Source organism: Fundulus heteroclitus, chromosome 8 (genome assembly GCF_011125445.2).
Source record: "Fundulus heteroclitus isolate FHET01 chromosome 8, MU-UCD_Fhet_4.1, whole genome shotgun sequence".
In the NCBI taxonomy this organism is placed as follows: domain Eukaryota; kingdom Metazoa; phylum Chordata; class Actinopteri; order Cyprinodontiformes; family Fundulidae; genus Fundulus; species Fundulus heteroclitus.
In genome coordinates this window covers 22,454,512-22,742,869 of record NC_046368.1, presented here as the reverse complement: position 1 = coordinate 22,742,869, position 288,358 = coordinate 22,454,512, and the positions used below count along the sequence as shown (strand labels likewise).

The following is a 288,358-nucleotide window of genomic DNA, read 5'->3' as shown; positions in this document are numbered from 1 at the left end:
CTGCGCTGCCTGTTCTCTTTTTCCCTCACAGGTGACTGTAGTTGACAGGTGGGCGTGGTGCACACCTGCAGCTCGTTTCGGCAGCTTGGAGCTTAAAAGCAGGTTGCAGTCAGCTGAAGGACGCCGGAGTGTTAAATCGTTGTGGTACACTTAGTGGCCACTGTCTCTCAGCAGTTTCTCGTCCTGGCGCTCCTTATGTTCCTGGTTCCCTGTGCTAACTCCTGTCTCCTGTTTTTTTCGTAGTTCGTTTTGTGCCTTGGATTACTCACCAATCACTTCTCCGGGCGCAGAAGACAGATTCCTGAATCCCCGCCGCTCTGATTTTGCTCTGGCATTCCCCTTGAGTCCCCCTGGTATTACCAAGCCGGACAAGAGTTTCCCTTCCCTGGATGCACCCTGGTTCCTTCGGCTACTCTCTGTTCCCTGCTACCTGCCGTGGTGCTGCACGGGCTCCCCGCCTCTGTTCCACCTGCCAGCTCACCTGTCACTCGGTCTCCTAGTTCCTCCAAAAGTAAGAGTTCTACTGAATCCGTTCTTCCACTCCACTCCCCCCGGATAGGTTACCCATACCTGGCAGTAAGCAGAGCTACACACAGCTTATTTCCCGCACTCGCCCTCATTAATCTGTTCCTTTCTTATTCCGCCGTCTCGATCACTGTCAGCTGCTCTCTCAGAGAGCACAATATTTTGTAACTTTGAGCCTTAAATAAACATCTTTAACTGCTCATTGTCTCCCGACTGTGTCCTGCATGTGGGCCAAACACCTAAAAACCATGACAATTCTAACTTGCTTTTATTCTGTTTTTATTTTCCTATAGTTTAATCATGTAAAGCACTTTGTGTTGTCTTTATACTGAAATGTGCTATATTAATACATTTGCCATGCCTTACAACTAACTATTTTATTTGAATTCACTCCATTTAATTTCTAGACTGTGCAGTAAATATTTGGTTTTGGAAATTCTTAGTATTCGTGAAGGATGTCACCTTCAAACATTTCACAGATGTTTCCTTTTCATGTTCCTTTCACCAATGACAAATAATTCAAAGTCAAAATCTCTTTATTCGTCTCCCTTGGGAGAAATCTGCCATGGACTCGTGGGTTTACACTGCACAGACATATTGTGCTATTCCATAACACCAAAAAGATAATTATTAGGTAAATTAATACAATAAATTAAAAAAAGAAGAATCAATAACTCAATAAAAGGCATATCACAATTACAAAAGAAATTGCAGTAAGCTATGCAACCATAAAAAAGAACACATACTACTCCAACCTTTAAATGTGTAATTGGAGAACTAAAGTGCTAAATGAGGAATTAGTTATATTGGTAGCTTCACATTCTTCTGGACATGTTCATCTTGTTCTCTGTGTTCCTTCATGGGTTTAACTGATAAAGGAGGGAATGAATTATTGTAACACTTATGCTTAAAGAGAAGGACTCTGTACCTTGGTCCTGAGTTTAGTAAGACTTATTTAGAGAACAGACCATGAGAGGGATCTGTAAAAATACAGCCTGGCTGTCTGGGGATGGTCTGCTCAAACACTTCTTGAAGAGTTAGAGGAGCTGATGTATCTATAATTTTTCCTGCTGTCTAAATCAAAGTTCAAATCTGAGCTTATAGTTTTATTGTCAAGGTACCAAATCAGAATGCATTTCCATGCCCTAAAATTGACTCATTTTTCATTCTGTGAAAAAAATATCCGAATATCTGAAAAAAAAAAAAACACACCACACAATCCGAGTCTGCAGAGAACGTGTAGACGCTGCTGGCTCGGAGCAGTTGTGTTTACTGAATGCAATGCACACGCATAGCCACCGGAATGTGATCTCCAAATGACCTGGGGTCCACCAGCGTCTCCATTTGTCCTGTCTGAGTTAATATGGAGTTGGTGAGCATCACACCATCTCACACACTCGTCTACTGCACACATGTGACTCTTTAAGGTAGAATCAGTCGTTAGCAGACTGAGTATAACCGTGTCATTAGAAAATTTCACAACATATTGATTTGACTGGGAGCTAACACAGTAATTAGGGTAGAGTGTGAATACAAAAAGGTGAAACTGACACAGCCCAGCAGGGCACCAGTGCTGCTAATTGCAATATCAGAAAAGACAGAGTTCAGTCAAACCTGCTGTGGCTTAAAAAGACATGAAAGAATGATGTCACTTAATTAAACATGGGTTCACATTCAGCTGTATGAGTTTTTCCAGGAGGATATCTGGCTGAATGGAACTAAAAGCATGGCTAACATCAATAGAAAACTGCTTTCCATACGCAGAAGGACTCCCCAGATGTTTTAAAACCAGATGCAAAACAGTTAAAATGGCATCACTTGGTCTTTGTTTTCTTTTGTATGCAAACTGATATTGATTCAGGTGTGGCAATAATCAACTTCCTCAAGCGATTTCATTGGATGTGAGAACCACTCCAAAATCATTGTTTACCTCGGGGTATACTTTCTGAGGGACTGGAAGAAAAATGTATTTTTCCCAAAGCCTGGGAACAGAATACCTGAAAATGTATGAAAAGCTGGATCGAACAGAATGACTCGGTTGTGATAGACCGAGGATTGCAGTCAGTCGCTTAACTGAATGTGTGCAATCTGGATGTCAAAACACACAAAAGCATCAACGGAAAAGAACTGCATGACGAATCCAAAAGTATATACAAAGTATATACAAAGACAACACTGTGATTGCTTTTATCTCGTACAGCAACAGATTTCTTGGATTTCCTGTTGTTTCTGGGGCAAACCTCTCAGAAATTTAATGAGTAAAACGTTAGCTGTTGATGGCTGGCTGGATTTTCACAATACAAATACTCTGCCAGTAGTGTTTCACACATGTCAGAGAAACACAAATACGCACACAGAAATAACACTTTTATCAAACACTTGACTTCTAGAAAGTTGCATACTTGCAGGGATGGAGCTGCTGCTTTGTATTTGGTGACTGCCTATAGTTTGGAAATAACTCACTTCCGAGAGCAAAAGCTTGACACCCCACTGTGTCTCCTATTGGTTTACTTTTGTTTTTGTTTTTCATCCTCTATAAAATTGAATTCCCTGGCTTGCTCACTCGGGAGCAATCTGCCTGAATTTACTGCTGCTGTAATGCCATTTTCCCCCGGAAAGGTGACCTCCACTCCAGGTGTGGCGAATCTATCATAGATTCTCTGTCACATCCATTTCTACTGATAATGATGACATTCCATTGCAGTGTACTGTCATCATTGTTGATGGCTTTGTGTGGTGAAAACAATCTTGAGCTTTGGCACATTAAGCAAATCTTACTGAGTGGATTAGAGTATGTTTAAGATGTCAAAATGATGTCTGTGTTTTGCACTAAAATACAAATAAAATAAACAAATACCCAAAAACAAAACTAGTTTTCAGAGAGAAAAGGGAAACCTTGGAAGTGGCCAATAAAACCTCTTTGCACAGGAAATCTACATACCCCTCTCCCCAAGGTCACTGTCCAACTCATTCTTGGGACTCCTAATCCATTCCAAGTCCAAATGAGAAAGCAGGTCTCTCCATCATGTTTTGGTTGGTTGGCTCATTGTGGGTCCTCTCAATGGTATGTGCCTGATAAACCTCAGAAGGGAGACAGCAGGCAGCCTCCTGATCCGTCTGAGGTAGATACACTTACTTAGTGCATCTACGACAGTTTCCCCGTTCATGACAGAGCTCCTAAACTAAATCTTTAAGGCAGAGTCCAGCCATCCTATGCATGAAGCTTATTTCAGACTCTTGTGTCTGGGATCTTGTTTTTTTAATATTGACTCATATCTCATGATCATGAGAACTGGAATTCAAACTGAGCAATAATCTAATTTTAGCTTCAGTTCTTTCTTCACTATGGCAAAGCAGAGGCCCCAATCTTTCTCTATTATAGCCCCTCTCATACTTACAACCTTACCAAGTAATTTATTGGTAATTTACTGGGTCAGGGTTATGAGTGACTAAAGCCAGACCTGATTTACCAGGTAAAACGTGACCAGGTCAAGACCTAGTATTATACCCGGTAATTTACTGGGCCCATTCTAGTGTGAATAAAGCTGTTACATTCCTGGGTAAGGCCCACATTTTCCTAATTATGTTAGACATTTGTGGTCTTTGTTTAGCTCTTCTCTTGATGTCTGCAAGTCGCTTCTCTGACTGAGAAATGTACTGAAATTGTATTTCTTCTGTAGTTTTCATAAAGCTCCTAACCACTTTAAGAACCACCGGTTCCAAAGCCATTGTTTGTTGTTGCTAATCAGCTGTTTGAATGACGGAATTTCTAGCTAAAATTCTTCTTTAGAGGGTGGCTTGATCAGCTAAAGCTATATCCCTTGCATTACCACCACCTGCAGGGGATATTAGGCACACCCATTCCATCTTTGCCAAGTTAAGTGTGAAAACAGCTGGCCCGGTAATTTACCAGAATTTATTTGCATGTATGAAAGGCATAAATTCTTGTTCGACCCAGGAACATGGTGCCAGTAAATTACGGGGACGTACGTGTGAAAGGGGCTGATGTCTCTGGTTCCATCCTACCCTGAATTCTGAACAAGGTACCGAGACCCTTGATTTGCTCTGCTTGAAACATGGACTTATTTGGGATCTGCAGGGAGAAATCCACCTTTTTCGATTTAAGAAGCATGGCCTCAGACAACTGAGTCTCATCCTTCAATGCTCCACAATCTTCTGCAAACCCCTCAAGCATAGGCTCAACTTCATGGCATTAAACACCAACCAAACCATATCATCTAGATCAGGATTCACCAACACGGTGCATGCGGGCACCAAGTAGCCCCCGAGGACCACATGTGGTGCCCACGAGCCTTTTCTAAAAAAGCACAATCCACCAGTGAGCTGCATCTAAAACCTTATTTTATTACATTACTCCTCCTGTTTATTCACAGTTGCATTTATATAGACTTAAAAATGACTATATCTATACGATGTCTATAACTAAGCATGAAAAATGTGTTTATTTTAAATAAAGTTAAGGTGAACTCTGACTCTTGTAGTTCAAAGGTCAGTACTGGTAGCCCTTCATATGACACAACACCAATGAAGTAGCTCTCAGTTTCAAAAAGGTTGGTGATCGAGATAAACAAATATGAAACCCTATGATCCTTCTCTCCACATCTACGTAAGGATCAGTCCTGACAGAGTCAAACTTTTACTTGGAGCAAACTTCCAACCCAGGTAGCCATTACACCTGTAGCAAACCTCTCAAGCTCGCCTAGATTTAAAGCCTCATAAGTACTCAAAGCTACCTGTTTCTGTTATCTGTCCCAACTAGGCCATAGAGAGAACAGAGGAGAACTGCAAACGTCTGACAGAAATTACAAGTAACTGGTAGTTTGTTTATTTAAAAGACTAGTATAGTCCTGTTCTTTAGTAAAGTTAACCTCAAATCACTTCTGGAGTGAAAATAGAATTAAGCTGACCTTTTAAGGTGAGGCAATGTGCCTCTCTAATATAATGGTGGGGAAAACACTGCTAGGTTTAGCCCAGTTTCAAGCCCTAAAGCGTACCGTTTCATTTAGGCCTTTCTTTTTTAATCCCAGTCTTTTATAATGGCCTGCTGACTTGCCAGTGTTCAAACCCATACTGATATAAGATTTCAGCTCAACACTTTAAAATGAAATTGGAATATTAACTTTGCTCTTCAACATATCTATAGCTGACACAGATTTCTAACACAGACTTTTCAAACAATATATTCTCTTTTATATTTCCAAAGCGGGTCTATGCGTCTAAATTCAAATGAATAAAACGTATTATCTAAACTATGGTATCTTAAATATCAATCTATATTATAAGAATGCATTAAATACTTTCAACAGTAATCCTGAAAGCTGCAGTTCTGTGTTTAAATAAAATTGCAGTTAGATAAAGTTAGACTTTTTTCTAACATTTTTGTTGTTGGTTTTTATAATACAATTTTATTAATCTGTAATACTTTTAGTCAAGATTATCATACCATTAAAATCTCATGCTGACATGTGCTTGAAATACAGTGGTTAATATACATGATGACCAAAGTACTTTACATAAAGAAGACCAGATTACAAGTTTTCCTGGAACAATACCTCATAAAACGTCAGGAAACAAGAGTAAAACCTGAATCAGAAAATGTCTGAGAAGAGTCTGCACATGATATAAGATATATACAACATGATCTGAAATGAATCAACACAACGTGATTGCATGTGCAGACATGGCTTCCAGTGGCATTGGTTCTCTTGCCTTGTTTTGATCAGAAGCTTATAAGGACGGAATCTGAACCATACATCCAGAGATTTACAGTCATCTCAGGTTCAGGCAAATACTGAACACTCTTTGGATGACATCTGGAAATATACCGCCCAGAGTTGCTGAGGAGAAATAGCTTAATTATATGGCAATTGGTAAATCAAAACATTTAATGCAAAACAAGCTAAATATTACTTGATTAAGATAAATCTTGAAGAATCAGCAAAGTACTAAAATGATTGAAAACAGGTTTAGTAAAAGTCTGGCAAGCAGTGCTTACATCAGGCCATCTTCTGGGGAAAATTGACACATTGGTAGGATTGCTACTTTCTTAAAGAGTTTCTCTTTCCTTTGGTGAACATAATGAATGTTGTAAACAGGTTGGCATGTCAAAACTCAAATATACTTTAAATTTAGACTAAAAAAGTAGTTTGAGATACACCCCCTTGCATAAGTTTTTGCACTCTTCAAGCTGTCATACATTGTTTTCTTATTGCAACCACAAGCTAAAAGGTTTGTAAGTGGGAATTTGGTGAGTTGGACCAAAACAAAGTGACACATAATTGGAAACTTTAAGTAAAATAGAAGATAGCTTACAAAATTATTGTACATAAAAGAACTTCTAAGTGACTTGCGTATTTATTCGCCTCCTTTTAATAAATAAAGCCACAAGTCATTTATGGCATGTCTTCACCAGCTTTTTATGCCTTCCTTTTTCAATCTCTTTTTTGTCAAATATTTCAAGCATCGGCAAAACTGGATACAAAAAGTTTCCGAACATGTAAAGGACACGACACAGAACATGTTGAACTAAATTTATTTTAAAACTGCGACTGATCGAAGTCAGGAACCGCTGAAGGAAAATAGCAGAAAATCTGAAGTGAAAGAGTCCAGGTTAGAGGCTGCAAAGTAGTAGGAGAATTTGCAGAGACTCACATAAAGCCACTGACCTTTTCTGGATTGGTATGAGGGCTTCAATCAGAATGGGATGCTCCTACAGATATTCGTACTTTGCCACCCGAGGTGAACCGTCTTTGTGCCCAAAGGACCCCCGGTCTGCCTGCACGCCGCAGTGTTGCTCACATGTCTCACAAGGGAAACCAGGAAGCATTGGGCAACAGGGACTAAACACAGCTAGAGCAGTCTTGGTTTGGTAAGCAGAGGTCAGAAGATCCAACTGTAATAAATCCAGAATAAGCAAATATTTATGTATATGTTTGAAAAAAGGTTTTTGGGTTTAAATGAAACGCATTTTCTAAATCTAAATGAATGTTAAAGAGAGCTTGTTGAGAGGGAAATTTTGTGGACTGTACAAAAATATAACATTTAATTTAAGCCTTGTCAGGAAAAGGTGGCTGGGCTTTACCTTCAAGTACTTAAAGAAATATCTGTGAAGGACCACCACAGGTGAATGTTTGCTGCACTTGGAGTCTGATGATTTGGAGGCATAAATGCTGCACCCTTAGGTCTGACCCCTATTAGCGATTACCAACCAAGTTGGAATTGCCACCATAGGGATAATAGTAGACTTTTATGTTGCTTCAGCTTCCTCAGGTTTGATGAAGCTGGACCTAAAGTCTTCAGGCTTGAATAGGCCTGGTAATCCATTCCTAATGGAGCCATTTTTCTCAAGAGCACATTTAGTTCCACTAATCCTGACTGGACTGGAATGGTGCTGGTGTCTGAGACTCGGGGACAGACATTTGCAAGCTGTGAGTGATTTGAGTGACAAAGTTACACATATAAAACTGTTAATCAGGTTTTCCTTTCTAACCTAATAGATTTTGTTTTCCTTGAGCCAATGGTGAAACACATTCTGGGTTCTCCACAAAAGCTGCACTACAATCCGTGAGAAGCGTTAGGTAAAAGTGTATGAATTTAACATATTAGCTATTTCCTTTTGATTGGTCACTTTTATAAACTATAAAAACAATGTAGTCATCAAATGGGCAACTACAGGAATTTATGAAAATGTGATTGTGAATAAAAACAGTGTAATTAAAAAAAGTAGAGATTTCTACTTTTTTTTCAACTTGTTTTTTTTTTGTTTTACCAGATGTAAAAGCCTCCTGTAATCCAAAAGAAAACGTATCAAACATAAAACATAGAACACAGAAAGCTTTTTTCAAGTGTTGATTTCATTTATCAAAGGGAAAAGGCCATCCAAACCAAACTGGCCCAAGGTAAACCTAAACTGAAACATCCTAGTTTCAGTTTCACCGGCTGCATCCCCCTAAATACTATCTTAACAATGGAAATAATTTAAAAATAACCTGTCTGACCACTTGAAGTAACCTTAAAGAGCACATAAAACCACACAGATATATATCCTGATTTAACAAAATGCAAATCCTGAGAAGCAAAGTCATTGACATCTATCATTAATCAAGGACTTACAGAGACATTTCAAAGGCTTTGGGACACTAGCGAATCATCATGAGAGCCATTAGGCCCTGTTGTATAACCTTAAACAGACTCAGATTGAATGTTCATGCTTGAAAATGCATTCATGCGGCTGTATTAAAACGATTTTGCAGAGAAAAGTGTCCCGAAATTCCTCCCCAGATGTGACTCATTTCCAGTTTCTGAAAATGCTTGAATTACTTTTTCAGTTTTGCCTTCAGGCTGGTTTGGATATCTTATTTTCCTTAAAAAATTAGATCATCACTTGAATACTGGTTTTTGTTTGTACTCACTATATTTTTACTTGACTGATGATCTGACACATATAAGTGTGATAAAGAAAACACTGAACAAACCTGTGAAAAAATGTTGGTTTTAGAAGAAACTAAAACAATTACTTCTTTTCACAGCACTGTTAAACCCACTCCATAAATAGTCAATAAATAAGATGAATTCAGTATTGCAGGAATTTCATTTTTAGAAGCAGCCTATCATCTTATCACCAATAATTGGTAGTGATGCAAAAACTACACGTAAATAGGCAGATCCTCTCAGCATTTATGGACCATATATAGTCCTGTTCAGTTTATGTGGTTTCTTTAGTTAAAAAAAACAGACACTTGAAGTAATTTATCAATTTCTCTTTGAAATACAGGAGTAGGATCCTGCTATATTTTCTGTCAACATCTGAAAGTTACAGAGCCCCTAAAGGGACATTGAAAGGGGAAAAAAAAACTTTCTGGTGCGCACCAGATACCAAAAGTAACTGGTGTGCACCAGAAAGTAATTTAATAAATTCTCGTCAATGTCCTTTTAGGGGCTCCGTAGTTGTTGTCTTTTACGTTCTCTTTAGGTAATCAGAAAGTTTCAGTTCACAAAATGCCCCGCCTCCATTGGCAGGTTTTATGAGCATACTATCATTTTTAAATTCACTCATGACTCACATTTTTTTCTTAGCATATTCTAGACTCTGTGTTCTCTTTTCTTGTTTGAAATCTACATGATAACTTCTTTGTTTTTGACAAACCTAAAATATGTCTCAAGGGAATCATTTCTGAGTTTAGGAAAGTAGAACATTGAAGAGCACAAAAACCTTCATACTGCTGGCAGTTTTAGATTCAAATTATTTTTTCTTTTCTGATCTGAAATGATCAGACATTTCCCAAAAGATTATAAAACAATCCAAAAGGAGTTTGAATCAAAAAGGTCTCCGTTGGAAATCATTTTGATAATCAGTGTAAACATTTTATTAGCATTACAGCAATCAATCAAGCAAACCAGCTCTTCTTATAGTTGCTGAGCAGATAATTGCAGGTTTCTGCTGGTATTTGGCAGATTTATCTTTGATGAGGAGCTCCGTGTGTTCGGGGTTGGCATTACCTTAATCTTTAGCTCCATCCACAGATTTTCAATCAGATGGCAAACTAGGACTCTAGCTGGGCCACTCCAAAATGTTACCATTAGTTTCAGTCTGAAATAACATGTTGATGAAGTTGAAATACTACTCATAAATCTACTAGTAGTATAAATCATTTTGAGCTTGACTTTATCTAAGTAAGGGTTCTCTATTTAAAGTCACATTTTGTTATCCTGCCTATATTTTCTGAGATGCAACAAGTACCACTATATGAATAAGAGGTTCAATAGCACTGTGATAGCTAAATCATTTTTTGGGACTAGGCTCACAGTTGTGATGGGCGCTATAGAAAGATAGCTGTGATTTGCATTTGGAGGCACCAGGTCAGGATTATCATGGTGCATTTAGAGCAGAAATTCTAAAGAGCAACTCCTGGACCCTTCTGACCCTCCCTAATGTGGTGCCTATAGTAACATACAGCAATGGAAATATGCAAAACTGGCAGCCTGGAGGTGTATAATGACCACTGGTTACCATACATCTGATGTAAAAAGGGCCACAGGCCATTCAGTATAAAAGGGTCCACTTCATTAATATCACAATAGTTGTAAAGCTGTCACTGCCACTCTGTCCTCATCCCACATAAAGCTGATTTGTGATAGTCTCAGTCCGCCAGCCCTCAGTCTTCTTAATGATCATGAGATCCATCACACTCATTTAATCAGAGCTGTAAGGAAAGCAAAGAAGATCTACGAGGCCATTGTTTGCTTCAATAGGCCCCCTCCCCACTCTCACCGTTTTCTCTTCCCTCTTTAAATCTAAATTATATAATCAGCAATTTAGGGCATGTGAAGTGTCAATTCCTTCAGAAGCATTGGTGGCAGTGGTGCAATGTCTTAGTAGGGAGAGGGTAAATACAATACTTTGTGTTCATGTCAGTGCTGAACTCAGAAAATAGTTTTCAGAATTGTGGGTTTAATGCCTTTTAAAATTATTCATGCCCATTCAAGCTTAACATCACAATGTTGTATTGTGAATGTATTTTAAGATACAGCAGGTCAAGACAAGGAAGATATAATTGTGAGATTGATGGAACAAGCGCACTCAGCATAGATGGAAAAAAAAAACATCACTTTTCATGACTTTCCACAGATGCTCAATTGGGTTCAGAACTGGACTTTGACTGGGTCATTGTGACAGGCAAATATGCTTTGTTCTCAACCATCCCCTCCAACTCTGGCTGTATACTTAATGGTTGCGGTTCTACTGGAAGGTAAACCTCCACTCCGGTGTCAACACGTCTGTAGCCTCTAACAGCTATTCTTCCAGGATTGTCCTGTATTTAGCATTTAGAGCCGTCCATCTTCTACTATTCAGCTTATGGTTTTTGGAAGTTTTCTGACTTAAGTCCTGACTTAAATCCTATTGAAATGCTGTGGCGTGACCCTAGAAAAGGCTGTTCATGCTGGAAAGCCCTCCAATGGTGCTGAATCACAACAATGCTGCAAAGATGAGAGTGGTAAAATTCCCCCACAATGCTGGAAAAGACTCATTGCAAGTCATCACAAACACTTGACCGCAGTTGTTGCTGCCCAATCAGTTATTAGGTTTAGGGACAATGATTTTTTTTTCACTCAGGGTCATGTAGGATCGAAATAATTTTTTCCCATCATAATAAACATCGTTATTTAAAAACTGCATTTCGTATTGGTTTGTGTGATCTGATTTTGACTAATATTTAAATTTGTTTGATGTTCTGAAACACTTAAGTGTGACAAACATGCAGAAAATAAAAAGGAAGGGGGCAAATAGGTTTCACATCATTCTTTTGTGTATGAATATACATTAAACATTTGCTTTGTATTTGATCACTGATAAAGGTTTGGGTATTTATGTGAAAGTTAACGTTTTTGTTTTTCTTTCAGTCTATGGAAGGATGATGATGTGATTGGCCAATGTGAATGGAAAAGGCAGCGTCTTAAAGTACATACAGGTGGACTGCTGCATCTGGTAAAGAAAGATAGATGGGTTGCTTTTTGAAAACTTTGTGTAATAACATGAAATGAAATTTGAAATGAAATGAAATGAAATTTATTCGAACATGATACAAATATAAAAATAAAATAGTGCACAGTAACAAGAAGTGCATAAGAAAGAAGAGAAAATACAGATTTTTTTTTTGTTTCAGTGAATAAAATAAAAAAAATTCGTCTTTTTTTGTCCTTCCATCATGGTAGGGTGATGTTTCGTATTTTCCACGCCACAATTCTCTGTACTAACACAATATTGCATCATTTGTATTCTGCTGCTTCACATATGTAGCATTTTTGTGAGCAAATTGGCAAATGACCCTGGATTCATTGTCACTGTTGTCATAGGTGTGTCCAGCTAGTGTGCAGTGGAGCTGGGTGTAGAGGCGGCATGCTGCATTAGTGGACTCAAGTCCCAGGAGAAACTTGGGAGTTCATCGTGCAGTCAGCTGTGCATAATGAAGAAGACTGTGGTGAGAGTAGGAGTGGCATAAAGTAATATGGAAATAAACCCCGTAATTTCTCCATCTGCATGGCAGGAATGTCTGTCTCATGAGAACATGTGACTATTCTGTAGAGAAGAGTACCAGTATTCAGAAAATCTGCAGTGGTCTTAGGATATAGACTGGCAGGAAACAAAAAATACAGTTCTAAAACAAAAGACAAATGGCAAGTAATAGTAGAAGTATTTTAAAATTAAGACTAAATACATAAGAGTCCTTAATTTTGAAATGAGTAAATGGTTTGTTTTCTCTTTTTTTTATAAATTTACTTGTAAAGTGTGTAAAACTATGTTTCCCCCCAGCATATATTCATTATAGAAAACCGCAACTCATTTTAAACCATTGGGAATGATAGTTTGAAGATGCAGTGCCACAGACGCTGCATCAGAAGTGATAAATAGCCATCAATGTGCACTTTAGTGTCTGTAGCTACAGGGCGATCAAATATTCTGTCAAGTAGCTGTTTACATTCAACTGAAAGCAGATCTTGTTATAAATGATGGGTTTGTGGATGACAATAAAAATTGTCAACCCCAATACATATTATAATAATGGCTCTGGGAATATAATGTGCATGGCAGAGCTGACATTGGGATATTTGGTTTTTCAAATTTCCAGTTAGGTGGCATTATGGATTGGACACATAGTATGCCCCACAATTTTTTTTTTTTTTTTTTTTTTTAGATTATGCTTTAGGGGAGTCTCCAGCTCCATTTGTCGAGAGCCAACGTCCTGCAACCTTTAGATGTGTTGCTGTTCCAACGTACAAATCAAATGAATAGCTCATTGCCATGCCTCTGAAGAGCTTGATGACATGCTTAGACGGTACTTTAGAAATTTGATTCCCTCCTGTGCATGTAAATGTTGCCGGACAGTGTGTTACTGTCACTGAATCCTGGGGTAGCCTAAAAAACGGCCCGAGGCTTTCTGCAGAATCTTGAGTGACGTCAAACATTTTTGATAAATAAATGTAGCCATAAAGTAATATTTTAAATTCATCTCAGATGTATGTTCTTTGACTGGTATTAATGTTAGTATCATAGCGTGGCCAAGCCAGAGTCCCCACTTGAAAGTGTCACAGAATATTTGGAGCAAACTAAATTTGATTAGGGTGGTGGTAAGGAAACCTTCCAACCTCAAAGACTTTAAGCTCATCACCAGTGATGATGTGCCCAAATACTCGTGGAAACGATTATAAGAGAGGTTTGATGTCTACAATACCATTAACAATGTTTTCATCTGTTACTGTTATGTGTATAAATAATTTTCTGCATTGCGTTATTTGTAAGTACAAATCTTTGGAAAGATGCCTGTCTCATAACCTATCAGAAAAAAATATATTGATTTAATAATAAAAAGTTTTAAATCCAAATCTGGCAGGTTTATGAATAGATTTGGACTGAACCATGCTTCTTTTTTCTGAGTTTGTGATCTTAAAAGGAAACATTGCTATATACACCCGAAACCAACAGCACACAAATGGCCTTGTTCACGGATACCAGATAAAGGCAATAATTAAGAAAGAGCCAAAAAGGGGAAATTCTGAACTACAGAAGCAGCATATTTAAATTGTAATGGAAGATTATAATCGTGCAATCCTGAGCCAGAGGGTTGAATACAGGGAGATTATGGTGAGGCTACACAACCAAGGACTAAATTATTTCATTGGGTTTCCTGCCTAAGTCTGCATTACCTTGACTGGTGGACAAAACTAATGATTTACTGTGGCTTTATCTAAGTAGCTGAAAAGAAAAACATGTTGCCATTTTGGTTTGCTTCATTACACTAATCTGAAATACTAATGTTGGATTAAATTGACTCTCAGCACATTCCTCAGTACTGTACGTCGCTTCGTACAGTGTATGTATATACCAATTCAAAGCTATTCAGAATGCAATAAGGGCTTAATGTTTTATTTGCATGGAGAAATATTAGCTTTTGAATATGCCAGATTTAGCCTTTTATTAATAACAGTTTTTTTTTTTTTTTTTTTTTTTGCTAGCCTGTTTGAATTGTGGAGCATCAAATACTTTGGCACATCAACCTAAACATTTTCAGACACCTGGCAAAATTGTAACATTTCTACAAAGCTTGAAAAAGGTTTACATCATAAAACAAAGAGTTGTATCCTGAAATAAAGTGTAACTTGATCATGGATTAACTTTAGGTAATGTTTGAAAGTTGCAGAATAATTAAAAGAAAACATTGCAGTAATACAGCATGTCTTACTAACATTAATGAAAATTAACAAATAAAAGCCTCCATTAAAAATGGTCCCACATGGTGCTGCATTATCCCGTAGCGGTAGTGACCTTAAAGTGCAAAACGTCCACATTAAAAACTTACATAAAAACTAAAAACTAAAATTTCTAAATATAAATTTCTCTAATTAAGCCATTTTTCCTTTAACACAGATAAGATTTATAACTTTTCATTTTGACAAACGAGGCTGTTATTACTTGTGTTTGACAAAATCCCACGTATATCATCAGGTGAATGTAAATTCATTTTCCCTGCACAAAATGAAAACCACATGCAACCATTTTTGTCACCACCCACTCCAAATTACAGCCAATTTCTTTCCAAAATCAGAAAAGTTGTTTGGCCAGTCGGCTACGATGCCACACTGTCAAGTGCCAGCTCTAATAAGATCCCCATATGGATCAAGCCATCTGTAGCACCAAAAACGTGAAGCAAGAAAATTATCAAAATGGCTAAAACCTGACAAATAAGGAAAATGTTTGATCACATAAATTCTCTAAACACCATAGCCTAACCAAAGCCTTAAAACTCACCTTTATGAAACATAGTGGGGGTGTGTGTTTGTGTGCGTATGTCCGTGTATATATATATATATATATATATATATATATATATATATATATATATATATATATATATATATATATATATATACATATATTAATCGGTCTACAATGTGCTTCACTTCATAAATTTAGTTACAGAAACAAATTACATTTGCAACAATATTGTTTGTATTACTCTATATACTATAAATGATATAATTAAATTTGGAGGTGACCAGAGGCAATATTATTGTGTGTATTAACATGCAGGTCAACAGTTAGTCCTGATATTTAGTTAGGAAGGAAAATTTGTAGTAAAAAAAAATAAGACATATTGTAGACGTGATGAAGATGTGAGGGGAGGTTCTGGTGCAGGCCTAATTTTTCCACAGCCACAAAATTTTTACTTGGATATACATTTGGGGGTTAGACAGATATTAACCATATCCAGTTTGGTGAAGGTTTCTTGATAAACTGTAGATAAGATTTTGCACAATTATATTTAAAATGGAATAACACTAGGAAGAATCACAGGAAAATGTAATACCTTTAGGGAACAATGTAATATCAACGTGTCTCTCATGAACCAAAGTTTTATGTTAAAATGATCACGAAGGTTAAACAGTTGGTTTCATGAGTAAAACCTGTAAAACATTCTTGTCTGAGGGGAGCTTTAGTAATAGTAATATTGATTTTGTTGATGTTCAATTGTAATCTGCAGAAGGTAGTTTTTGTATTTTTTGGTATTCTTTCTGATCCATTGTATATATGAAGATTCACTGTATATAACTGAATGCACCTTCCCTACTCTGCACCTTCTTGTATGAGCCGATGTGACGAGTGAATTTCTCCATTGTGAGATCAATAAAGACTATCTTATCTTATCTTAGAGCAATTCTGCGTTTTAAACTGAGTCAGTCAAAGTCAGCTTTGGAGGCCATGCCATGCCTTCCTGCTCTCTTGAAAAATCAAGCTCGTGGTATTTTACCAATATCTTCAGAATTTTCAGATTCCTTCTCAAGATACTACAATATCACAAAAACATGAGTACACACCTGACATTTTTGAAAAACACTTTATAGCTTTTGAAGGAACAAAGCTGAATATTTTGATGCAATGCGAAGTATTCGGTGCAGCTTGTAAAACTGTTGATTTGCTGTCCACTCAAACAAACTCATCATTCAACCATTAACGTCTCACCCACTGGCAACAAAAGTGAGTTTGCTCTAAGTGAAAATGTGAAGTGTCAATATTTTGTGTGGCAGCAGCATTATTTTCCAGCATTGCCTTATCGCTCTTATTGGGCAGGAAGTTCACTAGAGCTCAACAGGTTGCCAATGAAATCCTCTTCCACTCCATGACGACATGGAGGAGTGTAATGTTAGAGAACTTGCCATTCTCCACTTTCCCATTTGTTGGATGCCCCAGAGATGATCAATAGGGTTTAGGTCTGGAGACAAGCGTTTCCACCCCAGCACATTTACCCTCAGCTTCTTTGGCAAGGCGGCGGCAGACGTGGAGGTGTGTTTGGGGTCATTCTCATGTGGCAAGACTGTCCTGTGGCCAAGTTTTCCAAAGTAAGGGATTCTTGCTCTAATTCAGTATGGCACAGTAGATGTTGAGATTCATGTTTTGGTTAATGAAGTGTAGCTCGCCACAGCTGGCAGAACTCATGCAGCCATAAACCATGACACTCCCACCACTGTGCTTGACTTTAGGCAAGACACCCGTGTCTTTGTACTCCTTACCTGGTTGCCGGCACACACATTTGACATCATCTGACCAACCTCTGTGGTCAATACTAGCAGTACTTATACATCGACTTCCAACTCAGCTTTTTTGGACGACCACGGCGAGCCCTCTTCTGAGTGGAACCTGTCCTGTTAAACCTCTGTATGGTCTTGGACAAGATGCTGCAACTCTGTTTCAGTGTGTTGGAAATCTTCTTGGGGGCCAAGGACATCTTCATGTAGAGCAATTATTCTATTTTTCAGACCCTCAAAGTTCTTTGCCACAAAGAGCCATGCTGAACTTTCAGTGTGAGAGAGTGCGATAACACCAAATTGAACACACCTGCTTCTTATTCACGCCTATGACTTTGTAACTCTAATGGGTCACATGGCACCAGGAAGGGGATCTGACTAATCGGGCACAAATTGGACATTCCCACTGAGGGCTGTTTTCACTTTTGTTCCCAGCAGTTTAGAAATTAAGTACTGAGTTATTTTGAGGAGACAGCAAATTCACACTGCTATACAAGCTGTGCACTGCCTACTTTACACTGTATCAAAGTGTCATAACTTCAGTGTTGTTCCATGAAAAAATATAACAAAAACATTTGCAGAACTGTGAGGGCGTACTTACTTTTGTATGATGCTATAAGTAAAAATCTGTAGGAGGAGTGTGTCCAAACAGGGTATCTGTAAAGCTCACAAAATAGCTCTGATTAAAAATGGCTGACTATATATAGAGTTTTGATTGTAGCTCCAAGAGACTAGATGTTAAAAAGTTACATTATTGTGCCAAATTTCATAAATTTCAGTCAAAAAAGGGACTGGAGCTAATTATTTGAAACCCTCTCGGGGAGCAGTGGATAAATTGAGCAAATTTTACATGTTTTTGCTTAATTATTTTTAAGTCCAATTTGATTAAGATTGGATGAGAAATGTAATTTAGAGGTCTACGTGATATTTCTGTTTTAAGTTTTGGGTATGCCCCACTAGGGCTGAGCAATAATTCAATAATATATAGTGATCGATTCACGTGTGGTTCGATCACAAGTCGCTAGATAGACATGAGGGTCAATAAAAAGTTCAATAGAAAAACTGTTTTTTCTTTTGCATTACAGCCTGTCGTATAAGTTAACACTACAGTCATTACACCCCCCCCCTCCCCCCCTCCCCAACTAATCACAAACCCAGTTCAGACATCATGGGTCCTTTTTTTTCACTTACAGTTTTGGTAAAAAAAATTGTTGAATAAAGGGTTGAGTTTGAATCTAGAGTTTGCGTGTTCTTTTTTAAAAAAAGTAGGTAATAAAGCGACATAAAATGGCCAGTGCTGCACTGAAAGTACATGTTTTAAATTTTTTGATAATTATCGATATTGATCAATATGATTTCTATTTTATCAAGATGCTTTTTCTTCGATATTGTCCAACCCGACACCCTACGAGCTTTGACAAAAACACAGACTGTAATGGATGATGCTGGTGAACCCGGCATTCAGCTAAACACAGAGTTACGTATTGAAAGGTTTATTGACTACAAGAGGACTACGTTAGTATAAATGAGTCAACCCCCTCCAGTTATTCAAATTTCCACATTCCCAGATCTGTGGGAAGAGGAGGAGGAGTGGCAACTATCTTTCAGTCTGATTTATTAATTAGTCCCAGGCCAACTAATAATTACAGTTCTTTTGAACATTTAACCCTCAGTTTCCCTCATCCAAACTGCAAAGCAATAAAACCTCTTCTGTTTGTTGTTTTGTATCGTCCACCAGGCCCTTACACTCAGTTTTTGGATGAGTTGTCAGATTTCTTATCTGATTTGGTGTTAAATACTGACAAGGTTATTATAGTGGGTGATTTTAACATCCATGTTGACACTGAATGTGATAACCTTAGTGTAGCCTTTAAAACTATCCTAGATTCAATTGGTTTTGCTCAAAATGTGCATGAACCGACGCACTCTCGGCTCCATACTTTAGACCTTGTTCTGACATATGGCATTGATTGTGAAGAATTAACAGTATTCTATCACAACCCTGTCCTGTCTGATAATTTTTTAATAACATTTGAGTTTAATCTAACTGAATTCTCCACCCCCAAAAGAGGGTTCCATTATAGTAGATTTTTATCGGATAATGCTGTATCAAAACTTAAAGAGTCTGTCCCCTTTTTAATATCCTCAGTATTGCAGAAATGCCCTGTAGATGGCAGCATTGCTGTTTCTTCCCATTCACAAATCGATACCTTTGCTAACAATGTGACTTCCTCATTGCGTTCTGCATTAGACAATGTAGCTCCCTTGAAAAAGAAGGTGATTATTCACAGGAAGCTGGCTCCTTGGTTTAATTCAGAGCTGCGTTCCTTGAAGCACAATGTTAGGAAATTGGAGAGAAAATGGCGCTCTACACACCAAGAGGAATCCTACTTAATCTGGAGGGACAGACTATTGTTGTATAACAAGACCCTCCGCAGAGTTAGAGCAGCATATTTTTCATCATTAATTGAAGAGAATAAAAATAATCCTAGATTTCTCTTTAGTACAGTTGCCAAACTTACCCAGAGCCACAGCTCTGTTGATCCATCCATTCCCTTAGCTCTTAGTAGTAATGATTTTATGGGATTCTTCATAAATAAAATTGATGCCATTAAAAATAAAATAATTGGCATCCTCCCAAACATGATTACCTCGTCCTCAGTAAGTGAGGCAGCATTGGAGGAATCTTTAGAACCTGCGCAGTGTTTGAACTGTTTAGAAGCAGTAGAGCTTTCTGAGCTATCTAAAATTTTAGCTTCATCTAAACCTTCTACCTGTATGTTAGACCCAATCCCAACCAAGTTGTTTAAGGACATATTCCCTTTGATCAGTGGCACTATTTTAGACATGATTAATCTATCCTTAGTAAATGGATATGTACCACAGGTTTTGAAAGTAGCTGTTATTAAACCTTTACTTAAGAAACCTTCTCTTGATCAAGATGAGTTAGTAAATTACAGACCTATATCTAATCTTCTTTTCTTATCTAAAATTCTTGAGAAAGTAGTTGCTAATCAACTTTGTGAACATTTACAAAGTAATGACCTACTTGAGGAGTTTCAGTCAGGCTTCAGAGCTCATCATAGCACTGAAACAGCTCTGGTGAAGGTCACTAATGATATTCTCATGGCCTCAGATAATGGACTTGTGTCTATATTTGTCCTGTTTGATCTCAGTGCTGCGTTTGATACAGTTGATCACAATATTCTCCTACAAAGACTTGAACATACTGTAGGGATTAAGGGGAAAGCATTAGGCTGGTTTAAATCTTATCTGTCAGACAGATTCCAATTTGTTCATGTTAATAATAAATCTTCCTCAAACTCTAGGGTCACCTGTGGAGTACCACAGGGTTCAGTCCTTGGACCAATTCTCTTTACTATATATATGCTTCCGATAGGCAAAATTATCAGACAGCATGGGATTAATTTCCACTGTTATGCTGATGATACTCAGCTATATTTATCCATAAATCCTGATGAACTCAATCAATTACTTCGACTGCAGTCATGTCTTGATGACATCAAAAGCTGGATGACTTTAAATTTCCTGCATCTAAATTCTGACAAGACCGAAGTTTTAATCTTTGGGCCAGAGTCCTCAAAAAATAAACTTTTTAACCAATCACTTAATCTGGGTGGCATTAACCTGGCCTCTGGTAATAAAGTAAAAAATCTTGGTGTTATTTTTGACCAAGACATGTCATTTAAATCCCATATTAAACAGGTTTCCAGAGTTTCCTTTTTTCACCTCCGGAATATCGCCAAAATTAGAAACATTCTGTCCAGGAGTGATGCTGAAAAACTGGTCCATGCATTTGTTACTTCAAGGCTGGACTATTGTAATTCTTTACTATCAGGAAGTCCACAAAATGCAGTTCAAAGCCTTCAGCTGATCCAAAATGCTGCAGCAAGAGTTCTGATGAAAATCAACAAGAGGGATCATATTTCTCCAATTTTAGCTTCCCTTCATTGGCTTCCTGTTAAATCAAGAATAGAATTTAAAATTCTTCTTCTAACGTATAAAGCCCTTAATAATCAAACTCCATCATATATCAGAGCTCTGATTACCCCGTATGTTCCTAACAGAGCACTTCGCTCTCAGACTGCAGGTCTGCTGGTGGTTCCTAGAGTCTCTAAAAGTAGAATGGGAGGCAGATCCTTTAGCTATCAGGCTCCTCTCCTGTGGAACCAACTCCCAGTTTTGGTCCGTGAGGCAGACACCCTGTCTACTTTTAAGACTAGGCTTAAAACTTTTCTTTTTGACAAAAATTATAACTAGTGACTCATGTTACTCTCAGCTACCTTTATAGTTTTACTGCTATAGGCTTAGGTTACTGGAGTATATCAGGATCTAATTTTCTCACTATATTGAGTTCTACTGTTCTTCAATTATGCATTATGTGTTGTCATTTCTGCTTTAACTTTCTGTTCTCTCTCTTTTCTCTTCATAGTAGGTACACCTGGTCTGGCGTTCTGTTAACTGACATCATCCAGAGAAGACGGCTCACCCGCTACTACCATCTAATGTAGAACAGATTACTAGATCAATGTGTGCTTCTGTGCTTTTTTGTTTCTCTTGTTGTGTCTCTGCTCTGTCTTCTGTAACCCCAGTCGGTCGAGGCAGATGACCGTTCATACTGAGCCCGGTTCTGCCGGAGGTTTTTCCTTCCCGTTAATGGGTGGTTTTTCTTCCCACTGTCGCTTCATGCTTGCTCAGTATGAGGGATTGCAGCAAAGCCATGTACAATGCAGATGACTCTTCCTGTGGCTCTACGGTTCCCCAGGAGTGAATGCTGCTTGTCGGGACTTTGATGCAATCAACTGGTTTCCTTATATAGGACATTTTTGACCAATCTGTATAATCTGACCCAATCTGTATAATATGATTGAACTTGACTTTGTAAAGTGCCTTGAGATGACATGTTTCATGATTTGGCGCTATATAAATAAAATTGAATTGAATTGAATTGAATTGAAAAGGATGAATAGTGGCGGGTGAGGCAGGCAAGCAGAACCAAACTTGAACAGATGCAGGCTGGCAGGGATGAGCAGAACAGACAAAGTGGACCAAGGAACCACCAGAACGGGCAAAGCGAGCAGCTGGAACTCACAGGGAAACAGGCAGATTGTGCAGCACGCAGATACAAGCAACCTTTATCAAAAGAGTCCAGCAGGCTGAGCACACAGGAACTAGTAGAGGCAGGGCACATCACACTAGATGAGACAAGATGAGATGAGACATTCTGGCCATGAATGTATGACTAAGGCAAGTATATATTTTTTTGTTATGTTTAAATTTCCATTGGCGTATATGACAACAGAGCCATTTGTAAGCTAATAAACCAAAATAATTCTTTTTTAAACAAGAATTTGTTTAAAAATGTGTACAAATTCAAAAGAGAAATAAATGGTCAACTTATTTTACCTCAGGGCAAAATGAGGTTCCTTTTTCAGTAAAACTGCCCTATAAAGTCTGCAACAATGTTAGGGTCAGTGTTGTTGTCCCCACTCAGCTTTTCACCTTATGTAGGTGTTAAGATGCCTGTGAGCAAGTGTGTGCTTGATAAAATAAAGAAGTAAAAGACAGAGGCCAAGGTGAGAGTGGAGAGAATATGGAAGAGGAAATAGAAAAGTCCCACTCCAAGTGGAACGCCTGCCATAGTCGTTTGATACGCTTGGTCCAGTGGGACAGACCATGCCACCATATTAGATTTTCAGGCTTATTGCCTCTCGCCTCAGGTCACTTTTCCTGTACGAGGGGATGTGCATTACTCCCGTCTCCCGGAAGCCTCCCAGATATGTTGATCTAAGGCCAAAGCTTTAATATCAGCCGGCTAACCTCTTAAGCCTTTCCCCAAGTTAATTCAATTCAAACAACTTGAACAGCCAGCGTGTCAATATTGGGATATTAACTTTGAGAGGACGTTTGGGCACGTCTCATTTAAACAGTCACAACCCCCTCTCGGAGTGCACCCCAACCTGGCTTAATAGAGAATGGCATGCTCGTCCTCATCAGGATTCATTTAGTTCATACAAAACGGAGCACGATGTGGTGAGACATGACTGTCACGTTTTTCCTGGGTCATGAAGTGGTGAAAGGTTATGCAAACGGTGGAGGGTGGAATCTGGAGAACAGATAAGCTGAGATCAGTATAACAAACAGTATAAAAAATGAAAGATATACATTTATTTTAGAGATGGAAATATTAATTTAAATGACTTTATTTCCATTTTGTCATTTTGCAATTTAGTATTAAACCAGTATCAACTTGTAATCCAGCAGAACACATAAACATGATACATTTCTGATGTCTTCATTTTAGATTAGTATTGTTGATAAAATAGCAAATTAACTCAGACAGCTCCCACAGCGGAGTAACAGGGAAAAACTCTCCTCACTGAAACCCAATACACCGGGAAGGATAAATAATACACATTATCTACTTAAACTCACTGTACAGATAACCTTGAGCGCCATTCTCATTGTCATTCAGAAAGCATAGTTTAGCAGGAAAATATATAAATGTTCCACTGATGTTCTATTGTTTGGTCCAGATCCGGGAAAAAGGTTTAGCAGGGCGATGCCCAGAAACAAATGTGGAACTGTGATCAGACTTTTGAGGGCGGTCATCATTCATCAGCATTTGAATTGAATAAATGTGTGCAAGAAGGTCCATATGCTGTGCAATGTGAACAGACTTCTCAAATCCGTATTTTCAGATTTGGTCAGGATTCAGATTGACTCACCAGTTGTGGTGCAGAAAGAAAGTGGAAAGATTTTAGTGCGTTCTAAAAAAAATGCTGTGTTTAAAGTGTAATTCATATCTAGTTAAATGAGCTCGACAGTGTCAAAGAATATTGGGACAAAAACAAGATGCATCTAAAAATAATTCCAAAAAGTATAGTGATTTTTATTATTTATTAGTATATCTGAATAAAATATAGGGTAGCTGATTCTCAATTCCTTGTTACCCAATCTCTTAGCGCTACTCATATGGTATGTGCGTTCATGCTTGCAAGTGGCAGTTCCCAAATTTTGAAAAAACACACACAAAAAAAACAATCCTTCAAAATCTTGAAGGATACATATACAAACACAGTCACTCTTTCTATTGTTTTTTGAAAGATAAATAGTTTTAAAACACTTTTCTGACACACAAAAAAAAAAAAAAACATTTGGAGCCACAACTTAAAGGAATGTTATGTGTCACCTATGACTGCCTGAAGTTGTTTACTTGACACAAAAGATGTGTCGAACATACCAGATGAATGTTTTGTTGCCTAATGGCATCACAGAACTGAGTAAAAACTCTTACTTTACACAAATTATCCTCTATGGAAAAGTATGGAGATTTGTAAAAAAAAAAAAAAAAAAAAGCAACAAAATATTTTTTTTTTAAATAAATGACAATAAAAAAGGGTTGCACGGGTATATATCTCCTTACCCACCATAAATGTTCAATTTTCTGTCCAACTTGTGTTTTGGTCCAGGTTAATTTTGCTTTAAGAGACAGATGGGGACACAGTTTGTAACACATCTAGGCTAGATGACTTGAGCAGAGTGTCTTATAAAGAAAATGCAAAATCCTACCATGGTTTAATGTTTTTTTTTGTGTCCTCTTTGAAGACAAAACATTTGCTGACATCTTGGGGGCATTAAATACATATTTTAATAATCACGGTCATCAACCACTGCGGTGATTCACAACTAGAGTGTCACATTTGGGGCTAGTTTTGACCCACATGCTGAAATCACTCAGAGAACATAGTAAGGTTCTGACATTTCGTAGATAAGATGGTGTTTTTTTTTTCTGATTGGTTAAGATCGTCTGAGGGGAGGAGAAGAGAAGATGTTACAGAGACAATAGAAATGATGGAGATTATGCTCTCATAATGTCAGTTTTACCTGGCTTACAGATTTGAGGGGGAAGCGGCTGTGGCAAGGAGGAGTTCTCGTACGTTTGGAGCTGAATGCTGCCGTTTATTTACGGGAGGTTGCCGTTGTGCCAGAGTTTGTAGACAGATGCTATTTTGGAGAGTGGGTGGGTAGAGGAACTCAATGACAGAAGGAGCTGTGGGGGTCGACCTTAGATGAGATTCTCACCACAGGTTTAAGGAGAGCTTGGAGCAGACTTGAAGGATACAGAGGTGGTGTTCTGGGACCAGATATCCTCAGGAATTAAACAGATCAGGTGAGAGGTTCCCCTGGGTAGATCTGAGGAAAGCAACTTGGAAACTGACTTTTTGGCGTGACTCTTCTAGTATGCTGTCAATGAGGTATTCACACAGCTCTTTATAAACCCAGGAAGGACATGAGAAGACAGCTCTCAGGTTTGAGAGCTGTCACCAGGGCACACCCGCCGCTCTAAACATGTCACTGGAAGACAATTATAAACAATGGTAAACAATGGCACACACGCACTCTAAACCACGACACTGAGCTCTTTTAAGTCACTAATTAGGGTTCCTGTTTGTTAAGTTACCAAGCTACTACTCCCAGTAGCTATATATATATATATATATATATATATATATATATATATATATATATATATATATATATATATATATATATATATATATATATATATATATATAGATAGATAGATAGATAGATAGATAGATAGATATATTTCTCCTGCCTTTCTCTTTCTCACTGGACAATCTGCCATAAAATCATTGCCCTATAAGCTTTTCAGCTGAAGACACTGTGTTCTTTACCTAATGCCATCAAGACTTTTCAGCTTTTAATTGACCATTTTAGCAGCAGTACTCGGTATGTTTGTAAAAGCACATTTTGTATATATCTTGCAGACACGGACAACTAACAATAGTAGGCTGCATACCAAACCAAAAATGAAAAGGGCCAGTTGTGAAAATGATGCTATAGATGTTAACAGTACAGAAATAGAAAGAGCAGTATTTTTGGCAAATCATGCATTAAACCCAATATAATTTATAAGGAAAGCTTATAACTTCCCTTTCTGTCCCTTTTAATCAGTCTGTAATATCAGATGAGCATTGAAACTGAAGGGGGTAACTGCGTAAAATGCGCAGGAAGAGACTCACAGATGACAGGCTTATATCTTGCTGGCTTAAGAATAAACTCCATGATTTGTTAGTTCTAATTTCCTTTTCCACTGGCAGACCACATAGCTGTCCACTTGCGTATTTGTCCTTTTAAACAGTAAAGAAATGTAAAAAAAAAACTAAATAAAAAAATCAGCATGAAATTGGCAATTAAAAAAGCTCACATAGTTGCCCACTTGCGAATCCGACCTTTTAAACAATAAAGAAATGTGGGGCAAAAAAAGGTCAGTAGGAAATTAATTAAAAAAGCACACAGTTGAACATAACTCTTGCATTGTTGTGTGATGGTGTATCAAATTTCTTTTTAAATTCCTTTCTCCAGAGTAAACAAACTGACCAAGAGCTGCTCAAGTGTCCTTAAGCCAGTCCACTCACCTAAATGTTCATCTTGGGTGACGGTGAGACATTCTTTTCCTAATTGGAATAAATAATCTATACCTGGTCTTCTGGGCTTATTTCAGTCAGATATACCCAGAATACCCCAAGACGGAGGCTTCAAGGAGACATAATAATCAGAGACCCTCACCTCCGCAGCTTTTGCAAGATATTAGGAGCTTAGAGAGGGTAGCAGAGAATCTTTGTTCCCAAGCCCATCCCTGGAAGAAAAGAAAAAAAACTTATTTCAATGTCTCGTATCTGCAGTTTCATCATTTCGGTCACGACTCTCTGAGCTGTGTGAGTAAAAAAGGCAGAGTATGGGTGTAGATCGGCTGGTAAATCCTTAGCTTCAGCTTGAGACTTGAGCAAGGTCTGAATGTGGAAATAGGAAAAGAAACTAAACAGAATAAAGTAAAAAAAAGACTGTAAAAAAATTTAAGTAATTTAAAGGGTATGATACAAAGAGAAGCAGAGTAAAAAAAAAAACAAAACAAAAAAAAAAACGAATGCTACAAAGAAAATAAATCTCAAATTCCTTATCTTATGAGGGACTGAAGGTTTATTCATTGTGAGGAATGATGAAAAGTTACAAATTAGAGAAACATGAATTTAAACTGACAACATTAATCTGTGGGGGAATAATATTAAACTTCTAAATCTGCCACTAGCTTTGGTAAATGTCAGGGAAAAGGAGGTTTTATTCATAGAAGGAAAAAAACACATGTAATATTGAGTCACTCGGATATCAGCCTTCAGTCTGCAGTTTAGGTGTAAGAAAGAGACCATCTGCTGTTGTGTGCATAAATCTATGAACATTTTTTTATTTAGCCAGTTTTTTTGCAAAAAACAAAAAACAAAAAACTTGAATTTTTTCATCTTAGATATATGTCTAAAAATAACACATCAAATTAAAAAGTTTATGTGTGTAGTTTATGTTTTGGGCTTTTTAATTTGCATCAAATTGTCAGCAGTCATACGAAGTGTTGCTCTGTTTGTGGCAGAGTGTGTTGATGAACTTGTGAATGTGAAAAGAAGTTGTGAAAGGGAAACACAAATGCAGGTTCAGGATATAAGAAAACGCAAAGACTCCCCATTTAATTCACTGAAATGCTTTATTCACTTATTGAGATAGCACTGCTCTGGTCATTTTATAAGAAAGTAATTTTCCTACTGTCTGAATAAAAAGGTTTTCCCAACCAAAAGTCAGAAATTCAAATAGTTACACCATGCCTCTAGCCGTCATAACATTCTCACTAACAACACAAATGCAGAAGAAGAGCAATATCAGAAACGTACTGTTTCCACATTCAACCAAAATCTTACGCCATTAGGGGCAAGACAAGGCCCACTCAATGTTGACAAGTGGGCAAAATCATGCCTTTGTTGTGGTATCGAGCACATTCCCAACACACAAATAAATATTTAGCATGTGCTAAGTAAATTGAGAAAGTGTATTCATTCTAAAATCCCTTTTTGTCACAGAGAAATACCAACCATTTTTTTAAATAGGTAATTTAAAGGTTGTTTTTTTATGAAGCTTTTCCCCACCAATCAAAGTTGCTTACGTATAGATCACTGTAGATCACTGATGCTAAAGCAGCAGTATTATTAATACTGCAATTGTTTGAATGAATTGAATTATTCACAAGGCTTTAATTACATAGCACATAAAACACAGGGGCATCTTAAAATATTAGAACATCGAGGAAAACCTTCAATATTTTTTGTCATTTGTTTCAGAAAGGGAAACTTATAATTTTTCATAGATTTAGTACATACAGAGGGAACTATTTAAAACCAATATTTCTTGTAAATTTAATGAATATTGCTTACAGATAATGAAAACCCATTATTCTGAGTGTCCCAGATAATTAAGATGTTGTTAAAAAGTTAAAGGAGCATTGCACAACTTTAAAGGTAAAATATTATTTTTCTTTCCCTTTCCCATACATGCCCTTACAATTGCCCAATGTGTAAAATTAGTTTTCCTCTGGTTACCACAGTTGCATCTATAGGCTCCATTATTCAGTTCACGAGAGTGTGATTCGTGTCATATTCTCTGGGCGTGTGCATGAGTGTGACATGCTGTGTGCTTTCATTCACTTGGCTACTTTGTTGAGTCTCTGTCGCCATTGACACATTTTTGTGAGAACTATTGCTTACTTCAATAGTTAGAACTTATTAACCTCAGATGAATTTACGCCTCTGAGCAAAATACCTGTTTAGCTGCAGCAGCAGATGCTTTTCCTCTTCTCCGATACGGGCGCTGGTGTCATTTCAACGTGTTGCCAGAGGGGGCAGATTTCTGCAAAAACTTTAGAACTTGCATTATGCTCCTTTAATAATTGAAAACTTTCGGTGTCACACGCTTATCAGCTGATTAACTCAAAATACCTGAAAAGGCTTAATTTCTTGAGCCTCTAAATAGTCTCTCAGTCTGGGTCAGTAGGTGACATAATCGTGGGGATGACTACTGACCTAACAGATGTCTAGAAAACATTGAGACCCTTCACATGGGTGGTAAGCCACAAGAGTTTATGGCTAAAGAAGCTGGTTGTTCACAAACTGCTATATTCTGATAATCAACCACTTTCCATTGTCTTTTTGTTTCTTTTGAGTGTACATAGTCCCTTAGCTTCTTTTTATCTTAATTTTGCTTAGTAGTTTTAGTTGAGTTTCCCTAGCCTAGTAGAGAGGATTTGTTGATTGAAATATAGTTTTAATTCAGATAAACAGCATTATATAGAGATGTTCTCTGGAAGTTAATTTTGTTTTTTTTGTTAATACATTCTTGAACTTGAAGAGAAGTTGTCACTCATTTACTCCATATGTGTGCAAAGTTTGCTGTTAAAAGATCGCCATTGTTAGAAACATTGCTTTCAACTGTTGTCCTAACAGACAGGAAGTTTTTTATTAAACTTTAAATTACTTAAAACAGTGTGTAATAGCACATCAGAAAACAGTAAAATAATTCTGCTACAGTTGAAGAGGGATTTTAAAGAACTGATAAAAGAGCAAATAAAAGCAGTTTCAATGAACTACTCATGAAATTATAAAAGTTATCTTCATCAAAATAAAGGTATTTTTCCCCATTTCAGAACAGAATTGGAGGTAAAACTGTGATGAAATAGCTAGGAAGTAAAATCAGACGAAGGAAAACTGGCAGTGGCAGGAAGCCTTGAGGGAACAGAACAACTGCAGTTGGTTCCAAAAGTTTAAAATGTAACATATATATTTTGTTTTTAAATTATTATTTTTTAATGATACTTCACATTTTTGCTATAGTATTGTTTCTGATCACTGGCTAAAAAGAGAATCCTGAGCTTTAGACATATTACTTCAGATAATTTTTTCCCCACTTTACGCAGAATGATCTGCTAACTTTAGTGCAGTATAGTCATCTGCACCTATGAAGCTGTGAGGCACTGCCAGAGGTGGAAGGTAAAGATTAACATACTTCTTTTAGTATAAGGAAGTTTTGGTTTTGTGTATTTCCTCCTATCAAAGTAGTTTTCCAAACCTGTACTTCAGTACTTGGTACAGTATATTTCATTTTCAGTGTTCCCCTTTTCCAAACACTGCTGTACTGTTGTCATCCATTCATTCTTTAATCTGTTTTGTACCTGCTTATTCTCATGCAAGGTTTTTAACATCTGTTACACGGTTTACAATATCTAAAATTAACTCAGGGAGGAATAACATTGCAAATTAGTGTTTTCCTAAAACATGATCACCCAGCAGATTGAAAGCACACACCAGCAACTCATTTTCTCAGAAAACTTGATGCTTAAGATCCAAATTATGCAGAGACATTTCTTATTTTGTGTTGCCATATGTTGGAGCAAAAAATGTCTCATTTTGTGACATCCTAAAGATTGTGATTAAAGGTTATGATACTAAAAGACGAATTATGATGACCAATATCAATCCTATTAAATAACATCTTGATTCTGATGTGCTTCATAGACTTTAACAAGCAAACCATCTGGGTCACCAGTACTTCAAAGCACAGCTCCCACCTGCACAGTATATTTCTTGGCCATCTTGAGTTGTAGCTGAAACCAAAAAGGAAACCAAAACTCTATATCATCAACTCAGTTTCATACTTTAATGAGTACCATTTATTGCAGAGAACTAGTAACAATCTTCTAAAAGCATCTATTTTTGTGCTGTGAGCCAATTAGCTCATTGGCTCTATGATGTTCTTTTTTTCTTTAATGTTATATATAGTGAATGCAGTTTGCTTATTTTAACAGCCTGAAAACCCAAAGCAGGCAATTTCCCTTTCTATTAATTATGAAACTAGACATATTTTTCTTCCCTGAAATGTAAATTCTTGCAGTTTTTGAACAAATCTTAATATTTTTAGCTGCTGTCAAAATAACTGACCTAAACTGAAACTAATCCTTTATGAGAGGTGTGGTCCATGTTGACATGAAGACATCCCACTGTTGTAGTCTAATTGGCTAGAAATCTATTATGTGACTTTTCTATTTAACCAGTTTTCAAATGTGCTGTCAGAGTGAGATCTAGTGGGATCTGGTGACTATGTAGGCCGATGGAGTACAATCAACATTTTACTATAGTCAATAAAACACGTTTGAGTTAAAACTTTGTGACATTGTGCATTGTCGTGGGTGTAGCCTTCAGAAGATGGATTTACTGTGGTCCTACAATCATAGATATGGTCAACAACAATATCCAGGAGGTGGTAAATAATAGTGATTCAGTACTAAGAAGCCAAAAGTGTTCTATTAAAATATCCACTGTTACAGCACCACCTTCTACCTGAACTCTCGATATAAGGTGGAAGTAGTCCATATTGTTTACTCCAAATTCTGACCCCACCATCTGAATGCTACAGCTGAAATCGAGACTTGTTGGAGCAACTACCATTTTTTCAAATTGTTGTGTCCAAGTTTGATAAGCGGGTGTTAATTGTAGCCTCAGTTTCCAGTTCTTCGCCGATAGGAGTGGTCTTCTGCTGCTGTAGCAGGTCTGTTTCAGTATTCAACATGTTGTGTTCAGAGATGGTGTTCTTCTTACTTTGGTTGTAATGATTTGAGGAACTGTTGCCCTTATCTCACGTTGAACCAGTCCATTCACCTCATTCACCTCTGACCTTTGTATGTAGACAACTACAGGGAGTGTATACAGTACTTTTCTTTTTTCAAACCGATCTTTATAATCCTGCTAGAGAATTGTGAGTAAAATTCCCAGTAGATGAGTAATCTCTAAAATACCCAGACCGGCCCATCACCAACAACCATGCTATATTCAAAGTCACTCACATCCCCTTTCTTCCCCATTTAGATGCTTAATGTGATTAGCTCATGTACTATTTGTGTAAAAAAAGAATTGACAGCTTTGTCCCTTCAAAGTCGTCATGGGTATATATGTGTGTCTTAATTGTGACTGGACACCATGCAATGTAGGATTTCTCAAGGAACTTTACACGATGTAAAAGTTGACAATTCATGAAGTCTGTGGGGGATATTTGCATCTGAACAAAGATGATGAATTAAGAGAACAAACATAAGACGCAGCTGCAGGCTAAACCATGTTATGTTTCTTTAACTAACAGCTTGGCATTTTACGGGAAGTTCGTTATGGATTTGGAACATTTGTGTTGTAACAACAATGCCAATTTAGAAATTCAGAAACAACCAACCATCACCCCAGTAATTTTTCGCGCTTTGTCAAGAATCCTGACTACTCCCGTGTAACCCGTGTCAAGTTGCGTCCATTGATGTTGGCACAGGAGGCTTATGCTTGTCTGGCAGTGCAGGATGAGGTCATGCCTCATACACCAAAAAGGAAAGTGAGAGCCTTTTGTGTAATTTGAATAAAATCCTGCTTGCTGAAACCATGCATTTTCCCGCTGGTGTCCTTCCATCAAAGGCTTGCGTGAGGTCTGTCTGGCTATAAGCCAGCGCTCCATATTTGTGAGATGTCACCTGTAATAAGCAGGTTCCCAGCTACCTTTATGTGTGTCTGTCAGACAGAAAATTGGATACCTACCGCTCACAAGTCCCCAGCGGGACCTTCTATCAGCCAGCATCATCAGTTAGTCCAGTGTACAATAACGTCACATGACACAGAGTGGAAGGGGGCCACGTGGAAGCCTGGGGACAAAATTATGTGGTCTATGATGTTTTCACATGTAATACATGTCCTTAACTCAAGAGACAGCGATGCATCATATCATTCTTGTACTCTCCGCTACAAGGCTAGATGGAGGCACAGCTGCACCATACAGAATTTACAGAAACGTGTGAAACATTAAACTACTGTGGACTTATTCGCTGCAAATTAATCAGGAACATAAGTCATGTAATGGAATACAAAACTTTTATTAGCACTGTGCAAATTGTAAAACAATTAGCGGTCTGCATCTCAAGTAATGGTTTTAATTAACTGTAAAATCTGATTAGACTCTAATGCAGTACTTGAACAGTGGAAAAAGTTTACTCCCAGTATTACAAGCTTAAGAGATGTATTGAACAGCTCTTAACAGTGTTTAAATTTTTATTGAAACATCCGGTTAAAGTTGCCCCAGAACAAAGAACCAACTAACTTATTCTAATGTAGATAGCATGGAAAGCTTTTCTAATAAGGTTAAAAGTGGGAATGTTGTGAAAAACTTTGATGTAAATATACATTTAGCTGTATTTTACATAATGTGCAGTGTTATGACACGCTGCTTATTTGGATTACTAATGTTTCTCAATGTGTTATCCGAGTCTGACCTGTGCAGATGAGAATATAGGCCTGGGCGATGTAAAAAAACAAACAAAAAAAAAAAACAACATACAGAATAGAATAGAATAGAAATCCTATAAATCAATATTGATAATTATCAAAAAATTCAAAACATACGTTTTATGCGTAGCCCTGGTCATTTTCTGCTGTTGCTTAAGCTCTTATTTATAGATTAAGAACACACAATCACTGAATTCAAACTCAACCCTTTATCCAAGCAACTTTTTACCAAAACTGCAAGTTTTTAAAAAAAGAACACATGCTCTCTGAACTCTTGAAGTTTGGTGACCGAATGTTTCTGGGTCTGTGTTTGTGATTGGTTGGGAGAATGTAATGACTGTAGGATTAACCTACATGATAGGCTAGAACGCAAATGGAACTTTTTAATTGACCCCTTTTTTTTCAAATCCCACGTCTATCCATCCATATATGATGTTATTGAATTATCATCCTGTGTCAACTACAGCAGTTTACCTACAACCCCCATAATGGGTGGTAATTTTATAGTAATATGGTGATTATTTCATAATTTCTTTTTAATTTAACCTTAGTTTTATAAAAGGTGAAAAAAAATCCCATCAAAATATCTCATTTTATAATTACATTGTAAACATTTACTTAATGGACATAAGTAGAAAACAAGTAAAGGCTGTTGTGAATTGAACAACAGTAGAACATTCATTCTACAGCTGAGCTGCAGGAGGGAACAATGGCTATCATAAATATTGTGAGGCTTTGTTCTGAAGGGAAGGAGACAACAGTTCGAAGCTTATGGTGTAAAAACTTGTGTTAGAAAGGAGTGGACATTTCCAGAGTTGCAAGGGTGAGTGAGAAGGGATAACTTGTACTCAATTGAGGAGTGATGCAAAGCCAGAGGGAGGAATAATTGTCTGGAATAATTGTTATGCAGCCATGTTTCCTGCACTCTCAGTAGAACCCCATTGTCTCCAGAGATTTTTATGCATCAGCGAAGTTGATAGTGGAAAGTTTGGAAATATTCTCAGCGTGAGGAAAAACGATCTTACATGATTATTTAGTGTGATCTTCAAAATGTAGAATGTGAACATCAAGCCTTACTCTGAGTTTGGTGATGGAAAAGAATGGGGAACGTTAAAACCAGACTAACCCTGGGTGTGGATTATAAGTTAATTGGGTAAGGGGAGCGAGGACATGGCCACACAAGCGATCTTCTAGATGACCTTTTAGTTGGAGGCACTTTTAATTCTTAGAGCCGCTGAAATGAATTAATTTCCGCTTTTTGGGATAATAAAGTTTATGTTATCTACATATAAATAGTTGAATGGCTGTTAAATTGGTTTATGTGCTCCTTTCCTCCACTGTTTACATGGTGGATCAGCCAATCAGCTGTCTCGTTTCCACCATGTTCCCTGCTTAAGACACTCTTTGGCTTGTCAAAAGTCCTCCTCACTACTCCTAACATGTTGTCACTTTAGGAGCTCTCTTAAGGCCTAAGATGGTTTGTGAATAACTTTTTTCTTACCGAGTTAAAATTCTAAGAACAATCTTAGAAATCAGGAAATGCTAACATTTTTCCTAAAATGGCGTCAGTAAGAGCTACTTTTCATCTTATGATTCTTTGTGAATACAGATGCACAGGTGTTTGGATTTTGATTTTCTACTGCTTGTATTCTGACTTTCTTTGCTGTTAGATTTCCTAGATTGTGCTTTCTTTAGTTATTCCTTTATGCTTATTATTGTTAGGTGTTTGTGTTTCACTTTTTTTCCTGTTCTTATTTTCTAGTTTCTCCCATTTCTGTTCATACTTTTGTGGATTGTCTGTGGATTAAGACTGGAATTTGTCAACATGCCTGGGTTTTAAGCAAAACAGTTGCACTCAAAATTAATTAGGATTTATTTATAACAAAATGTATAACCTTTAACAATTGTTTAGCTTGGCATTTGGTGACCGAAAAAAAATAAATAACCAAATGTTTAGTATGGCATTTACTTAAAACTTATTTGTTAATTGTTTTTTTCCCATAAGTGTTCATTGGAAATCACAGTATTCATTATCCAAAAAAATAATGTGATAACAGAAAAAAAACTACTTTTTACTTTGATATGATGTTGGTGTCCTTTTACCTGCGATAAACCAAACCCTGCTCAAGTTTCTGCCTTCTTTTAAAAACGCTGAGCTCTTTCCTCATGCATCCGTCTGGTTTCCTCAGTCACTTTTTAAGTCTGAACTCTCATTTTAAATGAATGACTATGATAACCTCTCTGTCTCAGAGTGTCACCCTTGGTGTGAGTGTGAGGGATTGTCATGGCTGCTGCCAAAGTTGGACCGTCACAAAAGGTTTCCAGCTCCAGCTGCATGCCTGATTGTCAGGGACACGCTGTCTCAACCTCTTCTATTGAATAGGTTCAGTGGATGTTCAGCAACTGGGTCAGGATGGCTTACTCTTTTCAGCTGCAAGAGCACAGAAGGAATACATCCTATGCGAAATAATGCACTTAAACAGAAAACATACTTTCTAATTTATAGGTGGAATTTATGCTTTGGTCTTGCAGTGACTAATGAGAGAGGATATATTTTTTAACCATTTAAAACTCAACAATAGTTTTTGCAACATGACAAACCAGTGTAAAAGTCCAAAGGTTGTATAGCATGCATTTTAATATGGCCCAATGGCATTTTTCCACCAATATGGGGCCTGGTGCACATAATGTTTAGAGTATCAGAGAGTAGAAACATCCTTTAGGCCTTCGACACACATAAAAACAAACATCTCCCCCACATCGTTTTTCAAAATTATATTGTACAGACGGGACCACTTTCAGAAAAGTTTTCATCCACATAAACCTGTACAAAAACACCACTGAGCCTTGTTTTAAACATGTCAGACAGTTAGGATGTAGTGTACTGCTAAGCTAAACCCATTTCAACCTGGAGAGACTCACACAGAAAGAAGAGGCAAATAAAAACACATATTGACATAAATCAGAAAGTTGTTTGGCGCTCAGACCCTGGAAGAAGACATGAAAGATGCAAATTTCTATGAGATTGGATGTTCATTTTAGGATTAGGATTAGTGAAATATTCTCCCTGGGGTCCGGATACTGGTGGAGGAGGCCCAAGGAGATAAGGAAGCCAGGTGGAGTCTGTGAGCGCAAAGGAGGAGATGGGGTGGAGGTAGAGGAGAATCCATGGATGTATTGCTTTACAAGCAAAGTCTTGCAGGATGATTAAGGATTAGGACATGACACACATAGGCCGGAGCACAGGCACATAACGAGACAATCAGGGGATGATGAAGCACCTGAGGAGAGTCTTCCAGTTTGAATTTATGTCCTGGTTTTCCCTGGCTCGGTTCTCAGATAACAAAGAGCGCATGAGCAGACCGCGTCATCTCCTTACAGCTGACTAATTTTGCGGTTTCAGACATTCAAAAAAATACCAGCTTCCCTACCGTGACACACGATTTCCAGTGATGATTCTGCTTAACAGTGTGATGAACCTCAGTGTCTGTCGTTTCCTACGTCTGTAAGCCCTGATTAGACGTTTATTTGTCTTATCCGCATCCCAAAAGCCGACTCCGTCAAGTAACGTCACCAAAGATTGCCTTCTTCGCCTGACTCTCCGCAAAAAGCAATTATAACTAAGCATAACTTCCTGAATGTTACGGGCGCCGCCATTTTGATTTTCTTGAGTCCCTCCTTCAATCCTAGAGAGCAGTAGTACCGTAGATCGTCACTAGGAGGCGAGGAACCGAGATAGTGTGATGTGTAAACGGTCGTCAGAACCAAGCTCGGCTTGGTTAATTGATCCAAGCTCAGTCCGAGCTCGGCATTGATCGGTTTAACAAGGGTAGTGTAAATGGGGCTATATTGTAAACAGTCAATCACAACACCATTGTAAAAATCAGCATCTCCCTGGTACAATTTATTTTTACCTCCACTACATGACCAAGTCTGTAAAAATGGTCGCACATGTGACGTCAGTGCTGCCTTATTTGTCAGAGACTGTGATGCGCCAGTAAAAATAAAGACAAAGCATTGAATGAGAAGTTGAGTCCAGACTTTTGACTTCTAGTGTAAGTGGTTTCCTGATTGAGAAGAGGTGTGGCTAGAAAAGGTAAACTCAGGTGTGACAAACCACAGTTATGTTTTAACTGGGGGGAGAGGGGCATTTCATGTGCACGTGTGTTGTCTTTGCCTAACATTAGTCTGATGTTCTGAAACACAATAAGTGTGACAAACACTCTAAAACACAAAAATCAGGAAGGAGACAAACACCTTTTTACACATCTCTGTAAAAAAAAAAACATCCAGAGACTATTTACTGACATAAAAAAGAAAAACTGTGCCAAAACAGCAGGGATGTAGACACTTACTGAATTTCCTGGGAGCAGTGATGGTTATGTTATAACAGCTGCTGGGATATAAATGCTTATTTAGGACAGAAGTAAAAGCTAAAGTGTGGTGAAGGCTTCGTGTTTTATTTATGTATTTTCTTTATTTGATAAAATACGGTTGCCTTATGTTTTGATCTGTAAATGTATATCTTTCCTTTCAAGATAATAAAAGATAAGGAGTAAGCATCCGTTTGTGAACATTTGAAAGAACTGAATATTTAATGGATTGCTTCAATTGTTTTGACATGAATGTGTTTTTTATTTTGTAAGCATATTTCAATTCCACATCTCTGACAAAAAAAATCCACACTTTTAGTTGGGGCAATGTTTCTGTCTCTCTGCATTCTGAAATAAACAAACTCTTAAAACTTCAAAAGTATAAAAGTCCCTAACCTCACTCTGCTTTCCCAAATGTGAAAATATTCATGTATAAGCCCTACATGAAACAAGTCAGAAACTATTCATATCTCATGTGAAATAAATAACCAATTACTTTCTGTAACATACTGCAGTTCTAACCTTCATGATAAAATATGGATTTAAGTTAATGCAGAACTACAAAGATGTTTTGGAATTTACAGAGGCTCCATTGCCCCCTTTAAGAGACTGATGGTGCTGCTACACAGCTGTCAAGAACTGAAAAATAGCCCGTCAGACCAAAAACTGAAGGGTCATGCTTTTCTGGTTGTGATTTTTAAGGAAAGACTTTTGTCAGGTACAGCACTCTGGGCAGACGCACTATTGCTTTAGTATTTCATCAACCGATTCATGTTTTCTCCTTGCATTATCATTCTGATCAGGGTCTTGACATGTCAGGAGCTTTGCCAAAGTACTGCAGAGAAAAAGGGAAACCACAGATCTCAAGTACATTTACAAACCTGAGCACTTGAAAGCTGATCACAGCCGACCACAGAACATCAAGGGTGTGATAAGAGGCGGGGAATGACTGCTGCTTGAGCTAATCAGTCCAGCAAGTCTGTGCCATTGTTCTGTCACTCACATCATTGACATTCTTCCTGTGAGTCTAAAAGAGTGCAGCATGATGAAAGGTCCTGATTGCAGTGTCACACAAGAAGTCAATGTACTGGCTATTTATCAGATATGGAAAACTGCATCAATAATATAAGATAAAAAAACAAAAACATTATGATCGTGACAGTTTCCTTTTTTAACATCATAATATTCTGGATAAGTGTGTCAGCATTTCTCAGATCAAAGTCTAAGGCATGTCTTAATAGAAAGATTAAAGGCATTATGTTCAGACACTTTTATTGAAGTGACATTTTGTCCAGATTAATATGAATTATGTAGTTTCTATAAGCTGTCAAGACATAAAAGCATTAGTCCAGGACTAGTTTCCATAGAAAACAAGAAGAAGAAAAGAAAACAGAGTACACACAGCTAATGAAAGCCATAGCTCAATTTATGACTTTGCCCAAGATTCAGATACAGCTAAAAATCCCCTTATTTTGTCTGTTCTAATGTTCAGTTTAGACTTCAACTAAGCATTTAGGCAAAATTAAAAACAAACACTAAACATAAAGTTAATAGCAGTATACATTCACTCACTAGAACCTTGGTAATGTTGTGTTAGACCGCCTTTTGCCTTCAATACTACTTTATTGCTTTCTGCACACATTTGCCAAGGTTTCAGAAACATTACTTCGGCATTTTGTTCGTTACCTTGTTCTAGTGTTGGGATCAGGTACTAAATGTATTGACTAATTCATTATTTATGTTAGCAAGCAGTTGAACAGGAGTCCACAATAAAGTAACCGGTGAGTTTGCAAAGAAATAATACATTATTTTCTTGTCAATGTTTAACTTTGGGTTTGGTCAAAACAATATGAGGAAACCATTGTGTGTTTTTTATACTTTATTTTTATTTATTTCACCTCTTTTATAGCCCTCCAAAATATTGTTGTGATTTCTGTCAAATTTTGAATGTTTGATCAGTGTTCTCAATGCCTTCCTGCTTGGTTATCATATGGGTGAATGGTGGTGCAATGCTGATCCAATGGGAGTAGCTTTGAGGAAACTCCAGTGGAGACTCAAACGTGTTGGCTGCGTGCACAAGTAAAGAGTAGTTAGATCATGTAATTAAAAGTTACAAAGCACAGAGGAAATACTGAAAATTGCTATGCAAACTTTTTTAAGCTGCAGAGAAAACGTTCCAGGTATATGCACAAAAGAAAAAAAAAAACAAACAAACAACACACAGTGCCCCTTCTGAAATTGTTATTGCTTCAAAAGCTAAAAGTAAAATTTATTTTTCGCAAAATAGAGAAGCAGCATGCTCTCTTTAAAAGACACAGCGGCTACTGAATGGTCATTAAAAACCGTGTTGGCAATCAGTTACAGATCACACGTGAAGAAAATGAGGAGAACTGCCATAACTATCTATCAGCGCTTAATCAAGGCTCAAAGTGCTCCGCAGTAAACGGCTGCACCCCGCTGCACCCCGCTGCTGGAAAATAAAAGTTGCACTGCCACAATAACAGTAATCACGTTTAAAATAGCTGGATGAGTCATGCTTTGCAAACAATAACAGAAAACATCCAGAAAGGAATATGAAGATAAAGAGGCATTTAGATGTGGCAAGTTCTTCAAATATTTTTCAACAATCTTCTCTTTTGTATACACGGTCAGAGGTGAAGATTAGTCAGAGGAAGACGAGAGCATAATTTTTCAATGAAAGACAAATAAACAAACTGTTCCAAAGACACACAATTCCTTTACTCGTCTACTCAAGTTAAAGAAAAATTCCAACGCTAATGAAATACCCAGAACCACCTGATATATATTTTCTAAGGACCAGCATTTAGATGTTTTTAAAACAGTTGTGGAAGACTTGGCCTACTCAATTTTTCTTGCGATATACAAATAGTCGTAAACATTAATGGTGCATTTTATTGATACTGATTTAAGAGTGCACACAACATTGTGAGATTAAATTCAGCCAAAAACAAACTAAAGATAACACCCATCAGAGGCGTTATCTTTAATTTGCTTCTAGCTGAATGCAGGGGACCCATTGCTGCGATAGGTAGCCTAAAACGGCAACAAATACTTACAGTTTCCCATTTTACATTCATGGTTTTGCAGTAAGCTGTCATCTGCCTCTTAAGAGACGTGCAAAGATGTAAGCAGGCTGTAACGCAAATCCCCTATGGGTGTTCATGAAGTGAAGCCAGGAAAGCAGCAGCTCTGTGTTATCTGCGTCAGAGCCAGTGGATGGTCCTTATCAGATTAAAGGTCGGGGGTGTGAAGGTAAAGCTTTGCCTTGCATCAGAATAAGTGCACCGGGAACCATTAGAGCACAGAAGGCTATGTGCCGCGTCTTCTGTTAATAACAGGAGATGGAGACTGGTTTCCGTTGTGTGTAGCAGGTAGACGAGCATAAACCGTAACATGTGTGCTCTACCAGAACTAATACAATTCTACCTTTCAGTCAGCTGAGCATTTGTTTATTTGGTTTTCATGGTTCTGCAGTAATCTGGCTGTTTACTTGGCTGGCCTGTTAAACGGGGATGCAGGGCAGGAATGCTAATGCCTCCAAATCTGAAACACTGTAGCAACTAGGGAAGCTCCAGAGATAAAAAAGCAGCATTAGCACAACTACAGAGGAACCCTTGTATATGTGTCTGTATACGCATGGCATAGCTAAACTGTCATCTCTGTTATCTTTTGTATCGGAATTTAACACAATGCCACCGCTCACGGTGATAAGATCTAAGCTACAGTAAATGTTCTTTGTGAAAACAACAGACAGAGTAAAAATGAGGTAAGAAAATCATAGGAAGAATGTTATCCCCACGTCACGCTATTGCATATGTGTCTTTTGTTTGTTCCAACGGTGTAGGAAGATATAATACCACAGAAAAACAACCCTCCCACATCAGCATTATATAATTAAATATTATATATTTGAGATTGTAGTCTACATAATTTGATTTATTAATTTGTGTTTCTGGTAATCAGTATGTCAAAAAAAAAAAAAAAATCCCACCACCATTGCTGCAGCTCACCCACACACACCATGTGTACTGTGCTTGTGCAGCATTGATACAAAAATCAATGCTACTGCATCTCAGATATTGCAGCAATTACTTTAGGAACGTTACGTAATGTTACGCTACACTATCCAGATACTCTGAATACCCTGAAGTGCTGGATGCTTGAAACTGAAACTTAAAGTATCACTCATGCTTGCTACATAACGAGAACCGAGAAATTAGTTATTGTTCTCGGGGTGGTAAGAACCAGTAAAAATTTGTTTTTGTGAAAAATTTGTTTTTGTAAAAATTGTGGAGATTTAACAGACAACGGCACAAAGACTGGAATAGCGCACGGTTTCATCTAGCGCTACTTGGAAAGACTGCAATCACTCTGTGTGTGTGTGTGTGTGTGTGTGTGTGTGTGTGTGTGTGTGTGTGTGTGTGCGTGTGTGTGTGTGAGCTGCAAGTGAGCGGATGTGACATGTTCGACTGCCTTAAACCATCAGAGTGGAACACAGGGCGCCAGTTTTTGGTTTGACAAATGTGTGGTAAATTTTGGCTTTTCCAAATTTAAAACACCAGTCTGAGCAATCAGAACAGTATAGTCGGACACCCAGTGAGGAAAAAGTTTTGCCCAGATCTTGTTTCGAGAACAAGCAGCAAGAACTCCCATAGCAGGGCTTGCTTGATGTCACAAGAACAAATTTCTCACTACTAACTGAGTATGTTGCAGCCTTTAGGCTATGTTCACCCTGGAGGTCTTGATACTCAATCTGATTTTCTGTGTGGTTGTTCACACTACTTATTAAATGCAGCTGCCATCAGACTTTTGTCTGAAGAGTTCACAACCCCAAAGCGACTGGCATGCACCCAAAGAGAAAGTAGAAGTCACAGCAGTGCACGGTAACGGAAGTAATGATGGATGTAATTGTTACTAGAAATATTCAATAAAGTGTTTTTTTTATTTTTTTTTAAGCCCAATAATGGATACTGGCGTCTTTGTTATTATGAAGTTGTTGAGCAATGGGAGTCAACAATATTAAGATCACACCTTAAGAAGACAAGGAAAGGTATGAAAAAAACAGCACAGCTATTTAACAATGGCCTTTTGTGGAGCTGTGATTGCTTTGCTGTAGAGATGTCTTTGTGTATGTGTAGTGGGGACAGTGACGTTAAAGTCAGACAAAATGCAAGCTGACCGTTCAGACTGTGGACATTTTGAAAACTATTAGATACGTATTTTAGTTAGTGCCACATCTGGAAGTGGCACAGATCAGATTTTTTTGGTGGGTTGAAAAGATCAGAAGTGGGTTATTCAGACTAAAAAGAAAATGTCATACATGGGTCGCAAGTAGGGGAAAAAAAAATCAGATATGGGGCTTATTTGCCTGCTGTGTGAACATAAACAAAATTTTAAAATGACTCAGTCAATACTAATATGAACATTGTGGGGTTTTTATACTGCAATGAATTGTCTTTCCCAGACATTCAGTTGATTATTAAATATGCAAAAACAAAACAGAACAAAAGAAATAACACAATAACACAGTGCTGTCACAGCAAAAGTAATGTACTATTTTCGGACATTTCTAGACTGTATATCCTAAGCCATAAATTCCAATCCACCAACACCATTTAAAGCAAGAGCGCATCAAAAGCAAGACACACTTCAAAAATGGGTGGAGAGCTGATGTTCCGTAACATCTTCTTCAATTTCCACATTAAAGGGATCCATGATTAGCTGAACGTGTTGGCCTAATATGTAGTAATTTTCCAATTAACTTAAAAATTGCTGTTAGTGATATGTAAAAACTCAGTTACTTAAAATATTATACATCCTTTATCTTTTTCACCCATCTAGGTTGCCATTTTTTCACTTGCGCAATGCATGCTGGGTTGATGACTTGGTTAGATCCTACTAGACTGGAAGCTGCAGAGTTAAAACAAGAAGGTTCGTTACCAGAGTTTTTTTGCTATCATGCTGCATTTGACTGGTGTAAATTTAGGAGCAGGAGTACCTTCAAACCGAGGGAGATTTGACATGAACACTCTGCTTTTAATGATTGGCCAAGGGGCGAAAAGAAATTAGGTTTTCTCCGAGGCAGGTGTGGTTCAGTTCTTGGGCGATGTGTTCAGCTCAGTTCACGGTCAGCTTCTTTTTCAAACAGCCTCAAGTTCTGCATAAGTAGCCATGCGTTTTTATTTGCCGACATGCATGACAAAAGACAAAGGCGTTACACAAATTACCAGTGGTTTTCGCCACCCCGACATGCAGATGCTGGCCAGCTTGGATTAAAGCATAAAACAGGGCGAGTGTAAACATAAAGTATACCATTTTAAAATGTCCAAGCATTTCATTTAAAGCATTGAGTGCTGTCTTCGTAACTTCAACTAGCACACTTTGCAATAAAAGGAAAATCACTATTTTCTCAGAAACTAAAGGTTTTTCTCTGTTATCTCCGTTTGTTCTCTGCTGACTTGTCTCTCATTTTTAGATTTTATTTGGCAAGTTTTACAATTTTTTTGTAAATTTTTTTTAACACATTTTTAACCCAATTACAGTATATTTTTGCTGCCAATTTTGCTGTTTCGCACCTTCTGGGTCATATCTTATTGTTACGCTTCTCCCAGTTTGTTTTACACAGATCATAATTAACAGTGTTTCAACCTTCATAATAAATTGTTGCTGTACCAGTGATAAAAAATAAATAAAATAAACATGCATATGTCACGATTTGTCTTGGGATGAACCCGGACACAGCACGCACACACAGAGCTGGTTTAGGAGAGTTTATTGCAGACAGTGGATGATGACGATGACATGAACCAGAGTCAGTTACCGGACGGAGTTGTAAGGTGCTGGAGCTGACTGACAGGAATGGAGTAAAAAGACTGACCAGGAAATGGAAGAGCTGAGCTGCTGCAGAACCGGGAGTGAAGCAGATCTCCTACCTTAGTTTGTCGCCAGCTTTGTTGAATTTATATATTAGAAGTGGGTACACCTGGAGCAGGTGGAGAGTAACGAGGAACAACTGGCATCAAATGGTCAAAGGTAGAACTGAAACCTGGGACAGACTGAGAGCAGGATTTTTAGCATCAAGGCACAATTTGTAGAATACTGCTGGAGATTTACTGAAAAATGCTTTCGTTCTTAATGCAAGCAAAGTGGCATTTGCATTCTACCGCTAGTGGTTGATGCAGATCCCAATAATACCAAGCAGTAAGCTCTGAAATTTCCCAGTGGCCACATGTGACCTTCTGAATTATGGCCTTGTCCACATACAGCCGGATATCGCTGAAAGAAAGTCCTTTTGGCTGCTCCCGTATTCAGGGGAGGATTTAAACCCGGGTCTACCCTATTAAAGTCAAAGGATTAACACACTACACCACAGAGGCGCTCATCATTTCTCTTAAACTAACAAGAATATTGCAATTTTCAAAAATAAAAAAAAAACAAACACCAAAAACATACCATTTCCATGTATAATTTATTAGTATTGGTATTTATTAGATGTAAAGGTCTGAGTCAAAACTGCTAACTGTTGCTTTTTGCGCTAGAGACCAGAACATTAATGGAGGCGTTGATGCACTCTCTGTGTTTTAACGAAATTTCAGTAAATTATAGAAGTTAAATCTCTGACACATAACATAAACGAATGACAATTCTTTTTTTTTTTTTTATATGATCTGAAGTAGTGAAATTTAGGTTTTAATGCGACTAAATATGTGTAGAATCTGTGGCAGGTGAAAATAAAATTACATATGCTTCAGTGTCTGCAGCATTATCTAATAAAAGCCATATAGGTTGAGAAGCCACTAAAACTCAAGGCAGGTTTACAATAGTGTTGCAGGACTATATGTCTATGCTTCAACTCCACATGGTGTTCCACTGGAAATAAACGTTTTTCGTGACCAACTCCATGTATTAACTACATGTATTAATTAGAAACAATATTCAGTTGCCGCTTTATTGTTCTCACCACAATTGAATTGTGTGTGTGTGTATTTGTATCAAAGTTAGATGCTTTGTCCCCTTATCACCAATTCATGTGGATTTTCATATCAAGTGTTAACGTGTATAGGATCTCTCACAGCAGTAAATTCAGTTCATTTCACCGTGGCAAACCAGCCAGCCTTGTTGCAAGATTTACCAACTTTCCTGACCTCTTTTCAGGATTACTTCTGGTACAGCAGTTCATGCATTCATAACAAGTAGCTAACACAACGTTTTTCAACATCCACTTGTTTAGGATAGAGCACCTCAAACTTCTGGACTGATAACAGTAACTTTATTTTGCATATTAGAAATTTGTAAATGTCGAAACATTTTAGGGATGAGTCCAATGTCTTACTGAATGAGAATGATACAGGAAGGATATCTAAAGGTTTTTAGAGGCAGAAGCATTGTTTGCAAGTTTAAAGGAACAGAGTCCACACTGCCTGGATTTAGCAGAGCAACAAAACTGTCAACGCTATCGACGACAATGACAAGATCACTGAGAATCCAGTGGGGTCAAAAATCTTCACAATATTGCAAAAGACTTGCAGCCGGACTTGGCAGCAGCAAACACTGAGAATCAAATTCCCAAAGTAGAAGACTCACTAAATGCTGAGGAGCCGCTTGCCAGAACTCCAAGACTTACATAACTACCCACCCCAAAACAAGAGAAAACTCATTGGCTCTTTAATCACAAGTGTTGAGATATGGTTCCGTGGAGTGACAAATCAAAACAGGGACTGTCCGGGCCTGTCTTGGCAGTGGAAGGTAAAATGAAGCATGTACCTAAACCAATACTATGCTCAAATAGAAGCATGATGCTGGTTCAGTGATGCTGTTGGACTGATTTGCCTCTTCTGGCACTGGAAAATTGCCATGGGTTTCAAACAAGTATGAGGAAATCCTGGGACACAGTGGCTTGAAGACAGAAGTCACTGCTGTATGTCTGTGAGGACCTTCAAACAGCACAATGATCCCAAGAATATTTCAAAGTCCTCCAAGGCTTTGTTTCAGAAGGCATCCTTGAAGACACTACAGTGGCCTCCGTAGTCTCCTTATTTGAACTTTACTGAAGATCTCAGGTGGGATTTGAAGAAGGAAGTTGCAGCACAAAAACCTGAGAATATTAATGATCTGAGGGCCTTTGATTGTGAGAAGTAGGCTAAGGTTCCACAGGAACAAAGCCAGAAGCTGCTATTACTGCAATGAGTTTGCAACAGGACACTACAGTGGAGGTTTGCTCTACAAAGCCCTGAATATTCTTGTTGTGAAACTGCAGCAGACACCAAAAGTGGCCTTTGTGTTTAATTTCGAGCAACCTCTTGTAATGTTAGTTCTTTTCAGCTATTAATATCATTCTTATTTTATTTGTTTATTGCACACAGCGGTTAGTTTGTGTTCTTGCTTGTAAACCAACTTTGTATCGGGGGTTGAAAACGTTTAGACGCAACCGTGTTTTTGTGGGCTGTTACTTTAACAGAAGCGCATTTCAGTCTGAGGCGTATTTGCATGCAAATGTGTGTATGTAGAGTTGAAATGCTATTTAAAAACAACATAACACAGCTCTGAAAATAACTAAACGGTATTTTGGCTGTACACGTTTAAGGAAGGAATAGACAACTCTGGCAGAAAGCAGGCAGTCAAGGTTTGACTGGAATGCCTTGAGCGTCTAGTGGCTCTCCTGAGATACGGATTCAATCATCGCCATCATTTTGCCGTCTTTTGAACTCGGAATTAAGACCTAGATCACATGGCTGGCATGCCTCCTCTGTGCGACTCCTGTAGCACACAAACACACCCTTCCAGCCATGACTCACCCTCCTTCAAGACAATTAGTGGATGCAGCAGATTAGGTTTGCTTTCAACCCCAAGCACACTTCAAATGTTATCCATGGCAGGTCACATTGTAGCGGAGGATTTCAAAACAGCAGGGGGATCAGATATGGCATGTCAAGCATCAGGGGTGATCCGATTTTCATTGCTACATCGCGTTCTGTTTGATATTTACTTTTAGAGAGATAATTACAGGAAAGCTCATCACCTAAAGTATGTGGATTTTACTCCAAACAGCTCTCTGAAGCTGCTGTATGATGCATCAGCGAGGAAGTGCGAGAGATTCAAAAACAAGAAGCACAAAAAGCAATAAATAGAGTTAACTGAGGCAGTAAAAGTAATAAAATCAGTCAAGCTGGAACCGAAAGCTAAACAGCTGTGGAATTATGGCATTTCATTTATGTCATTCAGGGCCAACACCATAGCCATGGAATAAATGGAAAAGGAAAAAAAAGGTCGCTCCTCGACAGAAATGTAATGTATATTTATTACATATGTGCCTATACTTTCATGTCAAAAACACATGGCTTTAGGACACAAAAACATGTGCTTATGTAGAATATGCTTCAAATTCTGTCTATGTGAAAGCTAATTTGGTTTAGAAGATACATGGAATGAGTATGTATTTAGTGACTTAAAAAGAAATTAGATTCTTTATGAGTCACTAAATACATTTAGTATATAAATGTATATGTGATCTATTTAATAAAAGTTATTTCGTTTTACGTAACACTATACCAACAAAGGCTACGTTCACACTACAGGTCTTGATGCTCAATTCAGAATTTCAGCTGAAATCGGATTATTTTTAGGTGGCCATTCATACTACTATTAAATGCGACCGCCATCAGACTTCTGTCTGAACGGTTCAAGACCGCAAAGCAACCCACATGCGCAGAGACCAGAGACATCACAGATTAATTCAATTCAATTCAATTCAATTTTATTTATATAGCGCCAAATCATGAAACATGTCATCTCAAGGCACTTTACAAAGTCAAGTTCAATCATATTATACAGATTGGGTCAGATTATACAGATTGGTCAAAAATGTCCTATATAAGGAAACCAGTTGATTGCATCAAAGTCCCGACAAGCAGCATTCACTCCTGGGGAACCGTAGAGCCACAGGAAGAGTCATCTGCATTGTACATGGCTTTGCTGCAATCCCTCATACTGAGCAAGCATGAAGCGACAGTGGGAAGAAAAACCACCCATTAACGGGAAAAAAAAACCTCCGGCAGAACCGGGCTCAGTATGAACGGTCATCTGCCTCGACCGACTGGGGTTACAGAAGACAGAACAGACACAACAAGAGAGACAAAAAAGCACAGAAGCACACATTGATCTAGTAATCTGTTCTACATTAGATGGTAGTAGCGGGTGAGCCGTCTTCTCTGGATGATGTCACAGTTAACAGAACGCCAGACCAGGTGTACCTACTATGAAGAGAAAAGAGAGAGAACAGAAAGTTAAAGCAGAAATGACAACACATAATGCATAATTGAAGAACAGTAGAACTCAATATAGTGAGAAAATTAGATCCTGATATACTCCAGTAACCTAAGCCTATAGCAGTAAAACTATAAAGGTGGCTGAGAGTAACATGAGTCACTAGTTATAATTTTTGTCAAAAAGAAAAGTTTTAAGCCTAGTCTTAAAAGTAGACAGGGTGTCTGCCTCACGGACCAAAACTGGGAGTTGGTTCCACAGGAGAGGAGCCTGATAGCTAAAGGATCTGCCTCCCATTCTACTTTTAGAGACTCTAGGAACCACCAGCAGACCTGCGGTCTGAGAGCGAAGTGCTCTGTTAGGAACATACGGGGTAATCAGAGCTCTGATATATGATGGAGTTTGATTATGAAGGGCTTTATACGTTAGAAGAAGAATTTTAAATTCTATTCTTGATTTAACAGGAAGCCAATGAAGGGAAGCTAAAACTGGAGAAATATGATCCCTCTTGTTGATTTTCATCAGAACTCTTGCTGCAGCATTTTGGATCAGCTGAAGGCTTTGAACTGCATTTTGTGGAATTCCTGATAGTAAAGAATTACAATAGTCCAGCCTTGAAGTAACAAATGCATGGACCAGTTTTTCAGCATCACTCCTGGACAGAATGTTTCTAATTTTGGCGATATTCCGGAGGTGAAAAAAGGAAACTCTGGAAACCTGTTTAATATGGGATTTAAATGACATGTCTTGGTCAAAAATAACACCAAGACTTTTTACTTTATTACCAGAGGCCAGTTTAATGCCACCCAGATTAAGTGATTGGTTAAGAAGTTTATTTTTTGAGGACTCTGGCCCAAAGATTAAAACTTCGGTCTTGTCAGAATTTAGATGCAGGAAATTTAAAGTCATCCAGCTTTTGATGTCATCAAGACATGACTGCAGTCGAAGTAATTGATTGGATTCATCAGGATTTATGGATAAATATAGCTGAGTATCATCAGCATAACAGTGGAAATTAATCCCATGCTGTCTGATAATTTTGCCTATCGGAAGCATATATATAGTAAATAGAATTGGTCCAAGGACTGAACCCTGTGGTACTCCACAAGTGACCCTAGAGTTTGAGGAAGATTTATTATTAACATGAACAAATTGGAATCTGTCTGACAGATAAGATTTAAACCAGCCTAATGCTTTCCCCTTAATCCCTACAGTATGTTCAAGTCTTTGTAGGACAATATTGTGATCAACTGTATCAAACGCAGCACTGAGATCTAACAGGACAAGTATAGACACAAGTCCATTATCTGAGGCCATGAGAATATCATTAGTGACCTTCACCAGAGCTGTTTCAGTGCTATGATGAGCTCTGAAGCCTGACTGAAACTCCTCAAGTAGGTCATTACTTTGTAAATGTTCACAAAGTTGATTAGCAACTACTTTCTCAAGAATTTTAGATAAGAAAAGAAGATTAGATATAGGTCTGTAATTTACTAACTCATCTTGATCAAGAGAAGGTTTCTTAAGTAAAGGTTTAATAACAGCTACTTTCAAAACCTGTGGTACATATCCATTTACTAAGGATAGATTAATCATGTCTAAAATAGTGCCACTGATCAAAGGGAATATGTCCTTAAACAACTTGGTTGGGATTGGGTCTAACATACAGGTAGAAGGTTTAGATGAAGCTAAAATTTTAGATAGCTCAGAAAGCTCTACTGCTTTTAAACAGTTCAAACACTGCGCAGATTCTAAAGATTCCTCCAATGCTGCCTCACTTACTGAGGACGAGGTAATCATGTTTGGGAGGATGCCAATTATTTTATTTTTAATGGCATCAATTTTATTTATGAAGAATCCCATAAAATCATTACTACTGAGAGCTAAGGGAATGGATGGATCAACAGAGCTGTGGCTCTGGGTAAGTTTGGCAACTGTACTAAAGAGAAATCTAGGATTATTTTTATTCTCTTCAATTAATGATGAAAAATATGCTGTTCTAACTCTGCAGAGGGTCTTGTTATACAACAATAGTCTGTCCCTCCAGATTAAGTAGGATTCCTCTTGGTGTGTAGAGCGCCATTTTCTCTCCAATTTCCTAACATTGCGCTTCAAGGAACGCAGCTCTGAATTAAACCAAGGAGCCAGCTTCCTTTAGCACACTGTTTACAGAAGTAAACAGTGTAAAAAGTGTTTAATAAAGTTTTGTTAAAAAAATAGCAGATACCGGCCCACGTCTCTCCTTGTTATCATTAGAGAGCAATGGAAGCCGACCATATTCAGACCACATCATAGCAAGATGAAGTAAGGTAAGAAGAAAGCAGCACGACTATTGTCCACGGTCTTTTATGGAGCGCTAACTGCTGCGACTAATGCTTGTGGATGTGTAGTTGGAGCTGGAGAGTGACGTGAAAGACAGATGAAATGCAACATGACTGTTCAGACAGCGGACGCTTTGAAAAATATCCAATTTGTGTCGGAATTACTACCAAATATGTAAGTAGCTCTAACCGGATTTTTTGAGGGGTGAAAAAAATTGGAATTGGGCCATTCACATTGCCATGATAAAGCCAGATATGGTTGGCATTTGGTCAAATAGATCAAATTTTTGTTCACATTTCCCTGTAGTGTGACCTTAGCCTACTGTAAGTCACACAGCAAATTGGTCAGGTGCCTCTTGGAAATCAGGTTTTATCTGAAAGGATAAAGGTTTCAATATATATTATTTTGCCACCACCCACCTAAGTATACAAGTTGGTATTTCACCAAGAAATCTACAGCCTAATCTTATTTTAGAGCTGAAGCTCAAAACCATCCAGAATTGTTATTGTTTTACTGTCAGGTACAAGTTCCTAAGTCCCTTCTACAAGTCCAACACAAACCCAATATTTGATCTCCAATAATCCATAAATGGTCCCCTTTTTTCAACTGTACTCTAAGACATGTGGCGTTGAAATTACCTAAATTATATCTATGGAGTGTAAGTAGGTTTGTTTGCAATTTTGCTGCATTGCAAGAGGTGTCTTTATGTTAAGTTTTCTGAAACTTTGAAACCTGTATTGAACATTTTGAACTCGGAATTAGTCGTTCTCATGGCAGGATGACAAATTTGCAATATTGACGGACAGCAATTGTTGCTTTTCTCACCTCATTGATGATGTATTTTTGCATTGAGATTGTCCGTCCGTCTTCTTCCGCTTATCCGGGGTCGGGTCGCGGGGGTAGCAGCTTCAGTAGGGAGGCCCAGACGTCCCTCTCCCCGGCCACTTGGGCCAGCTCCTCAGGAGGAATCCCAAGGCGTTCCCAGACCAGCCGGGAGACATAGTCCCTCCAGCGTGTCCTGGGTCTTCCCCTGGGCCTCCTCCCGGTGGGACGTGCCCGGAACACCTCACCAGGGAGGCGTCCAGGAGGCATCCTGACCAGATGCCCGAGCCACCTCAACTGGCTCCTCTCGACGTGGAGGAGCAGCGGCTCTACTCTGAGTCCTCCCCGGATGACTGAGCTCCTCACCCTATCTCTAAGGGAGAGCCCAGACACACTACGGAGAAAACTCATTTCAACCACTTGTATCCGGGATCTCGTTCTTTCGGTCACGACCCAAAGCTCGTGACCATAGATGAGGGTAGGAACGTAGATCAACCGGTAAATCGAGAGCTTTGCCTTTTGGCTCAGCTCTCTCTTCACCACAACGGATCGGTACAGCGCCCGCTTCACAGCAGACGCTGCACCAATCCGCCTGTCGATCTCCCGCTCCATCCTCCCCTCATTCGTGAACAAGACCCCCAGATACTTGAACTCCTCCACTAGGGGCAGCACATCCTCCCCAACCCGGAGAAGGCACTCTACCCTTTTCCGGTTCAAGACCATGGTCTCGGATTTGGAGGCACTGATTTTCATCCCGGCCGCTTCGCACTCGGCTGCGAACCGCTCCAGTGAGAGCTGTAGATCACGCCCTGATGAAGCCAATAGGACCACGTCATCCGCGAATAGCAGAGACGCAATCCTAAGGCCACCAAAACGGATCCCCTCAACACCTTGGCTGCGCCTAGAAATTCTGTCCATAAAAGTTATGAACAGAATCGGTGACAAAGGGCAACCTTGGCGGAGTCCAACTTTCACCGGAAACGAGTCCGACTTACTGCCGGCAATGCGGACCAGACTCTGACACCGGTCGTACAGAGACCTGACAGCCCTTATTAAAGGGCCCGGTACTCCATACTCCCGGAGTACCCCCCACAGGATCCCTCGGGGGACACGGTCGAATGCCTTCTCCAGATCCACAAAGCACATGTAGACTGGTTGGGCAAACTCCCATGCCTCCTCCAGAATCCTGCTGAGGGTATAGAGCTGGTCCAGTGTTCCACGGCCAGGACGAAAACCACACTGCTCTTCCTGAATCCGAGATTCGACTATCCGACGGACCCTCCTTTCCAGAACCCCTGAATAGACCTTACCAGGGAGGCTTAAGAGTGTGATCCCTCTGTAGTTGGAACACACCCTCCGGTCCCTCTTTTTAAATAGGGGAACCACCACCCCAGTCTGCCAATCCAGGGGAACTGCCCCCGATGTCCACGCAATGTTGCAGAGCTGCGTTAACCAACACAGCCCCACAACATCCAGAGCCTTAAGGTACTCCGGGCGAATCTCATCCACCCCCGGGGCCTTGCCACCGAGGAGCTTTTTAACAACCTCGGCAACCTCAGCACCAGAGATGGGAAAACCCGACCCAGAGTCCTCAGGCTCTGCTTCCTCAATGGAAGACGTGTTGGTGGGATTAAGGAGGTCTTCAAAGTATTCCGCCCACCGAAACACACAGCTCCGACTAGCCGCCTCAACAATAGAGGCGCGGAACATGGTCCATTCAGACTCAATGTCCCCCGCCTCCCTCGGGACATGTTTAAAGTTCTCCCGGAGGTGGGAGTTAAAGCTCCGCCTTACAGGGGACTCCGCCAGACGTTCCCAGCAAACCCTCACAGTACGTTTGGGTCTGCCCGGTCGGACCGGCTTCCTCCCCCGCCATCGGAGCCAACTCACCACCAGGTAGTGGTCGGTGGAGAGCTCCGCCCCTCTCTTCACCTGAGTGTCCAAGACATACGGCCGCAGATCAGATGAAACGACAACAAAGTCGATCATTGAACTGCGACCTAGGGTGTCCTGGTGCCAAGAGCACATATGGACACCCTTATGTTTGAACGTGGTGTTTGTGATGAACAATCCATGACGAGCACAGAAGTCCAAAAACAAAACACCACTCGAGTTCAGATCAGGTGGGAAACACCTGATTGAGATTGTGTTAACCCAAAACCTTATTCTCCGGTCCAACAATTTATTATCGCTTCAGACCATATGGAGGGACTCGAACTTGCAGATAATCAAATTATCAAGACAATTTGATTAGCAGGACCCGGCTGCTAAGTAACTGAAGGAAAGAGCAAAAGTGTACTTATTTCTTTTGAACAAATCTTTTCCATTTTGGTTTTGATTTATTTAAGAGATACTTACATTGCGGACTCAGTTGTGCATTTTTTATTTTGTACTCCACTCAAAACCCTAGAAGTGAAAAAGTTTTTACAACAACTCTACACACACAAACTCCCAGACCTTGCGTTCAGAAAAAGGAAGCAAAATTTACAATGCTGCTAAAGACCGGCTGGGAGAAAGTGGTTTTATAGAGCTATTAAATTGGCACATGATTTAGGAGATAAGTAATTGGAAGTTAATTATTTCTCCTGAATAACTAGAGTTGATTAATCTTTATCACAGTCTCACGCAGGTAGATCACAAAAAGAAAAACACTCTTTAGGCACATTATTGGAAAGTTTTAATGGCTCAACTGAATAATTAAGAGTGACTGAGATATTCCTCTTAGTTTCCCACACAGTTAATTAACCTCCGTTGGAGCTTTGCAATAAAAGCATGGCTTTATAGCATTGCAATAACAACATAGACAGATTATGTCGAAACCTCCACCAAGAACCAATATTCTAAACAGTTTATTCAACTCTTATTAACTTTTTTAGCTGAAAAACACAAAAAAACCACCCACTGCACTCCTATCGACACAGACAGGTGAGAAACAAAAAAACACATGCCGTTCCCCATTTATAAAATGTGAATGTTTATTAAATGTTGACAAGAACATTAAAACACAGTATCAAGATTCAGCAAAAACAATCTATAGTACTTCACCAAAAGTAACAGAAAGAGAAAACATAGTTAGTCCTGCGCTGGGAAAGAAGGGAACGGAGGACGGCGGGAAAGGGGTCAGGAAAAACGGAGGCGGGAACAGAAGAAAAACACAGCATTTAGGGGGGTGGGAAAAAAAAGAAAAGAGGAGCGTTTAGGAGACGGGGCAGGAGGATGGGGCTGGCAGCAGAGGCTAAGGCAATTAAGAAGGTAGCCACTAAGAAATATAGAAGGTTTGGATACCTAGGGGAGGGCATTGATGCTCTGTAATGAGCAGGGTAACTTGGATTGATTAGAGCTTCTGACTTCACTCTTTCATCTCCAGCTTCATCGGAGACCTAGCAAGCTGCAGCAGCAGCAGCAGCAGCAGCAGCAGCAGAGAGAAAAAAGGGACAATAAAGGCATTCACGCAACAAAAACAGATCAGAGTGAGGCAAATGTAATGTGTCTGCACAAGTAAATAACAAGGGGGGAACATAGCAGTAACATATACAGTGTGCACAAAGTGTTGGGGATGGGGTTCACAGAGGGGGGAGGGGGGGCGTTCAAGGGTACAGGCGCAGTTCAACACAGCAACCAGTAGGTGGTGTTCACAATCACAATAACTAATAGGTCAATATAATAATGTAAATCTCTCTGTTATCAACACAAACAGCAGAGGGAGGCTAGTCAGATGTAAGCGTCACATTACTCCACGTTGGGACATACTCTACCTCCAGCTCTCTCGTCTGGTCAGGCTCATGCACGCTGGCATGTGCAAACCTAAGCATGTGCCCACAGGTGCATCTCAGTAAATTGCAACCTCGTTGAAAGGTTCCTCTTGGTTCCAGCAATTCAATTTGTTTCTGTTCATTTAGGCGATCAGAATCGAATATTACAAAAGACCAAAAAAAATACATAGAGACATTATTGAGAGGGAAATGTTACAGCCTATCCTGTCATGGGGAAGACCGCTGACTGGACAGTTGTCCAGCTGACAGTCTCCGCAACGTCCACAGGAAGCAAAAGCCAAAATTGTTCCTTACCAAAGAAGCAAGGAGTGCTGTATTTAATCCTATTAATGAAAGGTTGAGTGGAAGGAAACTCTGTGGCTAAAAAAGTGCACAGAGTGAACAGAGATAACTGTAGCCTTGAGGTGTCTCACATGACCTAAAGCTGAGGACAGACTCCACACCCTTTGCTGACTTTACAAATCCCCAAAAACATTCTGATTTAAGCAGATTTTATATGGCAACTTGAAAAATAATTCATGCAATTAACAACTTTTCGACATCAGGGATAGGTGACAACAGGATGTGTCAAGCTAACTAAATTTGGATTGTTACTCCGGCAGGAGAAAGAGTTTAAAGAATAAATTAACATACTAATTGATAGGGATAATGTAACAGTTTGTTGTTTTGTCAATAATCTTTAAGCAGAGGAGTAATACGTAAAAAAAAAAAAAAAAAAAACACCTTTACATTGGCCGTTGGCCTTGGGTCAGTTATAATTTCACATAACGATTTCCTGATTTCATTTCATTTTCAATTCACACTACCTGACTGAATCCAGAATTATATTTAGTGCAGCCATTTTAGAGCACTTAATTATCTGCTTAAAAGCTTTATGGAGATGCTGCTTTCATCTTTCAGCAGAATCTGGTACCTGCTCGAAGTTACCACAAGGACCCATACATGGTTTAATCTCAATGACATCACCGTGCTTAAGAGGCCAGCAAACTCATCTGACCTAAACTCAACAGAGTCAATGGAGTATTGTCAAGAGGAAGATTAGACTCCCTAGAACTAACAATGCAGAAAAGCAGAAGGGTGCCATTAAAGTAACCTTTGCTTTCTCAACACCTCAGCAGAGACACAAGCCCATCACCTCCGTGACACATTGCATTGATGCAGTGATTTATATAGAAAGAGCCCAAACCCAGTCATATTCAATAAATAGCAATGTACATTTCAATGAGGCTGGTTCAGATTTAAAAGTACCTTTTAAAAATAGAAACCTTTAAGCAGTTATTACACATTATTCATTAAGCCCACATTTCTGTGGATTTATTTCCCCCCGATTGCTCTAATGTATTATTATTTAAACACAATTGTGTTTTCATCACAGTAGATATAAGTGGAACGTGTTTATCAATTAACAGAAATCCTGGCTTGAAAAAATAATTCTGTGTGTAAATAAACTATATAATGTGCTTCACCGAGGCACCTTAGTTACTGAAATAAATGAACCTTTTAATAATCTTCAAATGTATTATGCAATGCACTACCTGGATGAACTTTGAAGTAGAGCCACATTTCTTTGACAGCAAATCTTTTTTTAATGGTCTTATGTAATATTGGATTTTATGAGGAATTGAATTGTGCGTCTTTTTCTTAGCCGTCAGCCAGTATAATCAAAATTCACACAAATAAAACAATCGGAATCACTCTGCGGGTTTTAAATCTAGAAAATATGACTTTCGACTTTTTGATATTTACCAATGGAAAAAAACAAAAGAACTCTTCAAGGATACTCAGATTCACTGAGATGCTCCTGTTCATGTGTACTTACAGACACACAATAGATGCACACAAACACACGTGCTCTTTCAAGCAGAGACATTCACACACACACACACAGATATCTGTATACATTCACACTTGCGCTCCAGTTCCCCTCTCTTTATAAGCCTTTTGATAAACTTAAAATCAGTCCTCAGACTCTGTGCCGTTAAATCTTCTTTTTTTTTTTTCAGTATTGATTTATTTTTTCATACCATGTGTGTCTGTGCTTTGATGAAGAAGAAAGGTGGCAGCGGTCCGCGGAGTCATCACCGGGTAGCTTGTATGTTCTGTACACAGCCCACATGGCCGCCGAAGCAACGAGGGTGCCATGTCCCAAGAAACTCACCGCCGGTCCAGCGTCAGAGGTATTCAGCGCAACATTGCTTGGTGCTACACGAGAAACTCAGCGCACATTCATAGATGCACCTCTGTACCACGTTGCTGTCCAAAAGCAGAGAATGGGGAAACGCGTGTCCTTGCGAGGCCCCCTAATATTCCCAATTGTTGAAACGTGCCTTATAGTGTTCATCCCCCCCCCCCCCCCAAAAAAACCCCCCAAAAACAAAGATTTGATCCACCATGTGCTTGAGGGATATTCAAAATCCTCTTTCCTTGTGCTCAACCTTCGGATCGTTAGTCCCCACCGCAGAACACGGGCAGGAAGGGGAAAAAAGTTCTTTCTTTGACACCGGTGGGTTTTCTAACGTCCGTGTGCTCTCTCTCCTTCTCTCTGTGTTTTCGCATAGTAAGAAATATTTCACATGCTCTGAAAGTCATACACGCTGTACAGTAGAATCTACAGATGTCTTAAAGCTTTTCTTACGTCATCCAAAAAAAGCTTTGACAGGATTGACAGTGCTTGAAAAAAGGAAATACGGGGTTGCAATTGCACAATTTTTCACCAAATAAATGGCTTTATATATTTTTTCCGTCATTTTTTTTTCTGTTTCTTTCTTGCTCGAGCCAATTTTGACTTTGCCGTGAGAAAACTCCAGAATTTAAATTAAAATTAAAAAGGAAAGGTGATTTTTTTTTATAGTATTTTGTTTTTTTTCTGCTTTTGCTCGATGACAGAAAAGGAGCTACACACCAAAATAAAGACCCCAACAAAAAAAAAAAAAAAAATTCATACTAAACACCTGGAAATGAGGGACAGCCTGAAGAGTTGGTAATGTGGAATCGCTTTAGAAGCCCGAGTGGATCTAATCTGCCTTTTGTTTTCTTGTTCCTGACACGTATGTGGATGGCGTGACCGCGTGCCATGTGCTTTCCAGTTTGCTCAGTCAAGTCACTCTCCTGACTTCCTGACAGGAAACGGAGCGTCTTAGAGAGAGCTTTGTCTGCTTGTCTTTCTGTCAAACACGTGCACACATGATCCTCCGCACAAACACACGCGCACACACACACACACCGACACACCGAAGGTGCTGTGTTTCCATCTGCGATGCTGCATCGGTTGGCCGGCACTCAGTTGGCAGGAAGATCAGACAAAGTGCCCAATATGCTCCCTAATGGCCCAAGTCAGACGAATGAGATCCTCCGTTGTCTCTTTTCTTTGTCTGTGCTCGTTTTTCATTCTTTTTGCACCTCCTCATACTCTCCCCGCTTCCTTTGGTCCCCCTTTGATGCACTCTGTCCCCCTTTTCCCTTCATCCAATTTAACTTCTGTCAGCTCGTTTCCTCATTTTCTCCGTCTTTCCTCGCTTTATTGGAGGAAGTGTGCTCATTGCCACTACCCTGCTGGGTCTCGTTCACACAGATAAGGGATGTCGATGTCTCAAAGTGCACCAGCGAGCTTTCCCTTCTTGCAGATGAAACCCATGAATGTGCATCTCCTGCTTGTATTTTATGAAGGGTCGGGTCTTGTTCTGTTATAGATGATTGAACCCTCTCCGATCATAACTCCAATAGCGTCGGGTTGGGGGTGGGTGGGTGGGTGGCGGGTCTGTGTAGTGGGTCAAACGTCAATAGAACATGATGATTCTGTAGATGGTTGGACCACCACATTAGACTAAGTAGATTTTGGACTCAGGGCTCTGCTTTCTTGTGTTTTTTTTTTTTTTAGGTAAAATATCCAAACAATGGGGCTCACGGTTAGAATAGTCGTAAAAGAAAGCTTTGTGGCAGTCACAAATGTTTAAAGCGCAAAAAGCAGGGAACTATAAAGCCAACGACAGTCACCTGAACCTCAAAGAGTCATGTATAAGTGAATAAACAATATGAAGACAAGTAATTCAATCTATCTGTCAAAAAAATCATGTTTCTTATTTCTTTTGAATGATCCAAAAAGGTTTCGTCTTCTCCTCTTCCTCCTCGTATCAGTTTTATTTATTGTCGGGGTCGCGGGTCGGACGGATCTTCATCTCCGAAAACTTGAGGGAATACTGCCAGCCGGTCCAGGAGGACCACTCGATGCCGTCGGCGTAGGAGGTGTGCTGGCCGCGCAGGTATTGGCCGTTGAGGTTGGAGGTGTGGCAGTTTCGGTACCACCACGCGCCGTGGTAGAACGAAGCGCAGTTGTTCTCAGAGTGGTCGTTGTCCCTGTCTTTGGTGGTGAACTTCATGCCATTGTGCTTCAGAAGAGAATCGCCTGAAAACAAACAAGACACTTACAATAGTTAGTTGGCTGGAAAAAGTTCGTCTTACCCCCTAAATGTTTTCACATTGCATCGTGTTACATCGATAAACCTCAAGGTAATTTGATTTGATACACAAACTACCCTTAACAGGAAACTGGAAAGAATACACCCCCCCCCTCCCCCACTTCAAGACAGTACAACGTGAACCTTTTTTACTGCCACACAGCTACAGGTCCTGTGGGCTCTACCTGCTTTGCACAGACTGCCAATTGCCAATGCCAATTTTCAGATATTTCCACCAATTCTCATTTAGATTAGGTCTGGACCTTGGCCAGGCCATTCTAATACACACACAAAAACACACACACACACACATCTGGATGGATGCACAGCTGGAAGTGGCTCCTCCACCCCATTCTCAAGTTTTTTACATCACTGTAACAGGATTTCTACCAGCTTTGCTATGTATCTAATAGACGGCCATCTTCCCGTCAAGTCTGACTAGGTTTCCTGTTCATGATTAAGAAGACTAAAGGGCATCTTGAATGTAGGCCAAAAAATAAAATTTTTCTTATGATCAACTGATGGTTTGCTCTGTCAATTTCACTAACAAAGGGTGTTTCACACCTGGATATTCTGTGGGACTTGGATAAAATTGTCGAGCAATGTTGAGAATTTTTACACCTTTATTTGGTCAGGTTCACTTTCACGCCACCATTTTGAAAGCGTAGTAAACCACCTGAACAGTGTCATGCAGTAGCAAGGTCTACTCGTTGGAGGTGGAATTGCGGGAAGCGAGCACCGACCTTGAAGCGAAGTAAAAATCTTAAAATAATAAATCCATCCTCGTTGGTTGCTTTGCTATATAACAACAAAAAAACAACAACATTGGAGCGCCTATGGACAGTCCGTAGAAATGTCCCACAGTAAGTGAGGCACACCAGGTTTTGCTTACAATGTAACAAAACCCCACCTCTTCAGGCAGGGCAAAGTTGGCCTGTATGGCACACCCCAGGGTTTGGAAAGAGAAATTCATACATGACCAAACAACATAGACTATAAAATGAACTCTCGTCTGTTTAAAGCTGAACAGACAGCTCAGGTGTGAGAGCGTCTCAATGCTCTCCTTGCCGGACCTGTCACTTTAGCTAGGCAGCGATGTCTTGCGGTGGTGAAACACTGATTCCATTTTTGGACAACTGAACTCTGTGACATGCAAAAAAAAAAAAAAAGCATAAAGCTGGATTACTGAGATGGATCAGGACACTCTGTGAGATTTTCAAAGCCAGGGATCTGCTTCATAACTGAAATATGCTTTAAACTTCCAAGAAACTATCTCCCTTACCTGTCTGGTTTGATCTATGGTCTTCATGGTGCTGACACCTTCACAGAACCACTATGTTTAATTATTTACGTGCAGGTGGGCTTGATTTACTAATAAGGGTGACTTGTGAAAGCAAGTGATTGAACTGAACTTTGTTTAGGGGTGTCCCAGGGCAGAACACAGGTATAGGATGGGTGGCCTCATGGTTAGAGCGGGGAGCTTGCGTTCTGAAAATACAACTTTTCTCTCTGTGGGACTATAAAGGGAAACATTTATTTATTTGAGCCTAACTTTTCTGGTTTTTGTTTGTTAAAAAAAGTGAGAAAATTTTGCACAACCTTCATTCCACTTCACAGTCATGTGCACTGCAAAAATAGACCTAAAAATAAGATTTTTTTTTCTTGAAATGAATGTATTTTTCCTTGATTTGAGCAGGTAAATTGGACTATTTGCAAATGGAATAAGATTTTTGCACTTAAAATAGGAACAATGCATTATTTCAAGTGCAATATATCTAATTATCTTATTTTAGGGGTAAGAAATACTAATTCCATTGGCAAATAATCTTATTTACCTGCTTAAATCAAGGGCAAATACATTAATTTCAAGAAAATTTTACTCATTTTTAGTTCTCTTTTTGCAGTGTGTAGCTTTGTGTTGCGTATCGCATAAAATAAATATAGAATTGAGTTTGTGTTTGTAACATGACTAAATGTGGGAAAGCTAGCAAGGTACAGTACGCATGCCTCTTTAGGAAACAAGATCTAACAATCCACTATGTTTGATCTCATTCTGCTGACATATATTCACATCTATGGCGCTTAAAAAAAATGGCATGACTCGAAATCAACCATTACAGTAAACAGATAAGAGGAAAGAAATGAAAATAGGGCTCCAGAGAATATTTCTTCTCATTATCTAAAGTGGGAGGTCAGCCTGCTTGGCAGCCAATTCATCAAACTTTCTTTTGTGACCTTTATGGCTTTTAATAACACACGCTTGAAGGCTTCATCGGGATATGTGTCACTTGGAGAGGCTTTAGTGTTTTTTTTTTTTTATGTAAATATTTTAACAGAGGCATAACGTCATATCTTGATTTTATTCTTTTTCAGGCATTGTTTAATTTTTTTTTTTCTTCTGCTGGTACAAAAAGCTTTAAAGTTATAATCAGTGAAGAGGGCCCGCTTTTCTCCAAGCCACGATTGTGAATATGACAGTGATGTAAGACCACTGCAGGGATGCGGCACAGCCAAGTGCCCTTAATCATGGTCTGGATGCTAAGTCGGATCCCCACAATCAAATTGCTGAGCTGGAAACATCGTCCCACCACATAAAGATTTCTCGCTGGCAATTCCTCAACAATGATAACTGCTTTGAAAGCCACCGGTCTTAAAGACTTACAAGCAAAATGAAACAAACATCCCCACAGATACAGTGGCAAGCCTGATTTATTTTATTTCTTCTTGCAAATGGATAATCAAAGAGCTCATAAAGAGCTCCCCCGTACGCTCCTGTTTCCCTTCTCCCTCCTTTATTTTCAAAGCCGGCTTCACACTGGGGGCTAGAAGTGAAAAGAAGGACAAAGCTGCGAGCTGAATGAAAGGATGCTTGCCAGCCATCAGGTGATCGCTAACAGCTCGCGAGGGCATCAAACAGCTCTTAATTGCTCGGGATGTGGCCGCGCAGCTCCTCTAACCTCTCTCCTGCTCTGTCCCACTCATGCTCTCCGTTTGACATCGCTATGGTAACCACTCAGGATAAATCACCTGACGGGAACGCCTCGTATTCAGGTTTCGAGCCGCTGGGCGTTAGCAGAAAATATTTAGTGAGTGAAGCAAAGGGTGGAATGGGAGAGCCTCAGTGGTTTTAAAGACAGGAGGATGCCCAGAGGGCACAGGGAGAGGAGGAAAAACAACTGTGGCACTTAAAAGCTCATTTACAAGGCGCCGGGTGTCACCTTGGTGGTTTGGAGGGGCCCGGCAGCCTCCACTGATGCCCATTAGAATCCAGCTGCTCACGGTGCAAATGAGCACCTGTCGGCTGATTGGACAGCAGACAGAGAAGGGCAGTAGCAGGAAATGGTCCTAATAACAACGGCAGCAAAAGCTAACATGATATCATGATCTCAGGAGAGCTCGGGTTCCCTTAATTGGACTGGATTCAAACTGGCAAATGTGTTCTAGGTGAAGCCACAGTGTTGACAGGGTAGAACAGGGCTTCTTACAAATACTGCATTAGGGAAGAAAAAGTTTTATATAATATACTCTTTCTCTGTGCCACCTTTTCCTCCTTTAGAATGCCTTGCCTGAGCGTTAAAAGGCCTTACCTTTTCACAGTTATCACTTCAAAAAGAAGTAATGCATGGCTGTAAAGAAGAACAAAAAGCGCCGTTTTGCACGTCGACAAAATTCTTTGGTTTTAGCTGAAAAGAGCGCCTTTGTTCACATGTTTACCTCCCCACCACACACACACACACACACACACATACACACACACACACACGGCTCATGGCAAAAAGGAAGTTGACCTTCTTGTGGTTTTCTTTTCAACTATGCCTTCCTTCTTGCTACTTTTCCTAAAGAGCCTCCCACCTGAGCTGTGGATCTCTGCAGCTTCTCCCGAGTTACCACAGTCCTCTTGGCGGCATAGCTGGTCTAAGCTCACCTTAAAGTGGGGAGCAGCGTTTTTGTGATGATTAATGTAAAGCTGTCCTGTGAGATGTTGAAAGGTTGGGATGTTGTCTCATAACCTAAGTCTGCTTAAATCTTTATCGGACTTATTTGCCGTATTCCGTGTGGTTCATAATAACGCTGTTTGATCGCTGATGTTCTCAAAGAAACCTTTGAAACCTTCACAGACCGGCGAGATTCACACTGAGATTAAATTACACACAAGTGGACTATATTTAGCGAATAGGCGATTAATCAAGGTAATGAATAAAGTTTATAAAGATTACACTGGGTTCAACATCAAGTGGGGTTGAATATAAAAGCAGAACACACTTCAGATTTCTATTTATAACAAAGTTAGAAAACAATGCGTCATTATTTATTTCCACTTCATCACAGTGTATTGTTGTGTTGGTCCTTGACATCAAATCCCTATCAAATATTTGGCATTTTGTAATGCAATAAAGTGAGTCAAATTGCATCTTGTATAAATAGTTTTGCAAGACACTGTGCAGAGCTTCTATCCACATCTTTATTTAGCCCAGCTCATTTTCTGGTGCAGCTGCTTCCTCTGGTTGTTCCTCCCAACCCGGCTCCTCCTTGCTGCATCTCTCATATTTGTCCCCGTTCTCTCAGTGTTCTCGGAGTGACGCTCCCCACAGGTCCCTTAAATTGCTTCTTTATTTCAGCGGCAGGTTTTTGTTTACGCTGCAGGTCAAGCTGTGCAATTAATTGCCAGTAATTTAATCAAGGTGACAGGTAGCTGGCTCGGATCTGATGATTAGGGAGCAGAGACACCGGCACTAGCGTGCACCTCTCCCTCTGTGCAATAAACCGCACTGTTTAAGCAGTGGACACGCCTTCTGCGCAGTAAAGACACTGCACTATTATTATACTTGAAGGCAGAGTGGAGGAGGAGCTGGTTGCAGGGGTCACCTGCTTCTGTTTTTAGCGATAAAAATAGGTTTCTGTTTAAACAATCTCATCATAGCGAGCATGAATGAAATAAAAACCCAAACGTACCTGCATTGCCAGAATAGTCTCCCACTGTCAAAGGGTATCCATCATCATCAGGGTCCACTGAGAAGAGACCCACACCGAAGGTGCCGTAATGGGCAAACGCTGTGCTATTTTCAAAGTCCTCCAAGTCGATACGCAGCTCATAGTTCCCTTGGATGGACAGGGCATGGATCTGCTTCAAACCTGCAGGGGAGAGGGGGGGGGGAGCGAGACACAGACAAAAACAATCCATTACAAAGTATCACGCTTGTTCTCAGCAGACCATCTGAAGCTATTTCAGTGCTCTCTCACCTCTGTACATTTTCAGGAAATAAGATATCATTTTTTTTTTCTTTTTGCCCATTTAGAGCCTTCCTCTGCATGTGTTGGGTTTCTTTCAGAAACGAGATTAGAAATTCCTTTTAAAACTGATGCACTCACACAGCTGTTTGGGATGAAGTTGGAGACCGGCTGTTTTTTTTTTTTTTTTGCAGAATCCATCATTGTGTGCGATGCATGGGCCCTGAGCTTACTGTTTAAGTCCTTCACTGCATGTTCTACCACAGGTCTTGTTCAGTGTTACAGCTAATCTGAATGCATTCCCATTGTAATCTTCAGCTATTTTAGGGTTACCTTTCTGGTTTTAATATGCATAAACTAAAGAAAATTGTTCTTTATTGTTTATTCTCACAAACACTTTGCTTCAAGCTAACATAATAGGGATTGATGTAGGGCAAGGGAATTGTGCTCACTGCAAAGAGTTGAAATCCTTTTTTTTTTCAAGGTCTGAGCAATATTTGTAGTTTTTAAGGCAGCATTACCTGCAAGGCCATGTTTAAGAATTGCCTGTGCATGTCAAAAGAAACAGCCACATAAATCTGAGACCCAACAGAAAGCAGCAAGATCATCAATCTTCCTCCCTTCGCTGTCTGTAGTGTCAGTGGTTAAGTATCTGCAACAGGAATGCTCACTATATTAGGATTCAATTATTCTGACTAAATTAATTCAATACAATTTCACAGACTGCTCTAACTGATGCATTGTCCAAGGCTCTTCCCAAAATCTGAAGAATGACAGATTTAGTAGCTTTTAGGTAAAAAATGCCTGTGTGGTCTCAGAAGCCACACTTGTACCGTTGTAGTGATAAAAAACTGGAAGGTTTGGTGTGACTGTGGATAAATCCATCCACAGTCACTTGCCTGCTGGTGGGTTCTCAAGTCTGGTCGGTCCGGTCTAAATTCCTCTTTCTGCTCAAAAACTTCATGAAATAATTTTTTTGAAAATAAATTTCCTTTTGTTGCACCATTCTCTCCATTCTTGTCTGACTCTTCCATTTGCATCTTTATATTTGAGTGACATTCACGTATCATAAATGCATCTCTAAGTGGATGAAGAATGACACAAAAAGCGATGATTGACCTAGGGCGTAGATAGCTCTGCCTCGAGGAGAATTTCTACGTATCCGTTTAGAGACCAGCGTAAAGTCACATGGAAGTCAAACGTTTAAAAACATTCAGACGATTGGCCCTCGCCATTGGAACATAGGTGTATAACCCTAACTAAACTCAAGATGGAATGGGGAAAAAAAAATCTAAGTCAAACATTTAATGAGAGAACAGATCTGAAAATGTGTTTTAATTCAAGAAATTATGTTTAATGTGTCTACACAGTTTAGACACATATGTTTAATGTGTCTAAACTGCCTATTGACCAGCCGCTATTATTTAGCATGTTGATCTTGTTCTGAAATATATATAAATAAATATTATCAATAAATTTGTCCTGCACACTAAATGTAGCAGGACAAAGGTTTTTTTTAAAAAAAAATTATCGGTCCTGAGAATCTGGATGTTTTTTTTTTTTTTTTTTTATTGCCATTTTCTTGACTCATTAACACTGACCTTAACTGAGACAGGTGATGCCAGTCATTTTTGCCTGACATCTTTTTTGAGTATCTGAAATATTTATTGGGGATAAAAAGGCAAAACAAAAGAAACCTGTACAGAGCGAATAGTTTTTGACAACACTGTAAATTCACATTTGCCAGTGATAAACTTGTTAGAAAATCTCAAAGTATCTGAATGATTTTAAATCAGGCGTCCCAAATTATCTCCAGAATTATTGCTGAATTGGTTAGAAAGCATTTCCTTGCAAGACAGATAGTGCCTTAGGGGAGAAAAACAGATATTTCCATCCCTTCTTCCGTGCTCCCTCCTGCTCAAGGTGTCCCCCTGCTGTGCTGGAGTGATGGTGCTTCCCAAGGCAACTTTTCCCCTCCTGGGTTGATCAAAGGTATCAAAGAGGAATGGCATGTCAAGCAGAGAGAGGCAGGAAGAACTCTACCTGGGTGTCTTGAAGACATAATTCAAAGCAGGAAGACAAACAGTGAATCAGGCTTCCAGGATGTGCTAAAACCTGCTTTAAAAGGCACTCGACACAATATAAGCGTCTATTCAAGAAGAAAAAAAATTGGTTGACAGAGTACACATAATCTTGGAACATTCAAACTTTAGTTACAGACTCCAGTAAAAGCAGCTGAAACCCGGGACGGAAAGTGCTGCACCGAACCTAAACTCTGCAGTTTTTACCGCCTACGGTGAGGATCACTTCCACAAATTAAAATTATCTTTTTTTTTCTCCTTTTTTTTTTTTTACTTTAAAGCTTAAAAAGCTCAAACGGACTCCGCCTAATTTGAATTCCATCACTGTCGAGAATTGCTCTCTGAGAGCACATTGTCTGAAGTGGAGGGCTAATTTGATGACAAACACATCTGAAAGAGTCCATTATTATTCCGAGGCGGAAGCCTGCAGTCTGGGCCGAGGCACTTAGTTTGGATTTCATCCAGCCCAATGGGAGGCAGATCGCATGCTTTTGGTTTTCAAAGCGAATCAAACAATTGGAGTTGGAAGATCAGGCGTTAACGCATCCACAGGTAGGTGAGTTTATGCGTTCGTCTTTCAAGTTCCTTTCTTTATAACTGTATCATTGCATGAGAAAGACAAACAAAATTTATCACATTTTCACACGGCTTCAGAGAGACAAAAAAAACTGTCTCATTTACAGAAATAGCTTTTGTGTCGCAGCCGTTTGAAAAGAAAAAAAAAAAAATAACAGTATCAATCTGCAGGATCACCTAAGGGAGAAGCAGCCTGCAGTGATTTGACAAACTTCAAAAGACTTTGAATGTTTTCTGTTCCAGAAAAGGGAAACTGAAATTGCAGATGCAACGCAGCTCTATTTAAAGACTCTCCAGCTTCCAACTGTATTTACACAACTTTAATTCAGTCCCTAATTAAAGCCCCAGAGAATCTCAGCGAGACTCCAATTCAGAATAATTAAAAAGGAAGACAAGAGAAATAACAACAGAGACTTTGCTGCTTAAAGTCTTAATGCTCAGGTGTAACTGTGCCTTAATTAAAAGCTATTGTTAGCTTATTTGAAATGAGCTCTAATACAAGGGAGGATTTTAAGGTGTTTTGCTGCAGTATTAACATGCTGATTGCTCCGCTGGGGACAACATCTTGCTCTCTTTTTGCACAGATTTAACATTAACTAAAGGCTCAGAAAAAAAATGATTCTTTTGGCTGAGCAATTAAGTTTCACCTACCTATTTTTTCCTGCCTAGTTTCAACTTGTTGTTTATGTTGGTTTATTGTTTATAGCCTGCAGTATATTATTGATGGTAAACAAAAAACAGACAGCAATATTTAACTTACAGAAACTTGACATTCATTTTAATTACATTTGCACACCTTCCTGCATTTTAAAAATTAAAAACCTTAAAGAGGAAATAATTACATGTCACATTGCCAAAGGAAACAAAACTGTTATTTTTTTTATTTTTACTCAAATTATTCATATTTGCATTATTGAGAAATAAAAAATGGATTAAATAAAAAAAAAGGAGTTACAGCTAATTTGCAGTTCTGTGATGATAGTCACATCATGTTTGAGATGATGCAGTACTTATATCATGTCTTTGATATTGGAGTATTTTCTATTTATTTAGCTTTTTCTATTTAAATTGAGTCATGTCTGGGGTAGGAACAAATGGATTTAAGCTTTAATCTGCTCCTTTTTAACATCTTTGAGGAAAATGCAATGTGTAAAAAAGCTGAAATGTGATGAGTGTTTGAATCAAATAAACTAAATCGTGGGAAAGTTTGTGTGCTGGTCATTTCATCTCTTTACTATTTTGCAGTTTTCTTTTGTACCCAGATATGTTTCACACAATGAGAAGCTGTGGCACTAGCTGTGCATCTTTTAATACCCAGCTGGGGATTTACAAAAAATACAATATATATTATATAATACTTTTTGTAAATCCCCAGGTGGGTAAACATGGAAATTCTACGCAGAAAGACCCAGGGTTGGGATTGGAACCCAGGACCTACTTATTGCAAGGCAACAGGGCAACCAACTGTGCAGCCCAAAAAAACAAACAAAAAATACTATTAATGATGAATTAAATGAATATATTAGACTGGTTGATTTTATATGTCTGTAAGTTAACAAAATAGGTAAAAACAATATGCTGTATTGACAGTTGTTACAGATTGTGTTGTTATTATGCTGCCTGTTTTCATATAATTTCATTTGAAACATATGCTTCACCAATAGTTTCAGTCACAAGACAGCTTCAAGACTTCCACTGATATTTTGGGTGTCAAAACCTCAAACTATGCGAAGCAGTGGACTCACTGGCCAGTTTTAGAGGATGCCACTCTGACCGGCTATTTGTAAATTTAAAAAAGAAATGAATAAGTGTTCTATCAACACAAACAAGTCACTACATGACCCACTTAATTTTTTTTTTAAGTGGGTCAACAATTGCCTCTTTTGACACAATCAGTGTGTCTTAGTAACAATTTGCTCCCATTTCTTTAATAAAATATCGAAAAATAACAGTTTAACCATCAAATAAACTGTATTTTGCAGCCAGCATGAGGTTTATTAAGGTGTTTTTTTTTTATTTGAAATCAATTAAAATAAGACAAGCCTGTTGAGTATCTAGCTCGATTTGTTCACCACTTTCTTTATTTCTATGCTCAACGCTAAACAACATGAGGTTATGGTTAGGTACAAGGACTGGACTAAAGAAAAAGACAAAAAAACAGCCAATGCCTAAAAACAATACAAGACAAAAAACAAAACTTCAAAAAGCCAAAATGTTGATCAATATGCTCTTTTGACATTAGGTAAAACTGAATACTTGGAAATAAATTATGAATAATCTGGTGGTGTGTGTATGCATCCTACAGTACTGCACATTATTCATTGTTATCTCGACACGTACTGAAATACTTAGCCAGCTCTGTCTACATTTTTTAGCATATCTGAGTGCTTGGCAGCACTATGGAGCTAACTATGTACATCATTAAGGTTCTACCCTTTGTGTTGTAAAGATGAATGTCTACCTTATGCAAACATACCATGCAGGCATAATTAACGTCATCTGAAAAGAAGATAAACAATACAACCAAAAGCTGCATCTCATTTCAAAGAATCAATGCGTTTCCTGATAAGGAATCTCATTAACCCGGTTGCAATGTGCTGAGCAGAAAGAAATCTTTTTATTCCTGTGAAAATACACTGGCCCCCCTCACAAATTTCTTTTATGTGTGTGTGGGATTTTTATCAACCTTAAATGATGCCAATTATTTATTTTTTTAAATAACAGACAAAGATAAGCTCGGTAAATATAATATGCCAGTCTGGAAATGATGATTCCAGTTATTGAGGGGAAAAAAAAAATCTATCCACACCAACCTGGCCTGATGTAAAAAGTAATCGACCCCTAAATGTTTGGGGGTCTGCCATTGAGTGTTTTGCGATAACAATTAATCTTTTACGTTGTCGAGGAAGACATATGGCCCATGCTTTGTTGCAGGATCTTTTTTAATTCACCCACTCTGTAGAGTTTTTAGGATTAAAAGGCCTAAAAGACCTAAGCAGTCCCAGACCATCCCACTGTTACATCCATCTAATATCTAACATCATACTGACATGATGTTAGATGTTGTGTTAGTTTTATGGCAGATGTAACCTTTCGCACACCATAAACAGTTAAATTTTTGTCATAGCAGCACCAACAAGTTTTTTTTTTTTTTTTTTTGCCAATTATGAGTCAGACTTTTGTTTTACTTTTGGTCACAGGCGGAAATCCCAAAAGGATACCAGTTTCGTCCTATCTACTTTCTATGGCTGAGTCGTTGAACACTGACCTTACCTGAGTCAAGTGAGCCCTGCATCACTTTAAATGTTCTTCAGGGTTCTTATGTCAAACTTAAGTGTGGCAAAAAGTGCTGCGCGTGAAAAAAAGCGGACCGACACCAAATTAAGAGCACTAATGCTCATGGGAGCCAAGCTATTGGATGTCCCTTTCGAAAATAGATTTCAGGGAAACAGCGAAACAAATGATATGTATCCGCAATTAGCTCATTAAACCAGGTCACGGCAATCCATAACTCATTTTCACGGCGCTGAGGTTGAGAGGAAAGAGGACAAATTTAGCTTGTTTAGAACTTGGAGGGTAATTTGTTATTTGGATCTTTTTTTTTTTTTTTTTTTAGTTCTGAGAGGGCATGCTGTGTTTCTTCCAGATGAAGAGGGAACCAAAGTGCAAGTCTTCCTGACATTGATTAAACCATTACCATCAGGGATTCCTGCACTTTAAATGCAGTTTTCCAGCTAATGAGACTGACATCAATGACTTCATCCAGATAAAAAAAAAAAAAAAACAACCTAGAAGACCATGGAAAATCCCTACGTGTTAGTGCTAAAAGGTCCGAATATCAATGATTTATTGACTTTTATTTAAAAAGTGTGTGTGTGTGTGGGCCGATGTTTCGGATGCTTTTATGGGATGGTTTGGAGTTCTGTGCTCACTGTCTCGGCCATATTGCATGGCATAAAGAGAAGGAATAAAAAAAAAAAAGATCTCTTAACCCAACAGAGGGATGATTACACTTCTCTGTGCCATTTGTGACATTTCTCAAAGTTAATTATTCATCATCCTTTTCTCCCTCAGTTGCTGGGGAGGGGGGGGGGCAGCTCCTGAGACTTCCAGCATTAGAGGAGAAAAGGAGCACCACTCTTCCATCCTCTTCCATCCTCTCCTTCTCCCCCTTCCACCCCCCTCATTCCGGTTGTCGTACCACCCCTGCTTAATTTTCCCATCAACCTGTGTCACACCACAGATATTGTCCATAAAGTAGGAGCTATAGGAGAGGATGGGGCTGGTTTGACCGTCGTTTTATTGAGGGGCTCTGCTGAAGAGCTTCTTGTAGGGGAACACAAAAGGCTTACAATCACGGGCCGTCCTCTTGTCGTCTAAAGATAAGCGTGCGGGGGAGATAAACACAGACAGGTATCTGCTGAACTCTCCGGCCCGCTGGTCCCTCTGAGCCCAATGTGACATTTGGTGGAGACAAAAGTGAAAGCATTTTTTTATGATTAACCGTCACATACCTGACACCGGTATGTCTGCTCGCTATTGTGTTGTGCGGGTTCACATGTCACATGAAGTCCAGCTCGCCGGGATTAAAAATATACAGGAAGGGAGAAAATCCGAAAAAATTCAGGACTTTGTTGAACCAAATTTTGATTCCAGTCTCTGCAAGTCTTTTTGGGGTAAGTCCCTATCCATCTATCCCCTTTGCATGTCTTGGACCTTGGTTTGCACAGCTGCTGCATTCTCTTTCCATTTTTGATCATGAACAATGCTCCGTAATTTGCTCAAAGCTTGGCAAATTATTTTATAACCTCACCCTGCTTTGAACCTCTCTCGAGCTTTATCCCTGGCCTGTCTGATGTAATCCTTGCTCTTCGTGATGCAAATTTGGTGACTTTTACAGACAGCTGGCTGTTCTGCGTTTAATTTAGGGACCTCAAAGGAAAGGGAGTTGAATGTTTTGTGCTAATTCAAAAAAAAAAAAAAAAAAACATGGGTGAGGAATAATGTCAAACTAATATCCAGAGTAGTGTAACTGGACTGTGAGTTCAGGGTACTCAGAAATTATTCATGTCACTCGTGAATGTGTTCAAGCACAGTACTAGTCTGCAAACTTTACTCCTCTCATTTCAGGTTTGAGTCAATTTTTCAAGAAATATGCTTCATTTTAATAGACAGCAAGAGAGAGGAGGTGAACGTTTTGAACCCCAGAGTAGGACTTTGGTTTCAACTGCTGGTTAGAAAGGAGTAGACTGGTTAATACATTGCTTCAAAGCATTTCAGAGAAAAGGCTCATGAGGATCCTTTTCCAAACACATTGAGCTACAAGTGCAAGTCCTCGATCCCTTTTCTCACTTTTTGCCCTGAACGGTGAAACTAAAACTGTATATAAGATAACATGTGACCCCTAATAGGGGCCGCTATGGTCCCAGTCCTGTCATGCTTTTTTCAGAAGCACAAAAGTGATGACAGGGCGGCACATTTTCTCCTTTTTCGGACGCGCTCATGCACACATCCTCTTTCTGACTGATGGAACACACGCACAACTGGCTGATTTCACAATATTCAGAAGTACTTCAAGACAGAATATTCTCTCAGTGGATGAACACTGCAGTGGCACAGTAAGTTCAACTGTGAACACAGGGTGCTGTCCCCCAGGCCCAATCCAGCTGCGGAGGAATAATCTTCTGAATGCTCGTGTTGCCAAAAGCGTCCTCATTAATACTTCCAGGAATCACTTGCCTCAACTTTGAAGGCAGACATTTTTGCAATATATTATTAATACATATTGTTGCCTCTGACTCTTTCTTTTTTTTTTTTTTTTTTTTTTTTTTTGTTTATGGATAGCTGAGCTGCATATTTTAGACCTCCGGCATTTTTTCCTAAATTAAATCTAGTGGCTTTAATGAGTGCTGCCTCACACTGACACAGACAGTGGATGTTCGAGGTAGCGTCTTCAGAGGTAGGGATTCAGCCCTGTAGATCTGATAAATGGTGTTTAGGCTGACAGTATGAAAAGAGAAAGATAATTATTCTCTTTGACTTCTAACTGAGAAATGACAGCAGTAAAACCATGGGAGGAACAGCACGCATCTTCACCAAGTTTGGGCGTCCTTTTAAAATTATTTCGGTGTCATGGGTCGTATTTAATTGGAGCCTGCAAACGTACAAAGCTATGGTGAAAAGGACCACAAAAGCACTCAGCAGTTGAAAGCATTGCCGCTTTTGTGGCAGCCCAATGGAGCTATTAAGCGATAGAGTGAGATGGAAGAGAGAAAGTTATTATGGTAGAGCTCTAATGCAAGGTATAATTAAATGTTAATCCACCACAGAATGTGTGTATTTTCTGCCTTGATTTTTTGTTTCCACTCTGAATTAGGGACGGTTCAGACTGCAACAAACTAGTTTAAAATAGAAATAAATAATCTGTTGTATTTTTTTCCTCCTCAGGAAGTTGTTATCATTATTTAATAATAAAATTATAATTATTTAATTTTATTCAACTTCCACGGTCAAAATATGATCACAAATTCTCATTCCCAGCCGTGTTAAACACCCTGTGATGTGTTTTCAATTTTGTGCTTATACATAGATATGTTTAGAATGAAGTCTGATTGACCTACACCCCCGATCCCTGTTGTTGGTGTACTAGACCATATTTCCTACACACATTTTTGTGCTAACTTAACAAATCGGTTTCCCCAGTTTCCACAATTTCAGTGTTAATCACCCTTAACAATTATATTCTCAGTGAAAGAGAGACTGTATTGGCTGCTTTGGTTCCCCCTGTTAGTCTGTCTTGCGACCTGCTTTGCTTGTTGTGCTCAGATATCCAGAGAACGTTGTCCACAAAGAGAATGAAATATTTATCACAATGTAACTGAAGCAAAATGTTGGTAAAAAAGGTAAAAAAATATATATTTATGTTTGTCCACAAATGATTAACTGAAACTGGAGAGTTAGCATAGCACTGTTATGCATGAAATAATTTGTGAGTTTATGTAAAACTGTGGCTGCATGTGTTGAGTCAGATATATCTTTAAAAACACATAATAAAACTATGTCAGGGGATACATCGTCAGATTCCTCTAGGAGCTGTCCCGACCTTGTTAGGTCACTGTCAAATGAAGACTGCATCTTAAAGGAGCAATAAATAATACTGGTACATAGTGGTGCGAATAAGAACAACACATACATAATGCATTCAACATGCAACATGCAATGCATGCAACGGCCATTTCTCAATGGTGTGAAACCCCACTGAATGTTTACTTCCACAGGATAGGTATATGATGTTGTATTCTGTTCTGTTTCTTGTCCACTTCTCGTAATGGCTTCCATTTTTTCACTGCTCTTTTCCCAGGATAATATACCAAATACTGGGCTCTGTTTTAGGAACCCTGGGAACTCTCATATGATTGGCTGTGGAACCAGGAAGTAAACATGGGCTACACTCTGAATTGAAGTAGTTCCAGACCGTACCTCTAGGTTTGAAAGGAGAAAAACTTGACTAAGACATATTTTTCATGGAGATGACCGATTGTTTATAGGGAATGTTACTTCTGTCCTGGGTGACAAATGAGTAAATTTCTTATTTATTTCTTGCTTACCTTTAAATGATATTGGTGAGTGAGTTGAATTGCACAAAATCACAATCCAACCCACTGTGTTATTTTACTGAACTTTAATGCAACTGAGTTGGCAAGGATATATATGATCCTGACTTTGTTAAGCTTAAAATTGTGTTTGTACCAACTTCCTCACTATGTGTGGGTACAGCAACATGCAAAATACTTCAAGCAAATCAGGATTTCTTGATGACATGTTTGAAGAGTTTTTCTAATCAAAATCTTTTTGTTCCGTGTACCTATCATGGAGATTTTAGTTAGAAGTTAACCAATTTCAAACCTAAACTGATTATATGCATGACAGTATAGCATCAGGCCATTCCCTCAGCCACAAAGCCCACTGCTTCACTGTCCAATCTAACAATAAAAGTTATGGAGAAAAAAGCAGTCAGCTCCTGTCACTGTGGAAAATACATTGCTGAGCTTTGAAAGCTTTAGTAATTTATGCTTTCTCAAATTAATATTCAAATGTATTAATAATCTAGCACCTGAACCACTTCGTTTATTTATTCAGAGACAGAGCAGTGTCACCAGAGGCTCCATAGATTCGCACTCTGCAGGACGTGTTTTGGTCAGTCTGCTGGCTCCCAGCAAAAGTATAAAACTGTGGAAGTTTAAATTGTTCACTACCAGGCACATATGGAAATCCCGGGGTGGACGCAGGGAAAGTGCCTCCCCCCTTCCAAGAAGATGGCCCACACCAAAAAAATCATTGTAGACAATTTTTTCCAATAGTACTGTACTAATGTTAAATAAAAGTACTACGCAAAAGATCAACATTATAAAGGTAAAATTGGTTTTCTAATTATTAAAAGACATTGACACCCCTATCCGTCATACTGGTTTGGTCCACATGACATTTCTGAGGAGCGGGGCTACCAGCAGCTATTCTCTCAGCAGCTCCATTTTGCAGAGACAGAGTAAGATCACACTCATCGATGAGAAGAGTGTAAAAGTCAGTAGGTCATTTATCAAACCACTTGTTCAACAAGCATAAAGGTTATAACGCAAAAAGTGACATTTCTCCCACTTTGTGCAAAATCAGACTCTTTTTACCAGCTTGCTATTTAAGCAAATAGCCTAGCTTATGATGTTAACGATCTCAAACGACAGTAGCAGCAGTGATGGGACAGATGAGGACAGATGACTGGGGAGGAACATAGAGGAAGACAGGAGAGAAAGAAAAGAGAGACCACTGAGGATTGAGACAAAAAATAAATGAAGGAAAAGAAGAGAGGAAATAAAGAGGGCAGATGTTTCAAAATGGTAATGTCAGATATAAGCCCAATTTACATGTTACTGACATTTTAGATTTGTTCTTAGAGATCCAGAGTTTTTTTTTATTTAAGTTTGAAGTCAAAGATTTGATCATGTTTAGTAAAAATTAGCTACTAGTGATCACATGACTTGGATGTCTGGTTTGACACATCTCTAATTTCTGTTAAAAGATTATTTAGCTTTGATTGGTAAAACAACAAAATCTCTCTCTCTCTCTCTCTCTCTCTCTCTCTCTCACAGAGCCCTCCTTCACAACAAATATCTATCTATCTATCTATCTATCTATCTATCTATCTATCTATCTATCTATCTATCTATCTATCTATCTATCTATCTATCTATCTATCTATCTATCTATCTATCTATCTGTCTATCTATCTATCTATCTATCTATCTATCTATCTATCTATCTATCTATCTATCTATCTATCTATCTATCTATCTATCTATCTATCTATCTATCTATCTATCTATCTATCTATCTATCTATCTATCTATCTATCTATCTATAGTGTGGTTCATAAAAACTGTCTTTTTCACAGCCAAATGCTGCAGATAATCTGAAGAATGGGTGGTTAAAACATTTTTTTTATAAGCCTACTGTATCTTCAATCTATAAACTCCATTTTTTGTGGGATATTTGTAATATCTTGTTGGACTTTTGTTTGTTGATACTAAAGGTGTGAAGGTTTTTTTTGTTTTATAGCTTTTTATTTTGAAGTTCCATTTCTTCTGAAACTACTTTGATGGACTATTGTGGAAATTAGAAATGCATAAGAATAAATGTTAGAAGTTATCATAAAGGTAAACCATTGCTACCTTCCACCTAACACCATTGTTGACATTACTGGTCGAACAGGTACGTACCTTATACCTGTGTACGGGTATAATATGGACCAATAGAGATACTATAACTACCGTATTTTTCGGACTATAAGGCACACTTAAAATCCTTAAATTTTCTCAAAAAGTGATGGTGCGCCTTATAATCCAATGTGCCTTATGGTCCAAAAAAAACTGTACTCTTATTACTTTTAACAATTTTTTTAACATGCTGAAGGCTCAACCCAGCAACAAAATTTGAAGGATGATGTGCACATTGTTCAAAAAAACAATGCTGTACATTGATTTTAGATGCTGTACATTGTGAATGTGTGTTGGCGTGTGAAAGAAAGATTTAGATATTAATGTGAGGGTGGATCAATGAATGTGTAAATTAAGCTTTTGCTGTTTTTGTTTTAGAAGGACCCAACCAGGGACATAAGTTGTGAATTAGTTCTAGTTATAAACTCTTTGTGTATCGCACCAGCTGCAAGCACTGCTTTCTGACCATGTTTGACTGCAATGTCCCTGTCAAATAAATAAATAAATTCATTCATTCATTAATGTGGTAGACCAGTGGCTCTACTTCTCTCCTGGATGATGGAGCTGCTCACTCCATCTGTGAGACTGAGTCCAGCCTCTCTATGGAGGAAGTGCATTCCAGCCACTTGTACTTGGGATCTGGTTCTGTTGGTCATTATTCATATCTCATAATTATAAGAGCAGGTTTGGATGTTTTAGGACTATTGAAACGCGACCTTTGTTTTTTTTCTTTTTTTTTTTCTCAGCGATTTCTTTACCAAAACACACCAGAATAATCGCATTAGTGCAGAAGAGGCACTAGTGTATCAATTCCCTCCCCTCCCTAGAACCCTTGTGAACTCAAAACACCCAATTTCAGCTAAGAACCATACTCTTAGAGGAGCTGACTCTCATCCTGGCCTCTTCACACCAGGCAGCAAACAACTCCTGAGGCCTTAGGAACAAAGAGTGTGTGAGCACAGAAATCTGTTATACAATGTTTTGCACACAAACATTTGGAGCTGTCAACATTGAACTGACAGTGGAATGTGTGCAGCTCCAGGGCAGCTGCGTGGCTTGTAAATGTGCGATGGTAGATAATTACCGGATTCCTGCTCTTCTCCAACACCACGGAGAAAACTTTTCCCGCAAGGCTGGTAAGGATAATCCGTTGGTAGTTGGAAAACACTCTCTGGTCCACTTTCCTAAAAATCAGGACTACCACCCCAGTCTGAAACACTGCAACGCCAACCGTGACAAAATCGTAATGGCCAGGGGTCTCATTTAAAAAGCTTGCATACCCATAGAAATGGGGCCTGAACCTTGCGTACGACACTTTCCACGCTTTAACCCTAAGCCGACTAAAATCTGAAATAAAATTCCGTACAACATTTCATCAGGGTTTTCTACCATCACATTCTTCTCCCAGATGATCACCAGAATGGCATGTACCACAGATTTAGAGATTATTGTGACAAGGTGTACAATGAGTATGCATTGACCATTTATGGTTGAATATGGTCGTTTAGAGGGCAGAACCTGAGGCCAGGTTCCCAAATGTTCAGGTATAACTGTGATCTATAAAGGCACACTGCGTACCGGTGTGCATGCCCATAAATATGAATATTTTTTTTTGCGTACTGTATTTTGTTTTTCTTGGTGTACGTACACTTTTAGTTTGGATGTTACGCAGTTTTATAAAAGAGACACCTGAGCTTTGAGTATCATGGGCTGAACCGTGTCCCAGTGGTACCTTCCCACTGGATAACTTTTTAACTACCAGCGACCTCTGTTCTAGCAAGAGAATCACCTAAACCCTATGCTCCTTCCACCGAGGACACCGTAAAGGAGATCCTCAAAATGCTCATTCCTCTCATTGGGTTGGCTGTAGACCTAAAAAGCACACACAGTCTTGGATGATCCCTGCTTTGACTTTATGAGTTGAACTATTATCCACTACTTTTTGAGGTCAATAACTGGATGGCTCAAACGAAAAGCTCAGTTTATATTCATTTCCATTAGCAAGGGTATTTGTGTGATATTTGACAACATACTTTCAGTTTCATCTCAGCTACACACATATCATAGTTTAGCGTGACCAGATGTCTTCGCTTTCCGGGGACAGTTTTGATTGACCCGTCTCCGACAAAAGCTGTCCCTGGAAATGTTCCTGATTTCAGTGTATCTTGATGGAGTTAAAAGGTTTAACGCAACAAGAGGTATTTACCCGGTCCTGCCGCTGCCCCGTCGTTGCAGAACAGCTGAGCCGAATGCTGTCTCCCCGCCCTGTTGGCATTGCAGACTGTTCGTAATTGCTTCCACCCCCCACCCCCACCCCCACCCGACTTAACTAAATCAGAGACGTCCCTGGTTTCCATTAGAGAAGTCTGGTCCCCTTATCATAGCTGAGCTGAAACTGGTCATAACATCCAAGTGTTTGGTAACTAATTTACATACCCCGTCAACTAGTAGGAGGAATTTGTGAAAATCATTTCAGCAACTATCTAGTTGAGTTTTGTGAGGAAGATTGTGTCTCTGAAGACATTACAACCCATTTTGTATTAAACCTGAGAAAAAAAAATGCTAACCATGACCATAGTTCGAGAAATCAGAAGTTGTGAATTTAATGAAGTGAAACTGTACATTTGTGCATCTTTACAAATGCATCCATCAAGAGACAGCGATAAAGCGCCTGCGACTGCCCCACATGTCATCTTTTTCCCTGTCAGCCGAGTCGCTGAAATCTCTCCACCAGCTGTCACTTCCTTCGCTGTCGCACCACATATCCCAGCACTCATTTCAAATGAATGAGTACCGGTTGCTTTTGTCTCTTGCTGCCTCTCCGCCAGCGCTAGAGCTCACGGTGCGCCGTGAGATAGGCGACACGTTTGCTCATGTTGCATCTAATGTAGCTCAAAGATTTTTAATTAAATGTTTGTTTATCTCAACGGCTGCAAGTGAGCTTGATTTAAAGCTCTCTTCAAAGGCTGTTTTGAGGTCCTCGACCGCCCCGTTGCTTATTTTCATCATGACTATTATTAATGAGCGGATGTATAATTTTAATGGATGAGGACAGGCAGGGGCTGGTGGAACATGGAAGATGTAAAGCTAATTGTCAGGTCACAATGATGCATGGAGATGTAGCTGCAATTAAAACCAGTGCCATCTTCCCTTTCAACCATTTTCCAACTCAGATCAAACAAGTAACAATGGCAACCAGCAGAGAATCAAAGGTAAACAGCCATCCATCCATCTATTGTCTAAACCCACATATCCTCATAGGGTGGGGGTTGGTGTGTGTGTGTGTGTGTGTGTGTGTGTGTGCTGGTGCTAATCAGTGGTGATTGGGGGAGCAGTGGGGTAGACCCTGGACAGGTCACCAGTCAATGACAGGGCAACAGAGAGACACACGGGGGAATCATGCATGCAAATAGTTACACCAAAGCGCAACTTAGAGCAGTTAATTGAGCTAACTGTCATGTTTTGGACTGTGGGAGCAGCCGGAGTACCTGGAAAGAATGCATGTAAAGATCTTGTCAAGATCCCAAGCCGGGATTCAAACCCAGGACCTTCTTGCTGCAAGAAGTGCAACAGTGCTACCAGCTGTGCCACTGTACAGCCCCATAAATAGATAGACATATTATATATTTGCCTTTTTTCCTGATATACGGCACAAACCTTGCCATTATACTTCATTTAGTATTATATGCAAATTAACTATTTGCCTCTCATGACACCAACATGATCATTTTTTTTTACAATGCCTCACAAAGTATTTGTACCCCTCACATTTGTTCACATTTTGCCATATCCAGTGTCTTTGATTGGGATTATATGTGATAGACTAACACAAAGTAGTGCATAGCTGTAAAGTGGGAAAAAAAATGGCACATGATTTATTAAATACTTTACAAATGATGCATTGAAAAGTGTGTTGTGCGTTTGTGTTCTACCAACTGAAGTCGTAGAATCAGACATTTCTGGCAGTTCTGCTTGGGGAAAAAATAGCTCCAGTTAGGTCAGATGGGATGTATAGAGTCTGTGAATATAACTTTTTTAAGCCTAGGTCTGGATTTTAACAGGGACACTTATAACATATGAAAATATTGATCTGAGCCATTCCATTGTAGCTCTGGCTGTATGTTTGAGCTCATTCTGCTATAGGCCCTTTCCTCCACTCCATGCTCAAGCCTTTTTTGCAGCATTTACCAGTTCTTCCAGAACCGCCCTGTATGTAGCTCCATCTACTGTATCTTTCCCAACAACTCTAACCACCTCCCCAATTCCTGCTGAAGAAAAGCATCTATACAGTATGATGGTGCAACCAATATCTTTTACATCGGAGGGTGTGTGTTCAGGGTAATGTATCGTGTTCTTCACCACACAGAGGATTGTGAATGTGCACCGGTGCCGTGCTCTCTCCATTTTCAGATGCGGAGTCGAACATGAGATGCTCAAACCCTGGCAAATTATTTTAGAACCTAAACCTGCTTTAAACTTCTCAACAACTGTATCCCTAACTTTTGTCATGCGTTACATTAGCTGTGGTGTTATTGGTTTACTCATATCCTCTAATGAACTTGTTTTTTTTTTTTTTCATTTTAAAACAACAACAACAAAAAAGAACAAATGTAGAATTTGCATCCTGTCATGTGACAAAATGTGAAAAAGCTTAATGTCACGAACATTGTTGGAATTCACTGCTTGAGAAATGATTCAAGGAGACATAACTGCAGATTGAACAGGTTGTCAAAATGTGTGTTATGGTTTTGTTGCTGACTTTGATGACGGGTGAGGGCGCAGCACGCAGAGTTCAGATAGTCAGCTTAGCAAGTGCATGGCTGAATGAACGGAGTCTTTCATGCCGCAAGTGTACAACTACAGGAAGTAGTTGCGTCTCTTTGTCTTTTGTTACAATGTGTTTTTTTTGCCTCGCAGTTTGTTTAATCAGCGTGTACAGCTTTGATTTCCTGTGCCGCTTCAGTTGCACATCTCGTCATTAGTATTCTTTCAAGAGCATTTCAAGGGCAGAGTGTGTCTAAGTAGGCTGAATTTGATCATGCTGGCACATTTTAAATGTTCAAAAACAGCAAACAGAAATCCCGCTGTTCAGGTCCCTGCCTCGGCTGCGTCAGCAGGCTTGTTTATCCCACTCAGACTTGATCCATTCCACAGATAAGAAGGGGAGAGTGGTGGAGAAATTTAAATCTCCAAAGTCATGCTGATTTCAGGCAGCCGCTGTCAGGAAAGAGCCATTTATCTGATGGCAGATAGCTCAGATAGATGTCAACGCTAGATTTCAGCTCTGCTTTTAACCTCACGCCTTTGTGAAACTAAATGTTCCCAAACGTCTTCCGCTGGACAAAATAAAAGAGGGGATTTTGCTCAAGAGGCGGGATTAGAGATCACAAAATCATGAGAGAGAAGAATGAGAGCCAACAACCCATCACATCTGATATCATCAGAAATTAACCTTCAGGGTGGAGAGACTGAGCCTGGAGTGGTGAAGTGAGAGGTGGTGGGGAGGAGGCAAGGAGGAGGGGGCAGGTAGACAAATGCTGCTAGACCTGCCAGGCCTTCAAGGCTGTAATTCAGGGAGAGGACTACATTAATATTTAGAGGCGGTCTCAGGTTAAAACAAAATGAGCTGGGGAGCCTTAGCTAGGAGGCAGTGCTGTGATGGGCTGGAATAAAGATCGTTTGAGCGTGCAGCATTCACCAAGGATACAGCGCTTCAAGGTCTGCGCCAAAAAACACAATCGTCTTAGAAGGCAGCAATAAATTAAACATATCTGTCACGACGCTTCCACATATGCAGTGATACACAAGTCATTTTCCATCAAAATGAGGTTTGTGATCGGAAATAGACCAGAAAATCCTTGAACATGTGTGAATAATTTGAAGGGGGTGAGAGGGGGGGGGGATCTTGGAGACCTCGATGTGATCCAAAATGTTATCCAAACCAGCTGAAATGGAAAACACAATGCACAGTTCAATTAGCAAATGGCTGATTAGATGGTTTAACCATGACAGGAATATCTCTGGATGGATTACCACAAAATTACACAGACATTAATGCTCCCTGAAGGATGAGCCTTCTGACTTTGTCGAGCCTCTCACTTAAACAGCTTTATATGCTGAAGGGTTACATATTGATATCTCTAAATATACATTTGGTATCATAATCATAATATACATTCATTTATATGTTATACAACACAGCTTAAAACATGGTTCTTTGTCTGTACTGTATTCACTGAATGCCAAGAAAACGAATCCTATTTTTAAAAGAATCACAAAGAATCACAAATCCTCCAAAGATTTGTTCTGAGTGTTTTAAAGCTACTTTTAAAGCTTTTCTGTCACATAAAATCAAACTCTCTTTAAACACAGCTTGTCACCGATGAAGCCAAATTCCACGGTGAGAAAGTTGTTTGGTTTTGCTGTTTCATTGTAAATCGTAATTCATGTTTAATGGAAATCTGTGCTTCAAAAACTGCTTCCAAGTGAGCGACTCTGACACCAGAAAACAAGGCTGAGATCAGCCGGTCAGAGTCATCTAAGAGATGTGGATTTTTTAATTTTCTATTTATCAACATACTTTAAATCTAACTCAATCAAACTGACCTTTCATATATTTTATTCGTTAAGACTGAAGTAACATTTTGGGTTGTAATGCTGCATGCAATTTCCAAATGCACATTCTGGCAACAACAACACACAAGGGAGTGACTCGCCAGAGCAGAACAGTAAGATTTTATCACAGAAGTTCTGCAGTGATGATTTTGAGCCAGCCGTACGGTCTGTTCAGCCGCTAGAGCTGAAAGATCATTCCTGCCAGGACCTGAAGATTTGCTGCGTCACCTGCCAATACCACTGAGAGTGACTACCAGCCATACAAATCTCTGGTTAGCTCAGGCCTTCCAGAGCACCACACCTGCATTATGAGCTAAAAGGGGATCACTTGATCTCTACCCACAAAGGGATTTTGTCCGTTCTGTGTGACACATAGGACTTGCATATTCATTCTAAAATTGCATGCACTGTCACTGTACATCACATTATGTGATCAGCTGAGGCATTTCAGGAAGAAAATCACAGTAAATAACAAAAAAAAAAAATAAATAAAAAAAAAAAAAAGACAGATACCAATCAAACTGAAAAAATACAAAGATTATAGACTTGTACCACTTGAAGTTGTGAAGAAGATCATTGTCCGCCTCATTGACTGCCTTAAATTTTTAGCATCTATCTAGGCTTGTTAACACAAGTTAAATGAGTCTAAACATGTGGAAATGAAAGGGAATTTTTGGAACCTCCCGACATATATTTCATGTACCTGTATGACCTTTGGTGTCTTCTGGTTCGGACGCAGTGTTCTGCGGTATCATGAAAGGGTACATTACTTTTCTGTGGCATCTCTGTTTGGTTTTACGTTGATTTTTATATTTTGCTTTACTGATCAACTGTCAATTTTAGTGCTCTATGAGTGCCCCCAAGCAGCCAGATATTTATGGGCCAAATTATTCCCACACCGAGATATGCCTTAGGTTTCTCTTTCAGTTTCAAACCATCCCTCATCTGGAGGTGAGTAATAGTAATAAAGTAATCTCTGAGACATGTGAGTTGGTGCTGCATTGTTTTTGGAGCAGTGTTGCTCAAGTGTGGTACACATGCTGTGTGTGAGCATTTTTTTTTTTTGACAAGTAGAAAAAATCTGTAGCAGATTGATTTATCTGATGATTGCATTTTGTGTGCTACAGAGTTAAATATGTAGAAACGTGGTGCGGTGGTATCCTGTCTTCCGACTTCTGGAAACAGAAGACTGATATGCAACAGTGTGACGGGGGTCTCAGATTCAAACTTTGGCTCAAAGAAGCAATGCTGATCTCCATGCAACTCAAGCTCTGATCGTCATTGTTTTCTTCTTCATCCACACTGTATTCCACACGGAAAAAAGTCTGAATGACTATATTAAAATGCCTAAGAACCCAGCTTGTAATTGATCAAAAGTCACTCGTCTTCCATGGCGATCACTAATCCCAGCTGATCCCCTCGATTCTTGATGCATAATTTCAGTTTTTCTGTTTAGATTTAGATTCTTGTGTGATGTCATTGACCCAAATTCACCGAGAGGAAGTCATGCAGGGAGGAAGAGATAAAATTCAGACATGTTAATACTGCCGTCTCTATAGCACATAAAAAAGATGGAACTATACTCTACTGATGTCTGAGCTGTATTATCTAATCCTGTAATACTGTCAAACTAATACCTGCATAGTTATTTCCTATTAAGTAACACGTTAGCATGAAGCACTAAAACCTTGCACTAGCATTGTAAGCATGATAGGGTTTGTTAATTAGGCACTCAATAACGCATTTGTTTTTTTTTTTCCTTTGCGATTAATAGAATAATAATAACAAATCAACACTTTAATAACTTGTATAAGCTGTTTTGTATGTCTGCTTTACAACTACTGCAACAGATCTGGAGTCTACCTGCTTCGCTTTCAAGCTAAAATGCCTGAGCCTCAGGTTTTTATAACCGCTCAAGACAATACTTGTCTTCTGATACAAAACATGCAATGGATGTCAGCTCAGTTCTGCAAAGAACATGCCTTTAGTCTAGGTTTGACATATGTTGCATCAAGCGCAAAGTACAGATGAGCTGGGCAAGAGATGAGCCTAAAGAAGAAAATTTGAAGACTAAAACTCCCACTAGAAACTCGTTTGCACATCAATACATTAACTGCTGACACTCGATGAGAGGTTCCACTAGTCAACAAGAGTTTAAAACAAGCCTTCAAATGATACCGCATATCCGTAAAGGGATACAGGTTCAGGATTTTTAAAGAGAGGTTTTGTTAAAAGGTAATAAGCAGTTAATATTTTACATTGTGTTTCAGAAGCGAGCTGTTTTGGTGCTGGAGGCAGAATCTAAAGGCTAGTCAGGGAAAGACGGAGACCAACGTGCAATTCTGTCGGTTTAAAACATCTCCAGTCTCAAAAATGTCAGTGAAAAATCCATACACGATTTTATGAACTTTTAATCTGTCATCACATTTGCATAGAGCAGTTATATACATCGATAGCAATCATTATTTACATGAGAAATGGCGGTATGGAAGCTACCGCACCACCAATACTCTTCCCCTGTGAAACATTTACTGAGAATGGAATGTAAAGCGTCGTCCTCTCAGAGAAACCACCAAATACAAAAGTAAGGCACTGTTAAAATCACTGCAACTGTGATTACTTAAAGTGCTCTAACATTTTCTTGCTTCTTATAGCGTTTTACTTTTTTTTCAGACAGTTACTCTGCCTGGAAATGCTTTGCATGTTCGGTTCTCAGCCCCTTTCACACAGAAGGATTATCAATTGTGGCTTTTTCCTTACCGCCGTTTACTGTTGCAGTCGTTCTAAAGCAGACATATAAATCGGCTTATACGAGTTATTAGTAATTGGCTTCTGTGCACAGAATCACCCAATGCAAATAAGACAGGAGTTCAAAGTTTCACACATAAACGTGTTCTTTCACGACTGTAATGTTTTAAGACTAAATTGGTTTGAGAAAGAAAGAAAAGTCAACCGCAGTCGGGACCATTATCACAAACAGCCTTTAGCTTCACGCAACCCAACAACTGTATTTAATTTCATTTAAATAAAAACGTCACGAGGTATAGCAACCGCAGGACAGATACCTGTTTATAATGTTTTACCAGAATCTTACTGCCAATAAATACATTAAAAATCCCAGGACTAACCTATTGTAATAATACAAGACTAGATGAGAATAAGTTGGTTCTTCCAACAGAGGGATGTGCCATGAGATGGTGTGAATGATAGAAAAAGATGAAATAAATCTAACATTTCTTCAGCTGCCCTGATATAATAAAGCTTTAGGGGAAATCTAAAACTCTAAAATGTATAACAGCAGCTGGAGAAAAGTAAACTTAACTATACTTGGATAGTATACTCGAAAAGAAAAACCCAAAAACTAAGCAATGCAGGAAGTGGGAGTTGACACGAGGGCAAAGCATAATGAGCATGGGGTAGGACACTGAAATGCCATGAAGTCTTTGATTATAAGAGCAAGGCACCATTACGAGCGGGGCCAGAGCCAAGTGCCGGTCCTGCTGAGGCCTTCTCTCATTCCTGGGTCAAAGCAACGTAGGGCCCGAGAGGGAGAGTGTCAAACAGGGCCACGCATCTTCAGCCTTGTTTGCGCTTAATGAGGTTACTAAACCTTCATTGCTAATTATAAGCACTGCGCATTATTAGAACTCTCTGAGCTTTGCAAAAAAAGGTGCAACAGTTTTCTTCAAATATTGATGCAGACAACAGAAAGGTTTTAGTGAAGAGAAATCATAATGCCCCAACTAATTAGAGGAGCTGGAAATGTCAGCCTTTAGAAAGATGAGAAAACTGCTCTTTAATAGCTTTAAATGACACATCAATATGCATGCTGCCGCCAAGTCTGAACTCGTGTTAATAATGAGATTAAGTGAATCACGACTTTTTGCAAGGGTCTGTAAATATTTAGCGCAAGGTAACGCCTAGATGTCAGCTGTATGTTTAATTCAAAGTAAGAAACGCGCTTTTCACACCTGTGATAGCCTCAGTCCTAATTTAGAACTTCATTCAAAATGCATCAGCACACAACAGGAATGCTGCCCTGCAGGAAAAAAAAAGATGCTTATCTTAGCCTTAGGAAACTAGACTTGAATTTATCATTCACTTAAATTTGAATTTTATCCATTTTATCTGATATTTGGCTAGGCATGATCATGAAAAAAATAATAATGTGCTGAAATGATGCACTGAGAGGGAATGCTTTTTTAAAATTAAGAGCTCTTAAGAAAAGCAAGACCGAATTTGAAATAAATTATTCCATAAAGAAGAACAGAGAGGGGATTTTAAAGGAAGAGGCTGGAAGCCTGGCCGTAATGACTTTTCTGCCACTGTTACACGTAGATCTATTCCATCATACCTCAATCAAATTTTCAATCATCCCATCTGTGCTCATTCAACATTCCTTTATGAGCAGATTCTGCTCATAAAGTTTTTACATCTCCTGGAAGATGAAATCCCTTCTCCCTTTTAAAGGGCCTGATGCGCGGCAGACAGGACTCCGCTGCCGGCAAGAGAAGACAGGTGGAGGGATAGACCTGCAGGCTGGTAAGTAAGGGCTTCAAATGAAGTACCTGGGTCTCGTGGAGAGGACCATGCATTGCACTCATCCTCATACATATCGAAATTACAGAGAGAATTGCAACAAATCATAGCTATCTTCCCTCCAGTGGAGCAATCTTGTGCAGATGGAGTGACTGCTGGTGTACAGCTGCACCTGTCGGGTGGGGGGGGGGGGGGGGAACCACACACCCTCCCAAAAGCAAAGCATCTGTGTTTCAGCTCCAGAGATGATTGGTTGTGCCCAATTGTGGACTGACTGACTGGATTCCAGGCTTGTCTAACAGCAATAGTTTTTGGTAAGGGTGATACGACTCACCACTCAGGGTGCCAGCTTGCCAAGGGGCAGCAGCATAAGAGATTAGCAAAGCACAGAAAGAAAAAGGCTATTCTACTGCTTGTTTGCATGTGCAGTCAAAAGGGATCGGGTGCCCTGCTGTGCGATGCGTGCATTACTAGCACAATTTGCAGGTGGTTAATGTTGTGAAGGAAGCTAGACTGCATTTAAAATGACATGCATTAAGACACAGTTTGAGATTCTTCAAACCTTTATTTCGTTTGCGAAGACACGTAAATGCTGGCTCAAACCGGCACTGATTTTTTTCCCCCTACATGATTTATATGATTGTTCAAAGACGTTCGTCATCACAATCGTGCATGGGTGGACGGGAGGAGAGGGGATAAGGGGCTTGCACGGGGCACTACTCATATAAGAACCGCCACTGTGGCCAACATCAGTGTCTCAGACTCAGTGAGAAGGAATCTCACTCATGAATTATTGATTGAATATGAATGGAGTATTGAAAGAGCTTAAATTGAAAACACTTACACTGCCTTTAAATAATAGATTGCAGAGGGATTGTAGTTTATCTCTCTTTGTCATGTGGGATATGGTATTAGATGTTATATCCCTGTATTCTAAGACAGTCCGGGACAATACTAATAACAGCCAGTTCCCCGGAGCTGCCTTGCACTCTGTAGCTCAAACTGGGACATTAATTAACCTATAATGAGTAATTAATGCAAATGTGTAACCTCACACCTGAAATGCCAGATGCTAAAGCGGATCAAATTTCCTAATCTGCTAGGGAAATGATTAAAAATTTAATTAGTAAAATGCAAAAAGTACAGTAACTTGCAAACGAACTGGAATTCCTCACCCATTTAAAGAGGCTTGCAAATATTTATAGCTCCATTTCACCTTTTTTTCCCATTATTACCAAAAGCTTTGATGAATTTCTCCCATTCATCCCTTTTCCTTTCCTTCCATTTTACAGACTTCTTGTTTGTCTGTCAGATTCAATCCCAATAAATTACATAAATGTTGGTGGCTTCCAACACGACGGAACGTAAAAACAAAAGTTCAAGGGGTATGCATACTTTCACAGGGCAGTGGACGTGCAAGGGTCTGCAGATAAAGGGTGTGAATGTCATTTTAACAGTAAAGGACAAACATCCTTAGGGAGCAAGAAAAAAAAAAAGCTATTTTGTAAAGGAACATCTTCTTTGAAAGATACAAATGTGAGTCCATTCAGAGATAACACAGAAGGCTACAAAGGGAACAATATGTAGCACCCACATACCCCCATTAGTCAGTGACCTCAAACAGAGATCATTTGTCTAATGCAGTAAACACATTTCGAATGCACAGTGGCTCCCCTTTCTACAGATTTTACTTTTTTCTCTTCATGTTTTAAGGGAAAAGAGGAGGACCCGTGTAATGCGAGCTCAGTAAAGCCCCTTTCATCTGTAGCTTAACATTATGGAAGGTTTTGTGTGAGGCACTGTCGCCTAACGTTCTTAAATTTGTGCCCTGTGTCATGGCAAGAAATTAAATACAGTTTGCAAACTGTCTGAGTTATACTGACTCATGAGGAAATTTTCCTGGATTACACTTATTAGTGGGTGTTGCTACAGGGGGGCAAATCTCTAGGTAGAAAGGAAACACTGCACGACTCAGAGACATTAGTGAGAAGCGTAAGCTGCTAAAAGTATTTTGATGGCAAAAAGTTCTCAAGAAGATTACAAAAGGTATTAACGTTGTAAGTTTATTTATGATTTTTACTGCTTGTTGGTATGTATATGTGTCATAGAAGTACAAACAGAAATATTTTTTTAAGTTCCATGGTAAATATGGTCATATATTGACAGTACTTCACACAGTTAAATAGACTTGTCAAATTGCAAAGTAAATCACCCTAAAAATGACCATCTTGTGCCAACTTTAGTGACGTCTTGTTGTTCACGCTCTATGATAGGTCAGTTTCTAGTCCCTTTGTCTTCCAGTTGCTATGCTGATCGCCCTGTTCAATACCAATGGTATTTTTTCCATTTCAGCTTTACAGCCACTCTGTGAAGGCCTCATGTGTTAGGGGAGTGGGCGCTGGGGCCGGACGATGTCTTGACTGTTTAAATGTTTTTCCCATTTTAGAGTCAAACTTTTCAAGACTTTTAATAAGAGGCAATGAGGACAACAGGGTTAGGTGCAGAGACAAGGGTTACATAATCAAATATGACAAACCTCTCAAACCTCCCATGTTATTTTGGATGTATGCTTTATCCTAATTCCTGTTATATTCTATGGGACTGGCAGCCAGGCGATTGTTCCGTAAAATTAATAGATGATTAATTGATGTTTCAAAAGGTGAGACACTTTGTTTTCAAACATTTACATGTAAGACTATTTATGTAAGCTGTGTAAGATTGAGTGCTCCCTAGAACAACACTAACTGTGTTCCCATTGACCATTAAATTGTGCAAATCGTAATTACATTTTTGATTTAAAAAAAAGTTTTTTTTGTGCTAGGAAACTTCAACATTGGTGTATGTTGCAAAACTGCAACTGAAACTATTTTTTAGAAGTAACAACTGGATTTTACTACTGGCCAAAAACATGAAGAAGATGAAAGGAAGTGTTGAGCCATAGCTCTTCTTTAAAATCACGGATTACAAGTTCCCAAAAATGCCACATAGGTAGCCAATACCAGGTAAGAGGGCTTTGTCACTCCACACCCCAGTAAGATGCCTCTGATGGCTGATGATGAGCTCTAGTGCCGTGGCTTAAATACGAATCTCTCATGTAAGCACTTACATCCGTTGCTGCCTTGTTTTTTAATGCGTTATCACAAAAAAAAAAACGTATTCACGTGTGAGTTTTATACCATACCATATCCCCTTTATTTGTAAAGCATTTTAAAATAACAATGGTCGTCAAAGGGCCGTACATACAACCGAAAATAACAGTAAAGGTTTTCGCAGCTCTCATGGCTCACTTTTTTATTACAGTAGGCTGACAGGAAGGGGGTGAGACATGCAGCAAAGGACCGCGAGTTGGAGCCAAACCCGGGTCGACTGCGTCGAGGACTAAGGCTTCCGTACATGGGTCGCGCTACCCGCTGCGCCACCAGCGCGCCCCTTAACAGTTAAATTAAGATCGACAAGTAAAATAGAGGCAAGCTAAAATGGAAAAGTTAGATCGTTACAAACTGTTAAAATAGTTAACATTATTTAAAAGTAATTTAAAATGGTTAATAAATAATTAAAAATAATGCAAAAGTAATTAAAAATAGAGTCAACCTCTCAGGATGTGCAAAATGCTCCCACAAACAGGTGTGTTTTAAGAAGTCTTAAACTCTGAAAGAGAGGTGGCCTGCCTGACACCCTTGTGACTTTTATTGTATTTCCTATTTAATCGAAACACTGCAATTGCAAAATTGTGTTATTTATTTTTTTACATTAGTAGAAAATCAAACAAGGTTTTGCGAACAGTTGTAATGGAAACACAGCTACACAAACCAAGGATAGAACTGTCAATAGAAGAGGAGCAAGCTGGCTTTTAATAATGACATAATATTGTAACCAAAAAGGAGAACTGCTTTATCAAGTCTGAGGACCTCAAAGTGCATCACACTACTTTCAGCAATTCAACCATTCAATCACATTTTTATGCTGACTGTGATAAGCTACAGCGTAGCCACAGCTGCCCTGGGGCAGACCGGCAGAAGCGAGGCTCCCTTTCAATCTGCACCATCAGGCCCTCTGACCACCGACAGCAGGCAAAGCAAATGAAATATGTCTCCAGGGACACAATGACTGAGATGGTCGGGGCAGGAGTTTGAACTGGCAACCCATCAGTTACCAGATGAACTTCTAGCTCCTGTGTCACCGTCACCCCAGTGTGTTCCCCAGTTTGAGGAAGCAAAATGTAATATCCAGAAAAAGAGTCAAAGAGGAAGGCAGGCGGGAGGAGAGCAGAGACCGTAGAGGAAAAGTAGACCTGGGTGTTGTCTGCTTAGCCATGGAAACTGACATAGGATGTATGGGAGATATTGCCAAGAGGAAGGTGATATAAACAAGGGGGGGGGGGGGTGAGTACCTAGCATTATTGAACACCAGTAAGGCCTAAAAAACAATTAAAACAATTATGAATCTGTTTATGTGCAATGATGGGTATGAAACCCACACTGAAATTAATTTAGTTTATTTACTAGACCTGTGTGTGAAACGTAGATGGGAAATGTCACGATCCTTGGGTATTTTTTTTTTTGAGTTTTTATTTTGATATCTTCTGAGTTCTTTATTATTGTTCAAAAGGTCTTGTTGTGTTGAGTTCATTATTACTGGAAAGGTGTTGCCATATTAGTTTATTCCTTTGTGATTGGTTTCTTAGTTTGTTTTTGTGTGTTTTGTTTTTCTGTACATTTAGATTTATTTCTCTTGGATCAGTTTTTGTCTTTTGCCCCTGGATTTGTTTTGCTGGTTGCTCCTGTCACTCTGCCCGTGCTCCATGTCCTGTTCTCCTTGTGCAAGATCTGCACATTTTCCGTTTTAATTAATTTACCTTCACCAGGCTTATCCCAAGTTCCTGTCTGCATTTTGATTCTGCTCTCAACACATAAAACATGACAAAAGCTAAGTTAGATTTAACTAGACTGTGTGAACTTTAGAGTCACACAGGGAACCAAAACCACTCCGGTATATGAGGCAAAAATCGAAAGAAGAATTAAATCATAATACATAAGGTTATAGGCCTAAACCCAAGAGACTGAAAACAAAACACCAAAAATATATAAAAACTTAACTCAGATACAACACACTGCGGCATACTTTTTTTAAAACAATGGCAAGCACAGAAAAAGACGGTGAAAATAATGACAACCCAAGGATTTAAACAAGCTGGAAAGTAGGTAAACGTCTAATGGCTGTGCTAACAGATCATATTGACAAGATCTGTGTTATAAACTGGTGACTTCTCTCTAACGTGTAGCTGGAGGATTGAATGTCAAATTGTGCTGGGTGTTTGAGTTTAGTATTTGATCATCTATCTACTTTGCAGAGTGGACAAATGGAAATTTATTTGACAAAAAAAGAGGAAAATAAATATGGGTTGAATAGTTTTCAGAGTGCAGTAACTGTGAAGTCTTCTCACAGAAATGTGATAGGCGTTTTTTTAGAAACAATGGAGGTGACACATGCAGATGGATGGTGCAAGCCCGCCTGCTGGAATAATGAGGCTATTTATTATCTCTAACAGGAACCCAGAGAGTTCAGAGGTAGACTGAGCAGACCTTTCTGGAAATATCCTCTGTCCTGCAAGGCGGCCACCTTTACAGACTTGACATTGTTATTTATGCATATTATATGTCCTCATTTATGTAAGATTGGGAGATAGGGCTGACATAGGCTTTGGACTTTCTATATTACTTAGTGTTTAGTACAGTATGCATTTATGCTGTCTGGTGTCTATGGAGTTAGTCTGTTACATTTTCATCATTACATGACAAATAAATAAATAATAATAAACTGATTCTTGTTAGTCGGCCATTTATCTCAGATTTCCAATTAGATTGCCTCACACAAGTATTCATACCCATTGAACTTTTCCATATTTCTTCAAGTTACGTTATTCAGATTTTATTGGATAGACACACACAGAGCAGTGTATAAATGATGTAAAAAGAAGATGATAAAAATAACAAATTAAAAATGTGAAAAGTGGGATTTGCTCCCAAAACAAAACCCGCTAGAATCAATTTGTACTCTATTGGTAAATAGAGTACAGTGTATAATTTAATCTCAGTATATATATACAAGCACTCTGTGAAGTCCTTTGTGTTAGAACTTGCTATGGTCATAATGGAACACAACTGAACAATTTAGACTACATGCAAAATGGAAAATTAACACTGCACATCACTCTAAACCCATCATTCTGTAGAGAAAACAGGGTAGCATCATGTTGTGCTTCCTAAGCACGGTCAGGGAGGCTGATCAGAGATGATGGAAAGATTAATAAAATTGCTAAAATCGGGGCAATCAGGAAATATAAGGATGTTGCCTACCTTCCAGCAGGGCAATGGCCTAAACATCCAGCGCTACAATGTTTAGAGAAGCATTCTTAAGTTTTCAAGGTTCAGATACTTTGCAAGAGCAGAAGGCGACACACTTCAAAAGACAGCTGTAATTACTACAAGAGGTTTCCACAATTTATTGAGTCAGATGGACTGGATATAAACGCTTTTCAGATTTCGTTTTCTTAAAAAGTGTGAAAAACATGCATCATTTTCACACCTCCCAACTACACGCCATTTTGTGAGGTTTATTTGAGTAAAATTCCAACAAAATACACACAGCTTTATGGTAGCAGTGTGACAAAAATATAGGAAGACTAAGGAGTAGGAATATTTTTATACGCATCTGTTTCTCACCCACAACATATCAGAGATGTTCCTCTATCTTTTCTGTGAACACCAGCAAATCCTGGCTACATACAGTCAGCTGTTTCTTTTTCCGTCTAACTCATCAATTTTCCTGTTCTCTTTAGCTCTCTCCTCTAAACATTTTCTCCAACACTCCTAATGTTTCAGTCCATAATATCCTTTCACAAACTGTATGAGTAAGGAAATTGGCAAGCTTGGCAGTTGACTGCCTCTCCTTTAAATGAGGCAGAGGCCTCACCTATCTATTGAATGGGGGAGTAATGAATCTCCCAGAGTGCAATCGATCAGCAATCCATCCACTTCTGTCCACAAACCGGGGAGTGATAAGAGTCCCTGACCCTTGACCTTGCTGCTATCAGAAATAGTTGCTCTCCCTAAAGCTGAGAGAAGATGCTGCAGTGGGAGGGACAGGGTCAAGTCACATCTGATGCAATTATTTTGCATGCATATTTTTTACTCCTCTGCACTCCGAACCAAACCTGTATGGAGGTGAAAAAAGGGATGCAGTTTGTTGCTTTCCTATCTCAGCTTGGTCTTTGGCTTCACACAAAGTAAAGGTGGAGGAAAGGTTTAGCCTCATGTGTAGTTCCGATGTATTTTATCAAATGTTTATTTAAACCCTGGCCCCTTTCATTCCTCGCCGTGGCAGCTTTGCTTTGGCTTTCTTCACTTGTATGAAAATGAAGTGCCCACAGACAAAATGGGAAAAAAAAAAAAACACACACAGAAAGACAGGCGAAATGAGCCATCATCCTCATAAAAATTGTGATGTTCTTTGATTTGTGCTCTCTTTGTAGACACAGCCCTCTTTAGATTGCCTGGTGGGTGAAAAGAATGTAAATACAGGCTTCAGAATGCTGCTCCGTGATAGAGGCAGGCTGTGGTGGATAAATGTGTGCAAGGATGTCTTTATGTATGGGCGTGCGAGGGAAAGAAAGGAAACAAGGTGGAATAATGCATAAGGTAAAGATGGGGACAGGGTTGTATTTTGTGGGTGCATTGCTAGTTCTTTTTTTTTATTATTTTGTCAAAACCTACCCAAAACTATCATCTTGAGTAATTTGTTGATGCTGCAATTATAACCAGCTTCATTTAAAGAATACGCAGCCTCTAGTGATCATGAGACGGACTACATGGCACTTATAATGATGTGTCGTGTAATGCCAACATTGTGATTGCATTTACACAATCACGATGTTGTGTACAGCGAAATGCATTATATATGATATTGTGAAGATCGTGTGCCCTTTAGTTTGTTATGTCGCGCAAACCCAGCTGCATACAATGGAATGGATCCATGAATTTAAAAAGTTTATTAACCTGGAAGACTGGAATGTGAATTCTAACATATAAATATATGTTAATCAAAGACATTCCCTTATAGCCCTAGTTGTATATTCAGTGTCTTCTGTTGGACTTATGCAGCCTCTAAATGTGTCTTTTAAAGGAGTTCTCTATATATACCTCTTTCCAGGTTTCCACAAACTCTGACCAGCTTCCCTGTTTCTGCTGAAGAATAGCATTCATACAATATGATACTGCCTCCACCCTATAGCAATGAGGTAGCCCTTTTCTCTGCTAAAAAATGAAAGAAAGAAATGAAAACAAATTGGTTAGCAGGAGAAAAGGAAACATTTCTAGCCTTAGAAAGGCAAAACCAAATGTAGAGAGGAGAAGAAGCTTTATGATCTAAAGATATGCATGTATGCATCTAAGGATAGACACACACTTGGTAGTCTTATTGCCTAAGAACATTTAGAAAGCGATCAACATAACGTCTTACATTGGAAGACAGCAAGACATATATGCTCTGCTTGATTTTAAAAGGAAGATGGAGCTCAGAGCTGGTAATGACCTCGATATTATTATTTAGTATCGTCCTGAGTTAAAAAAAAAAAGGAACATGTCAACATATAAATAGTTTACAGCATTATGGGTACCACTGCTTTCATGAGATTCAAACAGTCAGAAGACCTAATCGTTAGTTTATGTTTCCTGCCTTGGCTACATTTTAAATTCGCTTAAGCCAGTTTAGGTACTACATAATATAAGGTATAATATAATATAATATAATATATAATATAATATAAGGTACTACATTCGGGGTTCCTCGGCAAGCTCCAATTTTGCTTATCAGATTTCCGACTTCAGCGGGCATATGTGCTGTGTTTCAGAGTAGCAACTCAGAAAATCCAGCTTCTGAGAGCAAAGTGAATGCTCTTTTATTATCCTTCGTTAGCACAAGGTGGCTGGGATCCTAACTGGGTTTTTAGTTTGATTGCTTTCCATCCTAAAAGCTAATGTCACTCTATTCTCTATCTTTTCATGTATGCAGAGGTGTCAAAAACACCTGTTTCATGGGTCTAAACGTGAGAAGATAAAGGAGAACACAACACTGGGTCCTGATGTATCTTTTAAACTATGTCACTTTTGATCGATTCCTGCTGTTAAATGTTTGTGAAACTTGGAGAAAAGTGATGTGGAATTTAGTGTTCTGCTGCCTCATGGCCAGAGACATTACTTTTACGTAACCCCCATCTAATTTTTTTTTTCTTAATAAATGGACCAGGTCAACGTCTGGTGATTTAATTTGATTAGTACATAAATGTCCTCAAATGAGAAAATCACCGGCTGAATTAATTACACAGCACGGGGTGGTTTGATTGTCACAAATGTGAAATTTGAGTCATGTTGGGAGCATTTTTCCACGGCATCATGTCTTCTAATGGTGTTAGTTAAAGCAAAGCCCATAACCAAATATATGTAGTCAGCTTCAAAGCTGTATTAAGGTGATCAGCTGTGAACTGTAGCATTTTTTATAATCACCGTCTTGTGATGTATAAACACAGCAGAGGGGAAACGTAGTCGCTATATCTCAATGTCACTGAAAGCACTGCACGGCGAACACAGGGAAGCACTCTCGTTAAAATCTGGAGCCATTGCATCCCTAGCCTCGGTCCCATGGTATAGCTGTTTCTGGTGTGAGTTTGTGGGCAGTGTGTTCTTGCCAAACTGAAGATGAATGAGATCCCCTGCTGTGTGTGGCGCCTCTGCTTCTTTGAGCTCCGAGTAGCTTCACCGGCCGGGAGCTAATTGCCACATACTTTTTCACAAAACCAGGGTATGAAATCCTACCTCAGAAACAGGACAAAGTTTGGGAGGAATATTACAAAAAGAAGAACATTATAGAAGAATAAATGATGACAACAGCCTGCCTGGTAATTACATAGTGTGTTTACTAGTAATTACCAAGGAATGTGTGTGTCAGGTCGTCGGTCTGGTTTTCCAGTTTCCCACCATTGTTGCTTTGTGCGGTTCAGGTATTTCTTTGGTAAACATCTCTACCTGCTTCTCATCCTCTTCTTTCCTGTCTGACCTTTTCAAGAGAGGTGGCCGTCACTTGTTTAGTCCTGACGCAAACAACCCAGCATCCAAAATATAAGCATCCACCTACCTGTTTTCTGTCTTGCCTCGCTAACTCTCTCATAGACGTACGCCTCTATACAATCACAGAAAATGCCCTGTTCTTTTTGCCTCATCTCCCTATAATCACACAGGCTTAGAAATCTCAGGGTGAGCTGAGAGTTCAATTACAGCACTTGTGTTGTTAAAGGTGAGCAGCATGTAAAGTGGTTAATGCTGTAATACTGAGCAAAATTCTGTGCAATTTTGGTGACAGACAGGGGAGAAGAAGAAGAAGAAAAGGTCGTGTTTTTCTGCGCTCGCTCTCGCTCTCTCTCTTTGGTGACGGCTGTTTCTTTTATGAGACGGTTAGCTGAGGAATATTAGACTGCAACAAGGTACATGATGGATAGATGGTCCCTTCCAGGCAGAGCAGCAAAGAAACATGGGCGTTGTTATACTATTTCCTCAGCAGGGGATCTTCCCAGATGATTTCTAATCATTGCCGAAGAGTTAAGGCAGAGACCTCACTCTCCATTTTATTTTGTGGTGCTAAAATGTAAGAGGTGAGATGCTAACTGATTTTTAGCAAGGCGAGAAGTTAACTGGTCATTTCTTCAGTTATTTTACACGTGGGCTTTATTTGCTTCAATCTGAGCTATATAAAAGATGTTTAAATGTCTTTGAAATTACTACTTATTCTTTTCTTAGAATAGTAAAATCTCACCATGAAAATCCATCCAACCTTTCATTTCAGAAAAAAAAAAAGTTCTCAGCACGGGAAAAGAGAGATTCTCAACATGGCACAATTAAAAGCACAGGTGGCCCAAATGGTAACCTCCCTCATAATTCCTGTAATATAAATGTAAGAGAATATTTATTTTATTTTCTACTTCACTATATATATATATATATATATATATATATATATATATATATATATATATATATATATATATATGCAGCATGTTAAACTCCCATTGGACTTTAGGGGGGAAGTCTGGTTTGTTAGATTAGATTAAAGCCTCTTTTACAAAACCGTTCGGTCACAGAGGAGCCCCTGTCTCAGTTTCCTCTTGTCATACTTAAATCAGAAATCTGATGCTAATATCCCACTAGCACGTGAGCTTTCAAAGATCAAGCCAACATTAGGGAACCAACGGAGGTGTGTCTGGACTGTTGTGGCTTTGAGGCATATGTATGAACAGGTGTCTTACTTCTCCGTCTGCTCTTGTACTTGCCAATTCTACACCAAAAAGAGGTTACGTAAAGCTGCAATTCCTAAGCAGTTCTTTTTTTTTTGGTATGTAACTATAACACCTGACAATCTCTTCTGCTCTCAGGAGAAGCTTTTCTGTGTTTTAGATTTGGATCTCCTGGGACATGAGCTGAAAAAAAAAAAAAAGGGAATGCGGTCCATAGCAATTTCCTTCACTTTTCACTCCAGCCACCTCAGGCTGCATCTGTTTGTGAAAGGAATTTAATAAAGCTCATTTTCAGCTCATGTCTTCTACAGCTGGCCTATTAAACAGTTGAGTAACTATATTAGCGACGTCGTCTCAGATTAAAACAATCCATATGGCCACTTGTGTTGTGTTTGCCCTGTGAGATTGTGTGGTGAGTTTTCCCTGTGAAAACGGGAACTGTGATGTGTGAAAGGGATTCGATTCTTCTCAGGAAGAAACGGCAATACTATGGTGTACGTCCCAACAGTGGGGGTCAGATTTTGGAAATAAAGTAGAAGGACAGTGTGGGATTGTTATGTTGTTTCCCTTCGATCAGTTAATCAGAATTATCAGCCAAAGGTATCAGTATAGATGGTTCTTGCTAAAATAGAAAAAGTGGTTCCTGAGGCTGATGATTTACAAGTCTTGGCAGGTTGGCGTGAAGGATCTGTGGTTTTTTTGGTGGTGGAAATGCAATTTATTCCATACAGCTTAAGTTGAAGGTTCAGCAATTTTTTTTCTCTTTACTTTCTGAAACAGGTTATTGTTTTCCTTCCAGCAGACCGGTCCTGCAGTTCTGTTCTGCTAGCAGTGGATCCTAATTTAGCTCTCACAGCTGACAGTGTTTAAAGCGCCTGGGTACAAGAGAGTCAGCTGTGGTTTGTCAGCTGCTGAAAAGTTTACACTGTAACTTTTATTAATTTCTTTGTGTTGAGCATAAAATAGACATATTTGTAAAAATGTGAATTAGGTGAACATGTATGACTATATTGTGGATGTACTCTCTCTCTCATAAAAATTGTAGATACAGTTTCAAACCTTGACACATACCTACACTAAGATTTGGATAGCTGCCCCTAGACAGGTTGCACCTCAACCACCCACTCTTTGTTGTTATGAGAAAGCTTCGGGTATATGGCTTGATGTTTAACCACTCTTCTTGACAGAATCGGGTAGTTATTGGCTTCTTCTTGACATTGACCCATACTTTTAACATGGTCCTTAAATTATAGAGAGGATTGATGTCTGGGCAATTCCAGAAGCTTGATGTTAACATGCATTATTTGTGCTGAAACCAGTTTTGACGTGTTTTGGGAATTATTTTTGTGTTTACCTAGCCAACTGCTCTATGTTTCACTAACGCAGCTTTTGGTTTAAAGTTAAATGGAAGAATTTGGAGGTATTTCTGGGCTACCTAGAAGGCTACAGCGCACCAGTCCTTCTGGAGTATTTCCTTGGTTACCACAAGCAAAGTTCTTAGTGGTCAAATTACGCAGCCCTTTTCTTTTTTCTGACAACATAACCTTCCTCTAGAAGGCATGTGGCTTGTCTATGTGGGGATGCTGGATATTTTACTAAGATTTAGGTGTTGATGTTGGAGCAAATGCTTTTTTCCTGGTTGTACCCCCTCACTTACCTGACTCCGCCAGATAGATTTGCTCCGCATATCCATCTGGAAACCTTCCGTTGAAGTAATTTTGGGAAGGGGCGAAAATACTGGTTAGCTGATTGGCCTATGTTGGTGATAGACGGGCCAAATGAACCAATCAGATTCGTCGTCGCTCGTAACAGAGCGACGACGAAAACACAACCACAAGCCAAGCTACTCTTGCTGCTGCAGGTAAAGGCTCGTTAGCTCAGCAAAGAAATACTTTACTAATTCCGATAAAACTTGCTCGATAGCCACGCTAACGCTAGTTTCATCGGCTGAAGCCGCCATGCTGTTAAGACTGAACTGACGCGCTTCCCGTTGCGTCACACCTCAATCCGCCTCAAAGCCAACGCTGATTGGACGTTCGTTTGGTGAACGGCTCCAAATTTTCTTCAACGGAGAGTATCCAGACTGATCTGCGAGTGAAACCTTGAAAGCTCGCGAGATCAGGATGGTCTCACGAGGCTACCCCCTCACTCCATGATGATGTTAGATTCACATCACTGCGGACAACATTAATAGGCATATAAAAGGCACAAAGGATGGTCAATTTCCTTTAACCTAAGTTGACAAATAAGAAACGATGAAGAAAACCTAACCAGATTGCAATCAGGCCAAATATTGGTTCGAGTATACATACAACTGAAGCACAAATGTATAATTTTGAATTTGGAGGAGGGAGAAACATCCTGAATACACCACAAACTCCCACAACAGCTGCTGGTGAGCTTCTACAGGTCAGCCATCGAGTCAATGTTCACATACTGCATCCCAGCATAGCACTCTGGCTGCACCGTAGGAAAACAGGAAGGCTGTCCTGCATATTGTCAGGACAGCTGAGAGGATCATCGGCACCCGGCTCCCCCGAATGGAAGACATACACCAGAGCCGTTACACCAGAAGGGCAGTAGGCATCATCAGAGACGCCAAACACCCACAAACGCCTCACACACCCGCCCTCTGGGAAGGGCTGCAGAACATTATGCGCCCAACATCCAGGTTGAGGAAATGTTTCTACCACCGAGCTGTCACTCTACACTGCAAAAACGGATCTAGAAATAAGTAAAATGTTCTTAAAAGTTGTGTTTTTGTCCTAGATTTGAGCAGGTAAATAATATTATCTGCCAATGGAATGAGTTTTTCGACCCCTAAAATAAGATATGTAGACATCCTGCAGTTGAAAAAAGATGATGACACATGTCGTTTCGTACCTCATGTTGCTTACATCAAGTTCTCTCTGGTTTGCATTAGGTACTACCTCTGCATGGTGACAAAAATCTGGATGCCACTGGCCCGACAAGCATGAGCTGGACCTTTGTGAAAAAATCTAGAATTAAAATCACATTGTCCTACCTCCCAACAGGATCTGAACGTTTATTTTAATAAAAAAAAAATCAAAACCTTCTTTAGAAAAATTCCTGCGTAGTCAGTTTGAACAGAGGATCATTAAGGAGACATTAGATTTCTTGGCAGCTGAAAAGAAGTCTTGCTGTCCCGTTTAAGTACGTGGGATCGCCAAAGTCTAAAACAGTGAAAACCTACGCTGATAATTATAGATGACCTTACTGAAGGGGCACAAAAAGAACACCCTCTGCTTTTCCTCTTCACAAAGCTGGATCTGAATGCGAGCTAAGGAAGGGGGATCGACATGGATCTCTGCCTTAGAGTTATTGTTGACCCTGTCTAAAGAATCCATTTATAAAACACTGGCAAAGAAAGGACACAGTTTTACTGCCACCTAGCTTCTGAGTAGTGCATTCGAGATTATTGTTGTGCAAAAGGAACAAGAGAAATACATTGATGGAAATACTTGACTTACTTTAAAATGAATCAAAGCAAAACAGATGCATTTACCTGCTGAGATAAGAATGTAATCTGCAATTTCCCTTTTTATTGTCAACTTCACAAAGGCAGAAGACATGACAGGCTCTGCAGGTTGCTATCTTTGGCTCTCGTATCACTGTTGTCTGGCGTTGCGTTCAGTCTGTATTTCATGAAAATAAACCTTCCTAACAACATCTGTGCACAACTCATTGTTATCAGAAGGGGCACATTTGCGCCTATACAATTTGCAAACTGCATTTGAACTGGTTCACATATCAGACTATATCAAGTTATTTAATCTGCTGTTTTCATATCTAGTGTACTTTTTTCATGGTTTGCTGCATTGGTTTCATGATTTTTGAAGGTGTTCTATAATAAAACTCACAGTGACTTGCAAAACTATTCATATCCTTTGATTTTATTTCAGTTTGGTCAAATTATGACTGCAAACTAAAGTATATATTGGAATTGTATGCGACTGACCTGCACAAAGTAGTGAATTCTTGTAAAGTGGAAAGGGCAGATGTAAGGTTTTCAATTTATGTAATGGTACAAATCTCGGAAATGCATTTTTATTCAGCTCCCCAAAGTCAGTATCAAGTTAAACCACATTTTACCGGGTTATGTTCTCTGTTTTTTTTTCCTCTACTCTAGTCTACTTTGTCACCTACTCCCACTTTTAACGTTTTGCCCTGCCTTTCTCCCTTCTGTTCTTTCTCTTTTACCTTTCTGTTTCTGTGTCAATTGAATTTGAAATAATCCCAAAATAATGTCCAATGACGTTTTTTGCATGAGTATCAAGAAGACCACTAGTAATGCTCCACTTATGAAAGTAAATCTATCAGGCTAATTTTGGCACTAAGAAAGCAATTTTGAGTACTACACTCCCATAACCTGGCCAGCCAGAATGATAATGTGTAGCCCTCTAGTTCTGCACATTATCAGTCTGCTACTGCTCCATTTTAACCTTTTTGGGGAAACAAGGACATTTCAGCAGAACTCTCAGAGCTAATTGGGCGAAGCGACACCTTGTGCCTGTGTACTAAAGGTTGGTTTTAGCCAATCAAATTAAAACGTGAGCAGCAGGCGTTATGAGAAAACACAAGAAGGTAAGCAAGTCAAGGCGCTCCTTGCTGTTCTACAATCAAAGAAGAAATATCACCAAACAGATGTGATAGTAGCAGCTATGCGTGCGTCCTCTTGCGCTGCCATGTTTTTGTTGGTTTGACTGTGGGCTCCATAGACATAATATAAGAGTAGACGCGTCATTGGGCGGGATCTGCCTATGCTGCGATGCGTCAGAGCGTCCGTCATCCTAAATGTGGCAAATCTGCGGTTACTCAGTCACTTAAACAGTATCAGAGGGACTTAAATCTCTGAATATACTTTGTATTCGTAGTAATTTTGTTTTTGTAATATTACAAGTTTATTTTCGTATCCCTTTAGCTTCATTCTCCTGCATTTATTCTACTAAAGAATAAAAATATTTAAAATAATCTAACCTGGCCCTATTACTCCAGGAGTGAAATAATTCTGCAAACTGTGACTATTCTGGAAATGTTCTCTCTTAATTCTCATAATATGATGTTTTTATCATAACATTATCACTTTTGTGTTTGTTTTTTTTTTTTACTTTATTGACCTAGGACTGTTTTTTCTCATATTATTAATTTTACCTCTTTAATACTCCCCCAAAAAGTCTGTTCCTAAAGGTTCACATGTGACATGGTTTTATGAAATAATGAAGACCACAATGTTTAGATTTAACAAATTGATCCTTATATTCATAACACATACACACACAAATTGATCCTTATATTCATAACACACACACACACACACACACACACACACACACACACACACACACACACACATATGTATATACATATATATATAGATGTATATATATATATGTGTGTGTGTGTGTGTGTGTGTGTGTGTGTGTGTGTGCGTGTATGTGTATTCTTCTCTGATTCACGTTCACAATAACAGAACTCAACTTTTTTCTGCCACGTACGATATGGCGGTGACGTTGATGTGCGAACCTGCGCCCTGTGACGCGTCTACGTATATGATGTCTGTGGTGGGCTCAGCTGCTCTTGCTTTCATTGCACCAGTATGTCCCGCCTTAAACCTCAATACTGCAACGTCATTGGTTTGGACACAAACGTTTGAAGCCGGAGAGGTGAACACACGAGAATCCATCTTGTACCACGAGAATTCCACGAGAACTCGTCTTGCTGGCAAGGTTAACACTACCAGACAGGATGCATTAAAAAAAAGTTTAATTTTGATAAGAACACCTTCCTTGCCATGTTGGCTGTATCACCTACATGACTTGCTGTAAACCTTTTTTTAAAGTATTATTATTATTTTTTTTTTCTTTTTACTATCAACAATGGCTTTCTTCAATGGAAGAAAATGACAGATTTATGGAATTACCTATTTGTTGTGAATTCAACCACTAATAGTTGATCATGGGTGTCTGGGCTGCTATTGTGATTAATGCTGCTAAGTTTTGGTAGTTTTGGGCCACACTCTTTCCATTTTCCAATGATGAATAGGACGTCTTTCGAAATCACAACGAGATAGGCTTGTGGTTGTAAGCTGACAAAATGTGGAAAAGCTCAAGTGGTATAGATACTTTCATAAACGCTCAGCATAGGAGTAATTTGTATTAACATTATGAAAGGTGAAGGGGAAAGAGCTGCACTGACAACTCACACATTATTATCTTCTTCCTGGTTCATTTAAATTATCCATACTAAACCCCTACACACTGCTTTTAAGTTATTACAGACTTTACATCATTATCCGCAAGTGGTTCCTTACCACTTCTTTTACTTTCTCACGCTTGCATTTCAGCGCTTCCAAAGACAATTTAAAGCGAAAGAGAATTTCACTCAGCTTAAGATCTGTTTGAAGACAGCAGCCACTTTGTCACTGCAGGCCTAGGGCTTTTTGTGGTGAAGAGTCAGGGGAAGGCAGCTGAAATTGGAGGCTGCACAGGGAGTGGCTGGGGGCCAGTGATAGGTATGATTTCTGTTTTTTTTTTTTCCTTTTGAGGAATTTCCTTTCCACTGTGGATAAATGTATTTTTATTCATATATTGCTGTGGGTATTAAGCCTTTGAGTGATAAGTTTTCCCTTTCTGACTGTAAAGCAACCTTATTCTTAAAATAGTCTTGTGGCTGAAAGTGTAGGAGTGATAAGGAGCTGAATAGAGGACAAAGTGCTAAGTATCCTTCAATACTTTGACAGTGTTGTCCCTTGTGAGATACTTAGTATACAGAGTGGATCTGTGCCGATGCTTGCAAAGGTTTGTTCTGCTGAGCAAATAATGAGGACTTGGTTTGTTTTCTTGTTCCATGCTCTGTATCTGGGCAGTCAAGCGCTACTAAGCTTCACAGGCGTAAAAACAACCAGAATAAAGGTGAACGTCTCCTTCAGTAAATAAAAAGGCCAAAGGAAATAGCCTGAAACTGGAAGCAACAGCTTTTGTATCACAACCCAACATCAATACATATTTCAGTGACATAATGGCCTCCTATAATATGATTTAAATTAGAATATCAAGCCAAGAAGACATAATGTAGCATACAACCTTTGCAAAGCTAGTATATATATTTATATATTAAGGGGAGTCAACCTTCATCAAACATGTTTATCCAGTGATCGAGCCTAAGATGTATAAGCGTATCTGCCCTGTTTATTGTCATGGCTTCTTTTGATGGTTCTTAATAGCAAAAATCAACCCACTTATAAAAAATTGCCAGAAATGTCCACAAAGTTCAAACACTGAAAACATTACATTGTCAGCGCATATAATGCCAGTTTGGGTATTTTCTTCACATAAATCACAGATCTTTTACCTCTTGATGGTGAAATTTAAATACTAAAAAAGAAGAAACAACTAAAAAAGAGTATTGCAAGAAAAGGGATACCACAGGTGAATGGAAGTAGAAGATAAAATAAAATTTGCATGGAAATAAATAAATACGAATTACAGTACTTTGCGAAAAAATCATCAGCTTCAACATTATCTATTTATACATTGTGCTACAATTTCTTTTATTTGAATTAAAAGTGAGAACAATACAACGTCGAAAATAAATGTCAGGCTAAATCAAAATGGTCTTTAAAATATTTTATAACATAGAATCTGAATGTGAAGCCTGGATTTCCCCTGATTCTGCAAAAGAAAATTCAGTAACACCAGTTTCCTTTACAAATCAACTGATAAGTTAACAGAGTTTATTTGAGCATGACTGGATCTCCATTTACAATCAGCTGTTGTGTGAAGGCCTTAGCGGCTCGTCAGAAAACATTAGTGAACAAACAGAACCATGAAGGTCCAGAAACACTGCAGATAAGTCAGGGATAACATTAGTAAGAAAACTTAGGTTAAAAATGTTATTGGATTTAGGAAATTTGGAAATATACCAATATGAGTATTCTACCTAGAACAATATCGCTACATAAGGGAACTAAAAGTAAGTAAAGTTTTCTTCAAATTAGGGTATTTGTCATTGAATTGAGCGGGTAATTAGCATTATCTGCCAATGGAATCAGTAGTTTGACCACTAAAATAAAACAATTAAGATGATGTAGATGAGTTATTCATGTAAACTTCAGACTGGTGAGAGAGATGAATTGTTCCTATTTCAAATGCAAAAGTCTTATTCCATTGGCAAATTATATTATTTACCTGCTAAAGTCAAAGACAAATACAGTCATTTCAAGAAAATGTTACTTAATTGTAATTCCCTTATTGGAAGGAGACTTTTACACACAATTCCAATTTAAAACATAAAGGTTTCAACATCATGCAGTGAGGATGCTGGACCAGGTAAACTGGTAACAGCTGATAGAATGATGGATGGAGTTAAATACATGACAACCCTGGAAGCTTTTTATGACCCTTAACAGAGCTAAATCCTTTTAAAAAATCAGCAGTAAGACATGAACAATCCTTTTTACAAACATAGGCCATCCAATCTGAATAAACTTCAGTTATTGTGGAAAGAAGAATACGCTGACATCAAACATTGCAAAAGTCTTTACTTCCCTTGATCCTGTTGCCATTATTCATCTCATCATTCCTCATCACTCTTAAACTTCATACTTCCAATCCAAGACCGACTCCTGTGATCTGCAGAAATACTCAGATGACTCTGCAGTTGTTGGATGCATCAGATATGAACAGGAAGCTGAGTACAGAGAGCTGGAGGACCACTTTGGGGCATGGTGTAAAAAAACAACAAGTTCATCTTGGATGTGAATAAAACAAAGGATATTGTTGTAGATTTTAGGAGAAACAGGAATAGTACCAACACGATTACCATACTGGGAGAAGAAGTGGAAGTGGTGGAGGGAGTATAAATACCTTGTTGTTCACCTGGATAGCAAGCTGTACTAGAGTCCAACTGTCAGCTGTGAAGCTGTCTACAAGAAGGGATAGAGCAGACTGTACTTCCTGAGGAAGCTTAAATCCTTAAGGGTTTGCAGCAAGAGGCTGCAGATCTTCTATAAGTCTCTTGTCGAGAGTGTGACCTCCATGTACAATCATCTCTTGGGGCAGCAGCATCAGAGCAACTGACTCAAGGAAGATTATCAAGCTTATAAAGAAGGCATGATCTGTTCTGGGGACCCTTCTAGAACCTCTGTAGATGATTTTGCAAGGAAGGATTCTTCATAAAACAAAGAACATTGTGGACAACCCAAATAATCCTCTTCATCTGACTGAAGACAACAACAGTGTCTTCAGTCAGAAGCTTCTCCAGAGCCGCTGTAAGACAGACTGCTACAGGAGATCCTTCCTGGCTGCAGCCATCGGCATCTACAACAACTTATGGATGAAACCCAAATCAGTTACACCAGGATTTAATCTCCCTTTGGGATTAATAAAGTATGTTTGAATTGAATTTAATTGACTAATGGCAGTTAGAGAAACCAAGATTTTTTTAAGCATCTAATAAAAATATCCACTTGCAGAGGATGAAAGGATGGAAAAATAAAACTGCAATATAGAAACACACAGAACGAGAAACATTTATATAAACAAAACATAATCACATAGAATATATCAGTTTTACTTTCCTGCAATACCTTGGTGCAGCTCACACCACAGACCATTTCTGCTATTCTAACAGGACACCTGGAAAACTAGGTTACCCTCTATGGGATTAAATTGGACTAATTTAAACCCATGTTACAGGTTGTAAAGCCTACATCAGCCCTGGCAAACTGCGATTTAACAGCTTTAGAAGGGACAATAGAAGTGCTGTGCTCCACTTTTGATGGGAAAATGCAATTATTGTCAGTTTCTGTATTCTACTATGCAGCATGCACAGAGCATATTTTTCTGTCAAAAAGAAAACAAAAAAAATAAATTTCTGTTGTCTTTTAGACAAAACATACCCTTAAACAGGACAATCTTAGCATAAGTACAACTAGGATAAGACATATAGTGGTACTTTTGTTTCTGTCAGTTATTAGCCAAATTCAATTTCTATTGCTTATTTCTATGACTAGTCAATTAGGACTTTATCATCACTGTTGAGGAAGTTTGTGGAGTAAATGGCAAGACAAAAAAAATAAAAATAAAAAAAACAGAAGAATGTCCCAACATCACTACATGCCTATAGCTAGTATTGCAATCAAATGACAAGTTCCTTATGAGGTCATGACGGGAAATTCCAACCAACAAAGAGGGATATAAGACTGCCTAATAATCCATAAGCAATCGATAAGTACTTTTTTGTTGCAGCTTTGGTACATATTCTTTCTAGGTTTTAGGAAAAGATTTTGGCTGACTTTCAAACGCATTACATCTTTTCATTCTTCCAAAAAGTTCGATTTTGACTGTTTTACACCTCTCATCTGGGAGGTAGAAAAGAAGCATTACCTGTGGCTTTCTTCAACAGACTTTCTAGGAGCCAAGGTCTTAACCAAAAAAGGCAGAATATGACACCTTCTGAGCAAAACCTGAGTCACCATGCTGTAATAATAATTGATTTGCATTGGATTAATAACAATTTAATCCAGTGCCACTTTGGTCTCCTCGACTCTGCCTTAAAACTGTTCTGAAAACAGATATGACATAAAAATAAACAACGTAATCACAATCTTTTGGACACAATGTGATCTTGAAGGAAGTGAAATTCTTCCTTCTTACATGTAACATCAAATAGCAAAGTTATTATGTTTATTTTACTCAGCAATACTGACCAATTTTGTTGCTGGACTGATGTATTGTGAACCTTGTCTCTCTTATTTAATGGTCTAAATGTTGCTGTTTTTTTCCATCATGGATGATAATATCTACATATTAGTAATTCACTAGACTGAATAACAATCTGAGCAAACAGCATAATAAGGTAATGAGAAATGTGCCGTCCTTCAAAGACAGGTGACGGCGAAAGTGGGCGAACTCGGTCAGGTGGAAGGTAGCTGCAATAAATTTCTGCCTGGGCTACAGGCAAGCATAAATCCATTTTTCATTTTTGCCCAAAGGGTAATCGATGATGGGGGTGACGAGACAACAGCACAACCTGAATGAGCAAGGGTACTCTCAAAGGTTCAAAGTAGCCTGTTTGCTCATTTAAATTCAGTCCACTAAACCCACAGCCTTCCACATTCCTACCGAGTTTCTACAGCGTACCACTGGGATGTCTAGCTGGCACTTTAAACATGTTTTTTTATTATGGGCTGCATACTGTAATGGCCTCAGGTCAGCAAAGAGTCCTAGATCTCCATTAATTCATATAAACTCTGAAAACGCTATAAACTATACAAGCAGCCCTACATCCACCAAGGACACAGTGGGCAGGTGATGGAGGTAACACTTCACAGAATAAGATTATATTGTGAATCTTGAGTCAGCTTTATTTACATGACATGGATAAAATTATTAAACTAAGTTGAAGAGATGTACAGTATAGTACTCAAAGAGTTACAGATGTATAATGTTACAGATGCATAATGATTAAACAGCTTTTTAAAAGTGAATTTTGTTGTTCAATCATGGGACTGAAAAGGTGCTTCTCTTAGACATAAGTATATTTTTTACCAACTCTTAATGTTCAGGAGAATGGCGTAGTACCACTTTTTCTTGTGATGTAGTTTTATTTTAGTGGTTTTATTCATGTTTTAGGGGCTTTGTGAGGGTTTTAAAAACTCCCATTCTCCTTTGACCACTGGTCTTGTGTAGCATCCTTTACTTTCTCAGCTCATTGTATGCAGGTGAAGGGTGGTAATGATATGAGGGGATTTCAAATGACATGTTAATTTAAGAAAAATAGCACTTAGACTTGGTGCATCTTTATCATCTTTCAGACTTGCGTCCTCACATACATACAGTATCTGGACAAGATTTTGTTGCAATGTCTCAGGAATGGTGCAGAAACAAAAAACAGCTGCCTCATATTGTGTATAAAATTTGCAGAATTGCAACAAAACTTACCCTAAAAAAACGTAAAAAGAAAAATTGTGTATAAAAAACTTTTCATAAACACTAATGATTGTAAACATAGCATTTATTGCACACTGGAAGAATGTGTGGTCCTCAAGGTAACTCTGACCCATGCTTACATTCATTTTGGAGACTGGGGAAATTGGCGACACAGTAGTGAGCTATAGCCAAACTGCATCATGATTCATCTCAGATGTTAAACCAGATCTCAATCATAAATTTACTTTATCATAAGCATTCAAAACCTCAGTGTTATTCTTTACATAAGGACCTTTCAGATAAATAAATGAAAGCCCATAAGCAATCTCAAACCTTAAATAAAAGTCTGCACAACATGTTTTTGGGTTTCTAACATGGATCATCTTTACAAATTCTTGCTGAGATCTTCTACACCACAGTAGCTCCCTATGTCAGGATCTTGGTGTAAGCGTGGGTGTGTGAGTGTTCTTCCAAAAGGAGATCTCTGCTAGAGGCTGAGCTGTTGCAGGTGACACACCTGTGCTGAGTTTCCTGGCTGCTGGCTACAGGGTATTTGAGGACCAGCAGGACAACCAATCTTCTTCTGATTGTCAACCAACGTGGTAACACCAAGCCTCTGTGTCTCCTGAGCCTAAATATTTTGAATAATACATCCATTGAAAATATTCCCCCAGATCTTCCATGTTTGCCTTCAGGTTTATACGATTGGTCATTCGCACCTTAAGACTCAACCCTGGCCACCTACCTTCTGTTTCTCCTACCTTCCCTGTTTGTCTGACCCTGCTCCAGTGCTCCCCAGCCCTCACCTGCCTCCCCACTCTTCACCAGCAACTCTCCACCACAGCTTCACTCTCAAGCCTCCCATTGATTAACTTAATCCCTCTCCTCAAGGAAGCCCCAGTAAGAGAATCCTCTCTATCTGTTCACGGAGCTGTCTTTCCACCAGGATCACAATGACCTCCTTCCACACTATCATCCATGAAACCGCAAACACCAATCTATTTTGACATGAGATGCAAACATATCTCAAGTACATGGCAAAGATTCGTTGTTACTGACTCACAGTGATTAGTGAACAATACATAGATTGCCTTTTTATGCAAGATTGCTTCTAAATACACCCGCCAAGGTGTCCTATGTTAAAAATGCTTGGCATGATTTCACATTTGGTGTTTTGCACTGGTCAGTGGAGTAAACCTCTTCACCTACATCCTCTTGTACTTGTGGCATATCTCCCGCAGGTGACTGCATTTGATGATAGGGCCCCTGAAGCACTCATACAGTATAAATAGAGGAATTCTGAAGACAGTGACAAGATAAAGAAAGCATCCTACTGCAAACAGACTGCAGTGTCTGTGGCAGTAGCTAGTGTAACCTGGAGGGCAGCGGGGGAAAACCTATTTGGTGAGTACTGTATTTTTCCAATATTCCTATTTGGTGAGTAAAGTAGGCATCTTTATTGCTTTCTGAGTAAAGGAGGTTTTACCAATTTGCCATGATCCAGCCATGGTCAAAAAGGTCATGGAGATTGTGGACACTGTATTGCAAGTATAATCTGTTGTGAAAGGGACCAAAGCCAGGTAACTTCTCAGGACATGGGATCATTGTTTTACTGGTTTTCCTCAAACAATTGTTTTCTCTTTATATGTAGTTCATATTTTACATTATTTGTTCATACTGGCTTGGAATAAACCAATAAACTAAACATAACTAAAAGGATGACCCTTTGGTTTAATATCCTTGAAGCCACTTTTTTCATGGTCCCTCAGTTTCTAATGGGTGGCATCTGTTGTGCTTTTGTTTTTGGAATCAATATTTTCGATCTTGTCTCTTGTCGAAAATTCTGTGTTCATGTTTTTGCATGAATTTACATAAATTGAAAATATTTCTTAATACTAAAATAGTCAAATAAAACAAACATTTTCTCAAAAACAGTTGAAGGTTATAAAACTCTCTCTCTCTACATCATGGATAGTCCACAAATTTAGTAAAATATTCCAGATTGTGAGTGTCTGTACAAATAACTCAACTAAAAGAATGACAACATTGTTCCTTTACAAAATAGACAACAGCTTACTAACCTTTTATAGATATCTTTTTTCTCTCACACAAGATCTACTTAATCAGAACAACAGCAGTGCCATGCTTTATTGCATTGGTTTTGATCATTAAATTAGTGATTCATTGGTTGTAGCTGTAGAACAGCTTTAAAACCCCTTAAGCCCAGAGGGGTTTAGGAGCCATTTCCGCCTGAAATTACATACCTGAAATAAATCAACTACAGCTTCATAGCTATAAATGCTGCGTAAATGCAAGCTGTGTAAATGCAAACATTTGGTATTTGTGTAAAGGTAAAGCATTAAATAATATTTTCCCAGTGGAACCACTATTGCAAATATCACTATGCCTGATTTATAAGTGATTAGGCAAAGAAGAAATCCAATCTTTTGAGTTTTGCCTATTCTTTTTTCAAAATAAACATTGCAAAACATCAGAAAAAACTTTTGAAAATACTGTATAGGAGAAGCCTCAGACTAGATCAAAATGTTGTCTCTGATTGCAGCAAATCTGGACTGAATCAACTGAACCATATTTATTTAAAAAATATTTTATTCTGGCACAATTTAGCCAAATGAACCAAAACTGTGCCAAATTCATGAAATTGAATCTGGTCAAATAAATGTACTGATTTTCATTGTAGGACTCCTCCTGCATGTGACAAAGCCTTTTGTCACAAGATCTACCCTGTTTATCATTGAAATGTGCCATTTCAAACTGGGCGGAAAGGTATCTTTTTTCCTCATAACTTCTTACAAAGCTTCTACAGCTGCCGGTTTGTTTTTCTGCACACTGTTGCCAACTCTTCAGCAAGGAGAGTAGCTATTGGCTGCCTAAATGTAACTTTTCTGTTAATTTTGAATGCATGATTTCCAATGATTAGCTCAAGAGACATCATAAGAAAACACATCTTTAAGGACGATGCTTCTGAAACCATTAACCAAGCTTACTCCTTTACTTCCACTTTGTCCTGTAACTCAGTAGATGAACTAGTTGATAACTTTCAGTCTAAAGTTTCAGATAATATTGACTGCATCGCCCCAATTAAAATAAAAATCTCAGTGGAGAAGAGCTCCAGGAGTTAGAAGAGAAAAAAGGGCATGTCGAAAAGCTGAAAGCAGGTAGAGAAAGCCTAGACTCCAAGTTGTCTGTGATATCTTAAAGATAGAGTTTACAGTTATATTTTACAGCTGATAAATGCAAGGGAAACTTTCTTCTCTGAGATTATCAGCAAAAACATTAAGAAAACTTGTGCTTCTTAATGCTGCTGTGTGTGTGGCTTCTGAACTCCACTCCACCAGGGCCTGCAACAAATTTGCTAACTTATTTACTGAGAAAATCCAAAAGATTAGAGGATCAGTCTGTACATCCACATCAAGTTCAGAACCAAAGCTGTCTCCAACTAGAACTGATCTTGACAAAATGTCCCAATTCAGACAAACAAACTACAAAAACTTAGAGGAAATAATTCACCAGCTAAGTTCCTCCTCCTGCTTTCTTGATGTTCTACCCACAGGTTTCTTTAAGAAAGTTTTGCCTGTCATAACATCCGGTTTGACTAAAATAATAACACATCCCTTCCGTCAGGTGTTTTCCCCCAGTTCCTAAAAACAGCAATTATCAAACCACTGCTGAAAAAGAACAATTTAGACAAACTACTACTCCAGAACTGCAGGCCCATCTCAAGCCTCCCCTTTATCTGTACGATTATTGAAAAAGCTGTGTTTCAACAACTAATCACCTTCTTAACAAAGACCAGCCGCTTTGACATTTTCCACTCAGGTTTCCGGGCTCACACCAATACAGAGACCGCCCATGTCAAGGAGTTTAATGACATCAATATAAATGCAGACTGTGGAAGAACCATAGTGCTGGTACTATTGGGCCTCAGTGCAGCATTCAATACTGCCGATCACTCCATTCTGTTAGAGCGCCTGGAGAACTGGGTTGGCCTCTCTGGTACAGCTCTAAACTGGTTTAAATCCTACCTAAAGGACAGGGACCTTTTTGTGTCAACTTTACACCAGACGCGACAAAAATGACATGTGGGCTTCCCCAAGGGTCCATCTTGGTCCTCTCCTTTTCAATATCTACATGTTACCTCTAGCTCAGATCATACAAAACAACATCAGCTACCACAACTATGCAGACGACACACAGCTCTACATCACCATGTCACCAGGTGACTATTAACCCATTCAAGCACTGGATAAATGCTTTGAAGAAATCAATGCATGGATGTGCCAAAATTTTCTACAGTTGAATAAAAACAAAACTGAAGTAAAAATTTTTGGACCAATGGAGGAGCAACAAAAAGTTAGCACACAGCTTCAGCTGGTACAGTTCGCAACCACTGATCAGCCCCAAAATCTGGGTGCAATGATGGACTTAGGCCTGATTCTCCAAAACCATCTAAACACATAAAAAAGTCGAGATACAAAGTCGGCCTTGTATCACCTGAAGAACATTCCCAGGATTAAAGGACAAATGTCTCAGCAGGATCTGGAAAAACTAATCCATACATTTATCTTTAGTGGAACCGATTAGTGCAACGGTGTTGTCACAGCGTTTCCTAAAATAAGTGGCCTAGACAACTGCAGTTGATCCAGAATGTGCTGCCCGCGTCCTCACTAAGACTAAAGTAGAGCACATCACCCCAGTTCTAAAGTCCTTACACTGGCTCTCTGTATCTCAGAGAATAGACTTTAAAATACGTCTGTTAGTCTATAAATCACTGAATGGCTTAGCACTTAAATACATCACAAACTTGTTATCAGTGTATCAACCCTCCAGACCAGTGTTTTAGCTCAAATCTACTCTGAATACCCATAACCAGAACCAAATACAGTGAAGCAGCATTTAGTTCCTATGCTTCACTTATCTGGAACAAACTCCAAGAAGACTGCAAAAATGCAGAAACCCTGAGTTTAGAGTTGCCTTTAACTGTTAATGTTGAAGTTTGAGTCCCAATTGTCCTATACTGTGTCTAACTTGCTGCTACTATTCCAAAGCAATGTGCTTGCCTCTGTAATATTTTCTCTCTGTCTCTGAATGCTTTTCTTTCCTCGTTGTTTTTTGTTTTTGTTTTTTGTTTGTAACGTACAGCACTTTAAATCATCTTGTTACGGAAACATGTTTTATAGACAAACTTTCCTTGCCTTGCCATGCCTAAAAGTTGCTAGAAGTCGCCTGACGACATCATGACGTAATTTGCAAATTTGTGCATGTGATCCAGGCTGGATGAAAGAGAAGCATTTGGCAAGACAAAAATGTGATTAAATTACAAATGAACTCTATGAAATAAAGCATTACATTTTATACATTCCCTGAATCCATACTACCTGCATCAAATTTGACCAAAAAGACATGTCATCAGAGGCACACAGAGAATGAGGTGAATAAGTGATTCAAGCTGTGCATGAATAAAATTCAGGGAATTATTTTAGTGCAACAGTTTCAAAAAACAAAAGACTAGACGAAAAATATATATTTACACTATATTTATTTCCCACCTTGTAATCCAGGGTGGAATCACCAGCAGCTTTGCACACACGTTATACATTTTCTATATTATTGGATGGTGTTGAAAGTGCTGGAGAAATCAAAGAACATGATCATCATTGTGCTCCCAGGATACTCCAGGTGGGCCAGATCTTGGTGTAGCAGGGAGATGATGGCATCATCCACCCCAATGCCAGGCTGGTAAGCAAACTGCAGTGAATCCTATGGCATCATCAGGGTCCGAAGAAGGTTGTGGATAGACCTCTCAAGGGTCTTCATTAGGTGTGATGTCAGTGCTACTGGCCTGCAGCTGTTGAGGTGTTTGGGGTGTGTGATCTTAGGCACCGGTACCACACAGATCATGCAAGAGTGTTGGTGAGTTCATTTTAAAAACCTCACAGATACTGAAAATAACCAACTTCTCTTCTTCTCAAAGTAAACCAACTACTACTCTGAAGTGTGTTGCACTGATCCACCAATCAGAAAAAAAAGACAGGATGTTTTGTTTCTGAAGGCCCATCGTTAGGTGTAAAATAGGCTGATCAGACAACTTTTCTGTCGATATCTGTTATGGTAAGGTTTTGCCAGTTTAAAACACAAGTTTTGGTTTATTTGCTGACTAAAGCTTATACTTTAGTTATACCTTAGTCAGCTGCTTTGGCAAAAGTATGGAAAAGCAGTCCTTGTATTTATGAAAATCTCTCCCTCCACGGAAATAAAAAAACAAACAAACAAACAAAAAAAATTCCCGATCTAATATAAATGTATCGTTAATTCAAGCAGATGGAGTATATAAGTGTTGTACTCAGCTGATTTTGTCTTTATCATTTCATCATTTCATAACCAGCCCTCTGTTAACATGTTAAAATTATTGTTTTTGTTTCTAGTTTAGTGTAACAAAGCTTCGGGCATAGGGGCATAATGTGCAAGTTCTTAGTTTGAGTTCATTAATACAATATGATCTTTTCACATAAGTGGGTGAGTTACTTGGGAGGCTGTTACCAAGTATGTATGTATGAAGGAGAGCTTTAATCTACAGCGCTAATGGGAGAGAACCTTAGCTGTACTGTGGGATGTCCATGACCTTGACCATGACCAACTGTGTGCTTGTCCTGAAATAGGCTTTTCAAGCTCTAATTATTCTGCCAGTGTGAACTTGAGCGAGCTACAAAGATGAAGACGGAATAAAGTTGGTGATAAAGTAGCTCATTAATACTCCACTGCTCAAACCAGATCATCTTGCGAATTATTGCTGCTGAAGTGTGGCCGCTTTTGGATTGGCATTTACATATGACAAGATGCGATATTGTCTCCGAATGGAAATGATCTTTAAAAAGTAGGAAGTGATGGATTTAGCCACAAATAAATATATTTTGTTTCCCATGAATGCTCCTTCAATGTTTATTCTGTACAGTAAGACGCTCTTGATTTAAATTGTTTCTGTGAAAGTTTGTTTCAAGTGAGTCATGTCAGGAAGACATTTTATCAGCTTCAACTAGCTATCACCATAACAGTTTCACTGTTTAGCCATGAATTACACAGCAGTCACAGTATGTGTGGCATGTGGTGAGTGGGAGCAGCCCACATATTCTGGGATCAGGACTGAAGGAGTCTGTGCTTGACTAGAGGGTATCATCATACGATTACGTTCCAACAACCGAGAGATTCTCGTCTGCAATCATCAGGGTTGTTTCCGTAGTTTTTAGGAACTGCAGTTTCACATAAAGAAAGAAAGCTGTGTTCTTTGGCAAAATATGACTGGTCATATTGTAGGCTGTTGCTAAGCTTGTATAATACCACATTTTCATGTTGCAAATTAAAAAGAACAGCAATAATATAAAAAAACACATAATTCAGAACCAATACCTTAAAAAAAAAAAAAAAAAATAGATGTTAATGTTCCTCTTATGAAGTCACTGTTTTAATGCTTTTGATGTGAACTTGGACTCACTGTGACGCTAAGGGGGATGTTAAAATCATTTTTCTTGCAGAAAGCTGGAGTTATTTGCAACTATTTATAACCTCTCCCTGGACAGCTCCTTTAGTCAGAGCTAAGAAGAATAACTCCCGAGCATGATGCTGCCATCAACTTTTTTTTACCTGCATGTATGGTATTTTTGTTGTGTTGTGAGTTTTTTTTTTTGTGAAAAACATATCTTATGAATGCAACCAAAAAGTTGAAGCTTGGTTTCATCAGACCATAGCAAATTTTCACACCAGGGTGTTTTCTTCGGAAGAGAATAACTTTGTCTTACAGACACCACGCCTTAGTCCAGACACATTGAAAATACAGGAGACGGCTGTCACGAGGAGAACAGTACCCCACGTGTTGAAAATTCTTGCAGCTGCTTCAGTGCTGCTATCTGCTTCTTGGCAGCCTGTTTAAACCAGTCTCAGTGCAGTCTTTTTATCAGCGTCGGAGAAATACCCCTTTTGTTTCTCCAGGTTTTCTGTTGCTGTTCCGTGGTCTATACATAATGCAGTGGATTCATGTCTTCCCTTCTCCTAACCGATACATCTGTATAATAGTGTCATTCGGATCACTTTTAACCCGTGAGCAAACTGATGTTAGGCGAAAGCTGAAATGTAGTAAATGTCAAAAAGAGTCCCTACTATGACAGCTGAATTTTAAATAAAGTTAATCAGACTCACTAGACTTGAAAGCAGCCATGAATTCAAAAATGAAAAGGGTGCTTTGGCAAAGTGTTAGTTTAGGTTCAAGGAAAATGCAGACTATTTCTTACTTTTTTCTTCCTATAAATTTGCTTTTCAGTTAAGGTGTAAATAATAGCTATCACATTGTAATTCTGAAATTGAGCATGATATATATATATATATATATATATATATATATATATATATATATATATATATATATATATATATTTGCATCACAACAGCCTGGCATTTTAACAGGGGTGTTACATTATTTAGAGCCTCTGTGTGTTTATCGACTGCATGTAATGATTGTAAAATACATTCAAGTTATTTACTTCAATCAAAGTATTTTAGTGAATCAGTTAAAGGGATCAATCGTTCCAAAACAAAATGTTCACAATCCACTACTGACATTAAAATATCTACATCTTTCATTGATTTAGAAATGTCACTAATACATTCTTATGCACAAAGATGTTTAGCATTGTTTTGATGGTATGAGAGAAATGGGACACTTTGCAAACAAAAATTCCCTTGTCAGTTATCCCTACTTTTTATTATCCCCATAATTACCTAAAGTTCAAATGAACTCATGATCTCAATGATCGTAACATTTCATGGAAAATAGCTTTTAATGAAGATGTACTGTACACTTCTACAGTCTTTTAAGCATTTCAGATTTTTTTATAGAGTATAAAATTCAAGATAAGATTCTATTTAAATAGTTTAAAAGAACAGTACATTAAAACACAAACCAATGCACCACTTGCTGTAAAGTTTTCATTTTGTACCAGTAGCTGTTATATGGACTATCAACAACTGCTGTGCAACATAATGCTTATTCCTACTGAGCACAAAGTCGAACCTCAGTCAAAAACAGTAAAGAATAGACACAAGTCCCGTCTATGTAAAAATATTTCCATCCATCTCATGAGAAGTCCCGGAATTTGACTTTGGAAAAGTTAATCATTTCACAGCTGAAGCCAGTTATCGGTTGGCAAATTCTCCTGGTCTAATGTCAGTACAGATGTATTGTGATGCCTAGAAAATTAGTAATGATTGCAAACATTTTGTGACACTGAAACAGGTAATCAATTCTGAGGTATGTTTAACATGAGAAACAAAAAAAACAAAAACAGTGAAGGCATAATTTATGTTTCGTTGTACTGAACAGACATGATATATTCAGTGGGTGTCGTGTTTGTTCAGTCTGTTTCTGCAGTGGTTTTTGTTGCTGATATACTTTTGCAGGTTCAGTGGATTTAAGAATGTAAAAAATATATATTCTATGTGAACAGTTTTATTTTATTTTGGGTGTAATCGTGTCTTGCTCTACCATTTTCCGGCTCCCGGTTTGACTTTCTTTTTTGCCCTACTTTCAGTTAGAGTGCTGTACTTCTGCTGGCTGTCACTTATAATGTAGTAGCTTAGGGTACAACGTACTCAACCTAAGCTGACTTTCCATGATTTCACTTGACTTGAATTAACAAGCCCCATTGGACATCTGCGTTTCTCACCCAGTGCCAAAAATACTAAATGATCCACTTACCTAGCCAGTGTTCTCCGGTGATTTTGCCAAATCCTTCACGGTATGACTCCCATCCCCTGAAGAAGTTAACCGAGCCGTCCTCCCTACGCTGAATCACCTAAACGATCAGGACAGCAAGAGGAGAGACAAAGAGGTCAGATGGTTTTTCATCTCACACAGAGCGGTTCATCATTCTTTTTGATGAGTCATTCTCTGTCCCACTGATCATCGCTAAGCTCAAGTAGAACTAAACTAAATGAACTCATAAATGCTTGCTCTTTCGCTAATGAATAATGCAAATGCTCAATCCACTAAAAAGGCAATTTGTTGGAAGCTAATAAAGGGAATCCATTAAATCTTGACTGACTTTGAAACAAATTGCCATGGAATCTGCATACCTAGTTGAGATCCCAGCACAGAGATTATATTCATAAAAGAATGATTCTACACACACACACACACACACACACACACACACACACACACACACACACACACACACACAGACAAATATTTCAGTAGGAGGAAAAATGCAATTATAAGCAAATAGCAGATTTTGCTATACCCTGTGCACATGCATTTGCATTTCCTACGAACGTATCAACTGATACTGCTGACATGACAAGCTGATGAGGAAGGAAAATTAGAAATGTGCTCCTCAAGAGGGAAATGTCTGAGTAGAGGAATTAGAGGGCTGTGCTAATGTTTTAACGGCAAAGAAAAATCCTTTAGACAGTGCATCTTCAACGTGAATAATCCCCTACCATTCCAAAAAAGTACCAGATGGCACAGACAGCTATTTTTCCTTTTAACATCTGCACCGACAAAGAAATCCAGCTGAGCAACAGCAATTATCTTGATTATCCCCTTATCCCACATCACTGTCTTTCTCTGAAATATCTACATCATCATTAATCTACATCATCTTTAGATGTATAGCGTTTTCCTTCATCTCAACAGAAACATGAATGCATTTTTTTCCCTCTCACATCTGAAATGATAGGGTCATCTAACCTTTATTTCCAGACTGTCATGAGAAGTCTTGGAATTGTGGAGCATATTATATGTACAGAATTGTAAATTTACAAATCAATTATGTACATATCCCAGCTCACAGTGCCAAGTTCTACCTGTCAGTGGATCACCAACTTTCTGACTGACCGGCAGCGACAACAAGTCAGACCTGGGAGCATGTTCTCTTGCTCAAGAACCATCAGCAACCTGCATCCTCCCAAGAATGTGTAACAGCCCCACTCCTCTTGTCTCTGTACACTAATGCCTGCTCCTCAGTGGACCTGTCAGGGATTCGTCTGCAAACTTTAGGAGTTAAATTGTCATTGGTCTGATCCAGGACGGTGGTTAGTCTGTATACAAACAGGAAGCGGATTGGCTGGTCCACCGGTGTGGTCTGAACCACCTGGACATTAACTTGCTCAAGATTGTGGAGATGACTGGACTTACTGAGAACACACTGCCTCCCTTCACTATTCTCAGCAACACTGTCTGCTGTGGATCACTTCCATTTCCAAGAAACCACCATTTCACTAGACCTGAGATGGTCCTAACAAATAGACACTGATCAGAAGAAGGCTTAGCACAGACTGCTCTTCCTGGGGCACAGGAGCTGCTGGTCACTTTCTGCCCTGCTATTTTGCAGGTTGTTTTGTGCACACCCATCAATGTGTGCTTTGGCTCAATTCTAAAACAGGACAGATCCAAACTACGCACCACAGAGCACTATATACAAAAATGAACCACCGCAGAGACATTTTCTACCCCATACTGTTAACAGTCCCAGTACCCAAACCCATACCATGCTTATATTGACAAATCCATCGTCATCCTCTGTTTTTTAGAAACATGTGTGTATGCATATTTACAGCGACATGCAAAAGTATCCCCTCCCAGCACTTTTCATGTTTTGTTGCCTTATCCACCAGAAATGAAAACGGATTGTTTGAGAGCAGCATTTCATTTACAGAACGTGCCTTCAACTTTGTTGTATGCTTTCCAATAAAACAATGTATACACAGGACAAAATATCAGAAATATCCAGCATGAAAAACTGTTCATGCCTCCACCCCCCAAAGTCAGTACCGAGAAGCACACTTTTAAAGCAATTTCAGCTGCAAGTAACTTTTGAATGTCTCAATGAGCTGGCCACATCTTGCCCCTGGCCTTCTCCCTTTCTTCAAGCAAAACCTCTCCAGCTCCTTCATGTTTGATGGTTTTTGCTTGTGAACAAAAATCTTCAAGTCTAACCACCGATTTTCTATTGGATTGAGGTCTGGACTCTGATTGAGACAGTTAAACACACAAATGTTTCCCCTTAAACCCCACGAGTGTTTCTTTGGCAGTATGTCATTGTCCTGCTTGAAGGTCCCAGTCTCAAATCACAGGCGGAGCAACACAGGTTTTGCAGGTTTTGGCCAAAAATATCCGTGTATTTAGCACTTTTCCCTCCAACCAGATCAGTTTCCGAGTACTTGCTGCTGAAAAACTTCCCCACTGCCAGGTGCTGCCACCACCATGATGGGATGTGCAGGATTTGTGCCAGACATAGCGTTTTCTATGGTGGCAAAAAAGTTACATTTTAGTCTCCCCAAACTCAAAACCTGTATTCTTATTTTCATCACCAAGTAATGGCTTTTTTCTGACCACTCTTCCATAAAGCCCAGCTCTATGGAGTTCACAGCTCATTGATACTCCAGTCTCTGAGGTGGAGCTCTGCAACTCCAGCAGGGTTACCTTTGGTCTGTGAGCTGCCTCTCTGATTAATACCCTTCTTGCCTGGTCTTTGAGTGTTTTTGGTAGCCCTCTATTGTCAGGTTTGTTGTCATACCAGGTGCTTTCCATTCAAAGAGGATGGCTATAATGGTGCTCCAGAGGAACGTCAAAGCAAATGTGATAAGTGTCAACTCCAGTGGTAGATAATACGGCCTCATACTAACAGCTAGCAGCTCAATGTCCCTACTGACGAGTGACTTTTTGATAGTTAGCTCCCTAGAATTACAGCAGCTATTATTGACAAACACTACAGAATGCCATCTTCCCTCCCTTACTCCATGCATGTTCTGCATGCATGGAGTAAATTAAAACCATTCATATATATGTGTCCGGAGTTTGTGTGGTTAGCCAAGTCTGAGTTAGCATAACCATCTTCCCTCAGTGGTCCAGTGTCTCTTCCTTCTCAGGTCGGGGGCAATATTGTGTCACTCTGTGAGAGGTGACACAGCAGAGTTACCAAGAGCTAATAGCTGATTTGTGATGTACAAAATGGGAGGATGACTGCTTATGTGGTCTCCGAAAACATGCCATTAAAGGAGGAAATAAAAGTAAAGTTGTCCACAAAAGAATCAGCACCACTGTGTGTACAGTACAAGCAGGATGGAAATAACTGGAACAGCAACACACTTCTAAAAAATAGATCTAAAAAGGATAAAAAACCCAGGACTGAGTCGGAGCTGCTAGAACAGACGGCCGGCTCGTGCAGCACGGGAAGTAGAAACTACATGCAGGGTCTGGCCTAAACTTATCTAACATGAAAAATAAAGTAAAAACATAAATCAAGCTAAATCACATAAAAGCTGTCTAAAACCAGACTTCACATAACTTGTGGCAACTTTAAAGTGCAATAACGTTGCAGTCTAGTTGCGAGGACTCTTTTATTCCTTCACGGTGAAAACTCCTGAATACCTTGAGACAGTTTGGTCTTGGTGTGTTTTATTGCTGCAGTTGGTGGTTAAGATTACAAACAACAAACAGAAATGTGTGCAACTCCCAAAAGATGCCACAGGGCTCTGTTAAATATAGCAGTGGTTCATGCATTGGGATAAAATAAGGTTTTATTGACCTGTAAAAAATGTTACTTGGCTTACAAAATATATTTATCAGCAATAAACCAACAAATGGAAAAATTTTCACCTGTGCCTTTTATCGTTGTATTTGACTCAGCACTTACTGACGCCTTCATGATTTCACTATTTTCATTTTTAATTAAATAAAACATAAGAAAAAAACATTTTTATCTGAACAAATAGGCTGTATCAAAAGTTGAAAGGCTCATGAAAAAAAAGTAGTTTACATCTAATGTCTTTTCATTCTTAACCGCATTCTACTGAAATCAAATGTCATTATTCAGGCCCCATTAATGAGGTTTGCGGTGAAATAACTGCAATGATGCTAATCCACCATTGCTTTGTTGTGGATAATATACCAAAGGTTTGTGACTCTGGCCCGCCTGTTTCTTTTCACTGATTACAGTGTTTAGAATTTTTATTCCAACACGGAGGGGAGCGGAAAAAAGCTCTTGCTTAAATGCAACGAGGCAACTTTTATGCCATCAAATAATGGCCCTCCCTGTCTTATTACATGCCTTTCTTCCCCGCTCCTCATCCCAGCGATCAAATAAGCTGAAACACAGAAGGCTACAAATTGATGTTAGCATGTTTGAAATGAGCTCTTCCTTTTAACCCATCTCCAATTATTATTCTCTCCACCCCTGGTTCTCTGAGTATTAAGTTTAGGAGGCAACATTATAAAACATGTCAAGAAAAATACAAACAGAAAAAATGTTAGAGATCACTTTTGGATAATAATATTTTAGGAATACAGTGCCAAAAAAAAACAATTATGCACAGTGCACAACAATGAGAACCCACATATAGGGACTTAAATGCAACTTAGCTTTAAAACAAAGGCTTGAACTGGAGACCTGGGCATCAACTGTGGGACTTGAGTTTCATGAACAATCTCATGTAATCAGGGGTAAAAGTACGCCAGCAAGTGAAGATCATTTGAGAAAATGATTAATGCTTTTTTTTCTCCTCTCTGAATTACCCAAGTGTGTACAGATGATTGGTCGTCATGGTAATCTTGGGCACAAGTACGTATGCATGCTCTGTAATGATTTCAACAGGAAGTGACTGAAAAAAGGCGTAAAGGTTAACTTTCAAGTTTACCTTTTTTTATAAAATGCTTCCACCAAGGATATTTTCACATTAAATAAGCCACAGACTGCGACTCTGGCAGATATGTGCATATTCTTCTGTAAAAAGATGCCTCTGATTCATTAACCAGAGAAGTTCATGCTCTTGCTTCATGTTGACCACATGGACCACATTAAACTATTAGATTATTTCAGGGCATTTACAGAACAAAGCAAACTCAGCATCTTTCTCCCGCTGTTAAGCTAATGTCACTATAAATAAACTTCTAGTTTCTAAAAAGAAAAAGCATTCCTAGTTTATTTAATTGTTAACTCCATTTGAATTGGTGTTAACCCATTTGTACCGTTTCTCTGAGAACATAAATGTATATTCATGTTTCTGATGGGGTAACTGTAATACCTGAATAACACGAGAAATATTTCAAGACTGTACAAAACACTTTCTTTCATGTTTAATGTGTTTCAAAATGCAAAGATTTTAAATATCCATCCATTTCTTCGCCTGCTTATCTTTGCAGGGTTTGCTGAGAGGGCTGGTACCTAGCTCCAGCCATTAAATGGTGAGAGGTGGGGTACGCCATTTCTCCATCCATCACCAGGAGGCGCATAGACAGGACAAACATCCCTGTGTGCGCATATTCACTCCCAATGGCTATTTTCGAGTGACCAATTAATATAGCATAACTTTTTTAAACTGTGGGGTGAAGCCAACGCACCCAGACATAACCCCTGCATTCACAGGGGACTGGGGGCCATTCTGTAAACTCATAGAGTTGAAACTTAGCTCGGAAACATAGCTTGTGAACATCTCTGTGGCAAACATATTCATGCCTTGATCTTTTCAGACGTATTTGTAATGGTATGCCATTTGAGTTTTGAAGAAGAGGAAAAAAAATCTCTTTTGAAACAGGATCAGTTGAAGGCATAAACACATACTAAGGGCTGTAAAAACCCTTGAATGCAGCCTTTGTCCTTTTGCTAATCATTCTGTTTAGACCTTTCATTTTAGATTTGTGTTCATCAGAAAACAAAACTCTTGAACGAACCAGAAGCAACCATGAGCACCCCAATTTTAAAACAGCTTTAGCCACCCACAGCAGCATCAACGCGGAACTATGAATCCCTGTGGCAATGGGAAACTGCCAGTACTCTCATGAAAAGAAACAAACAGTTCAATTCATATGAGGGTCAACACTCTTGTCTTGCCAGCCATGCTTCTCCCCATGTGAAGCCTCTCTCTAAGACGTGAAAGAAAATCTCTGAGATTTAATAGATGTTGACCCTAAAGGTCGGATTCTATGAAGTCTTGCCACGCCGAGTGTACTCCAAGAAGAAGGACAAGTTGAAGTGAGTTCACGTGTCAAAATGTTGAACAATAGAGGCTATGCATAGTGATGCCTATATACAGGGAAGTAGTGTTGGGTGGTCATGTGCTCAAAGCGTAAGCCAGGTTATCAGAGAATAACAGTATTCTTGGTTATTCACAAAGCTGGAAACTGTCAGGTTTGTGTGTAAAGTAGGTTTTCCACTGAACAAACCTTCTTCTGTTGCCATTTCTTCAGAGTAGCTTTGGTTTTTTTCATATAGTGATTCCTACTGATGAAGACAGGGAGGGACTGCAAGAACCACAGCATATTTCAGGTATAGAGACAAATTCTGCCACGTTAAGAAATACCGCCTTGCTCGTCCCTGTTACTGATGTGCAAATTCATTCTAGCACTATCTTTTTTTTTAGTTTACAGTATGATAAGATGATTTTCTTTTTTAACATTTCCTGTCTAGCACTGTAGTATTAAGAATTGATTTCTAAATGCCAAATAGAGCCCAACAGATTTACTTTCACAAGTAGAGCATTACAGCTTTTGCCATAGTGCTTTGCTGATTTCTATGTGCAAATAGCTTTATTAGATTTTATTCTGGCACTGTTTGACGTTCAATGGATGCATAAACGGGAAGGTAGAAGAGAAAAAAAAGGAAGAGAGAAAGATGAGACAGAATGCTAAAAGGGAGAAAAGGTGACAAAATTACAGGAAAGGAAAAGGAGAGAACAAGCTAACATCTGTAAACATCTGAATCCAAGCACCTGTGGCTGTTGGGGAAAGTGCACTTGTGTATGTAAGGTTTATCCATAAGAAAAATGCTCAATTGTGGTTGTGAGGAGCCACAGAAATGGAATCGATTTGTAATTATTGGGTCATGGTTGTGTTCTCTAAGTTGCAACGCTTATGCCACAAACTGGTTCAAGATGTCGCAATATTTTGTGATAGCCTGGCTCATCTGGAGGTCGTCTTACACACAATGAATGGAAATATTATGCTGCATTTTTTTCAACCAGTGTAGTATGTTTGTACATATTGGAAACACAAACAATGTTAAACAACTCAAGCAGTATAGGTTTCACAACTATTTTGTGGACAGGTTAAACTGATTATGCAAACAACCTTGTAACAGACAGCAGAACTTTTATTGAATCAGTTGTAGTGGATATCATACATGGTATTGCTATCTCCGAAAGACCTTCAGAAAGTTGATGTAATAACCTGCCCACGGCACTTTCTTTGGGGACGCCTTTCTTGGATTTTCAAAAACAATTGCAAAAACAGAAAATATATATATTTTTTTTACTTCATACAATTTCTGCTTCTGCCAGGAAACCTGTGTATTGTGTTTACAGAAACTCGCTCCAGGTCAAATAGTAAAAAAAAAAAAAGAAAAAGCACAACACAAAAGTAACGATTTTTCTGCTCCTCAATAACACGGGGGGATGTTAGTTATATAGAACAAAGGTTATATTTAAAACAATATACAACAGTGAGCAGCTACTCACTCTGAAGATATTGCTGGTGTAGTGAGGATATTGCAGTGTGTGCAGTTTCTCATCTTTTGTGGACCTCATTTTTCTCTATGATCTATTTGTTCAGAATGATTCTATGGCTGTGTGCATCCTTGTGCATGACTATCAGTTAAGCAGTTACAGTTCCAGGTCTTTTCGGGGATTCAAATTAAGCTTTGAATGCATTCAATATGTTCCGTGTCATTTAAAAGAAGCTCCAAGCTCATCAAAGTAAAGTCAGAGACTTTGGATCACTTCCCAAACCAAAAACTTGTTTCAATGAAAACCATCCCATCATTTTAATTTCTCTCTTTGTGTGTGTGTGTTTGAGTGAGAGAGAGATTAAGCATTAGTATTCCATGCAGATGTCTGTGCATTTAAGATAAAGTCGATAAGTACTATACAGGGGTTGACATAAGCAGTCAAGAGGCAGATAGGTAGTTAAGGGGGTTGTATTTCTTGTTTGCACTGCATATGTTTCCTCTCCTGAATACGGTGTAGGTGGAAATATTAGTCGGAGAAGGCTTGGCCCTGTGCTATAAATCCCTATACATCCCCTTTTTCATCCAGGTACAGCCTGTCTTTTCTATTCATCTTCTTTTTGATTTATGCTATTCAGCATCATGTGCAGCACCTCGCAGTTCACTCGGCCGCACGCAAACTCCAAATACTGGCTGAAACACTGACTGCTGATTCTTCTGAGCACTTATTTTTTATTACTTCACATGCTCTCCTTTTTTATCGCCAGCCTTGAGAGATACATTTAATGACTGTCTGTGCTCCCTTTTGCTTCATTACACATTATGCATGCATTGTTTGAGATAACTTTCTTCAAAAGCTGGTCCACACAGTTGCTGTGATAGTTGTCAGACTGCCAGATTGTGGCTAAAGCACAGACAGGATCTCCAGAGCGGCATGGTGAATGAAATGATTGTATTAGAAATAAACCCAAAAGCAAACAAGACACACTTTATCTGTGCAAGATTTCACTTTTTAACGTAAGCTTTCAGTCAGAAAACCTTCATCACTGCGTACAAAATACAGAATGAGCAGACAGGTTAAAAACAGATCAGTCCTGCCCTGATCATTTGCAGTATTAAGCAGTACACCTGTGTACAATCATCTGGTGAAGCATTCTGGGAGTTGTAGTTCTAAAGGCTCTGGCTGTAAAGACAACACACGGAGGCCGTCTCAGAATGCCCCAGAATAATTTATCGCAGCAAAAAAGGCAAAAACCATAAACAAAGAAGCCATTTTCAAAAACAGTAAGTACGTGGGGCTCAGGAGAATAGTCCTGAATTAGAAAGATATCCCCAGATCCACAAGAAAAAAAAAAGACTACAACAGTAGAAGGGCGAACTGAGATACACAGAAATGACCTAAACATAGGAAGAAATGTTACAAAACAGAATTAATACCAGACGTATTATTGCTCACAAAAATATACAAGGAAGCTAACCGAAAAAGCAGAAACTGGAATGGCGAGACAAAGAAAATATTGAAAACAGAAACACACAAAAAAAAAAAAAAACACACACAAAAGAAAAACGAACCCAAACATCTGGAGGTCGTGACACAGACAGATTGTCAGTTTCACCATTAAGCGAACAAAGGGCTGTCATGCAGTTCAAGTGTTGAAAATTTGCATGCTTGCACTTTCGCAGCTGCTGTGTCTGCAGTGGATCAGATATTTCAGTTTTATTGAGCCTTGGCTGCCGTGGCATCTCACCAGGCCTCTTGTACACGGACGAAGGAATGTAGTTTACACAGAGAAGCAGCTTAACATCCCGACTGACAATTCCTTGCACACAATGTCTGGCCAGGGGGCTGTACTTCACATCAAAGGAGTTTTAGCGAAGGTCACCAGCTATTTCTGCGGGGCAGGCGATCTTTCAGGCATACACATATACTCAGATCTGCAGCTGTGACAGAACGGCCGTTTTACTTGAACGCTGAGCAAGGACTCACATTCACAGCCTTAAGTACGACTTCCAAAAGTCGAGCCAGAAAAAAAATCCATATTAAAGATAGTGTGGGTTCCTGTTGTACAAGCAGCAAAGTCGATATTAACGGCTGCTGGAACCCCTTCTAAATATACACTGTATTTGTTCTCATGGGACAGATAAACATGTGAAGCTTCAAGAAGACAGATTTTAGTTCATTTAACAGTTTTTTTTGTTGCAGCATATCTCCTTGTGCTCAACATTAGTGCAATAAATATTAGGAGGAACTCAGGGATGGCAGTGATTTGTTCTCATTTTGCAGCTCCTAAACCCTTCATCAGTTATCCCTATATTACACTTTTGACTTAATCCCTTTTTTTCAGCAGCTCCTCTTATACCCAAATCTTTTTACGAGCTGCTCCAACCTAATCCAAAAGCACAAACAGCCTATCTTACCACAGCAACCCTTTAGAAATTAGCTCCATAATTTGCACAGGCTTACACGTTTCTAGCATGAAAATGCACCACAGATGTTAGGAAAAATAAATTAATTTATGTAGTCTGCAATGTGTGAGATTTGATTGTTGTTGCATAAATCCACACATATGTATGAACATTGGTGCTTCTATTTAGTTTTTAATGATATAGCTTGATAATCTGAATGACTTGTTAAATTTCTTTTTGCAATGGAATATCTTCACTTATGATTAAATTGATAACATGTTTACTAGTTTCATAACTAGAAAATTGTTCCTCTATTGCCAGTGTTTTTTTTTTTTCCCCCTGAGTATTCAGAAAGTTTTTCGAATTGCAATTTTGAGTTTTAGGTTAGGTCTGTTGTGCAAAATGTAACAGGATCACATGATCAATTTAAACTTGTTTTTAAGAGGAATGCTTCATTCATAAAGCCCGCTCACATTACAGGTAGGATCCACGAAGTCCAAGAAGTAATCCAGAAGAAATCCAGAAGAATAAAACGTAGGATTTTGAAAGATGGTTTTGACAGTGATGCACAGAGAGATTGGATGTTGACCGTAATTGGCAGAATGTATTGCTTGACCGGGTCTGTTTGAACATAAAATAGTTAGGAACCAGAAGCCCATTTGTCTTCTCACCACGGAGTAGTGCTAACAGGTTGCACCGACACAACACTATTCAGTGTGGAAGTTTTTGCTGTAGAAAAAGACCTGGTTGTTTTCAGCATTAGCAAGGTGTTTAAAATTTAAGCTAAAGCAAGCATTAAAAAAAAGATGCAAGAAGCATCTAAAAAGGAAACTATTTTTCCGCAGAGGCCTGGCAGCTTTTTATTTAGGCTTCTACTTTTAAAGAGGCACTTCAAGAAATAACAGAAACCTGAACATTTTACAGAAGATTTGCCCTGTTTTATACTTATAGAGTGTTTATTCTTCTCTGTCAAAGAACACGGTGGACTAGGAAGTCTCGGCAGTTCTTTGGAAATTCCACAATGGAGGTAAGCGTGTACATACTCTACAAGGAACACGCACACAGGGACTGCTGTCAGTAATTCTTACCATGCTGATCATGCTAAACTTCAGTAATGGTGATGTTAAAGACAGTGGGTAGAGAGATGTGAAAAATATTTCTCCCCCTACAGATTTCTTCTGGGTTACTTTTTGTCATGCTAATATGTTTCAGATCCAACTAATTGCACTGTCAAGTACAGGTTCCCTGAGTATACATAGATTACAACTTTCAAACGATTACATTCCTGAAAGGAAAAATAATTTATCGTTCCCAAAGTCATTCGTGTCTTATAGCACCAAAACAATCCTAGACCATCATACGCCGGCCACCACTGGCTGTGAGTAGGATGTTTCTTTTTCTGAATGCTGTGTTAGTTTTATGACAGATGTAACAGGACACACTCCTTTCACACACCTTGTCTCATCATTCTATATATTTAACCAAAAGGTTTAGGGATCATTAAGATGATTTTTGGTAAATGTGAGACTGTCCTTTGTGCTCTTCCGGTCCAGTGGATCTGGATCTCCCCCAGAAATGTCATTTTAGCCCAGTCTCGTCCTTGTTTGCTGAATCATGAAGACTAATTTTAGCTGAGGCAAGCGAGACATCCAGTTCTTTCAGTGTTGTTCTGACTTCAGTCAATTTAGGTGGGCCAGTCACTCGTTGGACGTATCTAACTATGATTCACTGGAGTCTTAAGAGCCTTAGAAAAGCCTTCATAAACCTTCCCAGAATATTACATTTCAGTTACTTATTTTTTCTCTGTTTGTTATTTAATTTCTTTAGATTGTTTGTTTTTGAAGTTTTTTACCATTCTTTATGAAGTTCTTTTTCTCCCCTTTCCTGATTCTACAGGTTAGGGCAGGACATTGAATTCAGCACTCCCTCCCCTCAAAAAAAAGGGGAAGCAATCACTTTTATCACAAAAGACCAAGGGACTAAGCGGGTTAGAAAATGGATGGATGGATGGATAGTTTGGAATCCTGTTTCTCTCCATAAATGAAATTGTCATTCGAAAACAGCAAAGTACAATTTCCTTGATGATCTGAAATATTGAAGTATTTCAAAGAAGAATAAGAAAGGTTTATGTTTTTCCTATTTATCCCAAAGTAGATGAAGAGCATTTTTTTTTCTGTTTATAATTGTTAGAGAGAAATCAGAACAGGCTTAAATCAGTGACAGCATAAAAAAATCACTGATTGAAAATCAGGCACAAAGTATCTGATCTATTTTTCTTTTTTTTCTACCTATTAAGAAGCTTTTACATCCAGCACAGCTGTAGCAGGGCCCTCCAGATGACATAAAGAGTCTGTGCAAGGTGCAGCAGTTGCTTTTACAACTTTTGTAAAAGACTCTGTGTTAGCAAGTCACCATAAACTAAAGTACTAGACAGTTAAAAGTCCCTTGGGTTGTTCCTCCCCTGCAAAGGGAACTGTGTGACCATTCCTCAGAAAACATTAGCTCCAGTTTAAAGCTCTACCATATCTGCTTGATACATAGTAACAAGAAACATATCTACAGAAATAAACGAGCAGAGCATCCTAAATGCATCATCTTTGCACAGTAATGAAGAGAAACATAAAGAACATTATAATTGGTACGTGGTCAGTCTGAGTTCCAAGTGAACCATTTCAGCAGAAACAGTAAGGACCGGCAGGCGTTAACAAGCGAATCCCAATCCTTAACGACCATCTCGCCTAACGCTTTCTCAAGGGGCACTGGCATGATCACATTAAGCTGCCTGTAATCTCTGCAGTAGATGAAGGCTACTTAACAAGCAGCCTTAAGCTCTTCAGTAGGCTTTCTGTCAACTACAGGGAGCTTGCAGCGTGCACAGACGGACACCCAAACTGACAGAGAAGTACACAGGAAAGAATCAACAGAAGCACTCCAAAGCTGATTCTGGGAGATTTACAATCTGGCACGTCACTGCGTGGAAAACAGGGAAGGTGCCAATAGCTTGTTAGCTCCTGGCATTTACGCGCAGTGAGCACACCATGTTCGTATGTTTGGCGCATTGGCAACAGATGTCACTTGATGATAGTCTGTGGCGGCGGCAACAATATAATCTTCACATAATGATTACAAACCTCAACCCATAGCGAAATCATGAAAGTGAAAGTACCAGGGGTCTCCTTTCAACAGCAACAATTTAAGACATTCACACAAACACGTAAAGAAGACACACAGAACCTACTAAATAAATGTGGCAAAATATAAATATGCAATGCATATTTAAAATGAATATCCTGGAGATTATACTATCTTTACTCTAATAAAGATATAGGCTAGCAAGTATGTAAAACTGAAGTATTTTTGTAAGTTAGTAGTAAAGTGACCTTGAATTTGCTTTCATAAATGTAGCTGTATTATATATGAACACAAGGTTTTTTTGTACAGTGTTTTAGGTAGTATGAAATAGTTTGTATACCCACTTGGAACTTTTTTAAAATGTAAGGTTAACACATCAACTTGATATTTATGAAGCAGAAAGAAAAAGGGTACATAGCTTATTTTTTTATTTATTTTTTTACATTCAGGCCTCTTTACGCTGATACACCTACACAGGAGTCAGTGCAACCAAATTAGCCTTTAGAAAATCACATTTATTGATTACTTCAATTGAATAACTCAGTTAGACTAACTGTGCATAATGTAAAGTTATAAAAAAAACAGCTGTTCTATGAAGGCCTCAGAGGTTTCTTAGAGGTCAGACAGGTCTGGGATAAAGTTGGGGGAAGATTTAATGCAGGGTTCGGTTATGAAACAACATCCTAATATGTGACAGGGCAATGGTCAGCCCATCATCTGGAAATTGAAATAGTACGGCACAGCTTCACAGCTGCCAAGACATGGTTATCCACCTGAACTGACATGCTGGGCAAAAAGAGCATTTTTTCAGATAAACAGCCTATGGAAGAGGCTGCAGAATTCCCCCAACTGAGAATCTGTGGCAAGATTAAAAAATTGTTGCTGACAGATCTTATTTGAAACTGAGCTATTTTGCAAAGAGTGGGTAAGAACTTCCACTGTTAAATGTGCAAAGCTGCTAACGGCATACACCCCAAAAGATTTGTGGTTGCAGTTAGAGCAAAATAGTGTTATCTTATTAAATTATTGACTTGGGGCTGCAGAATACAGGTGCATACCACATCTTTCACTTTTGTATGGATAAAACCATGTCTGTTTTTCCTTCTGCGTCCCATAATGCTACTACTCTGTTTTGGTCTAAGATACAATTTCAATGAAATGTGTTTTTTAATGTGACAAAAGGCGGGAAAAACCAAAGGGACATGAATCATTGTGTAATCCCCAGAAATAATTATGGATTAAACATTTCTGAAGGATATGCATCTTCTTCGGGATAAGGTAAATGGGCCGTATGCAAATAGCCAACAAAAATCATTATCACAGGCGGGAGCCAAATGAACGCAGTATGATAAAAAATAGCCTAAAAATGAACGCTTTCTGGTTAATAAAACTAGCACGAACAAGAAGATGGATCAAAAGAGACTGACGTAGCAACTGCCAGCAATTTGGTAATGTTGTTGAAGGTATTGATGATATGGTAACAAATTCAACACAACCTGATGAAAGCACTCATAAATTCAGAGCACCAGGCACAACTGCTATCTTCAAACAGGACTGCAAACATCTGTCGGGGAGCATTTTATAATCCTATCACAAAGACAGATGTGCCCCAAACACAGTAGCAGCAGCAGCAGCAGCAGCAGCGAACAAAAACCGAGGAGAAGCACAATGCAGAAAATCTCTCTCTTTATCCTCTCTCTCTCTCGCTCTCTCTTACACACACACACACACACACACACACACACACACACACACACAAACACGCTAATTTCTATGTATTTAACATTTTTTCTACATTAGTTTCAACTGTGATCTGATTACTAAAATACAAAATAAAAATTCTCTTAAGGTTCATGGAATAAAATAAAGTGGGTTACCTCAAGTCGATCTCTGTGGAGGCATAAAAATAGTATGTAAAAAAAGAAAAGGGCCTGCACAATATAGACAATTGATTAGACAAGAGCTAACAGTGATTACGTTTTATAAATGTATTTTTATTTACAATAAAGAATGTACAGCATGCTACACATTTATAACCATCCCTGGTAAATTGTTTTATTGCAGCAAGATGATCTTAAAATTAAATATTTAGGAAAAAGTCTACCCTTTTTTATTTGGTAAGAAAAAAGAAAAAGATCTCACTTTAAGAAATAATTGTTACATGTTTTGATACCTCACAACAATTTATGTACTATCCGTTAAATTTAAATTAAAGTGTTTTTTTGATTTATATTACTGGTTTGAAGTTCATCAAAAATATTTAGGAAATTTGAGAATTATACTACTTAGTTTAATCTTTTATTATAAATAGGATCTTTCACAAAGGCCTTTTCCTCTTAGTCACTCTACAGCATTTAAATGAGGGAGGGTTTTTTAGGAATAGCTACATGAAAATTGCTACTTGCCTAAACTTTTGAAGTATCACGAAACACTTAAAACAACCAAAACAGTTGATCTATGTTGGTTTGGCAGGATCTGGTGGTGGTAGCTTGTGTGGGGGTTTGACATTCATAGATATGCACACCGTACGTTCCTGGAAAGAGTAAAAACGAACAACAGACACCAGTCTAATTGATCAGTGGATGTTTGGATAAGTTGTCTTTTCAATGATTCTTCTACCCTGCACCCCTCCTGCTTTTAACACCAAACAGCATCCCTGAATCTTGGAGGTCTATTTTTTGAGCCTGTTCATATAATAGTTGGGGGAAAAAAAAAAACTACAGCCCCATGCTACCGCGGCAAGCCTTTTACAGATCTCTAACCTTTCCCACCATAGCCTGCACATGGCTCTAATGGCACTAATATCCAGAAGGACATGTCTGACACTCCTAGTGATAATGCAGCAGAAAGCTCACTTTCTCCTCTTTCACTACTATCCTTTCTCTTTATGCCAGACCTGGAGTGTACACACAATATTCACATCATTTTAAAAAATAAGATTATATATATATATATATATATATATATATATATATATATATATATATATATATATATATATATATACAATAATGACATGAAAATCAGACTAAAGATGTTTCCTGAATCTGGTCAAAGAGAAAGGTAATACGCTTTGAGCTGAGCTTATATTCAACTCTGAATTTAACCAGTTTATTTTAAAAACATATTATGCACAGATAAGACGCAACTGCACACAAATCTGCCCTGCGTTTGCTTTATGTTCAATCAACTATCAAACTAAGAGATGAAATATTGAAGACCTCTGAACCGTAGAGATACCGGAAAGCCTATAGCATGCACTCTGCGACGCTCCAAAGGCACTTCCTCTCACGGAGTAATAGAACATGTGCACAATCGTACATTCAATCTCAAACTTTTACATTTCAGTTCTTAGCTGAATGGAATTTTTGTGAGTGATTGCAGTGCTTCTGATAAAAGCACTATTTGATAATGCAGACCCACGCTGCACTCTGATATATCTACTCTCATTTATTATTAAAAAAGCCGTGGTCATTTTTAGTCCCTTCCTTTTAACAAATAAAATAGTAATAATAGAAGATTCTGCTCTGACCCAAGAGGCTTTATTCAAATGGCCTCTGAAATCTCTTTACTAAAACATGTGGGCCAGTCACCCGAAGGCTCCGGATGGTAAGAGGTTGCATGTGTACAGCTTTTAGGATTAACTGTCTGACTGGATAAACTGTAAACACATATGAGCACATATTGCCTATATATACAGATGAAGGTTTCATTTTTATTCAATTGTTGTGTTGAGATATGGTTTCAGACTTTGAATAATGTTAACACCTGCAGGCAGAATGTGCGGCGTGTGCTCTCATGAGTCGATGGGTGTGGGGCCCAGTAATGATATCTCTTTTCTTTTATGTCCTGTCTGCCATCCTCTCTTCTACCTCTATGGGCCGACTCGGTCTCCAGAGCCTGAGTTATGGCATTGGAGTAATACCGAGCAATTTTCTCTGACAACTATTCCCACCAAGCCATAATGACGTATTTTCTCCTCTCGCTGGCTTGAAAAAATGTTTCCTTTTAATAACTGCATTACCTCTAGGATTCATAATTTGAGCAGTTGTTCCTATAAAACAGTTTTGGTTAAAATAATTCATAATATTTTTTTAGTTCAGCAGTTCTTTTTTTAAATATTTCAATAATCTTAACTTGTTTTCTTTACATTTAAGAACAATGCTATGGATTGAAAGGAGAAAAAAAAAAAAAAAACCCTGACACTGCATTTGGCAGAAGGACGCAAGTTATTTGTTAAGATTTTTTTTTTTTTACTTCAAGCAACAAAACTGAAGTTGAAACTGTGGGAATGGGTTTCTTACCAACTGCAAACCTTAAATTTCAGTATGACTGCCTCATAGGAAAGAACCAAATCCCATTATTGATATACAAATGTAACTACAATGTCATCCACATATACTTATATTTGAAGCGAAAACTAAACAAAAACTTCCAAAAAAACTTGTCCCTCTCAGAAATGGAGCTTAAGCAAAAATTCTAACTGAAGAAACTCTATTGCCTGCCTCCATCAATCAGAGACTCATCAGCCTCCTACGCAAGCCAATCAGCTTTGAACTGCTACTCCTAGAAGCCAATCAGCATCCTGGGTTCATCTTAAAAGAACTCCACATCCTTGTCTCAGCCTTCTGTCTGGACTCTGATGACTGGATTCAACCCACCTCCATCCCCTTCTCCACCATCGTAGCAAGCTCCGCCTGGCTTTCCTACGGTCCTCCTTCAACCTCGTTCCTATCAGAGTGTAATTCCTCCTGGACTCTTATGGAATTCCCCGTCACTCCTTAAAATGGTCCGGCAGAAGACCGCCATGTTGAGCCTGGTTCTGCCAGAGGTTTCTTTCCCAAAGGGGAGTTTTTCCTCTCCACAGTCGCTTCATGCTTGCTCATCATGGACAGTTCATGCAAACCTGTGTTTATCAAGTTGGACATCTAGCTCAAACAGATCATCATATGGACTGAACAAACTTTATTTATCTCCACTCCACCACCAGTTTCAGGCCCGGGGGGAAATATCCCTATTCTCATACGCCTGCTTATGCATATTGAAGTATAATTCAGCGTGAATTTTTCCTGCCGAGGTCTGAGCGCCAAACTCTTAAAATATTGTATCAATAAAATTCTTCTAATTGCCTTTTCTTTCTGTGTGAGTTTTTCAGATTGAAATGCTGTCACATTTATGTGGTGTCAATGTCATACAGGCTGCAGTTTCTAAAATAATGATTTGTTACATTATTGGTCAAACTTTATAATTTTATCGTCTTAGACAGGGTCTCTGTTTCCTAGCAGAAAAACACTGGGTGAGCTGTCATAGGTAGCTGCCTATCTCCAATGGTCAGCGGGGGAGAGGTGAGTACAACTCCACCTGCTGCACAATGATCTATTTAGATAGGCACCAGCACCCTCCAAGGATAAGGATTGATTTATTCATAGGTGGTAGGCTCAAACAACTTATTTCCTCATTGGCCTTATTAGTTAAAATGGCCAAATCTCTATTATTACACTAGGCTGCTTACTACTGTAATGTTTGCTACTCTTCCCAGATTTATGTGCTAACTTAAAAGGTAAACATAACATTAAGTAGTCACTAAGATCTGATACTGGTTCATTGTTCATTCTTCTTTTAATCTGGGAATTCCTGGAAATTATATATTTAATATTTCTCAGTACTGCAAAAGGGAACCAGCTGTAGTACTGTACATGTACTGCAGTTTAAGAAGCGTGGTTTTAGATTAAATTGCCCTATGTTTTGTAAATCTTCATTTAATTTTGATCGCATGTAGTGGATTGCAAAAGTGTAAGCACCACTCTCATGTTTCTTTAAATGTGACATTCTGTACAGTTCAGCTGAAATTTTATTTTTTTTTTCTGTGAAAAACAAAATAAAATGAGCTGCAACAAACTCTTTGAAAATTTTTTCTCATGCCCTTAAGCATTGATTGATTAACTGATACAATTTAAGCATTTGGTTTTGTTTGGTTGGAGACTGTCAACATCCAACATCTTTGCACAGATGCACACAGGCACACAAACACGCATAGAGAATAGACAGCAATGCAATAACGATAACGATAATAACAATGTACACACTTACACATCTTCCTGCTGATTGTTTCTTCTGGAGTTTTATCACGATATCTTTATGCACTGAATAGTCACAACGCGGTAAAATAGTGCAAAACATTGATTCATATTAATTTGTCACTAAGGCAACTGATACAACATCCATTAAATTATCCCTGTGTGCCATTAAAACGAATGTAACGTCAGTGACAAAGACAAAAAAAAAGAATCAACATAATGCCAGATCTTAAGTGCAGATAAATATAAGCTAAATGCTTTATGAAATTAACAAAATATATAAAGTGCCGTACAATTTTATTTGCTGAAGTGTAAAGAAAACGCAAAAGGAAAAATGGTTTGAACTCCAAATTTCTGAGACACACTGATAGTAGTGGGATTTGAAGCTAAAGTTCATGATGAGGATGAGGATAAGGAGGCTGTACATCTTCTACTCTGAGCTGAAAAATCGGCATTCTTTCCCTTACAAAACTGTTTAATTTACTGGATGTGGCATTTTTAAACTAAGGGAGACCAGATATAAAGTGACAATGTGCTGCTTTTCCCCCTGGAGATTAGGAGTTTGCATTTCATTTAGTTACGCAAAGATCTACTTTCAGGCATAGAAAACTTTAGAAAAATGTGATTGTATCTTCTTTGACTGGATAATGAAGAGCGAACTATAAGGTGATATGTAGGGAAATACTCACAATGGAACATTGTAATACTAAAATATTCTTCTCCTGCCAAACTTCTGGAGACAAGTCATTTTGTCCATTTTTTATTTTATATTCGCAGGCATTCACAGTTCCATTAACTGTGCAAAAGTTGTGAGTCATACAGTATTTCTTTCTATTCCATTCCAATGAGCCAGACCCTCTTGTAATATCTTGGTTTTGTCTTGTTTCTTGTTTTGTTTTTGTTTTTTTGCTACAATAGGTTTTCAGTCCAATATCTAGAATTTCAGATACATTATCCTTTTTTCCCTCAAAAATACAGTGGATATGTGACTAAAAGGAATACAAAAGCTCTCTAGCAAAAACAGATGAACCAAAGGTTATTCGTTCTAAGAGATCTGTCGCGAAGACACTTTTTAGTTGTTTTACTCAAATTAGATCAACAGACAGACAGACAGACAGACAGACAGACAGACAGACAGACAGATAGAATAAACACTTTTTAGTTGTTTTATTCAAATTAGATCGACAGACAGACAGACAGACAGACAGACAGACAGACAGATAGATAGATAGATAGATAGATAGATAGATAGATAGAATAAACATTGTGCTCCTAATATAAGTCTTAAACTTTCTGTTTCCATCTTCCTGTATTAATTCTTGGCATAGAAATTACCTGAAATATAAGCTCACAAATCCAGAGAGAAACCACCAGGTTCAGTGGTGAACATTCAAAAGTACAGCAAGAAGCATCGTTTAAATGGATATGGCCTCCGGCTGGTTCAGTGGCTTGCTCTGTCTGTTCACATTACCGCTGCAACTGTGTTTTGAGTGATTCCCACCTGTGTTAATACTCACAATCGGTGATTTTTTTTTTTTTGTCTTCCTCTTGAGGTCCTTTTCTACCCAGAGACATTCAGCCCACATGTTCAGCTGAAGTATATCTCTATTGCGCTTTAGATCTGCTTAAACCCGCAAATATTACATTCTTTTTGGACGTCGTTTTTCTCGATCTTTGAATAAATCAGATAAGTGTGGTGAACAGTTATCTGCTTTTTCAGATCCCCGTGGGAAGCGCTTCTCTTTTTGTACTATTTGAAGCATTTATTAAAAACTGATGAGGCAACACTGCAAAGAAATCTGGTAATGAGTAATTTATCGTATGAATGGTTGGGACGACAAAAATACCCCCAAGGTTTCATTATTCACTGAATAGTTTTATGCTTACATGATTGCAGAGGATAATCCCTCACTCCGGAAGTTTGAAGCCGTGGCTGTCTGTGGGTGGCTGTCCTAGGCTAGTTTGAACAGCTTGAATCTAGCGTGGCATTATGGAAAACAGCGCCTTTGATCATTTTTGCCTTTTTTTTTTATGACTGCTTTAGGTTTGACTTTTTGGGGATTTTTCACTGAGGCTCTCTCAGCAAAGGATAAATCTTTTATGTGAAGGGAAAAAGAAAAAAAAAAAAAAACACGTATCTGCTTTGCGCAGTGCATTCAGGTGTAGTCAGGAATACGACACATTAAAAAAAGAAACCTACTCTGAAAGGTCAAAATTTACTGATGATGTAATTGTACTGATTGGTATCAAAATCTAGGGCCACTTGAGATAACTCCATTATCTTCAAGGCTCCCCAAGAGCCCCCTTTTACTGCCAATAAAGCAGAAGAGAAAGATTTTATTATAGGCCATTTTTGAAGTATGCCTTTGCAGGGGAGTAAGAAAAATGACATTCGTGCTCCTCTATTGTGATTTTTTTTTTTATGTCCCATTCTCACGTTCTCCCTCTTTTTTCTCCTTCGAGAGCTCATCTGTTCCCTCCCTTTTCTTCTAAGTAACCTGCTCATCTTTCAGTCTGTCTGCAACAGTATGTCAAACTATGCTAATGAGGTGGCAGCATATGGCTCATTCCTTATTTAAGCTCAGCAGACAGTAAGCCACTCGGCTCCCCGAGAATCCCGCTACCTGCTCCTGTTGGACTACACAATGCTGATCTCCTAATGAGGCTCAGAGATTATCACAAGCAGCTCAACACTCCAGGCAGGATCAGTAGCTGCTTGTTATCACCTCAATCTGAGCAGCGGTGGAAATCCTTTTTTTCTGGACGGCATGAGCGGCAACCCGCGTCGTGAAAAACGGCTCTGCTCAGCGGTGGAGGGCCACCTCGCTTTGATGCAGAACGCATGCATAGATGGACACACACACAAAGCCACCCAGCCACCGACAGGTCCGCATGTTGCTCTGCGCCGTCGTACGCTGCTTCGAACTTTGTCATTCTGACAGATTTGCTTCATGTGACTGGGGTGGGGTGGGGTGGGGGGGTTGACCTTGCCTATGAGATTTACAGTGACAGATTTACAAGCGTGCATGAGTGTTAACACACAGCTCACTGTCATAAGGATTAGGGAGGAAAGTGCGCAGCGATTTGCTTTTAGACACAGACGAGGCGGCTCTATTTATTTTAATTAGCAGCCTTGACGTTGCAAATATTGTGAAAATATTAATAGTTTCACTCTTGTTACTTTTGACAAATTGATGTGTTTGCAAATAGGGACTGAAAACAGTTTTTAAAGGTGTTGAAATTTGGTTGTATTGAAAACAATCAGCTGAGACGTCTTTACACCTTCATACATTTATCGGCAACTCTGGTAAACACATATTAAAAGCTGTCACATTCTCCAGTTTTTTTTTTTTTATATTTCCTTGTTATTTATTAACAGTATGTTCATTTAGGCCTTGCCATATTAATCAATGCTTTATGTTCAGTTCCTTAGTTCATCCTTGATCTTTGTACATTGAGTATTATTTCTGTTACAGTTTTTTTGTGAGTGTGTCAGTTCAGCTGATTTGGTATTATGTAGGCCTCGTCCACACAGAGACAAAGGCGGTTCATTAACGATTAAGAAAAAAAAAAGTGTGTCCACACCATAGGACGCAGGTTAACTAAAGAAACAAGAAAAAAAAAAGCCGGACGTGCGGAAATAACTCATGTGAAGCATTCACAGCACCATGGCATGGGATCAGACGCAAACATTTGCACGTTTAATGTGATCTTTATGTGGGTTGGCAGGGAGCACGCTGTGTAGAGCGGGCTTGTTAGAAAGGAAGAGTCTGAAGACACTTCATCGGACGGCACCCTTTTCCTAGTTATCTGTGAGAGTTACAGGGAGAGAGGTGAAGCTACAACATCACCGTTTAAGAAAAGATGGAACCTGCATCCTGAAATTTATCCCCTCTGAGTCCAAAAACACAGCAGCAGTGGCGTAGCCAGAAATTGCAAGTCGGCTCAATAAAAAAATGGGTGGGCAAAATAATTATAATTGAAAGTTAGTTTATATGTAAGTTTCACATTTGTAAGTCCACCATGGAGAAGATACAGGCTGAGGGGAAGGAGAAAAAAACATTCTCTGTTCAAGTGAACATCCTTAAATTGACAGAGGAAAAAAATAATTCGGACTCATGACCTGTAAGATGATTTAGAGTCACAAACATAGCGAAGTAGCTTCTGAATCATAAACTGCGGCAGCCTGTCGGAGTCTTTACTTCCGTTTTTGAATACAACATCGCTCAGAAACGGCTGCCGTCGCTTCATCGATCCAGATGCCCAGGACACCCGAGACCGTTTTTTAATGAATGGAAAACTTCTGCTATTTCTTTTTCTTTTATCAAACACAATATTACAGTTAACAGTTAAAAGAAATACAGACCTCTGTATCTCTTCTCATTGGTTGTCGCTGTTCTACGCCAGATTCTTTCTTTGTTTCGCTCTAAATTGTCTTACCATGCCTGTTACTGTCTGTTTTTCTACCCATATTCCATGGCTTGTTACTCATGTGTCTTTAGCAGAAGTGCCAAAATATGTAGCTGGCACTGCATCCTGTAGAAGTCAAGCAAAATGTATATTCTAAAAAAAGAAAAAAAAAACATACATCAAAGCATCACCACATCAAGTTTAACTAACTTGCTAACTTCTGAAAATGTATTTATTCTCCTAAAACATGTGAAACACCTTTCAGACAACTTGCATCACTTTGTTCTGCACTGGATGGATTCCACTCGTATGTTTTTATTTATTGCATCACAACCTGTAAGAAGATGAGATTAAAAATGTTGATGGAGTTAAGTGGCTGAAATTTCTTGTTCCACATTAGGGGCTTCTCTGCCTTCCCTGAGGACAGCTTTGGTACATCTCAGAACCAGAAGGAAACAAATGTCTCTAACTGGAAAGAGCTTGTGTGAGCAAAATACATCTGAACTACAATTCCCAATATAGCTTCAAACCGCTGCATGAGAGTGTTTGTTCACCTCGCCGTCTCCTTCCCCCCAGTAGACTCTGTACTTCCAGAGTACAGTCATATTCAAACAGGATTGTTTACTTGAGCAAGTCCAGAAAACTGACAGATCTTGGAGTTGGGGAGAATAACTACAAATGCTTAGAGGAGCTCTAAATGTCTGTCTCTATATGTCCTTTTTTTAGGATCACAAAGCTTTGTCAGAAAACAGGAGCAGGATGAAAATCTGTCACCTATAATATAAACAACTTAGTTTTTGTGCCTTTGAGGCATATAAATGATAAAATATATTACATAGAAGCTTTATTCCAACGAGCTGCCCGTGCATGTTGTCCCCCCTAAACTGCACTTCCATCTGAAGAGGCATCTCAGCGTCAGCAGGCAATTTAGATTAAAACTGGTTTTAAATCTCCGCTTTTGCTATAATGGCACTTTTTTTTTTTTTTTTTTTACCTCCGCTGGCTGAACATGTCATGTGGCTCAGTGCTGTTCTAATAGCTTTCTTCATCCGGCACCTCCTTCTTCTTATTTCATTCAGCAATGACTTGAAATATGACAAAAAAAAATAAATCCACAGTCTGTCCGACATGAAAAAAAAAAAAAATCTCCTGGAAGCATTTTAAAGAAGGTGCACTTCAAACTTGATGCCGAGCTCACCTTGTTATTATGTTACATGAAACTTTGATGAAATGTTTAATACATGAGAATCCTGAGGCACTACATCTGTAATTACACCAGGTGCTCAGGAAAAAAATGTATACAACATTAAAGGATGGATGAGTGCCTTAAATTGAATTAATGCGTGCAGGTGGATTCAGGTTTGGTGAATCCCTTTTACTTAGGACGCTTGATACTGTCTGTAAAAGGAGATTTATGAAAGTAGATGGGTTGAAAGGGCCCACAGGCCTATTCCATTTACCTGTTTTCATCTTGATTATGACCCTGGAATAAATGTATTGACTGAGTAGAAAGGCACAAAAAAGCTTAAGAGCTTTGTGTTTATGCGTATTTTACTGGATGGGCACTGACTCACCGTCCAGCCTCCTCCGTCCGTGGTCATGTCGCAGTAGACCTGGAAGCCCGTAGGGTGGTGGACGGGAAACACGGAGTAGATGCCGTCCTCTCTCTGACCACTGGCGTACAGATCGCCGCAGTCGCGGGGGCGAGAGCCTTGGAAGAGGTGAAAGGAAGGACGCATTAAATAAATCAGGCCCCCTATGGCTTTTCAAGGAGAAAGGAGCTGTCTCAAACTGACTTGTAGTTAGAGACAGATGTTGATGTGGCATATTCAGGTTATGTTAGATTAATCATTTTATTTCAATTGCAAACCAATCATTTTACTGATATCTTGCAATGCAAACAATGTGTTGAACATATCATACGTTTTTTCACATCACAACCACAAAAAAAATACTTTTTTTATTTGTGATTTTCTGTCAGAGACCATCACAAAACAATGCATGCTTGTGAACATTGCAGGGCTAAGGTATTTATATAACTTTCTGACAGATAGAAATAGATACAATTTTGGGATTTATTTGTGTTCAGGCCCTTAAAGGAAGTATTCATTGAACTGCCTCTTCCTGCAATTGTTGCCTATTCTTCCTTGACAAATAGTTTAATCCCTGTCAGGTTTGAGGGAGAGAGCCTGTGAAAAGCCAATTATGAAGCCTTGGCACAGATTTCTTTAGGCTTTGACTGGGTCCTTTTAACATGTGATCGTGTTTTGATTTAAACCATCCCATTGTAGTTCTGGCTGTATGCTTAGGGTGTTATATGCTGATGGAAGGTGAACCTCTGGCCAAGTGTCAAGTTGTCAGGGAGCCTAACAGAAGACCCAAAAATTTAGCCAGATACTGAGTTGTGTTCAAAATTTGATGAACAAAAATAATGAACCTAGATGTCGGCAGGAGACCTCTGCAGGAGGGTATAGCTGAGCGGGGGTACATGGCAGGGTGCAGAAAGCAGACAGGCACAGATCATGACACAATTATTTAGTCTGTTCTAATAGTTTTTTCCCCAACTAGTTTAAGTCCAGTATAGTTACAATCAACTCTGAAATGCATCTGTTTCCCTACTGAATAAAGAATAAGCCCACAGTGAGATGCTGCAACCACCATGGGTTGGGAAGGTGCATTCAGGGTGATATGCAGTGTTAATTTCCCTTCTAAAATAATCATTTTTTAAGTTCAGTTTTGGTCTCATCTGACTAGCACACCTTGTTCTACATGTTTGCTGCATCCCCTACATTGTCATGTGGAAAACCTCTGCTTGCCTGGTCTGTCAGTTTAGGTAAAGAACCATGTCTTGGTAGGTTTGTAGTTACACTATTGAGATTCCTTTTTTACTTGGTAGACTGAATGGTGCTCTGTTACATATTCAAAACTTTGAGATATTTTATATAACACCACTTCAATTCTCATTTTTATTTTTTATCTCTGACATGTCTGTTTTTTTTGGTCCTGCGTTGTCCTGATGCATTTTTTTTCCCAATAATGTTTTCTAGCATCTGTGAGGAGTTCACAAAATGTATTTATACTGATATGTTACGCACAGTTGGGCATACTTATAAGGACATTTGAGAAGTCAGCTGGTTGTGCTGGATTTTATTGGGGGATATCAGTTTGAAAGGGGCTAAATAGAAAATGCACACAACATATTTCAGATTTTTTATTGTAAAAAGCATTTAAAACCTTAATTCCTTCTGCCCTTCATATTATTGTTCTACTTTGTCTTGGTCTGTCAAATAAAATCCTAGAAAACTGCATTAACATTTGACATTGCGATGCCACAATGCGTTGTTGTCAAGCACTCTAAAAGATCATTTAAAAAAATAATGTCTAGCCCATCAGCCATCATTTAGACTTTTTGCATCTAAATATCTCTCTCTCTCTCTCTCTCTCTCTCTCTCTCTCTCTCTCTCTCTCTCTCTCTCTCTCTCTCTCTCTCTCTCTCTCTCTCTCTATATATATATATATATATATATATATATATATATATATATATATATATATATATATATATAAATGAGACTAGGTCCTGGGGTCTAATGAGACCAAGACACATACATATTTGGTTCAGATGTCTTCAGCCATGTGTGGTGGGAGCCAGATGAGAAGTACAAAGACAAGTGTGTCTTTCGTACAATCAAGCCTGGTGGTGGGTGTCATGGTCTGGGGCTGCATGAGTGCTGGCGGCATTGAGGGAACCATGAATCCCAACATGCACAGTGACATACTGATTCTGATTCAAACAACACCACCACTGCCTTGTAAAGGAGACTGAGGGTAACAGAGCTGGAATGGCCAAGCATGTCTCTGGACCTAAACCCAATTCAATATCTGCAGGGTATCCTCAAACAGAAGGTCTCTAACATCCACAAGCTCCCTGATGTCGTCATGGAGGAGTGGAAGAGGATTCCAGTAGCAACCTGTGAAGCTCTAGTGACATCCATATCAAAGGGAGTTAAGGCAGTGCTGGAAAATAACGGTGGCCACACAATATATTGACATTTAGGGAACAATATGGGCATCTTCACTTTGGGGTGCACTCCCTTTTGTTGTTTGCAACGCAGACATTCATGACTCTGTTAATTTATTTTGAGGGGACAGCCCATTTACACCATTATACAAGCAGCAAACTGATTGTTTTACATCAGTGTTGTCCCATGAAAAGATGGAATAATTTATGAGGCATACAGGAGATACTTTACAGGCATACACACATCAACGCATACAGTAATTTGCACATGCGCATGCACTCATCCACCCATTATCGATACCCGCCTATCTGCGCAGGGGTGCGGTCATGTCCAGCGGTAATTGATCATGAGATGGGGTACACCACTGACAGGTTTGCAGACCATCACAGGAAAACACAGAGAAACACAGGACAAACAACCATGCACACACTCTATAAACAGAAATTTAGAGAGACCAATTCATCTCCTACAATTATGTTTTTGCACCTTGGGAGGAAGCCAGAATGCCTGGAGAGAACCCACACATGCACAGGGAAAACTTGCTAACTCCATGCAGAAAGAGTGCTACCAGCTGCACCGCTGTGCAGCCCACATTGCACTCATACGCATACACAGAATAAATAAATAAAGGGATTAATCAAACAGAACCCGCATGTGCCTCAACACCATCTATCTGAAAAGCTACATGATAAATACCAGTAACATAACAAGCAGCTAGCACACAAATCTCAAGAACTACATGAACGTGTGGGTGAAAATCCACATAAGTTTAGCAGAGCTGCAGAACCCCGGTGAATAAGCAGCAGAATAGGTGAAACTTGAGGTGATCAAGCTGTTAGAAACAGGGAGGGAAAAATCCAGACTGGCGAAAAGGAAAAAGGAAGATCCAAACATTTTGGTGACAGAACAGCGTCTGAAGGTTTGAAGACACTATATAAGCTGCAGAATTTAAGATCCTGGAGAGAAGACGTGACAGAGACAGACAGAGCTTCTACGCCGGAGATGGCAGCAACAGAGGCATCCTTGTTTGTGGCTAAGAAAACCCTGTACCCCGGGGAATACTGAATCTATTCCCAAGGAAGCAAAAAAAGGAACTCTGTGATGGGAGCAGTGGTACAGATTATGCATGCAGACTTCACAGGGTCAAAATCTTGAATTTAAAACAGCTAGGAGAGTTCTTAAAAAGGCCATACGAGTTTTCTTTTACACAGTGTAAAATGTTTGTTCCCATGAAGCTTTTCTGCCTCTCAGTGTTAGCCTCTGCTAATAAGTTCCAACTTTCATCTTCGTCACACATAAGTGGAAAAAATCTGCCTTTCCTCTTTTTTTTTTCTTTTTTTTCAAACCCAGGAAGCTGAAACCACATTCCACAGGGCATCGAACCTCCTTATTTTAGAGTGTGAAATCCTAACAAGGACTTTTCACTGGACCACCTCTATGATCAGATTAATGCGACAGGTTGATTTTGGCTTGGAAAAATTCACCATGATGAAGAAGCACGTTTATTAAAAGGAAGATAGTTGGAACCAAAGGGATTGGAATCTGCATGCAAAACATGCACAGACTTGTCCACAGAGTTTCTAATGAACTGAATTAACATGAGGAAATGTAATGTAGGGGTTCAGCACTCCTTCACAGATGTAGCCAATTAAGATAATTAACACACCACCACCCTCACATCTCAGAATCTGCGGCACAATCAGCAGGAAGAAAGACGGCACACCACTTTTTTATTACCTTTAAACTTTGACAACTGGAAAAAACGACACTACTACTACAGTATTAATACTTGAATGAACTTTAATTGCTGTGTCTGGTTTCATGTACTTCTTTTTTGTTATTAATTATAACCAAACAACGTTTCTCCCACTGCTGTCTGGATTTAGCACACAACCTCGCTTGGTTGCTCTGGTTTAATCCTGAACATTTTCTAAAACTTGCGTCTGGTTTATCTGCATAGACAGTCTTGCAGTGCTGTGGAAACGCATTTTCCCCCTGACAGATTTATTCTTTTCTTGGTTCTTTTAATCACACTTAAATGCTTCATTAACCAAAATTTTTTCTGTTCAGTTTCTCGAGCCACAACTATGCCTGATTACTGTCAGACCTGTGGAGTTAAGAGACCACCTAACTGTAACATGTGAAGACATGAAGTAAACTAAAACAACTAAGAAATCACCACATCCTGTCCCGACTTAAAGGAATTCAAGAAAGAATGTAAAGAAAAGAGAGTGACATTTATGAGGTACAAGCCCTCTATAAGGATTGTGACTCCACCGTACCACAAATAGAGCTTTTATCCACACATAGAGAAACGAGAGCAACTCTTCCAGGACCTAATAAAAGAACCGAGACAACACATGTTTCAACAATAAAAAAAAAGAGACTGGGCAAAAATGGCATCCATGAGAGAGTTTCAAGGTATGACCCATGCTTATTAGAAACAACACAAAGGCCCATCTAACAGCTGCCAGAAAACATCTTGATGATTCGAGATGTTTGGGAAAAGATTATGTGGATTCACGAGACAAAAGTGGAAAATTCGTTAAGGCGTGTGTTCCGTTACATTAAACTAATAAAGCATTTCAGAAAAAAGAACATCATACCTTCAGTCAAACACGGTGGTGTAATGGAGCGGCTACCCTGCTTCTGGACAAGGGGGCTCATGTACGCACAAAAAACTTTCGGTGCAATATTTAACGCACAGTTTAGCATGTACAAAAAAATCAACCTTGCGTGAAAGAGTGCGGTAATCCACTTTAGTTTTGAGCTGTCGTGAAAATGTGCAGCAGCAACGTAAACTTCTCTAATCGACGGGTAAAAACCACATAGTACTAAAACTCACCCAAATCCACTGAAATATAACTCAGTTCAGCTTAATTTCACCCAAGGAGCATCTATCGGACAATTCTTTTTTCATGAGTTTTAGCTTTTATGGTCCAAATCCGTACAAAGAAATAGAATCACATTTAGCCTGATACTTACATTGCACACCTCTAAATGATGGAAGCAATCTCAATCAGATGCAAACGGTGAATATTCTTTGTTTTTGTCATATTTACCGGTAGATGTAAATGCGCATCGGTCTGTGCGATGAGGCGCATGAAATGCATGTGATTGGTGCACATGCACATGCATGGGACGGTGGCAGCGTAGATACTGCTGAAGGACATCGCCGACGGAGGAATGCTTGTGTTGACAGAGCCTACTGACCTGTTGGCACATGATGATGAGTGGCTTATAGGCCGGTTCAGATTGCCCAGGGAAATATTTTTGAACTGGTCCCAAGCGTTACTGGCAAAAGGGGAAGTGGAAATCTAGGAAGAACCATGCGTCCCCGGTGCCTTTTCCAGTACGAACTCAGCTGCGGTCTCTTCAGCCGGAGCTGACTGACAGGTTGGGTACTTAACATCCCCGAGCTGTCCCATCTGGCCCCCTGGGGGGATCTCCTCCATGTCGTTCAGATACATAAAAGTCCCCTAAACTGTGGCTCTCATTTACAGCAAGGAGCCAATTTCCCAAATGCAATCAGAGCTACGACTGCACTCATATTGCTAAAATCCTGCTGAACTCAGATTCCACCATATTATGATAATAATGGTAATCCTCTTTATAATAATTGTGTCTGGAACAAAAATAAGAGCAGGCTCCGTGCGTGACTGCTGATTTGTGTTGTTTTATGTAACATCTTGACTCATCTCAAAGATTTAAAGTACTCTACAAGGTGTGTGTGGGGACAGACCTCCTCATCAAAGTATTGAAGGCATATTTACATCATTACAATGATCAGCATTACGCTATGTTCAAGCTCAATGCAGCAGCCTGACAGCAGCGTATGAATTTGATAAACATTGTAAATTAGGTACGATCAGACAAACGTTAGATTTTCAGCCAGTTTTTTTAATGAGTTGCTAATGTCACTCAAGAAGCTGTTGGTTGTTATTCATTAAAACATATATATATCTCAATGTGTCTCTGTGACTATCTGGCAGCTTTACCATGGTTATTTGGATGCGTGGTGGGTGACTTCCTTGTATTTTTACTGGTTTGCATATGTAATTGGGGGCGAGGACAGGGCAGCCCTAGGTTCGCATGCAGATGTGTCCAATTCCACGCAAATCGGGATTCATGAAAGCCACGCATGCGGTGACCTGTCTACGCACGGTTGTTGAGCTGACATTTTTTTTTCGTGTGCCGCAAGTTTCAAGATTTTTCCCTACCGCCAACGTTTTGTATGAGAGCTGCGCACGCTTTCATACATGAAAGACTATGACATAATTCATACAACCATGAATCCTGCTTTTGACCAGAAAATCCGAGAGAAAGTCCGGTTATCAGTTTGTGCCTTTCAGTTCAAGAGCACTTGAGTTATGCTGCAGCACGATTTGAAACACAGCAGCAAATCCATCTCTGAATGCCACAAAAAAGACACAAGAGGACCTGCATCCAATTGCGATAAGGTGGCATGACTGTAACCAGGTGTGGAGTGTGATAAAAAAAACCTTGATGGAATCTGTAAGAGGACAAATACTTCTTCACAGTACCATGGAGAATCATTTGAGTAATTACCTATATTGTGCACACAAGCCTTGGCTTCATGCACAAAAAAAAAACACAGCTGAACATGTTCTTTCTTTGTGATTTTTGTTGAGCCAGTAATTTTGCATTTTTATAATTTCAGGAACTTTTATTCAGCAACTTTGTACCTAACCTGTTTGGATACAAAAGGGAGCTGTCTGCCATGAGATGTTTTGTAATTATCATCAGATTGTACTCACTTTGAGAACCAATGATATTAAGTTTCTTTCTTTGCTGTACAAATAGTTTACTGTGAGAAAGTGTGGCTGTATGACTACAGGAATAATCCGCTTGCAATGGTTTCACATAATAAATCTGATTTATTTAGGATCCGTGATCTCCTACAATTTATGATTAAACTAGACAGAACAGAGATTAGAGCCTTGAATATTGGAAATAGGTTGAATTTTTAAATATTGCAGAAATAATTTTGCCTTATATGTGAGAATTTTTTTTCAGGGGAATATATTTGATAATTAGCGATAGTACCAGGTGAAACAAACAGAAATGATTGAAAAGACAAACATAAGTAACAGACGTTTTTGCATGAGCTTGAGAGTAGGATTTGGCAAAGGGCTAGTGTCTTTGTCTGGCAATAATTGTTTTAATCCTGCAGAGGTGGGTAAATCCAGCTTCAGAAAGTAAAAACCCTTCCTAATTGTCCTTCATCCTGTTCACCTAACCACGTGATTTTAAACTTAACTCCCTAAATGCATCCGAAATGTTATAAATATGGATTCTACTGTAACTCCTGCTACTAGCTCCCGTTTCTTACCTTTCAGAAGGTCAACAGTAAGAACACTATTGTAGGTAGGAAAGGAGTTTCAGACTGCCTTATCAATTTCAAACAGCCTTTAACTAATGCTTCATTGTGCGATTGAAACACACATGTATGACGTTAGTCAAATCCGGGCCAACAGCCTTCCGAAAAAGAACTACAATGTGTGCACTTTCTTCTCTCAGAACATTTCCGTTAATATCTTTGAGGTGGGTTTTGCTTCTACGTCACGCCATGCAAAGTATTGTGGGATTCCTTATGGTCCCTTAGTGGCAGTAAGGGACGTCACAAGCTCCCTATACTAAAGGATCAATGACAGGAAGCATACAGGCTCCTTTTCCCACCTCCTTCCATACTGATTTCACTATTTGGAAACCACTTATCATCGTCACTATCCTGTGGAGCTGCAAATGCAAATGATTGGAACTAATCTCTGTACAGGCTTTTTACTTACTGTATCTGTATTACCCACCTCTAAATCCTGGTCTTCATAAATGACATTAATGTGTTTTAAAAAAAAGTTTAGCGTTAAGAATACATTTTGAAATAAATTTTATGTACTGATGTTAGCTTTGAGTAAATTAACAGCTTTCATTCAAATGTTCTTGTATTTTGTATGCTGTTAATGTTTACATTATTTATACCTACTAGCAAGAAATGGGTATTTTAGCATTTTTCTGACAAGTTTTGACATGTTTTTTAACACACCAAGTTTGGGGACACAGTGTTCACTTGCTGCCTGATCAATCCAACTCTTTAACAGGTACCATGGAGAAGAGGCTATCAGCGTTATTTACCACTATTGTCTCGTTTCATAGTGCTATGTCTGACTAGTGTATTTGTGGAGATATACTTGGGGCTTGAGACACCCTGACAGGTACAGAACAGGGTCTTTGACGGTCCCTGTTTTCTAATGTAAATCAAAGAGGCCAACAGATGAAAATAACTTCAGTAATATTGAGAACATTTCCTTTACTGAAACCTATTTCCTAAAGAGGGTGAAAAGCCTCTTATGACAGCTGAACTTTGCTTCCAATATAAACAACAAAATGTTGAATTGAAAGGATTTTAGGACTATTTTCAGATGCAAATCTGTACAGTGCTCATTTTCATGATATTAGTTATTGCCATAAAAGATGTCCTGCATGCAATTATATCTGCTTTGCCAAAAAAAACAAAACGTAATATCGCAAATACCAATATATTTAATCATATTTTTGCATGAGCACGCATTCCCACTGTTGACTAAAAATGTCAAATTTGTATTTTAACATGTTAGAGTCCCTCTGCAGGAAGACTGCATCGTCAACCTATCCATTAGCTGAAAAGTAGGACTCCTTTCACATTCTTATCCAACTGAGAAATCCTGCTGTGGCTGCAGCACAGACCGGCCTTACTGCTGTCAGGTTTGAATTCATTCAACTTTGAAAAAAAAAAAACATATTTTCTTTAGGGAATCAAATGTAACAGTAAAGAGGGGAATCCTTCAAATATTCACAGGCTGAGCTGAAGATGAAGACAGTCAAAAATATTCATGGGTGTGTCCACTGACTGCAAGTACGTTCCTCAAATTTCAGTAGGATACTGCAGTAAACTCACACTAGGAAATAAAAATGTGCTGTCTGGTGAGTGCTATTGTCAAAAGAGAAGAAAAAAATCAAACAGGAATATGCAGCTTATCTAATAAGCATTGGAAGTCAGAAGGGAAATAAATGCGAATCGTCATTCATGATGGGTAGTGAAGGGAACAATGTTTTGTAGTTTTCTTAGCTTAGGTTTTTTTTAGCTCAGTGTTGAAATCTGTTGAAATGTCAAGAATATGCTCCACAAAAAAACTCTATTTCTGCTGGCTGCTTAGCTTTAGATTGTCATGACAGAAGCTCTGAGGAGAAAAGAAAAACAAACTTGGCCAGCAGTAAAGATCAACACACACAGCACTTTGCAAAAAATGTCCATACCCCTTGGATTTTATGATTTTTTTTCACTTATTGGGTAGTAGTTTACTTTACTTTGATTATTATATTAAATCTAATACAAGTCGTTGTTTTTAGAAGTCACCTAATTGAAACACGGCAATGTCATGCTATGGGGATACTTTACTGCAGTAGGGATTTGAAAGGTTATCAGACTTGTAAGGGACAATGCAGATATGTCAAGAAATGGTACACTGGTCACATGAGAAAAACATTTTTACTTTTATTTCTACATGTAAAAGGCTATGTGAGTTGGAAAACTACAACAAACCCGGGCTACCAAATGCTTTAAGAAGCACCACAAAGGGATTGGATTGGTGTTGGCAAGATCATTGTGTGGGGATGATTTTCTTCAGCAGGGACACAAGCCCAGATATAGTTGATAAAAGGATGTGTATGAGCTAAATACAGGGCACTGCTGTTAGAAAATCTGGTATCGACTGCAGAATATTTGAGACTGTGGTGTAGGTTCCACTTTGGTCAGGGCACAGATCCCGAAACTACAGCCTGAGCTACAATTTATTGTGTAGATACAGTTTATCTGCAAAAAAAAAAGACAAGTCAGAGTCCAGACATTGGATCTAGAGCTTTGTAGACTGGTGCCAGAAGAACCATCTCAGGTTAAATGCAGGTAAAACAAAATATCCACCTCATTGATACCAGTTAACATCCAGGAAAATCATGTTGCGATGCTGCACTCTTATAAGAACCTGGGTGTTCACCTAAACAATAAACTGGATTGGAGTCACAACACTGATGCTCTTTACAGGACGATTCAGCGGAAACTCGACCTGCTGAGAAGGCTGAGATCATTTGGAGAACACAGGGCGATCCTGAAGACCTACTTTGACTCTATGGTGACATCAGCCATCTTTCATGGTGTGGTTATTTGGAGCAACAGCTTATCTGTAGTTCAAGGGAAGCTGCTAGAAAACACACTAGAAGGGCCAAATTGGTCCTGGGATGCCCCCTGGACCCAGTGTAGGTGGTGGGAGACAGAAGTACTGTAAGAAAAATAAAATAATTTATGTATAATGTCCCCCACCCCACACATGGAGCTGTTGCAGAGCTTGACAGCTCATTCAGGGAGAGACTGTTGAATCCTGGATGCTCAAAGGAGCTTCCGCAGGTTGTTCCTCCCAGCTGCTGTTAGACTTTGAACAGGCATGTTAGACTTTATAATATCTGCTTCTCACAACAGACTCAATGACTGTTTACAAAATGCTAATGGTTGCACGGGTTCTGATCTGATCATGAAACGTTTCCACTGTCTCTCAAATGTCCATTTCCACAAACTTTAGCTACTCTTGGCAAATGCTTGTATAATTAAGCTTTTTGCATTTTTTTTATCTTTGTGTAAACTGGTAGCTGTAATTTCCCTGTTTAACATGAATATTGCATTTCATCTGACTGTCATAATGTCAATTGTTCAATACTTTATTTTTGCCTTTCTGGTAATTTATTTTTCTGTTGCTTTAGAACTTAACTGTAGCTTGTTTACCATTACTGATTTTGAGTGCAACTCTATGTGTTTTTGCTACTGACATACCCAAATTTCTGCATTGTGGGACAAAAGGGTATTTCTTATCTTATGCAGACTTTTTTAATCATAATGAACATGTGTTTTTTTCAGCTTTTTTATTTTTAGAGCAAATTTCAAGGCGACCGGTTATGACTGTGTTCTGTCAAATTAGTAAAAAACACTTTCTTTTTTTATTTAGTTGCAGCATCAAATGTATTTTTATGATCAGAATACTCTGAGATATCATATTATTTTTGGGCCATATCACAAACCCCAAGTAGATGCAAATATAAAGGAATACACTAGTATTTCTAAACTCAAATCAAATAAAGAAAAAGTTAAATTACATAACAATCAACTCTGAGTTCGGCCTATACTCAATGAAATTTCTAATATAAAAGTAGATTAAAATGTATACGTGTTACCCTAAAACTCTTATTTAAAATAAATATAAAGTATCCCCTGCGATAGACTGGTGACCTGTCCAGGTTGTACCTCGCCTCCCGGCCATTGACAGTTGGAGATAGGCACCAGTGCCCCCCGCGAGCCCACAAGGGACAGACGTGTTAAAAAATGGATGGATGAAGTTTCCCTTAATTATAAAGCTAAATTCAGTTAGAAAGCTGCTTTCAGCTTCTTCTATTGGGCTTCAATGAAATTAAGTAGAAGCCTGAAGGTCCTTTGGCTGAACTATAAGAAGCTCTGTGGGAAATAATTAGAAGTGGAACAGCCTTTGAGCCGTTCTCCTGCAGCCAAAGTAAGGCTGATGTAATCGTCACTTTTTGCACTATAGACTAACTCTATGTTACATAATAAGCCCGCACTGTGTCCAGACAAACATTTTAACAGAAACACATGTTCAGTTGAATGTCACGAAAAAGTTTTGGTTCAATGGGTTTCTAGATTTCAGACGATACAACTTCACTTTTAGTCCAGAGAAACCACTAAGTAATTGACAGTGGCAGAAAAGTATCATTTTCGTCTGTGTAACTGATAGTTTATAGAATACAGGGACAAGAACATTCATTAAATAGAGGCTGGAATAAATAATTCCACTGTAAAGGATTGTACTTAGATCTGACAAATAATTTCTTCATCAACTGGTTTATAATCTATTCCCATCTTAAATTCTGCTATTTCAACTAATTGTTTACTGATTGCCACAGAAAATCTTGTTAAGAACTAAGAAGTTCTCAGCGGGATAATAAGGCAAGAACTGTGCAAGAAATAAATGATCTGTCAGTGCCAATTTTCAGCACCATGGACAGAGTTTCAAATAACATTGGTTCTCTCTCTCTCTCTTTTTTCTTAGAGTGATGCAGAACGTGTGGCACTGCAGAAATTGTCTTTCCATGTGATAGTATAACATGTATGTTCTAATATAAAGCATTTTTTTTTACGGAACAATAACTCTGTGTTAGTATTTGATATGAAGACCTATGGTTTGTCAAGCATTATGCTATGTTAAACATACAAACTGTAATATTTTTGTTTATTTCAGAAGCAAACCATGTCTTCTTGCATCTAGATTTGTATCCATGTCGTTTAACCTAATTGAATTGTGAATTTTAGCATTTTTGTTGGAAATTGTGCTCAATGTGGGGACAGTAACTTGTATAAACAGGAAACAAATACGAAAGGGTTTATAGGGATTAACTGACATTATCAAAAAGACGTGAATGAATTAGGCATGTTATTAGGATTCTGGTTTAATTGAAAACCAAAATTTAGGCTACCCTAATCTGAAGTGAAGTGAATATTTACTGGGAGCAAAGTGAATGCTGCTTGTCAGGACTTTGATGCAATCAACTGGGTTCCCTTATATAAGAAATTTTTGACCAATCTGTATAATCTGACCCAATCTGTATAATATGATTGAACTTGACTTTGTAAAGTGCCTTGAGATGACATGTTTCATGAATTTCAATTTCAATTCAATAAAATTGAATTGAATTGAAATTACTTTTCTTTTCTTTAGGTTCCTTGCTTCTCTTTTTCTAAGCAGACATATTTCAAATCAATACATTGTTGCTAACAGTGAGGTTACAGTGAAACATATGCATTTGAGTTGATCACCGTGGTTCAACTGAGGCAGAAATTGTGTGAACAGAGATGCCTGTGTAGCTGCAAGGTCCAAGCAACATGCATACATACACACGTTGCTTAAGGAAACCTCTGATAACAGTTAGACTGATGAATAATATTACATGCTTGTAATATAGCATCTGGCATGCAAATCTATGTCTCGATGTTGCATATTCATTAAGCGTTCACTTTATTCTCAAATAGTCCCTCCAACAAGAACATCAGGTATAATGCTCTGGTATGATATTTTGAATATTGTGTTCAGGAACAGCCCTCAACCATGCTATTAGGCTTTATGTGAAAGGCAAATTCAGAGGGAGGAAGCCACCAGGTATGTCTAGTTAAAAGGCTTCCAATGGGACAATGCCTCAGGCCTTTCTCTGTGGATATGTAAGTCATCTCTCATGTAAAGTGAAAAATTTCACGTTTTTACCAAGGCCACTGAATAATGTCCATAAAATATAGCCCACAGGAAGGTGCCCGCATTGCCTGGAGAGGCTTCATCAAATGAATATGCTGTAAGATGGATAACAGACAGGTCACGCTTGACCAGAATTCTGACGAATAGTAGGCAAAGGGAAGATCGTGAAATGGTACAGGCAAGGAAGGTGAAAGGTGAACATATAGGTTGCTTATGATACATAAATTATACAAAGATAGAGGGAAATAAGAATAGCTTACAAATCTGCACACCATAAACTCCAAACCTGCAAGAAAAGGTGCATTGACTTAAACCTCGACTAATTTCCCTTACCATTGGAGCAGCCCTTGAGACGAGCCCCTCGGACTGGCGCTCTTTGTAGATCGGCTTTGACCCGAGCCTTCAGACCCACATTCTCCTTTTGCATGGCATTAAGAGCATCGCTGACGGAGTTCACAACTTTCACCATGTTGATCTGGCTGTCTGACAGCAGCTGCAGCACAATGGGAAGAGAGAGAGAGAGAACACACTTACAAATGATGAAATAACACAACGTTCCGTCCACAACAGATGGGACATCAGTTTCATTACCTTTAAGACCCACAACATGTTCTGCCTTTTTTGTTACATTGTGTACAGTTAGACATGGACAGCCAAGTGCAATAAAACTATAAAACACCTGGTTGCGTTTTCATTTTGAGCATAGCTTGTGGAAATGTATATATATATCTGCTTAAGCAACTAGCGATGTCCAATCAGAATATACTTATGAGCCAAATCATTGTTTTATTTGAAACGTATAAAGAGAAGGCAGTTGCAAAATAGCCTTCACCTGGCTGTTTTATTTTAAACACATTTACAATGTTGTTTGTAAATTATGCTGTCTCCCTGGCAATTTCAATGTCAATATTTCCAAAGGAAGATTTGCAGGTCTGTTCCACAGTAAATAACAAGCATTTGAAAAGAAAAGAGCTAATGCAGACCAAATTTTGTCTAAGCTATTCATCTGTTGCCACAATTAAATGATATTTTTCCAAAGAATTATCTACGTCTCTTTGAAGAGAGAAAATAAGCACCAGCACAGGGGCAGAAATACAATGACATTGAGTTGCTAAAAACTTCCAATAGGCATTGAACTATGACACAATATGAATTATTTTCTGAATATGGAAACATTTACACGCTCTTCATTTGTTCACACATTTGAATTTATATTAATCCATAATTATGCAGAACCCTTTTTTTTTGCTTTTGAGTTCACACGGAAACAACTCTTCTATATTGTTTTTCTTTTCTTTTCCAAAGCCAGACTTTGCTCCATCTATTTAACAATATGTATGATTTTGTGGAAGGTTTGTGGGAACAAACTCAATATTTGAATATGTCGGGGGAACATCTTAGAATTTTATGACCGCACCAAATGATGACAAGATAATAAAAGGCCAAAAACATTCCTTTAAGATGGCAACACCGATGGCAGACATGGTGCTTCGCTCTCTTATTCTTTTTGTGTTTTTGTGTTTTTATTCTACTCTGTCAACATTCGGTGTCAACTTTCGCTAGAATAGAACTCCTAAACATCAGACCATCCTCTCTAGGCGTATTGACCTGTTTTTCATTAATCCCAACTTCACTGAGATCTCAGTTTACAGTGCAGTTGCTCTGTCTGAGATTTAACAGAGACACAGACACGGGAAATGTTTGCCTTCAACCCAGATGGCTAATGTCTGCTCCCTGGCAAATAAAATGGAAAAAAGGCTGCTTCTTGTTTCCAAAGTCTCGACGCTCTGTGGATCTGCCACCTCTCGATTCACCGAAACCTGGCTCAGTGAGCATCATGGAGCTCTTGGGGAATAAGAGAGAAACTAAAATCTGCTTTTACATAAACAAAGGTTGGTGTGCTGATGTCAACGTATGACGGAAGACACATGGTCCCCACCTGGAGTCATTTATTTATGGACAGTGAAACTTTTATCCACTGAAGGAGTTCTTGTTTGTCCACCTAGAGAAAGCACCCATACTTGTTCCTTGTTGTTCTTGGGGATACAGTGCAAATTTTTTCCAATAAACAAACAGCATATTAAGTGTCTCAGCATGAATAAAAACCCACTACACCAGTGTTACACAGATTTAAATGATGCATATTGTGCTATGAGTAACACTGCTTTAAGAATTTCTGATCACTGTCTGCTTTGTCTCATCCCAACCTAAGAGCAGAAATTAAAAAAATAAAAACCTGTGATTCGAACTGTTGGGAAGTAAATGGAGCAGTCGTTGCAGATGTTATAGGCCTGCTTTCATTGCACATATTGGATAGTTTTTGAAGCCTGAGTACTGATGTGGAGACATCACGTCAGTTTTTGTGAGGAACTGTGTGCAGACCACAACCTTCCACATATAACACATTGATAAACCATTGTTCACTTCACTTCTGATGACGCTGAATAGGAACAAAGAAGAGGCTTGCAGCAGTGGAGACTGGCGACTTTAGCAAATCAAGAATCAAGAATGAAGAATATTTTATTTGTCACCACGTGTTACCGCGGCAACATTTCTCTTTGGCTAGTCCGGTTCACATTATACATAATGAAGGCAAAAAAAAAAAAAAAGTGACAAACAAACATGCACTTTATTCTGTGATTCTGGACATCGTTAACCTCGTCCTGAAGGTCTAGAGAGGGTCCCTACCTGCCTAAAATCCTTCATAATTTTGCCTCTGACCAAAAAAAAAAACAAACATCACTGGCTTCAATAATGACTTTCCAGTTGCTGTGACCCCTGTCATCACAAAGGGCTTCAAGAGGATCCTACTAAAGTACAACAAGGATTCCATCCCTTCTGGCCTGGACAGCCTGCAGTTCGCCTACAGGGACAATTGTTCTACAGAGGATGCTGTCTAGTTGGCACTTCACACAGCTCAGACTCATCTGCAGTATCCTAACAGCTATGGTAAGTTGCTATTCGTGGACTTCAGTTCAGTCTTCAAGACTGTGATTCTGGACCTGCTGACCCTGAAGCTCCACAAACTGGGATTAACTATATCGCTCTGCTCCTGGATTAGTGGCTTCCTCACCAACACCTCCCACCTGGTTTAAAAAGGCTGAACTAACTGGACCTCTTCTTTCTCAGGAAAATGAAACAGATAGAATGTTCAATTTGTCTGCTCGTAAACATTTATAGAGCCACAATTGAAAGCATCCTGCATCTCAGTGTGACAGTGTAGTAAAGAAGATGCATGGCACATGTGCGGAAGGATTTAGCACGGGTGGTGTTGACAGGAGAGGGGACTGTGGGATGTCGTCTACAAGATCTGGACATAGTTTATGTTGCATGAGTCCCTGGAAATGTATTGCCACAGATCACACCCACCAGGGAAATGCACTGTTTGTCCCTCTTTCATCAGCTAAACGATTCAGGGACATTAAATAAAAAACTAATATACTTAAAAATAGCTTATTTCCTAAAGCTGTGGAAGCTATCATCCGGGGGAAATTAGATAAACCACCAGGCCAGTTCATAGTCTGTTACATGTTTACAAACATACTGCTGGTTCCACAGGTTCTTGATCCAATTCGGAATTATCTTTCACATGCTAATGTCTATTTGCACACTTGTAGTTCCTTAGGAAATGTTTGTTTGGACATCATGCAAATTACACAGTTCTTTAACTTGAAGATTTCAATTTTAGCTAATTACTATTGGCACACTTTTTAACTACTCTTGGGGAGTTTGTCTGTCACACAGTTTTTACATCATCCTGTAAATCGATTGATGTCTTTTTCACTTGATCATCAATTAACTTTAACATTTTAACAACATTTTTGCTAATGACTATTTGCACACTCCTCATCCTCTCAGGGATGAGAAGCAGTTGCAGTCCCTCACAGTAATTTGACGTGACTCCTACCTGTGCTTTTTTTACATGAACATTTAAATATTATGTTAAGGACAATTTGCACACTTTTACCTTATCAGTTGTCTGTGCATTCAACTTGAACATTATGTCTTGATAATTGTCTATGTGTTATGTATGAATTCTGAGCCGGTGTCTGACGGAAAGTTAATTATGGTTACATAATGACAACAAAAGCTCTTGATTCTTAATTAAAGCAAGGCTTTTGAAACCACACTAACAACTGTCATGTCTATATATCCTAAATTTTGTGGGGGATATTAATGCACATGTCTTATTTTTTTACCTCTATACACATTAAACTTAAAATGAAGCTGTATGACCTAGATAAATGGGTTAACAGTGTGAGGGATAATGTTGCCAAAAATTGCTTTAGCAAAATCCTAGCACAGCCCTGGGTAATGTCTTTTTCTAATGCATGTTTTTGTGTTCTTTATAACATCATTGTCTCCTATTGGAATCCCACAAAAAATGTTGACGCTGATTTATTTTTCAAAAACAGAGGAAGAATATCCAAAGTTGGGGTCTAAATTTACCCTCGTCCCCCAGGAAAACTTGTCCTCCTCTGCACCTGACTATACCCACGTGTTAGGACAAGCGGTATAATTCTTTCAGGACTTTCACAGGCACACGGTTACAAAGATGTACATTTTGCAAAGACCCATAAAATTTTATCCCAGAACACAACCTGTTGAAAATAGTGAAGCACTAAAAGCCCTATGGGACGGTTGTTGATGAATGTGTGTGCTAAGACTAGCAAAGAGCTGGGGAACCTCTCTAATCTACCCTGGTCACTGCCTTCCTACAAGCTGGTCATTACAGAGAAGGTCGTTTTCACATTGATACCTGTTGGCCAGAGTCTACACCCTGTCAGGTTGTTTCTGAAATGATGTGTATATATCAAAAAAAAATATATATATAGGAAATATTTTTTTTGCCATTCCACTCACACACATGGTACAAACAATCCCCTTCAAAATCACTCTTTCGTCATACTTCTATTTCTCTGTCTCATGCAAACATACCCTCTCAAAAACACACACAAACAAAACCTTGCGTTGTTCAAAGTCATACACCCTATGGGGGAGGGGGGCTTAGATTCTACCAAGAAGGAATGTTTGCGCAGCGCAGCTATACTCAGGTGTTAAAACTGCATTAGATGTAAACCCCCGTGGCCATTCCTTGGCCTCAAAATCTATGCAACACAGAGCTGAGGCTCAGCGAGCTCCACTGAAAGAATATCACACTGGAATAGTGTGAAGCTTACCCACACACAGTTACAAACAAGGCACGTTTGTGTACATGCCCCCATGCAGGTGCAAAGAAGGCTACAGGCACATGCATGCATATATTACAGACCTGAAACTCTTCTTCTCAGCAACAAGGCAGGATTCACGGAGGAGACATTTTTGTGTGTGAAGGTGGTTTTCTTACATTATTTCTCCAACTGTTATTTGTTAAGCATGTATCGACATTCTGCTTTCGTGTCTCTTTTCAAATCAGAGAAGTGTCTGCAGCCTCGATGCTTAGCCTTGACAGACACATCAATTAGGATCATGATGTAATTAGATCTCATTAGACAGCCTTTGCACTGGCTTAGAAAATCAGTTACCCCACAGTACTTAACACATGAAGCCTTGTTTTGTGTCAGGGTTTAAATAGGGGCCAATTTAAGTTTTTTTTTTTTCTTTGCTCAGCTGATGCATAGAAGAAGTATGATGCAGAAATTCTTGATGATCTAATCACACACTCAACTTGAAGATGACATAATTATGATCTACTGTTGCTGAATTTTACACAGCTATGCTTTATTTAACCGCATATTTAGGATTTTCTTTACAAAGGTGACCCCTGTAGACAGCACACACACACACACACACACACCCACACACACACACACTCACACACAAAGGATTAATTTATGAATAAGATTATCTTGTGTCTGCGCTTCCAAAGCAGACCATCCAAGATTACAACAAGCGGTGATAAATCAGAGTTTGTGATTGATCTCATAGGTCCCTGGTAGTCAATTTCAAGAGCATTTAAGCACTATGAAGAGGTATTATTATAAATTAAATTCCCCTAATTGAGCAACAATAACCATACAAGTCATTTCGTAGCCTCAAAAGAAATAGATGGCTTAACTTACAAGAACTGTTGCTTCATTTGCTTCTACCAACTGCTTGATGTGAGACTAGCAGATATCCGTACTGACAAAGCAGAACATCTAACATAAAAATACAACAAACTGTGATGATTAATCTCAGAGGGTCCTAGTAGACTGTCTCGAGAGCATTTAAGCATAGTAAAGAGCCATCCTCATGAATTACATTTCTGTAATTGGGGAATAAACAAGTATTCTTGTCTTTTCTTAGTCACAGACGAAATACATGACTTTAGATTCCGTAGTCTCCAAGTATATTTTTCTTTTTTACCAACTCCTTAAGGTGAAGAGTAGAAGATCACTGTTCGCACAAAGCCATCCATCCAACATATGCACATAACAAAAAGTGATGAGTCAGAGTTTGAAAGTTTACGATTTATCTGAAAGATTTATGCTAAATTGTTTCAAGTGTACTTTGAGGACACATCTTATAATTTGCATTCCTGTTACTGAGCAAAACAAGCCTGGAAATCAAATCTTAGGTTGAAAAGAAACAGGACTTTGTCTCCAGGATGTTGAGATTTTCTTTTTTTACCAACTGCTCAATGTGTGACAAACAATGAAAATGAGAGAAGATTCAAATTCTATTTTGTTTTGGATAGCAACATATGTTGTCTTTTTCCAGCATTCAAAACCAGTGTACAAAAAGGTTTAAGAACTAAACCAAAAGATTAAATGAAAAAAGAGAGATTCACTGTCTGCTTCTTGGGCTGCACAGTGGCACATTTGGTAGTACTGTTGTCTTGCAGGAAGGAGGTCCGGCGTTCAAATCCAGGCTGTCTGCATGTATTCCCTATGGATACGTGGGTGTCTGTTTTTTGCTCTGTGATAGACTGGTGAGCTTTCCAGGGTGTACCTCAACTCTTGCCAAATGACCTCTAGAGATAGGCACTAGTTGTAATGAAGTTTGTTCAGTTTTTTTGTGTAAAAGACTTAAACATTAACAGTTTTGTCTACATTTGCTTTTTTCTCACTCAAACCTGAGAACAGTAGAAACCTACATTTAAACAGTTTGTCTGACATTTGTTAAGTCCATAACAGTTACAAGAGCCAAGCTTATCTGTTACAGAGCTACAAACAGACTGCAATAAATTGTAGGTGAATCTTGTTTCACTACCGCAGGTCCAGCAGACAATTACATTGTGTGTGATATATATATATATATCCATAAACATCTTAAAGCTGCAGTAGGTAGCTTTTGTTTGAATGTATTTTTTTAGATATTTATTAAAAGTGTATCTATGTCCTGACAGCAAAATAATAGACAGATAATCTGTGGGGATTATCCCAGAGGTTCCACTGCCATTTGCAGAAATACATTGCTCCTAGTCAGAAACAATCAATCAGATCTAGGAGGAATGTCTTGCTTTTGATTGGCTGTTAGCAGTGTCAATCACTCTAATGTAGACGTTGCCCACACCCCTTCCACCACACATCACAATTGTCATTGAAACTCAAGATTGCTGGTGGGCTGCAGCCATAGACATTATATGCGTGCATGGCTCATTACGTGCTGGAGCCATCCTGCATCGCCGCCATCTTGGATGGGTCTCCTAGTCCTCTCCTACTCAAGGCTCACATCGCAGTAAATGCAGGGGGAGCAACTTTACCCGTATTTTCTGCAGTTTATGCTTGCAATAGCCGGGATAACTATTGAAAGTAGATCATATGGTGCAGATCACCATTTTGGGCTGAGATTGGTTGTGAAGCTGAGTTTTTACTTGGTGAGAACAATGTAGAAACCCAAGAGACAGACCATCATTTTGTGCTTATTAATCTGTCATCAATACATTTCACAAAATAAGACTGAATCGCATTGCCAAATTAAGTACCCTGGATTTACAGAGTACAAACACATGCAAGAAGCTTTGCAAAACAGATTTTTCAAGGGTCTTAATTTCCAGCCCAGCAAACAGGGTAGTGTAAGACATTTTAATGACCTGGACATTTTAAAGAACACTTTTTCAGGTCTGTATGCAGATAAAAATATGAAGAAATTATTCTTGGTGTGTAGAGAAGGGTCAGGCTTGTACATGAGAGAGTGAAATAAATTTAAATGAACAAACCAACTTGTTTCTTTACTAAAATATAAAATGTATTAATGCATATATGTATTGATTTGTAATACCACATGTCTCTTTGTTTAAGAGCATTAAACAAAGTATTTCAGCATGAAACAACATATTTGTTTACACATTTAATAATATGCCATACCACATATATGTCATTGTTAAATAGCGTAAATCTAATTATTTCAGTATAAAATCACATATTTATACATTAATATGCCATATGTCTGTCTGTTAAAGACCATAAATTTATGAAATACATTGTTTAGACAATATATTTCAGCATTCAAACATGTTTCTTTTTTATATGTAACAATGTCCTGTATCATAATCACATCTCTGCCTTTTGCAACAAACCAAAAAATCAGGTGCAGATTTCAGAATAAAATCACCCCACCAACTTTCGCAAACTTGACTCGTGTAAACGTAACGACAACACAGAAACACAAAGAAACCAGAGAGGCATGAACTGCCTGTTTCAGGTGTTTTACCCTAAAAAACAGAAACCATAGCTGTTTAGTAATCTTTTATGAGGGATAGCAACATAAAGGACCACGTGAACTTTTGTCTGACTAGCGGCCTTTCCGCATGATTAATCATGGTGTTTTTTTACTCACTTTTTATAATAACGTTCACTGTGAAAGGGAGACTTTACTGACTGCTTGCCTTCCCTTTGGTCTGTGTGCTGTAATCTGCTATGACACTGTGCTCAGAAAGCTGTTTAAATCCCATGCACTAAGTTTATGAAGCAATCGGCTCTGCAGGAAAACATCAGCAGCAAGACATGCTTATTGAAGAGTGTAATTGTATGTGTGGATAAGACTGCTTTGAACTCAAACAATGCACTTATGTTTTTTCCCCATGATCTGTTGTCAGAAAAATAACATACAGATAGTGTGCTATTTTTCTGCACATGGCATTTACTTATTTACTTTATTAACATTTGATTATTTTTCAGTGCAACTAAATATCTAGGATGTTCCTTTGATATCAAGGGCAGTTTAATAAATCAAATTAATGAGTGCATTGTGATGAACATGTTTTTTAGTGGAGTCATCAGAGAAACCAAAACAACCCCCCCCCCCAAAAAAAAAAAAAAAAAAAAAAAAAAAAAAAAAAACAGAGCTTTTTACATGTACAGGGTCATTTAGAGAGAGGGGCAAAGAGTGTCAGTGGGTTTGTTGTTCTTTTGTCAGCATAATGGACTATGGAGCCCTTTCACATTTAGAATAAAAAAAACCCCATAAAACACATTAGTTGTAATGCTCTCCTGAGCAGCCTGTCATTGTAAGTTTAGAAAATACTTTAATGCTTTGAAAAATCTATGTCAGAGAGATATCCTGGGACTGTAAATAGCATAATCAGGGACAGGAACACTGAGGTTAAGGATAACCCAACTGACATGAACAGTGACCCTCTAAGCATTTGCTTAGAGGAAATCATCTGTGTGTTTTCCCCCCGACACTAAAATGAAAATTCTGCTCATGACAGGCATGCCACAATCCAAGATCATCAACTAGCCTAATGAAAAAAGAATAAAACGGAAGGCACCACTTTGAAACAAAACTCATCCCTTGAGCAGCAGGATACTCCACTAGGAAGGTGCATTTAGGAGTCAGAAAATGTTAACATTAGATGGTGATATTAAACATAGTAAATTTGAGATATGGGGCCAAATCAGAGGAGAGCTGTTTTGAGCGTGTGGAATAATACAAAATAATTACAAAGGAGCAGTATAATTAAAACATAAAACAATTATTGTACAGTAAATGCTGTAATATTCAATAACTGCAGAACTAAACAAACAGTTTATTATTAATAATATAAAATAATACATATTTTCCAAAACAACGTGTTAATTGGGTTCTCACTTAATAGCAAAAACCCAAAAACAAAAGAAATAGTGTTGATTATTTTTTTAAGGGCAAAAAAGCAAGACATCTGAGTGAAGGAAGTCCATTGTTACCCCTTATAGGTTTAACAATAAAACAACAAAAATGTAATGTAATGTAATGTAATGTAGCTCTGTTTTGGGCACAATGTTTCATGGGTCAGAACAGCAGTAAAAAGAAACACATTTAATTGAAAACCTTTTAATTATGTTCACAAATGAATAAATCAACAAATTAAACAACAATGCCCTACAGGCATTCTAAAACAAAAAGGCTAATCTCCTGTTATGAAAATAGTATGGAAGGAAAAATGACAAGTAATGTTTATTTGAGTGAATTTAGCTTTATCACCTGAATATTCCATCTGGCATCAAATAAGAAAGTGCACATTACTGAAGTTGGAACCTGTATTTGCACGGCCTTCACCAATTTGCATTATGTGTATGGGTTGCTGCATCGTATACTTCCCTTAGGCAAGAGTGGAATGGTTTAATAAGCATCGGAAATATGTAGGGGAGCAATTTGTCTCTTATTGTTAAAGTACTTTGACTGGTTGATATGACTAGAAATGCACTATATATGTAAGTTTCACCCACTTGTATGTTACCCTCTTCTAGAAACTAACAATAAGTAATCACCTACTGCAGGAGTGTTAAAGTAATTTCTGTATTGGGCCACTTTGGCATTATGAAGTTATTAAAAGGGCCGGTTGCACATGTGTAGATGATACTTTTGATATCATAATTTCAGTTAACATAGAAGTATGAATAATGCACAGTAACATGAGATTAGCACCCTTAGGCCCGGTTTATCTGCAAATAAAGTTGATATTAGGGTGAGTTACACTTTGAACTCCCATTATTCTGTGTCACTTTTTCTCTTTTTGGACATTTCTGGGTTGTTTTAATGTGTTGTGGGAAAACTGACATTTATTGGCAGAATGCTGTTACTACACAGTAAAAAGAAATCAACACTCACAACAGGAGGCACAGTTTTAGCCACTTTAGACCCTTTAAAGGGAAATATGCCTCTACCTTATGACAGGATATGCCTTTTTTTTGGCTCTTGAGGGCCAGATAAATTGCCTTGACTGGCCGGATTCAGCCTGCGGGCCTTGAAATTGACACGTGTGATCCAATGTATAACCAACACATTATTTATCTGATGCACCAGGCTATGATATTTATGTCAAGTCAATTTAATGCAATACACGCACCATTGCACACCAACTGCTAACAGCTGAAATTAGCCCAAAGTGGAAAAAGTAGCAACTGCTGTCAAACTGGTAATAACTCTTTTGTGTCGCTGTGGAGGAATTTTCATCCACTAATGTTCCTTACAAAAATAAACGGCAACAGACACTCTTCTCTGCTGAATTGTTTACATGTCGGCATATTGGAGGGTTGTCAAGCATGAACTGCCTGTTTCAGGTCATGATAAGGTATCTAAAATCCCTCAAATAATAAAAGCAGCAAGACATCCAGGTCCAGCAAACAAGCCTGAGGCAATTACACTACCAAGTTCCATGATGTTCTATTTATGAAACATTATGTTAGATTTATGCTAGGTGCACACCTTCTGGAAAATCCGACTTTCAAATATTTTCTCGAAAGCCTTGGTGATCAAGGTGTTATTTGGAAATTGTTTTTGGTCAGCAGTGATTTTCAACTTCATTTATTTATTTATTTTTTCCAGCCTCTTTCTTAGTGTTGAATCGCGGACACTGACATAAGAGAGCCCCTCAGGTCTTTAGATGTTGCTCTTGGTCCCCTTGTGACCTCCTGGATGAGTCGTAAGTCCTTTTTTGGAGTATTTTTGGTATAGAAAAAGGTTCATAATTGATCCAGTGTTTTTCTCAATAATTTTAAATATCAATCGAAAAAAAAAAAAAAACTTTTTGTATTTACACAGAGTATGTTTGCTATTAGAATTTTGCACAGTATGCTGCATCTGTTTTTGATTTATGCTATTATTAAGAAAGTGCTGGGAATCCTACAACACAAATAATGTGTCAAGTTCTTCACCCCAGCCTAGATTTTATTCAGGAAGCCCCTTGCTTTGCAATGGGAGTGCAAACCAATGCTTCACCATACTGCTTTGCAAAGCCTCCCTTATTCAGTGATTTTTGGTTAGCAGAACAAAGAGAGTGCTTGTTCTCAAACCGTGTAACTGCATGTTAAGTAACAGCAATTCAGCTGTGCTTAAATTGACTATCAATAAGCGCCTGGTGAATTAAAGTGGCCCAAAAAATGTTAGGTCAAACTCTACTTAGCTTGCTCTGGCCATTAGATTCAACAGTGTTGTACTGTACACCAAGGTCTCTGAAGCAAAGAAACAATGAATAAAAGATTACCCTTGATGATGAACATAACCTTCATACATAATGTGAATGTTTTTTTTTATCATGAATTGAATTCATATCACAGAGAGTGTCTGATCTTTGAACAGACATTTGATTTAGTCTGTCCGTGTGTAGCTTTGAGTTAGGCAGAAGTGCAGAGAGTTCAGTAGTTGTAGTAAAGCATTAATAATGAAATAAAGGTTTAGAAAAGGCTTTAACTGACTTGAGGAGGTCTGTCTCACACCAAAATCAAAACGTATGGCCTTGATTCTTCACATATAGGCACACAACTGTAGTATTTGACAATACCTAGCAGATTTCAGATCTGCTTTGTATGATTGGAAGCAATCATACAAAGCGCTTAAAGAAGCTTTTGAAAAAATAAATAAAATATCCTCTCTCATTCAGATGTGACCAGTCCGAGGGTGCACAACAAATCATCCAGCCTCTGCCTTGGTAGAAGACTCAGAATCTTCAATGCTCACACAAAATATTGCCTCCAGCTTCTACCCCCCATTAACCATGACAAATCCTCTGCACATTTACACATAACATTCAGGATATGACCTCGCACTGACTTTAACAGTAAAGTTTTTAACATTACCTAAGAATAAAGATATGTTTTGACTTACAGTCATACAAATGTGATTCATACTTCTCTATGTTGTGTATAAGGATGCTTGCTTTCAGTAAAAGTCCCTATGTGAAATTAGGTATGACTCTAATGAAAGGCACACATCTATCCATCCATGATATGTCCCCTTTAAATGTGCTTAAACCATAAATGCTATTTTGGATATAAAGGATGCCATTGCAGACAGGGCAGACACCCTGTCTACTTTTAAGACTAGCCTTAAAACTTTCCTTTTTGACAAAGCTTATAGTTAGAGTGGCTTATATTACCCTGAGCTACCCTCTCTGTAGTTATTCTGCTACATGCTTAGGCAGCTGGAGGGCATCAAGATCTATTTGTCTCCATCTGCTGAGATCTCCTATGGTTTTCCAATTTGCATTGTTTGTTATTTCAAATTATAACTTCATGTTCTGTTTTTTTTTCTTCTTCTTCATAGTAGGTACTCCTGGTCTGGCGTTCTCTTAGTTGTGACTCCATCCAGGGAACAGATCATCTGTCGTTACCTTATAACATACAAATGATTCCTGGAATAATGTGTGCTTCTGTGCTTTTTGTGTCTCTGCTCTGTCTTCTCTAACCCCCGGTCTGTCAAGGCAGATGAGCGTTCACATTGAGCCTGGTTCTGGTTCTGCTGGAGGTTTTTCCTCCCCGTTAAAGGGGAGTTTTCCTCTCCACTGTCGCTTCATGCAGGCTCAGTATGAGGGATTGCTGCAAAACCATTGACAATACAGACGACTGTCCCTGTGGCTCTATGCTCTTTCAGGAAGAGTGAATGCTGCTTGTCAAGACTTGATGGAATCTGCTGGGTTCCTTAGATAAGAAACTTTTTGACCAATATGTCTGTATGATTTGATTTAATATATCAATCAATCAATCAATCAATCAATCAATCTATCTGTCTGTCCGTCTTATCATTAGGATCTTTAGATTAATTCTCTGTGGATATGATGGTTCATAGTTATTGTTCTAATGTTCTGTAAGTGATAATGTGAACAGCACTTACTTCATGTATTTACTTTTCCATGATCTAGCTTCCACAAAGACTTGGTATTCTTTTTTGCCTTTGAACCAGAGCTGCCAAATCTTTGAACATACGCATTAATGTTTACAAATTTCATTTGAGCTTTCTCATTACCCACTTTTTGACTGAGCTTTTGAAGTTGTTTGTATCATACCCTTGGTTGAGACCTTGCAACAAGCACAATTTTACTTTCCCAAGTACACAGAGGACTTATGTCGGCTAGAATGAATGTCTTGAGGCAATATGGTTTTTTCGCATACTGGCAGTTTTCCCCTAGATCCTTAGCAGAGGTTGTGAGTGCTACTTGTTTAAAACATTAATAATCCTCAGGCACATAATTCAGTTTAAACTGTGACCTGTAGTTCAAGGGAAATCAGTAAGTCATGCTCCTCCTTGCAGCCTTTGCCTCTGTGGAGTCTTTGTGCAGTCAGACTGTGTGCATCATTACACATCATGAAAGAATATGAGAAGCTGTTTTTTAATGAGATGAACCTAAGTTTTATCCTCTTTTTAGAATGGATTTTGTATTGTTTGAGCACAGAACATTGACATAACTATCAGAAAAAGAAAGACTTACGTTACAAGAATAAGTTACTTTAATGAATACCAAAGCTGCTATTGTCACGTTCTTGCTTATTTTTCTTTGTATGTTACTGTCAAAAAATGCATTTAAGTTTCTGGAACACTTGCCAAATATGTGTTTCTTTTGATCCATTCCAATTTTGATTAGTGTCTGTGTACTGGGATGGATGATGTGAAATTCAGTGTTAGACAGCCATAGGTGTCAAGTAATTAAAGGTAGAGTTTGTGATTTTTCCAGAAGTTTCCCCAAGTCCTTTTTTAAATAACTGTGCATGAGCAAGTGTTACCTGGTCTTCCACTCCTCAGGAGGTTCGCATGAAAAGAATCTCCCAAATCCACTCCGGTCTTATTTATTTTTACTGAGGCATTCCTCTTCTTGTCATACCCTTGTACACAGTTTGCTTCTTGCGACTGTCAGCCAAGTATACGGTGAGAGCAGTGGTGCTACAATGAACGGCTAACAATGAAGCTAACTGCTAAGCTAACTGGCTACATAAACACCCAGAGCTCTAAACTTCTATGGAAAGTTAAGTGTGAGATTTTGTTAATTTTTCATCTCCAGAAATTCTGTCTGGCGCAACCAAAACTCAACCTTCCTTAATAAAGCTGTCTGCTTTATTCTTGTAAAACATATTTTGTTTCTAGATGGACCCACATGAATGGATCAAATGAAACAGACCCCAAATGAGATAGATAATCACTGAATAATGTTAAGAACAAAATTATTCATAACCCTGATGGTTCTTCCTACTGCTCTGTTAACACTCAGGATTTACTGTAGGCCACAAGCTGCAAAAAAAGACGAAACCGTTCCACAGAAGGCATGGTTTAAACAGAGCTCTGAATGGGACAGTGCTGTGAATGGATCACCTGCTGCCCATATGGTCTTAGTTATTTTTGCATGAGCAATGCCTTATGTGGCGTGTGTGCATGTGCCGTCAGGGAAATGTGTGTCTCACGATCATTGCGTAAGAGTTGAGAGCCCTGTAAACACTAGAAGTGCGCATGCTCAGCCAGCAAGTGGAAACTAACAAGGAACATGCACACACACTGGTGTTACCAGAGCGCGTCAGAATGATTGTCATGTGGGACAACCAATAGATAAGGTGATTCCCCCTGGAACTTGAGGGACAGAATGGGGGTGAGAGCAGGAACAAAACTCTGACAAATTCCTGTCATTCGAAATTTTGGTCATCTACACTTTGGTGGCGTGATTATATTTTAGCTGACTTTTTACTTGTATTATTTACATTTTCATCCTACTACTTCTATTTCACTATCCAGACAAATTGTGCCATCTGGACAGAGTGAATTTAATTCTGATTGGAGGTGGTATTGCATCAAGTTGTTGTTTGCCAACCTCCCCAATTTTTAAATGATTATTTTTTAATGAATTGAAGAAAAAGAACATAGCAGATGTATGTAGCCTAGCATGAAGATTATACAAAACTTGAGCAAAATGTGCAAACCAAGCACCAGCAAGAAGGTTGGAGGTCAACAAGAGCAAACTCTTGCACATCCATGGCTGTATCTGCAAACATTGTTCAAGATGGTTGGATGCAAAATTAAATTTGACATTGGTGCCATTAGTTATGGAATTGAGCAAAGTACAACAGGAAGGTATCAATCTGGATTATTTATGTTTTTACATTGGTTGATTGATCACTTGGATGCATCATCCATTTTGACAGCACTGTCTGCTGCATATAGACAACCTTATGAGGGTAATTGTTACCAAAAAAAAAAACCTAATGAGTAGGCGTCGGATTGATCCCGCTTAATTCAGGTTACACTGGTGGTTCAGGGCTCAGGGGATTCCACAGGGTTTGAGATCCCAGCTCCAGCAGGGCGGGGTGATCTAAGAATGGGGCCTCAGGATCTTGGAGAGGTTCACAGAAGGCAGAGGTACTGACATCCACAATCCAACTGTTCGTGGTCTCTAGACAGTCCAGGGCTATGGACAGGAGGTCATTTCCATAATTCTGATTGCCTTGAACAGGATCAGAGTTAGGCATGGTTCAGCAACAGCAGATCATAAAAAACTCAACTCACTAAATGGTAAGGGCTAGGCAAAGGTAGTGGTCAGAGACAGGCAGGGTCAAAAAACAGGAATGCACTTGGCTCATGGAATGGGGCTTTAAGGCTGTGTAAAGGCAGACGATCTTGCACAGAGCAGGTGAATTGCAGGTGTTTAAATAGGGAGCAGCAACTTAATATAATATTATAATGATAAGTACCTTTAGAAAACTGTATTTTTAAAGGGGTGGAGTCATATATTATAGGTTCCTGTAGAAGCAGCCTAAGCATTTGTCCTTAATGGCCTTTTTTCACATTACTTTTAGTATTTTCACATTACTTTTACTTTCATATTTTAAGTAGTTTTAACACCGGTACTTTTACACTTTTACTTGTATAAAATCCTTGAGTCGATAATTCAGCTTCTACATAAGTGTTTTTATACTTCTACATGATTATTAAATGTGAATATTTTTAACACCTCTGTCGCCAGCATCAGGAGGGCTTACTTTGCTTTTGTTAAATGTTTGTGTCCACTTAGGCATGTTGAGGTGTAAAAATATTCATCAGCACACACAGATTGCAACACAAAACTTCATGAGATTACTTTTCAAATTTGATGAAAGACAATTGTCATTATCCGTCCAAAATATTCATGTATAGGAACAATCCCAAAACAGATGAACAATGTTTTCTTTGTGATTTTTGCAGAATGTGCAAAGAGGGTCCAAGTCCAATTTATAACGTGTTATCAAGAAAGCCTTGACTGGAAAACAACTGTTAACACTTTAAAATAAATTTCTCTAACTTTATTGATTATTTGGCTTTGGAGGCAACCAAGTCCACTTCCAGTTTATATTAACAAAAATGTTGGACCAATACAACATAAAAGATGGTGAGAAAACATTGATGTCCATTAAATGCTTGCATTACTTTGTTGTTAAAAAGTAAGAATTGGCTCAACTGAATATTTGTACTGTGTGGATTAGATCAGTGCATTTAGTTTGACACTTAAGACGCACACAAGAATTCACATGTTGTAAAACAGATAGCGTCTCCATGATGACACAATCTTCCTACAGATGACAAAGAAAGGATGCAGCTCCTGTCTTTGGTGTTGAGCCTAAATGCTAGGGTCCATCTACCAGAGGAGGAGGAGGAGGGACTAACCACCAGAAGTGCTCAAGTGCAAGCTGCCAAAACTGACAAAGACTCCTGGATAGGTGTTAAAACGTAAAAAAAAAAAAAACCTGAGCGCAAGTCTGGTTGCCTCCAATTTAAGCCTGTTTGCTGTTGCAATGACCCAGATAACTGAGAATTTGCACAGGCATATCTGTGAATACCACTAAAGAAATAAAGCTTACTTACTTAGATATAATTGATACACCATGTAACACCACCATCTAATATTTTGTAATTTTATTTATTGTAAAGAGCTCCTCATTCGGTTATATTGCTTTTGGCAATAAAGTGTCTTTTCAACTAAACACTACCTTCCTGTGGGATACCCCAATTACTGCTCTCTGGCCCTAGATAGATTTTAGTGTCTTCACTAATCTGCTGTTGTTTAGGAACAGAGGTGCTGCAAATCTATTGGGCAAATTTTGGTTTATGCTCCTGTATGAGATTTCCCAAAGCCAAAACCAAGCCAAAGCTTATTTAATATAAACGAGGTATAAGTCAGAGTAAGCACGAAATGTCGGCCACTTGAAGTGAAACGGTTTTGTTGGAGGCATTTATCATACAGGTTCAATAGACAAGAGGACGGCTGATTGTGTGACTTTAAAGTTGTCCTGGTTTATCCTTTTGAGCTTTGAACATCTTTCTGTAATGAAAAATGCTGTATTTGGAAATGTTGGCAGCATTTTGTAAAGTTTACATTCTCTTAGGAATGTACAGTAGGACTGCTGCTTTAGTAATGTTTTGTGTGTGAACCATACTGACTGTGTTAATTGCTGATATAGCATGCTGAACATGATAATTAACTTGGAATTTTTTTAAATGAGGCTTTTTCTAATAGTTCCATTATCTGTACAAGATCATGTCATATCCCTGTGAGCTTGTGAGAAATCACTTAAATGTAGTGGTGATTACCTAACAGCTAGTCAGTCATACACCATCTGTTTTAACTGAATTAAGCAATTTAAATAAACGTAAACTGAGCATTTTTATTTTAGTTGGATGGAGCAGTATTAACAAATATTAACTGTCCACAATTTTACACGTGACTGCTGAGTGTGGAGCTGTTTTGCTTGGCCAAACAATGTTCGGATTTCTATGTGAAGTTACATTGGTTGATCCTGCTGGTTTTATCAATCCAGCAGGTAAACTGGACTGATCAGTGTGTTTTAACTCATACAATGAATTTTGGAATTTTGCTACAGCATCAAAGATAGCATGTTTCAAATTTATTTAAAAATTCCTTGCAATGATCTTAAAATAATCACATCAGCTAATTGGCTGGACTCATTTAGCATACACCTGACTAGCTTATTGTCTTGTTGTCTTCAACTTCTTGCGAGACTGTACTCAGTTTCCCAGCAATATTTCACAGAACCTCACTCAAGAAGATTGAAATTAACCCATTAAATTTATACTACGTTATCATTTTGTTTCCATTTTACTATGATATCACACCTTCTCCTGCTATACTGTATTTCTAGTTTTTACTCAAGGACAGAGCTTGAATAAAAATGCACTTTTTATAGAAAAGGCCTATTTATGATTATGGAATCATTGTATATGCTTATATATGACTCCTACATCTCTAATTGTGTACTGAGAAAAACTATTCCAATGAAAATAAAGGCAACATATTTACACAAATCAGGTTTTTTGAATAATGTATGTTTAATGTAATAAACTAACTAGTTAAAACAGTCCTCACTAAGGAAGGTAAAGTAAAATGTAATTACTGATTACATTTGTTGTTCAATTTCGATTTGGGAGAGGTAAAGCGCTGCTGGGGTGGTTAAATTATTTTTAAACATGAAACCAAATGAGGAAGTGTACATTTTACATATTTCAGTTCGCTGATGTGTTTACAAGGTTGCTGACTTTAAATGAAAAGATGGTAACAGAAATAAAGTGATTGAAAATTGCATTTAAACACAAACATTTTCAGTTTCAAAAGAACTAAACAAAACTGAACAAACACATCAAAAGCCGGTCAGGCTTAAAGCAACACTGTTAATCTTGTACATCACTTTGAGACCCAAACATCAGCTGGAAGTGGTCTTTACCATCAGAATGATTCATTTATATGCAAATATGTTGGCACACCTCTATTCGAGGCAAAGACTCACTATGAAAGATGAATATGTCAGTTTTTAAATAATAAAAGCACATCATCTTCAAACCTTCTGCAATCAGATTATCCTGCACACCACCTCAAGGGAAAGTGGATGGGCTTATCCCTATGCAGCACGGGGAGACCTTTTTTTTTTTTTTTTTTTTTTTCCAGAAAGAGGGCTGCAGTGAATAGCACATTCAGCTGTGTGTCATCCTATAAATCAAAAGTCTTGGCCACAGGTGTCCCATAGATCATGCAGTCACACCATGGTGTCAAGCTGAAACAGCGGATGTGAGCACCACGTGCCTTGCCTCCACAGAGCGAATCAATCACCTGGACTATCTAAGCTGCTGCTGGTACCACCTCTACACACCCTGCTCGTTGCACTGTGCCACCTACACCACGCCACACATTAACAGTTGCTCTGTGCTCTTACCGCCTTGCCAGCCTACAAACACCTGTTTGCTGAGCAGACCAACTAGTAAGCCGTGAATTCTCCGCATGTTAATCAACAAGCTATGAAGGTCTGGCTCCGAGAAAGGATTGGCAAATGAATTCAGTTGTTTCAGCTATATGGCTGGCAGCAATGCAATCTCTTCATGACAGAGCATCGAGACTGTAGCTGGTATGACAAGATTAAAGGAGCATGTAGGAAATGTGTCATCAATAAATCAGTCTGGACAGTGCAAAACTAAGGGGGCTTTAATTATGGCTTTATTCAGTATGGAGTCTAGCTTAAACATCTTGGGAAGCATTATGTTATCTCACTGAATTAATGTGTGAGTTGTAAGGTTTCTTCAAACATGATTGGCATTTCTTCCCCAGTGACTTCCCCTTCAAACGCAAGACTGGGAGAGTTATATTAAGAGGAACATGAGCCTGGAGTAACATGAGCTCTATTAGTGCTTTAATTTCATTGCAGCAGGGCAATCACAGTGTAAAACGAAACGGACATGCTGAAGTTGGCATTGACTCGGGGAGCGCTCATGTTTTGAATTTGCAGAAGGGAAAAGGAAAGGGAAAAAAAACCCACAGAAAATTCCCAAATACAATAGGCTGTCACGCACCTTTAGGTGGCCTCACAATCAATAGGCATCGATAAGCACTTTACAATCCACACCTCAAAGCTCCTCTGTACAGTACTTAAAGAGCTGAATAGAGCTGTGAGTGGTTAGTGCAGGCTTCAGTTTTTTTTTCTATCAGCAGTCACTACAAAGAACAGGGATAGCAGCAAAAAAGAAAAAGCACATTTTGCACATTTATTTAAGTATTGAGATAAAATATATTTTTTAAAAAACTGTTTGTCCATGACTTAACCTCTATATGGTTAAAATAAATAAATAAAAAATCAGCAGTCTGTGAAGTAAGGACATATCAAGTGGAAATGTTGGAAGCAGCAGGCGCCATGAGAAACCACAAAATGTTAATTTTGCTAATTTCTTGCTGTTCGGATTTCATTTAGAAATCATGGATTCTGACAAAACAGATGTGACAGCTACGCTTGCATCCTCCAGCGTTGTCATGTTTATTTTGGTTCAGCTGTGGACACAGAAGCTCTTGCTTTTACCACAGCTATATGTCCCGCCTTAAACCATAATGCTACAACGTGATTAGCCCAAAACATTTTTGGTTTGGTCCCGAACGATTGAAGAGGGAGGGACACAAGATATATTCTCGTATGTTTGTTAACGCACAAGCACCATGAGAATTCTGCTTGCAGGAAAGGTTAATGTGGATATATTTTAATGCCAAAACCTTGAACATCTGGCTTCCTTGTGTGATAATATGGAAAAATCTAAAGAAATTAACTGAATTATTGCAAGTTCTTAACACAAGATTTCTTCCACTCCACTGAAAAAAAAATCCTGAATGTAAATATTTCAGTCTGAGATTATGTCACTTAAATAAATCAACATTTATTTTAACATTTTTACACATCTTCACTAGGATTAACAAGACATATGACTTCATCTGTATTTCTGAAACGAATGCTATGCATCTCAGAGTTCCAGAATAAGTCAGTCAGAAAAATAATCTCCATATTGCAAGATGTAATACTTAGTGAGGGCAGGGCTTAACTCTCATCCCTAAAAACACTTAAAACCACAAATCTGAGTGTTACTTAATGACTTCAGAACCCTGAGAGATTTCTTCGGGGTTCATCAAACCAGACCACAAAAACATAATGACTACACAACAGTAGTATTATACAGCCTCCAATTTAAAGAATAGACTCAACAGCAGACTCAGGGGGTTAGGTCGGGTGGCTGTTTATGTGCTGTAATAAAGTCTCAGGGATGGTCTTGTGGTTTCAAAAAATAGTTGGTAGGTCCCTGGTAGTTTTTCTACACGCTGACTTGCTCTATGATGGGATTTTCTGACATCTGGTTTTCAGAAGCAGAGGGTGATCCTGGAGAGGTAAGAATGGGTGGGCAAAATGAAAACAGTAGTCAGGCAATTCAGACTAATGTACAATTAGAAAGAGAGTGGTAACCTGGCCTGCCAGATTGATAATGTGTAGCACTCTAGTTCTGCATGTTATCAATCTGAGGCTGTTCCATTTGAATCTGTTCGGGGAAAGAAGGGAATTTGAGCAGAACTCTCTGAGCTGATTGGGTGAAGCGACGCCTAATGCCCACCTACCAAAGGTTGGCTTTAGCCCAGACCTCTCAACTTTTATCAAAAGTTAAGAGTGAGATTATGCTAATTTGGGGGCGGGGCTTGTTTTGGGGGCGGGGCTAACCAGACCCTGGAAGAGCCGGTGGAGTCAACTCCATCTCATTTTTATCCCACCAGACAATGAAGTAGACATGTATTACTTGTGTTAAAAAGAGAAAGAGACGTATTAATACTTTATTGTTCAGTTAATGGATTAAGACATAAAAAAAATACACAATTGTTCAAATAATACTGAATAAAATGAAGTAGTTTTAAGTTATTGACCAAATTATTACACTGTTACACATTAATCTATGGGTTGTTTATCATTGTAAATCTATAACCTGATTGGTGGATCAGGCTGAGTTTCATCAAGCCTTTATGATCCCCTCAGCAGCAACACTGAAGCACACAGAGGTTCCCGCTGCGTCTTTACGCACGATCCAGCTGCTGATGTTTCCCTCTTTTTAGCTAAATGCACTTCTAGACTGTTACAGTTTATAACCATTATCACCTTTCACAGCGACAGGTTTCTCATCTCAGTCGCCGCGCTGACCAGACAAATCTCTATTGCTCTCGTCAGTGCGCTCTGGGCGGTGAGGTGGGTGGATTTTACCCCCGTTGGTGCGCTGCGTGTGAGGGATAAACAGCGGGGAAAATGCATAACTAAATACTGTAAAGGGGTCCTATAAAGGGAACAGGTGTACTGACAGGTCTGAGATGAAGCCCCTGATGTTACAAGTTCTTTAAAATGACCCTTAAAAGTGCGCACCTGAATTAAAGCGCGAGGCAGCACGCCCACCGAAGCGCCACTGATTCTATGTTGTTAAAAATAAAATAGCATGAAATACAGCTAGTAACTCTCCTATTGACTTTAACTGGCACACGTTGCTACTGATGTGAGGACATTAAACGTAGTGATTCACGTTTTGAATGGTGAACGGTGATAAAAGCACCTGGTCCGAGGGAAAGGAGGAGGGGGGGGAGGAGCAATCGCGGAGGCACAGAAATACGGTGCATGTAGTTAAAAAATGCAGAATTAATAAAAATGAAACGTATAACCAGACCAAGTGGCGTTTTAAACTGCATCTGGTTAGCAGAACTGTTTTATGATCAGCGTGCAGCCATGACTGGTTCTGAATGAACCGGTCATCTTGCAGCAGCTCCCCCCGCCCCCTCCCCTCCTGTGTACGCGGTACAGGACCTTACCGGCTTACTTTCACCACTGGTTAAGACTAAAATTATTCATAACTCTGATCACTCTTCCTGCTGCTCTGTTAACACAAACTGCAGCAGGAATTACTGATGGCCACAAGCTGTGAAAGAAGTCGAAACAGCTCAGCAGAAGGCGGAGTTTTGTCGTCAGCAGCCCAGATGGGCTTTGTGATTTTTATGCGTGAGAAATTCCATGTTTGCGTGTGAAATGTCATGTGTTGCGTGTGAGCGTGTGAAGTTAGTGAAATGTGTGTGTCACACGGTCAATGCGTGAGAGTTGAGAGCTATGGCTTTAGCCAGTTACGGTAATAAATGAAAAAGTAAGCAGCATGTGTCATGAGAAACCACAAAAAGATAAGCTAGTCCAGCCACTTGACTCGCTCAAAGAAGAAATCATGGATTCTTTCAAAACAGATGTGATAGCAGCAGCTACGCATGCATCCTCCTTGTGCTGCCATGTTTGTTTTGGTTCGGCTGTGGACTCAAACCTTCTTGTTTTCGTCACACTGGTATGTCCCGCCTAAAACCTCAATACTGCAACGAGATTGACACGGACCATTTTAGGTTCAGAGACAAACAGTTAAAGCCGAAGCAGTAAAAAATTGATTCACGTGTGTTCATGAACACACACATACCGCGAGAATTCATCTTGTGGGTGAAGCTAAGAGAGTGGGATTATTCTGCAAAACAATTCTGGTACTAACATGGGCTGAAAGGCCACCCAGAGGAGACAATTACTCAAAAGGGAACTAAAAACCAGTATTACAATTTTCAAAGGCACACAGGGACAAAGACCTTGATTGTCCTGCCCTGTGCTCTGATACAACTAAAACTGAAGAGTTTGACCAAACTGACCATTACTACATGGTGGTTTAAAAGACAAGTTTAAAAGATGAAAAGAATAGATGTTTTGGGACACTATTAATCTGAGGTTTTGTCGTAGAATAGTGTGTATTTACTGTGGTTTATGTGGGTATAGCAGAAATGTCCATGAGTCTCAAATCTTTTCCCCCATTTTCTCCAATTTATGTTGGTCGTTCTACCAAATACAACCACTTCATACAAGCAGGCAATCCTAGTAAAATGCTGACAGGTCAGTGCACAATATCAAACAGACAAAGTACTAAAATTGACTGGCAAGTAAACATAGCAATAAGCAAATCAAAATAATGATAAAGAAGTACATAAGGTGTGCTCAAACATTTTGATGCTGTGTAACCGTCAATTCATTTTGCTAAATTTCATCATTATGTCACAAATATCTCCATCCAGTCCAATCGGTTAACTTCTCTTCAATGATTACTAGAAGTGCATTTATGTTTTTTTTCTTGTAATTTCAACCAATCACAGCTCTTAAAAGACAGTGTCACAACTGGCAATAGCGCAACCATACCTCCTAACTAAGACAAAAATGTCTGTCATTTCCTTACTTCTGGTTGCTGTTTATTTTTGCATCTTAAGTGTGACTCAAACTGGAATTGCCATATCTGGGGTATAGGAGCCTTACCTGTATGAGGCGCCCTTGTTCTGTCTGTAGCGTGTTCAGGTCCTGACCTAGGCTGCTCTGCCCCCGTCGCAGAGACTCATAGTCCATCTTCAGCTGTCCTGCATGGGCAGACAGCTTGGACACCTCCTCGGCCAGACTGACAAGCAGTGCGCGATCCTGGCCTTTGACCGACTTTAGGTCAGAGTCATGGTCGGTCAGCGAGTGGAGCAGTGAGGTCTGCACACCCTCCAGCCGTATGAAGTTGCTGTTGTAGTCAGGGCAGTTGGGGTCGATGAAGATGTTGATGCGTGAGCCATCGCCCCTCTCCACAGTGACCAGGGCATTTGCTTCATCCTGATTGGTGGAAATGTGGGGTAGGCCGTCAGACAAAGGCGGGGCCTGGTAGTGGTTCATGAAAAGGATGGTGCCAGTTACGGTGACAGCCAGCAAAACAGCCACGAAGAGCAGGATAGTACAGAGCAGGTAGCTGCAGCTCATCCTCTAAGAGAAGGAAAGAGATGAAAAAAAAATATATGTTAAGGTAACACACTTGCTTCAATTTCAAAGGAGTTACATCATAACAGAAGGCTTTTTTTAAAACCAAAATAACTTTCATCCATCATTACAAAGATTTCCAAAGCACATTCAAGGATTAACCAAACCTTCATGAAGTATTTCTGAAAGATTTGTCTAGACAGAAAATGCTGATTCTTTAAACTGCCACTGTTGCTGAACTTTATCATAAAAGCAATTTTTTTTTGTCAAACTGCATTACATGTCATTAAACTTGCTGTTGCAAAATCTGAAAAATGATAATGGTTTAAGACATGGGAAAAGCCATCTCATAAGAATCCATATTTAATGTTTTGAGACGAAACAAACCATTTACAGTGCCTGGCCCTTACCATGTAAATATTTTCTCATTTTGTCTCATTAAAACTGTAAACTTCAATGTATATTATTAGAATTTATTGTTTTTCAGATAAAACCTGAATGTTGTGGTGAACATATGTATTCAGCCTTTTTTTTTTTTTTTTGCAAGTATGATAAGGATCCAGCTTTGCAAATCTAGTGATTAAAATGTTTGCCCATTCTCCTTTGCAAAATAGCTCAAGTTAAGCCAGAATGGATGGTGCATATGAACAACAATTTCAGGTGTTACTGCAGATTTTTTTTGGCCTTTGATTTACCCAATCAATTGTATGAATTTTCGTGCTGGAGGGCAAGGCTTTTCAGCACATTGAGGTGTTGCATATAAGCCAAAAAGTTCAACATTTGTTGCAACCTTGTTCAACATGCTAGCTGAGGCTCCCAAATGGCTCTTAACAAACTAGAAATGGGACCTCCTATAACTTTCTTCCAACAGTAGTATTGTTCTTTCCACATAAGCCCAGATTTGAGGAGCTCATAGCTGCTATGCTCCATGAGATGTTCAAAGCTTGGGGAATTGTTTTGTATCGGAACCTTACTTTAAGCTTCTCTACAATAATATACCTGACCTGTCTGCTGTGTTCCTTCGCTGTCACAATGCTCCTTGTTCATTAATGTTCTTTAACAACTCTTTAAGGCCTCAGCAAAAAAAAAAAACAACAACAAATAAAAAAACAGAATAATCCATAATTGCTCCACAGTCGGAAAATAAGGTGTATCAATAAAATTAAAATAAAAGTTTACAACAGAAAAAAATGCTGTACTGATATTAAAAATTGCATACTCAGATTAAATGAAATGTGCACCTGAGTAGGGTGGTATGAAAGTGCACCAAATATTAATCTATAATGGTACATAAACGACAGCAATAATGGAAAAAATATACTGTATTAAAAGTAGGGATATAAACATCTCATTGACCTTGTTGGGAGCAATGATTGTTATGAAGTCTAACAGCTGCTGGGAGGAAGGATCTGTGATAACGCTCTGTTGTGTACCCAGAATGCTGCAGTGTCATTGAAGGAGTTCTCTAGTTTTGCAACTGCTTCATGTAAGGGGTAGGAGACATTGTCCAACAGAGATGTTATTTTCATCAGATGAACTGAGCAACTATATTTAAACTGAAGTCAACACTTAAGTTTAAGTGGACTGGATTTATTTTAATTTTAGAATTTTTTGCCGCAATTGTTTTTGTTGGATTTTACTGACAAATATCAACATAAAGAGGGTTGAATAAGGGGAAAACCATTGCATGGCACATTTTTCTATTTTTATTTCTAAAAGTTTAGAAAAACATAATTTTCTTTTCATATCACCACTAGGTACTATATGTTGATCTATCATAAACAATCCCAATAAAATATAATAAAGTTTTGTTATAACATGATTTAATGTGGAAAATGTTCAATGCATGAATACTTTATCAGGCCACTTTAAATGGGAACCATTTTAATAAGCCCAATGTAAAACAAACTAAGGAAGAGTGTAGCTGCACACCCAAATTGCTAAATCCTTGTCCAGGATAGAGCAAATTGGAGACATACCCACTATTAACTAAATTATAAGAAGCAGAATATGGTCACATTTAAATTCCCCACCAATATCAAGAGTAACGGAAACAGCAGACTAGCCAAGGACCCTTTTATGCATAATAAACAACGTGAAACTCCCCCACATCTTCTTCACAATGAATCAAGAATTGATCTTTTACTGGGTCTTTTTCTACAACAGACAATGTCCCATATGAAAATATGTGGGCTGATGCATACAAGCGTGTTTGTTTTCTGTTTTTTTATGAGATAGACCACATTAATATGGAAATTGGCTGCAGAAGCACACTGAACCCCAGCTAATAGAAGACTAACGGTCTGCTTTACGAAAGAGTTTTACGAGTCCTTTAGTGTTAAGAGAATCAATTATCCTTAGGAGGGAAAGTTCCTTGAAACTTGGTTTACACACAGTCAATGGGCACCAGCCATAAAAAGATGTAAATACCCATGACATGTGGGGGTGTCTTCCTAACAAGTAAGCCCTTTTTAAAGGTCTCCTTAGACCAATGATGTAGTCTATATGTTTTGCAGAAAAGGGCTCGTGTGGGCTGGATGTGCACACGCCCTATTTGTAGCCATAGGAATTCATTCACCACCCACACTGGCTGAAGAAAATTGGGTTTTGAGGAAGTTACCAATCATTGGCCAGTTCCTGCTGGATGTGATTATGCTCCAAAATGTTAAAATGTGGACATGAAAAGAAAAAAGAAAATAATAAGGACCATTTTAAGAAAGTATCTTAAAGTCCAGTATTTTATCATTTATTTATTTATTTATTTATTTTACCACAGTAAGACAGGGGAGAAGAAAACTGGAATAACTAAAGCCGAGAAAGTCTTTTCAACATTTTAAGCAAAAACATGATCTGGTGGATGCTTTTTCCAGGTCAGAATTTAATAACGAAAGAACAGGTAGCAGAAAAGTGGAGGTCTTGCAGTCGAGAAGAAAACATTAAGAGAGGACTGCTTTTAGACATGCTGCAGAGCAAAAGCAAAATTAAAAATAAATCTTTAGAAATATCTTTCAAAATACATGACCCTTCATGACATAGTCAACAGCAGAAAACAGCCTCTTGCATTCCCTTTTTTCAAAAAAAATTGAACAAGATGAATGCATTTGAAAAAATACGGCAATTTCTAGACTAAAGTTAGAACAGCTGTGCTTGAAAACATGACTGGAGACGGAGACTTGCATAAAAAAAAAACAGACATGTCCTATTTAAAAGCCCAAAGGATTATACGGTAGATGGTGCTTCAGACTAGTTTTGCAGCCAGTGGCAAAAATAAATAAATAAATCACTGGCAAAGGAAAATAATGAAATATGAGAACACTGAAAGGAAAATTCCAACTGTCTGTAAAGCCACTGCAGATAAAGGCAAGGTGCCAGGATAATAACGTATTTGTTGGACCATAAGGTGCACCGTATTATAAGGCGCACCATGAATTAACGTGTTTTTGTGCATCTTTGTCCATATATAAGGCGCACCGGATTATAAGGCACACTAAATATTCTTCCTAAGTGTGTAATATCACTCCGCCCATTCACCTACACAGCTCTCTCCTGAGAGAGAGAGCTATTCGTCTATGTCAGGAGGACAGAGTAGTTGGACTACACTGCCCTGTTTCTAACATCAGGCCAAAATAAACATAACTTTTATATTTAATTAACTTACTATGTTTATTGTTGCTAGGGCATACTCCAGGCGCGGGCTGCCTAAAGTCTACCACATACTTGTGCGTATTGTGTGGATACTGTGACCCAGTGACGTGCGGTCAGGGGAGGCAAATGAGGCCTCACTTCTCATTGTGGAAAGAAAGAAAATATATAATGATGATAACATAATAAAAATTGTGATTCACTCAGTCATTTGTAATAAAAAGTAAAATTTTCATCTAATTTCATTAATTTTGATAATATTTTCTTCAAAATCACAGAATTTTCGCTATTTTCCATGTAAATCCTTGTTGGCGATTGATAGCAATCCCATGTTAACTGCGCTGGCTTCCATTCCGTGAATGCATCTTCCTGTCTCTAGATCATAAATTCAATTGTTCAAACAGTTATGAACTGATTTTCCATAATTTAATGTATGTGGATTATGAATTGTGTTTTGATCATCAAACTGTGTTTGAATGATCAAAGCACAAATGTTTTCGTGCTGCTGGGCGATCATAAACAGCAAAGAACTGCTGCTGTAGGTGAGGCCGACAGTTCCTCGGCCTCTAGGCAGGGGGCGCTCAAGGGGCAATACTTGTGATCCTAAAACTGTAGAGTCACAGCAAATTATGGATGTATTATTAGCGAGTTATGCTGAACAAGTAAAGCACTAAAAAGACCCTAAACATACAGCTGGAACAGGACTGATGAAGGAAGCCTTTCCTCCCTGGCAGTGAGGTCCACTGAGACTGAGAGAGTTTTAAATCTGAAGAAGATAAAGAGAACTTTTACCGGAAAGTGATCAATATTTTTGTGCAGAAAGAGCGCCTCATGGGCTTAATTTATATGTAGAGGTAAGACAGCGATAATTACTCATGTTTTGTTTTTGTAATAAAATGTGCGTAATGCGGGTTATAGTTTTTGAATGTGTTACAAATACAGAAATCTATCATAACTCATAAACTGTTACCAATCAAATGACAAATAATTTATTATTTTTCCATCAAAGAATCAATATTTTTTTCCTTGTCTCTTGGTGAATTGATTTGGCTCAATCAGTCTCCTTCAGCACTTTCCAGTGGGTCTACTCTGTAGAATGTATATATTTGTAAATCTGACCAATGACGTCAGTGCCTCACCAGCAATGAACCGTACGTCACTGCTGTGACCTTAGTGGACTCCACTCTGACTGACCGCGGATGTTTTACACTCCATAGCCGAGCGTACTATTGTCTACATTTCTTGTGGCAAATTCCTAACATTCTCTCACTTTCAGCCAATGGGACGAAACGGTGGAACAGATGATAAAATGTGTGACTAGCTAGCTGAGCACCTAGAGCCGTTACTTTTCCAGCAGGCTCCCATCGCACACCTGTCAGTAAGAACAGAGAGGGACAGTGACGCCGCACGTCCTTGCGGCGGCCTGCTTGGAGCAGCTCGGTGTATCATGTTCTGTGTCACATATATAACAGTTTGATATAAAGGCTTCTTGCCTCCAAGAAGTTTATAGTGTGACATGTACCTGTATGCACAGAGTCCGCCTTGAGTATGCCTTGAGTATGCCTCGAGTATGCGCGGACCTCCACGGAGTGAACTACATGCATACCCACTACATGTGGGTATGTGGGAGTGGGTATGTGGGAGTCTTTACATGAATGCTCTTCTAGTTTTGACATTACAGTCAGGCAGGCTTGTAGACAGCTCAGGTGTCCGATCAGGTAATGGCACAGTGTACCGTAATGCTCCAAATTTCTGGAGTGGCTTTGTTGCTTACCAAAGTCATACTTACACATTTTACCAAATTTTTGAGCACATTGTACCACATAAAATCGGTCAGTAAGCGCAACTTTAATTGTATATAAGGCACACCGGATTATAAGGCACACCATCATTTTTTTATTTTATTTTTTTTCACAACAAAAAGTCACTAATCCATACAAACAAAAGTTGCAAGGCTCTATACTGGGAACTATTTGTGTTCAACCTGTTTTGATAATATACAAGTATTGGTTAATACTTGGATAATTATTACCCATTTTATAATTGTAAAAGCTCAAAATAATACAAGAAAAAAGCATTTTTATTCCACTAACTTTACATACTATGCACCTTTTTTTATTTTACAAGATTGAATGACTTGATTTGAATGACTTATTTACTGTCATTCAAATGTATTTCCTTATTTCCTATTTTCCTCAACAAGCAGGTTGATGTTATTCTGACTTATCCATCCCAAAACCTGCTTTAATGTTTTTTTTAGAATCATTGTCCTGTTGGGAAACACAACATTCATGGAACTGTTGAGTTAAGCTAAAGCTGACAAATTCTTTCTCCACCAATCCAATCCATTCTTCCAGCAACATACAAGTAGATGGTGAGCATTATGTTGTCACCAGCATGCTCCAGCTCATCAGCGGGAGGATCGTAGCAGCTGGTTGCTGATCATTCAATGTCTGAGTGTCCACCTATGTGGCACCTCTAGCCTACATGCGAGTCTGTTTGTTGCCTCCCTATGTTCCTGAGTTTTTTGTTAACTCTGATCTCCATCCAAGGTTACCTTTCAAGCTCCTTCCTAGACTCTCTGCCTTTTGATGCCTCCTGGATTCAGCAGCCTAGACCTCCTTGTACCAAACTCTCATTGTCTCACATCTTCACAAGCAGCACATGCAAGGTTTCACCCATCCAATGCTCAAACCCCTGTTGAAAGCTCCTAACCAAACTGGCCCTCAGCCTGGACTCTGAAAGCCTCTTCTGGCTTCAGCTTCATCTTCAAGACCATTAAGAACAACCTGCTGTGAAGTATTTACTCTGCTCACCAATTCCTTCTTCTCTCACACAGTTATTCCCTCCTCATTCAGGAGCCCCTCGTAGATCAGACATTGAGACTGTTGTATTACAAGAAATTGTTTAAACTTTCATTGGCTCCTCGTGATTTTCTGCATGTGAGTCTGAAGCTGACCTCATAGCATTACTAGCGACTCCCTTCTTGGTCTACACCCTCTCAGTTGAAAATGTTAAATTCACTTCACTGTTGGAAGTGACACTGTTATTTCCTTTCAATGAAGGGTTACACAATTGTGAACTTTACATAAAAAACAGCACTATGCCAGGAAACCAATTCTACAATTTGTAACAAGAACAGTGGTCAAATATTAAGTCTTTGTTTTTTTTTCCCCTGGAACTTGAGAATAAACCTTTAACACAATGCTGGTGGGGTGAATGTATATATGTTAGCCTGTATGTATAGTTTAGAATCTGTGTGGATGTGGAATAAATTAAAAAGAAACTTTTTCACCATATTCTTAAAAACAAACAAAAATAAAAAACATTGAGATTGTGAAATGTCTCAAGCCTGGCAATAGAATAGTTAAAACACACTATTCATAATATTAAAATTATACCCATGTATGTACATTAATGTCCAGAAAAATAAAATTCACCATGTTTTGCATATAATGAAACTTGATACGCCAGGAATGCCCACTCGATTTAAATGTCTGGTGCTTTATGTACCTGCATAATCAGAACATGCTCTCCCAGACAAATACCTGTAACAGAACCAGCCAACCAATACAAATACGGGACAAAAATAAACAGAGAACAGACAAATCACACCATGGCTTTTCCATACCCAAATAAATCATACTGTAGAAATTAACATCCTTTAGTATCTGGGTGTCACTTTACGTGTAAACTCTGACATCTTTAAGAAATTTGATCTGGCATGGTAAATTCATTGCAGCTGCAACGTTTTAAATATTTGTTTGGTTCAGTGCATGAATATATGTATCAGCATTACTGTGGTATATATTATGTGCCTAATGGGCACACTCTGCAAAATGGATTCAATATGACATTAAAACAGTTTCCTAGAGCTCTGTTACCAGCGGGCCGAGACATCATAAGAAGCCATCACGGAATATTCATTGCAAGCATACTGACTGTCAACCTAACATGGAAAAGACATAATAGTCTTATGTAAGAACTAGTATTATTGACATCTGCATTTTTGGAATACAAAGGTATGAGTTCTCCACCCGAACAATGCTTGATCTCTGCCTTTTTATAAACCCTTTATGAGAATACACATATTTTTAAATGTATGGTTAGCAATAGAGTGGGTACAGTATTATGTTTAAAAGACAATAGTCGATAAAATGAACTCATAGGATTAGGTTTCTACATCGTTACATGTTATGATATGTTTTTGTTTTTTTTTACGTGTGGCTTTGTTGAGTTGCCATTGATTTTATTCCTTTCTGTTTATTGCTTTGTTTTCAGGTTGTTTTAGGTTTAGTCTTTAAGCTAGATTTTGTCTTTGTTCTGATGTCATACCTCATTGGTTCTCTGTGTAATTTTTATAAATATCACATTGGTTTTGTCATAATTCTTGATTTTTTTTTCAAGCTTCTCATTTGTCACATTAAGTAGTATTCCCTATAAACAATCAGTCCTCTCCATCAACAATGTCTTAGTCAAGTTTTTCTCCTTTCAAACCTAGAGGTATGGTACAGAACTACTTCAGCTCAGTGAGTTGCCAGGGTTCCCAAAACAGAGCGCAGCATTTGGTATTTTATTTTGGCAAAAGAGCAGCAGCCTGTAAACATGGAAGCCAGTAAGAGAAGCAGACCAGAAATAGACCAGAATACAACAGCATATACCTATCCTGTGTAAGTAAAAATTCAGTGGGGCTTCACAAGGTTAGGGCAACAGTGGTACAGGAGTTAGGGAGTTTGTCCTGCAATTGGCTGGTTGCCACTCCAACCATCTCAGTTGTTTTGTCCTTGGGCAAGACACTAGACCGAGTTGCCTGCTGACATATGTCAGTAGTCGAGCTGCCCTAGGGCAGCTCGACTACTGACATAGCTCACCATCATCAGGGTGTGAATGGGTAAATGACTGATTGTAGTGTAAGGTGCTTTGGGGTTGTTGGACTAGTTAAAGCGCTATACAAGTACAAGCCATTTACATTCACAGCAGCAAAAATACGTTTAAAAACGGCATATTAGATGGTTGTCATTGGCAGGCCTTTGTACTGATTTGAGCCACAACGTGTCATTATGAGTTATTCCTCCTTTACGTCACATTCTGGCTTTAGATGTTTCTTACTTTACTTTCAATGTGTCATATATATCCAGTTTTGCTTCTTTTCATTTGTACTTGGAAACACCAATTGGAATGCAAGGTAAAGTTGAAATTTGGCTTCAAAAGTTAGCCCTTTCTCACCTCAAAACCCCTATGCCTGCCTTGCCCAAAATACTACTTCCACTTCTCTTGATATGCAAGTTTATATATATATATATATATATATATATATATATATATATATATATATATATATATATATATATATATAAGAAAAAGGTTATAAGAAATTTACATTTCTTTTTGGTTCCATGGAAGATGCAGAGAATGTTTTGCTGATGTTTGATACAGATTAGTATAACCTTCTGTGATGAATGGAAGATGATGGAAGAAGCAACATGTCCAACTGCTGGGTAGACTGCCAGCTGACCAAGCTAAGCGAGTGAGGATGCGTAGAATGCGGTGTGCTAGAAAAGACTCCACAGTACAGCCATTATCTGGTCCGGCTATGGGTATTTTCATACCTGAGCTGTTCAGTCAGCTTAAAATGAACCCTGGTTAATTACCCCCCTTAGTGTGGTGTGTTATGTAGTTGTAAACATAGTAATCACACCAAGGTTCAGACCAAAAAATAAAAAAAAAACTTCCAAATGAACAACCTGACAAATTCCAGAGCTGTACACTTATGGTGTGAATGTGAGAGGATCTTAATCCGACACATCTACAAGCTGCAAGTTTGAGCCAAACATCTTCCTGTAGCCAGGGTACGTTGTTGGAAGTGGTAGTGAACAAACTAACAAACAATGATAGAACATCCTTTTTGTCACGCACAAAGTCCTTTGCAACGATCAAGCCATTTTCTCGAAGTTTTTCAACAGCATTTTCTTCCTGTATTTACATTCGGTACTCAACAAACAGGCTTAAATCGGAGGCACCCGGACTTGCGCTCAGTCAACGGACTGAATGCCCTCTCCTGGTTTGTACTCCGATCAGTTATACTTTGATCATTGAGTGCCACAATTATAAAACCCATGTGTCATCCTGGCTTGCATCTGACACAGTTAACTTATGACATATGATAGTTGCGACACAAACTCATGGCAATAAATGCAGCTCAAAAGACAAGACAGTACATGATATTGGGCTCCCAGTGATATGATGAGACAAGATGTTTTAAACAATCCAGTTTTTTTTGTTTTTGTTTCTTACAAACAGGTCCAGGTTTGACCAGTCCATATATTGCTTTGTTATAATCTTATGTTTATCAAAAATGTATTTTACAAATAAAATACTTCATATGTTTCCTTAATCTTAAATTGTATTTTAAACAAAAGCTCTGTCCAGAATAGGGTTATTTAGTTCAGGTTCAATCACTGAAATAATTTTCAATTTGGAGGTAAAACTGCAGTACAGATAAGGTAAGAACTTTGCTACAATAAATAAAATAGTTACTTAGTGTGGATCAGACAAGAAGAAGTGATACTGATTCCACCTTCATCATTCTTAGCAGCTATCTTGCTATCCTCCTTTTTTAACCAAGTATCCATAATTTGATAAGTAATTTAAAAGCAGAGATACATCATTTATTTCTAGTCAATCATCAACAACGTATCAAAAAGTGCAGTTTTTAATTGTCCGCTCTGTTTTGCAAAGTACCAACAGCACCTAAAAAGTACTACACAAAACATAATTCATTTAAGTGATAAATATTAGGCTGTTTTAATTGCAACATCTTGCTCCACAAGATCCCTTTACACTTTTGTGAGATGTGAACCCAAGACCCAAACTTTAACTTCTGAGATAAATAGAATGCACTTTTGCCTTTCAGCTCCAAGTTTATTCAGTCTCCTTTTCAGTTGTTTTGTTGTTGTTCAAGTGTCACTTCACCGTCCCCCTTGTTTCGCCTACTTTTATGTCAGTTCCAGTTTATTTTAGTGCAATTTATCACTTTGCCTTGGCAGTGCTTTTGCTATGTGGTAAAGTAAAGCCTAATGTTCACATTTAACAGATTTTGTTCTTTGTTCTTTCCTCACTTCTGTTATCTCCTCTCTGCTTTCTGGGATTTTAGTCTACACTCTCATACCCTGCACTCCTTTAATTACAACAAACAGTGACCCCAATGTTTTGTTGACACAACTATCCACTCAGACTTTGACGTCCTTTGGTTACTTTGTGAGGCATTTACTGAGATGGATTGTGTCAGAGAGCTGCAATCTGCTGGAGGTTACAAATCAGCAAAATGTAATTAAAACGTATAATAGGAAGCTTTTCAAAAATGACTTCAGGGTTGACTTTTATGGGTAAAAGGTCTTTGAAAATCCACAAATTTCATTAATTATTTATTCATAATAAATTTACATGTTGATATCCAAAATTGTAAAAAAAAAAGAAAAATGCAATGGTTGAAAACCGGCCTGTATGTAAAGGTTTCATAATGTAACTGCTGAACTATTGACTAGGCTATTCTGTTATTTTTTCTTGTGGGGGCAGATTGACATGAAGTCAAAGAATAAAATGTCAAAAGTGCAAGTAGAACATATTTTTATGCTGCTTTATCAATTTGATGGTCAGTAAAAATGAAATGTTGCAGCAGCCAGCTTCAAGTCCCCACAGAATACATGATGCCTAAACTCAACTTCAGAGCTGTACAAGAGTAATGACACAGAGACCGCAATGCCAAGCAGCTCTTAAAACTGATTTTCTTTCGTACTTAAAAAAAAAATAAAAAAATCTCGCAGGATAAGACCACCTGTAATTAGTAGTTGACTTTCAGATTTCCTCTTGTCTTAGTGGGATTTGTGGGGTGAGCAAGAGAATTCTGATGGACGGTTTGGAGAGAAGGAGAATCTGAGAGAATTAATCTCTATGGGAATGACTGATTCTGCCCCACATGAGAACTGGCTTTTGTTTGATAAAATGACAGGAAACAAGGTTTTAATAATAAGCATTTGTACACTGCCTTACAAAAGTATTACACCTTTCCACATTTTTAATATTCTTGTTTAGCCAAAACCTCAATATTTTTTATTGGCAATTTGTGTTATCTCAGTAGTGTAGTTGTGAATTGTAAGGAAAGTAATACATAGTTTCAAAAATAATGCCCCTGTTTCACTATTGTGTACTTTTCATTTCCTTTCAATAGCATTATGTCACATGAAAGACACCATGGCAAAGCATGTCTCATGGCAAGCATGTCTCATGAAAATAACACTCTGCCCTACTACATATTTAACAATGTGAAAAAACCCACAAAAGCCAGCTGATTTTTTGGGGCATGATGAAAATTGCTAGCCTCGTGAGACCATCCTGATCTCGCGAGCTTTCAAGGTTTCACTCGCAGATCAGTCTGGCTACTCTCCGTTAAAGAAAATTTGGAGCCGTTCACCAAACGAACGTCCAATCAGCGTTGGCTTTGAGGCGGGTTGAGGTGTGACGCAACGGGAAGCGCGACAGTTCAGTCTAAAGAACATGGCGGCTTCAGCTGATGAAACTAGCGTTAGCGTGGCTATCGAGCAAGTTTTATCGGAATTACAGAGTATTTCTTTGCTAAGCTAACGAGCCTTTACCTGCAGCAGCAAGAGTAGCTTGGCTTGTGGTTGTGTTTTCGTCGTCGCTCGTAACAGAGCGACGACGAGTCTGATTGGTTTATTTGGCCCGTCTATCACCAACATAGGCCAATCAGCTAACCAGTATTTTCGCCCCTTCCCAAAATTACTTCAACGGAAGGTTTCCAGATGGATATGCGGAGCAAATCTATCTGGCGGAGTCAGGTAAGAAAATTGCTGCACATGTCTGCCAACGTGACAGAAATTATGCAACTGTGACTCAACTTTGGTAGCAATGACTCAGTAAAAATATCACTTGGTCTCCTGCTATGCAATTTGGATGCTTCACTCACTTCTGCATGAAGGATGCTAGAAACTGAAAGTGAAACTGGCAGCAAGTGATTAATCCTGGTAATAATAGCCTGACTATTTGGGGGCACTAAGAGCATTAACATTTGATTCCCAGGCAGTCAGTTTATCAATAGAATTTAAATACAATATCATGTATCACATACAAAAGTATGCCATGGGGCAGCTAATTGACACCCCCCCCCCCCCCCCCCCCCCCAAAAATAAATAAATAAAAATATCGCCACCACCACCCACATTGAACGTTCTAGTTCAGGAAGGTTAAACTTTTGCAAGGAACATAATTTTCCTCTAACACAAAAAATGAATAAATAGACCTTTGTATACAGAATATATGCTGATTTTCTTCACTGTGCAAAGTGAAGTCAAATATATTCCTATATTAAACTGGTATGAAGGTTTTTTTTTTTCAGTTTTCATGCACCTGCATTTAAATAACACTTTTACATTTGTATTCAACATAGATTTTTCACCGAATCTCACATATAATCAAATCCCTCTTCCTCCCATCACATCACTGAGTTGAGGAAATCTGCAGGGTTTTATCCATCTAATGCCTGTATCTGTCTGGGTACTCAAGCTGAGGTCACGTCACCGCTGCTGCTCAGTGACAAAATGTAAAGCGTAATATGAAATAATCCTTCACACTGCCGGCATGCAGCCAGAGAGCGGATTGTGATGAGAACCATTGTCAGTGATAGCTAATCTCCCCTGCACCTGAGCCAGTCACTTTTCAATGAGTGCCTCCTTTTTTACTGAAAGGGAAGGGGGGATATATACCAATAATGGAGAATGAAGACAAGAAACAATAAAGGGATTCCCTCCACATCACGCTGCATTTTATCAGATGGAATACTAACATAAACATGGCATTTCATGCCATATCAAGATAAATGCAATTTTAGATGATGTTTTTTTCAGTGTTAATTGTTCTCTTCTGAAATATGTCAAACATTTCTAATTCCAGATTTCCATATGTTATTTGTTTACCATCTGGTTATCTCTGATGTATGACATATTTGGTTCTTTGATTTTATTTTGTGAAGTTAGACAGCAAAACTTCACTGAAGAGCAACTTTTAGGCATAGAATAGTAACTTGTTTTTTTTATTGTTTAAGAAATGAAATGAAATAAATATTGTATTGTACTTTGATTGCATTGGTTAATCACATTCATACAATTTGCACCCAGCATGGACATGAATGTAATAACAACTTTGAGCCTTGAATGATGAACCATTCTTTTTTTCAGGATGCAGTGATGAACCAAATAACTAAACTACTTCAAGGAGTTTACAAAACAAAAATTTGTGGCACCATCTTGAATTTATCACGGATTATCTCTAATTCGCATCAATCATATAAAGATGCTCAAGTATAAACATACACCGCAATGCATATTTGTTTAAAGGTCAAACAGTGGGTTACACCTTGACCACAGACAGTTTTGGAAGCCATCAATCTATAGCCATACTTTATTTAAATTATTTTTGTTCCTGGTATGGACCTGGCTCCTAAATATGGTCCACCCACTTTCAACAAAGTTGAGGTGGGGGCTTCGGGATGGCCTAACCCTAACCCTACACATTAATATAAATGGGTGAGAAAGAAGCTTTAGGATACATTTAAACTTGAGCAAACCACCCTTGTTTTTGTACAAAATTTCTATTACATTCATTCCCATAATAGTTGTGTGTAAACTTTCAACGACAACTAAATTGTCGAGACTGGGCCTTACCTTGGCCGGAGTCTCCCTGGCGGTTTCTGAGTCTGACCAGCGATGTTTGAGTTGGGAGGAGCTGGGTACACATTCACAGAACGTCTGTGTGAGACAAACAAACAGTGCCACCAGTGTTGGCGTTGGTTCAAGTTACATGTGCATTCAGGCATGCAAGCACATGCACAACACACACAAGAGTGCATGCACACAGGCACACGGAGATACAAAAATGGACATATGTATGCCCGTACAAGGACTCAAACTGGGACACCGATTTTGGATCAGCATTGAAAGGGCTGAGAAATTATAGTGTTGCATGCGTTTTGTGAGCCAAGCAATCACATCTAATCTAAAATTGTTGTTTGCCAATAAAAGCTGCTCAGTCTGATAAAATACAGTCGCCTACACACAAATGTGTGCAGACAGAAAGACCCAATAGGCATCCTCATCATGCATGACTGAATTCAATTGTTCATGAAAGAGGATTCGAAAAAAATTCCTCATCTATAAAATTAAAGGACTTTAAACTGTTGGGGGAGTGCGAGTGTGCAAGCAATTGTTCACGCATGCAGCTGAATGTGGGCGTTAGTTCGCAATATCTAAATATTACACTCTTCAATATACAAGCCTTTTTGTGCTTTATGTGTGCATTTGTCTGGAAGCCGTTTCAGCTGCGGCACAGATAAAAGCAGAGTAATTATGAAAGCAGCAGCTTTCTGACAGAGCCATGGGAGCACGTTGCTCCATGACCTTAAACACTACTGCTCCCACGATCGAATTGCTCAATTAGCCTGGGACAACAACACCCTCACTGAAGAGTATACACACACACACACACACACACACACACCCTGACAACTTGAGAGTAGATGAACAAATAAAAGCAATTATTGTATTGAAATTTGTTCTTTAGCTTTGAGTAATAGGCTTGTATATATATTTCAATATATGACATGCAATGCCAAACAAAATTGTCAGAGCCCTTGAACTTTTTCTTTTTTCTTTTGTCACATCAAAGGACACATTTTAGTGTATTTAGTTGGAATTTTATGTGACAGACCAGTACAAGTGGTGTATACCATAATTGAGAAATGGTTAAAAAAGAGCTAGTTATTTAGATAATAATAAGAATTAAAACAAAATCCAAGGATCATGGCATGCTTTTGTATCTAGTCCCCTTAGGGCTCAGAGCCCCACATTTTAATTTGTAAGTAGCAAAAGGAAATCCATTTCTGTTATGATCCCTCGCTGTTTATGTTTTGATGTTGTTGTCCTAGATTGTGCTTTCTTTAGTTGTTTTTCCTTTATTGTTTGTTTATATTAGTTCTTACTTTTTGGACTGATTAGTATTATTTGTTTATTACATTCTTGATTTGTTCTCATTTGCTTGGTTAACTTTCTTCCTGGGTTTCCTCCCTGTCTGCCTCTGTCATTATTTTCCCTCTCCCTCAGCTCTCTGCCCATAATCATCTGATTACGCACACCTGCTCTCCATGCCTTTTCTCTTTATTCCCTCTGTATACAAGCTGCTCTTCTTATTTGCTAGTTCCTCTGTTACGTCACTTCCGTTCCGTGCTTTGCTGTTGTTTTTCTTAATTTAATTGCTTCATTTGATTAAATCCTGTTGACCATCATGACGTCTCCGGACTCCTGTCTGCACTCTGGCAGTGCTTCACCCTCCTATTTCATGACAATCTCCTTTCCCTTTTAAAGCTATGTTTATCTATCGCATAAAAATCCTATTAAAACATAATGAGATTTGTGATTGTAATACATAAAAATGTACGGGAAAAAAATCATGCAGTGTGAAAACCGTACGCACAGTAGAGGATTTAGTGTGAGAATCTATGCCATATATATAATAAGCAGTGAAAATAGATAACTTTTTCTATAACTATTTTGTACTGATATTCAGACATGGTAAAAAAAAAAAAAAAAAACTATATTTAATAGTGGTTAGGCTTGGTTTACATAATAGTGTAGGCTGGGGAAATCAAAGGAAATGATCCATTATGAAATCTGACAGCCATCATCACTACAACCAATAAGATGTGCTAATGATAAGCTAGGCTTGCTTTAAAGGGAAACCGTTGTTTATGAGTGGGATTTCAAAAAGCCAGTAGCCACTGTTGTGGAATGCATTTAGAATATGGCATTAATGCCAACATCAAACTATTTCAAGGGTGTTGTTATCATTAGCTGCTCTTTGTATTGTCCAAGCAACTAATCCTACTACTTCACATCTCGTTTAAACTGCATGTGGGTTTTGACAGCCTTTGAGGTTCATGCAAATGTGTTACTGCTAAACTAAATGAAAGTGTGATGTTCTTCCCTGTTGCTTCAGGTGCTTGGTTTGAGTCTTTGCTGCAAAGGCATTTCTGTCATTTCCGTCTGGAGTTGACATGTTCCCTCTGTGTATCTGGGGGTTTTCTCCACGTCCTGCAGTTTCCACCCACAGTCCAGTCCGACATAACTGCTAGATTAATTGCAGAGCCTAAACTGACAGCATGAATGGATATGGTTGTTTGTCTTGTGTTACTCTTTGCTGGCATGATAATAGCAACCTGACAAGGGTATATCCTCTCATGCTTATGAACAGAACAAAGTAGAAAGAGAAAACAAATCAATGAAAGAAAGAAAGTATTGCTTCTTTCAGTCTATCATCATCTCCTGATGTATCTGTTCTGTTACATCAATGCTATTATTTGGCTAACAAGACAGGATTTTAGTTCATGGGATTTCTGGTGTTATTTTTACTTTTTGTCAATTAGAATTAGGATGATAGAAAAATGCTTGGTGTCTGGGTGATTGTAAGGGTCAGTCAGCATTGAATTTCTTTACAGCACACCTGAACCAGCATCCCTGCCTCCGACCCACAGTTGAAAAACTTGACAGGTTAATCTACGTTGTGTGTGTGTTGCCCTGGTGGCCTGTCTAGAGTGTACACCGTCTTTCGTCCAATGACTGCTGCATATTGTGCCAACACAAAGGAGTGCACAACTGTCTAGTGGAAAGGAATAGCCTTTTTTACGATGAAAAATTCAAGCTGCAGTGTGCATTTGTTTTCAGTTCTTAAATACAATCCAATGCTACCAATTGCCTTTGGTGACCTAATGATTGAATGTAAGTCAATCTCTAATGTTGGAGAAAATAAAGAACAACCAATGTCATAGAAAGATCAAGAAACACACAAGTCCACACAATTAAAAGACAATTCAAGTTTTGGATAGTATTAATAGTATTGCAAGAGGTTATGTAATCATATGTAATGCAATGGTTTTGGGGAGGTAATTTGATAAAAAGGGACATTTTTAGACCTGCATAAAACATAGTCAGGTATTTTTCTAGTATCTGATTAGATTGCCTTTCCATGGACTTCCCTTTGGAGATTTTCCATGCTCTCCCCATTGGAAGGAGACCCCAAGGCAGAACCAGAACTTGCTGCAAGCACTGAAAGTACTTGAAAACCCACCTGATAAACTCACAAGTCGGAGTTTCATAGACCTTTTGCCTCCATCTCCGAATCTCCTAATCTCATATAAATTCATCTCATATATGTAGATAGATAGATAGATAGATAGATAGATAGATAGATAGATAGATAGATAGATAGATAGATAGATAGATAGATAGATAGATAGATAGATAGATAGATAGATAGATAGATAGATGTTTAGTTAATATTAAAATCTTCTTTAAACTGAATGTTTAAAGAAATACAAGATTACTGAATACTGTAACTTCTCAGCTAACTGTATGGGTTCCAAGGCTTGGTTGCTTGTGGAGCAAGCAAGGGACATGTAATGCAATTTTAATTGATTATTTATTTATTGTTATTTATTATTTGTTTTGCTATGTTACCAATATTTTAGATTGGGTTTCAACCATGTGTAACATGATTACCACAGTGGAAACCTTTTGATGACCAGCTTTTTTATATTTTGCTAGTATTTTGGCGATGGAGTCTGGTATTAACTTTCTTTGAACAATTCTATGCTGTAGACACATTTTTGTGTTTGGCTGAGGTTTTTTTTTCTTTTTGGGTGGGAGGAATTCAGGTTTGGGAAATTTCACACATATAGCTGAACTCATGTTGACCTGAAAATGTAGATGATGAGTTTATCTTTTTTCTGAAAATACATATTTGTTTCGACAGATGTCAGTTAGGGTGAAATTTGCAAACGCTCAACACTCAATTTGCTCTAAGCATTTTCTTCCATTGTTTAAGACCTTGAGCAGGTTCAAATACAAATAAGAAGAACAGAAGAGAGAAAAGAGAAAAGTGATCGTGATAGTAGGTGGGTGGGTTGCATTGTATTCTAATAAGCAGCCTTAGGGTCAGCAGTAGAAATTTGTGTCTGTTCTGCCACAAACATTTCAGCCGTAGGTGCTCGCAGTACAAAGAGGAGCTACAGAGTATATATTTAACATAGCATGTACTAACAAGAAACTCCACAGTAATTTGGCAACACCAATTGACCAATTGGTGAATTAGATTGCAAACCTTTTTCATAAAAGAAGAAATAGTTCCAGTATTTCATGGAAATATGTGGACGCAAAATTTGCTTTCGCTATGTGCGTTACTTCAGAGGGAGACCTTGCACACACACTGTCAAGTCAACTAAAAAAAACTAAGAACAAAGGTTATGTATTGCAGCTGAATCCCCCCCCTCCCACCCCAGATTCTTGACACTGTCTTCCCGTAACACTGAGCGCCATGTATTAGAGCTTTAGTTTCTTATCCCCCTGTCTGCTGATGCTCACACCGGGGTTCTTTACTGCCTGTGCACTGATACATACACACAGGCACCACAAGTGAAATACCAATATCTGTAGGGTGTCTTACAGTTGTCTTGCTGTGGAGATGACTGCTCTGTCACATTTGTCTAGTCCTAATCTGACTCCTGAAACCGCGAGAGCAAAAAAGGATTTGAACTCAAAAGGATACTTTTATTACTTGAACCTTCAGAAACAAGACCATCTGATGCAGTCACCTGGAAGGATGGGAATGTGTTCTGGGACCGAAATCACAAAGTTCAAATGAGTTTTGGTGTTTCAGACAAGAATCCTAACATCACCTCAGAGTAGCTGGACGGTTAAAAATGTTGTATTTGCCGTATTAGCTCACTTTACGGAGCACCTTTATAGGAACGTGTGTGACAGGAATTTAGCAAGGTGTGTTTAAGCTCTCTCCTCACTAAGCCGCTGATGGAGTGGAAGAGGCTTTGCATAAATTCACTTGTGGGCTTACTAATCATTTAACGGGACTTGTAGGCTGCTAAATGGGAGGACTCAAACTGACAGAATGTTGAAAAGAGAGAGGACAGGAGAGCAAAAAAAGGATCACAAAGCAGATTGAGAGCCACAATGATGTTTGCCCTTTATTTAGTTTATCAGTGTTTCACAGAGGAGGAGATGAGATTTTGACGGTAAACATAGGGGTGTACCTATTGCAAGCAACCACAAAGCTGAATATTTAACTGTGATGAAATTAATTTCTAAATGCATGAGATGAAATCTTCATCAAATATAAGGATTACCAGCTTGTTATTGGAAAATAAGGATATGTTAAAATCAAAAAGAAGAAACATATTTTACTGATGTGGATAAGTACAAACATAAACCCAGCATGCCCCAGTTCTGAGGGAGGAATTTAATATTTTATTCTAGGTTCATTACTGTAAGTTCCCTTTGTTAAACATAGCAAATATGGTATCCGCAGAATATCTGAATTATCAAAAGATTACTTAAATGGAGCTAGTTCTAGGAAGCAATTCTAGGAATTGCTGTATAAAAGGTGATTAGATTTAAGCATGTCATGTTGAGCAAAAATTCAGAACTAAGGGGCTTTGTGGGGATGGTCCTAAGAGGTTAACAGTGTTGTTTTGAATCCATTACGCCAAATGAACACAATGTATAATAACTTTGTATATGTCATTAAATTGATGTGTACCGTTTGAAATACAATGGCTAAAAAGGAACCCGGTCCGAATGGAAAACTTTAATAATGAAATGTTAAATTTATTTAGAAAGAAGGCTAAAAAGCCAACTTTAAGACCTTCACTTTATGATTTAAAAAACAGGTCAGATGAGGAAAAAGATAATTCAAAATTCCCAGTTAGTGTAGGAGAGATCTGAGAAGATCAACAAAAATTTGCAAAACAGAATTACAAAATATTATGGATACAAAGAGACATGAACTTTATTTATATTTCAAATTTCACATTTTCCATAGGAATTTTGGGGAAATAACAGAGAATAAACAGTCTTTTAAGCAAATTGTCTTATTTCTAAACATGAATACACAAATGTAGTTTTGTCACAGGTAGATATAAATGTGATATTTGCAAGTTAAACATTCAAACCATAAATCAGATATATTTACCAATTATATTCTTCAAAACTTATTTACTTCACATTTTGTAGTTCATGGGCTTAAGTACAGTATGTTGCTGCAACACCTTTGTAGTATCAATAATCCAGCCCAATATTAGTCATACCACTGAAATATTAAAATTCTTAATTGTTATCATTCACTAAATAATAAAAATAGGTTATGAGAGGGACATAACTAAAGACAGTAAGAAAAGTACAAAACTCTTGATTTTGACTGTTCTCAATAAAAAATGCAAACATCTTTATTTGATTACCACAGTGGAAACCTTTTGATGACCAGCTTTTTTATATTTTGGTGATTTTTTTTTGGTGACAAGCTCCAGTGCCTGTTTTCACAAAGATTGTCAGAGTACTCTCAGAGAGCTCCTATCTTAGCCTAACAATTCCTACCAAGGAGTAGGTAGGAATTTTTGAGAAATTGTGGAAAACAACAATAAACCTGCTTCAAGTTAATTGGGAAAGCTATACCTGCCACAGTATATTGTCTCTGACTACCCACTGTATACTGAGATATCATAATACGGCTCCCCATTCATCTAAGACCTAGCATGGGAAAGGTGAACTTTTTAAAGACACCTTAGACACCATGTTTATAAAAGGAAGTTCACTGTGTTTGCTCTGTTTTAATCTGAACCTTTTAAAAAAAACTAAAACATTGTGAAAACTCACATAATAGCTAGGAGACTATTGCTCTCATAGCAGATGGAAATGGTTGACACTTTTTGTATTACCTGGCCACTAGCAAACTAATAATGATCATAAAAACCAACCCAAGGAACATAATGATTAGGTAACAACACACAGGAGAACCAACGAGATAGAGGTTCCAAGCTGTTTTTCCCCAGACTAACTTATGAACAAACAAAAGAGATCCAAACACAGCGCAGTAAAAACTGCCATTCGGTTCAGGAAAGTAGATGTTAATGAAATGCATTCAATGACTTCATGCAGTTTCAGTTTCAATGTAACAGTTAAAAGTCTTGTGAGTACCAGAGTTTATGTTTATGTGAAGAGCAGGAATGGCTCAGAAATTATCCCGTGTGCTTTGTTTGAATGGCTGCAAAAAGAATAACAGAGCAAATTGATTTGTGCAGACTCTTTGTTTAGTATAAAGTACCTCTGTGTCTGTCTGAGAGTCGTCTGAGTGGGAGCTCAAGCACCCCATAGCAAACCGAATCTGTGAATTCCATAAAATACAATCGGCTGCATCAGCTAAAACGTATTCAAGACAGCACAATGAGAAATGCCCCTCACCTTCAAACTAAGACAAAAATAAGATAAGAGTGGGGTATGAGCTGCAGGCTACCAGGGGAGGATGAGTTCATCCTGAGAGACAAATCACCCATTCTACCCTTCACTGCTTGTCCTTGGAGCTCACACAGGGCACAGGACTATAACCCGCTGTCCCCGAGATGTACATACACAGTAGAATGCAAAACCATCTTATTACAGCTCCTATTAGAAAGTAAACAATCACTGTGAAGCCAGTATGGCCTCTGAGAATATAACTCAGGGTTGAGTGTGAGCTCTCCGTTTCCCATGGATTTACAGTACTGCTCTTTTCCAGGAACATATATGATGGGAGACTGTTTGTAATTTGTTCCTCTTTGCACAAATTTAAAGGATCTCCAGTTACAGATTTTGAAAACTCACATCTAATTGAACTTTGCTTATTTGCATATTCTTTTTCCATGCTTCTGGCATTTCACATGAACTCAAGACAGAAGCCTTGGTTGTATCCATCCATCCATCCATCCATCCATCCATTTTCTGACCCGCTTAATCCCTGATGGGTTGTATCTTTGATTTTATTTCTTATGTACACTACCGCTCAAAAGTTTGGGCTTACTCTAAAAAAATATATATATTTTTCTAAGGAAACTCTCATTTTGTTAAACAAATGTGTTGCAAAATGAAGATAACATATTTTCAAAATATTGACAAGGTTATACTTGAAATAACAATTTTGTCTTTCAAACTTTGCTTTCTTCAAATAATCCTCCATTTGCAGCATTTATAGCCCTGCTGACCTTTGGCAGGCTAGCTGTCAGTTTTTTTTAGGTGATCTGAGGAAATGTCACCCCAGGCTTCCTGAAGCACTTCCCGAAAGTTGATAAAATACCACAATGACAATGCCTAGACTGTATTTCTATTTAAAGTTCTTCCAATTGAAGAAAATTATAGTTTTTATCAAAAGATATAGGGACATTTCTCAGTGACCCTAATTGTTTGAGCAGTAGCATTTTTACAATTTGAAAATTCATTACTTTTTCAGATAGCTTTGTATTTTGATTGCTTAGCATTTTGTATATTTAAATACATTTGTTTAACATCACCTGACCGGTTTCCAGGGCCATCTTGATGGACTTAGGGTTTGGGAAGAGAGTACAGACACAAAAAATACAGAACTGGTTCTTGCTATGTTAACCTAGGTAACATAGCAAGGTTACATTGACGCACAGTCTACCGTGTATATAGCTTTCTGTATATATATATATATATATATATATATATATATATATATATTTTTTTTTTTTTTTTTTTGTTTTTGTTTTTTTTTTGTTTTGTTTTTTTTGTTTTGTCTGCACCATCAACACCAAGTCAAATTCCTTGTAAGTGCAAAACTACTTGACAATAAACTTGGTTCAGATTCTGATTCTGTAAAGAGTTAATGGAAGTAGAATCTCCTTTAGTGGCATTTTTTAGGAGAGAAACACAGGTAAATAGATAATCTTTGAGCCAATAGTTACATATACAGTATGAGATGGCAGTTAGTGGCAGGAATAGCCCCTTCAGATGCTTTATATTGCACACATTTTTTTTTCAGATAATGGTGTACAAATTACTGCAAATATATGAAAGAATTTTTCATATACAATTATCTTTTTGCCTATATTTGTCCAAACTTTAAGGGGTAAATAATGAAAGCAAAAACCTTTCATGACTGAAACTGAAATCTTTTCCTGTTCTTCTTTTCTTGATAGAGTTGTTTTTTTCTTCCTTCAGGAATGTCTCTCTGCTGTGATATTAAGTAATACAAATGAACCTGACTTGTCTCGACTTGAAATCAAAAATGTATCCGCAAGATGCAGGTTTACTGGAGAAGATTTTAGTACAGCTGCATAAAATGTCAAAAACATTACACTCAAGAGCATCAGTTCACACACACTGGATAGTCAACCAGCGGTGCTGCAGACTAATGGAGATTAAAAATGTAGAAACGGCTCCATCAGTAAGCGGAAAAAACATCCTTGTTGCACTGCAAGGGTTCTAAACCTCCAAAATGGCCACCTTGCTCATTCAGCTTCAAAACACACAACCGAGGAGGGGGTGGAGGGGTATATCTGTTTTGCAGCAAAACTCAGTCTTCCATGAAACAGCGAGGAGGTAATTATAATGCTATTCGCTCCTGTCAGGAATAATCAAAATGACTCTCATCAAAGACTCCTTGCATTTCAACTTTGCACTGCTACATGTCTATCTGTCTCCTTTCTAGTTCCCACTTGAATTTCTCTTTTTTTAAATTGCGGGCCACTTACAGCTGTGATTGCAAGTGCAAGCTTGGGGCTCGCACAAACCTTGGCATAAAATGACACGTACACATACTCAAAGAGACAAACCATTAGAAGGCTAGATGGATCTCCCCCCAACAGCTTTGCTATTTTAGCAAAACCGCGGCAATGTAATAAGAAGTCAGACACTTCTTCTAACAGGCAGAAATAAAGAGCCTCCTCCCCTTAATGTAAACCTTTGCATAAAGCTCCGGGTGCGCACCATACCGCTGCTCATAAATAATACATGCGTGTTATAGATACTGGTGTCTTTGCTTCACGGTACAGCTACCCTGCAGAATGAATCACGACTGCAGGCTCAAGTAGCACTTCAGGGTGTTCTTTCATACGTGCGAGCGTGCGTGCGCAGATGTCTCTTTTTATCACTCTGTCTCCATCGATCTAATTTCGGGGATCTGTGATTGCACTTGCATGCAGGTGAACCCTAAAGCTTGTCGGGAGCTTGAGCAGAGAGGATCAGATTTTGTTGGTGATGGTGCGAGGCAAACATGCTGTTTGCTCCTTTACTCTCCCTCCTCTTTGTGAGCGTAAGTGGAGATATGCAATCATCAGTGTTGAGTGCAAGGGTTCAATTAAGGGAAAAAAACTGCTAATTTTTGTGTGTGTAAGTTTATGTGAGTACAGCATGTCTTGGTTGAGTGCCATCGGCAAGTGCTGCATGTTCACTCATCTGGAATGGTAGTTGTACTTTGGAAGATAGTCTTCAGAGGCCATTAGTTTAATTGAACTCCACTTTCATATTGTTAAATATAATTCTGTTGCAATTAAAATGGGTCTCTTAATTGATTCAGAGTCATGTGCATGACCCATATCTATAACATGCATGGGGAACTAGAGATCAATGGTAAGAGTTTTTGTCTTGCCGTCGGGGATCAAGGGTTGGGAGATTGATTGCAGCTTCCTCTCCTGTCACATGTCAGTGTACCTCTGAGAATGTGGGCACACTTTTTCCTGCTCTTTAACATACTTTATTGCAGAATATTAGAAATAGACATCTTTCAATGCAATTGAAACTGAATCTCTCACCTTGTTATGCAATTACATTAGCATGTTCATGTGACTGATACTACCACTTGACAACTTAGCAATCTAACCCCCACACAAAATTTCAAGAGGCACCTCCATGATGCATGCATATCTCAGTTCTGTACTAAGTACCATATTCACGGGTCCGTGTCTGAAAGAGTGTCAAACACAGTTTTTTGTTTTGTTTTTTATCATTATAGTGAAGGCCTAATTGAAAAAAAAAAAAAAAACGCTTTTATGATTTCTGAGTAAAACAAATTGTTATGTTTTAAACAAGGCAGGTTCCATATCTCAAAAATACTTTTAAGATGGATACTTTTAAAGTGTCTTTCTATTTATTCACATTTTGTCACATTACAACCATTTTCATTTGATATCGTGATTAGTCAAAACCAACCTTGGTAGGCGGGAACTAGGTCTCGCTTCTCCCAATCAGCTCAGAAAGTTCTGCTGAATATCCCTCCTTTCCCCGAATGGGAGCAGACCCTAATTGATAATGTGCAGAAAGTGGAGGGCTGCACATTATCTATCTGGCTTGCCAAGTTAGTTACACATAGACATACATATTTTGTTGATACTCATTTTTGATAAAATGCTTAGCTCTCATCTTGTAATGTAACTTGTTGGTATACAAGTTATTTTACCATCAAAACTGTTAAGGATTATGAGATTATAGCTGCAGAAAACAGTTAATGGGGAGACAACAGATTCAATACTGAAGCTTTACCATCCCTTTGCATGGTTAGATTAAATATGTTAAAGTATGGTTACTGTTTCAACAGTCATTTTATTACTAAAACATCTTTTGGGTAAGGACTCTTTTGCCGAAGTGGAAGTGTGTCAGCGGTCGCCATGATAAGTGCTGTCTGAATAGTGTAGTCAGTTAGGAGGGAGGTAGGAAAATTATGTTTCCTCTCACAGATTATTTAGTGTAGGAACCTCACAATATTCCTTACAGGCACTAAGGAGCTATAAAGAATCCCACAATCCCTTGTGTGACATGACATATAAGCACAGCCCACCTCATGGAAATTAAAGAAAATGTCTGGTGAGAGAACAGCACACACTTTGTAGTTCATTTTTGAAAGGCTCTAGGCCTGTATTTGACTTGCATCATTCATGTGAGTTTCCATCGCGGAATAACGTTGGAGTTAAAGGCAGTCCAAAATCCACACAAGGTCAAGGAATAGGAGCTAGGAACTACTATTAGACATTTTCTGAAGTAGCCTGTGTATAGTATGCATGGCAGGTTCTGTCAGAATGTGGCCTTCCCCAAGGACAAAGTGGGTTTAAAAAAAATATTTTTGTAAAGAGCGAAGGTTGTACATATTATACTGTGTGCATTGATATGCTGTACATATCAATATGCATACACAAATGTGACCTTTATGATAGATTTTGGTCAGTAAAAACCACCCATTAATCAAAACCTGCCAATAATGTTACATGGATGCAGATCACAGGTTGAATAAATGAACGTCAATCCGACAAGATGAACTGGTGTTCTGAACTTTCACTCATAATAACTTCTGGCTCTCTTTTCTTTTCAAAAGTCGTGGAAAAAGCAAACCATACCCATGTTGGAGCTGCATCTTCCTTCAGAATTCAATGACAGGCCTGTTACGTATCATATAGCCATGCTACTTACTTTATAAAGTTGTGATACTATCATACTGTCAAACTTGAAACAGACAATCAGATACAAAAGACTACAGTCAAGTGCTCAAAACTACACAGTGCCACCTTTCAAAATTAAAGCATGCTGCCAAATTGCATTTCAATGGACACTAATCATATCTTGTGTAAATCTACCAGATTATATTATACTACAACTGGAGTACTAGTACATGTGTTTATACCATAATTTTGTGGTATTATAACATGTTTAACATATATCAATTTGTGTTTGCATGGCACTTTAATTAGTGACATGCATTCAGGGAACATCATAATAGTAAAATACTAACAATGACAAGCCGAAATCAATTTGCCCTCTTGACTGTTCCACATATTTGTTTGCATATTATTTCAACATTTTCATGGTCATAATTGCTAAATGTATGCATTGCCTGATCAAATAGATGGTAAAAGGGGAGGCAGTATAGCCTAGCCAGCCAGACTGACTTACATGGAGCCAAAGTCAGTCTATACCCTCTGGGCTAAAACAGACCGGACCAATCACAGGCGGGACTTTACGATGTGTCACTCTCAGCGGCAGAATTGCCCATAATGCAGCAGTAGTTTTCTGTAACCATAACAGTCAAGATACATACAGAGATTTTTGTAGCTTGGTGCCTTGGAAAATTAAGAAAGTGCATGTGAGTACATCATGTATCCTCAGATTTGTTTTAGACAAAATATGCAAAAAAAATAAATAAAAGTTTACTGGAGAGTTTGCTCCATGGCTTGACATGTTTCACAGACTACAAATAAAAAAAAAAAAAAACAGAGCGTAACTTGGAGTCAGTTATCTAATTGGTTCTAACCTGTTGACACTGACACTGTTAGTCCCACCTTTGAAATTGGGCTCTACCAGCTCCTTACCGGACTGATACGCCATGCATACTGTGTAAGTCCGTCTGGCTGGCTAGGCTAGAGGCAGTAAGGAGCTGTCCCTCCTCTCTGATGGTGCTGTGTCTCACACACGTACTGATTCATGCAGTTGACACATGCCAGTTGCTGTCTCTATTAATATCACTAATATACATGTTTTCTTACACATGTACTACACACACTGATATCCCACAATCTGTCTAAAACTTGTAATTAATGTGGGTGACATATTTGGTCTGTAATTGGACATAAATGTGCAGTAAAAATATGCATGGTGACAGCAGACTGCAGGCTTATCACCTGCCCTGACCAATAAACCAGGCAATCTCAGCTTGTTATAATTGTGTTGATATAAAGAGCAGAAGGGCAAAATGTAAAGTTTTTCTACAGCATACATTCATGAAAACTGCTGTTCAATTAACAGGTATTTATTTCTACTTCAAACAATGTATTAAATGCATTGCATGAAATAGGCATAAATACACAGATTATACAGATAATATTTTTTTTTTCCTTCAAAAATCTTCAAACTGCTAATAAACTGCTCACAAATTCACACCCAGATCCAAAGAATTTGATAAAGGGCAAAACTAAATAAAGGTGTAATTGATGCACCTTCTAAATTTAGATTCATCCTGTTAACGTATTTGTCCTTAATTAGAATTTAATGACTTGTGACTGCGAAAGAAAAGAAAAAAAAAATCAGCGAATGTCGTATTTGCTCAACACGCATGCATCTTAAATATCTCGGTTATATTTTAGAGTGCCATTATGGAATACTTTCAGACTTCAAACACAACAAAATCTTTTTCCTTACCAACTACAGAGATAAATACAGTTGGACATTTCAAAAAAGAGGCTACATCAAAGTAACTACTTTTCACCGCTTTTGTCCAATTGAGAAAAGGACTTTAAAAGCTTTAACTGAGCTGACTGCTCATGTAAAAGAGGCCTACACTGCTTTCTGACAGCAAAGACATCTTGGCACTTAGAAGCTGGGGAAATAAGCAGCTTGCTTTTTGAGAGTTTGTTGACTAAATGCCACAACTGCCAATTACTTTTAACCTTGAAAAAACAAAGCTGCCACAAAAAAGTTAACCTGATTAACACCCAGACGAAAGACCCACTGAAGGTTGCCATACAAAGAGATAAACTACACATTATTGGCTTCAGTTAAACATTAGATATGCTCAGTGAAAAGTGAAAAAAAACAGTCACCATTACAAATAAAAAGACGTTTTAGAGTTACGTAGAGTTGCTAAAGCTGAGAAAAAAAATCCAAAACTGAAAATTTGTGTCTAACTTGTCCAAGTACAGTATTTTTTTAGTATCATTTTATGAATTATGTTAACACATTGTCCCAGAATTTAGAGTCACAGAGAGTGACGATGGCAAACATGTTTAAATGTTCGGTCGTCTGTCAAAATGGGAAAACTTCAAAATGACAACACATAAGAGCTTAATTAATGCACTCCTCTGCTGACAAATCCTCTGGAGTTACGAGATTAAACCACTTCATTAGTGTCTGGGGAGACAACAGACGAGATGGGAACGGCGGAGCTTCGGGGCGAGCGGAATGGGGAGACGGAGAAGGAGTGAGTGCCTGCCTTGTTAGTGTTTGAAAGAGCCACTTTGAAAGTGGTAATTATGACGCAGGGAGAATGTAATTATTTTTCCAAAATGCCGGAGGGCTTCAAGTGCCAGCTAATAGTGATGGGTGACAATCTAATAGACTGCAGATATAACCGGTGCACAAGGCTTAATTGGTGTTTAAACCAAAGTGGCTTGTCTGCCCGCATCCAGGCTCTATCCTAAACGTGTCGGCCATGACTGCAGCGTGTGATCCTGCCTTGCACAACGTGACAAATTTGATTAGAGAAACGCTTTGTCATTGTGTCTCACCAGGCAGTCTGACAGCCTGTGGTGATGAATCAGAAGTTTTGGGAGCACTGTGATAGTTACTAACCCACAGTCATGTTTCAAACCTCAACAGAAATCTCTTAACCCACCGATATAACATTTTAAAATATATTAAACAGCAGAATTTGGCTTACCATGACTGGTGTGATGTTAGTAATGGGCCCCTTATTGGTATTATGATATCCCAAGGTTTATAGGGTTACAGTTTCAAAACTGTAAACCTTACTGCCGTACTGATAAAGTGCAGAAGTAAATAAGGTTCTCTCTAGCTGTGTGGAGTATAGAGTAAAGCTGCACAGTGTCTGCCAGCCAATATTTTTGTTAACTTAGATGGAATTTCACTGACCTTTACACCCACATCTGATATAGATCTTCGCCACCAAGTTCATAAAACTCTGACCAAATATTGAGGGCATTGTGATAGAGACTAAAAAAGTAGGGATGATGTGGCATTATTACTAAAGATTGTGCAGGTGATATTGATTACAATTAACCAATGTTTTCCTGTCTCCCTGACATTGTGCACCCCTAACAGAAAAAGATAGTGGAAACAAAAAGAACACTGGTTACTCTAAGGAAATATCTCTTCAAAACTCAAATTCACACGGTATAAATGAAAGATTTGTGGTCTAATCAGCTGCAGGCTGGCTCTCTCTAAAGAAGAAAGTACAAATGTCGCAGGCCATCTATCTCTGTCAATTTTAGTAATCGTCCTGTTGTTTCTGACCCTTGCTGTGAGTGAAATCAAATCCCTGTTGGCATGTGATCGCCAAACATTACTGGATCTAAGACTGCTCGTAAACAATGCAATTAAATTATAATTCAAACAATACTTTGAAACATCGGAACATACAATTTTCCCCCAGTACCTGTTGGGAAATCCAGTTCTCCTATGCCTGGCTCCGGAGGGCTGCCATCAGAGGAAACGTCAATGTCGCTGTGGCAATCGTGGAGGGAACCAGTGGCTACTTCTCAGGTTCATATTGTTGTTGCAGATTAGGGTGTCCTTGCCCCGATGCCCGTGGTCACTCCGGCTCAATAAGCGGGTAGCTGGCTCAGAATATGAAGCCGCTTGTTTAAAGTGCAAACAGCACTTTAAACAATCTCAATTCTCCAGCTTTGAGCTGACATATTTAAAGTGGGTCATTCTGACCCAGCACTGCTTGCTGTCATCTACCATCCACCCAAATGCAACAAGGATTTCATAAGTGGCTTTCTGTTGGAGATTCTGGCTGGATATGACCACGTAATTATTATTAGTGATTTCGATATACACGTTTTTGCCCAGATAAACTTCTGGTAACAGAATTTCTAACTCTAATTGACTATTAATTTGATACAGTCTGTGTCTGGTCCCACACATGAAAAAGGTCATACATTAGATACTGTGTTATGCTTTGGATTGCCTGTGTTTATCTTGGAAAGTTTTGACCCTATCATTTCTGATCATATGTTTGTGATAATACAGACTTCCATCACTTATGCTCCATTTAAGATTAGTGCTCCTGTTCAAAGCTGCAGGATTATTAACCCCTCCACTGTCAACCAGTTTGGTGAGATGTTTCATCACCTCTGTCCACCTGCTGTAAGTGATGTTGAGGAGCTTAGCTCCTGGCTCTGCTCTTCATGTCTGGCTGTACTGGATACTGTTGCTCCTTTAAAGACCAGGCAGCCTAGAGCTAAACCTGATCCCTGGTTTAATGAAAGGACTTGAGCTGCTAGACGTGAACGTCGTCCAGCAGAGCGCAGGTGGAGGAAAGACAAGTTGCAGGTGTCCCTTCAGATTTTCAAAGGCTCCTGGTGCAATAATCAGGCTCAGTTAAAGATGCCAAAAAGAAACACTTCACCAATTTAATCTTATGTCATAGCCATAACCCTTGTGCTCTTTTTAGCACCATTGATTTTTTTTTTTTTAATACTCCGCTGACTGCAGGTTTAGAAGCCTCTGTTCAATTGTGTAATCAGTTTATGCATTTTTTTTATTGATAAGGCTTCCTATATAAGGGCTATGATATTATGCCCAGGCTTTGATCTGTCTGTCCCCGCCCCCTGCTTTGCTGCCTTTAATCAGTTTGAGTTTATGACTGTATCACTTTTAGAGAACATGGTGTCTCTGGTTCTCCATGTGAGGACCATCACATCTTCTTGTTTCAGGCATTTGGTTCTTGCCCTTTTTAATAGCGGTCTATCAGTTGGAGTAGTTCCTGCTAATTTTAAGCATGCTGTGGTACAGCCCATGATGAAGAAACCTGGTGTAGAGCTTACTGTGCTGGGGAACTTTAGGTCCATCTCTAAGCTTCCTCTACTGTCAAAAATGCTGCAAAACAATGTTTATTATCAGTTTAAATCGTTCCTTGACGAAAATAATATAATGAATATGTTTCAGTCTGGTTTTAAAACTTTTCATAGCAGAGTCAGCCCTACTGAGAGTTTATAATGACATTCTCCTGGTATGCGATTCCAGTGATTATGTGGTTCTTGTTTTGCTGGACTTAACAGCTGCTTTTGATACAGTGGAACGCAGCATTTTATTGTCATGTCTACAGTACCAGGTAGGCAGTGGTGGCACTGGTCTGGAGTGGCTAAGTTGATGATTGCCAAATCTATAAGCCTTTAAGGTAAGGCAAGGCATTGTCCATTACACCTCTTTTATTGTGTTTTGAGGATGTTAAAGCTAGGATGGCCCAAAACTTCTCACATTTTAATGAGAATAAGACTGAGGTTCTTGTTTTTGGTCCTAGTGGAGGATGTCAGAGCCCTCCGGTTGATCTTGTCTCCCTGGCAAAGTATTTTAGGCCCACAGTAACAAATCTTGGCTTTAAGACAGACAGTGATTTTAAACTTTACAGTCAAATAAAGGCCACTTTGAAGTCGAGTTTTTCGTCATTTAAGAAAAACAGACAAAATAAAAGCTATAATTTCAAGTAAACTGTTGGAAACACTTTTATGTCATGGCGGCTGGATTACTGTGATTCCCTTTATCGCTGAATCAGCCAGTCCTCACTTGCTCGTCTGCAGCTGGTGTACAATGCTGCAGCACGTCTTTTAACAGGAACGCGTAAAAGGGAGCATATTACTCCGACTCTGGCTTCCATCATTAGCTCCCAGTGTATTTTAGAATTCATTTTAAAATCCTTTTGTTTGTATATAAAGTCTTACATAACTTGGCCCCGCCCTGCTTGGTAGAGCTTCTCCACCGCTACTCTCCAATCGGGCTCTTGGATCTGCTGACCAGTTACTCCTGGTGGTTCCCAGCTCACAGCGGAAGCTTAGAGGAGACACGGTCTTCTCTATCTCTGGGGCCTCAAAGTTATGGAACGCTCTACCTGTGCACATACGACAGCCCCCCTGATTGTCTATTTTTAAAACTCATTCAAAAACTTACTTTTACTCACTGGCCTTCAAACGAACTGAGATTTGATTTTACTTAATTTTAACTGCCATGGTTTTTATCTGTATTTCCATTGTTCTATTGTGTTTTGTAGAAGGTTTCTTAACTTATTATGGTATGCTTAGTCTTTCCATTTTATTCCTTGGTATCATTTTATTGTTTTTATTTGTCCTGAGGAAGGTGTGTGATCGACTAAGACAATCATAGCTTCCCCATTTTTTTTTTCCAAATTTTCACAGGGTTTGGTTTGTTACAAATGACAGAGATGTAGTTATGATTCAAGATGCTGACATGTCAAAAATATGTGCATTGTGGCTGAAATAGTTCGTTTTGTGCTCTTTAACAAAGACAGACATATGGTGTGGCATATTAAAAATGTATACATTAATAAATGTTATATTTTGATGAAATAAAGGTTATTGTTCATTTGAAAGGTTATTGTTCATTTGAATTCATTAAACTCTCTCTCTCCCGGATACAAGCGGCCGAAAAGGATTTTCTCCGTAGTGTGTCTGGGCTCTCCTTTAGAAATAGGGTTAGAAGCTCGGTCATCCGGGGAGGACTCAGAGTAGAGCCGCTGCTTCTTCACATCGAGACCAGTCAGTTGAGGTGGCATGAGCATCTGGTTAGGATGCCTCCTGGAAGCCTCCCTGCTGAGTCGTTCCGAGCACGTCCCACCGGGAGGAGACCTAGAGGCAGGCCCAGGACGTGCTGGAGGGACTAAGTTTCTCGGCTGACCTGGAGGACCTGTGACTGGGACTAAGTTTCTTGGGGTTCCCCTGGAGGAGCTGGCCCAAGTGGTTGGGAAGAGGGAAGTCTGGACCACCCTGCTAAGGCTGCTACCCCCGTGACCCGACTCTGGATAAGCAGAGGAAGATGGATGGATACTCTCTCTCATACACACACACACACAGATAGGATCCTGAGCCTTCTGTACAGGCAAACTATAGTTTCTTCATATTTCTGCATGCTGTGCATGAGACACATATTTTGTTTTTAAACGCCTGGAAAAGTAATCTTTAAAGGAGCATTGAGCGAAATTTCAACACCAGGTGGGCTGTTGAGCACCAACTCTAGACCAAAATAAGATGCTCTGAGTCAAACTTGAGCTGCTTCTCCTCTCAAAGTGCTCAACTCCTTGGAAACATGGGGCCAGTAGTGTTAATCCTGGTTTTATCTCATTCCTTATCTGACAATTTATTTGCCAAAGACCATTGTTTTTTTGTATTTTTTTGTGGTAATAATGTTGTCCCATGTGTGTATGTGGATGAATATTTTTCAGAGGCTCACACTGTCTGTAATGCAGTAGGTCTCTTTATAGCTCTTATTTAATCATTGCTTCCTTTATAGCCCAAATATGCAACTTCACAGTCACAAACAACCGCAACCCATTACTCACGAAATTTACAAGCGTCTTTAGACAAAAACAAGCCCATAGTGCCTTATAGTAAGTGGACTTCGCAACGCTGCTCTGTGAGTGGCATTTTATGGGCAGGGAGGGGCTAAGCCCTGAGTGGCAGCTATTCACATGAACCCACATGCACACATGGCCCCCATAAAATATATTGTATTATTAAATATAGTGTCACATTGCTAATTCAGACTTAAAATATATATCAATGTTTTTATTGACATTATGGAGTTAAAGACAAAATTACATTTATTTTAAATTGATTTGCGAAGTGTATGTATCATTTATGAAGCTTTAGATATACAGGTAGATGTTAAGGGTCAGTGCATGTGAAGGTACATTCCAGTTTCCTCTAAATTCAGGTAGAAATTGCCATACATCATAGTAATCCAATTTCTTTTTCTATTCACTAACCAAGTCATTAAACAGAAGGTATTCTATTTTGCATATTTTGTCAAATATTACTATATGATTAAAAATGTGAACAATAGCAACTGCTTGATTTCAAAGCCTCTAATTTATTAGGTTTTTGTATTTAGTTAGTTGTTTAGTTTTTATTTAATTTGATAGAGTCCCAACCCACTAGTTATAGGTGCAATAATCAATGCACATCACATATTACTTGCAGCACAGAAATCATATCTTTTTGTTCTAAATAAAATCAATTAGATTGTGTTTAACATGTTTTGTTATGAATCCCTGAGGTGATATCCTGAAGCCATTGTGTGTTTTTTTTTTTCTTGTGTTTTAACTTTCATAGTAACCAACCTTTGTTTATTCAGGACATAACATGATGATTTTAAAAGAGATAGGAAGATGGGAAGAGCAACTTTCTCTTACTTTGCAGTATTTACACAACTTCTCCACAATAATAACCACTGATATGGGTGTTTTTGCCTGAAAGGAAACAGCACAGAAGAATCTCACTCTAAATGACTTCTCTCTCATGTGCTAAAATGACAAACTAGATCGCTGACTATAATGGATAAACACTTTGCACCTTGTTGTTGCTATTCCCCACGCACATGTGTGAATGTGGCTTATGGGAAAGGATGTGTTTTCCATACGACTCGTAAAGGGAGGACTGCAGAGAGGAGTTAAAGTGTCTGAACTCCTAATGGAAGCACTGGGCTTGAGAACAAACCACAAAAGTTTTTCTTTTTCAATCCCCCCGCCCGATGTCCCTCAGCTCACATTTGCAAACTCTCCTCATCTAGTCCTTTCCTTTTCTTTTCTTTTCTTTTCTTTTCTTTTCTTTTCTTTTCTTTTCTCGGCATTCTGCTAAAAGGGCAATTCAAGTGGCTTATCAGTCTGATTGAAATTATAAATCCATTTTATTCGCTTCCAGATTTTCCTTTTGTAAGATCTATTATTGGGGGGAAAGGGGCCATTGAAAGCTCGATGTGCTCAGTATGCAATGACATTTAGAGCAAGCCACTTGCAATAAACACAACAGATTCAGATCTCTAAGAAATTTTGCATATGGAGCTTAGCGCCAGCTGTTTGTGTGATTCTGACTCCTGCAACACATGTGACAAGCTGAACCTTTCTCTAATAAAGCGGTGGATGGTCGGGGGGGGGGGGGGTCTCTGCTCATGCACCCACTTTCAATCCTCTGATCACTGCTTGACCTGTGGCCTTGCTTACAGCCAACTTCTAATTGTGACCAGGCACATATGGTGAGGATAATTATTCAGAATAATCAGTTGCCATGGCAATGACTGATCTTGGTCCCGACCGGCTCAGTGGATGTAGGAAATTTTGACTCTTTGCCCTCTTAAAATGCTCGGGATTACAGATGTACATTATCACTCTAATCTCCTCTTCAACCTCTTCCATTGGCTTTGCAGCCCCCGCAGAGGGACACCCACAGCCACTCAGTGTATCTGCATATGGCCACAAGCAACATATGCTTCCCCTCTCGTGTGTTTTATGAAAGCAGCACAGTATAAATATGGGAGATTTCAATCTCCCACCAGTGATGTCCTGTGTCAGTAATCCACTTCAATCCTTGTCTCCATCAACTCCCTCTGGTGTCTCCAAGTGTGTACCCAAGCTGCTGTTGAGCTCTTAATCTGCTTGCCCCTCTGTTTTAGTCTTCTTTCGGAGAATGGATAAATAAGTATTAAACCCTAAAAGAACTTGCAATAGCAAATAAAACAATCATGAAGCATTGTTCCAGGTTTTGGCTCAGACACAGTCCCTTGCAAAAAAATTCACACCCCTTTGTTTTTTAGGATTTTGTCACATTACGACAAAAATATTCCTAGGACATTTTATCAAAAAAATGTATGTCTGGTGGGCACTAGCTGCACATCCTGTAGAACCAACCATTCCAACAGTGAAACATTAAGGTGGGAGAGTCATGCTGTGGAGATGCTTTTTTTCAGCAGGAAAAGTGAAGCTGATCAGATTTGATGGGGAGATAAATGGAGTTAAATACAGCGCAATCCTGGAGAAAAGGCTCTTACAGATTTCAAAGGACTTCACTGAATTGGAAGTTCACGTTGGAGGAGGTCGATTATCATACGAATACAGGCAGAGCTACATTCGTTTAGAAATGGTTTAAATCCAAAGTTCTCAAACTTTGGCACAAGTACCACTGGTGGTACTTGGACTGCGTTTGCACACAAATAAAATGCTGGTGTCAAGTATTGACACAATAAATATAAAACAAATTAACTGTAGTGTCGAGCTCATAGGTCTTAACAACCAAAGAGATGAGTAGTTCAAGCATAATGATATTTTTTTTCAGATAGATACTACTCAGAGATGAAGAGCAGAGCAGAATCTCCAGAAGTTGAATCAAGAACAGCTACAAGCTACTAGCAGTACAAGCTTATTGTGTATTTATATGCATTTTGTTATTTCAAGAAAAGAAAGTTTACAAATGCAACTTTGCATCCTTATGTTTGTGATGGATATATTGTTACTTAAAGCTTAATGTACAAATAAACCCTACATAGGTATTACTGCAGCTATCACCATGTTTTCAACACAGCAGCCATATTGAATTTTGAGGTTAGGTTGGTGAGACAACTCTTGACAAATTGACTACACTGAACCTCCCTATTCATTTTTCCAGCTGTTGTTCAAACAACCTTTCAAGGATTAAGTGCAAATAGATAGCATTGTTATCATTTTATTTCCTTTTTCCTGCTGTGCAGTTGTTTTAAATGTTTTGAGTGCAAGGTGATACTTGTTCTAAAAATTGTGGGCATCATGTTAGTCTCTAAATAACCTCAGCAGGTAGAGACATACTGTAACCCAAAAGACTTGCAAGTTTAATTAAATAGCATTTAATGCACCCCTTTAATTTTAACCGAGGAACAGTAGATGAACATGGAACATGAAGTATAACTGAGCTCTGACACCAGGCTTCTTAATTGTCATCAATCATACACACAAATTAATAGAAGCCTGCAAAAGAAGGCTTAATCTGTTTTCAGTAATTTTATCAAATTAATCCTGGTGGGAATCAATTCCAGCATTGTCTTACCAGTTCCCGACCCATCCCAATACAGTCAGACAATAGCTGTCATATAGAGCCAACACGTCAAATCCAGAAAAAAGAAATCATAATTTCGTTACTGTAGGTTGGCTGACAGCGTATTGACCCGAAGACGGACAATGTCAGCAGAGGTCGGCACACGAAGCTCCAAGACCCCTTGTCCAAAACCAATCATCATCGTTGCATCCTGTTCGCCTATGTTCTCTCCCCCTTGGCCAAACCACCCCACTCCATTAAAGACTTTCTCTCTTCATCTTTACCACATTTGCAATAAATCAATGTCAGCAGAGGGTGCTATAGAAATGCTGTGAGTCTGATTGATTTCTTATGTTAGCACGTTTTCGAAGCCTGCATGGAGGCTGCCAGATTCAATTCCCTGAGTGAAAGAGGCTGCGTGGGAATGAAAATAGGTTTAAAATGAGGAGGATATTAAAGAAGGATGTTGCATGAACAAAAGCACAGCTGATGAACATTTTTCAGCTTTATCAACCTGTTTGTGACTATTTCTGATTCTGCCTCTCCTTCTGTTGCAAATCCTCATAATGAAATCTCTCATAATCTTCACATACATAATCTCTAAACTGATCGCTGGGATTTCCCAAAAAGTTGTAGTCAAACAGCTAAGACATTGTAATGAGGTGGCCCGTATTACAAGGGTGACAAATAGAAGAATAACTAATAGAAGTGTGCCACTAATAGAAATGAATCAATCAGAATTTTGTGAAGATTTGGGCTGATTTCAATTTATCTTCCTCAACTATACTTACAGCATTAAAAAAAACAATTTTTCTATACTTCCCACTGTGAACCATTATTATCAATATTACTGGGAGCGGAGGCAATATCATAATTTCTAGCCTCCCACTTGCCAGCATGACTCTCAGCAGCTTCTCTAGCTGTATTTAATGCTGTGGATCAAATCCTCAACTGTGTCTAAAAGAACACTGTAAAATGAATCAAGGTTTTCAACTGATCTATAAATGCAATATAATCTCAGTGTAACTGAAAATACACTGGATACCCTAATCTAAAAGATCCAATTTGCTAAACAACGGGAGAGCCAACAAGTCTAGTTGCTTTGTTTTTTACTGTTGTTTTTTACTTTTTTTGGAACGGGAGAGCCAGTCCTGAGAACTTGTCTTCGTTGGAGGATTATTTGATGTTTTGATGGCATGGACATATACAGTACATGGTAATTTTTTTTATTATATTGGTTAACCATTTACCTGACTCCTCCAGATAGATTTGCTCCGCATATCCATCTGGAAACCTTCCGTTGAAGTAATTTTGGGAAGGGGCGAAAATACTGGTTAGCTGATTGGCCTTTGTTGGTGATAGACGGGCCAAATAAACCAATCAGATTTGTCGTGGCTCGTAACAGAGCGAGGACGAAAACACAACCACAAGCCAAGCTACTCTTGCTGCTGCAGGTAAAGGCTCGTTAGCTTAGCAAAGAAATACTCTGTAATTCCGATAAAACTTGCTTGATAGCCACGCTAACGCTAGTTTCATCGGCTGAAGCCGCCATGTTCTTTAGGCTGAACTGTTGCGCTTCCCGTTGCGTCACACCTCAACCCGCCTCAAAGCAACGCTGATTGGACGTTCGTTTGGTGAACGGCTCCAAATTTTCTTCAACGGAAAGTAGCCAGACTGATCTGCGAGTGAAACCTTGAAAGCTCGCGAGATCAGGATGGTCTCACGAGGCTAGTTAACCATGGCTAAATGCAGAAAACATTCCCAGTTTTATTTTATTCTTACTTTATTCTTTCTGTTAGACTTGTTTTACCGGCTTTTCTTTATAAGCTACTTCCAGAATTAACTGAGCTGGTTATTGATGCTAGTAAGATAATCTGAGGACCAATGTAACCTCATTGTTAAAACATCAATGTGTCGGGCTGGTGAGTGTATTTGGTGTGTACCCTAAAGATGGATGAAATATAATCACTTTCTTCTACTGCAAACAAGGGAAGTAAAATGACTGAGGACCACTGGGAACCTCCTCTGGAGAAGACTGGACACCACTGAGAACCTCTGAGAGGAATCCAATAGTGAACCCCAGAAGAAGATTAGGAGCCGTCAGGCAGTGGTCCTCTGGGGCCAAGACAGGAGGCTCAACTACCTGAACAAACTCACAGAGCTGGGATTCTGCAACACAAGGCATATCCAAATGGGCATCCTCGTTGGAGACCTCAGGTTTTTGATCCAAGGCGGCTGCAGGTTGAGGTGAGGAGGCTTGGGTGATGTCAGGTGGCGCTGAGCTGGCATCGGTGCTGTCAAGCTGCTTTGAGCAGGAGCCGACAAAAACAGAAAGCGAGGAGCCGGAAGTAGGATGGGCTCTTTCGGCGGCAGCCGAAGGAGAAGCTGGGACCTTCTGTCGTGTGGGGATGGAGGAGAGTTACAATGCCAGAGACCAGTACCCAACACAGCGATCGCTGCTCTTCCACCTCATCTGCCCGGCGCATGTTCTTCTCCGCCTGCCGGCAGAGGTATTTGAACAAGGTGATAACTTCTACAGCTGTTGCCTGGTCCTTTTCCTGGTCACATCATTCTGTCATGGGTCGTGGTGAAGGACCAAAGCGGCATCAATACATCAGCAGGTGCATACAGGAGACAATAATATTTTAATGGAACCAGCTCACTAAATCACACTGAACTTAGGAACCAGGCTACAAAACAGACGTTGTGACAAGGAAGGAACCAAAACCAAGAACTTAAATACGATAGGGAATTTTCAGGTGAGTGGGATTTACTAATTAATGCTGACTCAGGGTGAGAGAGAATAATTAAAGACGGCATGGTCCTTGAACATAAAATTAACACAAACACCCAAGGATCATGACATTCAGATATTAATTTTGACTCAGTCGCTGACACACCAACTGTTTTGCCACTGTCACTACCTACCATGTGATTGACTATTCTCTCTTCACTCTGCCATCACTCTGGGTCTCCTTCCTAGTTCATCTTGCTGTTTAATGTGTCTTGCTGCAGTAGGTGAACCTACAGCAACTATATGTGTAATCTTTGCATATTTGGCAGCATCTGTCTGCAGATTTGTCCTTTTCTCACATCATTTCACTTTTGGTTTTCCACTCAGTATCCTCTACCTTTAGGTCTATTTTTTGCCTTTGCTTAGTAGTGACACTAGAGAATTTGTCAGTGACAAATGTCCTCTTGGCATTCATACTTTTTTTGAAGTGCATTTGATGCACTGTAGTTCTAATTTGATGGCTCTGCAGGTACAATCTGCCTGTATTCAACAACTGATAGCAGCATAGTTTCAAGAGAAGGAGCATTCCTGAGAGATCTGTAAGTGTCTAACAGTTTTTTAGCTGTTTTTACAAGTGTATCACTCATTTAGGCTATGTTCCCACTGCAGGTCTTAAAGGTAAATAGCCACATTATATGCTTAGAAATTTTTATCATGATAAAATAAGCTTATTTACATCAAGCCTCCATCTTGACCATTTTAAGATCCTTTTTGTGAATAAATATTGCCCCAGCGCCGGGCGTGATTAGCAGATAAAAACAGACATGTTGCCATCTAGCGACAGCATCGCAGAACTATCATAATGCCGGTTTGCTTAATTTATAAATCAAAATGAAATATTGCCAGACTGAGCCTGACCCTCTGAAATGCCTCACAGTAAAGCGGCAGATCGGCATGATCGAAGATCAACCGTTGCTGTTAGATCAATCTAACAACAACTTTAAGAGCTTCATATCACATTTACTCATGTCAGTCAACTCTGTTGTCACATATGAGCAATTGTCAGATTTAGCGTCCGCTTATATATATATATATATATATATATATATATATATATATATATATATATATATATATATATATATATATATGTGTGTGTGTATATAGAGGCCAAAAATGTGCGAATGGGCAAATGTCGAATATCTCAGATTGTCTACTCCACCCTGACATTGACGACTGCAGACCGGGAACACCAAAGAATGGTGACAGTGGTAAGTGTTCTGCCCCAGTTGTCTAGTAATTACTTATTCACTCTGTTCTTAGCAAGCCCTAAATTTTTGGTTTTAGAAAATTGCATGAAAGCAAACAATCCTTCACCTGCATTAAGAGTGACTCATTAATAACTTAATCATGTACCTGATCTCTGGATCTGCAGAGAGTTAGACAACTTCTGGTAGAGGGCAGAAAATACAGGTATATTATAAAATCAGCTATCCCTCTGCAGAAACAGGAGTAGTTTAGACATATTCTATGAAATAAGACTAAAGACTAAACATGAAGGATTTTTTTCTTCTAATTTAAATCCAACTTCCAACATATCTGAGTGTGATTCTTTTTTAAACAAGAAAATTGCCTGGGATACTGAATGGTTTCTCCCCTCAGATATAGTTACTCCTGCTATGAGAACAAGCAACTTTTTTTCCCCCAGCAGCAATAACTTTTCTACATTTTTAGACCAATTCAGTGCTTGAATCATTTAAAGAGAAGGATTGTGGAATAACAAGATGCTATGGGAGAAAGGCCTAAAACTCTCATTTATTCAAATATGCCACTTTCCCTCAGCACCTCTGAATAATGGCACACAATCTGCCAGATTGAATTTTTGATGATGAATAAATAATATATGTCAGTGAATATATCTGTTAATATATTAGCCATGAGTTTGTCATGACTGTTTAATAGGTTGGTAGCCATAAATACATCTCAGCATCTCATGCTGTTGCCGTATCAGTCTATCTAGTTTGGAATATATTAAACACATGAAGTCATTTTTTACAATCTCCCTGTTGAAACTAATGTTGCATTTAATGCTTCTCATCTGACATCTTTTAAGTCTGTTTTTTTCCCTTGTTATGCTTATCAAAGTTAAAATCATTTCATCTAATCATTTCATATTTTACAGCAAAAATGAAAACATTATATGCTGGAACTCTATCATAAAACAGAAATAGTGCTTTGTTAATTGCTACAGGTACTATGTGGCATACATCTTTCTCAGCTGATTTTACATTTGCTCCAAAGGTTAGTATGTTAACATGGTGGAGAAATGTCTGACAAATTTGAAAAGAATAGAAATGTCCTTTATTTTCCCACAGTGGGGGTGATTCAGATCAACCTGCCGCAAAGTTAAATGCAAATGGAAGCATGCGGATATAGACAATGGTAAACGAAAGCAAAACAAACAGAAGAAGAGATTGTACAGTAGGGGCCGAATTAAAACAGGAACAAACATGGTACAGTTATTAGTTAATGAAAATAGCAAACTGAAAAAATAAAGAATGGTGCAACTGAGTGATTTAAATCCATACAAAATATCTAAGTATATTTATGCATAAAAACAAGAGACTTTAAAAGAAGGACAAAGACAGCAGGTATGTAAACACTTATTGAGTTTGTTGGGAGCAGTAACGGTTATAAAACCTCAAAGCTGCTGAGGGGAAGTATATGTGATGTGGCTCCATTGTGAATTTAGGAGGTAGCAGTATCACTGAAGGAGCTCTCCAGTTCTGCAACAGCTTTATGAAAATGGTGGGAGACACTGTCAAATAGTAATGCTTTTCCAGAGTTTTTCTTTCTCTCACCAACTGCAATAGGTTGAGGGAGCATCTTCCTGATAAGCTTTTCTACTGCTTCATCTCAACTGTAGATAAACTGCTACTCCAACAAACTGCTCCACACATGCCACCAGTGTCAAAAAAGGTCTTTAGGAGCACCCAGTGCACTCTAAAAAATATCAGTCTCAGTTTTAGCATATAGACTCTACTCTATTCCTTCCAGTAAACAGCATTAGTGTTGTGACTTTATTATTGTCCAGTTTATTGTTCAGGTTATGTACCTTTCACAGGTCCACTCTCTCAGTCCAATTTATTGTTCACGTTCTGTACCTTACTCAGGTTCCCTCTCTCAATGTCAGTTCCCTGACTGGTGTCAGTGTGGTGGGTATACACCTGTAGAAATCCACCAGCGCTTTGGTTTCCCCTCTGTTGATCAGGTGATGCTTCCATTACCACTATTCCACAATCTCATGTGTCCATTGTATGTACTAAGTGGTCCTCACTTGTGATGAGGCCAACTGTGAGTCATCTGGAAACTTCTTAAAATGAAAACCGGGGGATGAAGGGGGGGGGGGGGGGGGGGGGGCAATGGAGTTTAGAAGGTGAAAAGGGACAGTACCAGCAACCCTGTTGAATTTTTTTTTTCTTCAAATAAAGTTCCATATTTTTAAAAAAAATATAGTTCTTAATAATTTTCATGGAATTATCCAGACATTTTTTAGCACCACACAGATAAACAGCATTAAATTCAAATGTAGAACTGTCTCAGCTAAGAGTGTTCATGCTTCATTCCCAGAAGTACATAGGAGGTAACCTTAGTCGGAGGTGTCAAGTAACTAAGTACATAAACGTTGTTACCTTACTTAAGTAGAAATGTTGGTTGTGACAAAGTGGGTGAGAACACCATTTGTCTGTTTATATACATTTGGTAACATTCTGGTTTGTTTTGATTTAGCCATATTGTATTTAGTCTTTAGTATGCAAATATATATACTATCCCGGGTTTGTTTATGTTTTGCATTTCTAATGATTATTTACTATAACATTGTGGTTTAAATCATTCAGTTTGTAATTGTTTTTTCATTTATCTTGTGTATTTTATTTCAGTGAATTTACCTGATGTGTTACTTCCTGGAAATTAGGCCTTCCTGTTGGAGGATTGGCACAGGAAGAGACCATCTGAAGAGGGGGAAGCAATAACTACTTCAGTCTTTTTCTGATGAAGTTTTGGGAATTGTGTACTTTCATACTGTTTATTTCAATTTGCATAGTTTCATATTCAGATAGTGCTGAATTGTATTGATTTAAACAATGACAGGCGATGTATCAATTGTTTTGGGGTGCCAGTGTGGGAGAGTCCATCAGAGGCCATTTTGTCTACCTTGGTGGGGAAAGGTATAAAAGACAAACAATTGAGAGGTTCTACAGAGAGGAGGAGAACCAGGTCAGTGTAGCTGTGTGCACGTGACATTAATATTGGTTGCTTTATGTTCAGTTTTGATCTGTTTAGCCATGTTAAACCTTTTAGTTCTTTTTATGAGATTTTTTTTGTAAATATTTTTTCATCACCTTTTTGTGAATAAACCACCTGCTGCACTGGACATCTTTTGCCTGACTGCCTTCCTTTTTGCCACTTTGGCCAGGCTAACTCACATTGGTTATTTATATTTTTAGTTCAGTGATTATATTTTAGCCTACCTTTTACTGCTTCTTACATTTTGATGTAATTATCTGTACTTTCCACTCCTTACATTTTGACAATAGTCTAATTACTTCTATTTTATTTCAGCTTATTTTCTTTCTGGCAAAAAAAAATTCTGATAAAAAGCACTAACTGAACAGAGTGATTTTGATTGTGGCTGGTAGCAGTACTGTAACAAGTTGTTTGCCAAATGTCCCAACAAAAACGTTGAAGGAACAAAACATTGAAGAAAAACTTTGCATTTTAAGATTATTTTTTTTATTTTCCTCTCTTTCATCTTTTGATTAACCACTAGGATTAACTATTAATTTTGACCACTCTGTGTACTCTATACAGACAACCATACAAAGGTAATTGTTATAAGAGGGCAATGCACTCATTTTCATGTCCAGTTTTGTTATCTTACATCTGTTGCCCTCATCAATTCCTGTAGCTGTGCTTGGATGTTCATTTACATTCCAATAATAAGTAAAAGATTATTGATAATATTTCTCTAAAGTTTGACTTTTTGCACCAATACTTGTAGGCAACTAGACATCAGATTTTCTGCTCCATGAAGCCCATATTAATGCTCAGTATTGCACCTATATGGACCTGTACTGTATTTGCATCGCGCTACATAGTTTGTTTTCAATTAACATATAAGTGGGTGAAACAGCCAATCCCATTTTTTTTCAATGTTATCATTTTATATCCAGTACTTTTATACTTTTTTTCTTGCATAAAATGTTGGAGTTGATACTTATACAGAAGTATTTTTAAACCCTAAACTTCTACTTGAGTAATGGATGTGAATACTTTTGACACCTTTGAACTTAGTTAATTTTATGGATCAAGTCACACGCACTCAAGTGGAGTCACTTGCATCTGTGTCATTGCCCTATCCACATAAAAAAACAGTGTGGTCACTGTGGATTGAGAGTATGATAGTGGTGCTTGTTTGTAAACAAAAAGTACTTCTTATGAGCAAATCATTGCAATTTTTTTTCCTGTGGTCTCTGGAAGATAAAGTATCCAGATGGGAAAATAGCAGATGTCCCCAAACTTTTTTTTTTCTTTAAAAAGGAAAAGTATCTGCTCTACGTACTAACGTAGGATCGTATTGTTGCTGTAGCATACATAGGGTGAGTGAGGTCAGTGAACTGAATCATCTAACTCAAGTAAGTTAGAGGACAGCGTTACCCATGTGTAGATACCATACTGCATTTGAAGACACAGTGCCAAGTCCCTATTCACAGCCAATGAATGCCTCTAATTGCCTAAATAATTATTACTTGAATTAATCAGAAAAAGGGTCAGACTGTCCTTTTAATGGAGCCACCTCAAGCATTCAACATGCTGAGGTGACTGAATCTTCATTAGTGCAAACACAGTGTCTGCACAGGGAAGCATGTTTATAGCATTATCATTGCAGTGTTTACTGCAATGTCCAAAAATCACATTTGTGATCCTGTAGAGGCAGAAATTTGAGTTGAAATGCTCATGCCACAACATTATTTACGCAGTGAAATAAACTAAAACAAAGCAATCCACTTAATTTGTAAAAGCTCACTGAATTGGAAAGAGATTGCTAACTTATCACAAATTAAAATCTTGCAAAACACTGTTCTAAAAGATAAAAAAAATTAAAAATAAATAAATCACCATTCGCAACTGCAGCTGCGGATCAACTTACCTTGAATGTGCTAGATTTTCTCCCTGAGATAATAGATGTGGTGTCAACCGTAATGACACAATTGTGTTTCCTATAAGCTCAAGAAAGCCCTTTGCAGGAGTATATTATAGGTCAGTTTGCTTTAGAAAAGGGTCCATTTGGCTCAGACGGAAATCTATAATATGACTTAGCATAGACTAAATGTAAAACACAGTTGGGAAGATGAGTAGCTCAGTCACATAAGCTTTGGCAGTAGCAATTGGACATATACTGAGGCTCCCTGCTAGACATTCTCCATATTCCAACAATTTCTGTTGGTGTATTGTTTTTAAATGCTTTATGTTGAGCTCCAAATTCATCCTCGTCTTTCTCCCTCACTTCACTTTATATTTTACTGCTCTAAGACCTGAGGGTCAGAGAACAGTGAATGCTTGATTAATCTTCTTCATTTGTCATAAATTATGTACTAGACTTTAGAGATGAATTCATCCCCACACTATTTATATTTTGCCTTACAAAAGGAAATGACACTTGGTTATGGATAATTTTTGTTAGATATTTGTTTGCCTATTTCTAAGTGTTAACCAATCATGTGCCAAAGGACCAAAACAGAAAACTGTGTCAATGTGTGACATACTGTGGAAAGTATAGTCTGTAACGGCTTCCTTGAGCTGTTACAGGAACGAACCCTATGGCTGGATTGCAGCAGGCAAACTCATTGAGAACACCAAAGTTGGACCTCCCCTATATAAGGGGCAGGATGCTGTGCAGAAGAGGGTTTAGTGTTTGGGCTTATCTCTTCTCTGTCTTTGCCATGCTTGTCCTCTGGGGTCAGATTTGTGTTTTGGTTTGGCTTGCTTAATTTAACACTCATTAGTTACATAGTCACCCATTCATATAGACATGACTGATTTTACTGTCCTCGTGCACTAGAATGTTATTCACTTTTTTCGTTTTTAAATATTTATAATTGGTACTTCTGTGTCCTTTCCTATTTTTTGCCAGGTTGTAGCAGGTCAGTTATTGCAGCAATGCCACATGTCTATTTGACAACAATCTTGGCAATGCCATATCTCTATTTGAATGAAGCCTGTGGCTTTACCTAAAGAAAACTCTTTTAACTGTCGATTGAAATCAGCAGAAAAAAAGTGAACACTTCTCACTGTAGATGTGGAGATGTGGAGCTCCAACTGTGAGTGGAAAGGGCTTTGCTAGATGTCTGTCAAGATTTTAAAGGGCTACACATATATGCACACACTCTCTCATTCTCTTATCCCTCGTTCTGACCCTCCACCTCATCTCTACATCATTCTGCACACCTCTCGTCTGGCTTTAACAGATGACTTCCATTAACTTTTTTACAATTATTTAGCAAATGAGTGAATGGCAAACTGCAAAGTGGTGGTCCTACACTTTTACAAAATTATAGTGTTTATTATTTTGAAGAGGTATTTTACAGTGTGGCTCTTTGTCACTAAACTGACAAGGCACTTGTACAGATTCACTGCATTTAAAGAGCACTTTGTTATGCGAGAAGCAAAAAAAAAAATTCTCAGCACTTTACACATTTGCAATTTAAATAGCAGTTTAACTTGCTTTCTACTCTTAAAAAATATTCATAGATATTTACAGGGAGAAGTAAACATTTCCACATGAGATGCTCAATTGCCTTACTGCAGTAATCATTAAATGTTTTAATGGTTTGTATGTTGATTTCTTTTCCATTTGTCATAGCTGTCATATGCTGTGTATACAGTGCCCTGCAAAGGTTTTCATACCCTTCTAACTTATTTAAATTTTGTCATGTTACAACCTCAAACTTTACTATATTTTATGTGCTAGTCCAACACAAAGTACTTAATAACTGTGAAGTGAAAGGAAGGTATTTGGTGGTTTTTATTTGTTTTCTAAAACTAGAAATTTAAAAAGCATATGCATCTATTTGAATTCTGACCTTTCTCTTTGATAGTTCTTGATAAAAAAAAAACAAAAAACAAAGAAACCACTGCTTTCAGAAGTCACTGAATGAGAAAATATGGTTCACCTGTGTGCATTTTACTCTCAGGATATACATACGTATGTTCTGTGATCTTCCTGAGGAGTGAAAGAACTGTGCAATCCACCTATCTGGCTTTTATGTAAGAGTGGCAAGAATAATTAAGTTGTTTGCTAAAGTTTTTGTGTGGTGAAAAACTAACACTGGAATACACCATCCCACTGCTGAACATAGTGGTGGACGCATTGTGCTTATTGGATGCTTCTCTTAAGCAGAAACACGAAAGTTGGTCAGTGTTAATTGGATTACGGAGGGACCAAAATGTGGGGGAAAACGGAAAGAAAATCTGATGGAGGTGTCATGACCCTACGGTGTTAATCTTTGTAGTATTTCTTGTGTCTCTGTGTTCTAAATGTTCCTGTTGTTTATGTTCTTTAAGTTGATGCCTTATTGGTTTAACCCTTTGTGTTTGGTTTCTTTGTTTATTTTTGTGTTCTGCTCTTTGTACATTTGATATATGTTTTTTAATTTTTTTTGTTTGATCTCTGGAAGATTTTCCCCTTGGTTTGTTTCTTTGTATCTCTGTTCAGCTCCAATTATATAAATTAGTCCCCCTTTCTCAGTCTCCCAGTCCAATTGAATCAATCCAGTTTTATTTATATAGTGCCTGTTCACAACACGTCATCTCAAGGCACTTTACAAAGTCAAATTCAATCGAATCATACACATAGAATGGTCAAAAAGTTTCCTATCTAAGGAAATCCAGCAGATTGGATTGAGGCTTGACAAGCAGCATTCACTCCTCCTGAAAGAGTGTTGAGTAACATTGGACAGTCGGCTTTGCAGCAATCCCTCATACTGAGCATACATGAAGTGACAGTGGAGAGGAAAACTCCCCTTTAACAGGAAGGAGAACCTCCAGCAGAACCTGTGCTCCTTCCACCTCAGATGTTTCACGTTACCTCCTGATTAACTCATCTGCATTCAATGTCATTCTCCACTTGTCCCCTTTTATTTATACTCACTGGTTCTCATTGTTCTGCACTGGATTCTTCTGTAGTCATACTTTGGATTATGTTGTACTGTCAAGCAGTACAACAGAATTGTTGCCTTGTTGATCCTTTACCCTGCCCAGTTCTATGTCCATGAAAGCTGTGAGGGCTATCGCCCCCTGATGGGAGACTGCAGTCCAACACGTTAAAAAGCACCCCACTGTTACTAGCCCATCATCACGTTAATGTTATTAGCTATTTGCACACTATTATATTAAAATATCTAAATGCACATTTCTGTAAATGAAGCCTCAAATCATTGCACAAAAGCACCTTATTACCTCATTATTTGTTATCTGTGAGTCATGAAGGACAACTAGCTCATACAAACTTTTAAATCTTCATCTTTTTATTTTTTATATATATATTGAATGCAGTGATGGAAAAAACAAACAAACAAAAAAACTGTAACCTTGTTCATCGCCTGTTTGTTTGTTTGTTTGTCTTTTATGTGTACTCTTAGGTGGAGTGGCCCAAAATAAATTTCACCACGGTAAGACGCGGTGACAATAATAAATCTTTGAATCCATGTACTATTCTCCATGTACAAGAACAACCTGTATATTCTCCTTATTTTATTTTGAAAGAATTCTGTTCCCTTATATCAGTTTCTGCGTTTGAGTCCTTTCCAAATCGAAACATGACAGGAAGCTGCATAAGAATTGAAAATTGGGTGAAAGGTTTGCCTTTGAACGGTACAACGTCCCTCAACATACAGTCGGAGCTAGAATTTAATGGTTTGGATAAAAGCCAAAATATTAAAATCGATACAAGACACAATTTTCAGAGTTCTATTTGTAAAAATAATTTATAAACTGTGTAATATTTTTCCTTTCACCTTTTTCAAATAAACCAGCAGAAACCAACTGATAATATGAACATCAATGGTTGAAGTCTAACAGACCTGAAAAAAGATTCTTGATAACTTTTTTTTTCTATTCCTAGAATGCCAGACTTTCTGTTTTGTAGAACGCCACAAAACTAAAAGTCTTTTTCAGTCTGTGTTTTGAGTATTGAATTGGGATCGGAAGCATTTGAAATGTGGGGGAGGACACATTGGTTAGGAGTGGAGCGGCTTAAGTGCAGCTCACCAGTCGAATGTGACTTTTCTCCCCATCCAGTGCGGCTCATGGTGACTTTACTGGTCTGTAAAGGTTCTCATTTTAACTGCAGTTAGTAGAGCATTTTATTTTGAAAAAAATATTTTATTTTGAATAGTATAAACGTCTTCAATCTCTGTTTGACACACATCTGAAGTTCAAACATGTCTAAAGTCAGAGAAGAGAGGGATGTTCTGACTTTAAGGCTGAAACCACAAGGAATGTTAAAAGAAGCAGCAGAGTCACTCGTCCTCCCCAAGTGACTGTTCTCACAGCAGGCCCACCTCTATAAACCAAGCTTCCCCAAGCTAGCATTAACGATATTAGCTTCTTCAATAAGTTACTGCTAATGATCCATGCTTTTATCTCCTCCAGGTTGGATTACTGCAATGCCCTCCTTGTTGGGATCACTGGCAGGAGCCTGCAAAACCTCCAGCATATTCAAAATTACGCTGCCTGGGTCCTGACGAGGAGGGGCGAATACGATCATATTACTTCGGTCCTGAAAAAACTCCACTGGCTGCCTATTCAACACAAAATCCATTATAAAATCTGTCTCCTCACCCATCAGTGCATACATGGTACTGCCCCTGCCTAACTCAGTAAACTCCTTAACCTGCACACCGCCCCACGAAACCTCCGCTACTCCACCTCTACCTACTACCTGCACCAACCCAGGACTAAACTCTCCACTATGGGAGACCCCCATGTCTATGGAATTCCCTTCCAGAGACCCTGAGGGCCCCACAAACTGTGGAGGTGTTCAAAAAGCACCTGAAGACATTCTTATTTCAAACGGCCTTTTAATACTTATGGTTTCAATTTTGCATTTATGGTGTTTAATTGTGTTAAAATCCCAACATGATAATTCTGCTGGTCTTATTTTTTCTAGCCTTTTCATTTTGTTCATAGACTTAATGTGGATATGTGTGACAGACATCTGACATTTATGAAAACACAGAACAATTTGTCCCGTATTGCTTCAAAACGGACACAACATTAACCAAATAAAGCACAATTCCATATTTTACAGGACAGGTGACAACAATACAGCTAACTGCACAAACATCACATTGGGTGGAAATAACCTGTCCTGTTGGGAAATGTTGACTTACTTTTTGCCTCTTTGTTGGGAATCTTCTGATGTAAATTGTTTATGGAGAGCTTCAGATATTGTAAACACGTCATTCATGTGTTAAAGTGAAGTAGATTCCTCCGAAATGTTTATTTGTTTAGCAGTCAATTAACATGACCAAGGGTTCATTTTAAGGCCATTTCACCCGGGGCTCGAACTTGCTATGGTGTGGGTTGTGGTCCTGATCCACTTCCCGTGCGCCATGAACCCCCATTCGCACTACTCTTGAAACAGCGGCCCGCTACGATTCTGGCTGTGTAAATGGTGATGACAAGAACAGAAGTTTATGTGGTTCTCTCTGTTGCTATTCCTCATAAATAATGAAAATACAGCTATGGTTTTAATTTTTTTTTAGGGCTAAACACACTATCTGTGCTCTTAAAAATCCTATTTCATCGTCCAAAAGCCCATCTGTTTCCTCGGGTTTTTCTGTTGCCGTGTTGTTTGCACTAGTCAAGTTGTTTCGATGGTTTTATCCTGACATTCACCGGAACGTTATCCTGTCTAGCGCCCCACATTTCCTGTTTTGCTCATGAAATTCAGGAGCTTGATCCGGGGACCGCTGCGGCATCTGGTCAAACATCCTTCTTGCGGAATTTTTTTGCATCGCTGCACGGCCTCAGTAACTGGACCTGGACTGATGTGAGTGGACACATGGACACTATTAATTATTTTTTATCATTTGGGTTCTTGCAGCGCAATGGCCGTAAATGCACTGTATTCAATGTGAGCCCAGGGTAAAAAAAGGTTTTTAGCAAGAGCTAGACATAGTGAGACAGTGGGACTGATGCTACCTTGTCCAGTTTTCAGCTGCCATTCAGTTTATTCATGCTTGCAGAATGCAGAGTGTGGCGAGATGTTCTTGGTAACCGTGTAAATACAGAGTGGAGCTTTAAAGGTATTAGTAGTCTCCCATCAATAAAGTGAAATGGAGTATTTTGGGAAACAAAAGCAGCCCAAGGGGAAGTCATATTTTTGTAAATATGAGGGGGTCCAATCAAATGGCTTGTAAAAGTGTGTTGTTTGGGGACACGTCCCCTTCACACATAATTATTGTGACGCCCACGGGAATACTTTAAAAAATATATTGCTTGCCAGTTGCTGGTTACTAGAAAAGAATGTCATTGCTCTTCTCTGGGCAGAAAGAGTCCTTGTACCACTACAGAGCCACCATTATCGACATCCCCATCTAAGACAGCAAAGATTCCATTTATTTGAGGAAAGAAATGGACCAAGTTAAAGACTACATTCTGATAGGATATCTCTACTAAACTAAAAGAGTAGAGAAAATGGAATGGCTTGTCTATCAGGATAATGATCTATAATGTAAGTCAATGTGGATGGCAGCACAAGGTTCCATCTTAAAGGTCCTGTTAAGACTTCATAGTTATAAAACGGCCCCTATAGGCTCAGGGTGTAACCATTTGTTAAGTTCACAAACTACATTCTAAATATTATATAAACAACTTACCCCAGTTCAGGTTTAACAGGTCCATGTACCGCAGTTTTTAAGCTTGCCCAATTTTAGGGTCATTCTGATCCCAAGAAAATAGATGCCCCCATTTTTGGTTTTCATAAATACAATAAATTAGAAACCATGTCTTACAAAACATCTGTCCAGATGTAGCAGAGAATGTAGTTCAGGTTTAGATTTTGAACTACATATGCGGTTCTGAAAAAGCTCTATAGTTTATCACAATAGGAAGTTGATAAAAAAATGGCAACCTTAAAGGTGTTTCTTTTTCATTGCTTATGTGTACTGTCAGCCAAGCCCAGCGGGCAGTCTTTATATTATGCACCTCAAGCAGGAATATCCAGCTGCAGGTATAATTTTCAGTCTGTTATATTCTCTTTTGTGTTTCAAAAAGTATTTGTTCTTTATCTTTGCAGCCGAAAATGAACTCTAACTTTGACACCCAATGCTAACCTTAACTGTTGTTATATACAGTTGTAAGAGGATGGAGTTCAAGAAGTTGTAAAATAACTAGGACTTGGTTTCCTTTGGCAAATAAACCAGCTGCAAATAACATTTCCAATGAACCTGAGAAGGTTTCAGGCCCCTTATAGATATACACTTGTAGTCTCCATCAACAGAAGAGGTCAAATCAAGAACTACTTCCTGTCTTACGTTAAAATAAGATAACATACTTACTGATGGTGAAGTGTCTGGCCCAAGGACACAACGACTGAGACAGTCAGAGTGGGGGATCGAATCGGCAACCTTCCAATTGCAGGACAATCTCGCAAGCTCCTGTGCCACAGTCGCCCCAATAGATCATGTTATAGCCCAACTATAGACAACAATACAAAACTGCACAGAATATTGCAAAGATCTTGATCTTTTTCTATAAGATATTTCACAGACAAAATCTCTTTTTAAAGGAAAAACATACCAAAACAAGAAATGAAAGGCTGAGATGCTCTGCCTAATTACACGCCTTAAAATATGCTTGCATGCTTGTTATGGTGTTGTCGTTTTTTTGTTGGTTTTTGTTTGCCTAATTGTTTGTTGTCCTTTGGTTTATTATTTCAGTACCTAATCTTCAACTTTAGGCTAAGCTTTGCACAAGTAAAGCTTTACCTTTAAGTAGAGCTTCATTAAAAGGTGGTATCACGACACTAATTCAAAGAATCTGACACTCAGAAAAGGAGTAAGGCTTCGAAGAGCAAACAAGTAAAAAATGTGGTGAAATATATTGACAGGAAACTACTACTAAACTCAAAAATACAGACAGAACAAAAATGTGATTCAGAGAGTGTATGGATAAATATGGAGACTAGCCCCACACACCAGAAGACTTGCGCGGCCACATGTACAAAGTTTGTTATACAACAAGATAAATGAAATAATCATAATAATAAAAATTTATTTGGGAAAATAATTTATGTTGCAGATGTTGCGATCTTGAAAGCTAGAAACCCCTTAGTCATGATTTTTGGGGTATCTGAAATGATATGAAATGTAAAATTTGAAATAAACATAAAAAAGCAATGTTTGCCGATTATTTTTTAGGAATAATTTGTTGGGTTTTGAGAAACTGGAATGCATTCCCGTTAAACTCCTCCCCTGCAAGAACACCGTCTACTCGACACTGATCTGAGACCTTCAGTGATTCATGCCCTCATCTTTCAGTTTTTTCTCCCTTACCTTGGTTACTCTTTTATTTCCCCACACAGGTTCCAATCTTTATTTTCAAAATTGCTCCGCTTTTACCGAGCCCTTTTCCCTTTCTTGTTCTTGTCCTTCATTGCCTCTGCCCCTTCTTTCAAGGCCTTCCAGCCACCTTGCGGTGCAAGACATCTGATATTGAAATGTTCAGTTGCTTCATGTCAGCAGCAGACATGGAAAGGGAGAAAATGAGAAAAAGACATTGAAAAGTGTGTAGCTCAGATAACAAAGGCAGATAGAGGATGAGCGAGGCCACGAGTGAGCTGGACAGCTGCTGTCATGTATAACCTTCAGACTAGAGCCTTGTAAAGTCACAGAGCCGCACCGTATTCATGTTACACAGAATGGATCTCTCTGCGTACCCATCCTACACAAAAGAGCATGCTGTTATATTAAGGTGCTAAATGACTTTTTATGAGAAAGCTTCCTTATGTAACAACTTGACAGTAATGGCTCATTACTGATATGCTCCACCAACACACAGACTCCTCTCACATGTTCATACCTTCATTTCGAACAACAGGCCCACTCTCCTGTTAACACTCACAGTGTTCACTAAAGCTAAAGCAACAGATTTCACCTATGACTATGGTAAGTGGTATGTGTGTGAAAGATGCTAGGAATGAAAAGATAAACAGTTTAAAAAAAAAACTCATGAGGCAATTTCATTTGTTTGTGTAAAACCATTCCCTGCAGGACTATAAGCAACACAGGGTAGCATGAAGGCTTTAAAATAGATTATAGTGCATGCTAATTGAAATTAAAGCCAGTTTTGTTATATAGCAAATTTCCAAAGAAAAATCTGTGACAATGAGGGACTTTTTTGTCCTTGACAAAAATATACCACCAGCAACTACAGCTTTTGCAGCGGCTGTTTCCTACTCAGCTGTCGCATCATTGAGGACGTGCCATTATGGAATGCAAATTTAGCTTAGCAGTATACGCACTGTGCTGTGTTCTTTGCTGTTAAGTTTAAGTTGATCCCATACTTTTGATACTTTCTGTTCTTTCCACTGTGCTTGGCATCCATGTATCAACTGTGTAGGCTATCATTACTGGAAGTGAGAGTGATGTGCAACAGAAATAACCATCCAGCCGGAACCCAGTGCACTGAATAGTAAAAGAAAATTGAACGAAGCTTTGAGACAGACAATCTGCTTCAAGGAATTTCAGCAATCAAGGCACTCCAATTTTAAAAATTAGTTCAGCCCTATAACTGACACAATATGATATACCCTAAATTTCCTTTTTTTTTTTTTTACTCACTGCTTTCCATTCCACTGGCTTTAAAAAAAATATTTTAGAGATGATATTATGCATATTTGATATGATTCAATGCGAAACTTTATGCCATTTTGTCCAATTGGAAAATATATTTTGAACTCAGTCCATTTAAACAGATGTCTACAAACATACTACTAAAGTCTTTTTTTAGGCAACACATCCATAGTGCAGTAAGATAGAGTCTATTACACAACGTTTCCACTACCATTAACCAAGGGGGGCACTCTAACTGCTAAATAGTCTTGAATATCTTTCCTCGGGTCTTTGCTCAGTGTTTATCACCTCCACTACAATCTGTCTCTGTCCCATGTCCTGCTTCTCTCTGTACACTCTCAGATGGTACTAGTTCAATGGCTTTTTTCTCATGTCTTTCTTTCTTTTCCTATAAACGGATATATATATATATATATATATATATATATATATATATATATATATATATATATATATATATATATATATATATATATATTTATATAGAGATAGATAGATAGATAGATAGATAGACTGAGCCTGGTTCTGCCGGAGGTTTTTCCTTCCCGTTAAAGGGTAGTTTTTCTTTCCACTGTTGCTTCATGCTTGCTCAGTATAAGGGATTGCTGCAAAGTCATGGACAATGCAGACGACTCTCCCTGTGGCTCTACGCTTCTTCAGGAGGAGTGAATGCTGCTTGTCAAGACTTGATGCAATCAACTGGGTTCCCTTAGATAGGAAATTTGTTTTCACCAATCTGTATAATCTGATTGAATTTAACGTTGGAAAGTGCCTTGAGATGACATGTTTCATGAATTGGTGCAATATAAATAAAATTGAATTGAATTAAGATAGGATAATATTAAGTTTTGTAAATCTATCTATCAATCAATCTATTGATATATATCTATTGATGTATAGATATAGATAGATGGCTAGAGAGAAAGATAGATTGCTTTTATACGAAAGATGAAGATATGGTTGGATTGGAGCAAATATATATGTATTTTCTATCAGAGCAACAGCCTGTGGGAAGAAACTCTCTGTGGTGGCAGGTTTTTGTAAATAGTGCTCTGTAAAAGCAACCTGAAGGTAAGAGTCTAAACGGTTTGTGTCCGAGGTGTGTGGGGTCTGCGGAGATGTTAGCTACCCTTTTCCTGACCCTAGAACTGTACAAGTCTTGGATGGAGGGAAGGTCAGCCCTGAAGATCATTTCTGCAGACCTAATTGTTTGTTGCAGTTTAGACCTGTCTTGTTTTGTGGATGAGCTAAACCACACAACGATGGACAAACAAAGGACAAACTGAATAATTGCAGTGCAGACAGTCAGACAGTTTCTTCCCCCAGGCTGTCTCTCAGATGACTGCAATGAACACCTCACACCCTCAGTAGTCAGCTACTCCGCGGTGAAACAAAATAAGTATATTTGTACTGTCACAAACTAAAAACCTCCCTTTATATTTCTTTACATATTACACAAAAACAACATACTCTTCACATATTTATACCTGATGTCTGTATGCTGCGAACAGGGTAACTTAAGTCAAATTCCTTGACTTTGCACACAATTATGACCAAATAAAGCTGATTCTGAAATAAACATCCCAGTGTCTAGAGGAATAGTGAAGAGACCTTGAATCCAAGTTGCCTGAGGTTCAGTTTGAAGTTTTCACAGCCGCTGATGATTTGGGGAGCAATTTCCACTCCTAGTGATTATCCAGTGTGCTTTGACAACTCCAAAGTCAGTACAGCCATCAACCAGAAGATTTTAGAGTACTCCATACTTCCCCCGTTTGGGAGGCTTAATGGAAATACAAATTTTGTTTTCTGGCAGGATTTGGGACCTGTCCACACTGCGAAAAAGCACCAATATTTGCTTTAATAACTATTATATGCACTTTACTGGTCAGCAAACTCACATAACATAAACACATAAAAGAAGATGAGAGACACCAGACTCAAGAGTGCAGGTGAGGTCTGTGCGTGATGAATATAAATACAACTTTCCCTTTTGGAATTAAAGTACTTAAAAGAATTAACTCTTCAGTGATACCTCACAAAAACTTTAGATGCGTCTGTGCTCATCAACTCACATTTAAAGCAAAAACAACAGCTCAATCTTTTGTTATCAATTAATTGTTAGGACCATTTATCAGTCAGGCTTGGACACTGCAGATGAAAGTCCACACACAAATGAGCAGTGGGAAGGACAAAAGAACGAAGCAACCGTAAAGGTCGAAAACATCCTATCATACGTTTTCTTGATGCCACCCAGCACATGGCAGGGAAGACTGATGCTGAGGTTGTTAAAGGCTGCGCTGCTGCCATGGCATGACCCCTCCACCCCCAAAGGGAAATCACAGGCTCAGTGATCCACAGAAGTCTCTTTGCTCTGTTTTTGCTACAGTCCACATTGCCTCTTTTACCTCCGGCTGGATCAGCAAGTGTGTTAATTTGACAAGGGCACCCGCACAAAAAAAAAAAAAAAAAAAAAGACTGCAGACATCTAATGCACACACCACACTGCAACAACCTTCAACTGTTAAAAAAAAAAATCTTTCCTCACTAACATCAGATTGTGAAATATGTAAGTCACAAATTAAATATCATATCATTACAGGAGAGGCGTTTTCTAATTATGATTATTATAGTTGAACAGTTAATCAGAACTATAATTTAAAGGTGGTAATTTTCACTTTGCACATGCCATCGTATTATCTGTAATTTGTGTAAGGCTTTTTAACAAGCGCAAGCTGGCATCTGTTGATTCAATTAACTGGAAGGATAGTTTAAAAAAAAAGGTTACATACAATGAATGTTCATCTTTTCTGATCTTTACTGAAATTTGCTGACCGAACATGTATGTTCTTTCAATAACTAATTAATTATGAGCAATACAACTATCTTAACTCTTTCTATTTTGGTACATTATTTAATTGATTCCATTAATTCCCAAAATAACTTTGTTTCTTTCTTGGCATCAGTGCCTTGCAAAAGTATTGATGTGTTTTTTTACTGTTTCATATTTGTTGCATTACAACCACAAACATTATTGTATTTTAGTGGAATTTTATGTCGGATCAACACAAAGTAGTGCATCATTGTGAAGTGTAAAAGAAATTAAGCATGATTTTCTTTTTAACAAGTACCCATCTGAATAGCGTGGTGTGCAGCCCTGATGAAAAGCTTCGTTGTTGTCCTACTGGAAGATGAACATCTGCCCATATCATTTGCAGACAATCATAGGTTTCTTTCAGATTGCTTGGTATTTAGCTCCATTCTACTTCCAATTAATTCTGACAAGTTTACCTGTCCCTTTTAAAAATTAACATTGCCACAGCCTAATTTCCTAAGCTTCTTCCACCATGTTTGATTATGAGGTTTGTGTGGCACACAGCATTTTGCTTATACACCAGAAAGGTAAAGTTTGCTCTGATCTAATGAGAACATCTTCCAAATGTTCACTGTTTCCCTTATAATGGTTGTGGCAAACTGCTGATGAGAATTTCTATGGCTTTCTTTCAATAATATTTTTTTCCTTGCCACTAAGTCAAAATCTGTGGAGTACATGACAAAGAAATAGTTTTTCCTTTGATCAGATTCTCCGACCAGAGGTTTGGATGTCATGGTTCCTGTTTCTCTGTAAACCTTCAAAGACACTGCTTTCCACCTAAACTCTAATCAGTTTTACCATACTCTAAATGATTTATGGAAAAGCTCTGCATGAGAATTTCAAAGCTTGGGACATCGTTTTATAAACTGACCCTGCTTTAAACTTCTCCACAACTATACCCTAACCTGTCTGGTGTCCTGACTTCTGAGGACATTTGGTTCCACTGAGCTTTGGGGGGGATATAAGAGAAAGGGATAAAAGTCATATGAACACATTTTAGACTTATTTGCTATACATTTTTGAAAATTCAATTCAAATTCCAGTCCGCAATTATGCTTGTGTTGGTTTATCATGAAATCCCAATAATGTAGTAGTAGAAGAAACAAAATGTGAATGTTTTTAAGGCAGTGTATATGATGCAATAAAAAAATTAAATGAGGCTAAATCCATTGTTTTAAATAAGTGATATTATTTTTTACATATTATCATTATATGTGCTGTTCCTGAACCTATAACATTTAAAGCAGAGCTTTTTAAGTGAGCAGCATGTTAACATAATACTAAGTAAACGGCCATGCCATTCTCTGATAGCTTTGTCGAGTGTGACTAAGTGACAGCTGCTGAGCAGAGCTGTCAGTTTTTTTTCCTGTTCTACACAAAAGATTTAAATCTGTGTCAACGTGTCGAACGAGTCTGAGCTCTCAAGTGGTTTGCTGTTTGGTTCTGTTTGAGTTATGTTGTCTTATTAGATTTTGCATCAATTTGCCACAATGTGTAAACTCCTCAGTTAAACCTAAAAAATCACCAGTCACTTACCACTGGCTTGATTTCACCAAAGAACCAAGTCTGTAGTCTTCTTATCAATAAATCTTTAGGCTCTTTTGAACCTCCTCATGTTTACATTGTGCTGGGGAATGGGAAGCGTATCAGAGTGCATACAACCAATAGTATTTCTTTAGTGTTACAATTCTTCACAGTCAATTTCTAGAAAACTTAACGAGGTTTATTTGGAAGTGGTCCAAAGCAAATTGTATTCATTATTTTAAGGTAAAGGCATGCTCGCTTCCTTATAACGTGTTTGGTTGAATCTTGTTTTAATACATAGGCATTTTGACCTGCATATGGTTACAGTATTTCTTGAGTACTCTGCATTTAAAGACTGGGGAGTTGATGATGGAGAGTTAAGCTTAGGACACAAACGTGAAAAAACAATTATTTTATGTCTTTGTTTTGTTTTTCATTCATAACCTGTCTTTAGACATTGTTTCATTAGATTTAGCCCATAAAACCGGTTGACTAATGTGCTAAAAGGATTGAGTTTTGGCTTAAAATACACAGCTTTACAGCAGTAATCCATCATGTCGACAGTTGACACTAAAGACCTCCCTCTGTGATGATTTGTGATGGCAAAGGTCCCAACAAAACGGCACTTTATGACATTGTCGAAGTGTGAATGGTCTGTGCCGCCACATGTGGGAGTGTGTTTAACTGAGTTACTGCAGAAAGATAAATCCTGGCAGGGACATCCGACCCTGATATCATTTTCTAATTGAGTTGCTGCAGATTGTCGTTCTGATAAACCTGTAATAGCAGAAGGTTGTGTGTTTATAATAGCTTTGTTTCTTATCTTTTGGAGGAAAATGTTTTATTTTACAGTGCCAAACATAGTTGTTGGTAGGCCTGCTAAACAAGTGTAAAAAAAAAAAACTTAGGCACCTCTTTTATCTGTGCAGCTTAACTTTATGGTGAAAGATGTAGAAATATCTAGGTTTAAATTTCAGAAATATTGGTAGTGAAATTATCTAGGCACTTTGCATCTCATTTAACATGCCGTTTTAGGGTAAACGTTTTTTGTTGGGGATCCACTCTCCCTCCAGTTTAGAACTGTTTCCCTGATTTGTAGATATGATGCAAAGTCTCTAAATCCTTTTGGAAACAGATGATAAGATCAGATGAGACGAACGCTCCAGCTTCCCGAGCTAGAGGAAAATTCTGGGCAACCTTAAGCAGCGCTTGGCTAAAGACTCTCCAATAAGTACTACAGTTTGATTTTTTCCTCTAATGCTACTTTATCTTTCCTTTCATTTAAGAAATTCTTCAGCTCACATTTGAAGATTATTGGGTACATAGGGCAAAGTAAGAGATGTGGTGAAAATAATAAATCCCACTGCCCAATGTTTGGGCGCCTTTAGGTAATATTCCTGCAATAATATGCCCCCCCCACCCCCACCCCCATTACAGATCACTTTGTCATGTCATAATATGCCAGTTGATCAGTTGAGCGACTACAAGTATATGACTATCTCCAGAGGTAAATGAGGGGCGAAGAATTGGTGGGTGGACTTCAGCCCCCAATTTCAAGTTGGGACCTTGCAGCTGATTGTGAAGCATGGTAACAAGATCACGGAACAAAAGAATGATCTAAAAGGGGTGCCAGAATGGGTGCTAGAATAGAAATTGATGATGGGCATGAGCAAAATGAGCCTCTATAGCATTCATTTCAATTATCTAAGGATATCTAGTCCACATATGTACAACCCAACCATTCTTTTTTTAAAGGCTATTCCTTAGAAGGCATTTGTAAAAATTTAGATTTTTAATCACTAAATTCCTGTTTGTATGTTGACAGGTGTTGCAAATTACGAGGGAAAATATCGGTTTTGCTGAAATCTGTTAATTAGGACATGGCTTTAGAGAAAAATGGTTACCATGAAGCTAAGTACCAATACATGGAAGAGCACCTTGTAGAACCTGTAAAATACAATGGAGGATCTGTGAAGCGGTGTGCCCATTTCCTAAAGCTGGGGACCTTTAAAAAGCGCTTGGTACAAGTTTGAAAGGTTTCTCAACGTTGTGAAATGTTATCAGAGAAGACCAAGAGCTGTTTTACTGTCACAAATGGTTGAACAAAGCATTGACAGAAGGGGTGCCAATGATTAAGGCGGTGGTAATTTGGTTAAACACATTTCTTGACATGGGATTTTCCCCACTGCCCGTTCTCCAATTACATATAGGGGTTTTACTCATTTATAGCTTTGAGATTACACCCCTACCATGAATGGGGAATTTATTTTAAGCCTTTTTAAAGATTTTTACCAGGAGTGCTAATAAATGTGATCGGCAAAGTATTTGGTGGTTTGCCAACATATTGATTTATTCTTTACTTTGATCAATTTGCTTTAGTTCGGGCTTACAAGGGAAGCTTACGCTGCATAAACCCACAAATTTTGTGATTTCTGGGTTGCCAAGGCACAGCCGATTACCACCCCCCCACACACACACACTCCCCTCAACAGAGTCCTTTCAGTGTGCTGGAAATGTTGGTGATCTCAGAGAGATATTGATTGCCTACAGTCCAAGAGGGGCAACCCCACTGGGGCCCAACTGCCTTCTCAGTTATGCTGGCTGTGTGTCTGAAAGCTCCGGCCATGTTCGGTAAATAGGAGAAATCACAAAGACAAACATGGACAAGATTCATACGCATTGCATGTGAAACAAACAAAGCAGTCCGAGCCATTGACTTCCATTTTGACTCATTTTTGGTGGATTCCCAGTAAGTAAATACGAAACAGGAATCTATTAAACAATGTTATAGTATAACCATAGGATTCATCTTATATTAGTGCAATGGAACCAAAACAGCGCTTGTCTATCTTTTCCCATCAATAATGCCTAGTATAGAGTATTCTACCTGGAGTTTTCTCATTGGACTTTAAGTTAAGAGCATATCGGAAAATCTATGCTATGTTTTATCCAGTAAATCTGATTTCAAAGCGGATTTTATTTAAATCTCATTAATACAGCTACCTCCTTCCTTCTGTCACAAAAAAAGGGAGGCCTCGCACCTTCAGTAAGGAAGCAAAAATGCAACCTTACAGGAAAAATTGTCTTTGCCATATTTGGTCATTTCAATACAGACTGGAACCTCTGAGAGATCTCCATTACCTGACCCCTCCCCACTCTTTCAAAAACGACTCTGTCAGAAGCATGAGCTTGGAGATAAAGATTTGGTGTCAGCACTCTAGATTACAGAGACAAAAAACCGATAAGACACATACATGTATGCAGTGAGAGAGATTTTTTTTTTATGTGACTGTGTGTGATAGCAAAATAACAAATGCAGGGGAAGGAGACAGATTGATGCGGGGAGGAGGAAAGGGACTGAGGGGAGCATTAGCGATCACCATTTCCCACAGCCTCTCATCTCATCCTACGTCCCTCCTGATGCTGTCTGCCACAGCTTGCATGGAGCTTATGGAAGGTATTTGTTGTCTTGTCATCCTCTAACCTTTCCAGTCAGCATCAATGAGTTATTCAGATCTCCCCACAACAGCACACAGAGATGAAAACTAAACCTTACTCATTATAGAATTTTCCATTCATTATGTTTCCCTGGTCAAGTCTATGTTCACATAGGGCTGCTTGTTTGTACCGAACAAAAAAGGAGTTACATGAGAGACAGTATGTTCTAGTGATCCGGACTCCTGCACTGGCCTAGATCTTATGGTCCCACCATTCAAGTGACACATAAATCTGCACAAACAGAAAACAAAAAAAAAGGGGTACAGAAATAGGCAGAGAGAGCTTAAGGTTGTTCATTTTAGAGCCCAGTCACAAATAATGCTACAGCACAATGCACCACGTAACCACTCTGCATAATCACCCTACCAACAATGAATTCCTTAAACTGAATGTGTGACAGAATGTGTTTTGCTTTATTACCACTTCAGTCAGTTTATCAAGTAGGCTAAATAATGCTTGGGATAAAGGGTTGTGACAACTGTAAACACATTTAATACAAATACTTGAAAATTAGAGATATACCAAAATTAGGTGGTAAATAGAATTGTAAGAGTATCAGCCTGATCAGCTGATCAATTTGATCAACTTGAGTTGCAGGTCAAAAATTCAAGAATAGGATACCCCCTTCATCATTGAACACACCTGTGTAAGCACTACCTTATCATGCTGACAACATTCTTCACCGTGGAAGTTGTTACTGAATGAAATAGACTGAAGGTAAGCTATTTAAAGTAACAGAGTCTAGTAAGTTTCTCGGTTTTATTATTTTAAACTTGAAATTTCAGTCAAGTTAAGGATCTGCATATGTCAGAGAATACGACAGACACTGTTGAGTTATTACTAACGGTGCTAATAATGCTTGTCGCTAATAAAAGATGTTAAGAACGTGTCAAAATGTCAACTCTAGAATATTTTATTTGTTGTAAAGTTGCACCCCCCCACCACTGCACCTGACATTAGGACCACTCAGAGTAGAAAATTAAAAAAAAAAATACTTGGAATATGTTGCTGTTTTTTTTTTACACCATTTTATAGTTCTTAAAAGAGGTCAACACTGGTTACAACTATCAGAGCTTTACACAGCATGGGGCTCAGAAATTAGCCCCACATTTTTGATCAGGATATCTCTACTACAAACACCTTTTGAGACCTTTAGCCATAGTCTTTTGTAGCTAATCCTCCTATGTATTTTATTGAACATTTATTTATACAGGTATTTTCATTGAGATTAAAGATTTCATTTTCCAGAGACCTGTTTTGATAAAAACAAAGCAAAAGCAAACAAAAACAATTTAATTAAAACAGTGTGTGTCAAGTGAGTAGTACCACTGTGTGGGGAAATCGTCAAAATTCTGTATCAAAAATATATATATTTTTTGGTCTCATGTGAAATTAATTTGTGTTGTTGTTGTTTTTTTCTCCAAAAAATAAAATTTACTGACAGCTGTAATGATTAAAATTACCAGAAAGGAAATATAGCACTCTCTGTAAAATCAATCTACAAAAGTTTCACTTTTTAAACTGAATAACTAGAATAGATGCTGACAAAGACATCATTTATTGAGAAACACTTGTATAGTATAACTAATGTGACAATTCAAGAGACTTTTGGGGCCTGCTAGTCTGGGGGCTGAAAGCAGCAGCATAGTTTGCTTGTGCCTCAGGCTGGCTCAGCCTAGAGGATGTGTGCCAGTGGCATGTTTCCTTCCCTAAGTAGCAGAAGCTGCATATGTGTGTTGAGATTTAATTTAATTGTGAAAACACGTTTTGGCAGTGAGACTAGTCCTGAAAACGTTAACATTTTTCACTACTGTTCCATTTCCATTGATGCCATAAAGATTTTACGTTTATTTTCCAACTAGAAGGGTGTAGGAAATTAGATTTTCCTTTTAATGCATTTATCAACCTGTCCTCGTTCTAATTAGGGGAGGACAAATAGGCTCATGGTGTTTTTGCTGCCCTGCGTTGGCAAAGGCGGCGAGCTCTAACAGTGCCCCGAAATCCGATTCCGCGCTCCAAGGGAGCTCCTCTCCCTTATGGGCTGTCAATAACCCTCCACTGACCTTGTGAAAACACATTGACTATTCCCCAAAGTGAGCTTGCCTGACTGTAACACAACGCACGTCCACCCTGTCTCAATTCATCCGAGCGGGGAGACAGCCTAAACGGCTCAGGAGGGGGTGTTAAAAGCAAGAAGGCGTCCGTATGCCAAGTTTCGGAGGATTTCCAGACATCAGGGAACATGCGTACTGCCCAGAGCCCTACATGAAGATGAAATGTGCTGAAGACGCAGCCAAGATGCGCCGACATACAATTATCGCCCACCGTGATTTTTACTACTTCCGAAATGCGTCCATTTCTATGCAGATTTAACTCCCGCTAAAACGGGACTTGGGATTGTGCGACGTGCAGGTGGGTTTCAACAGTATGACAAGAGCAGAAGCCCATCTGCAGTTACGTCCTGTAACAACGTCTCCACAGTGCAGAGATTTGCCCGTGAGGCACATATATACCACCAAATTCAGCGTAATGCACCAAGCAGATGCACCACTCCTCTGAAACACAGCACAGCGTCAGAGGGGCGCAAAACATACATAAATTCATACAAACCTGGTTTTTATGCCGAGTTCCATCTTCGAGTTCAGAAGAGCTGTTCATGGTTCCCCATCGGTCATTTACCATCCCACGGAGAAGGTGCGCATCAAATCCGTCGGTTTTCTTTCCCGATGTCAGAGAATAAACCCACTCTTCTTCTTTTTTTTCAGATTAATATTAAAGTCTGTACCTGGGATTCTGCCAACTCCATTGGAAAGATTTAAAGACAAGAAGAACACGAATATTAATAGGGGCTGTAAGTTCTTCAGCCGCACAAATTGCGCTCCAAAATGAGACTTAAATTCCTCCCTGGAGTTTCCTCAGCATCTGTTCATATTCCATCTCAATCGGGGTGGAAAAAAAAAAACACGTGTTTTATTTCAAGGCTCCGATCATTTTTAACTTGACTCCCGTATGCACCAAGAATGCGGTGGAAATAAACGAAAACCCACAAATGATCCCAAGAGTAGAAGCACAGTTCTTCTTTCTTTCTTTTACTCCATCTAAATCTTTTTATTTTGTCCCTCCACTTCTTAGGAAGCGAGTTGAAAAGGCTGACCAAGTCGGAGTGCGTTTATTTGAGGTGAATTTGAATCAAGTCGCAAAGCAGCCGCGTCCTCTCCTTTTTCCTACTTGTTTATGCGTCGAAAAGCTTTATGCCAAACCCGCTGGTGGATAGAGCCTCGCGTTGCCCATTTGCGCCAGTTGGATCACAGAGAAGCCTTTGACGAGACGGGTGTGAGGAGGGAGATTAGCGTGCTCCTCTCCGCTGGTGAGCCGAGCGGGGCGCTTCGTTCCTTTCCGGCTGTCAATTAGCGGCTCCTTTCCGTATGCGCGACGCGCTCCAAGGCTGCGTTTTCTTCCCCTGAACCGCCCTGCCCCTCGATTGCTGTACCACTGACTCACCGCCTTCTCTTCCACTCCACAACGCACCGCTCCGCACCACGGACCCTCCTATTCTACCGCAACCCCGACAGCAGCAGATTATGAGAAATCTATGCGCGAAGTGTAAACTGAGTTACCATGTGTTGCGAGTAAAAAAAAAAAAGTTGCTTGTGGGATCTCTGATTTCGAATTTAATATAGGTTTTGTCCCCCAAGGCGAATAATGTCAATGTCTGCCTCTACAAGCAGGAGGGTGGACCCTCATGGGAAACAACAAAAAAACAACAACAACAAAACAGTCTGCCTCGTTTACGTCAATAGTTGTAAGACTTTAAACGTTACTCTTTCCCTGTGCAAGTGCATCTGTACTCTTGTTTATTATTGGAAACTTCATGCATTTCAGCAATGTCCTTTAAAAAGCAATCTTATTCAAATTAGAGTGTTACGGTGTTCTATTTCAAGCATTTAGGTCTGTCAATTTTGCTGAGAGATATTTTAATGAAAAACCAAATACATTATTTTAGAAAATGACATAGGACTAATGGAGCATGCATAAATGTTATAATCATGTTATAGCCTACAGAGTTATTGGTACAACTGCTGACTTGTGAGTTATCTAGCATTTGCAGTGTTTACATCAAAGGTTCTTTATGCACATTTTGAGATATTGCATTAGAAAAGGTTGATGGTTGAAAAAGGTTGTAAATAACTTCCTCAATTTAGCAAAAAAACAAACAAACAAAAAAAAAAAAAAAACACTTGCCGAATATGTTCTGACATACCGAATATTTGCCTCACATGGCTGATGAGCTGTTTCCGCTGTCTGCATGTTCCCGGATAGTCCCAGAATGCACAAAGAATTTCTTGTCTCCAGACTGTAAGTAACAACGGCAGTAGTTGACATGTCAGAACAATTACAACTTGCCTAATAGCAACACATTCCCGAAAACCTCTCCATTTTTCTCAGATGTGTGTTCCATGCTTGTTTGCGACCTCTACTTCTTGTTTATTACACCAATGCATAACGTCAACATCGGCCAAAGTTGCGCTTTACGTAGCCTGGTTAATTTAATTTAAAGCTCCAAACCAGTGGATGAAAACACGTGTAATTTCTTTATTTGATTTATTTATTTCGCAACATTTTTAAAATGTCACAATTTTTTAAATCAAATTAAAAAAAAATTAAAAATTGGATAGAAACATAGCTACTGACACCCTCAATACAAGCAGAGTAAGTCATAAAAGGTTATTGCCTAACAATGGTTGGCTTGTTACACTGTTCACAGGCTGCTGTGTCCAAGCATATTATTAGAAAGTTGAGGGGAAGGAAAAGTGTGGTAAGCTACAGGGTTAATGACAGCCTTGAGAGGACAGTGAAGCAAAACCCATTCAAATACATGAAAGGGCAGCAACGAGAGCAACAACAATTCCTGTTTTGAGCCACTCCTGAACCAGATGAAGTGTCACAAGCATCTTATCTGCAGCAATGATGAGAAAATGAACTGAGCTATTTCTCTGAAGTCTAGTCCCTTTCTCACATGAAAGTAAATTTTGCATTTCAATGCCAAATCGAGGTCTTAGAGTCTGGAGGAAGAGTGGAGAGGAACATAATTCAAGTAGCTTGAGGTTCTCTATAAAGTTTCCATGGTCAGTGATGGTTTGGGGTGCCATATCATCTGCTGGTGTTGGTTCACTGTGCTTTATCAAGTCCAAAGTCAGCACCCGTCTACCAGGAAATTGTAGAGCACTTCAAATTTCCCTCTGCTGACAAGCTTTATGGAAATGTTTTTTTTAGTTTATATCATCTAATTTTTTTCTGTTTAAAAAAAATAATTTTGCTTTTTGTGTGGTGTAATATATCTTTGTGTGCTTCATGTTTTGAACTGAATTAAAATAAATCAACTTCTCAATAATATTAAATATTTAGAAATGTTTTAACAGTGAATGATATACAGATACATCACAATATGAAAAGTCACCATATCAGAGAAAGTTGTACTTATCATGCAACAAAAAATACATGGGTGAGTACGGAGGACTGATTCTGGCAAAATCAAAAATGAATATAGAAATAAATACAGAAATAAGAAATTAAACAGATGTGATCATCCTCATATTAGGCAAACGGTGTAAAAACAATCATGCAGGCTGCGACATCATGGGAGAGCAATAAAGTGTCATTCTCTGTTGTAACCCACTCATGGAACGATGGGGCAAAAACTCTTTCTTTGCTTTTTAACAAAGGTTCATCATCTCTATTTGCCTGACTAGAAGGCTGGAAACGCGACGGAGCCCACTGGATCCGCTGCTCCAGTCCCAAATTGAGCTCCCAGCAGAGGGGCTGTAGTTTCCGTCGAGTGAACGACTTGGCACGACACCTGCTGACATCTGGGTCCATATGAGCTGAAACACACGTTCAGTCACAGCGTCTACACGACAGATAAAGTTGTCTTCAAATCAAGTTGTTAAATACCTCATCTGGTCCAACGTGACTGCGGCTGATAACGGCAGCCGCATGAATGTTCCAGCTATTGAACCCTGATTCCAACCAGCCAATAGGGAGTAGTTGTCCCCTTAAGACCTTACACTGCCTCTAAAACGCTGGTCTATTGAACAACAAAATATTCAACTCTGAAAGAGATTTTCAGTCTGACTTGTGTATAAAACTAAAGGTATACTGAACAATCTCCTTTCGACTTCAATTTCTGGGGGGATCATCTTATCTATTGGTTGCCCCACATACCAACCATTGTGACGTTCTCACCCAACTCCAATGTGTGTGCATGTTCCTTCCTAGTTTCTTCTTACTGCGCATGCACACTTCTAGTGTTTATGTATCCGCTGAGCTTCAATTTCAGCTGTTCATGTCGCTCCGCTGCTCACTGTATACCGTATTTTTCGGACTATAAGACACACTTAAAATCCTTAAATCTTCTCAAAACTTGATGGTGTGCCTTATAATCTGGTGCGCCTTATATATGATTAAAGTTGCTTACTGACTGATTTTATGTGGTACAATGCACACAAAAGTCTGTTAAAATGTGTGAGTATGTCTTTAGTAAACAACAAAGCTACTCCGCTCAATGGATACTTAGAGCATTACGGTACACTGTGTCACTACCTGATCAGACCCCTGAGCTGTCCACAAGACTGCCTGACTGTAATGTCAAAACTAGAAGTGCATTCATGTTAAGACCCCCACATACTGTGGTGTAGTTCACTCCGTGGAGGTCCACACATACTTGAGCCGTACTCAAGGAGGACTCTGTGCATACAGGTACATGTCACGCTATAAACTACTCGGAAGCAAAAAGTCTGTACTTCGAACTGTTTTGTATGTGACACTGAGCTTGATACACTGAGCTGCTCCAAACAGGCAGTCACAAGGACGCGCAGCATCACAGTCCCTCTCTGTTCTCACTGAAAGGTGTGCGGTGGGAGCCTGTTGGAAAGGAAACGGCTCTACGTACTCATCTAGCTAATCACACATTTAACCATCCGTTCCGCCGCTTGTAGGAATTTACTGTAGGAAATGTAGGTAACAGTACGCTCGACTATGAAGGATAAAATGTCCGCGGAGAGTCAGCGTGGAGTCTGTCAAGCTCACCCAGCCTGCACCGTTAGTAAGCCCTAGCAACAATAAACCTAGTATGTTAATTGAATATTAAAATGTTACATTATTTTTGGCCTCATGTTAGAAACAGGGTAGTGTAGTTCAACTACTCTGTCCTCCCAACAGAGACAGATATCCCTCTCTCTCAGGAGAGAGCTGGGGATAGAGAAGGGGCGGAGTGATATTACATACTTGGGAAGAATATTTAGTGCGCCTTATAATCCGGTGTCCCTCATATGTGGACAAAGACACACACAGACATGTTAATTCACTGTGTGAAATGGTAAAGACTAAAAAAGAGGACTTTCCAGTGATCTAATTGTAAACAATTTGAGTGACAATAATAAAAGATTAAATAACAAGCTCTCAGTGTGTATTAAAGGGGCTGATTATCATGGGGTAATATAATGGATGGGGATTTGAACGTTTGTCTGAACTCCAGGCATGCCAAACACATTCCTGCTATATGACCCAGAAGAGGAGTCAGTCATGTTTACTTGCTTTAAGGAAAAGTGATTTACAGATGATTAGAGGTCTAATCCTTGATGCAGAAAGCTACTTCTCACTGTGATGAACATGTTGTCATATGGGGAAGGGGGAAACATGTAAAATATGGTGAGTCTACACCATTTGTGTTGTCAGCAGGTCCTGGATCCCCCAGTGGAGTGAGAATATATTGTTTGGGTAACATTTTATTGAAATTGGTTGCCCACAGTAACCAAATTAACAAACTAAATTAATTTCATATGGTTAATACTGATTATTTTGTCCTGTTTCTCAGTGGCGTTTCAAAAACTATCCAGTGCTATATTTTGACCCCCTTTAAGAAATTAAATAAAAGGTTTTCACTCCATATACTATAGGTTCATACTAGAGTCAAATTGGGTAAAAAAGGGAGTTTATGTGACTTTGAAAACTAATGGTTGTTGGTGCTGATTTGCTTCAAATTTCATGCACAATGATCTCTTGGACTTAAAGACAGGGATTCAAAAAGTCAAAATGTCTACTGTTGCAGTTGTGTGGAAGAAAAAACCTTGTTGATGTCAGAGGTCAGAAGAAAATATGCAGACTGGTTCAGGATGATGGGCTTAAATTGACAGGGAATATAGGATTGGGGTTGGTTTGAGAAAAAGACAAAAGCAGTTTAGTCTAGGTAGTCTTGATTTCAGCTGAGACATTTAGATGACAAGGTCTGAATTTGACATTAACATGAATTAATGGATCCATCCTGTCAAATACCAAAAGTCAAAGTTGCTGGTGGCCGTGTAATAATGTGGGGGTTATTCCCATTGCAAATTTTAGGCCATTAGTTCCAATTGCACTTCCATTGTAATTCTAAAGCCTACCTGAGTTTTATTTTGCTCTCTATGTCTGTTAATTTATGATCCTTGTGTTCATATCTTCTGATGGCTTCTTCAAGCAGGATAATGCACCGTGTCAAAAAGCTCAAAACATATCAAGCCAGCTGCTAACTTAAACATGAGAATAACTTTATTGTATTACAATGGTCTACAGTCATAGACCATTGTAATACAATAAAGTGATGGGATGCAGAAGAATCACAGATATGCATAATACATAAAGAGTTAACACAAATGCAACTAACAATCTCAATATAGATCAAAGTCTCTGAGCAATGTTTCCAATGCCTTGTTGAATCCATGTCTCAAATAAATAAGGAAGTTTAGGAGGCAAAAGGAAGTCCAACCTTGTACAAGAAAGGTGTACCTAATTATGCATTCAGTGAATCTGCTGACTATAAATTGGCCATCAGTAAAATAATCAATAGTACATTTTTTATTTTCAAAGTCATAACGAAAGTATCCCACACCTAAGGCAGAATAAGGCGGACAATATTAAATAAATATATCATTAAATAATAAATAAATGTAAAGACACCATGAAATAAATAAATGTACCATGAAATAATGAAATGTAAACTGAAATGAGATGTAGAATGAAATAAATTAATGCACAATTAAATGTCCCATTAAATCATGAAATGTAGAATAAAATAATGAAATATAAAATTAAATAAATGAATGTGCCATTAAATGTTCACTTGAATACTTAAATGTGCAATGTCTTTATTTAATACATCATTAAATTAATAAATGTGCAATGAAATGATTAAATGTGCCGTTAAATAATTACATATGCCTTTTAAATTATCACATTAAATAATTAAATGTAATTTTTGTTAAATAGATTCATGTGAATATACATTTCATTATTTCACGCTGTATTAATTTGTTTCATGGCGTTGCGCAGATGCCCAGATGGATGTAGTTCCGCCGAGTTCCACACGGCTGCACACGCTGCCATTAGGAGGGATTTCAAAACCACATAAAATGGACGAGCCAATTAGGATCGCCGGGCGGGATTTTCGTAGATATCAAGTATCGGATAAGCAACTGTGGGTTCAGACAATAATGGACCAGACGTCCCCAAGTTCCCGTTTTGGAGGACCTGTCCCTGGCAAAAGCGCCCCCCGATTTCAGTGTATCATGATGGAGTAAAAAGTTTAACGCAGCAAGAGGTATTTATAAAGTTCTGCCGCTGTCAGGCAAAACAAATCAACCCCTGACAGAGACTCTGCCCCTGCCCGCTTAGCAAAAGCAGAGACGTCCCCGGTTTTCCATTTGAGGAATCTGGTCAGCCGGTAACATTTATGCCGCTATTTCATCAGTGCTGTCCAATCTACCAAATTTAAATTATTTAAAAGAACACCAGAGAACGGCTTTGAAGGCTTTTGTGAGTGGAAACAATGGTTTTGGTTTCGATGTTGGTTTTGATGTGAGTGGTTGTAGCACGTCAGTAAAGATGACGGACAAGTGGTTTATCCAATCATACGCAAGGATTTGTTAAGGCCCCTACTTCTGAAACACATCTCCAATGGCGCGATCCCAGGTGGATGTGTGGAGCTCTGCAGAATGAAATCTATCTGGCGAGAGTCAGTTTATTACGCAGCAGACTCATCATGAAATCATTTAAATTGTCAGCTTCACCCATCAAACTCAGTGGGCAGGATTAAGGAGACCCTGATGCCTGATTGGCAGCTTCACACTAAGCAAGAGAAGACAATTTTTTCCTGCTTGAATTTTGACTCCGAGGTCAATATTTTAGCTGTAAAGTGCTGAAATAACTTCAATAAGGTGCTGCAATTTGTTTACCACACGCTGGTAGCGCAACCTAGCCTCTATGTCCCTAGTTTGTTCTGAATGTTAGTAAGTGTTAGCCAGTGGGCAGGGCTAATGTTGATCCTGTCTGTCACAGCTTCCCCCACTGCGAGTTCTCTCGTGAACACAATGAACATTTAACTTATTTTCCCTAATTAGCCCTTTAAAACAATAAGTTAAGTAAAGAGAAAAGAGAGTTATAACATATTGTTTTCAAACTTTTCTAAGCAGTTTTTGCTTATTCATTCAGACAAATGACAGCTGATATTACTGTGTAAAATGTAAATATTAATGGCGCAAATTCATGCCCCTTAGCAAGGAACGGTACAGTATTAGTTATGCAAAAGGCAATGAAAAGAGGTAAAACTTTTTGCCTTGGCATAATGAAAACTTATAAGGCAGGCTGTGTTTTATAGATTTCTTAAGGCACATCATGAATGGATAATTTTGCACAAAAAGTCACACAAACTCAAATAAAATATTATACCAAATAGGCAGTCAACCTTTAAAATTGTGTAAAATAAATATTTTTTTTTTTACCTTTGAAGGTGTTTTCATTTTTGAAAATTGTGAGTCTTTATTCAGAATTTGTAATATATTTTTCACTAGATTCAATGTAGCTATAATGCATACTCTGAGGCGAGACTGCATCACATTAAGTATGTGGGTGATTGTTAATGACTAAATGTAGCTTCCACACCATTGATCTATAAGCTTAAAGTAAATGTATTTTTTTTATCCTGCATGCATACTTCTTACATTTCCTTACGTCAGTCATTTACAGCTTTGATGTCCTTTTATGTGCACATTTAATATTGTCATGGGCTATGAGAGAAAGCTCATATTAAACATATTGTAACACAAACTGTGTGAATGTGATACGAAGGCTATGAGTTCTAAATTTCTTAAAACAGGACGGTGACAGAACATTTCATCCACTGCTATTCATGAGCAGTTTTAAATAGTTGTTATACATCATATGCACTACCAGTCATAGAGTCTTGACTTGTACTCATAAGAATAAAAGATAGTTAAAACCAAATGTGTTTTTCTTACCCTAGGGTTAGTATTCCCATATGATGACAAACAAAATGTGCAAATGTTGCACTTTTACTGACAAACTGCTGAAACATTGAATCTGTCCTGTATCCTTCAGGGCTTTTGACAAAACATCAAAATAATATACTGATTCTGCATGATGAATGAGCCATGACTTTTATATCAAGGATACAAGCTTAACAGTGGACTGCAATACACATAGAGCAAGCCGTTATGACCTTGGTCACACCAGCTGGTAGCCATGTCTTTGTCCGATAAGGTGGGTGCTTGCAAATGTGTTCATGTGTGAGTGTGTATGTGTTCATGTTTGTGTTCAGTTCTGGTCCTTGTGAATGTTATCGAAACCCAACCAACCAGAGACAGTCAGAGAAAAAGGAGAAGTCTCCCAGGAAGGGCTGTTTATCTCTTTGGTGAGTCCACACAACATTGTCTTTCTGCTGGCCATAGTCAAACCGCATTTCCAAAAACTACTGTTTTTTTTTAATTATATTTCTTCATTTTTACTTCTTGCCTCAGCTCCATTATTTTAATATAGCCAGAACGTACCTGTCATTTACACACAAAAGGGAGTTTTAGTAAAAAACTAATTTTCTTAAAGGAACAATAAGCAAAATGTTATTTTAGATAGAAAGAAATAAAAAAAAATGTTTTGTTAAGAACTAAAGGTATCTTTTTAGATGGACGTTAAATGTCACACACTATCTCTCTCTGTTGTTCTTGAATATCCTGTTTACATAGCTGGTCCGGCCGCTCATGCATGTTACACGTGTACACGTACATGCACTCAGGGCTTAGTCCCTCTCTGCCCATAAAATACCACTGTTGGGTACAAAATGACAAGCACGCCCAACGGACCAAAACATTCACTTACTAACAGCATTATAAAGTTATGAGTTACTTACATCTTCACAAAATATGTTCCTCCAAAAGGTGATGCTTTTTTGGTGTGTATTTATCCTTGGCGTATATGCGCATGGGAAATAAGTGAGAAGGGAAAATGGGTGCTGAGTGCTGAAGGGAGGTAAGAGAAGTGTGGCTTGATACACATCTTTTTTTGGTCTACAGACAGTGCTCAAGCTCCACCTAGTGGGGAAAAATTAAAGGATGTAAAAACAATAATATGACACATGTATTGGGCAAACAGTGATATTGCGAATATTGTCGTCTTGCATATGCAGAGCATCTATCTATTCAATAAGCTCCAAAAATAGCAACAATGATAAATGGCAACTAGAAAATTCCTGAAGAAATTTAGCAAGAGGCCTGCCTTGTGGTGTGTACCATACTGTCAAAAATATTAACAGGAAGTAACACTGCGAATTTCAGGTTCCTACGGTCTTCACAGCCCCCGCAGTGGCCGTTGAAGGGTGCCATGTTAAATCAATGGAGCATGTCCCTGACCTCCTAGGAGCCTCTGGCTAGCAGCATTGTCATGGAGACTCCCTCACTGCTGCAGCCCTCTGTCTTATTCATCATTACCTTTATTATGTGGGGTACTGAGTGGAATGTGTGATTTTAATGTCTTTGGAGCATTTTTGCAGCATGTAGCAGAGGCAAAAAGGGGTGAAAAATGGATGTTTGACACCTCATAAAATAGACATGCTTTATCCGACATGGCCCAGATTTGTTGTGGAGCTTTCTCTCTAAAGGAAGTACAGACCATGTTAAGCAGAAGTTGGTAGGACCTTCCTAGAGCTACTTCTGATTAGCAACATGGTAACCGTTAGCCGCTAACATGGTTGTGTTCAGTATCACTGGGTGATGGTACTCTGTTAGATTGGTCCAAATCCTGTACTTGGACGTGCCTCAAATAGTGAAAAAAATAAAATTTTGCATGGTTTTTGTTTATTACGTCGCTATGGTAACTCAGAATGGCGGCTGATACGAAAAATAATTCATGGGACGAAGACGCAACTTTTGATAAGTTACTATGGGGGGGAAATTGTAATACTTTAAACCAGCCACACTGGGTTGTGATCGTGCAACCTCTGGAGTGCCAGCCCCAATACTTGACCACTTGACCAAAGCTCAGTCATGTATGGGCAATGTCACTGCAATCTGCAACCACAGTCAGTGACGATTATTTTATAGAGACAGTCATTAGAAATGTAAATACACTAAATTAATTTGGCTTTAAACAAATTGGAAAAGGGCAATCATGACTTCATATGATTCTTATAGGATAATTTGCAACATTTGAGTTAAAGGTAGACTGGATGATTTTCTTCTGGAAAAGTAGGTAAGAAATTCCCAAGACCCTTTTTTTAATAACTGTGCCTGTGCCAGACTATTTTACCAGCTCTTTTGCTCCTCAGTGGGATCGCATTAAAAAATCTTCCAAATACACTCTGGGGTTGTTTGCTTCTTCTGATGCCTTCCTCTTCCCCGCACAAACTTCTAAGAGTTTGCTTCTTTGAGACTCTGCGATTTTCAAAGTATACGGTGAGGAAAGTAGCAACTTATGAGCATTCAGCCTGGTGTCATGTGAGCACATCACAATGATTGGCATGTGGGACAACCACACGGAACTCGCACCAGAAAGACCATCCACTTTACCTTTAAACAGAGGCACATCTGTAGATGAAGCTTAGGACAAAATCTCAGGTACACTGCTTACTTGTGTTAATTCATGGAGAAATGCAAGCAAATCCCCCCCGTAAAACAGGAAGCCACTTGTGGACCTCCACAAGTCTGCTTTATGCTTGATGGCAAATGTGCAAATATATATAATCAGTATGGTGTGAAAGGCCCTATGTAAGGATGAAGCCCTTTCTCTGAAAGCAAAAACAAAATATATGTAGCTTGCAAATGAAGACTGAGGTATGGACCTTAAAGGTGCATAGTGCAAGTTTTGAAGTTAAATATTATTTATATTATTTATCATACTGCCCTTACAATTGTCTGGTGTGTAAAACGAGTTATCCTCCATTAACCACAGTTGCCTCTACAGGCTCCACTAGTCAGTTCATGAGACAATGATTCGGGCTGAATTCTCTGGCCATGCGTGTGACGAACTACAGGCCCTCATTCACCCTGCTATTTTGTTGAGTTTCCTCTGTAATTGTTGCATTAGCGAGAGAACACTGGCTAACTACAATATTTATAACTTTCTTACCTCAGAAGGCATTACGCCTCTAAACAAAAGGCCTGTGCAGTCACAGTAGCGGATGCTTTTCCTGTTCGTCCAAGTGTGTGCACAACCTTGGTGTCAATTCAACTTGTTGCCAGAGGAGGCACAGGTCTGCAAAAATTAAAATTTAAATGTTGGGATGGAATGTTTTTCTTTCTTAATCTGAATGTAAAAATTATCATTATGGCCAAACTGCAATGTTCAGGGACTGCAGCATCATGTTAGGAGGGTGTTTTTTTCTAAAGCGGGTACTGGGGCACTTCATAGCATAGATTGCTTCAATATTTCAACATCATGTTCTTTTTTGATGCTACATCTCAAGACCACAGCAAATGGAAAATATTTTGTTAATTATAAGTCACTTTGCCTAATAAGAAAAATGTTTCTCACCTTATTATGTACAGTATTGCATGGAAATACCTGGTTTTATCTGTGGGCTTTGGACGGATATTCTTGCAACTCTAAATAAACAACTCCGTTGTCTAATATTCTTGCTTTCCTCGCAGGAGTTATATATGCCTTGTTCTGCTGGTACTACTCGGTTCTCCATCTAAGACTCCTGCCATATTGAATTGTGCAAATTATCTGTTGGTCAGTTATACTGTATGTCTCCTTAATAGTTGGTCCTGCAGTTTATACGTAGCAAGTCATCTAATATAATGGAAAAACAGAAGAAAACTGCACTGGATCCAAAGATAAATGTTTCTGTAAATATATTTTGAATTTTACTATTTTGTGAACATTTGTTTTGTTTTTCTCAAACATGAAAAATAAATATTTGCTGTACTGAATGGCATTAAAATTAATCTAGTAGTGTAAGAGTAAAACAAGCCAAAAACAAATATATTCACTTATTTGTGTGCACAGGACTCTACAGGAACAAGAAAGCTCACACACAAAATGTAGATTTACATGTACATTTTGTGTGTACAAGAGTTTATATGAATACACACCAAGTAGTAGTAAATGGATTCAAAGTGTCAGTCCCTGCTCTCTCATCAAAAGAATTCTGTGAAAATCAATAAGGGATACAAACAAAGGCTGTGCCGGCTGAGGGAGGATTCTCCTGTGCTATTAATGTATAATGATGGTCTTTCTCAAGAATCTCCAAAGGAGAAGTGAAAGCTCTCACACCTCTGATGTGCAAAGTCAGAGGCAGGGCTACATGTCTTCCGGGCTGCTTTGTTAATTCCCTAACTTAGCCCGGGGTTAGCTAAAGGTGTGGGACATGATTCAGGTTCCTGATGTATCAGATTTTTCACTCTGCTCTTTGCTATGATCTATCCTTTTTGGAGAAAATCAACCCTATGGGGTAAAACTGTCTCATCACATGTAGCACTCAGACTCACACTTGCAAGCACACATTCTGGAGTGCTTAAGGTCCACTGAGTCACTGACTCTGGTTGCAGATTGCAGTGACATTTACTAATGAGGGTAATTAAGCTCGAATCTGGGAATAAAATTACTCAAGTGCTAGTGCTGATGATGATCACAAAAGAGATTATGATTATGAGCTTGAAAATATGGGACATTTATGGCCAGAAAATGTCTCCTTTACCCATCTAAATTACTTTATCCAAGATGCATTTTATCTTTGGTGTTTTAAAGTATTCAAAGGATGATTATTCTGAACTGTGCTTTGGCCCCTTGTTGCTTTATAGCTCCCATCTTCTTCAGTGAGCAAAGTGTTCCTATTTCTTTCAATCCATGTTTCCAGTCGGATGTTTAATGTTGTGTAACTCATGTCTCTATGTTTTGCAGCCTCCGTCTCATTCGCACTCTGTTTACCCATTGGCTTACCATCAGAATGTCTCAGTGAGCCGCCAGCCTGTGTTTGTCAAATCGTTTGTAATTATCCTCAGGCCTCCCTTGGGCTGTGCTCCCAGGCACCTCTGCAAGTATGTGCCGCTCTGATTAACCCCTCGCTTTTAGAAGTACCTCTCTTTGCAGAAGGATTGAGAAGACATGCGACATAAAAGCAAGGTCCAAGTAAGTGCTAGACAGTTAATGCATATAGGTGTTAGCAAACAACAGATGGTGTAGCTGAACCCCAACTTTATGTTGTTTACCCATTTTCTACTGGCTCCTTAATTTTTCCATTTTAATGTTAAAAAATTAAGACATGCAAGTATTGCACTGCTTAGTTTATATACAGTAGGTTTCATGTTTTGCTTTCAGTAGTCAATGATCAATGTTTAACAGGTTACTGGAAATACAAGAAAATTGGTTGGACAAGTTGAGCTGGGAAATAAATGGTGAATATTAAGGTGAGTGAATCTGAGAGATGATGTTACAGGTCTGTTGCAGATTTACTTATTATTATTATTATTATTATTATTATTATTATTATTATTATTATTATTATTATCAAGGAGGAAGCCTGAGTACAAGGAGAGAACCCAGGCATTCACAGAGAGAACATGCAAACTCCACACAGTAAGATCCCAGGGTGTGAACCCAGGACCTTCTTCTGCAAGGCAACAGTGCAATTGTGCATTATTATTGGTTTAATTTATTAAATTCATAATACTCTTTAAATTATAAAATCTCAAAGTGCAACCATAGGTAAAAAATTGTTGAAGAAAATAAAACAATCACTAAAAGAAGCCAGATTAAAATAAACATTTGAACATTATAGCATTTTTAAAAAGAAAAGTTTTATTCTTAAAATACAATATACAGAGTTGCAAAATGTTTCTGAGGTAATAGGACAAGGTCTTAGAGATGCATTTAATGTATTTCTCAGTTGTAAATTGAGAGTTAAGTTGTATACTGTTACTAACTGTAGAAGAAAGGGTAGTGTTCTGGCCAGAGAGGGCTATAGTACAGATCTAGGCTAACTCAGTGTTCATTCACACCAGCCCTGTATAGTGTGCTTTTTTTCAGACTCTGGTTAGGCTAACTCGGAAAGTTTGGTTCGTTTGGGGAGGTGTGAATGTGTAATCAAACTCTGATGACCAAAAAAGTGAGCCCAAATCCGCTTCAAAACCAAGATCTTGGCTCAGTTAAACTGAACCTTGGAGCAGTTTGAATACATATGTGAATGCCAAGCGGACCAGAGGCCGCTCTAAAAGTACGAAGATATTATAGACTAGACTGGACTATAGCACAGAGAAATGTCGGTAAATACACTTGTAATTGAGCAATAATACTATCGTAAATTCAATTCAATTTTATTTATACAAAGCCAATTCATCTTGGGGTCTTGTTCACGAATGAGGGGAAGATGGAGCGGGAGATCGACAGGCGGATTGGTGCAGCATCTGCTGTGAAGCGGGTGCTGTACCGGTCCGTTGTGGTGAAGAGAGAGCTGAGCCAAAAGGCGAAGCTCTCGATTTACCGGTCGATCTACGTTCCCTCATCTATGGTCACAAGCTTTGGGTCGTGACCGAAAGAACGAGATCCCGGATACAAGCGGCTGAAATGAGTTTTCTCCGTAGTGTGTCTGGGCTCTCCCTTAGAGATAGGGTGAGGAGCTCAGTCATCCGGGGAGGACTCAGAGTAGAGCCGCTGCTCCTCCACGTCGAGAGGAGCCAGTTGAGGTGGCTGGGGCATCTGGTCAGGATGCCTCCTGGACGCCTCCCTGGTGAGGTGTTCCGGGCACGTCCCACCGGGAGGAGGCCCAGGGGAAGACCCAGGACACGCTGGAGGGACTATGTCTCCCGGCTGGCCTGGGAACGCCTTGGGATTCCTCCTGAGGAGCTGGCCCAAGTGGCTGAGGAGAGGGACGTCTGGGCCTCCCTACTGAAGCTGCTGCCCCCGCGACCCGACCCCGGATAAGCGGAAGAAGACGGACGGACGGACGGACAAAGCCAATTCATGATACATGTCATCTCAAGGCACTTTACAAAGTCAAATTCAATCAAATACAGATTGGTCAAAAAGTTTCCTATCTAAGGAACGCCAGTAGATTGCATCAACTCTTGACAAGCAGCATTTACTTCACATGAAAGAGCGTAGAACTACAGGGCTAGGTGTCTGCATTGTCCAAAGCTTTGCAGCAATCCCTCATACTGAGCATGCATGAAGCGACAGTCGAGAGGAAAACTCCCCTTTAACAGGAAAGAGAAATCTCCAGCAGAACCAGGCTTAGTGTGAACGGTCATCTGCCTCGACCGATTAGGGGTCAGAGAGGACAGAGCAGAGACACAAAAAAAAAGACAAAAAAGCACAGAAGCACACATTGATCGAGGAATCTTTTCTACGTTATATGGTAATAGCGGGTGACCTATCTTCCCTGGATGATGTCACAGCCAACAGAATGACAGACCAGGTGTACCTACAATGAAGAAAAAAAAAATGACAGAGAGCAAAAAGGTAAAAGATTAAATAACAATCAAGCAATGTAATTGGAGAACAGTAGGAGAACTCAGCAGAGTCAGAAAAATAGACCCCGAAAGTCCTCCAGCAGCCTAAGCCTATAGCAGCATAACTATAGAGATAGCTCAGGGTAACCTAAACCACCCTAACTATAAGCTTTGTCAAAAAGGAAAGTTTTAAACATAGCCTTAAAAGTAGATAGGGTGTCTGCCTCACGGACCAAAACTGGGAGTTGTAATGTTTCTGGCACTGGAGCTGATCCTGCTGACAGACACCTGTTCAGTATCCACCCCTTTGCAATCAACCTCTTCTGGCTCCACCTGTCTCCAGCTGCATATGAGCTCTATCCTAGTCAGTCTCCAGTGCCAGAACGTCTCGAGCCAACACGGTGAGAACTTCCTATCCCGACCTGTCTTTGCTCTGTTTTCTGAGCCAGCCTAACCCCTCTCTGGATTTTTGTCTGCCCGCCTGAGTCCTGCTTGTTAGCCTCTGGATCCTGGACTGCCCACCCGTGTTTCTGACCCAGCCTGCCCGTGAGAACCGGAGATTGCCTGCCCCCTTTAACTGTCTGTGCTTTTGGATTTTGGACCTGGACCTGGAAACCTCTTTGGATTCTCCCTTGGAAACCTCTGCAGGATCAATTGACCTCCCCGTTATCACCCGGACAGTACCTGGATTAAGGACCTTGGAAAACCCCTGCACGGACTCCGCCATACAGTGGAACCAAAACAGCACCCAGACGAGCCAGCTCACGGCCAGGAGCTGCCAGCCGGTGAGCGTGAGCCGCACGTACCGAGAGCCAGTGCAACCCTGCCCCTTAAATTAAAAACAATTCTTTTTTTTTTTTTTTCCTAAAAAAAAAAAACAAAAAAAAAAAAAACAATTCAAGTGTCACTGACCGGTTTTCGGGTTGTCTTTGGGTCCATCCTAATATATCACAGGAGTCTTGATGACATCAAAACCTGGATGACTTTAAATTTCCTGCTTTTAAATTCTGACAAGACAGAAGTTGCAATCTTTGGACCACAATCCTCAAAAATAAACTTTTTAAACAATCACTTAATCTGGATGGCATTACATTGGCCTCTGGTAATAAAGTAAAACAATCTTGGTGTTTTTTTTTTTTACCAAGACATGTCATTTAAATCCCATGTTAAACACATTTCCAGAGTTTCCTTTTTTCCCCTCCGGAATATTGCCAAAATTAGAAACATTCTACCCAGGGGTGATACTGAAAAACTAGTCCATGCATTTGTTACTTCAAGGCTGGACTATTGTAATTCTTCACTATCAGGAAGTCCACAAAATGCAGTTTGAAGCCTTCAGCTGATCCAAAATGCTGCAGCAAGACTTCTGATGAAAATCAACAAGAGGGATCATATTTCTCCAATTTTAGCTTCCCTTCATTGGCTTCCTGTTAAATCAAGAATATAATTTACAATTATTCTTCTCACACATAAAGCCCTTAATAATCAAGCTCCATCATATATCAGAGCTCTGATTTCCAAGTATGTTCCTAACAGAGCACTTCACTCTCAGACTGCAGATGTACTGGTGGTTCCTAGAGTCTCTAAAAGTAGAGACATATGCCAACATGTGTGTGTGTTTGTTTGTTTTAACGTAAAGTTGTGTATTGTCTGTATAACAATGAAATTAAATAATTTGTTTAGTGTCCCCAAGAGGGGAGTATGTGAAGGCTGAACAGAGTTGGGCCAAGGACTATTCCCTGAGGAACCCCAAAGTTGACAATGTGAGTCCAAGACTTGAATTTCGCAATGCAGAAATTTCCTGATTGCTCAGAATGATAGGAGCAGAACCACTACATAGCAGGGCCAGTCAGTCCTGAGGTGTATTAATGTGGATGGAGAAGAATGCCATGGTCCACAGTGTGAAATTCAGCAGTAAAGTCAAGGGAGGATCAGCAAGCAGGGAGAGCTAGCATCAGCCATCATTATGAGGTAATTTGTGAAACTAACCAGTTCAGTTTATGTGCTGTGAGGAGGATGGAAGCTGTACTGGAATTTCTATAATGTTACAGATAGCAAGATGGTCATGTAGGCATTTTGCAACAACCTTTTTCAGAACTTTAGACAGGAACGCAAGGTTGGCAATTGGCCCTGAGCTTGGTATGGGGTTCTGAATTGAGGGTGTTTTTTTTAGATGAGGTTTGCCTGGCTGTTTTCGGGGATACTGGAACAATGTCAAACTATAGGAAAAGAATGATAAATGTTATCAGGGGGCTACTGAAAGAAATGCTAGTTTTTTTGTAGAGCTGTGGGAAAATAATTTGGTGCACAGATGGAAGATTTGATCTGTATGAGGGAAGCTGACGTTAAGCAGTGAAGGGGCTGAGGAATCTGAGCCTTGGAGATTGGAGTTGGTAAAGGTGAAAGAAATGTGTTTGTCAGAACAGATTGGCTGGTGTGAATTTTTTAGGTTGTTGCAGTGTTCTTTTTGTAATATCTGTTGGTGATAAAATGTGATGTTTTAAGAGATGATTTACCGTGGAGGAGAGCAGCTTAAAATGACCACGTCTGTTTTTGATGATAGTGGACTAGAAGTTGGTGCATGCGTCACAAAGAACCTTTGCATAAGCATGTTGATGCTTTTGGTTGGCCTGTTTGTGCACAATGAGTTCAGAGTTGAAGTGACGTCTTGAAGTGACGGCCTGTGAAGCTTCATGGTTTTTCAGGTGCCTCGAGGTTTAAGAAGCCACTCAGTATTTTTTTTGACTCATTAACTGATGAGAAGTAAGCAAGCTGTGTGGTGAGTTGCTTTTCAGTATGAAGCAGATGGTAGCGTGATGGTGGGCAGACATGTAAGGCTTGGAGGTTCCATAGGAGAGGAGCTTCATGTTGCCTGTTGTTGACATTGAGATGAGCTTATGGCTCATGGACATAAGCTTATGGACAACCTCATGGAGGTTTTCCTTCTGGGAAAACCTCAAGCTCTGTATGAGAAACACACCAATCCATCCAGCCATCCATTTTCTTACTCGCTTTTATCCCTGATGGGGTGGCAAGGGGTGCTGGTGCCTATCTCCAGCATTTCAATGGGCGAGAGGCACACCAAATACAATGTCACTCAAATAAATGAGGGAGCTAATTATTATCCAGCATAAGAGACTACTGTGGGGATTTAAGTCCACAAATTGGACTTAAAGGTCACATGTGAAGGGAAAACATGGGTACAAGCTCCTATTGCTGAACCAGCAGTGTTTAAACACTAAAACAAAATTTGTAACTTTCAGGTTCAGCGACCTGTTAGCACTCACACACCACACAGAATGTAAAAATAACAACGAGAGACATCGTCCGGTATTGTGTTGTTGTTTTTTCCCCCAAGGGTTTTTTTTTTGTTGTTAAAACGGAACTGTATTAAACACTTCTAGAAACAATTTCATTCACCATTATTTCCGTAAACAGCATGCTGATGTGTGATGTCTCATTCTGTTATCTGCGCATGCAAGTTGCTTAGCAGTCTAATTTTAGCAAAAGTTCGGAATTGATCATCAACACCTGCAGTGTGAATGTAGTCTCAAGCCCTATTCTGTTTTGACTTAGAACCACATGCAATAATTGTGGAGATTCTCTGTTAATCTCGTACGAATCGGCCACGTCAGTAATTTGTAAAGTAAAATTCCCCCTCAAATGACCTACTATATTTTGCTGAACCCCTTGCTCCAGTGATAATGCTAATCCAAAGCTAATCCAAAGCGGACAGAAATGGGTGGAATCCGATATGTGAATAGGCAGTTTCTGGTTGCATTTTCTTTTTCTTTTGCTGAAGAGTGGAGGCAATTGGAGTGTTTAGAAAACTTTGGGTCCCAGGCCAGGCAAAATTCTATTGGAAAACAAGCCCAATAAGCAACCCACCACACTGTGATACCAAGCCCGTTTATATATTGTATAAACAGACCTCTCAAATTTGATTGAAAGTTAAGAGTGAGATTATGTACATTTTTGGAGCACACTGGGAGAGAGAAGGGGTGGGTGGTGGTGGGTAGTAGTAGCTCGGCTTCACTTTCCCGTTTGCGGGGATTTGGTTTTGCAGTAATGGCAAAGTTCTCACCTGAGATGGAATTTGTTAGTGGGTTAAAACTAACCTGACAACAGCCAGATGCATGTCTCGCTCCGCCTAGCTCCACTCACATACATCTGGGACATTGCCCGTTGAAAGTGATTTCTCCAACCAATTCTATGGTCTGGCCAATCAGGACGCAGGGCTGGCATTTCATAGATGTGACGTAGTGGAGACGCGACCATGATGTGAGACTGTTTTGATAGCAATGGCGGCTCGTCGAGGAAGCAAGCGTTAACATTGATGCTGCTATTTCTTCCGTGTTGTCCAATCTACCTAATATTGTTTCATTAAAAGAACATCAGAGAACGCCTCTGAAGGCTTTTGTTGGTGGAAACGATGTTTTTGCCCTTCTCCCGACCGGATTTGGCAAGTTTTGTTTTCCGGGGTGGTTAGCGATTAGCGGGAACCATGTTAGGAGGCCTTTAGTTTTTTGTTTTTTTTTCTGTGTCGCTCTCATCAGCATCACGGGTTAGCTTCGGTGTGAGCGGTTGAAATAGCACGTCGATAAAGATGACAGACAAGTGGCTTATCCAATCATATGCAAGAAGTTTTGATAAGGCCCAGCCTTCAATAAAGGCAATTCCTATGGCGGTGTCCCAGATGTATGTGAGTGGAGCTAGGCGGAGCGAGACATGCATCTGGCTGTTTTCAGGTTAGGTTAAAACAGCAAGTTTCACAAAACTGTTTTCCCTTGTTTGTTTTAACATACCAAGACTGCCTAATATGAGGAGAATCACATCTGTTTAAACTCCATTCACACGTTTTACACTCAATGTTACATCTTCTAAACAAGTAATCGGCTCTGTTGTCATTTCCAGATTTCTGATGAACATACAATTTGCTCTGATATCACTCATCTCCATAGTTCTCAAGGAGGGAGTTATTCATCTTCCAGTAAGCAGGATTCCTTTTATTAAAGATATTTGAACATATAAACAAATGGCTTTATGACCAATAAGTGGAGCTGTGCAGTGGGGCAGTGGGTAGCACTGTTGCCTTGCAGCAAGAAGGTCCTGGGTTTGAGTCTTTCTGCATGGAGTTTGCATGTTCTCCCTGTGTGGGTTCTCTCCAGGTGGCACCAATTGTATCTTCTGTCAGTCTGCCGCAGGGAAGCTGTGGCTACATTCTAGCTTAACACCATCGGTGTGTAAATGTGTGACTGATAGACTGAATGAAAAGAGCTTTTGGGTCTTCAGGACTTTTAATGCACTGTACAAGTATAAGCAATTTACCATGTAATAAAAGACAAAGCTGTAAATGCAGCAAGATGGTTCTAGACAATACTAACTCAGGGAGGCTGAATACAAATGTATGCCCAACACAACAGATTTTTCTTTGCAAGGAAATAATAAAAACAAAAAATCTATTATTTTCTTTTAACATCACAATTGTAGATAAATGGTCTTTCACATATATTCACAGTAAAATATATCAAGGCCTGTGATGGTAAAATGGGGAAAAAATTAGAAAAGATTAGAAGGGATGCATATTTTTGCAAGGCACTGTATTTTTAAATTAAATATTTGAAAATCACTTTGAAAATCACTTTAAAATTGAAATATTGAAATTTGAGTTTCATTTATTCGTATTGAGCAGTTGTCCTATCTGGTTTTAAGAAGCATCGTAAAAGTCTCTGTATTTTCTGTTACATAGTACAAAGTCAAAGCTTTCTCAGCTTATGTTTCAATTACATCTTGGAATGGATTTACACCATGTAAAGGTGAAAGGACACCCAACACTTCAAACAAGGCATATCACTATCTTTAAGCTGCGAGCCCTTCTGTGTTTTAAGCTTTTGCTTTCTCTCGAGATTGCCATCCATCCAAAGGGGAGGTTACAGTCCATTAAATTGGATTTTCCTAATGTGAGCTTTTAAATGCACACCACATAATCAATTCTTATGTTTCATGTACCATGGCATTCAAAAACACGTACAGTGGAAAGTGGGTTTGTTGGATTCACTTTCATGAAAATAAAGACATGTCTGCAATGATAACAAAAAGCATATGCATGTATATTTGATATGGGGTTGCTAGGCCAGCAATCAGTGTTTGTATGTTGCTCGCTGACACAGTGCTCGTTCTCTAACTGTTGAGGCAGACTGATGCCATCCTGAAGATTTCTCCCCGCTGATGTTTCTTTGAGCTAAATCAAAGTTGTTTTTTGCATTTTCACTCTTGTCACATGCTGGATTAAACCTAACCAAATACCTTATGATGTAGAAGATTTTCCTTGAATTTTCTTCCTCATCAATCTACACAATATTAATAAAAATGACTTATAAACTAGTTCTATACCAAAGTGCAGAGAAGCCTACTCAGGTACATCATGGCGCTCATCTCCAAAAAGAGAAACCATTCTAGCAAAGAAACCTGTTCAGTTCATACCTTGCCATTTCAAGACAAACCTTGTCTGTTTCAAGGAGCAGACTGAGTCAAGATAGGGACTGCTGATGGACTGATAAAAGGGAACTCCGAAAGTTCATTGAGTTAAAATGGAGCTTAAGCGAAAATTCAGACTGAAGAAACTCTATTGCCTACCTCCATTAATCATATATTATATGTTCAATCAGAGACTCATCCGCCTCCGACGCAAGCCAATCAGCTTTGAACTGATCCTCCTCGAAGCCAATCAGCATCCTGGGTTCATCTTAAAAGAACTCCACATCCTTGTCTCGGCCTTCTGCTCAGCGAGCAAGCGGTGGCTGTGCCATGTCTGGTTTGGACTCTGATGACCGGATTCAACCCACCTCCATCCCCTTCTCCACCATCGTAGCAAGCTCCGCCTGGCTTTCCTACGGTCCTCCTTCAACCTCGTCCCTATCAGAGTGTAATTCCTCCTGGACTCTTATGGAATTCCCAGTCACTCCTTAAAACGGTCTGGCAGAAGACCGCCATGTTGAGCCTGGTTCTGCCAGAGGTTTCTTTACCAAAGGGGAGTTTTTCCTCTCAACAGTCGCTTCATGCTTGCTCATCATGGACAGTTCATGCAAACCTGTGTTTATCCAAGTTGGACATCTAGCTCAAACAGATCATCATATGGACTGAACAAACTACCAGTGGATACTGAAGTGATAGGTTTGTGGCTATTGTAAGTTGAAATTATTGTGCATCCTGCCTGTACAATTAGGGTGTTAAAGACATAAACAAGGGTTATGGGTTAAGTTTTAGTTTTGTACTAAGGTTTATGTCTTTAATTTGCTGTCAATAACAGTCAGAGAGGTAAACATTAGTCTATGTTCTTGTATCTTCAAATTAAGTGTTTTATTTTGAAAGTGTTACTTCCTGTGAGTTTGCATATTCTGAAAAACATAGAGATGAAAGAAGGATTGCAGAAGCATGGATCAATACAGTCTTGCAGTAGTTACAGGACATTAAATACCGGTTCGATCCCCTGCTCTGACTGTCTCTGTCGTTGTGTCCTTGGGCAAGACACTTCACCTGCATTGCCTGTTGGCGGTGGTCAGAGGGCCTGGTGGCGCCGTTGTACGGCAGCCTCGCCTCTGTCAGTCTGCCCCAGAGCAGCTGTGGCTACTAACATAGCTCACCACTGTCAGGCTGTGAATGGCTAAAACTGTAGTGTAAAGCGCTTTAGAGGTTGTCAAGACAAGTTAAAGCGCTATACAAGTACAAGCCATTTACCATTTAGCTCCTTCTAGATAAAACCTATACTGAATGCCACCAAACCATAATTATTTATATAAGACAATGAGTAGATTACAGAAGGAGAGGCCTTCTCAGGGGTTCAGGCCAATAAATTTTTTGTACAAAGAGGATGCTTCAGCAATCACTGCTGGGAGAACAGTAGAATCAGATCCAGGAAAATAGCATTTATGGCCCAAAAATCCATCTAATATTACAAAATTACAAAGTATAAAGCACAGTGAGAAGAATTATACCCAAGAATGGACAACAAACATAATTAGAAATAGCAATGTGAGGGTTAAAAAAGGCTAGACATCTCTAAACACAGGATCAAAAGTAATTGCTCAAGAAACTAAGAAATATGAATTGCAAAGGTGACTAAGAAAACTCAAAATGAGGCAATTAAGTAAACAAAATTAAAGAGGGTGGTCGATTATCTCTTGCCTTGGCCTTTTTGCATCGTTTTATGCGTATCCTGCTTTAAAAAAAAATCTCAAATGTATGAAACACTTCATGTCTACACTCTCTGCGTCTCTTGTGCAAACCTCTACAAAATATTCCGTATAGCAGACCTGGTCCCTTTTAGATCAAATAGAAAGGTAATGTGTGCATATATTTTGCATCAGCAGCTTGTCATGTATATTTGAAAGTTTAGGAATAATTATAGGAACTTTAAGAGACTGCATAGTGTGACCCAATGGCTTTGAAAATGGATCTTTTGGAGCGTGAGACAGAGAGTCTCTCCTGAGGCAATATGTACTAATGTGTGTGAAAATACCAAAGAAAAGGTGATGAAATTCTTCTACTTTACCCAAACCGTATCAGGGCACTTTCAAGTGAAACCAAAGAGCCTGAACCAAAGAGAAGAATGAAAATGATATATAATAATCCTAATACCGCTGTTTTACAGCTTGAAATGTTGCAGCTATTGGAGAAGATGGGAGATAGGGCAGGACAGAATGTCAACCCACTGAAGCCAATCCTGGCAAAAAGGTAAAACAGAAACTTGATGGAAGAGGGTTGTGTGGGTTGAGTGGCCATGGATGAAAGAAGTTCCAGCACTTTCATCTCCGGCTTGTGAAAAAGAAATCAATCCCTGTACAAATTCTGTAAATTACTCAGTTGTGGAGTAGGCCAGAAGGTGAAAGGATCTACTCTCTGAAAAGCTTTGGCTCTTCTTATTATGTCAGGGATTCACATCTATCTTGAATTCCCACGGCACACTACAAATGTCAAGAAAGAATATCAACCCTCTGAATAATTTAGACTTGGCTAAACTGACAGGATTGTGTAAATATTTGCTCTTTTTCCAACCTTGTCTCTGCGCAGTGACAACATGCTAAATCTGGAGAAAGGTTAGACTCAGTGAATTAGATTTTCTCGCATATTACTGAAAATCAGAGAGAGTTGTGATCATGATGCTGTTTTTCACTACAACAAGATTAATTTGAGTTGATAGAATTAATGGGAAAGGGCTAAGGTTTTTATCTCATGACCCTGAGCAAGAAGCAGGATATAAGAGGCAAAATATCCAGGTACAGTGCCTTGAAAAAGTATTTAAACCCCTTGTAACTTTCCCATTTTCACTTTAAGTACAAACTACAACATGTTTATTGTTATTTTGAGTGAAGGACTAGCACAAATGGTTAATTGATTATAAAAGTAGAAGAAAAATATGTGGTTTAGAAATACCAATTTCGAAATTGGTATTTCAAAACCAACTGAGGAAGGAGATGACAGAAATGTTTCTCTTAATAAGGAGGTGTAGTAAATATCTACACACTAATTATTTCACAATTGTTTATGTGTAATGATTGTATGTATAGAACACGATATTTGAGCTGACACATAATTTATTTTAAAAAGTTTGTTGGCAGAACTGAAGGTGGTGGCAGACCAGGGGCTCGTTCTTCGTACGTCGCTAACTCGGTTAGCTGGATTTGATTGTTGACGATTTGGCATGATCTTGGATTGTTCGGTTCTTCGAAACTCATCTTGGACTTGCTGTCATAGCAAAATGTGCGCAAACAGGATTAGATCGCAGCTGTATAAGCGGAGGAGATAGGGAAGTCTGTCGTAGCCATGTCCATTTTTACGACAGCAACCTGTTGCGGATGGTGCAAGAATAATTTGCAGAGTTTTTCGAATTAATTGCGTATTGCGCAATAGACATAATCCTTTAGAGCAGCGCGACAGTGTAATTGTAGAGAGATTTTTCTTGGTGGCTGTTATAAACAGACAAACACATCATTTAACAATGGCTTTTAAAGAGGAACAAGTTGTGTTAGAGCCATAAATCGAAAATATTTAAGTTATTTGTATGATGGTTTGCTTTTTAATTTTATCATATTCAGTAAGAAGATTTGTTCAGGCCATTTTATTGTGAAGTTTAGTTTTACATTGAGAGGCTTGTTTCCTGTCGAGCCGTATATTGTCCGTCCGTCTTCTTCCGCTTATCCGGGGTCGGGTCGCGGGGGTAGCAGCTTCAGTAGGGAGGCCCAGACGTCCCTCTCCCCAGCCACTTGGGCCAGCTCCTCTGGGGGAATCCCAAGGCGTTCCCAGGCCAGCCGGGAGACATAGTCCCTCCAGCATGTCCTAGGTCTTCCCCTGGGCCTCCTCCCGGTGGGACGTGCCCGGAACACCTCTCCAGGGAGGCGTCCAGGAGGCATCCTAACCAGATGCCCGAGTCACCTCAACTGGCTCCTCTCGACGTGGAGGAGCAGCGGCTCTACTCTGAGTTCTCCCCGGATGACTGAGCTCCTCACCCTATCTCTAAGGGAGAGCCCAGACACACTACGGAGAAAACTCATTTCAGCCGCTTGTATCCGGGATCTCGTTCTTTCGGTCACGACCCAAAGCTCGTGACCATAGATGAGGGTAGGAACGTAGATCGACCGGTAAATCGAGAGCTTCGCCTTTTGGCTCAGTTCTCTCTTCACCACAACGGATCAGTACAGGTACATGAGGGGAAGATGGAGCCGTATATTGTATTAGAAAAAACTATGGATGGATTATCTAGACACGAAGCAATACAGTTTTGCCGTGTAAACTGTGTATGACTTGGAAAAGGAAGAACTTTATTTTTATAGATAAAGATTTTTTTTTTGTTAAAATTCCCAGTTTGCATGTGTCCTTTACTTCCAGTGTCTAAGAAATGACACCGAAATTTGGATCTCTTGACATAACAAGTGCCTTTTTAAAATAAAGTATAATAATTAAAGGCTACCATTTTGTAGAATATTCTTGTATTTCACTTTTACTTGTCCCCATGTTCTAGTGGGTCCCGTGGAGGCTCTGATATAAAAGAACAAAGTAAATATGAAATTATTAAAATGCAAAACTTCATACTGTAGAGGGTGATAGAAACATCTACCATGGACAGTGTTTCCACATTAATTTGTCTGCTACTGTTTGCCAGCCCTCTCTCATGGCTTTAGCAGACTTTGAGGTGTTCCCTGTCGTTTTAATTAATGACTCAAATTCGGCATAACCTTCCATTAAAAGCTTGTGTTCTGCTGGGAGAAAAACTGTGGGCGTTCTTTGGCCATGCTGAAGAGCCAATAGCAGCGTTGCTAATCATTTTTTCTACTATTGATACATTTCCCCTTTTAAACAAACGCATGGACGCGCAGTTATCTCAGATAGCCATACCAATCATAAACAACAGGTGTGTTGGAAGAACCCAATTAGCTGGGTCATGATTAGCCGGATGAAATCATCTTGGATGTGTCATTTGATCTCAGATGTTTTAAGTAACGTATAAAAAATAGGCCCCAGACCGGTAATGGTTGTAACAGCTGATGAAGATAGAAGGCATGAGTGGACCAGGCACAGACTGACTGACCAGGAGATGGTGGTGGAGACAGGGACATGACCAGATGAATAATGACTTGAACCAGGCTGATCAGGTTAAGTTGACAGAAAACAGATTAATTGCTTGGAAAGAGAAGTCCAAAGGGCTTGGCAGAATCCGTAGTCAGAGGCAGTCCAGATTGTGACAGCCGATGAGTCCCCAGACAGGGCTGAGCAGGCACATAATCCTACAGGAACATACTGAAGCAGGTGACACTCACAAACACTAATGTGACAAACTAGTGAGGGCAGGGTCAGAACAGGTCCACAGGGTAAGCGGGCTGAGCAACATAAAATCTGGGGAAACCACATTCAGGCACGGAACGAGATGTTCTGTCACTTACTGTGAGAGGCAGGTCTATATAGGTGGAGTCTCGGGTGGAATGGATTGATGATAATTAGTCAGCGGCGGGTGGAGCTGATTATGGTAAGTAGTGACTGTGAGGTGGCTGAGAGGAGTGTGTAGAATGAAAATGGGGAAGAGAAGTCCATTGGACCCCAAATCATGGCATCATGTTTTCATTTCCTCCACTGTTTAGGGGGTGGCTCAGCCAATCAGATTTCTTTTCCCACCATTTTTCCTGCTTAAGACATTCTTAGGAGTAGTGAGGAGGACTTTTATTGAACCTAACATTTGTCCACTTTAGGAGCTCTCTTACGGCCTAATATGCTTAGTCGATAACTTTTATCTTACTGAGGTAAAGATCTAAGAAAAACTCTGGAATTTAAGATTTTTCCTAAAATGACATCACTGCGAGCTACTTTTAGATTTAGGATTTTGTGTGAATATGGGCACTGGTAAATGGAAAGCCTGACCTGTGTCCATTATATAATTGTATCGTTTACATTATCTAGACGTTACCACTTTCTAAAATTATTTAAATCCCTTAACTTACCACAATGCCACTATTAACCTCTTTCAATATTATGTCTTTCTTTGCCCAAAGATTACAATTTTGATGCAAACTATAAACTTGTACACTGGTTTTGAGGAAGAAAAATGAATTAATACCTGACATGAAAATTAAAGTAGCTGGAAACGCATCTATGATCACCAGTGTGGCAGTGTAACAGGAGGAAGGGTGCTGAGTTGTCCCTACAGCAGGATAATGGTTTTACAGCCATGATACCCCAAGGTTTTTTTTGGGAGACTGAGCGGGAGTGTTTACAAGGACGTTAACACTGTTGTCTGGACACGAGTGTATGAGCCACATAACCATTAATATTGAGCAGACTGAGCTGTTGAATGGCTATTCATACCATGTTCATTTCAAAGGTAACATAAAAGTTTATGTCTGTTAAGATGCTTTCACATTGAACGTGAATGTGTCAGGCTGAGCAACAGATTTACATGATATCCCTATGCACAAGTGCAACACAGAAGCAATGTATTGCAAAGCGACACTAAGGGAGGCCAAAGAGGCAATTTTAGCGACGTAAAAAGGCGCGATTTTGGCGATTAAAGTGAAGCCACAGAGACAAGACACCTGAGATGGATGAGAAGTGATAGTTGTTGGAGTTGAAAACTCTGAACTTTTGTGTCGTGTCGCACCGTGACCACCAATCAGGAGATGGATGTGGCTGTGACGTTGGGTGAAGGACTGCAGCGGAGATGAGGCATTTTTCAATCAACTTGGAAGACAAGCTGATAGTGGTGGTCTGCGGTCAGCCTGAGGTGTATGACTCAAGCAATTATTACCACAGAGATAAGTCCAGAAAGGAGCAAGCCTGGAGAAAAGTGAGTGAGGTGACTGGATTGGCAGTTAAGTGAAAGTGTCACTAGTGCCATTGTATTACTGCATTTCTAGCTTGTCGCCCACTGTGCAATTGCTCTCACCTGCTCTGCGAACGGCCAGCAATAATTTGAGACGAGCGATAGGAAGCGAAAGTGGTGACACTGTTGCGTCATTCACATTCATTGCGAACACACCTTTAGGGGAGTTGTAGCATATTTTTCTGCTTAACATGGATTTTTTATGCATCTCTAAGATAAGACTTCTGAACCTCCATAAAAACCGGACTCAGTGGTGGAAGCAGAGACAAGCTCTAAAAGTATAAGGAGACGTTATACTGAGATACTGATCAATGTCTTTATAATCACGCCACTCTTTATTGTTTGACCAAACCTCGGCTGCAGAATGTTTTGTCACATTTACAAAAAAAGAAAACAAACAAGCAAATTAAAAACAATTTTTTTCCTAAATCTACGTATTAACATCAGGCTTCTTGTGACCAGTAGACAAATCCTTATGCGACCCACTTATCAGTAAATTTCCTACACATATTAAAGGGTAGGACTGGCTTGTTTTAGATGGAAATGACAGGAAGGTAAGTACACTCGAAAAACTCTAGAATATACATGAAACCCAGGAATTTGCTTTCTTTTTGCCAAGAAACCAACTAAAAATAATTTTGAAAAAAAAACAAATGTTAGCTTATACACTGTTGTAGATGAGGAAGCTTACTACAAATGTAGAAGTTGAAAACAAATCAAAAATATTGCATTCGGCAGCATGGCCAGCAAAAATATTAGTAATTTAACTAGCAGATTGCAATTTGGGTGTTAAAAGAGAATTAAGAAATTTTCAGAAATGACATGGTCCATCTGCACAAAAACATGCACACCTTCTTTTCAGAGATTTGTTTTCTCCAAAATCTATCTATCCAAATATTTGTTTTCCTTTTCTTTCTTTTTTTGTTTGGAGTGGATTTATTTTTAATCAACCAACACTTATATGTCCTTGGCAGGAATTTTCAGTCATGATCATTTTCATAACACTAAAATCCGACCAATTTTCATAATTGGAATATAGTGGTTGAAAATCTGTGCTCTGTTAGCTTTCAGCTCTATTTAATGGAAATGTTTGAACCACAATTACTTTCGGCTTTGCTTCTGTGAGGTTGCGATTTGCTACTAAGCCCGTAATTTATGTTATTTTCTTTTTTAATTTTGTTGTTATTGCAACTGCCCCCCTTAGATTTGTTCATTTGTTACAAATTGAAACACGAATCGCTGCTGAACTACAGCAGCATTTGGTATGAATCACATAACTAGGACAGATGATAAAACACAAATGGTAAGCCAACTGTTTTATTTCAGGGTTTAAAAAATACCTACATTGTAAAACATAAAAATGTAAAGCGTCATAAGACACTGCTTCTTAGACACAGGAATCAACTTTTTAGCTGATCAGTTGCCTTGTGTTTGACCTCTGTTCCCTCTATTTCCCTCACACTGTGCACCAGATGGCTTTGCACAACAAGCTGTGCACTGCATCCTTTTATTCATACCCCTTCTCATTTATGATAGTGCTGCAGATTCATCAGAGGGATCCTAACAGACATGAGGACTCCTGGTTGTATTTGACATGTACAGTATGAACACAAAAGGAGGCAGAAATGCTTCCTGTGAATCTGCAGAGCTACTTATCAGCTTTCACACCAACAGGCCCACAGCTTCAATAAACTGCCTTTGAGGTAGCCAAAAGATTACTACTGTATATATGGACCAGGGGTATTGTTAAATTTTGTCATGTAAGATGAATACTGGCATAAATCAGCTGCTTGAAAGCAATACTTAAAATAATATTGCAATAGTCAGCTATTACTCCTTCAATGTGCACAGCACGACTGGCCAAACCTTTGATCGTTATTGCATGTTTCTTGTTTCTATTTGCAGGCATTTCATTCTAGACTAGAAGAAAAGTGCAGGAGTTGATAGCCTATGGCTGACAGGGCTCCTCCACAGCCAAATTACTATAATGTCCTGTCACTCTAACACTCTGAGAGGTGAAATAAAAAAGTAAAAAAACGTAGAAAAACAATTTCTAGGAAATAAATCAAGTGCGGTCTAACAGCAATGGCAAGTACATTTACCGCAGAGTAATGAAGGAACAATTATCTAAATTATACACTCACTCGCGTAAACTTAAATTAACCAAATGAGCCACTAAAGACCTCTGAACACTTTGAAAATGGATTGAGTCTATTTCACATTGGCTCTGATGGCTAACAGGGAATTATTTGTGTGTGGAACTTCAGGTAATCATTGTCTAAGGATAAAATAAAACTGTTCAGGAAATTGTGCTGCGTAACAGAAAAACCTATTCAATTACTAATCAGTTTTTGGAGCAGAAGATAGTTTTGAACTTAACCAGTTAAGATCTGCTTTATTATTGCAAAGTAGGTCCACAAACTCTTTTCTAAAGCAGTATTCAGAGGATAATCTCATGGATTGTTTAATCCAAAAAAACAAATATATATTTTAGAATGTGGTGTAGACTCTGGTTAATTTGTAATAGTTCTGAATTAAGTGACTTCCCTGTTCAATATATGGTGGATAACAGTTACAATCAGAAGTGTACATACTCTCATTATGGGCATGAATCTTTTTAATTCAGGGATCTTACTGATCTGTTTGAATAATTCTCTTTTCAGAATACAATGATAATACAACATACATCTGTTATAATCAAAGAACTGGATAAAGAATTTTAATTTGTAATCTTCAAAGCGTTAAACATATACATACAGGCTCAAATATACTTCCCCTTGCAAACCACCTTTACTGATGTGTTTCATGAAAGATTTTCTTAGGACTTTGAGGACTAAGAAGCAGTGGACGGACATCCTGGACAGAGCCAGGGAATGTAGATCAGGATATTTGTAAGGTAGGACACAAGAAGATTAGCAAAACAACATAGGAAGATTACAAGCAAGGATAGGAGGCCTGATTACTATTCTGTGAGTAAGAACAATCTGGCACCTGCCTCAGGGGAATACACATACTCTAAAGATTCTCCTGATTGGCCTTGATGGGATTCAGCTTTGCAAAGTCACCTGCCAGTCACACGTTTTAATGGAAGCGGTGAATCAGAAAAATACACAAACCTGCAGAAAGCTGAGTGGGTATGAAGCACAATCCCCACCACCCCTAACCCCTTAATAAATACCTCTAGGCACAGGGTCAGATGTGGATGACAACAAACTCTCTGACTCAAAGATGGATCAGGATCCCGAATGAAGAAGCGGGGAACACAGGAGTGCTACTCATGATCACAGCTTCCCAAGTTCACTAAATAATAATACCCATGTCAACTACACTGTTTAACCACAATGCAGCAGACGGTGTAAGCCAGATAACTGTCAAGGACTGGGGCACGAGGAGGAAGTTTGGCTGAAGGGCACAAAGGACTAGAAACAACCATTTGGATTTGTGAAACTTGGAAGGTACGGAGGGCATGGAAGTGAGTTGGGAGTTTGACTTTAATGGTGAATGGACTGATGACAAATCAATGATGAAGAGACCTAGGAACCTGGGAGAGAGCTCTCTGGAACACCATTTGAGAGAAAAATGTTTAGATGATAACCAGACATTTTGAACTGAGGCTCATGTTGAAAATGGAATATGTCTCTTCTCGGCAATGTTTTTAGTTTAAGCAAGTGTTCTTTGAAGAGCAGTCTTGGTATGTGTCCAGATTTTAAGGCAATGTTGGAGATGAGTGCAAATAGGCTGAATGGTGGAATAAGGGAAGGATGGTGGAAGCAGAGATGCTAGTACCCAAAATAAACTTAGATGCTGTGTGTGAATTGTGTGCATAGTCCATCCAGGATGTTTTTTTCCAGGTAAGCTTATTGGAGAATTTACCAATACTTGATTTCTGTGCTCACACTGTCTATATGTTTGTGGTTAAAATCCAGAGATGAGCTACGGCTTGTCACCAAAAACAGAGCTGAAGTTTTTTTCCCCAATGATTGATATGGACTGGGGAACACAATCGTATTTCAATAGCAATAACATGAACTCTGAAAGCTAGTGATTGTTCCGGAAGTTTCCCCAGTTCCCTTTTTACGTAACTGCACACGTGCAAGACTGGCTTGCCTCGCTCTTCCACTCTTCAAGGGGATTGTGTCTTAAAAATATCCCAAATCCATACTACTACCATGTTATTGCTTTCTCCTCAGACCTTCCTCTTATTTTCATAAACATGAATGCGGTTCACTTTATGTGACTCTCAGCCATGTTTAAAGTCTACAGTGACGGCAGTGGAGCTACATAGAATGCCTGACAGCTAAGCTAACCGCTAACCTGGCCACTAACCTGATCGGATACGTAAACACTTGAAGAGCACATGTGCAGCCAGAAAGTGTAACTATGAAGGAAC

At 38.8% G+C, this 288,358-nt stretch overlaps 1 protein-coding gene across 2 annotated transcripts; it reads right to left on the bottom strand.

Moving 5' to 3' along the window:
• Positions 1-55,110: 55,110 nt before the first annotated feature.
• fibcd1 (fibrinogen C domain containing 1) lies at positions 55,111-255,460 on the bottom strand. 2 transcript variants are annotated; one of them, XM_012866217.3, is made up of 8 exons: positions 254,446-255,460; positions 201,550-201,633; positions 186,698-187,177; positions 161,727-161,886; positions 147,589-147,725; positions 122,249-122,345; positions 65,337-65,516; positions 55,111-60,331 (listed from the first exon to the last, which is right to left on the bottom strand). In XM_012866217.3, exons 1-8 carry the CDS (start codon positions 254,515-254,517, stop codon positions 60,066-60,068), a joined length of 1,476 nt encoding a protein of 491 aa, XP_012721671.1. In that variant the 5' UTR covers positions 254,518-255,460; the 3' UTR covers positions 55,111-60,065. The 2 variants fall into 2 exon arrangements, with proteins under 2 accessions (XP_012721671.1, XP_012721672.1); XM_012866218.3 differs by lacking the exon at positions 201,550-201,633 and having other exon boundaries at positions 254,446-255,455.
• Between the last annotated feature and the right edge of the window lie 32,898 nt (positions 255,461-288,358).

What these genes read in the sequence shown, in the direction of transcription:
- fibcd1 (XM_012866217.3), bottom strand. Translation starts at nt 254,517, where the DNA reads ATGGTAAATGACCGATGGGGAACCATGAACAGCTCTTCTGAACTCGAA. An exon ending in GAACTCGGCATAAAAACCAG is followed by an intron (nt 201,634 to 254,445) that starts GTTTGTATGAAT and finishes TGTCTCACACAG; the next exon opens with ACGTTCTGTGAATGTGTACC. An exon ending in AGACTATTCTGGCAATGCAG is followed by an intron (nt 60,332 to 65,336) that starts GTACGTTTGGGT and finishes GTTTGTTTTCAG; the next exon opens with GCGATTCTCTTCTGAAGCAC.